We start from the raw sequence: 288,358 nt of genomic DNA, 5'->3' as shown, positions 1-288,358 counted from the left end.
AATGTGATACCCGCAGTCACCACAAAAGATCACAATGATCGCTCCAGTTGCTGTGGGACGTGGCACCCACTGATGAAGTCCAGTGGGCACAGTGTGTAGGATCCACATAATGGCTGGTGGTGGCTGGGGCAGTTCTTGGTCCTGGCATCACAATGGTACAACAAAGAGGGGGGGCTGTAAGTTGGACCCAGTGCTTCATTTGTAAAAAAAGGAAGTGCCAGGTCCCTTGTCAGGAGGCCACTGCAGCTTGTAACACCCATTGCTCCCACTAGCAATGCCAATGAAAGTTCTATCACTGCTAGCCATCACACTCATACAATTTTGATGATTCAGCTTTCAAATATACATTAAAATGACTAATACATGCCGCCCAAGCTATTCTTATTGCTTTGAGTGGCAGGCATTATTGATTTTAAATTATATTTAATTATTAAACAACAGCTGTTGTGCTCCTCAAAAAAATAAGACATACAGCGCCACCATGTGGCAGGCTGTCATGAGAGCCGGTGTTGACAATAGTGTGCCGGTGAAAAGCACCAGAAACCACTGGCTCGAATTCAGCACTTGTTGGACCGCCTTAAATGTCCCCTCGCCGTCACAACACCGTAACCAGAAAGTGACAAGCTATTTTTGTCAGTGCCTTCCTGCCCATCGTCCTGTGTTTTCAAGGACAGGACGCACTTCCTGCACCCATGCTGCCTCCCCTGGCTAGGACCACTGAGGCATGAGAGCAGAGGAGGGGTGCAGCTCCATGGGTATCCCACCACTATATCTGACCACACCTATGGGTGTGCCCTCTGATTATTGTTGTCTGTTTTGCTTGCCCCACTCGCCCTCCTGCCTTCTGTTGTTGTCCATTCCACTTGCCCCACCTGTTCTCCTTCACTCCGTTGCTGTCTGTGTTGCTTGCCCCACCCACCTGCCTTCATTCCGTTGTTGTCCTCATTGCTTGCCCTCACCAGCCCCTTCTTCTGTTGTTGCCCGAGCATTACCTGCCTGCACCCCTCATTTGCTCATTTTGCTTGTTACAACCCGCCCCCTACTTCTATTGTTGGCTGTGTTGCTTGCTCCAAACCACCTACGTCCTACCGTTGCCGTTTGTGTTGCTTGCTCCACTCACCCGCCTTCATTCTGTTGTTGTCTGCATTGCTTGCCCAGGGCAAAGTGCTGCTTATAATATCGTCAGTGTGGGCAGACTATGTGATATCAAGAATTCATGCAGTGCTTGGAAAGGAAATATAAAGTGAAGGGGCACACTATCCTACAGTACCGAATATATGACGTTACTATGCAAAAAAGTACAACGCAAGCTTTTACAAAGCGTTTTTTACATCGCAACTACAATGCATTTTAAAAACTACCATTACAACGTATTCCATTACAATGCATACCATTACAACGCATACCATTACAACGCATAATACTTTAAGGGCAACAGTTGGGTAAGTGTTGGATAGTGTAGGGGTAAAAATTACTATTCCCACTCCAGTGAGTGCAACAGTAGGGAAAGTGTTGGATAGTGTAGGGGTAAAAATTACTATTTCCACTCCAGTGAGTGCAACAGTAGGGAAAGTGTTGGATAGTGTAGGGGTAAAAATTACTATTTCCACTCCAGTGAGTGCAACAGTAGGGAAAGTGTTTGATAGTGTAGGGGTAAAAATTACTATTTCCACTCCAGTGAGTGCAACAGTAGGGAAAGTGTTTGATAGTGTAGGGGTAAAAATTACTATTTCCACTCCAGTGAGTGCAACAGTAGGGAAAGTGTTGGATAGTGCAGGGGTAAAAATTACTATTCCCATCTACCCCAAAACCCATACCCACCCTAAAACTAAAAAAAATCTCCATTATTTAGCATATAATGCATTGTAATGGCATGCATTGTAATGGTATGCGTTGTAGTGGCATGTGTTGTAGTGAGATGCGTTGTAATGGCACGCGTTGTAATGGCATGCAATGTAAAGGCAGTTGTGCTGTAAAAGCAGTGCGATGTACTGACTGCGTTGTAATGGATGTTTGCCACAGTACGAGTTTGGTACTGCGAATTAACAGTACTTAACCATTGTAAGTATTGCATCCCTGCTGAGAGTTTTTGGGGCTGCCCTTTTCAAATTAAAGATGCACAGATACCCAGTCATTGTCCGTTCAAAGCACTGGAAAGGCCAAATAGGAGGGAATTGCGATATTTTTGTGCTGTGCTTCAGCATATGGGGCCCACCGATTGGGAATGTAGAGTATTGGTTGAAATTATGTTTAGGTCAGGGTGAAATTTAAATTACGCTTGTGTAATTCACGTAATTTCAGGGATTTGCATTTCACTTATTACTCGAAATTCCCCAAATCATGCCATTACACCACACCACATAATTACGTTGCCGTTCATGGCAAAATTACAGCAGGGGGAAAACACAACAATCAGAACTATACATCTGTTGTTCACGGCAATTTTATTTTTCATGTTTCTGGCAGGATGAAATACGTCCTCACATCAAAAATTGACACAATGACACATTTCATGCTAAAATATAGTGCTGAATGACAGATTTGTATTTCGTGTAATTATACAAAATGTTGCAAAATGTTCCTTAAATTTCACATAAGTGCCCTAAAACAAAATTGCACAAATTTTGTACACGGCTATCATACCTGCTGAAATAAATACAGTACATAGCATCATATAGTGCTTATGAACATTTGCATTTATGTGAGTGACATGTAGATTATAAATTATCATATATGAATATTACAGTAATGCGATAGAGAGGCAGACGGAAGAAGTTACAAACAGTTGTCACTGCTACATAATTAATCTACATATTTACACTGCGAGCCGTGAAAGCCTATTTCTCATGTGAGTGGCATGGAAGTCAATTGGGGACTTATTTACAAGCCCCTGTCACCGCCGTATGTCACTTTTCCTCTTATTAAAATAGACGCACCGGTGGAGCAACGACTTGTAAATAAGTCCATGAGGCCTCATTTATGAAAAATGTTGCATCGCTGTGTGAGAAAAGATGCAACACTTTTCACTGTGCCCTCCTTGCGACACTATGGATGCGCTGTATTTACTGTACGGCGCTATATGTTGCAAGGATTTACATATACGTCAATATTCCTGAAGAATCTGTAGGCACGAAAGTGGCACATTGCTGGGGTGTGTCTGAAAACAGACGCAACTCCAGCAATATATCCTTTCACATGAGGCAAGCCCAGTGTCGGATTGGTAACGGGGGCATTTGGGCAATGCCCGAGGGGCCGAGGTCCAAGTTCCAGCTGAGGGCTGCTTTTGAGCAGCCTGGGGGGCGATTTGGGCGGCGTCTCTGTTATTCGACTGTACCGCCGCGGCCCAGTGGGTGTCTGAGTGGCCTTTCTGGAGGGAGATGGGCGCTCATTATCTCCAGTATAGCAGCAACAGGTAGAGGTGTCACCCCTTTTCTTTCGCTGGGCCTCCCATTAATGTAGGCATACAGAGCGGGGCAGGGGGCCTGAGCAGAAGTGGCCTCACTTGTATTAAGGTGTGTTTCACTAGTGTAAACTGATGCGTGCATTTATTTTACAGCCCCCCCTCTTTTTTATGTAAAATTACACTGAAAGCAGTGATTTGATGGAAGGCATTATGCAAATGTAGGCCGATTTTCTTATGCGTGCCCGGGCCGATTTTTAATCCGAATCCAACCCTGGGCAAGCCCCATGTGAAAAGCCCTGCATCACTCCTTACGCCAGCTTAAAGCAGGAGTAAGGATTTGGTGCAGTGCCATCCTAGAAGTGATGTTGTGAAATCTCATAGATTTCACTGCGCCACTACTATAAGTCTTTTTGCTGGGAAAAGCCCACCCTGCTTACATTATACCCAAGTAAGTGTAATGAAGAGCAGGGGTTTACAAAGTAACACAGCTGCCTAGATGCATCACTTTGTAAATATGGCACAGAGTGGCGCATATTTTATGCTGCCACAGCATCACAAAAAAGTGACGCAACAGTGGCGTAAAGGGCTCATAAATAAGGCTGTGAGTGTTTGTCAGCTGTCGCAGTTGCAACACCGTGCTTATCCTTCGTACTCCCGGCACTGCCCGTGTTGCTATGAGGGCAGCAATGAAGCAGGTATAGAGTGCAATATGCACTGGCAAAGCCAATAGATTCATCACTGGCAAGCTGATGTGATGGTTATTTTTTTATGTCTTCTTGCAAGCATATGCAGCGAAAATAAACAGATTAAAAACAAAGAAAACGTCAATACCTACATTTGGTGACTATATGTGTGCAATAAAAACTTTGAGTTAACAGTCACATATGGTTTTAATAGACTATAATGTGTGCATAATAGCAGGCTGGAATACTTAGAACAGGTATAAAAAACTTTTTTATTTTAATGCACATTACAGGAAAATATGACTCTCATTGACACAAAGCAAAGTTGTTATTGGTTTTACATTACAGTAATCTGGAGCCTAAACACAGATGGAAAAATTCAAAAATGAAAAGGGAGCAGAATTCAAATGAAAAAGCATTGACAAAGTTAAGTATTGGACAATCAGCTCAAATAATGAAATGCTCTTCTGTTTTTTTGTGGCTTTGCAAAGTTGATCAGTGAAAAAAACATAATTCACACTGCGAGTAAACCAATGGCTGAAGTGAGCTGACCCACTGTTTCATGCTGTTTGGTGCAGGAAGGGAAACAGCAAATACCACATCTGCTGAACAACACGTTGTTTTGCTACGCAGGTGGACCAGCGAATACATCTGAGCCATGCATTCCATTTACAACTCAAGTCATTACGACGACATGAGTTAGGTAAAGCGGCATTGGAACTTAAAGTCCAACGCTTTCCCTACTGTTCCAGGGACTGGAGTTGAAATAGTAAATTATACTATTCCAAAGTCCAGCGCCCCCCAAGGCAAGTCGTTGTATTCGTTGTTCCACCCACGTTGTTACGGAACGCATGGGAAAGGAAAGCGTGGTTGTTTCATACAACCATGTGGGAAAAGCAAAATGTTAATGACAGTGGAGCAGACCAATGGGTGAATGGTGCTTACCCAAAGGCCCTCTACGTTTGTAGTATTTATTATTTGCTTGGAATATCAAATTTAAGGAGTTGGTCGAAGTCCTGCCCCCTTTTTGCTTGGTAAATCAAGTTTAAGGAGGAGGCGGTCGAAGTGCTGCCCCCTTTGTGCTTGGAATGTCAAGTTTAAAGAGGCGGTCGAAGTCCTGCCCCCTTTTTGCTTGGAATGTCAAGTTTAAGGAGATATTCTAAGTCCTGCCCCCTTGTTGTTTGGAATGCCAAGTAGACGGTCGAAGTCCTGCCCCCTTTTTGTTTGGAATGTCAAGTTTAAGGAGATGGTCCAAGTCCTGCCCCCTTGTTGTTTGGAATGTCAAGTTTAAGGAGACGGTCGAAGTCCTGCCCCCTTTTTGTTTGGAATGTCAAGTTTAAGGAGATGGTCCAAGTCCTGCCCCCTTGTTGTTTGGAATGTCAAGTTTAAGGAGACGGTCGAAGTCCTGCCCCCTTTTTGTTTGGAATGTCAAGTTTAAGGAGATGGTCCAAGTCCTGCCCCCTTGTTGTTTGGAATGTCAAGTTTAAGGAGACGGTCGAAGTCCTGCCCCTTTTTGTTTGGATGTCAAGTTTAAGGAGATGGTGCAAGTCCTGCCCCCTTCTGATACTACTCTTGTCTTACTTGGGTAGAATCTCTGTAATCATTTTTGCAGATTGAACGAGGAGTTGATAATGAAGCTCTGGCAGGCTGGAGACAATGAGTGTCCCCTTGGTGATTCCTACAACATACACCCAGGTGAGATGTGCTGGTTGGTCCCTGGTGAGGAAAATGTCTTCCCCAACCAAATTTGCATGTAAACATAGTACACTGCTGAGGTAGATTTGAGCTTTCCCTTATTGTTGATGGTGAAATGCCATTGAATATCTACACATTTTTATCTCAAACCTTCCTTTTAATTTGTTGTTTTTTATTTCTAATTTTCTCGTTTGATTTTTTCCTTCTAGGGACAGACAGAGTCCTTATAAACTCATTGCAGGTGAACGGATTCATTCGCAATTTCCCTCCTCAGAAAATCTGTTTCAACAATCGTGGGCAATTGATTTTCTAAAGTGCCTCTGCTAATGCTTTATTTTTTCCTCTTAGGAGCTTTTGTAAGTGCAGGTAAAGTGAAAATGATAGTGCAATATACGCCTAGAAGTAATATATGTTCATATATTGGATTGTGTTTAAGACGTGGCTTCCTGCTGAGGTGTTTCTGAAGTATCTTAAAGAGGCTGATCCCCATTTTGCCATCTCCCTGAGTCCATCTCTGCTTTACTTCTGCCTTGAATGGGGCTTTACACTCATCAACTGCTCTGACGCTCACTTTGCTCATAGAAGTGAAAATAATTCTTCTTCATCTGGTATTTTATATCCTTTCGACGCTATTTGTAGTTGGGTTTTGTGCCTTTTAAAGAATGGAGAAGTGATGAGTCGGCTTTCCCACTCATCGGCCTTAAGTGGCGGAAGAGCATGGTCTGGGGTGGGGATTTGGCAGTACTAGGAGTGATGGTGTGGCCCCTACAGGGGTCCCCTTCCTGGTGCTGAATACAGGTGGGGTCAATAAACCCCGCCTCAACTCTCTAGGGTAATAAGGTTCAAAATCTAGAGCTTGTGGATCAGTGAAGTAATTGATACAGCAAAGGAATCTGTGTTTGATATCAACATGGCAGGTTCAAATGTCAACAGGTCAACTATGGTGCAAGTACTAAGTAAATAATGAAGGTTAATTAAAGCCATCCAATCAAAACAGATCATGCACTCGGCCTGCTGTACAGAAACTAAAAGGATGTTAATCATTTGTTATCTGGAAAAAGCGCCAAAAGACACATACGGTGCAATTTTGTGCTCTCAAAATCTGTGACTGGGCCTCTGTTATGTTAATAAGGAACGGGATTGGCCCAAGCATAAAAAGAACTGGAAACAGTACTGGCTGTTTACTATGCCATTAACAATACTTATCACACTGTGCACTGTGCTCCTTAAAATACCGTGAGCCAAGAAACGCCTTTACCTAAGGGAAGAAACATGCAGACTGCCACAGTAGCAAGCAGCCTGTAGTGTAAGGGCTAGCCAGACGTCTGGGCAGGTGGCACGGACCTGGGCTGTGAAGGCAGGTGGCATTATACTGGGAGCAGCAGCAAAGGCAAGGCTACTTTATTCCCCTGCTGAAGTACCTTGTTCCCTATACTGACCAGAGATGGCAGGTCGGGGGCAAGCAATGAAGGAGCGCACAGGCTGACAGCCACAATATCTAAGGATTTGGAAAGCCGATATCAATTCTGGAAGACAAGCACAGAGTATGAAAAGGTGTCAACCCCCTGAATATTGATCAGTGACCACGACTTGAGGGCGAGGGTGTGGCATAAGGGCCAGAGCTGCTGACTTTGGAACTGGGGAGCTAGGTTCTAATCTGGCTTTGGCTCAACATCCTGTGATTCTGGGCAAATAACTTTATTGCCCCATCCTGATAAAAAAAAAGTGTTCTTGTGTAATATAACTGGTACTCATGTCGAGTTGGCGCTATAAAAAAAACTGCAAAAAATAAAATAACAGCTCAGCACTCTTTGGTGTCTGTGTGTCTCTTCCAGAGTAGATCGCATGTGCAACCATGGGTCAAGGGGGGTAAGGGTTCGATCAGGTCCTTTCCAGGTGAATAAGAGGAAACCGTCTCTTGCAATCTGCATGGGCTAGAGGCCAGTTTTACAGGGAAGCTTGCACAAGCACGTGCTGGGAGAGAGAAACCAGTGGTGTCTGGATTCCCTAGCTGGAGGGGGTACTGTCAGCTGAGCAGCCTTCAATCCTCTGGCATTTCTATATGAGGTGGGCCTCCAGACCACAGGGAACCAGCTCAGCTGCACACCTTCCTTTCTCCCTTGCTGCACAGGGACATGCAGACTGTCCATGGCTGCAGGGCTCTGCAGCTTTTGCTCTGCCCAGACTGACTGTTGGCAGTGACAACAATCCCATGGGGAGGGTGTCCCTTTCCTGTCAATGATGTGTGTCCTTCTCAAGGAGGTCCCGCCAACTCAGTGGAGTGTCTTGGGCCGGTCTTATGGTGTTGGGTGTTCACCTGCCATGAGGAGCCAATCAGGGCAGACTGTGCTCTATTCTGTACCATGAATTCCTGTTCATGAGGTGAGCCCTACTCTGCCTCGGGTCCATTCACAAGTGGGGCCCTCAAACAGTCTTCCAACCCACCCAGGGTCCTACCGTCCCAGGTGAAGGGTCCCATCCTATTCAAATTGAAACTGAGATTGCACTTTAGTTAATGCTTAAGGCTCCCTGTTTTCTGTTTTTACTGATCTTTACAGAAAAATACAGACAGAAAACCATTTAGTTTCCTGTCTGTTATTATTTTTAAATATGGATAAAAACTGAAATTGGGTGGATTTTTGAGTAATTCTAAATAACCTCTGCCTTGACTGCTAGGCCATTAGCTGTGCGGATTGACAGGTAAGGGGGTTAAAACAATAAAGGTATTTTAGTAAACTTCCTTAAACAGCAGTAGATATGCCCAACCTTGACATTAAAATGTGATTGTGTTCTTATTAGTGCAGTTAAATAAATGTAGAAATATACTCGTTCTAGCTTCATTTTTTTACATAACCCAAACGAAATATGGATAAAAGTAGCAAAAAATCAGTATGGATGAATACAGACGGAAATATTTAAAAAAAATAATCGATAAAACCAGGATCCCTATTTATACTATATGTCTTTGGATGCGTGGACTGAGCTCTGCAATCCTTCTAGGCTTCCACCTTACCCATCCATCAGTGGGTTCCTCTATCAAGGTGAGAACGTGAAGGTTGTTGAAGAGCTGGGAGGGGAAAGGAGGCAACTTCTTGGATGGTCAGTTTAAGTTCCGCAAGTGACTCATCAGCCGGCCGGTGCCCTCGATGCCCCATCTCAACCTAGAGCTCTCTGCCAGCTTCACTGGGATCATTTTAGCGAAAGTGCTTCAGCTATGCAGCCGGAGAGCTTTAATAACAAATGGAATGCAGGATAGCCATTTTTATTCGGATTTATTTTGTGTCTCGGAAACATGTTCCTCCAAAAGGGCTTTTGTTTCTGAAACATAAATAACCAGCAGCCCTGAGGTGCAGAAGTTTTCTTTCCACAAATTGAGACCATTGAAGATTGTTCCTGCCCAGCACCGCCCAGCACTGGCGTGCTAGCGGAGGCCTCCAAGCGTTGGCACAACACTTGCGTGGCAGTGCCAGGCAGGGCAATACATGTTGGATGGACTCCAGTGGCTGTGTGACAGATGAGCCACTGGGAAGAGGTTTACAATGATGGAGACATGTGAGAATGCCTTAGGTAACCTGCCCCCCTCGAAGTGGGGGCTAAGAAAAAATTTCGGGGGGAGCTGAAACATTAAGCATTAGGGAGAGTGGCGCTGCATGGGCTCTTAGAAGGGGTGAAACATCAACAAAGCCTCTTTAACATGCACATGGTCTTTTAAAGACCTGTGAAGTGCTCGGGTGCGGCTGTGTGTGTGCCTGGGAGCTGTCTGAGCCCGGACTGCCACACAAGACGGGGGTGGGGGGGGGGGGGGGGGGGGGGGGGTACTGAAGCCCTTTGATTCCAACGGGTGCCTGCCTCCAAGTCACATACTCAGCTCTTCCTAAAAAGAGATTTCTGTGATTTTTTCCATTGGACCGCGTAACTGCTCAAAATCCTGACTTTATCCAAATCAATGAAACAGGCTCCACAATTGGAGACGAATGATGATATGTGTATTGTGCGGTACTCGAGGACTATCCACAGAGAACAGAATTTAGGTGTCTTCCTTCATCTCAGATGTAGTGCCTAGAACTACCCTAAGCTCACTGAACTCAGAATGATACTTCCAGAGAAGCATTAAGAGACAGGGTGAGTTGTCCATAATCAATCAGTTTCCCTCAGAAGATGAAGCAGGGTTACTACACAAGCTTCCTTCATCCACTGCCAGTGATGAAGATCCAAGACCACATCTCCAGAGCCCCTGGTAATGCACCAATCACTCTTACTCCTAGAAGCATTGCATTATGGGATTTTGGTTGCTGAGCCTTAGTTCCCGTTTTGCTTCTCCCTGAGAAGACACTTGCGAATAGGAGGCACTGCCCAAAGGCAGATCAATCAATCAGTACATTTGTAGAGCGCGCTACTCACCCGTGCGGGTCTCAAGGCGCGGGAGAAAAAGAAAAGGTGGGGGGGGGAGAGGTGCTGCTACTGCTCGAATAACTAGGGGGCATATTACCAAGCAATAGCGCTAATTATCGCTATTGCTTGGTTAGAGACAAAAATTTACCGAGTAAAATCGCCCGCAATGCATGAATATCGCAGAAAAGTCCGCGATATTCATGCGTTACCGAGCTAATGCTCTTAGCCATGTTATCCACCTCCCATTGGATAACATGGCTAAGAACTGCTCAGGGCAGGTGTTAGCTTTTGGAGATATTCACGCTTAGCGCGAATATCTCCAAAAGTTGGTAATAGGAGATAGCGATGTTAGCGACTGTTTTCAGTCGCTAACATCTTGGCACGCCCACTTTGCATGTCATTAGTGATAAATATCACGGACATGCAAAGAGGGGCCCAAGATGGTCGCTATCTCCTACTAGCTGTCGCTAACTGGTGTTAGCGACAGCTAGGTAATACGGAGATAATTTTATCTTCGCATTCTTGGCTTTTAAAGCCAAAAAAGCGGAGATGAACCCCCTTGATAATATGCCCCCAGGTCTTGATAACCCATGGCAGAGGCCTCTTCGCCAGGTACAGACCGGATAGATTCAGCCACACAGTCCATTTCTTTTATCAACCACATACTACTGATCGTCAGCCTCTTTCTACGCCTTCTCCGTGCGGAGTTTAAATGAACCGTGAAGCAAGAACAAGATCACACAGTGTGATTAAGCGGGGAAGCCGGGAACTCCCGATTTCACATTCAATAACTCATCCCCTCAGCTCGAGGCCACCCCGGCTGTGACTCAGGGGAGGGCCTGCAGTGCGTCTGCATAAGAGCTTCCGCTGTGCATCGACCTCTGCTGTGCTAATTGCCATGTACGGTTAAATTAACTTTATTACCGGTGAATCGCGAACAGTGGGTCGCTATTGTGTCATTATTCGGTCGTAAATAGTGTCTAATTCCAGGACAGGACAACTGCACGCACTTTACATCGCCCTGCACAAAAGAAGCGCTCAGCGCCACCATAAATAACGCCCCAGGCCTCGAAAGAAGGCCTCCTCCATCTCGCGCCCTTTCCCGCTTCTCTCTTCCCCTGCAGTGCTGACTGGCAGCGCCAGGTGCCCGTTATCCCAGCACGCCTGATGAGGCCATGGGGAGCCCTCGGAGGAAGTGTGAAGTGAGGAGGGCCTCGGGGGGAGCGTGGAAGTGTTAAGCGAAAGAAAACCCATCAAACAAACTCCCTTTGCCTCTGGTGAACACGTGCCTGAATCTGAGCGAATTCGTCACTCTTTCTTCCTTCCTTTCTTTCTTCCTTCCTTCCTTCCTTCCTTCCTTCCTTCCTTCCTTCCTTCCTTCCTTCCTTCCTTCCTTCCTTCCTTTCTTCCTTCCTTTCTTTCTTTCTTTCTTTCTTTCTTTCTTTCTTTCTTTCTTTCTTTCTTTCTTTTTCTTTCTTTCTTCCTTTCTTTCCTCTTTCTTTATTTCTTTCTCTCTCTCTCTTTCTTTCTTTCTTTCTTTCTTTCCTTCCTTCCTTCCTTCCTTCCTTCCTTCCTTTCTTCCTTCCTTCCTTCCTTTCTTTCTTTCTTTCTTTCTTTCTTTCTTTCTTTCTTTCTTTCTTTCTTTCTTTCCTCTTTCTTTATTTCTTTCTCTCTCTCTCTTTCTTTCTTTCTTTCTTTCTTTCCTTCCTTCCTTCCTTCCTTCCTTCCTTCCTTTCTTCCTTCCTTCCTTCCTTTCTTTCTTTCTTTCTTTCTTTCTTTCTTTCTTTCTTTCTTTCTTTCTTTCTTTCTTTCTTTCTTTCTTTCTTTCTTTCTTCCTTTCTTCCTTTCTTTCTTTCTTTCTTTCTTTCTTTCTTTCTTTCTTTCTTTCTTTCTTCCTTTCTTTCCTCTTTCTTTATTTCTTTCTCTCTCTCTCTTTCTTTCTTTCTTTCTTTCTTTCTTTCTTTCCTTCCTTCCTTCCTTCCCCCCTCTTCCTCCTTCCCCCCTCTTCCTCCTTCCCTCCCTCCCCCTCTGTTCTCTGTGTCTTGCTTCCACTATGCCCTCTTTTTTCGACTTTTTCAGTTCTGTGAGTTCCTATTCTCACCTCGTAGCTCAAACACCACATTTCTCTTTCTTGCTATTTCTTTTTCTTTTCCTTTCGTGTTCCTTTCATCCCTCTACCCTTTTCTTTCTGTCTTGCTTTCTACTGCTCCTTGCCTGTCTTCATTCTAGCTTCATTTCCAGTTCTGTGCATACTTATTCCCACTAAACACCTGCTTCCTTCTGTCTCGGTTATGTCCTCTTTTCGTTGTTTTTATTCCCCCCTTTCCTTTTTGCCTTCCTTTTCCTTTCCGCCTTTTTGCTTTTTCACTTTCTCCAACATTCTTTGGTTAGTGCTTTTTGTTTTCATTTTGCATTATTCTCCTCCTTCTCACTGGGCAAATGCACCTGCTACAGAGATCTGTGTTTACCCAGAAGGTGGGAGGTTCAAATCGCAGCATGGATGATGAATCCTTTGATTGCTCTCAGATCAGCAAAGTGAATAACACTCCTTGGTTAATTAAGGCGTTTGTTTACTCTGTGTTGACACTCGTGGGAGTTTTATCTCTTTACTGCCATAGTTAACACCCTCAGACCCGTGAATCCGGGGCTATTGGGCTTTTTATTTATCGAAGCATGAACCTGTATTCCTGGTGGGTTCTTGTTCGTGGGCCCCCACTCCTGCCTGCCTTTTCAGGCTCACCTGAGAACAGTCAGGTTTACACAGGGCTTTAAGTGGGATGAAAAAACTAGGGGTCTCTCAAAGGAGCGGGGCAAATGTAATTAGGGGCGTGGCTTAAAAACACAGTACGTTTAAATCTGTGCTTAGCATAGTGTGCTGCCCGACTATGGCTTCGTAGTACAGTATAGCATTTTGAAAACACTTCCATTCTGAAAAACAATGAGCCTATGAAAAAACTATAACGAGGCTCTTTGAAGTTACATCATAGGCAGTGAAGGGTTTTACTGATGCGGAGTTAAAAAAAACATATTCACCCTGAGGGTTATGGCAGAAATGGGGAGACCGAAAGGGACCCGTCTCAACACCTGAATTTTAGGTCTCGCCTATGCAGCGCGCATGCGCTACGAATGCAAAAAGACCTTTTGCGATTGCTTTGGCTTTTCAGCCAAGCACGTGCGCACGTTCCATTGCCTTCAATGGCAACGCGTGCACGTCTGGTGATTCACTTGCGGGAGCGAGCGCCGCCATATGGTAGAAATTATCGCTCCCGCAAGTGAATTGCACAGGCCTCTCCCTCGTCCCCCCTGCTGCTGCGCGAGCACGTGTTGAAATTGCCAGTACTGAGCACAGGCAAGACCCGGCCCACTTAAAGCCCTGTGTTTTTATCAGGTGTGTGGTACTTTTTTGATGCAGGTCTAACGGAAATGTTTCTGCTTTGATATACAAAGCAACACAAATCACAATTTGCATTGTGCTGTAACAAAAGAAATACAACACTACACAGTGGGCTGCTGTGTGTCACTTTGTGTTAGGGAAGTGCATGGGTGTTCCTCTGCATCCACCCATGGATTTTGGTGCAGATAAATATCTACAAAGACTTGTAGACATGTACATACGCCAAAAATCTACACCTCCCCTAGGCTTGTGTATTGAGGAGAAATATCTTTATTGCATGCCGTTTTTTAGGTCAAGCCTGGGCGGCGCATGTGCTACTCTATGAGCCATGCTTTATTTGAGTATGTACTTGAAGCCCCGCTCAATCTCCGCCTATATTTGTCATTGGCTTGTGTCATTGTCCTTTGTAAATGTTGGCTTCTGATTCGTTATTAGGCCTGTTAGTCCCTCCTTAGTACCATCTTGTCTTTATTTGTAACCTACCATGAGGACTGGCCCTTTTACTTCGGTTGTTACACTTTCCGTCTACTTTAATCTATAAGCACTATTTTCTTTAATGAGTTTCTCTTACTGCAGGAGGGCCGGAGGCTCTCTTGTGCGCAGTTGTGACCACTGGCTTGTTTATTTAACTCGTAACAAATGGGGAGCTCTTCAGGGGCAATGGGAGACAGAAGGGGGCAACTCCGCGATGCCTTCAAGCTTTTGGAAAGCAATAGGTCTCACATTTGCGAGAGTTTAAGCTATTGGCATTGTAAATTACAATGGCTTTTATTTATGTTTTAAAAACCAAAACATAAATAACAGGCATTGTCATTAACAATGTCAATAGTTCAAACTCGCATAACCACGAGACCGTTTGCATTGCAGATACTTGTTTCCTGTTTGCATGCGAGCAGCATTCTTCAGACACATACATTTAGGAAATTGGTGGAAAAGGTGTGGCACAGCGGCCAAGGTCCCTGACTCTGGACCACAGGTTTCATGGTTTGAATCCCGCTGGTGTTAGGTTAGCCCGGCACCATGTGACTCTGGGCAATAGCTCGCTTAATCTTCCCGACGGCCTCCAGCGCCGGGACACCTCTCTGGAGGTTGCTGTGCACTTTACAAATGCTGGTAAATTGCCTTGCAGCATAGGGTTTTGCAGGTTGGGATTTGAATGAATATTTTCCTATTCCTATTTGGAATAAAATATGGTTCAAGTTACACTCCACTCCTCGCATTGCAAGTACCACTAAGACACTGTGTTTTTTTCAAATAGAGATACAGATGAAACAGGACAAAGGAAGTAAATGCAGGTCCTGCAATGGAGATAATTGTGACGTCTTACATATTTTTTAGAATGTTCTAAGGTGATACTATCTTGGATGCAGGTAAGGGAAAAGAGTACCAACACATGCCCAGTACATTTGTCTTTTGAAACAAAACACATTTTTCTTGGAGGTGCAGCCACCTTTTGGTCAAATAGCCCCCCGAGTGGAAGGTTCGGGAACCTTCTTATTGATATAGCTTTGCAAGTTATTTTGCCGAATGGGAAAAAAGCACGTAATATCACTTTATCAGATGGAGGAATATGATTTGTTAAAATCAGTCATTTCACAGAGTGAATTAGTCAGAAGTCCACGTGGCTATCAAGAGAAACTTGTTGCTAAATTACTTTCTTGTTGTATCAAAACATTCTCATTGGGTTTCCACAGTAGCTAAATTCTTTCATGCACTTTGAACATTTTTATTCTCAACGTTTATATTTATTATGATTAAAAAATACAGTGATATATTTGCACTATAATGGTAATTACATAACCATGTGAATGCTGCATTGCTCATATAGATATAAATGCTGGTTATATTCTGCTTTTAACTCATATTGTTAACTTTTCTGCAAGGTCACTCCTTCGTGTCTTTCTTTCACTTCTTAGCCATACATAAAATTCACAAAATGCTCCCTTTTGTGATTTGTTTAAGTCTATCTCATATACATATTAAAAGTATTATGTTGAGTTTAGGGTGTTTTTATGGAACTAGAACAGTTAGAAAAACAACAAGCATTTACAATGCAATGGTCTCGGCATTGTTAAAGTTAGAGCTATTGGCATTGCTCATGACATTATTTTTGTTTATGTTTTTGTTTTTAAAACATAAATAAATGGCATTGTCATTTACAATGCAAATAGCTTAATCTTTTGCAAATGTGAGATCTATTGCTTTTGCACCCACACAGAGAGCCACACACACAAAGCCACCCACACACACATACAGAGCCACCCACACAGAGCCACCCACACCCACACAGAGCCACCCACACACAGAGCCACCCACACCCACACAGAGCCACCCACACACACACAGAGCCACCCACACACACACAGAGCCACCCACACACACACAACTAATAGTTGCAGTGATATACATTTACAGAAAACTTTATTGCCTGCATTCTTCATTTATTTAGCCCCAGAGGCAAATCAAACAGCAAAATAGGTTAAACCTTCTCTTTTACACCCAACACAGTTCAGATACACCATGACACACAGATTGCTGTCACAGAACATCCAATAAATGTATTCCATTGTATTCAGATTCTCATTTTGTTCTACCCCAACATAACATTTTAGACATCCTGACAGCACCAAGCTCTCAACAGATCACCAAACGAATGTAGTTGGCACACTCCTCTCTTCACAGGCTTATTCACCATATAACGGCTACCTCCAGCATTTAAGCCATACAACTAGAATCTGTGTTGCTCAAGACATTATTGATCAGAATTGGCAAGGAACAACCGTTCACCCCAAGTGTAACAAAAGTAGAAGCCAAATCTACCTTACAATTAGCTCATTCCGAACAGCCATTACTAGATCGGATACATTATATTGTTTTAGATTAACCAAAACAAAATTAACAATCTACTGGGCACACCAATATTAATATACCCCCAAAAAAGAAAGAAAATCTTTACTTTTGCATTATGATGCCCTTCCAATTGTTAAGTGCAACACGGAGACTCCTAACATACACAACTGCAGTGATCTTCGTTATATCGCAAGCTATGAGCTAAACGTTTGCAACTGAAAGTTGTCGTCTCGCCCGTACATATCGTACATACTTAGTGTCCTACTAAAACTCTGCTATAATTACCACCTGGACCTCCAATGCCCCCCCCCAAAAAAAAAACCACATCTATGCCCAAGTACTTAGACGTTTGGCAAACCCCAGCCGTTCCTCGAAGAGAACACTCCTAGGAGCTCACAACACCCAGAGCTAGTACACTTTAAGGAAAGTCCTGATCCAAGCCACTTTATTTCCACCCCAAAAAGCACCCGCAAGAGCTTGCTTTACAATCCCACTGAAAACTTGCTCTCATAATTCAAAAGAAAACCAATAAAAGTCACAAAACACTCGTCCATGACCTCGCCAAGCCCAATAGCTCCACCTGACTGGGTCAACTTTTTTCTGCCTCCCCACGGGTCATTTGATCTTTAAGAGTTATCTGAACACCCCCCACAAGGGCCCATAGTCTACCCATTGCGCACCGTAAGCGTAGATGCCGCGCAGCATGTCCTCGCGCAGGCCCATGGTGTCGAATGTAGGCGTTACGTCCACCTCCTCGCTGGTCTCAAACTTCACTTTGGTCATGTCCTCGTCCTTCAAAAGTCTCTTCCGTGCCGAGCTGACGGAGGTGAGGCCCGCGTGAGACGACATGTCTGTGGGATGGTGGCTCCGGACCCAAGCGGAACACCGGCGAGACTAGAAGAAAACGTAGGCGGAGAGCGCATGCGCGATGATCCCAAGGCCTTACATGTGAAGCTGAGTCGGAATCAGGGAGTCTGGGACTCAACCCTCTGCACGTGACCAAGGTGTACGATGCACTTCCTGCAAATACGCTGTTCATCTTGCAACACAATCACAGAAAAGGGCCAAACATTAGTGGGGCTGTATGAAAACCACTGTTTAAAAAAAACAGATCTAAAGTGCTAGAGTGTTACCCAATATTGGGCGCCGCCCATGAGCGCCCTGTTGGTAGAATAGTGGCTTTGGAACCACAGCTATTCTTAACTAGACGAACTTAAGGACTAGATAAAATATGTTTTATTCTACAGACTGGTAACATTTCCTAGCTATCGAGACAGAAGGATTCAATGCTACTAGGGACAAGAGAGTCGTTACCAAGTGCAGTACGTAACCAGTAAATACTACTTTTTCCAAAGGACACAAATGAATCAAATTGAGACAATATAACTTTAAAGTCAAGCAATGACAGTATTGTGAAGGTTGCTGCCGGGTGATGATTTTTAGCGGCTTGACTGTGTTTTAATGTTCCTTCAGGGGCAAAAATCTATAGCAGGAACGGCGGCTTCGGATTCTTCTTCACTTTCTTACTTCCAAAATCATAGCAGCCAATGAAACTAGAAAAGGGGCGGGGCTTAAAAAAGCAAAGGGCAAGAGAGAAACGCCCCCGAATCTGGAAAAGACTGGGTTTGAATGGAGTGATGCCCCTCTCCTCCAATGGCTGGCCTCCGTTAAGGAAGCCAGCCAATGGATAAGAGGGGCGGGTTCAAGCCCCACTGTAGAAAACATCTAGAAAACATTAAATTTCGGAGCTCTGCCCACACCGCTGCGCAGTGGGACGCTAGTCCAAGACCTAAAAACTAAATAAAATACATTGCTTGTTAGAGAAATACAAATACATTCAGTACATTAATACAACGGATAGGTAGTTAAGCATTAGATTGATTAAAATGCAGGGTTTAAGAATTGCATGTCATTTCATTACAAAAACTGGACAACTTGAGAATTTTACATTATTCCAAGAGAGAAGGTAGCAGCAGAGCAACATGAGTGAAAATTCCATTTGGAATGTGGAATCAATGCAGTCCTGAGATCTCTTGAGATATGCAGTAATCAGGTAGCATTGTAAGTGATGTTCAGTCCATCTGGATACAATGATTTTAAATGGTACATCCAGAACTTTCCTCCAGAGTCCAGTAGTGCTTCCTTTAACACAAGTATGCACCGATGTTGCCTTTGCCATAACTGTTCCATGTGTCACAGAAGCTTGCACTCCTGCTACCTTTACAGTAACTCTTCTATGTGTCACATAAGTTTCACTGCTGCTACTTTTACAGTAACTGTTCCATGTGTCACAGAAGTTTCACTGCTGCTACTTTTACAGTAACTGTTCCATGTGTCACAGAAGTTTCACTGCTGCTACTTTTACAGTAACTGTTCCATGTGTCACAGAAGTTTCACTGCTGCTACTTTTATGGTAACTGTTCCATGTGTCACAGAAGTTTCACTGCTGCTGCTTTTACAGTAACTGTTCCATGTGTCACAGAAGTTTCACTGCTGCTACTTTTATGGTAACTGTTCCATGTGTCACAGAAGTTTCACTGCTGCTGCTTTTACAGTAAGTGTTCCATGTGTCATAGAAGCATGCACTGCTGCTGCCTTTACAGTGACTGTTCCGTGTGTCACAGAAGCTTGCACTGCTGCTGCCTTTACAGTGACTGTTCCGTGTGTCACAGAAGCTTGCACTGCTGCTGCCTTTACAGTGACTGTTTCGTGTGTCACAGAAGCTTGCACTGCTGCTGCCTTTACAGTAACTGTTCCATGTGTCACAGAAGTTTCACTGCTGCTACTTTTACAGTACTGTTCCATGTGTCACAGAAGTTTCACTGCTGCTACTTTTACAGTAACTGTTCTGTGTGTCACAGAAGTTTCACTGCTGCTACTTTTACAGTAGCTGTTCCATGTGTCACAGAAGTTTCACTGCTGCTGCTTTTACAGTAACTGTTCCATGTGTCACAGAAGCTTGCACTGCTTGTACCTTTACAGTAACTGTTCCATGTGTCACAGAAGTTTCACTGCTGCTACTTTTACAGTAACTGTTCTGTGTGTCACAGAAGTTTCACTGCTGCTACTTTTACAGTAGCTGTTCCATGTGTCACAGAAGTTTCACTGCTGCTGCTTTTACAGTAACTGTTCCATGTGTCATAGAAGCGTGCACTGCCGCTGCCTTTACAGTGACTGTTCCGTGTGTCACAGAAGCTTGCATTGCTGCTGCCTTTACAGTAACTGTTCTGTGTGTCACAGAAGATTGCACTGCTGCTACCTTTACAGTTACTCTTCTATGTGTCACAGAAGTTTCATTGCTGCTGCTTTACAGTAACTGTTCCATGTGTCATAGAAGCGTGCACTGCTGCTGCCTTTACAGTGACTGTTCCGTGTGTCACAGAACCTTGCATTGCTACCTTTACAGTAACTCTTCTATGAGTCACAGAAGTTTCATTGCTGCTACTTTTACAGTAACTGTTCCATGTGTCATAGAAGCTTCACTGCTGCTACTTTTACAGTAACTCTTCTATGTGTCACAGAAGCTTGCACTGCTGCTGCCTTTACAGTAACTGTTCTGTGTGTCACTGAAGATTGCACTGCTGCTGCCTTTACAGTGACTGTTCCTGTGTCACAGAAGCTTGCACTGCTGCTACTTTTACATTAACTCTTCTATGTGTCACAGAAGTTTCACTGCTGCTGCCTTTACAGTAACTGTTCCATGTGTCACAGAAGTTTCACTGCTGCTACTTTTACAGTAACTCTTCTATGTGTCACAGAAGCTTGCACTGCTGCTGCCTTTACAGTAACTGTTCTGTGTGTCACTGAAGATTGCACTGCTGCTACTTTTACATTAACTCTTCTATGTGTCACAGAAGTTTCACTGCTGCTGCCTTTACAGTAACGTGTCCTTGCTGGTGACACAGTCAGTTGCTGAGAGGAAGCACAGAGGGCGCTAGAGAGCGGTAACAGTGAGCAGCAGTAGCAGTGAGCGTGGAGCAGTGGCGAGCAGCGGCAGAGGGAGGAAGACGGAGAGCGCTGTGGTGTGCGGTGTGCGGCGTACGGCAAGCAGGAACGCTGCCAGGATCCGAGATTTGATCCGAGATTTGAAAGGCCGTAACCCGGGAGCCGGACTCCGGACTTCGGACCCGCCGCCACCCCAGCCATCGTCACAGTCGCCGCTACAGCCCATAGCGGAGGCGAGGAGAACGAGGCGAGGCGAGGAGAACGAGGAGAACGCGGCGGTGGCGGCACGCGGAATGCAGGGATGCAGTAAGCGGTAAGCGGAGACCTGCACCTTTACTGCACTGCACCTGCACCGCACCGGACTGCACCGCACCGCCGCACCGCCAATCACCACGCCAATTGCCATATTTACTCACATATTTACTCGCCCCTCCCCCGGCGTCAAGCAAAAGATAGCCAGCTGTAGAGCAACAGCAAACAGCGGCAGCAAACAGCGGCCAATTAACCACATGTGAGTGAAGCACAAGTGAAGCACAAGTGCAAAAGCACAAGTGCAGCAGCAGCAAGTAAGCGAGCAGCCTACCAGCCTACCAACCCACCAACTCACCAATTTAAAGCGGTCAAGCAGCCAAGGCGAAAATCAGCGCTAGGCGTGAGGCGCGAGGACCCTTCTTGTAGCCGGCGGACCCCGCTGAAAAGCGAGTGGCAAGAAGCAAGAGGCGACGCCAAGAGGAGCAACGCAGCCCCCCCACCGCCTGTACCCTTCTGAGCGGACTTTGCCCAGGTCCTCACCTGGGGGCCTTGGCTTCCTCCAATCGAGTAGCAGTAACCCAGGAGCCGGCAAATCACCTAAGCCACCTAAGCCAACCCTAAAAGGAGGACCAGAAACTCTACTCTAATCCTACCCCAGGAGAAGCCCCGGCCGCACAGCTCCGCCAAGAGAAGGAAGGCGAAGCTATTTTACCCTCCAGTATTAGAGCTAGGGGGACCTTACCAAGGCCCAGGGCTCTGGGATGAGGAACATGCAGGGGGAGCAGGAGCGACTGGAGCAACTCCAACCTTCCCGGGACAAGATATCGATTTCATCGTGGAACTGCCCGCTCCTTCCCTCCCAGCCCACCCCCCATCTGACATCAGGGGGAAGCCTCCTAGTACCCCGAACCCAAACATGCACAAGCCCAGGCTCAGCAATAAAGACCGCTCAAACTGTCCCGCTGGTAACAGAGACATAAGAAGTTTTTTGAACACCAAAACATCCTCTACCCCCACTTGTCCCAGCACTTCAGACAGCTTGCTCGCTATCAAAGTAACAGAGGAAGAAGAGTTGAACTTAACACTTGCAAGCCCTCGGGCAAACAGGATACCTCTCTCACCAACAATACTTACCCTCCAGAGTGGCATGCGCCCCAAACCTTCGATACTGGATATGGTGGCACTCGGGCCCACCCAACCAAACATCACAGCCCAGACTCTTCCCACTTCAGCGGACTGCCAGCGGAGCAGTCCTTCTGCAGCTACAGCGAGTATATATGTCACTTCAGACAGCTCCCATGCCAACAAGAGAGGAGGCACAACTCCCCCCACCATACCAATGCACACAGAATTGTTCTATGACTCCCCGGCCATTAAGGAAGGTGTAACCCGTCAATTATTCGACAGGACCCCAAAACACCTACTGAACTTACCTAGATCGGGCCTCCAAGAAGATGATAAAATGGCCCCATCCCCGCCCTCGGATAGCGGCCTTGTAAATACTAACCATCTATCATCAATCAGTGAAGCCCTTGTCTCAATGACCGGAGCAGCGATAATGCACGCGGACAAGCTTGATGTGCAGATCAACATTCTACAAATAGTGGCAAATCTGATATCGGGGATAGACTCAAAACTGGACAACTTGAACGCCCTGATACGCAGAGCGCAGGACAGCACACAATTCAAACAAGAGTCATGCAGTTGCAGCCCGATTCTGCACAGTCTAGAAAAACTTCCAAATATTATGACCACTCTAATAGAGGACCTCAAGGGTGAAGCAAACAAAAAAACCGGTTTGAAGAGTATGCCTTCAATTACACAGGGTCCCGCCATGGCACACTCCATGGATAACAGCCCGGCCATCCCCTGCCCAAGTAGCTCGGAAAAGCCAGCACCCTTGGCCTCGCCCTCCGCTGGCGGCACAAGATCAACCCTGACGAAGGCTGAAAGTCAGGTCCACCAACTAACCTTCAAGCCGTCCAGCCCAGAGTCACAAAACCTGTCAAGGAAAAACAAGAAAAAACTAAGAAAACTCAACAAGGAGAAGAAAAATAATGCAGACGCCACCAGCGTTAATGTTAGACGGGGACCTGGAGGGTCGGCCGAGGACAAGGGGAGAGGCCTCCGGTGAGGGCCGTCTCCAGCGATCGTACAGACAAGTAACTCCCCCCCCCACAGATGGACACCACACAAGGATAAGGTTAACGTTCTTTATATGCAATTCTTGAAGTACGGTGGTACGGTACAATGAGATCAGGACACGAGGATCCTCTCAATTCTAGTCTCTGAAAGGGAAAGGGGTAGCGGGACAGTCTTTGTTACCAATCTGGTATTGCGATGAGGCGATGGTAGCTCACAATCCTCGAGCTCGGCGTTCGAGAAGGACGGGCCGCGGCAGCGCCAGCAGGTCCCCAGGTGGTCGTAGATAGAAACGGGCCGCGGCAGCGCCAGCAGGTCCCGACGAGGACGAAGGTTGCAAGAAGGCCGCGGCAGCGCCAGCAGGTCCGACGAGGATGAAGGTTGCAGAAGGCCGCGGCAGCGCCAGCAGGCAGGACGACAGTTCACGAGGCAGGGCTGCGGCAGCGCCAGCAGTCCGTCAAGGATGAGTTCTTCACGGTGTCTCTCGACTCCAGGATACAACTGTCTTCCTGCTCTGGAGCTGCCCCAGTTATAGGTCTGGCGCCCTTTGATGTCCGGACCCTCGCACTTGGAGGTCAGGAGGTCCGGGATGAGGGAGTCCAGACACCCAGCAGGGGGGTGGAGCCAGCGCCCGGGGAGGGTGGGGGCGATCGGCACCTGGCGGGGGAGAGCCATCGACACTTCTTTCTCCCATTGACCTGCCAAGTGGTCCGTTCACCTCCTGGGTGGATGGTGGTGCCGGGATGTCGGGGCCTGGCCAGGCCCAGGGTCGGGGTCGGGCTGAGGCCATGCGGCCTCGTGGTGCAGTGTCCAAGATGGCGGCCGGGCCGGGCAATGGTGCTGACGGTGGCCCGGGCCAGTAATACAGCGATGTCCGGGAGCAGGAGTCCCGTAGGGGACGGTTTGCGGGTTGCTTCTGTGGGTAGCACCTGGAGAGCCGGTGTCCGGGCCCTGTCATGCGGGGAGGGAGCGAGCCCTTCATGAGGCCTGTCCAACATGCGTCCCCCCCAGCTGAAGGCGGGGAGAGTCACCCATCCTCTTGGGGACTTTCCTCGTCAAGGCGGAAAAAGCGTGACAGGCCATCCGCGTTGGCGTGATCCTGGCCAGGTCGGTGCTCCACAGTGAAGTCCATCCCCTGCAGGGAGATGGACCATCGCAATAGTTTGGGATTTTCCCCCCGCATCTGCATTAACCATTGCAGGGGGCGATGATCTGTTTGCACCCGAAAGTGGGTACCGAAGAGGTAGGGCCAGAGCTTCTTGAGGGCCCACACTACTGCGAAGGCCTCCCTCTCGATGGTGCTCCAGCGCTGTTCTCGGGCCAGTAGGCGTCTGCTGATGAAGGCCACTGGTTGGTCAACTCCCTCGGGGTTCAGCTGGGAGAGGACGGCCCCAATGCCATGGTCGGAGGCATCAGTTTGGACGATGAACTCCCGGCTGTAGTCGGGAGCCTGGAGCACAGGGGCGGTGCACATGGCGGCCTTCAGCTTCTCAAAGGCCGCTTGACAGTCTGGAGTCCAGTTGACTATTTTTGGGTGCTTCTTGGATGTGAGTTCTGTGAGGGGCCCCACAATGCTGCCATAGTCCTTCACAAACCGCCGGTAGTATCCAGTGAGCCCCAAGAAGGCTCGGACCTCGGTTTGTGTTACGGGGGGCTGCCAGGACTGGATGGCAGCGATCTTGAGTTGGAGGGGGGCCACCAGACCGCTTCCCACTTGGTGTCCGAGGTAGGTCACTGACCCCTGGCCAATTTGGCATTTGCTGGCCTTGATTGTGAGGCCGGCCTGTTGGAGGGCCTGCAGGGCCTCTCGGAGGTGGCGGAGGTGGTCTGACCAGTGGCGGCTGTATACCGCAATATCGTCCAGGTAGGCGGCGCTGAACTCTTCAAGACCCGCCAATACCTGGTTCACAAGGCGTTGAAAAGTGGCTGGAGCGTTTTTCATGCCGAATGGCATCACTTTGAAATGGTAGTGTCCATCCGGGGTGGAGAAAGCGGATCGTTCTTGGGCCCTGGGGGTGAGGCCGATCTGCCAGTAGCCCGCTGTCAGGTCGAAGATGCTGAGGTAGCGGGCAGCCCCCATGCGGTCGACCAGTTCATCTGCTCGGGGAATGGGGTGAGCGTCGGTCCGGTTGACAGCATTTAGCCCCCGATAGTCGACGCAGAATCGGAGCTCAGGGGTGGTGCCTGGGGCAGCAGCTTTGGGGACCAGCACGACTGGGCTGGCCCAGGGGCTGTCCGAGGGTTCGATGACTCCGAGTGTGAGTATTTTGGATACTTCTTCCTGGATGCAGGCGCGCACCCGATCTGGTACGCGGTACGCCCGGTGTCGGATAGGGGGACTGTCCCCAGTGTCCACGTCGTGCAGGCACCAGGGGGTGACCCCGGGGGTGAGGGAAAATAGGGTCGCAAATTGCAGCAGGAGGGCCCGACAGTCTTGGCGCTGCTCCGGGGTCAGGGCATCGGCGAGTCGGACCCCGTCCACTGTACCATCTTTCTCCCGGGTCCTCAGTAGGTCAGGGAGGGGCTCGGAGTCTTCTTCCGCTCCACTGTCTGTAGCCATCAGCAGGCTGAGCTCCGAGCGCACAAAGTGGGGCTTGAGTCTGTTGGCGTGGAGGACCCGGAGGGGGTTCCGGGGGGATTCCATGTCGATGAGATAGGTGACGGGGCTCTTGCGCTCGACCACCTTGAAGGGCCCCGTCCATTTGTCCTGCAAGGCACAAGGTTCGATGGGGGACATCACCCATACTTGCTGGCCAGGCTCGAACTCGATGGAGGAGGCATTTTGGTCGTACCATTTCTTCATGTCCTCCTGACTGGCCTCAAGATTGGCTTTGGCGATCTCTCTGAATCGTCTGGTCTGATTGCGAAGGGTCAGGAGGTACTTGTAGACGTCTGGAGGGGTCTTCTGGGGGGCCATTTCCCAACCTTCTTTGACTAGGCTGAGGGGCCCTCGAACGGGGTGTCCGTACAGGAGTTCGAAGGGGCTGAAGCTGAGGGACTTCTCGGTAGGCGAAGAGGAGGCACGGGAGTAGCACATCCCACTGGCGGCGTAGGGGCTCTTCCAACCCCATGATCATTCCCTTGAGTGTGCGGTTGAACCGCTCAACCAGTCCGTTTCCTTGCGGGTGATGGGGGTTGTGAATCGGTAGGTGACCCCACACTGCTGCCAGAGGGATTTCATATATTTTGAAATGAAGTTCGTGCCCCGGTCGCTGACGACTTCCCGGGGGAAGCCCACTCGAGAGAAGATCCCCATTAAGGCTCGCCCGACCACTGGTGCTGTTACAGTTCGAAGGGGAACGGCCTCGGGATAGCGGGTGGCGTGGTCCACCAGGACCAGGATGAATCAATGTCCTTGTGCTGTTCGGGGGTCCAGGGGCCCCACAATGTCTATTCCCACCTTTTCGAACGGGGTGGTAACAACGGGGAATGGTTGCAAGGGAGCCTTGAGTTTGCGGCCGCTCTTCCCGCTGGCCTGGCAAGTGGGGCAGGACCGGCAGTGGTTGAGGACGTCATTTCTCATTTTTGGCCAGTAAAAGTGGGTCACCAGGCGGTTGTAAGTTTTGTCCTGTCCCAAGTGTCCAGCCAGGGGGACATCATGTGCCAAATTCAACAGGAAGTCTCTGAAGCGGAGGGGCACCACCAACACTCGACCGGCTCCCAACTCCGCGATTCTTTGTTCGCTGTACAATAGGTCATTGTCCCAATAGATCCAGTGGGCCCCGGCGGTATCTCCCGCGCTCTGGGCGAGGGCTTGCTGTCGCAGTCCCTCGAGGGAGGGACAGGTCTTTTGCTCTTGCCGGAATTGTTCCTGGGTGGGTCCCCCTTCTTGACGCCACTGAGCCAGATCTGGAAGGTCTTGGGGCTGGGCGAGCCCTTCTTGGGTGCGGTATGGTCGGCGTCTCCCGCTGGAGCGATCGGGGGAGGAGGTGCTGGCCATTCGGGTTCTTCAGGTCTGGGGATGGTGCGGGCGGCCATGGACCGGGTTGTTACGCATGCCCAGTCCGGGAGGCCCAACATCCCCAGGTGCTCTCTTCTTTCCACGGCCGCCCACGGGGAACTCTCGAGATCGTTCCCCAGGAGGCAGTCCACGGGGGCATCATCGCGGACAGTCACTTTCAACATGCCGGATACTCCTCCCCATTCGAAGGGGACGCAGGCCATCCGACACAGGCTCTCAGAATTGTCGGCTGAACGGACGGGGCAGAGGACGTTCGGCAGGATTTGTTCCGGGGTCACCAGGTGACAGCGGACGGCCGTCACACTGGCCCCCGTGTCACGCAGGGCTTCGGCCTTGCGCCCATTTATGTTCACCCACTGGCTGTATTTTCTGGTGTTGGCGGGTAGGGGAGCCCGCGGGATCATGTCTCTTCCCCCTAGGCACGCCAGGACCATGGCGGCCGGTTCCCACTCTGGTTGCTCCTGTTCGTATTCTTCATGCTCTTCGGAGACTTGCTCTTCTCCTAGGGCGGCGGCAGCTACCTGGCGGGGCCCGGGAGTCTGGTTCTTTGGGCAGTTCGGGTCACTGGCGTAGTGGCCGACTCACTGGCATCGGTGACAAGTAACATTGGCTCGGAACCCCGGGCGCATCGGGGGTTGCCCCGGCCGGCCGGGGGCGGGGTGTTGGTAGCGGGAGCGGCCGGGACGGCGTCTCTGCCCCGGCCCTGGCCTCCTCCTCCTCCTCGGGGACGGTGATGACCTTGGTTGTTTCTGTTCTGTTCGTTTGGCCCACTCCGGCCCACTCGGGTGCTTTCCCATCGGTCAGCCTCGGCGGCGAGCTGCCGTGGATCAGTCAATTTACTGTCTAGGAGGTGCTGCCTGAGCTCGACGAAGCAGTTGTTGGAGAGGTGCTCCCATACAATGAGGTTGAAGAGCTGCTCATAGGTCGTTACGTGGCTACCCTTTATCCATCCCTCGAAGGCTCGGCTGAAATAGTTCACATATTCCACCCAAGTTGTACCCGGGATCCGGGTGCAGTCGCGGAACCTCTGGCGGTACATTTCGGGTGTAAGCCCATATCGAGTGAGGAGGGCGGCCTTCATGTGGTCATAGGACGTCATTTGATGGTCCGGGAACTGTAGCAGGGCATCGCGGCCTTCATTGACGAACCTCCCCCATAGACCGGCTCCCCAGTCACTTCGATCGATCCGGTGGGAGGTCATGGCGATCTCGTAGGCTTTGAACCACTGTTGTATGTCGTCGTTTCGGTAATATTCTCTGACGACATCTTTGGGGATGTGGACCTTTGGTTCTGTAGCTCCTGGGGTGCGCGGTTGCTCAGGCACCCTCAGGTCTTTGTTCTGCTTCCGTAGTTCTATCTCTGCTAGCTTGCGCTCGTGTTCGTATGCCAGTCTTTTTTCTTCGAGCTCTCTTTGTCTTTGCTTTTCTTCCCGCTCTTCTCGGAGCCGTAAGTGTTCTAGGTTCATTTTTTGTTCTGCTAGTTTCAGTTCTCCATCCAACTTGAGCCGTGCCAACTCTAATTCGTGCAGTCTGCTTTTTTCTCGTTCTTGGATCTCTTCCCGGGAGAGGCCCGCTCTCCTTTCTTCGGTCGGAGCGGTGCTCGTCTCTGGTGCTTCGATGTTTTGGTCCCGGGGTCCGGCGGCATTTGCTTCTGCCCACGATTCTAGGGCGTGTTTAAAGTCATCTTTTGTGCTCAGACCGGTGGTAGCAATGCCCAGTTCCATACAAAATTGTTTTAGTTCTCGATGGCTGTATTCCTCTAGTTTTTCCATTTGGAATTTCTCTGTAGATCCGCTCTCTTTGGTCGACATTGTGGTTTAGTCGTGGGGTGAGTTACTCTCTGTACGATTACGCGTTGGTTCGGATCGCGCCGCTGGCCACCAATGTTAGACGGGGACCTGGAGGGTCGGCCGAGGACAAGGGGAGAGGCCTCCGGTGAGGGCCGTCTCCAGCGATCGTACAGACAAGTAACTCCCCCCCCCCATCAGATGGACACCACACAAGGATAAGGTTAACGTTCTTTATATGCAATTCTTGAAGTACGGTGGTACGGTACAATGAGATCAGGACACGAGGATCCTCTCAATTCTAGTCTCTGAAAGGGAAAGGGGTAGCGGGACAGTCTTTGTTACCAATCTGGTATTGCGATGAGGCGATGGTAGCTCACAATCCTCGAGCTCGGCGTTCGAGAAGGACGGGCCGCGGCAGCGCCAGCAGGTCCCTAGGTGGTCGTAGATAGAAACGGGCTGCGGCAGCGCCAGCAGGTCCCGACGAGGACGAAGGTTGCAAGAAGGCCGCGGCAGCGCCAGCAGGTCCGACGAGGATGAAGGTTGCAGAAGGCCGCGGCAGCGCCAGCAGGCAGGACGACAGTTCACGAGGCAGGGCTGCGGCAGCGCCAGCAGTCCGTCAAGGATGAGTTCTTCACGGTGTCTCTCGACTCCAGGATACAACTGTCTTCCTGCTCTGGAGCTGCCCCAGTTATAGGTCTGGCGCCCTTTGATGTGCGGACCCTCGCACTTGGAGGTCGGGAGGTCCGGGATGAGGGAGTCCAGACACCCAGCAGGGGGGTGGAGCCAGCGCCCGGGGAGGCTGGGGGCGATCGGCACCTGGCGGGGGAGAGCCATCGACACTTCTTTCTCCCATTGACCTGCCAAGTGGTCCGTTCACCTCCTGGGTGGATGGTGGTGCCGGGATGTCGGGGCCTGGCCAGGCCCAGGGTCGGGATCGGGCTGAGGCCACGCGGCCTCGTGGTGCAGTGTCCAAGATGGCGGCGATGTCCGGGAGCAGGAGTCCCGTAGGGGACGGTTTGCGGGTTGCTTCTGTGGGTAGCACCTGGAGAGACGGTGTCCGGGCCCTGTCATGCGGGGAGGGAGCGAGCCCTTCATGTGGCCTGTCCAACAGTTATTCACAATTGGTTACGACCCAATAAGCAGCCTACCCTGGCAGCCCCCATGCATACAGCAGAAGTCACAGGACCATCGACTGAAAACTTACACACCTCTACTTTAGCCCAGGACCCAAGCTTGCTAGCTCCGCCCGTGGCTTCTCAATCCGCGACAGCGCCAATAACACAAAAACATGCGCATGAATCGCAGGCAACCATCCATGATGAAGCCACGCAACACCTGCAGGAGCCTCGCCAAACTAGTTCTGAGAACCCAGCGCAAGCCAAGTTCACAATGAGCGAAGCAATAGCCTCCGATAACCCAAAAACTATCAATGTCACCACCGGAGACTCTCAGAGCACCCCCTATGGGCCAACACCCTTTAAGCCGGAGCTAGCCGTCGATAGGCAACGGAATAAGAACTGCTCCTCCAGCACAACGCCCATGGAGGCACCTCAAGCGACAATAGGACCAAACCAGCAGACAAACTCTCCCCTGCCCGGCTTGAAGTTGACACCTCCAATCAAAATCCAGGGCAAAATTTGGCTTAAAGAGGCCATTCCAAGCCAAGCAAATGCAGAGGACCGGAAAATACTGTTATATCCAGAATACACCTCGCAAGGAAAATGGGACATCCTGAACCGAAGTAATCTCTTAACACTCTGCGCAAACCTGCCGGGATTGGAAGGTATAAAAACCAAAGACATCGAAACCATCTCTTTCCTGCCCCCGGACGCAGAAGAAAAAAATGAAACAACGGAATTAACCTTCACCAGACCAGACCTGGCGGAGGCACTGAGGAGCCAACAACCATTACTAGAAAGCTGGGGCATAAAGATAAATTGAATATGTAGGTGAGCAACCCAATATACCCTTGCGGGCTCGGGCAAGGTTGATTAAAAAAGAGTTGCCCAGCAAGGGGTTTTGTTTATTAACTATTTTACAGCACCATTAGGACCTGTATTAAATCATCAGGGTACATAAGTCTGAGATCGATCAGTGGCTGTCTTGGATTTATTTATTTCTTGGAAAAGAAGTCCAGTAAAATCAGAACAGAAAGTGTTACCACACTAACACATTATGTACAATGAATGAAAAAAACGAAAAAAACAGGATTTTGTGTTATCTGAAAGTTATTATTCAAATCAAGCAGGGTACATACATGGATATTATTTAGATATTCAAGGTACTGGTAGTATCTTCCTTTAACATATCTAAACATTAAGTCCAGACTGCTCAAACATATAATCAATGATTTCAACCCAATAATCAGAAGAAAATCAAAGTATGGCAAAAACTCAAAATATGCAGAGATGGACTGAAGTAGTCGACGTTTCGGTCTTTTTGAAGGTTTTCACAAGACCATCATCAGGACAGAAAAGTTCTATATACAATTGATGACCCTTTAGATTTCTTGAATATACGTCTATTTGGATTAGAGACGACCGCAACACTTTAAATCGTGGCGTTGATTGGGGGCAAAGAATGATTCTTTTATGCCAAAATATCACTCTTGATCTACATAGGAATGCTGTCTATGATTTACGTCAGGGAATCCAGATTAAATCGATTTCCAATACACTTGTAAATTTTTAGAGTTTTCAATGTGACCGCATCCGAGAAGGCTTCCAACGAGTCTGGAAGAGATGGCAGCCCTAAGTAAATATTATTACCTCACAACAGCAGCACGCGATAACACACTAAAGGCCGTCCTGAAACACATTTTTACTGAACCAGGGAACCCCTGGTCAGCTACCATCGAAGCTGCCATGACGCAATTGAACCTGGCGATCGAGTCGTGGAACCCAGATCTTGTCAACTACACGACCATCAAACACGTGATAAAGAGGATATTGCGCACATGCTCCCGGGAGCTGGACTTGGAGTCCCTCAGGAAAAGAGCCTTCCATGAGTCCTTATGCTTGCCACACATCGCGCACAATCCTCGAAACCATCTCACGCAGGCCGTGGGCCTCCCAGCTCTCCACAAGATTCTCGCCTACAGATTGCACCCCCTGCCGCTCAATGAATTATACCATCCGGAAAATGCAGGCACAGGAGTTCGGGATTGCAGACTCTGCAACTATAAACGAGAGTCACTGGCCCACTTACTGTTTTGCTGCCCCGCCCTACGTGCACCCCGCACCCTCTACCTTAGGCCCATTCTTAGGGACGCTGGGACACGCACAGCCAAGGAAGCAATCCATCATCTATATACCTTGAGCATAGTAAAACAGATGGCCTCATTCGGAAAATTTATACAACAGACTCGGCTCGAGTTGATAGCTGCAAAGGCCACGCAGGAATAGAGACCTTGCCGTGGGACCCCCGGTGGCCCCCACAGGCCCCCGACCGGGTGTGCCCGTATGAACTTTGGGAACTTCTTATAAACGCTTGTCATCAGAAATTCTGTGGTTTTTTGTCCTTATGAACTTTGGGAACTTTTTAACAAACGCCTGCCTACAGAAATTTTGTGTTTTTTTAACTTTTGTAATTTTATACCTTGGTCTTAATGTAATGGTTTGAAGTAACCACACAATAAAGTTATTCATTCATACAGTAACTGTTCCATGTGTCACATAAGTTTCACTGCTGCTACTTTTACAGTAACTGTTCCATGTGTCACAGAAGTTTCACTGCTGCTACTTTTACAGTAACTGTTCCATGTGTCACAGAAGTTTCACTGCTGCTACCTTTACAGTGACTGTTTCGTGTGTCACAGAAGCTTGCACTGCTGCTGCCTTTACAGTAACTGTTCCATGTGTCACAGAAGTTTCACTGCTGCTGCCTTTACAGTAACTGTTCTGTGTGTCACAGAAGCTTGTACTGCTGGTGCCTTTACAGTGACTGTTCCGTGTGTCACAGAAGCTTGCACTGCTGCTGCCTTTACAGTGACTGTTATGTGTGTCACAGAAGATTGCACTGCTGCTACCTTTACAGTAACTGTTCCATGTGTCACAGAAGTTTCACTGCTGCTGCCTTTACAGTAACTGTTCCATGTGTCACAGAAGTTTCACTGCTGCTGCCTTTACAGTAACTGTTCTGTGTGTCACAGAAGCTTGTACTGCTGGTGCCTTTGCAGTAACTCTTCTCTGCATCATAGAGGCTTGCAATGTTGTTTTACAGTAACTCTTCTGTGTTTCACAGACGCTCACACTACTGCTGCCTTTGATGTAACTCTTCTGTGTGTCACAGACGCCTGCACTGCTGTCTTTACAGTAACTCTCACGGAAACTTGCTCTGCTGCTGCCTTTGCAGTAACTTTTCGGGGTGTCACAGACGCTTGCAATGCTGTCTTTGCAGCAACTCTTCTGTGTGTCACAGACGCATGCACTGTTGCTTTTTCTGTAACTCCTCTTTGTGTGTGTGTCATAGAAGCCTGCACTGCTGCTGCCTACCCAGGAACTGTTCTGGGTGTCACTTAAGCTTGCACTGCTGCCTTTGCAGTAACTCCTGTGTGTGTGTGTCAGGAAAGCTTACACTGCTGCATTTGTAGTAAGTGTTCGGTGTGTCACAGAAGCTTGCCAAGCTGCTGCCCTTATAGCAACTGTGCTGAGTGTCACAGAAACATGCACCAATGTTAACTTTGCAATATCTGTTCTTTGTGCATGTCAGGGAAGCTTGCACTGCTGCCTTTTCAGTGTCTGTTTTGTGTGTGTGGCAGGTAAGATTGCACTGCTGCATTTGCAGTATCTGTTCTGTGTGTGTCTGTGTCAGTGAAGCTTGCACTGCTGCATTTGCAGTATCTGTTCTGTGTGTGTGTGTGTCAGTGAAGCTGGCACTGCTGCATTTGCAGTATCTGTTCTGTGTGTGTGTGTGTCAGTGAAGCTTACACTGCTGCCTTTGCAGTAACTCCTCTTTGTGTGTGTCCGGGAAGCTTGCACTGCTGTCTTTGCAGTAACTCCTCTTTGTGTGTATCAGTGAAAGCGTGCACTGCTGCCTTTGCAGTATCTGTTCTGTGTGTGTCTGTGAAGCTTGCACTGCTGCCTTTGCAGTATCTGTTCTGTGTGTGTGTCAGTGAAGCTTGCTCGGCTGCCTTTCCAGTATCTGTTCTGTGTATGTGTGTCAGGGAAGCTTACACTGCTGCCTTTGCAGTAACTCCTCTTTGTGTGTGTCGGGGAAGCTTGCACTGCTGTCTTTGCAGTAACTCCTCTTTGTGTGTATCAGGGAAAGCGTGCACTGCTGCCTTTGCAGTATCTGTTCTGTGTGTGTCAGTGAAGCTTGCTCGGCTGCCTTTGCAGTATCTGTTCTGTGTGCGTGGCAGGGAAGCGTGCACTGCTGCCTTTGCAGTATCTGTTCTGTGTGTGTGTGGGAAGCGTGTTCTGCTGCCTTTGCAGTATCTGTTCTCTGTGCGTGGTAGGGATGCGTCACGTGCACTGCTGCCTTTGCAATATCTGTTCTGTGTGTGTGGGAAGCTTGCACTGCTTCCTTTGCAGTATCTGTTCTGTGTGTGTGTGTGTGTGTGAGGGAAGCTTGCACTGCTGCCTTTGTAGTATCTGCTCTGTGTGTCAGTGTGTGTGTGTGTGTGTGTGTGTCAGGGAAGCTTGCACTGCTGCCTTTGTAGTATCTGCTCTGTGTGTGTGTGTGTGAGTGAGTGTGTGTGTCAGAGAAGCTTACACTGCTGCCTTTGCAGTAATTCCTCTTTGTGTGTGTCAGGGAAGCTTGCACCGCTCACTTTGCTGTAAGTGTTCAGTTTATGCGAAGGACGCTCGCCTTGCTGTACATTGTGCTTCTGCTGCCTTAACTAGTACTTCTCCCTGTACTGTACGTCTTCCCTATACCGTTGGTGAAGTTTGTGCCGCTGCTACTGGCCGTGTGCTGTTAGGGAAACTTGCTAAGTCTTTTCACTATACAAAAGACAAACCGATTGGTTTTGTCAATAGTGTGCTCCTGGATATTTCAAGGACTAGTGTAGCGCCCTAGCGCTTTATGAATGTGAACACCCTTCTCTGCGGTGTAGCAATGCCATTCTTAAGATTTCCGAGGGCGCTGTGTCTTTAAGGGCTCCGTGAGGGGGCCGCCCCCTCTGCCAGCCCTGCCAGGCCCCAGCGACTCTCTTAAGATAAATATGAGGGCGGCATGAATTAAAGATACCGCGCCGCGCCGCTCTACATAAATGATGCGCTCTTAGAGTCTCCTTGGAGCGGCCGCAAAGTACATTAGCGGGGAGGCGGGCCCGGGTCTCGGCCGGGGAGCGCGCAGAGGCGGCGGGGACTTCCCGAGCGCCCCGATGATCTATTTAGGCACTCAGGATATTGAAGAGTGCGATCCAGCCGCTCGACAAGCCAAGAACCATTAGCGAGGCAGGGAAGACGGGTCTTTAATGAGAGTGCGCCTTCCAAACGAGGCTGCTGCCGAAACTTGGGCCCTGAAGCAAGTAGGCGAGGCGAGATGGCCTCCTTTCCCCCGGCTGTATGGTAAAAGCCCTTGGGGTGCTGGTGAACCTAACACCGCTGAGCCCCGGTGCCTCTGCACCTGGTTCACTATTGACAGCTGTGTCCCCCGGGGATACAGCATGACTCCACTCTCTCAGCTTCATCCCTAAACTGCAAGGTGCACCTGTACCTGTTGCACTATTAATAGCTTTGCCCTGGGAGTACAAAAGACACACAAATCATAGACGGAATGCGAAACAAATCAAACATTCACCCCCAGTCAGAAGATCTGGGTTAAATCCATGGCCACCCCAGTTTAAACCCAGCCGTAAACAAATCAGTCTTGACCCTGGTCATTTTGTGAACTGTCCACCCCGAACTCCCAAGCCAGGTCCTCCCTGGACCAGAATCAAGCATTCTGGGACAGATTTCAGGGTGTCACCCCTCATCAGCCAGACTAGCTTGAATCCAGTGGCACAGTGAGCCAGGGACCCACGTCTGGGCATACTCGGTGCACTTTTTTTTTTTTACAAAGTTTTATATAGCGCGAACTTGACCGAATCGTGTATCAGATCGCTTTACATAGCACCAGTTGCATTACATGTCATGAGGACACATTCTATTTTGTTAGGCACAGGGAGATTAAGTGATTTGCCCAGAATCACAGGATGTTCAGCGTCATTGCGGAGACTCGAACCCAGTTCCCCAGATTCGAGGTCGGCCGCCTCAGCATAAGACACACAAATGATGGATGGAATGCGGAACAAAACAAACATTCACCAGCAGTCAAGAGGTCTGGGTTAAATCCATTGTTCTTTTGCTCACCATACCACCTCATTTTAGACCCAGTCTGGGAATCCAGCATTGCTCCATCTTCCCAGCTCCATCTCTAAATTGCAACCTTCTCTCCCCTTGGGGCCCAATGCCAATGCACCTGTTACACTGGTGATAGTCTCCGTCAAGCTCCGTCTCTAAACTTCAACTCCTTCCCTGCACATTTCTGATTGTTTTACGCTGGCTTTCCCGCCCGGTCCACTGCGGCAGAGTGTCGTTCGCATGGAGGGAGTGGCAGGCAGTATCGAGGTCATTCACAAAACTCTTCCGGTCTAGGAGGGGGTGGAGTAACTTTCCCACCCGCTCTCCTACATTTGGCCGAAGTGCCAGAGTACGCGCATCTGTATCTTGGTAAGACTGCTGCAGGGGTCGCTCTAAGCTCATGGCGGCCCTGGGCAGGGAGCGTAGGTAGGGGACCCCGGAAGAGGGGATCCAGGCGGGGCGGAGCGCGGAGGCCAGTGAAGAGGGGGGGTCAGGGTGTTTGGAAGTGAAACAGAGCCGGAGGCCGCCAAATCCCTGCCAGGGGCCGCCACGCAAATATGTATCCATCCTCAGAGGATTATTATATTAAGGAAATATATTGGTGTGGTGGCCCCTGGGGTTTGGTGGCCCTGTGCAGGTGCACAGCTTGCACATGCCTAAGGCCGCCCTTGGACTGCTGGGTGTATTCACCACATATTGAGCACTGTAAATGTCAAAACCTTTTTAACTGCTTAGCCTTTAAACAGAAAATACTTTGAATTATAAACCTTTTAGCTGTTATCCTTTCAACTATTTTTTACTGCATCGTTGCACTGCATTTTTAGGTTGAGGCTACCGTCCCACTGCGAAGCAGTGGGGGGGCGGAGCCGAAGATTTCAAGACTTCAACAGTGTGGGGTTTAAACCCGCCTCTCTCTTCCATTGGCTAGCTTCGTAAATGGAGGCTAGCCATTGGAAGAGATGTGTGTCAATTACTCTTTTCCCCGGCTTGATGCGATCCGTGGGCGTTTCTGTCTCTTTTTTTAATTCCTGCCCCCACACCCTCCCTTTCGCCGAGGTCCCAGTCTATTCCTCATGTAATGTACCTTTTCCTATTGTGAAGCGCTCCGAGACCTAGGTTTGAGTTTACCAAAGCGGCATTCTCTGCCCGGAAGCACGTGTGCTGTGTTTATCTTGGACGTCTGCGAGGCGCCGAGGCATTTTGCAGGACACTTTGTGAAGCGTACCAAACCAATGGTTCTGAACAACACTCACAGAGGGCGAGATGTCTTGCACTCTCTGTATTTGAATCCACGGTTGAGTCCAGGCTGTTGGATTCTCTCGTGTCACCGTAACGGTAGTAATGGGTCAGCACACCCGTCATTCCAAAGGGGATCCTCACCTTTTACCCGCACCCACATAATAGTGCAACCACCTTCACGTGCCCAGGCCGGCTGGTAAAAGTTTTCTCGCGCCCTGACGTCAATCCGCCTAGCTCTCCGGGTCACGTGGCGATACATAGTTGCAGCAAGCCGGTACGCGGTGGTGAGCAGGCGTCATTTCCGTCACGAACACAGAGGGGACTCAGGAAATGGATGTACAGAATACCGACAGCTCGGCCCGCTTCCCGTTTGTCCACCAGGGGACAGCGGCACCAGCAAGCCCGGTCCTGATGCCTCTCTCAGCCACGGTAGGAAATGTATTTTAGTCTTTAGGATCATTTAAGCCCTGTCTCCGTTTCCTGGATTGCGGGGAGCTCTGACCCCTGTCCAAACTGTGCCCAGCCAGACCCTTGCTCTTTTCCGTGGTTTTAGTGCACAGATGACACACGCCGTGGTTACCCCGCCCGTATAGAGTTCACGTCTTGGATATGTGCCTGGGAAGAGTGCAAAAAGATCAGTGCGTTAGCACTAAATAGACGGTCCTGAATGTGCCACGACAGTCACGCTTTTTCGGTGTCTGTACCGGCAATTTTTTTTAAATACACCACATGTCCTGGTTTTCAAAGAGGTGGAACTCCACACAAATGGAGACAAGTCTTATTGTGTACCCTTGCATAATTATCTAAGCATGCCTCAAACCGCAATATAAGTTTTACATATACAGTTAATCAGTGCCATTTAAACTACATACCTAACTTAGAACAGTAATGTCCTTTGTCATCCTTTTTAGGTCATAAAGTTCTATAGGGTGGCTATTTTGGGGTGTTATAGGGTGGAGACTTGAGGTGCAGTGCTATTAATGGAGATTTTGGGTGTAGTTATGAGTTTTGATGTTATATGAGGGAGACATAGGGTGCAGCGTCATGGAATGGAGATTTAGGGTTTGGTGTTACAGAGTGGAGATACAGGGTGTCATGTTATAGGATGGAGTTGTACGGTGTAGTGATTTTGGATGACAATCTAGGGCACAATGTTATAGGCTGAAGATATGGGGTGTAGTCCTAAATAGGGAGATATGGGTTGTAGAGTGGTATGATGGACTTGTGGTGTGAGATGTCAGTGGATGGAGATATGCAGGATAGTGTTATAGGATCTAGTTATGGGATTATGAAGAACTTTGTGCAAATTTATCATCAGTAAAAGACATTGAGAACTTAATGCGTCCCTTTTGGTACTCTCAATCTGCTTTCTGTAAGGAACGTGAGCCCAGTGTCATCTGTCTGTGTGTGTCTGTGTGTGTGGCTCTGTGTGTGTGTGTCTATGTGTGTGGCTCTGTCTGTGTGTGTAGCTTTTTTTTGTAGGTGGCTCTATGTGTGGGTGGCTCTGTGTGTGTGTGTAGGTGGCTGTGTGTGAGGGTGGCTCTGTGTGTGTGGGTGGCTCTATGTGAATGACTGTGTGGGTGGCTCTGTATGTGTGTGTGTGTGCGCATGGCTCTGTGTGTGTGTGTGCGCGTGGCTCTGTCTGTGTGTGCGGGTGGCTCTGTCTGTGTGTGCGCGTGGCTCTGTCTGTGTGTGCGTGGCTCTGTCTGTGTGTGTGTGGCTCTGTCTGTGTGTGTGTGCTTGGCTCTGTCTGTGTGTGTGTGCATGGCTCTGTCTGTGTTTGTGTGTGCGTGGCTCTGTCTGTGTGCGTGGCTCTGTCTGTGTGTGTGTGTGCGTGGCTCTGTCTGTGTGTGTGTGCGTGGCTCTGTCTGTGTGTGTGTGTGTGTGTGTGTGTGGCTCTGTCTGTGTGTGTGTGCGAGGCTCTGTCTGTGTGTGTGTGTAGCTCTGTTTGTGTGTGTTTGTGGCTCTGTCTGTGTGGGTGTGTGTGTGCACGGCTCTGTCTTTGTGTGTGTGTGTGTGTGCAGTTCTGTCTGTGTGTGTGTGCACGGCTCTGTCTGTGTGTGTGTGTGTGTGTGGTTCTGTGTCTGCGAATACTCTCTACTGCTCTCTAATGCTCACCTATTGCCATTGTAAATGACAATACCATTTATTTATGTTTTTTAAAAAAATGAAAAAAAATGTCATGAGCAATGCCAATAGCTCTACCTTTAATAATGCCGAGACCGTTGCATTGTAAATGCTTGTTAACTGTGATATTGCACAGTTTCTACCTGCACATATCTGATTGTTTTACGCTGGCTTTCACGCCCGGTCCACCGCGGCAGAGTGCCATTTGTGTGGAGGGCGTGGCAGGCCGATCGAGGTCATTCACAAAGCACTTCCGGTCTAGGAGGGGGTGGAGTAACTTTCCCACCCGCTCTCTTACATTTGACCGATGTGCCAGTGTATGCACAGTGTAAGCATGCAGCGGGCGCGCCACAGGCATGCCAGAGGCAATCCCGTCTGCGCCCGTCTACGCCCGACCCGGACCAGGGGCCAGGACCCCTGCACCTCTCAATCCAACCCCTAGTATTGCACGCCGCTACCGGAGAGATACACTCCTGGCACTATTCCAACATGTACCAAGTGACAAAACACATTGTACGAAAGCTCACCCTGAGAATACAGAGGGCCCGTTTTCCTGTCTTGGCTGCAAATGGTGCAGCCTAGTACAGTCAGACCGGCCACATAGAGTAGTGGACGACCAGCCGAAACTTAGCTGCATTTATTTTAATGCCATGTTGGCACCCAAGCACTCCCTCAACATTTGGGACACCTTAAATGAGACAAACGCTGATCTGGTTTTCATAACTGAAATCTGGCTGGACGAAAATAATTCCCCTGGCATCGCCAATGCCCTACCTGTCAAATACAAAATATTAAACAAGACAGGCAAGGACGGAAGGGAGATGGGCTGGCTATTTTATTCAAAGACTACCTCACTTGCCTTTATTTCGCAGTGGCCCAATTAGGAGAACATGAAATACTATAATTTCAGGTGTCCAGAGAGAACCACATAATACTTGGTGGAGCAGGGATTTATAACCCACCTGGACATCAAGCAGAACTCAGTGCCAAACTGCTTATCCAACTATTTCCCTCATGTTTGAAATACAAGAACTACTTAGTAGTAGGGGATTTTAATGTCGACTTTGGGAAAGCAAACAATTGCGCAGCAACGCACCTGGAAAGCGATATGCAGATTCTCCAACTAAAGCAGTGGGTCAAAAGGCCAACACATATTGCAGGGCACACATTAGACCTAGTATTCCCTAATATAGAGTCCACTCTTATCCAGGAGATCAAACCTCTCTCCTGGACAGGCCACTCACTCATATCTTTTTCACTCAGCCTGCCGGTTAACTCAACTAAGCCTCCTAGCCCCTCGCGAAATACAAATAGAGTCTGGAGGCTGGTCACTCACGACTCTCTTCAGTCCCACTTTCTCCTCAACAACCCAAAGACCCTGAGCGCTCGCTCTCCCGGTTAATATGGGAGCAGTAAGCCTTCAAACTGAAATCTCAAACACACTGGACCTGTGTGCACCTAAATTAAAACCCAAACTGATACAAAGATCCCTATCCGAGAAGTGGTTCTCACCTGAACTTAGGGTACTGAAAAGAAAGTGCAAAACAACATAACACTATTGGAGATTGTCCAAACAAGAAAAGGATAGGTTGAGGTATAAGACGGAGTTGAGGAATTACAATAATGCTATTAAGAAGGCCAAGAATACCTTTTGCACAGCAAATAAAATACATCAGAACTGTAATTCGGCAAAAGAGCTGTATAAAATATGAAGGGAACTCTGCAAACCAGCGAGTACATCCCAAACTCTACCCCCTCGGAAGAACGCTGAGAAAAGATCAGCAGATTCTTCTCTGACAAAATTAGTAACATTTATTTTTCATTCAGTACTAACATCCTGTTAGTCACAACTAACTGGACACACCTGACCCCCCACCTAGACGCCTTAGCATGTATGGGTAGTTTCTCCCCCTTCACAGAGGAAGAGGTCGCAAAAGCAATGGGGGAAGTCAAATCAGGGTCCCCCCTTGATCCATGCCCTCATTTCATTTTCGCTCGGATTACATCCGTGATATGTCCATATGTCACTCAGCTACTCAATAAATCTCTCGTCACTGCAGCATTCCTAGAACCTTGGAAGCAGGCAACAGTGACCCACCTACTGAAGAAAGCAGGTACGGATGTTCACAATCCTGAAAACTATCGACCTATCTCTCAACTCCCATACCTATCCTAAGTCATGGAGAAGTTGGTTAATAGACAATTATTCAACTATCTATAGTCCAAGAAACTATTAGATTCCTCTCAAACTGGCTTCAGAGCCATCAATAGCAGAGAGGCAACTCTCTTGGCCGTCCTAGACGATATAAGATTCCTGATCGATCAGGGGAAGGCTGCCGCCCTGATCTTGTTGGACCTGTCAGCGGCGTTCGACACAGTCTCACACAACTTCCTGCTGGAAATTCTCCATGAAAAGGGAATTTACGCTGCAGCTCTTCAGTGGTTCAGCTCTTTCTTGAGCAACAGATCACAAATTGTACAAATGGGCCCATTCTCATCTAAACCAAAATCCATCAGCAATAGTGTCCCACAGGGAGCGTCCCTGAGCCCCACACTTTTTAATGCCTATGTATCATCTTTGGCAAAAATGAGTAAGAAATGGGGTTTCAGTATCTGCTCCAATGCGGATGACACTCAGCTGATGATAGCTATTGAAGAAAAGCATGAGGACACCAGGCTAAAACTGAACAACCGCCTCCTGGAGATGGCAACCTGGATGTCAGCACATTGTTTGAAACTAAACTCTGAAAAATCCCATTGGAATGCAGAAAAACAATCACACAGGCCCTACTTATTAGTAAATTATATTATGGAAATGCACTGTTTGTAGGCATGGCGGATTACCTTTTCACACGCCTGCAGTGGCACAAAACACTGCGGCCAAACTGGTGTGCAATAAAAGCAGATTTAATTTGGCGTCTGAGTGCATGAGACAGCTCCATTGGATACTCATGCGCCACAGAGCAAGATTTAAGCTGCTCAGACATGCTCACAAGGCCCTGCACCAATGCGGTCCCGTAATCCTTCAGAACAAAATTGAATTCTACACCCCCACGAGGAGCTTAAGGTCACGCCATCAAGCGCTAGCCAGGTCAAAACGCATAAAGAAAGTAAAGGCAGGCGGTCATACCTTTTCATATCTGGCAGCTCAGCAATGGAATGAACTACCACAAGATTTAAGTCTCACTGTTGACTACATAGCATTCAGAAAGAAGCTCAAAACCCATCTGTTTCCCAAGGCCTAATATTGGACTGTCCAACGACACCCATTATAACCTCTACCATGAGTTCTCGCCACCTAGTGCCATGATATCCTCCTGGATGAATGTTGCGCTCTATAAATAAATAAATACATTTCTCAGTCTTCCCAAGTACCTTAACTCTACATCCGAGGCTCATTTCCCCTGTTTCCCTGAATTTCTAACTTTCCACCCCTTCCCCCACTTCAGTCTGTATGTTAATCTCTCAATTGTTCCTTATGGTCGTCTTAATTTTTCACCTTTTGTAGGGTCACTGGAATTATGTGAATTTCTGGCCACAACGTTTCCCGCTTAATTATGGATTTGCATGTTTTTGCCACTTAAACCATTAGCTGATGCATAATCTGAAGATTAAATAAAAAGAAGTGGCACTGAGATTCAACCTCTGCCCAGAAAGTGTTAACATGTGTAAAAATGTCAAAAGAACAAGGTAATACTAACAAAAAATGTGCCATTCTATGCTGCATTAATTGCTTGTTCGTGCTGCATCATTTAGTAAACCCTGCTGTATGATTTGGTCCCCTTCAGCGCCATAATTCCACTGGCCCAGGTCTTTTGTCCACCTTTGCGTTCCTCTCCCACATTTCTGTCCCTTGCTCCCACGATGTCCTTCTCACACCAACTTGTTTCATTTGTTCTTCTATATCCCGCCATTTTCTGTGTACCTGTTGCCATCTTCATCTATTTTCCATCTCTGCATGTCCAGCCCTCTCCCATCTCCATATCCTTTTGTATACAAATCCATATGCTCTCCTCCCAGTGTGGTAATCTCTCACCAGTCTCTAGCTGTGCAGTTACAGCCCCTCTGTTAACATACCTTTCCTAGATTTTTGTTCTTATGTGTCCTGTCATCCATACCCCAACCCTCTGTTCCATTTGTGTGAATCTCTCTTTAACGTATGTCTCTTAATCCATACAAATCGCTCTGAATTATCTCAGTATTGCTGTGTTTTTGCCCCTTCCCGGCGTCCTTCCCTATTCCATGGTTGAAATGCTTAGTGTGCTGTTTCATCAACAAATTTCAATGATCTTTACCTTTTCTTCTTTTTCAGCATCCATCTATCTCCATCATTCTGTTCCTCTCCTATCTCTATTAAGTCAGATCCACTTTTAAAAGTCCATCTTTTTCTCTCTCTCTCTCTCTCTCTCTCTCTCTCTCTCTCTCTCTCTTCCTCTCTCTCTCTCTCTCTCTCTTTCTCCCCCCCCCCTTCTTCTCTTTGGCCCAATCTGGCCCTCTTCCCTCTATGCCACAGCACTGAAATGTTTTCTTTTCTTGAGTCCTAGTATGCCCAGGAGTGGCTCCTCCGCTATGGAGAAGGAGCGTCGCCTCCCCCCTGCCAGCACCCTCCAAATCATGAAAAATAAAACGGGTTTAAAACCCCCTTTTATTATTGTTTTATTTTCCTTTTCCGAGTCTTGGGGGTGGGGCAACAGTAATGACAGGCATTGAGGGTAGTGGTATGTGCACTGTACATTACGGTTTGTCCGGCTGTTTCAGGCCGGCCAAACCGTCATGTGCAGAGATTGCTCTCTCCAATCTATCAACGCTACTGGGCTGGAGAGAACAGTCACAGACTCACGGTCTGTCCTGGAGCACAGGTTGAGCGCACTCAGGCCAATCCTGAAGCTGCTCTCATGCGAGAGCAGTTTCAGGATTGGCCGCAGGGCGGGCTGGGAGCCTGTGCCTTCAGACTGAAGCAGAGAGAAGCCGAGTGTGACACAATGGAGAGCAGCAGGTAAGTTTCTTTATTTTTTACATTGAACCCCCTCATCCCCATTTCCCAACCCCCGCAAGCCCGCCCGCCTCTTTTCCGTGACATGAGCTGCTGCTGAGTATGCCCCATTTTCACTGTAACACCCCTTGACCTAGATCTACCCATTCTATGAAGAGTCCTCCTTCCAAGATGCCCCTGCCTCATTTACAGTGACTCCCAAATCAATCATGCTCTTCTTGTTCATGACCCCCCAAAACATCTCACCTCTTCTCTGGCTCTAATATCTTACAACTCATCCTCCTCTGGACCATTAAAACCTCCCTCTTCCAGGGGGCGTGGCTTGCGCCCGGCGTGGATGGCAGCTCGTCCATAGCTCTCCGGAGACAGCGGGAGCGGAGATGGACTGATGATGCCTTTTCGCCCTACAAGCTGAGCCCAAATTGGAGGACTACTCGTCGGAACCTGCAGGGAACACTTTCCCAGCCTTTGCGGTCGAAGGTATTTAGCCGTTTTCAAGTTTTTCACTCTAACGCGGCTCCGAACTTCATTCCACCGCCATTTTGTGATTCTCGGAACGGCGCCCTTCGCGCTTATTTTCACATCGCGCAACTGCTCTCCTCTCAGCTCAGTTGGCTATATTTCCCGGATGGCCTCAATATTTTCTTTGCTGCACTGTTGAATACTCCTTTGAGGGTCTCTTTGACACAGGATGCTCGACTTCTGATGTTGTTTTACAGTGTCCTCAACCCCTGGCCGCCATTTTGATATGCTGCTTTTCAATCTCCTCATGGTCAGCATTTTTCTTTTCATATCCACACGCATATGCTGCGTTCATTCTTTATAATGCCTGCAAGTGGTTTTCATGCTTCTCTGGCTGCCGTATTTGAGAAAAACTGTTTGCTGGTTTGAGGTGAAGCTTTTATCGCTGCATTCATAATTTCTCTCAGGACTATGTGTTTTCCATGTTTCCACTCAGAAGCCTTCAATTTGCTGACAGGATTGTTTTTTTCTAGACATTGATGTTCTCTATGCCTCTGTCTTCACGTCGTCTGCTCCTATCTCACCTGAGTGTGACTCTTTAAGCTGGCCTATACTTGCACAGTCTCCTGACGTGATTTGGAGCTACTGCTTTCACCCTATGTCTTTTGGCACTGATAATTAACTTTTATTGACATGCTGATGGTCACCTGCTTTTGGATCTACTCCCTGTAAAGAGCCTAATTTCATTGTTGCTCTGGTATCTTTTCTCTTTGCCCTTTTCTATTCAGCTGATACCTTCTACACTGCACTGCTTCTTATTATTCCCCTACATTGGGCCTTACATATGGGTAAACTGCTCAAGGAGGTTCCTCATGCTAAAGCCACTGCCCGTAAGTTCTTGATCCACACAAGCTCACGGTATCAGTGTTTATCCATGGAAGAGTTGAATACCTCCTCACCTCAATCTGCTTCTCCTAAGAAGACCTCTTCACTGGCAAATTCTTCAACTACTCTTAGTAGTAAAGCTTCCTCCAAAAGACTAAAGAAGGACCCACCTTCTTCTCCTGCGTCAACCTCTTCAGTCACCATGGACTTGCTCCTTGAGGAAATCAGGGCTTTACGCCCCTTTGTTGAAGAAACTACTGCTACTCTCCAGGAAACCACTTCTACTCTTCATGAACTTTCTAACAAATGGTTAACTGTGGAAAGCTGTGTCACAACGTTGGAACAAAATGTTGACTCCTTAAATGCCTCTACCTCCAAGGTGGATTCCCTTTGCTCTCAAGTCTCCAGCCTACACAAACAAATTGAACATTTGGAAAATAGAAATCATCGCAACAACCTTCGTATTTATGGCTTGGTGGAAAATTCAGAGGGATCGGATCCAATTTCTTTCTTTAAGTCCTTCTTGCCTAAACTTTTGAAACTTCCAGAAAGTCCTCCGCTAAACATTCAGAGAGAGCATCGACTGGGTTCTTTGCCACATCATACATCTGCTCCTTCAATGAGTAAGCCCAGGGGAATGATTCTTTATTTTCTTGAATACACTGACCTATTGAAAGTCCTAGCTGCCGCTAGGGCGTTGAAGAAAATTACTTGGTCTGGAAATACTCTGTTTTTGGTTCAAGACTATGCTAAATCAACTGCAGATCGTCGTAAAGAGTTTTTGGCATTGAGACCTCAGTTACGCTCCATCGGTGCCAGATATGGCCTCTATCACCCATGTCTCTTTAGGGTTACTGTCAACAATAAGACTACTTCATACGAAGATCCACTGAAACTCAAGAGCTTTCTTTACTCCTTCAGTGCTGAATCCATGGATACTGCATCTTCATCTGCTGCACCATAATATGTTTTAGCCTTTGCTGCATTTTTGCCATCTGCATATGTGTTTTTTGCTTTGTTCTAGGATGTGCCTATCACTTCCTCCACACCTCTTTATTGTTCTCACAGTTTAATCTTCTTGGTTATATCTCCCTCTCCTGTTTTCTATTTCTGCATCTCCTCTCCCTGAGTTCTTCCTTTTTTTCCATGCTTTCCAGTTATATTTCTTCTAGCTGCCTGTTTTCTTTTATATGATTAACATGTTTCTTCTTTTCCCAGGTCGCCTACCCACTTCTTCTTCCTCTCCTAATGTTCATTAGTGGCTCATTGGTGCTGTTTCCCTCCTCGTTTCTCCTCCATGAGTTCGGATAAGCATCATTCCCTCGTATGGCCTCCCACCCTTCCTCCCTCCGTTTGATCTACAGTCTATGTAAGTTTTTACTTTTTTCTTTGTCTTTCCTCTTAATGTTCTCTCTTGTTTTCTTCAATGGACCTTACTCTCTTCATTTTTCTTTTCTTGTTCTTCCTACATTTTTCTCCTTACTCTCTCTTTTTACTTTATTTCTTCCTCTACCTCTTTGCTTTATTACTTCGTTATCTTTTACCCGATCTACTGTTTGGTTCTATGGACGTTCTGTTATATTGTATGCTTTATGTATTATTGTACTACTTTTATCTTGTTACATTCAGAGTTACCTCGTGGAATGTTAAAGGATTAAATAATCCTATTAAAAGATTTGTTATCTCACCTGTCTAAACTAAAGACAGATATTGCTATGTTACAAGAGACCCATCTTTCTGATGTTGAAGCTTCTAAACTGACGAGACTCTGGGTCGGTAATGTTTTCTTCTCCCCAGCTCTAGGAAAAAAGAATTGGGTGGTTATCTTAGTTCACAAAAAGTTCACAGTTTCTGTTATTCATCAAGAATCAGACTCTGATGGCCGTTGGGTGCTTATTAAATTACTAATTGACAATGTACCTTTGGTTATTTTTAATGCTTATGCCCCGGTAACTGTTGACAACACTTTTTGGCCACTTATTTCTGATAAGTTGGTTTCCCTTGATGATGATTATATCATTTTTGATGGAGATTGTAATCAAATCCATGATCCCATTTTTGATAGAAAATCTCCTGTTAAGTTAGTTCATTCTAAAATGCATAATCAATTTACCTCGGCCACCCGTCGTAAACCCTTAGTTGATATATGGAGACTTTGCCATCCTGACCTCCAAGAATTTAGTTCCTTTTCCCCTCCCCACAAGACACAATCCCGCATTGATTATCTTTTTCTCAGTAAATCCTTAACCCAGTGTACCCTTGCTTCAGAAATAGTCTCTATCCTTATCTCTGACCACGCCCCAGTTTTTGTTGATTTCGATCTAGTCCCATTCCCCCCCCACCCCCCCCCCCTCTGGCAGATGGTGTTTTAATAATTCCCTCCTTGCAGACCTTAAATTCTCTGGTCAATTCAGTTCTTTTATTGCTGACTTTTTTGCTGTCAATTCCACCCCGGACTCTTCTCCAACCATGATTTGGGACTCTTTTAAAGCAACCGCTAGAAGTTTTATCATTAATTACGTCTCCCAGAAGAAGAAGAGATTTGAAAAACAGTCCTCCCAACTTTTGACCCAAATTAAACAATTAGATCACGCCTATTTTCATTCCTTCTCAGACGCCTCTTTAAAAGAACTCATTACTGCTAAGGTCGCCTTCAATAAATTGTCTACTGACGCTGCTGCTTCTTATCTTTTAAAAAGTAGTGCTCGTTATTATGGAGGCCAAAATAAAATGGGTAAGCTTTTAGCTAATTATTTGAAAATACACTGAGATAGAACTCGGATTTCCTCCATAGTTGATTCTTCTGGTACTTCTCACTTTAAGGATGATGACATTTTGCAGGAATTTGTCGCTTTCTACAAAGATCTCTACACTCCTGAATCCTCTCCGCTTCCCTCTGACTTATCCTCCTACTTTCATTCCATCCCTCCTCCTCCTTCTTTCCATGTTGATTTTGCTTCACTTGAAGCAGATATAACCCTTCAAAAAATATCCCACGCAGTATAAGTTTTAAAACGCGGTAAAGCCCCCGGTCCTGATGGCTTCTCTATTGAGTTCTATGATCATTTTTCGAAACTTCTTCTTCCACACATGCTCGTTTTATTTAACTCATTTATTGCAAATGGCTCTTCCCAAGGTACTTTTCAAGATGCTATGATTTGCCTCATCCCCAAAGATAACAAAGATCCTTCTTTTTGTAAAAATTACTGCCCCATTTCCCTTGTTAATACGGATTATAAGATTTTTGCCAAATTACTTGCCCTGCGTATTGATCCCATTGTACCCGAATTTATAGGTCCTGAGCAATCAGGTTTTCTGAAGGGACGTTTGTCCTCTGACAATTCCAGAGTTTTCTTTAATGTCCTTAATAAAGCTTCTTCCCTATCCTACCCACTTGCGGCCGTCACATTAGATGCCGAAAAGGCCTTTGACAGGATCAGTTGGGACTTTATGTTTCGTGCCCTCACTTGGTTTGGCTTTTCACCTAAATTAATCACCCTCATATCCCTTTTGTACTCCGGCCCTAGAGCTTCTATTTTTGCTAATGGGAACATTTCTGATTATTTCTCCCTCTCCAGGGGTGTCCGGCAAGGTTGTCCCTTATCTCCCTTATTGTTTATTGTAGCATTGGAGCCTTTTCTCACCAAACTCCGACTAGATGCCCAAATCCCTGGTTTTAACCCTGGTCCCAATCAAGTTAAATTATCTGTTTATGCAGACGACATTCTATTCTAGTGCTCTAATCCTGAGTCCACTCTTCCTGCCTTTTTGCTACAAGTTGACGCCTTCTCACAGGTTTCGGTATATCGTCTCAATCGTGACAAATGTGAAGTTTTACCCCTTAATGTTTTATGTCATCGTCATTACTTTGATCATACTGGTTTCTCTTGGCGGTACACAGACAAAATATCGAGTTGGAAATATCGACCTACTATAATATCGAGTCTGAAATATTAAAGGAGCATAATATCGAAGGCAAGAATATCGTTGGACAGAATATCGACCCTAAGGTAAGTAATATCGAAATTCTTAATATCGATGTAAGTAATATCGAAGTTAGTAATATCGATAGCATATATATATATATCGATGTTACTAATTTCGATGACACTAATATTGATATTTGTCTTATTTTATAGTTTTTTATTATGTATGTGTTATATGTTTAACTTAAGTATTTGAAATAATTACTATTATATGTGTATTAATTTTATATAATAATAAATTAATTTATAAAAAAATTGTATATTTTAGTACCGGAGCGGGTTGTGGGTTTATAGGGGAATAGGGTGGGAAGTAATTTAATTATGGTAAATTGATTATTAATTAGTAGGATTTATTAATAAATTATAATTAATTGGTAATTAATTGAAAATAATTGGAAAATGTATTAATTGATATATATGTTCTGTAGCGGGTAGTGGGTTTATAGGGGAATAGGGTGGGAAGTAATTTAATTATGGTAAGTAGATTAATAAATAGTAGGATTTATTAATTAATTATAATTAATTGCTAATTATTATTAATTAATTTGAAAAAAATTAAATTAATTGATTAATTGATATATATGTTCTGTAGCGGGATGTGGGTTTATAGGGGAATAAGGTGGGAAGTAATTTAATTATGGTTAATTAGTTAATAATTAGTAGGAATTATAAAATAAATTTTATTAAGTGGTAATTAATTTTAATTAATAGTTAATTAATTTTAATATTTTGCTAATTATTTTTCTTTAATTCATAAATGGATAAAAGTGTTATGTTGTGGGTAGTGGTTTTATAGGGAAATATGGTGGGAAGTAATGTAAATTTAAATAAATAATAATGTATTAAAACTAATTGTATTGTTAATAATATAATTGTTAATTAATTATTAATTGGCAATTAAATATTATTATATGGTATTAATTTTAATTTATTGTAGGTTAAATATATTTAGCTAAGCATGTATTTTATATTTATGTATAGGTATTGTATATAGTTTATATTTTTTTATTTTTTTATAATTAGAAAAATCGTTTATTTATAAGTATGTTATTTTAACCCTTATACTATCCAACACTTTCCCTACTGTAGCACTCTCTGGAGTTGGAATAGTATTTTTTACCCCTACGCTATCCAACGCTTTCCCTATTGTTGCACTCTCTGGAGTGGGAATAGTAATTTTTACCCCTACGCTATCCAACGCTTTCCCTACTGGTCTTCCCTTTCAGCTACTCTGCGTTCTCCTAATTCTTTTGCCCACTCTCTTCTTTCTCTTGGCTCCATGCCATCAACCCGTGCTCTCCCCTTTCACTTCAACTCTTCTAGTCAAGCTTTCCTCTTAGTAACCCATGAACCTCACCCCATCAATAACTCTTTAGCCTAAGATGTGTTTCCCAATTCCACTTGGTGTCTTCATCCCAATTACTCCCCTCCCATACCCCCTTCCCTTCTCTCCCCCTTTTCTTCCCTCCTCTCCTCTCTTAATTAACTCTTCTTTCCCTCTTAACCACCATCTCCCACTCCACAGCAGCCTCTACTCTTTCTTTAAAGACAACACTCCCTGGTAGACTGGATCTCTAAGTTTATCTGACCCGTGACAACCTGGGAGGAGAGGGGCCCTGCAGACAAGATTGACAGGGGGCTCAAAGGGGGAGTTGGGTGAAGAGTTATGGATTCTTGCAATTTATTTGAGGCTCTGGAAAATTAGAAATAGCTGAATAAATGGAATGTTATAGACTCTGGAAGTGAGGGCTTGACATAAGGCAACACTTTCATCTAACAGTTGCTGTAGCTACTGTGTTTGCTGCAGGACTGTCCGACCTAAGGTCTGAGCCTGATCCACTGGAACTTCCTAACCCATGGCTTGCAGTCGATTGATCTGGACAGCTTGAACTAAATCCATGTCTTTGGTGCTCAGGCTGTTTTTTGAAGTAGTAGGCTGGCATGAATCTGACGCCTGATTTAAAGTCTTAGTTTGTGGCTCAGTCCAGTGGCTCAGGTTTGCGCCGCCTTAGTCTGCCAGAGATATGGGAGAACCTATCCTGTAACCATGTTGCTGCTGATACTAGGTAGCGGCCTAATCAGAAAGGGCCTCCCGGATAAGGCCCAGGATGGATTAAAAAGCCCAAAGGCAAAAAAAAAATCTGAGAGGATATTGAAGTCCTGGCCCGGAAAGCTGACCAATGCTGACCAGGATTCAAAACCAGAGACAATGCTGGAGTAGAAGAGATCCTTCCAGAAGAATTCCAAGGACTGGAGGAGGAGGATAACCTAGACAAAAGAAGGATAGGATAATTATTTGCTATCCTATTTTCATGTGGGATAGGAGGATAACCCAGATGAAAAGAGAGGAGGAAGAACTGGCAAAACCCCAGAAGAGAACTGACATTCAATCAGGGGCACTGCAACAAGACAACAGGACTGCACAAAGGATTGTGATGCAAGGAATGAACCAATATCCCTTCTTTTATTGTCCAATGGAACAAAAAATACCAAAAAGTCCATATTGTATTAGGAAAAATGTTATTGACCTCAATACTTGATGGCCATCTTGAATTGGGAGAATATTATTGTTTGGAAATCTACACAAGGGTTTCTGGGAGAGAGCAAGGCTTGGAAGTTTGAAGGCGCTGATAACATCTAATAGAGACTACCCATGGAGAGGAAAAGTAGCATAGGGAAAAACATCGGCAGTCCGGCTGAATGAAGGTGAGTTTAGATTGAGAGTGCCTCAGTCCACTGGTACTCTCACAGAACTACCTGCTCTGTGAGAACCTGGCATCCCCCCTGCCCAAGGTAGCCTCAGGCACTGACATCGAGTAGGATGCTGGCATCAGTGCAACAATAATATGCTATTATTGGGGGATGGCAGGTAAAGGGCATTAAGAATCGCTTAAAGCTTGGCCTCTCATTAGTCATGGCTGCTTCCCACACATATATGGGACTCGGGGTGAGGGGTTGAAATGTTTCAGCACTCCGTCCATCATCTTGTTGTGTTTGCTCCATTAAAAATGCATTTTTTGTTTCTTAATAATTTGGCACCATTCAACGAACCTCACTGAAACTAGATATTCACATAATAGCTTCCTCAAAGCAGGTTTCATGCAGATCTGTCAAGATCTGTCAAGATGGGGCTAAAATAGGGGTTTCCATAAATGATATTTACCAATTTAAGTCCCCCAGGATTTGCCCCTTCAAACTGTTGGCTTCCTTCGACTGTCCTCTTTCAGTCAATAATGAACAAAAGATGGAAGGCGCACTCAGTAAGGAATTACACAGATTCTTATAGTCCAAGAGTTTTTTCTTCTTTATTTGGGTAATTTTACCCCGAACACATAAACAGCCAAAGCGTTTCGTTACTTGTTGTAACTTCGTCAGGGCATGTGCTCTACTGTTTTATGTCAAACTGAAAGCCAAGTGGGCGAGATTCAGGAAATCGCAATTCCAAACAATCCGGAAAATGGCCACGTTCTCTTGTGGAAATTGATGTGAAAAACTGAGCATCTAAACGATATAATGACGTGAAGAGGCTTCCACTGTCCACAAAATATATGAAGGAAACACAAGTGGTCTGATAGGACGGGAAGCTGAGAACGAAGAACGTGGTCTTGGAAGGGAAGTAAGGTCCACTGACCCTTCCGGTATTCGCCGAGGATATTGGTAATAAAGTTAGGTCTCTAATAGGTATATGTTTTTTCTCCTTGACCTGCGTTTAAATCCAAACTGCAGTCAACGGACCTTCAAGATTCCTGGTCAGTAATAGCGACCTCCTGGTATGGTAAAAGGACATAATGGATCCAAACCATTCCATAAATGACATTTACCAATTTAAGTCCCCCAGGATTTGCCCCTTCAAACTGTTGGCTTCCTTCGACTGTCCTCTTTCAGTCATTGGCTTGAAACTTTGCCAGTCAGATGTTGGGTCAGCCGAGGAGTATGCATCTCTAACCAAATGCTATTGGCTGTTTGTGTTTATACTTCCCCTTGCACTTGAGTGCATGCACTCAACTGTATGAGGGACTACATTACAACTATAGCTCTGCCTGTCCACTCCTGGTCTTTACTGTGCTTACGCCACATGTATTAAACCCAGTTTTAGATGCTGAGCAACCCCAAGTAGGTTTTCCCTGTGGAACAAGTACATGAGCATAGGGGCGCATGCATTGCCATAATGATATCCATTGTGTCCACCACGATCTGGCTATTTTCCTGCCACAACTTGACCCTATTTGACATTCAGTGGCAGCCATGTTGGGAGTGAGTAGGCAGTGGTGTTGTATAGATATGCATGAAGACAGTGGGCTCGATTCACAAAAGTAATCTGAGACAAAGTCCTAACTTTACGACTTTCGGTATTCACAGAAGGAATTTAGGAGTACTAAAGTTAGGATTTTATGTCAGTCGATCTTAAGTTTAACTGAGACAAAATCCTAACTTAAGTTTGTCTTAAGTTTAACTTAAGACCAAAACTTAAGATTGACTGAGACAAAATCCTAACTTTAGGACTCCTAAATGTCTTCTGGGAATACTGAAAGTCGTAAAGTTAGGATTTTGTCTCAGATTACTTTTGTGAATCAGGCCCAGTTATCCTAGCAGGTCTCCTAGGTCCAAACATAGGCCTAAGTATGTTTCTGTTGGCATAGTATAGGCTCACATCACATCACGGAAAATAACTTCATACAACATCACATCTCATCACGCTGAGCTCTTCTATACATTTACTCTATGGTGTCACAAATTCTACGGGATGCCACAGTTACTGTGTAATGTCAGAAATTCTAAGTTAGTACTACCCATCAATCTTAGAAGTTGTTGAGTGATGTACGTAATACAGAAAGGAAAAATTGTTTCTGAAAAAAGCAATTTTGTCTACCATGTCTTTATTATGGTACGTCTGAAATAACAAAGAAACAATCAGCTTTTTCTTCACTTGATATTTATTATAGCATTATAGTCCAGTGCAGAGACCTATAACACTTGTTAATGTCCCTCTGCCCATGTTATAGGCTTGCACTACGGACGAGGGCATATAATAAGGAAAGAGGACCTTTAACAGCCATAATAGCCAGAGGCATAAGGGCTGTAATGCTATGAAAAGGAAGAATGGTCCGAAGGAGAATGGTCTAAAAAACACAGAAACAAAGAAAAAGGTGAGCATTGCAAAGTGGGCGCAGAAGGTCTTTACCATCAATTACTAGTCCTGAGCCACTTCATTGTCTTCAGTGTAGCTCACAACATTCTGTTGTCCCAATGTAGTCTTAGAGCCCGAAGTAGCAGGCTCTACCAGCCATTTAGGGCCTGCTCCAGAGTTAAAGGTCCAAGCCGAAAGCGAGGGCCTTTACCAAGGGAGCAGCCCTTTGAAGGCTGATAGAACCCGCTGCAGCGGTCTCTAAGCCTATTTGAACATTCTGCCCCCTAGAGGGCAGAATGTTCTAATTTGTAAAACAAAGGAGCCTTAGGGAGGTTGAAATTCCCTCAGGCTCCATGAGACATTTGTTCACAGCAACAGCTGTGAACAAACATTCGAATGTTGATGCTCCGGGCTTCTACCAGCCATTAGAAGCCTGGAGCACTCCACTGTCTTCAATGGAGCGCTCCACATTCCAATATTCTAATAAAGAATTATTACTATGCCATCAGAAGTATTGTACACAGCAGTGAATGGTACATAAGGGCTTTTGCAGCTGAGGTGGTTACTCAATTAATTTCGCTGAAATATGGTAATTACGTGTGACACAGACAAGACGAATAGGTTTGTAACTCAGACATTACATGATTGTACATTTAGGCCTGCATTAGTTAGGCACTCATTATTTATGCACCTCCTGCGCCGAGCCAGAAATGCTAAACGAGCAATCATTCCTTCCCTGCACTTTCTGTGCCAAGTGAGAAATATTGAAGGAACATTTACACCTACCATATATTTGTTCCATGTCAGGTCTGCAAAGTGGCTTAAAGGGATGAACGCTCGCCACTGAAACAAGCAGCGATCTGCAGATTACAAGTATGAATGCAGAAAGGATGGGTCAGTTTTCTGCTAAAGGTTTTACGTTTTATGCTTTTGTCCATTATTAACAATGTGCAGAATATGGATTTATTCTTGAATTTACATGTACACTCTGCCATGATGCTATTGCATATGAAACAAATTCGCTATGTCCTGTAAAAGATCTTTTTCCTGTTTATGTTCAGTAGGCCTCAATTAGTTCTTGACGCCATTTTGCTTAAAATGGATGTCTCCTCTTGCTCTTTCACTGTTTATTATTTCTGCAACACACAGTCAGTAAGAGTCATATTTGTTTATTTCCATTGACGCTGTTCTTGAAGAAAACTTTCCAAAGTAGACCCAGTAATGTAATATTTACGACGTCCTTCGACAAGCTCACTGTATGGCTTTTATTCATAACAGTTTGCTGTTCTTGTAACTAGTTTGCCCTGCCATCTCTGGATGCCATTAGCATAGAGTGAGCAGAATCAATATTCATGTAATGGGATAGTGCTTAGATAGTAAGGTGATATTATGTTTTATTGAACTGTATTCTGATTTCCTGAGAATATACAGCCCGATTCATCATTGTGAAGTTTTGCGAGTCTGAAATAGCGATTAATAAGGAATCGCTATTCCAGACTTGCAAAACGGGATTCATGTAGGAATCGCAATATTTTTTGGGATTCCTACAGGTTCCTTATTTGCGATTAGCTAATTGCCCTACGCAAATAAGGAATAACTCCCCATTCATTCCTATGGGCCTAAAAGCCCATAGGAATGAATGGGGAGTCATTCCTTATTTGCGATTAGCAATTAGCTAATCGCAAATGAGATTGCGATTTCAAGGGTGCAGGGGTGTCCAAAGGACACCCTGTAACCCCCCTGAAATGTAAATTCACACAGATGTTACACACACACACATGTCCAAAGGACATGTGTGCGTGTAACATGCAACTTAGAAAATTGCATTTAAATGCATTTTTCAAAGTTTTCGCTATTTACCACGGGGTTTGATTTCGTGGTAAATAGCGGTTCTAAACTGCGAATTCGCAATTTTTAAATGTTTCAAGAATAGCATTTAAGGAATCTCTAATAGAGATTCCTTAAATGCTATTCCTCGCAAATTTGCGAGTTCTTAAATAGCGAATTTTGCATTTGGGATGATGAATCCCAAATGCAATAATTGCACTCGCAAAGAGCGAGATTCTCAGAATCTGGCCCTTTGCGAGCGCAATTTCGCTTGATGAATCTGGCTGATAATTCTTTGCTCACACCATGATGAATTTGCAGAATTTGATGATTCCCTATGCAAGAAAACTGCATATAAACCCTTTTTGTTGGGGTTGATCCAGAGCTTTCCTAAATTCTTTACAATGCTATTAGGGATGCTGTCTGTTTTCTCATTGATTTTGCTGCTCTAATGGGACCTAGAATGTTTCTGATTTGTACATTATTCTGTAATGCACTATTTACCAAGAGACTTCATGAGAATGACTTTATGCATTTGCATTTGTGATTTCTGTAGCACATCTTTTGAATTTTTTTAATAAATCTTTAAAGTTTCTATTCCTGCCCTAGAATGTAATTATAGAGTCTGTCCTTACTTAATTGACTGTATCTTGATCTTTTCTAGTGTGCCTCATGTTGGGGACCCATTTCCTCCTGAAATTGAGGTTTAACACATGTCTGATTCAACAACCCATAGGCATACTGTTAAGGTAATATTGTGGGGTGTACAATGTTAAAGGTTCACCACGTCCACACTTCCATCCACTAGAAGGTGGTTAAGTTTGATTATGGCTAAATTGAGTAACAGCAACACCTGTAGTTTTCTGCTCTTAGAAACAGCAGACATTGGCTCTATAAGAACTAAAGTATTATTATAGACAGAGAAGAGAGGTGTTTTATGAAAAGGGTGATTCAAGGTATTCCAAATTATTTATTATTTATGTCCCTATTATGAATGTCCCAGTGCTCCTCCCGGTAGCATGGACTCCCAGAGATGTCAATGCCACAATACAATTAACCCATGTTGGAAGCGGGTAAAGTTACAGAGAGTTTGAAAATGAGCCCTGTAGGGTCCCCTTAGCAGTCAGGAATTATCAAAGCAATTATCGATTCCTCCTTTTGCCCAGAATTTCACCTGCAGCAAATCTGTAGTTTACCCACAAATCTATGAATTCTGTTTGGCCGGTACTTTCCATTAACATATGATCCCACGAGCTGGTTACAGGACGCTCCTCAAAAAAGACTGGGGTTTGTTCTAAGAAACAAGTGTATCTCTTGAAGAGTGACTTCAGTTTAAGTGTTAGACTTCAGCAAAAGAATCCAGGCAAAAGAAACCAACATACAGATCGAAAACCAGATTGATTAGCTTTAAGGTACTCTCATGACTCATTACCCTTTTCCTGTTAATGAATTACTCTTACTCAGTACCCTTTTAATTTAAGTGATGTTGTCACTTTTTGCCAGTTCTTTAGCACCCTGTACAATCACTATTCACGTGGGTGGGAATTACTATTCACATTCATTGGCTCGGCCTTTGAGTCTTTAGAGCAGTGTTTTCTTTTCTTAGACTTTTGGCAGATTGCCTGGCTTCAAGTCAACTGATGTGACCACTTGTATCCAGGGGAATTGAGCAACTGGAATAAAAGGCACTCCTTGCATTGCATTTTTATTTAATACAGCAATGCCTTTCTACTTCCATTTTTCAGGGAGTGTAAGCAAAACCATAGTAAGTGAGGCTAAGGGTCTGATTATGACCGCCGTACTTGCGATGGAAGAGCGGTTACTGCCTCACTGGCAGTCCACCAGCCGCATTTTTAGTGCAACGGTCCCACCTCCACAAAATCGCCTCGACCGCCAGGGATTTGCAATCCCTGGTATTGGCATGGCGGTTTGAGGCAGCAATATGCTTGGTAGGTCCGCTGTGGACCTGCCGAGCATATTACGAGTTTCCTGACTCCCAGGGGTCTCCTGGTGGTATTCATGCCATGATACTGCTGGCATTGAGGAAACTTGGGGAGTCCTACTTTATAGTCTATGCCGTGTTGAACGCGCTTTGATTGTCCCATGAGCCTTTGGAAAGGCATCACTGTGGGTGGGGTAGCCACCGCAGGACCGCCTGCCCGGATTGCAACTTGTAACCCGGCGGGTGGTCAGTGGTGGAGTAATCATAATCAGGCCCTAAGTGCTTTCGAAGAGAGCTGCATTCTCTCTATTAAGATTCTTGATTGCCCTCATGCTCAAATCTAATTTTCAGGGAATGCTGCCTCAATGAAATTGTTTTGGGGTCTTATCTTGGCTCCAGGAAGTGCCAGAACCTTTTGGTTTGTTTGGTGACTGTCTTTCATACATCCCTACATTCTTTATAACATATAGAATTCTGCTTCTTTTAAATATATCTTTTCACAGGGCATTACTTATGTGTGTGGTTGCTGTGTCATCCAGTGGCTGGGCTCCTGGGTTATGGTGTAAACTTTGGCTGCTTCAAGTGGGTCTACATTTGAAGGGTCAGGTATCCAAAGGCAAAGAGCTGGTTATTTAGTCTGTGTGCTGCTGTTCTAGAGGCACTGGAGCACCCCTGACGAATGACAGTGTCAGTCACTGACACTGAATAGTAAACACTGACTGCCCCAGGGCACAGGCAGCAAGCCCACAGTGTGCTAAATCAGAAGTCATCTTCATTCCTAGTTCAAATTATTTTGCCCATGCCAGAAATGATAATGAAGCACTTAGCTCTTTTTTGTACTTACTTTGCCAAGTGAACAATGAAAAAGGGACACCCTGACCGTCTCTGATTTACAGTGCCAACCGGGAAAAGATAAAGAAGCAACCGGCTCTTCTCTGAATTATTGTGTAAGAAATTATAAAGGAACTGTGTGTCCTTGTCTGCAGTCACTGTGTCATGTCAGAAATGATAAGGGAACATCACTCAGATCTTCACTGAAGTTACTATGCCAAATCTGAAATTATAAATGGGCTCAATCCATCCTTCTCTCTACTTCATTAGGAGAATCGTGTGAGGTCTGATTGTTTCTGCTATAATCAGGATTAGAGGTTGTGTGGGAATAATACCTCCTGAGTTGTGAAGCTGTTTATGGGATGCATAAGTGACTAGGAAATACATTGCAAAGTATATAAAGGGAGCGGTCCTTGAAGTAAGGGGCTAATATGTGGAAGTTGGTGGTGACGTAGGGATCCCTGCGATGATTTCCCATTAACAAGGATATAACAAGTCATGACGCATTAATACCACACCTGATAATTACTCCACGCTGTGGTATCAGTAGTTCTACTTACTGTCCTGTTTCAGAAATCATACAACAACTCTCAGCCTTTATCTTCACTCAATTGGCCTGATTCACAAATGCAATTTGCACTTTTTAGTAAGTTTGCACTTCTGAGTAAAATTGCTACTTTCTGATATTCACAAACTCCAAGTATAAGTTGCCACTAAAAACAAAACATTAGAAAGTCCAGCCCTACACATGGTCAGCTACTGGTACTGCAACATCATCCCATTGAATATAATGAAGGTAGAGACTTGAAATAAAATCCCAGAATAAAAAAATGTAATACAATAAAAAATAAAACTCAATATAAATGAATGTTTAGAGATAAATGTAAATGGTGCACACTATTTAACAGAAAAATATTTGAATAACCTATTTTGAATTTAAAATATAATGTAACAATGTAACAGATCAAAGCAGTAACGTAATCCTAAATTTAGAGGAGAATTGGAAGCCTGTGCTAGTGGAGGGCCTAAAGACATTGACGGTGACAGGTTAGACAAGCCCCAATGAAGGAAAGAAGACTACAGGCAGCCGTGTAACAAAAGGCCCCACAGCCCGCAGTGCGGGGGCCCGAGTTCCAGAGACCCCCCTCCAGCACTGGCAGGTCCATGACCTGACAGCTCCGGAATGGGTACCGGGCTTGGGGGGGTCCCCTGCATGTACTTTGCAGGGGGGCCCCCTCAAGTTTTCTTACGCCATTGACTATAGGTTGCGGTCAAGGCTGCAGGCAATGGGTCTGAAAGGTCTGAAAATAACATTGAAGCAAAAGGGCCCATTCCTAAAGTCATAAGAAACATCAGAGCCACCTTTCTTGGTGAGCAGGTTGGGCCAGCTAGCCTCTGCTGAGATGGTACATGGGCAGTGGTTGCGAATAGCACAGGATGGGATGCAAAGTTTGTTATCTCTAGGTTTTCAGCACTGAGTGTAGGCATTTACATGGAGACATGACTCACCCTGAAGGAGCCTTTGGACTTCTACTGCAGGTGGCAAGTGCCAGGTAAGTCACCCATTGCAGACACATGAGGGAAAGCAGCAGCTATTTTGCAATTTTCCTTGCAGGTGACCAGCAGGATAAATGGAGACACAGTGGCAGCAGGGCTCTCGCATGTCCCTCTCCCAAGGGGTGTTCATATATAAGGAATGGACAGTCACAAGATAAGGCAAGATGTCCGATTCCACAAAGGACTAATAACAGCACTCTTTTTCATAGAATTACAGAGACCGAATGACGTGTGTGCTAATCCTACTAAGTTTGTATAGAATTTCATGAGATCCAGAGGCCAATTTAGAGCAAGTGACCAGCCTTCTTTGTTTGCTCAAGCACAGTTCCAGTGAGACAATCAGTTCATGGGCCCTCCATGATACCCAGAACCTTCCTAGGGTGAAGCACATTCAGTGAGCTCTCCTGGTGGTGGGTGTCATCAGTTGCTGTTGATCAGGACCAAAGCAGTACTGGCGTGCATGCCTACTTCTCCAGTGGAGTGGGCGGGTTATCCAGCCACCCTCAGCACTGCCTTGGCTAAAGGGAAAGTAATCCAGAGCCCAGGGCAAGAGCACCACCCCCACTGGTCGGCCCACACCCAGTTGTAAGATCACATCAGTTCCACTGGGTGTGATGCAGTCCATAGATACCACACGCAAGGGCTCCAAAAGGCTGCTTCATCAAGGACATCATTATGTGCGGGTCACAGAAGAAATCAGCAGTGATCGATTAACATGCATAGCCATTCTACTGGTGAACTTCAGCCCTTAATCTCGGCGCTTTGCTTATTGAATGGAAACCACCACAGGACACATGATGAGAAATGTGTGTGTAAGCTTAAACTAGTGTCCCGTGACTTCCTAAGCCGGTGACCCTCTTCCCAACAGCAAGAACATCTGTGCTAGTAACCTTCCTCACGTGCTGACCAAGGAATTGAAACCCAATCTTTTGATTTTGAGACGTGCTATCCATACACATTGTTCGCCGTATATCAATATACAAGACAAAAGTTAAGCATTTTACTAATTATAGTATTTTGGGAAGCAGGAACGATTTCTAAATTTAGGCCACTCACATATCAAGTAATAAAAATACTTTGGGGTTATTCACAAAGGTAATCTAGATTTAGTATAAGTAACTTTACTCATACTTTTGAGTAACCTTACTACATTTGGCTATTCAGTATTTACAAGCGTAAAGTTACTCAAAAGTGTAGATTTACGTGTCCCCACCCCTGAAATAGGGGGTGGAATCAGCAACAATGTCAAATGCAACCCTAAAGCTACTACTATTAGTGACTTAACCATCAAGGTTTCCCACGGTTGGCAAAGACCTCTGCAAATGGGATGGAAATCTGTGCATTGTAAGTATAGGGGACAGTTAAAAAGTTCATTAAACATTTTTAGAAAATTAGGAAAAATTATTTTATAAAAAGTTTAATTTAAATTATTTTAGATATTTATTTTTAAAGTAGACTAATATAATAAATAATTATAGCGTTAATAACTTAATTTTAAATTAAATATATTTTTTCAGAATATTAAAATACAATTATTTGTCTGAAGTTTAAATTAAGGAAAACAATTCCACCTAAAGTAAATAATTATGTATTAAAAATGATTTAAAGTGATGTATTGAATTATTTGAATGTAGTTAAATGTTTATGTATAAACTAATATTATATTAACTTTTAAACTTGAAAGATTAGTAAAATATTTAAAAATAAAATAAATATGTTTTAGTTGCAGATAATTTTTTCAATATTAAATTAAATGTATTTATATTGTTAAATGGTCTAAATAATGTAATTTATTTTAACATGGTTATTTAAAGCCTATTCCTCGATTATTTTCTATGGAAGAGTGTTGCAATAGCAGTGGTTTACCATCCTTAGGCTTGGATGTACTCCAGCTCTGAGCTTGAGTACATTTACAACTGTTTTGGACCCTTTTTAGGTTGAGGCCTCGTCCGCACTGCTGTAAGCAGTGGTGGGCGGAGCCGAAGATTGAATGATGTCTAGTATGGGGGCTTGAACCCGCCCCTCTTCGCCATTGGCTGGCCTCGTAAATGCTGGCCAGCCATTGTAGGAGAGGGGCGTCACTCGGTTCTAGCCCCGGCTTGAGCAGATTCGGGGGCGTATTTCTCTAGTTTTTAAGTCCCGCCCCTTTTCTAGTGGTGGGCATTACACCCTCCCTCTCGTCGAGGTCTCAGTCTATTTCTCCTGTAATGTACCTTTTGCTACCTCTTCTATTTTGTTTGCTCACATTTGTAACTTTTGCCTCATGTAACTTAACGTTTGCTTTTGTAATTTGTTCACTCGTAATCTTCTCATGTATCATTTCTGTTTGCATTGAGAAGCGCTCTGACGCACCGCCTGCAGTGACCTGAAGGGGCCCCCGCGCTGCCCGCGGCGACCTGGAAGTGCTTCCCCCCAGGACCCGGATCCAGACCGGGGTTTGCATCTACCAGCATAGCTTCTGTCAGCTGAAGCAGAGAACTACCAGAATATATCACTCACTCAAGGCGTTTTTTTAGACTACAGTTGCTGTGAATTGAGCTTGTCCGGCGTCACTTTGCCCCTCCCCAGCGAGTAGACTTTCCTTCCTGTGTGTAATTGAGACCAAACGCTGGTCCTTGTTTTAACTGAGAAACTAGCCATTAGGGTCGTGACCTCTCCTGCCCGCAGGGCGGCCATGTCAGGTGGGGGAGGGCCTAGGCCGGGTCACGCACTCTGCCTTTGTTCTTACACGGTTCAATTTCCCTTCTTTTTTGCGATGGAAGATACCTTTATTTCAGTAATTAGCGGAAATCGCGTGTCTTGCTCTCACCTAACTAGAGACGCAACGGGAGAGATATTCACTTCCGGGTAAGAGACAATAAATGCGCTGCATGGAAATGCTATGAAAGTGTGTGAAATCATTCCCCGTCGAGGACAAGTTCGGCACCCCCATGCCTCGGAAGGGAATGTACTGATTATTGTACTCCTGAATACCAAGTGGTGGTGCGGGCTACCCCTGGTGAGTATTAGCAGCTCCATGTGAGGGTCAGTTTAGGAATGACTGAGGCTGACAGTTTAAGATTATTATGCTCTGGCAGTGCAGCAATGTAATAGGCGTCAACGGCGAGGATTGAGGCGACTTGGTAGAGCTGCAGGGTGTGTGTGTGGGGGAGAGGTGCGATGGCCATAACGCTGCAGCATTGTAGGATTTTAGAGTTGCATAAGGACACACATGCACTATTGAGCGAATTCCACCTCCAACATCGTAATGGGAATTTTCATTCTTTCCTTCTGAGGCACCCGCCTGCTCTGTCTGCAGCCGGATACATCCTGAGGCCAAGTACTACGTGTGTTTCTACGTAACCTTTCAGAATGCATGCGAGCTTGCTATGTCAGTGATGCCTCACGAAATAGAACTGGTGACCTGTCATTATCAATGCCACCAGTTACCAAATTTCATGAACCAAACCCTTAGGAGTTACCATTTTAGGACCCCATGATGTGGACTGTGTGGCCACCATCTTTTCTATCCCTGATGTTTGGGCACTCGACTCTGCTAGTGCTGTTGAGTATAGGTCTCATTTCTACACAACTTTTATAACAAACAGGTGCAGGGTAAAGAGAGGCTAAATTACCATTATATCTTCGAATAGTTGAATCAAACAGAGGAAATTCCTCAACCTTTAAGGAAGAAGCTGAGTGAGCCCATTCCCAGTCCTGCTTCCTCCACGCTTCAAACATAGCCTGCTTCTCGAATACAACTCAGTCGACTTTCGCTGAGCAACTTAAATTCCTCCTCACCACAACCCCACAATCCGTTGTGTTTAGTGAGATAAGAAAAGTTTACATCTCGGCACTACTGATTTCTCCATATGTTATTTCCAAAGCCTAAGGAGCAATGGGATTTTGTAAATAATTTCTGAAACAGCATTGAGTAATATGTGGTACTGTTTTATTGGATACACGCACTTATTTATATATGCTTCTCGTGCTAGCTGGTAATGTAATTCCACGGTAGAGCATCGATTGGCACATACGCATAGGTAACAGTACACTCCTCATGTACACATCTCCGTACGGGCCGTATGTGCTTTGGCTTTAGAGCTGGTGAAAGATGATGGATTGAGGAAAAGTCCTCTGTGGCAGGGGGACTTACCCCTCAATGTCTGAGCCCAGCTTCTCACACTGTAAATTGACAATGCCATTTACTTATATGTTTTAAAAACAAAAATAATGTCATGAGCAATGCCAATAGCTCTAACTTTAACAAAGACGAGACCATTGCATTGTAAATGCTTGTTGGCTGTAGTAATTGTAGAAGGGCAGTTTGTCAATAGCAAGTTTTGTGGGTGACTGTATGTCCCTTCCTAAACCCCTCACTAACCTTTCCTAAATACCACCTTACTCCTCCCTTAATACCTCCCATTTTGTAGTAAGTATTCCTCATTTTCTAGCCACTCTCCTCTGTCCATCCCACATTTACCACTAAAATATATATACATTCACAGGTGGGGTGGTTTTGTGTCAAGTGCATGCGTCAATCGTTCTTCCCAATCAGTGCGGTGCAAAAAGGTGAGGGAAATACACACCTTGAACCCTCCTTCTGGACCGTTCGCACGACCCACAGTTAGACTATAACGCTTGTCCTATGCACACGCTAGTGTTCTCCAGATCAATATCTGTCTATGTCTCTTCTGTTTTCCTCATGATCATGTCAAACACACACAAGGAAACGGTGTAATCAATTCCGGGTCACTTGCTAGACGCGTGGAGCAACAAGGAATCTGAAGGCGTACTCGCCGAGAAGCAGATCTGAGACAGAGAATTTTAATAATCGAATTGACATTCAGAATACGGAGTTGATCACTGGGCACTACTCCTGTACTAGTGACAGAGATACCATAACATGGGAACATTTTAAGAAGTTTGGAACACGAAGGTAGAACCGGGAACAGCCGAGACGGAAGTAGAACCGGCGGTGAGAACTGGACAAATACCGCCCTTTTGTTTATCAGCCCTGAAGAAGTCGTGTGGGACAGCTCCCACGACGAAACACGTGTTGGCTGGGCATTACCATATGAAATAAAGGAACATCAGAACACCCAACGACTAATTATTGGAAAAGATTTTGAGAACAATTGATTACACTGTTTCCTTTTGTGTGTTTGACATGATCATGAGGAAAACATAAAAGTCATAGACAGATATTGATCTGGAGGACACTAGCGTGTGGGTAGGACAAGCGTTATACTAAAATATATACTTACGTGTGAGGAGATCTTCATAGTTGGGGCAGAGATATCATAACATAAAATATAGGAGTAGTGGGGTAGATCTCCATGCATAAATATGTGAATATCATTTTGTAGTTCTTTTAGTAGTATCATTGCAGTACTAGTCGACATACTACAAAATACATTTCGTGAATAGGCCACTGTGCTTGTACAGGCCTCAACTCTGACCGGGGAGATTTGTATAACTACTGGCAATGCTTTATGTCTCTGCAGGAGTCTGGTGACTGATAGGGATGTGATGTGTCTTCCCTCAATAAACACACTACCTCAGAGCACCTAGATAAAGCTGTATTCTGGTATTGCCTGATGTGCTGCAAACAACATTGTTGTTTTACTTCCACAGAGCATGGAACCGTGAGTTAGATGACCATGACAGGAATTTTGGAAAGCTGCAGAGCAGATGATTCTCCCCTTTCCAACCAAGAGCCCACATCTTGATAAGATGTAATGTCATTGGGGATTCCATCCGACTGCAGGGCACTCAGGTTGTCAGAATATACATGGGAAATTGGGTAAGCACATTTAAGGGTATGCATTTTGCAAATAGAAGGAGGGTTTTTATATTCTAAGTTGTGGTTTCAAAGTTGTACATTCAAAGCAGTAGGTTCTGAGTCCTAAAGTACAGTGCACCAGTCTGACATAAAATACAGAGTGTGAGAGTATAGATGATACAAAGTGTAAGAATGGGATACTGGGTGTTGAATATGAATTCTGAGTTCTGAAAGTGTATGTGGCAGGCGAACGGTGATGGATTAAACCCAGATCTGTTGACTGGGTGTGAGTGTTTGATTGGTTCAGATGCTCCGTCCATCACCACCCCCTTTTGTGCCACTTTGTTCGCCATAAGTTGGCAGGGTATGCTCAGACGTGAGTCCCTTGCTCACTTTGCCACTGGATTCAAGCAAGCCGGGCTGAAGACGGCTGAAATGCCAGAAACCGGTCCTTCGAAGCTTGTTTCCGGTCCAGGGAAGGCATGGCTTGGCAGTTCCGGCTGGACTGTTCCCATGAGGCACAGGGTCAGACTGATTTGCATATGGCCATGTCTGAACTGGGGTGGCAGAGTGGGCTAAAGAACGGTGATGGATTAAACCCAGATCTGTTGACTGGGTGTGAGTGTTTGATTAGTTCAGATGCTCCGTCCATCACCACCCCCTTTTGTACCGCTTTGTTCGCCATAAGTTGGCAGGGTATGCTCAGACGTGAGTCCCTTGCTCACTTTGCCACTGGATTCAAGCAAGCCGGAATGAAGACGGCTGAAATGCCAGAAACCGGACCTCCGAAGCTTGTTTCCGGTCCAGGGAAGACATGGCTTGGCAGTTCGGGCTGGACTGTTCCCATGAGGCACAGGGTCAGACTGATTTGCATATGGCCATGTCTGAACTGGGGTGGCAGAGTGGGCTAAAGAACGGTGATCGATTAAACCCAGATCTGTTGACTGGGTGTGAGTGTTTGATTGGTTCAGATGCTCCGTCCATCACCATCCCCTTTTGTACCGCCAGGCATAAGTTGAGGGCATAACTGTGAACCTGATCTGAGCACCGAGTTCAGCCAATCCAAAGTCCTCACACATGTTGAGTTCCTTGAACACTAAGGGCTCAGAGAAATTGTTACCCAGCGGATGATGTTTGTATCTACACTCTGTGTTTCAGTATTCTCCTTTTCCTGCATTTCCTCCCAAACTCAGCTGTGTTTGTACCTCAAGTTTAGAGCGCTGCCTCGTGTAATGTTCATTAGTGAGAAATACCACGCCACGTTTGTGTGTCAAGAATAAAATGATACCTTGTGTGCTACTCACATCACACAAAAAGTAAGCACTACACAACCTCAGCTCCTTCGGTGTGGTTGTTGTAGAGGTTTCTGGTATGAATTGAGGTATAGGGTATGAATGATCACAGGAAATATGGTCCCCAGCTCGTTCCGTGTATGTGCATTAGGGGTATAAAAATCCAAATTTTTGTTTAAATGGCACTGGTATATGAAAATATACCCCTCCAATTGATTTACATTAGACAGAATATTGACTTGGATAAAATAGTTCCTATGAGGGGAATGCATATCAATGGAATGCATATGTTAATTGGTTTGATGAGATGTCTAAGAGTCTAAGGGGCATATTTACAAGAGCTTATCACCACAGCAACGTCACTTTTTATGACATTCCTGTGGTGATAAGCCCTTCACCTTATTTACAAGGCTGCGTTAAGCTACTTAATGTGGCTTATTGCCGACTTGTCAATACGGCCCCCTTTCACGCAGCTCTTAGTGTGAAGTGGACGTTCTGCCAGAACACCAATTGCTTTTTGACACTGCCCCCTATGTACTAGAGTCGTGTAAATATGGGGCAGCATCAAAAATATGATCAGGAAAAACTTGGTCTTAACTTTGCAAAACAAAGAGAAATTATTAATTTCTCTTCGTTTTTGCTGTTTCTATGTGTGCTGCATTCTGAAGCACACATAAAAACAGCAAAACAGCATTAGTGATTGTTCATGTGCCTGCACTCAAATAATCATTAAAAAAATTTGAGTTGCAACTTCTATATCTGCTGTATTCTGCAGCACACTGAGGGGCCGATTCCGATCTCGGTCGGAAAGCACTCCGAATGAGTCGGGTCCGGGGTGTTTTCCAACCGATCCGGACTCATGCAGTCCGACCGAGCGAGTACGATGCGGCCGTATGCAGTCGGACTCGACTCACATTGAAGTCAAAGGGAGCCGGTCTTACAACGCTTAGATGGGCTCCCATTGACTGAATGGGTACGTCGCGGAGTAGTGCGCCGCCTACAGTGGGTACGTGTTGGTGCCATCCCCGCCGTACATGCCTGTATTGGGGAGACCCATGAGTCTCCCCCTATGTCTGAGTCGGAAGGCTGCGGGTAACAGGGGGTCTGATGGGGACCCCCAAAGCCCACCTCCAGGAGCTATTGCGAGCCGGAAGCTCCGACTCGATCCGGTTGTCCGAATCGAGCATAGTACTGGCTCGGTCGGAATTCGTCTCCATTGCGCGCCACGGTTTGCTTGCGACCGAGTCGTACGGAGCAGTTCGGACCCGGAAACGATTCGGAAGAAGATTTCACGCTTGTTCACATCCTACTTCGACGGCCGGACCCGTGTACGAACCAGACAGAAATTCAACCTCAGAATCCAAACCACTAATGCGGAACCCGATTCAGTGCCCTTCCGACTGAGATCGGAATCAGCCCTGTAGAAGTTACAATTCGCCATTAGTGATTATTTATGTGCAGGAAGGAACACCTTGCTGCACATAAAAAATAATTTCCTGCAATGCAGGCATTCTTGCACTATGGTGCAAGGGTGCCTGCGTGGGCGCTTGGTGGCTGAATTCAGCACCAGTGCTAGGGAAAATGCAGGGCTGCGCCATATTGTTGGAAATACGATGCATCCTAGCATTTTCAGAATGGCAGAACGCGGCATTAGCAATTTTAGCTTAACTCTGCACCCTGCCATTCTCTTGTAAATATTCCCCCTAGGGTCTCGAATGAGGAGCCTTAAGGACTCTTGGGAAAAACATAAATGAACAGGTGAAAGATTTAAAGAAAAATGCAACAAAGACTTGACTAGTGACAGCTTGACATAGAGAAATTATAAAAACTTGACAGTTATACCTAATTCCCTGACCTATACTTAAAGAACCTCTCATGCATGATAGAGACTCTTGAAGACAGTGTATATCACAGTGAAGACCTCACTACTGGCAAGCATACCAATGTTTAGAGTATATAAAATGTACTAGAGCATGAAAATGCAGCGTCTATCCAGGAATGCCTCATGGCCATCTGAAGAAATTACAAGACATATCTGTATGCTTGGTTGGCGGATGGATGGTTGTACTATGTCTAATGTGGGAAGAGTTGGGAGTGGTGCATTTTTCATAGCGTATTTGAGAGATGATTGATCGTGCTTCATGCTGCATGTGTACTATTTACCTGTTCTTTGAGTCTTCACATTTTCAGGTGCGTTATTCACTTCTTTTATTGGGGATGACTATATATTGGTGGTCTACAGAGACATATCCCAAAACAGGTTTCAAGCAAAACAGTGGGTTTAAGAACAAATTTTGGACCACTTGGTTAACTTGAAGGTTGCTGATGGTTATTATCAATCCTGTGGCTAGTGTCACTCTGCAGGCTGCAAGTTGGAAGAGGCATGTTTTATGGCATTCTTGATGCAAAATATGGGTCCTTATCTGGGTAATGAGTGAGTTGCAAAGCTTACTGGCTTGGATGGACAAAGAATGGGCCCAACCCTGCTTTTGATGGAGCACTTAAATTAGTAGAAATGTGTTGAAATGGAGGCAGTATCTAGGCCGTATGTCTGAGACTGTAGACATACAGCTTTGGGCTCACTATAGACAGCTCATAGCTGTTTGTTATCGAAGAACTGTTGTGGACAACACCCATTCTTACAGAGAGCTATAAGTCAGACAATTGCTTACCATTAATTGTATTTCTTGTCACTCTTGCTTGCTATTTTGTTATGGCTTTCCTTTCTCTTCTTCTGTATGTCCCTTCCCTGAGCACAGTTTCCTTACCATCCTTTTGATTGAATGATTTGTATACTTCCACTGCTCTCATTGAGGGAACTACAATCATTTGCTTTAATCTGTCCATTTAAATTGCTAGTGTTTCCTTACACTTGCCAATGTGTGCTACTTCCCTTGTCAAATCTCCACACCCCCCATTCTCTCCATGTTGCTCATGCCTTCTCCCTGGCTCATACGTTGTTTCCCCACCTCTTCAAGTCAATATTTTCAAAATGTTATGTTTCATCCACCACTGTCCCAATCTTCTCTGCTCCCCCTTTCAAACACCTTTGCAGCCTGTTGACTCTCGCCCCTCCATTCTAGCATTTATATTTCCTCCCTTTGCAGTTAATTCACTGCCAAAATGCTCCTAGCATAAAAAGAGTTTTCACACGCATTTTGTTCATTTTTAGGTCTCGGCTCTAGTCTCAAAGTGACATGTTGTATAAACTTTGGGGGACTCAGTTTGCCCACAGGCTTCCCATTCGCTGCCTCCATTGTTTCTCTTCTAATCTTTCTCCCCATTGGTCAATGGCATGCATGTGTCATGGCTCTTCCTGTGTTTAGCCCTCCCCGAGAGCATGGACTCATTACTACTTTACATCTCCTGCTCCCATTAAGTCAATTTTAGGAATTTCTTTTTCTTTTAAGTTAGAGCCCTTCTTAGGAGCACTTGTTTTTTTATTCACTCCGAGTGCCGGATGTTTTTAACTCGTCCCCCAATCACACTCCCCCCCATGTCGCTTTTTCCCTCCCGCGCTTGCATGCCCATTGCTTCCCTAAACACCTTGAAATTGCTCTCCCCCACTCTGCATTTTTAGGTCTAGCCTAGCTATGGCGTAAGCGATCGCTATGCGAGAGATTTAGTAAGGGGCACCAGAAAATGCTCCCAAAGACCTTTGGAATGTGGTTTATGGCCAGTGCATGTGAGGCATTCAAGCGCGAAGCTGGCATCTGGCATCGGACTTGAAAGCAGCACACTGCTTTCGCCAGCGTGCGCTCTGCCTCACTTCCTGCTCCCCCTCTTACAACAATTAGCTTTCGTTATCGCTCACACCCCATATCTAGTTCCCTCCCACCCTTCCTTTGATGTCCGCTTTTCTTGTTGTTTACAACCCATTGCATTGGTTCACTCGCTCACAATTTCCGATTAAAAAACACGCACAACCCACATGACTGCCCTTCTTCCTGTTTTCAACATTCATTCATACTGTTTGTGACTAAGAACCCGAAACGCACTCACCCTGAGAATGGAACGCGCACACTGTCACAGCAGAGCATGCGCGCACTGATACAAGAGCATGCATACTCTAGTATCAAAGCACTTACAATGCTGCATTACTCACACTGCTGCATGCTGCACACTGCCGCATGCCTCACACTGCTGCACGCCTCACACTGCTGCATGCTGCACACTGCTGCACGCCACACTGCTGCACGCCACGCACTACTGCACACCACACACTGCTGCACGCCACACACTGCTGCACACCTCACACTGCTGCACGCCTCACACTGCTGCACGACACACTGCTGCACGCCACACACTGCTGCATGCCACACACTGCTGCACGCCACACACTACTGCACGCCACACACTGCTGCACCCTTCACACTGCTGCATGCCTCACACTGCTGCACGCCTCACACTGCTGCATGCCTCACACTGCTGCATGCCTCACACTGCTGCACTCTGCATACTGCTGCATTACTCTCACTGCTGCATGCTGCACACTGCAGCACAGCACACTGCTGCACGCCTCACACTGCTGCATGCCACACACTGATGCACTCCACACACTGCTACACGCCACACACTGCTGCATGCCACACACTGCTGCACGCCACACACTGCTGCACACTGATGCATTACTCACACTGCTGCATGCTGCACACTGCTGCATGACACAATGCAAACACTGCTGCACGCCTCACACTGCTGCATGCTGCACACTGCCGCACGCCTCACACTGCTGCATGCCTCACAATGCTGCACGCCTCACACTGCTGCACACTGCTGCATTACCCACACTGCTGCATGCTGCACACTGCTGCATGCTACACACTGCTGCACGCCACACACTGATGCACGCCTCACACTGCTACAGGCCTCACACTGCTGCATGCCTCACACTGCTGCACGCCTCACACTGCTGCACGCCTCACACTGCTGCACGCCACACACTGCTAAAGGCCTCACACTGCTGCATTCCACACTGCTGCACGCCTCACACTGCTGCACGCTTCACACTGCTGCACGCCTCACACTGCTGCACGCCACACACTGCTAAAGGCCTCACACTGCTGCATGCCTCACACTGCTGCAGGCATCACACTGCTGCACGCCTCACACTGCTGCACACTGCTGCATTACTCACACTGCTGCACGCTGCACACTACTGCACGCCTCACACTGCTGCACGCCTCACACTGCTGCACGCCTCACACTGCTGCACGCCTCACACTGCTGGAATACTCACACTGCTGCACGCTGCACACTGCTGTACACCTCACACTGCTGCAGGCCTCATACTGCTGCACACCACACACTGCTGCACGCCTCACTCTGCTGCACACCTCACACTGCTGCACGCCTCACACTGCTGCACGCCTCACACTGCTGCACGCCACACACTGCTGCACGCCACACTGCTGCACGCCTCACACTGCTGCACGCCTCACACTGCTGCACGCCTCACACTGCTGCACGCCTCACACTGCTGCATGCCTCACACTGCTGCACGCTGCACACTGCTGCATTACTCACACTGCTGCATGCTTCACACTGCTGCACGGCTCACTGCTGTACGCCTTACACTGCTGAATGCCACACACTGCTGCATGCCACACACTGCTGCACGCCTCACACTGCTGCTTGCCTCACACTACTGCATGCTGCGCACTGCTGCACGACTCACACTGCTGCCCGCCTCACACTGCTGCACGCCTCACACTGCTGCATGCTCCACACTGCTGCATTACTCACACTGATGCATGCTGCACACTGCTGCACGACACACTGCTGATGCCACACACTGTTGCACGCCACACACTGCTGCACACCTCACACTGCTGCGCGTCTCACACTGCTGCACACCACACTGCTGCACACCTCACTGCTGCACGCCGCACACTGCTGCACGCCTCACACTGCTGCATGCCTCACACTGCTGCACGCTGCATACTGCTGCATTACTCTCACTGCTGCATGCTGCACACTGCTGCACAACACACTGCTGCACGCCTCACACTGCTGCATGCCACACACTGATGCACTCCACACACTGCTGCACGCCACACACTGCTGCATGCCACACACTGCTGCACGCCACACACTGCTGCACACTGATACATTACTCACACTGCTGCATGCTGCACACTGCTGCACGACACAATGCAAACACTGCTGCACGCCTCACACTGCTGCACGCTGCACGCTGCTGCATGCTGCACACTGCTGCATTACTCACACTGCTGCATGCTGCACAGTGACGCACGACTCACACTGCTGTACGCCTCACACTGCTGCACGTCTCACACTGTTGCATGCCTCACACTGCTGCATGCTGCACACTGCTGCATTACTCACACTGCTGCACGCCACACACTGCTGCATGCCACACACTGCTGCACTCCACACACTGCTGCACGCCACACACTGCTGCACGCCTCACACTGCTGCATGCCTCACACTGCTGAACGCCACACAACACCACCACTTCACTCAGGGACACCACCACTTCACTCTAGGACACCACCACAACAGTGGTGGCCTGACCATCTTAAACCCGCCCCGTCACCAAAGGAGGCGGTTAAGAACCTGGGTGTCTGGTTCGATAATGGATCGACATTTGAGGAACAGACAAAAGCTGTTGCCGCAGTCTGCTTTGGGCTCTGGAGAGGACTGAGACCCTTGCTTGGTTTTTTTCCTCCCAGAGTGCGCCAGACTATCGTGCAGGCTTCCATTCTTGCTAGGCTTGACTATGGAAATTCTCTATATTTAGGTGCCAACAAAGCTAGTATCAAAGGCCAGCAGAGGGTTCAGAACGCGGTGGCGCGTCTGTTAGTGACTTTACCCAGATCTTGTTTGATGGTGCATATGCTCCCTAAGCTTCATTGGCTGCCCATCGAACAGCGTATTCAGTTTAAGGTGCTGTGCATCTCTCATAAAATCTTGATAGACCAAGCCTCTGCTGGGTTATCTTGTTTACTGAAGCCCTATATGCCCAGAAGCACTTTGAGATCCGCCGACTGTGGGCTTGTCTGTGTCCCTTGAGTGTGGAGAGCGAGGGCTGCGGGCCGTTCGTTTGGCTTTTTACCGGCGAAACTCTCTTCCAGCGCACATCAGAGGTATTCCTAATTTCCTGATGTTTCGCAAGCCCATAAAACCTGTCTGTTTCCATTATCTGATGTTTAGGCGCCTGCAGCTCTCCCTGTCCTCTCTCTGGTTTCTGGTTTGCGCTGGGACGCCTCGTTGCTGAGGCAGCCATGACCATTACAAATCCCAAATAAATAAATAAATCACTCTAGGACACCACCACATCACTCTAGGACACCACCACGTCACTCAGGGACACCATCACATCACTCAGGGACACCACCACATCACTCAGGGACACCACCACATCACTCAGGGGCACCACCACATCACTCAGGGGCACCACCACATCACTCAGGGGCACCACCAAATCACTCAGGAACACAACCACATCACTCAGGAACACCACCACATCACTCAGGAACACCACTACATCTCTCAGGGACACCACAACATCACTCTGGGACACCACCACATCACTCTGGGACACCACCACAGCACTCTGGGACACCACCACATCACTCTGGGGAACCACCACATCACTCTAATACACCACCACATCACTCAGCCCAACCACATCATCACTCAGCACCACAACAGCATCACTCAGCACCACAACAGCACTGTCCTTGCTTGCTACCAACAAGCATTGCCATAGCCAATAGGACTTGCATTAGGAAAGTGTAAGCTATTGGCTTTGTGAATAACAATGCTATTAATTTATATATATTTTCAAAGCCAACACATATTTTAAAAAAAATTAATTTACAATACCAATAGCTCACACTTTCCAAATGTGAGACCTATTGCATTGCAAATGCTTGTTTCTTTTCCCACCCCCCTATCACTCTCCTCCCACTGTGGCTGCTTGCCCTGTGCTTCTCCAACCCTCATGGAAAAGGCCTGTAAATCGTGTTCTTATCTCATTTTTTTCTCCAGTCCCCAATCACCCTCCTCCTGCTGTGGCTTTCTTCCTCCCGCGCCCTGTGGCTTCTTATTTATCTAAAGCTGTCTTATTTCCACATCACGGATACTATACTTTTGCTCAGTGGCGGCTGGTAGGGAAAGATGGCGGGGGCGGGAAGCCTTACACGTCACCTCCTAACCCCTAACAGCACCTAGGCTCCCAGACTCGCTTAGCCAATCACGATGCTGCTGTCACCAGCATGACAGCAGTGTCGAGATTGGTCTGAGCGTTGTGGTTCGACATTCGGACAGGAAGTGGGAACCAGTGCATGTTCTCCACCCAGGCTGTGCAATACAGCCGGGTGGAGAACATGCTAAGTGAGCTTGACGGTCTGTCTGGCCCAAGATGGCCAGTCAAACAATCATACGCACTTAAGGTGCACAATATACCACTCCCCCTCCCTCTGACATGGCGAGCCCAGTCACGTCCTAATCTGACTCCAAGCCCCACTAAAAGTAAAATGATAATAACGTTCTGCTATTATCATTTTATCTTTCATTTGCACTGCTCCGAGAGCAGTGGGGTGACGCTCCTCCGCCTAAGCGGTGGAGCCACTGCTGTTTTTGCTACTTCTGGAGTCAGGGGCATTTTTACAAGGAAGTGGTGGAGCGCAGAGTTAGTCTCCTTGTCTTAATGCCGTGCTCTGCCACTTCTGAAACGCAGCACTGCACCGTATTTACCCCAGCTTGGGCGCTGCTTTAGCTGCCTAGTGCCAAAGCAGGCACCCTTTCACCATAGTGCAAGGGTGCCTGCATTGAGGGGAATGATTGTTTATGTGCAGGAAGGTGTCCCTTCCAGTACATAAACAATCTGAAATGGTGTTTTAAAACTTGTATGTGTGCTGCTCAATGCAGCACCCATAGAAGTTGCAAAACGTATTTTTTTAAATGATTGCTTATGTGCAGGAAGGGGGACCTTCCTGCACATAAACAATCAATGGCGTTTTGCTGTTTCAATGTGTGCTGCACAATGCAGCACACATGGAAACAGCAAAAACTAGGAGAAATTAAACATTTCTCCTCATTGCACCAGGGTAAGACCAGGTTTTCCCTGGTCTTATTTTAGATGCTGCCCCATATTTACATCCTGCTTGTATATATGGGGCAGCACCTAAATCAATGGGTGTTGCAGTGGAACGCCTACCACAACTCCCATTGCATGTGAGGTTTTCATCACCGCGCCTGCCTAGACTACAACTCCCATGAGCCTTTGCGGTAGGAAGTATTTGATGGGAAGCACCCGGACGATGGTGCGCGTAATCCTGAGTCCGTCTTTGTTTTCGGTGGATAGTTCCAGCCTTCGTCGTTGCAGAAGCGGCTGCTTCTGTCACGTAGTAAAGCGGTGGTTGAGCCAAGGGATCAGAGAGGTACTGGTTGTGGTTATATCGCTGGGAGCCGTAGCTCGCGATAACTTCCTGTGTCTGAGATCTTGGTACTTTTGAGCTCTCGTATCGGCTGATGCGAGCTGGGATTTTACTATTGTTTGTTTGCTTCGGAGCGTGGTGGCCGAAGCTGCGCGCTGCCTCGGAAGCTCCGGCGTTGGAGTCCAACGGATTCAGTAAGGAGTAACAGCGGAGCGTCGTGGTGTTCCACACGCTGCCGTGTGTTGTTGTTTTTCAGGTCTGGAACGGTGAGGTGGTCGAAACTTCCCGCTGCCGGATCGACGTTTGTGGTCTTATAAAGCATAGTGGTTAAGCGGAGCATAGGGGTGGTCTCAACTACATGCTGCCGTTTTCTTGCATTTCTCTGGTGGATAGCTATCTAGAGGAGCATAGGGGTGGACGCAACCTCATGCTGCCTTTTATGAATTTTAGGGGAACTATTTTCAACACTGCATTATAAGTATTGGTGATGGCTTTTAGAGTGCTTCGAGAGAGTTATCTCTAACTCATTAGGTCTTTCTGGACTGGGGAAAACAGAAGTACATGGAACTCATACTGGATTATAAATTAAAGGGGTCATTTGAAAGTTCATCTCCTCATAACATGGTGTGTGATTAGGCATAAAGGATTAATTTATGTTTCATAGTGCTGCCAGGATATATTATAACGTTTGGATTTCTTTACAGGAGTGTGAACTGGGACTTATTTGTTAGTGCTGGAAGACTATGTACAGCTTACTAAGGTATAGGAGTTCTAGCGAGAATTATTGAGTGTAGGGTTGCCTGCTGCCTAGTATTTATCATTGTCCTGTGTTTTGTCGTTTCAGAACCCTTGTCCCTGCTGACCCCTTCCCTTCCCCGGTCTTTCTTGTCATCTTTTCTCCCTCACCTGCTGGTTCGGACACCCTTTGATTTACATTCAGGGTGTTAGTAACAGCTGGAGGTGGAGCCATATATTCATCGGCCGGATCCTGCAAAGCGGGCCCTGACATTGCCCGCCCCTTTCACGCTAAGTATAGTGTGAAAGGGTGACTTATTCACAAGGTGGCATTAAGCCACGTTAAGTGGCTGAATGCTGCCCTGTGAAAAAGGTGAAATCCCTATCGCCACCACAACGTCGAGAAAAGTGACATTGTGGTGGCCATAGGGGCTTGTAAAGGACCCTCAGTTTTCTCGAGACTCCGGAACATGGGCAGTCTTCCTGGTGCGGCAGTCAGTAGGCACTACGACAGCCATGAAGCAACTTGCAGTCTGCCATCACAGTGCGGCGCTAAGTCGTGACAGCATGTGAACAGTTACTAAGCAAGTGGAGATGTGAAGGAGAGGTGTTTCAGGAACTAGATTCAACCAATCAATCAATCAATCAATCAGGGATTTATAGAGTGCGCTACTCACCCGTAAATGTCTCAAGGTGCTGGTGGTGGGGGGGCGGGAGCGGGGGTTCGGGTAGCTCCGAGGTCATCTGAAAAGCCAGGTCTTGAGGTCTTTTCTGAAGGCTTGCAGTGTAGGGCTTTGTCTGATGCTGAGGGGGGAGTTTGTTCCAAGTCTTGGTCGTGATGTAGGAGAAGGATCTGCTCCAATTCTGGCTCTGTGGATGCGGGGGATCTCAGCAAGGGCTAGGTCGGCGGAGCGGAGGTTTCTCTTGGGGACGTGGAAGGAGATTCTTTCATTGAGGTATTGGGATCCAGTGTTGTGGAGGGCTTTGTAGGTGTATGTGAGCAGCTTGAAAGTGACTCTCTTTTCGATGGGGAGCCAGTGGAGGTATTGGAGGTGCTTGGTGATGTTGATGTGTCTGGGGATGCTGATGACGAGTTTGGTTGTGGCTTTCTGTATGGTCTGGAGTTTGCGAAGGAGTGATTTTATGATTCAAGCATAGAGGGTGTTTCCATAGTCCAGCCTGTTGGTGATGAGTGCGTGGGTGACGGTCTTCCTGGAATTGGGGAGATCCAGATTGCAGATATATATCGGAATTAATCCTGGTGGCTCAGCTGCACATCACGTGTGACCATGGGAAAATTACTACTTCTCAAAATGCCCCAGTAACCTTATTTACTAGGCTCAGAAATAGGTTGCCCCAGCATTGAGCGTTATGTAAAAAAAAAATATGATATTGTCTATATCTCTTATTTTAAAGCATGACCATTTAATCTATAATTGGCGGCACACTTTTGTCAAGGCACTGCAAAATTACTGGTTCGAACCGGCACTCACGTTAACGCCTGGCTGCAGGAACAGACTCGCCACTATAAAAAAGTTTTTTTTACCATGAACGGTAAATTGGTGTGAGTAGCCGTTTCGGGTACAGACACAGGAGTGTGTATCAAGGGGCAGTGCGCGTGCATTGGAGTGCTCGCAGCATCTTCCCGGCATCCACTACTAAATTTAACTTTTGTTATAGACTTAGACAGAGAGTGCTCTGGCTACCCTAATAGCAATGAGAGGGAAAGAAAGTACCGGGATGTACAACATCTGCCTCATGAGTGACTACTCTACTACACTACACACGTAATAAGCAACTAGATATTTTTTTCTGCCAGTTTTATACAGCACACACTCGGCTAAGGGCATTGGAGCGCTTTACATGCCCACCAGGTACATTACACAAGGTCGGATTATTTTCTTTTAGGTATGGGAAGATTAATTGATTTGCCCAGAATCACAGGATGTTGAGCTGACATCAGGATTCGAACCTGGTTCTTTACAGCTCAAACTCAGCTGCTCAGGGTTAAAGGTACATACTCAAAATTAACACACTTGGGATTAAGATGGCACACAAACGTTATCTGTGCAGTCTGCTTTAGGGAAACAAGTGCAACCTGCGAACTGACTTTCTGGTGTTTTTGCAACTCTGATGTTAAGATCTAGGAAGGGATCCCTAGTCTCAGACCTGCGGCAAAAGCTGCACTAACACATTAATTAATTAATTGTGTGTTTGTAATGCGCTAGAATCGACTCCCGAAGGAGTATCGCTGCGCAGTAGACCACTGGGAAACCCGTCCTGGCTTTCCCTGTGAGATGGTCCCTACTGGGTATCTCCAGGGTGAAACCAGGCATCCCCGGCGTATGAGGGGGGGCCGTTGTGGAGATGAGGCAAGCTAATGCCCAGAATTGCCGAGTGTGATCCCTGGTTAGAGTAGGCACCGAGATGAGAATGAGTCCGCTGACCCTGGTACACGACCCTGCCGCGTCAGGAATTGAACCCTGGTCCCCGGCCATACTCTGCTCTCAGGTCTGCCGCCTCTAACCAGTGAGCCACACCACTCCACTCCACATTGACTTACAACAATAGTAACGAGTGGGAGGAACTGACCAAAAAGCATTTGTTAGGTATTTTATCAAAAACATGAATGTTTAGGGCCTCTTTAGATGTTTAAATTGCAACATTTTCTCAGCATGTTGCTTTTGTTAACACAAGCAGTTTACACTGGGATAACAACTTCTCCTATTTTCCTTATCATGCCTATTGGATTGCTTTGTGAACTGTAGAACCATCTCAAACTACATATAGGTACAGTAAAAGACCATAGTAATGCAAACTCCTGTCTGTTTTCCCCACACCCTCGCAACACATATTCAAACACATTACACTCTATTACAATATCAACTACACCAAAGAATATGTTAAAGGCGAGACCTATTGGCTTTGCCAAAGCTTGTTTTAAATGTACTGCTCCTAGATTAGTGTCTGCCATCTTGGAAGGGTAAATAAAAATAAAACCAAAATGGCGAATGCATACCCATGTGTGGTGACGCATGCATGCATTTATGTCATGATGCTTGGCCACAGTAGTGTTATGGCACACATGTGATAAAGCGTGTCCACATAAATGTTGTTTTTCGTTTTTTCCTTTGAACGTCAGCAGACATTTTTAGGTCTGGCCTTAGCCAAGAGCTTTATTAGAATTATAGATATATAATGTACTTACATATAGGGGATTTCATCCAGCCTTCATTTTCTTACTTTGGTCTATTGTGTCATTAAAAAAAAAATCCACTCACTGAAGCAATGATTCAGCAAACTTCAGCCATGGGCTAATTTCACTGTGAGTGGCGCCATTCTGCTCTTTCACAATCAACATATCCGCACGCAAAGCAGATCTCGTCAGTGCCAGGGACCAGGGTAAGACTCAAAAATGATTTTGCTTTTAGCATGTTTTTTTTAAATTAAGCCAGAGACCCCTACAACAAATGCTGTGTGCTTGTTTCCTTTTTGCCAATAGCATCAGCAAAAAAAAAACAACTTCACCCAGTCGAAGAATCTTCTAGACACAACATTGAGAAGGTATAGAGCTTCCCTTGAGCAGTGCACAGCACGGTAACAGTGTGCATTGGAGAGACACAAGAGTGCTATGCAATGGGGAGCTGTCCTGTTAGATACGTCATTACAGTACATATGGACCTCCTACGTTACGTTCAGTTGCTGCCCCGGGCACTTCCACAGCATAAAGCCGGGGCGTTATCCCAGAAACAAGGTGAAAGTTATCCGTGCGAGATGACCCCTCCTGGGACATTCCCACGGACACTGTGTTGTGTCATCTGCTCAGCAGCGTGACCTCTGTGACCTTTGACTCGATGCGCGTCTTCTTAATGAAGTGTTCCCGCGATGGACACCGACACATGCTCGGAGACCTGAGCGGCCTCCCGGGAGGGGGCGCTTTGTAGTTTACGCTTCGACCTGTCAAGGATGAGAGCTCTCAGAGGGTCTGAATCCGGGTCACGTTTCAGGGTCAGAGGCGCATTTCACAGGTCATGCGCATTTCCTGTCAGCGCACCTGTACCGTACAGTATTTCTTCCCTATGTTATTGTTTGTGTTCAATAAAGCAGAGAGAGTAGGGTTGTAAGTGTCTGATTAATGGATGTCCTTGTGACACAGCCGGACGGTGAATATGTTATCGCGTGGGAAAGTCACCTCATCCCCAGACAGCTAAGGTGACCTAGTACCCTCCACATAACCAGTGCTTAATTTGTAAAAAAAAAAAAAAAAAGTGCCAGGGCCTTCAGCCAATAAGTTGCAACACAACTACCAACCATGTCACTTTTGTATGAAAATTCAGTCTATTTTAGGCCGTAAAAGCTATAAGAGCGGCTTGGGCGGCAGGTATTAGTCATTGTAATGAATATTACGTTAATAAACAACTGCAAACATCACCACCATGTGGCAGACTGTCATGAGTGGTGGTGTTGACAATTAAGTGCCAGTGCCTAGTATTGTAAGTAGGTACGCTCGTAGACAGTAATGGTTCTTCAATCTTCTTCATTTGCATAAGTAGTAATCAATACAGCGACACGAACACAGGTACATCCTCCGCCTTCCCTTCCAGTAACCGACTCCCTCCCACTACATTCTACAAGCAAACCTTCCACACACTCCACACGTGCACACACATACACGCGCCACACACATACACGCGCCACACACACGAGACACACACCCATGATACATAAATCAATACCACACCTAGCACCGGAGACCACCGGCTCAAATTAAGCACTGTAATCATAGCACCTATGTGCTCATAAAGGAAATATACGTGGGCAGGGACTCACTAGCTCAGAGTACCTTGTTGCTGAGAGATGCCAGTATTATCCCTTTAAAAGGATTGCACCAGTGCTAAGAAGTGCCTATACTACCCCGTTGAAATCAAAAAAGGTCAAGTATTCAGTACCTGACCCAGGGCCAGCCTTAAATCGGATTGACCCTGGGATATCACGCTGGGTGGAAAGAAAATGTAGTGTTTGTTGATGGGGCGGGGAGGGGTGGTTATTGTGGTGTGACGACGGCAGGAGGTGTGAGGAAGATGGGTGGAGGGCAGGGGGTTGATTGGGTGCTAATAATTACACTGAGGTACATTAGTGGCTCATTACAAAGTCTTTAACGGGCCCCCATTGAGACCAAGTGGGGTGGACGAGCTGCTGTTTGCATGACATTCATTCAGGCGGCTTCCTGCTGCGCCCCTGGGAATACCTGACCATACCTACAGGGTGAGCATATTTTGGAATGAAAACCAAAAACCTGGACCTTTCAAAAAAATAAAAAAAGGACTGCAGCTTTACATCAAGTGAGGGGCACAGAATGACAGCTTATCAAAATAGAAACACACACAACAACACAATAAAGAAAGAAATAAAAGGCAGTGTTTAAACCCAGTATCATACCGGTTAATTAAAGGCTTTCTGATAACAGCTGCTAACTAGTCCTGCTTTGGAACACATACAAAGGAACCTCCCACTGCTTTCAGCCTGCCTCGCGGTAAACTGGGCCATCAGCCAAATATGCCTCACTGTGCCGGCCACCTGGTGAAAAACCAGGACTGCTCAGCTAATCTGGGATGCCTGGTCACCCTATTTGACAATCATTTTAAAGCACTGGGATCAGTCAAATTTCAATGTTTTCAGACAATGCCTAATTTGGGAGAAAAAATAACCCAAAGGCCCAAATGTCTTCTTAGTAGCCCACCTCTTCAGATGCTACTGAAGGCCTAGTTTGCCCGCCAGTGCTGCGTAGTTTTCTTCAGTCCGGGGAGGCATATCTATTACACCAGCATCGCCTTATTTAAGTTTCTTAACTTGTAATTGGATTTGTTATGCAATTCCAGAAATGATGCTTTTAAGACACATCTCGTAATTTCTGACATTTCTGGCCAAAATTTAGAAATGGAACAACGTGAACGACCAGATTGGGCGTAGCTGCTGTTTGCAGAGCTTGTGTTCTTTTGTGCTATTTATTTTAGCACAAAATTCGTCCCCATATCCAGGGCACAAGTTGGAGGGGCACGCAAGTACACGGCGTCCACCCACTCTTTTCACAGGGTGGACGGCGTCCCCCCTGCCAAGAAGTTGGTCCCAAAAGAAATATGCTGAACTTGTCCTGGTGTCATTTTCATACACGGGACACGTACAGGAGCACCTTCACGTTGTCTGCTTTCGATTCCCAGAAGCACTGTGCAGGGTGAGGGTTTGTTTGTTTCACCTCCAGCTGGGCCGAAGTTAAGGAGCCATCAGGCCTCCTTTTGTTTGAGGAGCCTGACTGGAGGCAGCCTGAAACACTTACATGTACATGCCACGGAGGGGAAACAAAGGCACACTGCTTGTTATCTCTTCACAAGTACTTAAGAGATGCAGCTTTTGCCTTTGTTCAGTTCTTGTATATAATACATGCATTCACTGTGAGAATGTCAGGTGTGTTTGTCTGTCCCAGTATTTACACAAATAACAATTTCAATATCGCTATTTCTTTTATAGCGCTATGCAACTCAATGCAGGGCGTCAGAGCTCTTTACGTAACATACACATTATACATTGACAATAAATCATGTAGATGTATAAATCAATGTACAAGATGAGTTACCACCGAAGGAAAGGAATCGTAAAGGGGAAAGGTGCCGCCCGACCCCCATGAGGAGAAACCACCCTCCCCTTGCTGCCCCCACCCTAACAAAGAAATACCTCCCACGGGGAAAATATGCATTCAAATGCGGGCAAAGGGGGGGGGGGGGGGGGGGGGAGAGCACTCATTCGTACCTTTTGGACTGGAAACACGTGTGCGCCCCGCCATTTTGGGAACGTCTCCTGTTGTCGCTCTTGTTCTTGGTCCACTATCGTGCGAAACAGCAGACATTCTACTTGGTGCTGTGACTGCGTCCCCCCATTTAAGATATATATATATATATATAGAGAGATAACTCTAACCACTAGTATATGTAGTAGACCTTTATACTCTCTACCATTCCTATGTGACTTTTAGAGTTTATCCATTTATATCTCTTCCTTGAGTGACTTTACAACTTGTACATTTGCAATTTTTTCTGTTTGTATCTCTTCCTTGTGTGACTCTACAACTTGTACATTTGCATTTTTTTTCTGTTTCTATCTCTTCCTTGTGTGACTTTACAACCTGTACATTTGCAATTTTTTTCGGTTTGTATCTTTTATGTAACTCGTGTAATCCTAAATCCTTACGTATGGCAACTGGTTCTTATGTAAAGCGCTCTGACACCTTCGGTTATTGTTCGCGCTATATAAAATGGCATTAAATAAATAAATAAAATACAAAATAAATAAAGTACATGAGACAGTGAGGGTTACACTATCAAAAGTCACCAGCCCCCACTGCAGGGGCCACTAGGGTTGGTCCCTGTGATACTAAAATGGGCAAACAATGCAACTTTACAGAAGCCTTCAAAAGCTAGAGATGCTAATGCTACTTTGATACTCTTCCTTCCAAGATGGATTTTCACAAGGTCATCTGCCGTGGTCCAGCAGCATGTCACGTTTGGCTGGTGCTCTGTCTGTTCCTGGCGTGAGCGCGCGCCCTTCGGCTGCCGCCCGCACCCCGGTGGGGAAGAGGTCTCGCTGCAGTATTCATGAGACGAGCTTTCAGTGGGCACGGAGCCCGGGGGCTGGCGGGGGGCAGGGGCCGCAGCTGAGCAAGACTTCATTACTTTTTGATGCAGAAAGAGCCTGGCGCGCTCCGCAGAGGAGCCCGAGCGCGCGCCATGGCTGAAGTGGGCAGGGAGACAGGGCACCCGCTTGGAAGCTCGGCTTCTGCGACGCGAAGTGCCTTTCAGGAGCTCGGCCATGGTGTCATCTGCCCCTACATAGATTGTGGCTTCACCGATCACAGCCAAAGCATTGGCAAGAACCAAGGAATGTCTCATCTGGAGTGGAGGCGAGGCGGAGGAACCTTGCAGAAAGGGAAGCGGGCTGGAAGATATAGTGAGGGAGGAGAAAGGGTAGGAAAGGGAGAGAGAAACAGAGATGGGTTAATGCAGGAAAGCAAAACTGACACACTAAGGAAAGAAAAATAAGAGGAAGAGGAGATGCAAAGGGGAAGTGAATGGAGAGACCGCGCTGAGGCAAACGTGAAAGAGTAAGGGGGAACGACAAGGAGAGAGAAGCAACAAAGTCAGGAAAGTAACAAAGGAAGCGAATGAAGAAAAGGAGGACAGGAAAATACAAAGAGGAAGAGGAAGGAATAGGGAATGAAAAGACTGCAGAGATTGAGGGAGAGAAGCCAGGTGAATCGGAGAGTTTGAGGGCATAAAGGGGAGAGACTAAGCGAAAGACAGGAAAAAAGAAAGAGCGAGGGAGAGTACAGGTGGAAGATGAGGAAGAGGGAAAGGGTGGCTGAAAGAGGTGAGAAAACAAAAGGAGAGAAGGGCGAGGAAAGGGGAAGAAAGAGAAGGGGTATTCATCTTAGTCCTCTCTTCATATTGTGAGATAAAGTTTGATGGTCAGGATAAAGGAAAAGATTTCGGGAGGTCTCAAGAAAAGACTGAGCAAAGGGAAAGAGCATGAGGAATGCTCCTTCTTAACGGATAGAACACAAGATGTCAGCCTGGCAGCTTATTCCTTGGGAGTGGTCAAGCTCATCTGCGGACTACCTCAAGGATCATCGCTCAGTCCCACCCTCTTCAACATATGCATGATCCCTCTACTATCATGAAATATTGGGCCCCCATTATGAGTTTGGCATATTTTTGTGAGGAGATGACTACCAGAGAGCTGGAATGGGGAATAGCCACACTGACCCAAGAATGCCAGGTGGTCCTCCAGGTGGTTTTCCCTGGGTTGGTTTCCTTTATGAGTGAGGGTCGGTCCGAGTTCTGGGGTAGTGGCGCTCTGAGTCAATTGTTGTCTTCTCCTCCTTGTGTTGTCTGCACACAGCTCCAGGCTCTGTTACTGGTCTGGGTGTGTTCTCCTTCATGGAGGAGGAGAGGTGAAGGGGCGCCGGGTCCAGGTGTTTGCTGGGCTGTAGTCCTGGCCGTACCCCATGTCCCTAACTTTGCAGCATTTGACTAGGTTTGTATCCTGAAATATTGGATCAGAAGTTTGTGGCGATACCAGGCCACGCAGAACTGCAGACGGAGGCATTTCATTTGAGGTTATCGCTCTGGGTGGATAACATCACTCATAATGAGGGCCTTCGTGCTGGGCTGAATGTATTTCACACATAGGTGTGAATTGCAGAACAATTTTTTCTTGTAGTTGGGGAGGTAATGCAGGGGCGATGAAGCGTTAATGACCCTGGTTGAGAATTGGTTTGAAAGCAGGGGAGTGGGCTGTCAATCAATCAATCAGTACTTGTAAGCACGCTAATCACCCAAGGGGTATTAGCTAGGTGTTGCATGAGGTGGATCTACTTGAACAGCCAGGTTTTGGCTGCAAGGCGAGAGAAGGAGCGTCCTCTGTCTTGGGTACAACAGCTGCGTGGACAGTGGCGCGGGCCTAAGAGGCAGACAATAGGTGTTTGTTGGGTTGGTGGAAGTTCAGGTGGTTGTTCAGGTATTCTGGCCCCATGTAGGCGTGCACAAGCAGCTTGAAGTGGCATCTCTTCTAGACAGGGAGCCAGTGCAGGCTACGGAGATGCTGGGTGATGTGGGATTGTCTTGGCAGGTCCAGGATGATTCTTGCTGCTGCGTTCTTGATTGTTTGGAGGCGCTTGAGGAGGAGGGTGATGGATCCGGCATAGAGGGAGTTCCCATAGTCAAGTCAACTGGTGATGAGTGCTTGAGTGTTGGTTCTTCTGGTGTTGGTTGTGATCCATCTGAAGACTTTATGGAGCTTTCTGAGGGTGTTGAAGTAGGTGGTGGCAACCAAGTTGACCTGTCGTCTCATGGAGAGCTCCCTGTCGAGGATGATTCTAAGGTTGCAGATGTGGTTGGTGGGGGTGGATGCCGAACCGAGGTCCACCAGAAGTCATCCCACAGTGAGTGGGGTCTTCCGAAGAGGAGAACTTTGGTTTTGTCAGTGTTGAGTTTAAGACATTTGGCTCTCATCCATTCAGCAACGCCGGTCATGATGTTCTGAAAGTTCGCTCTGGTGGTGACCATGTCTTTGGTCAGGGAGAGTATGAGCTGTGTATCGTTGGCGTAGGAGATGATGTTGCGACCGTCGCTGCAAGCGAAGGGTGGCAGCGGAGTCATGTAGATGTTGAACAGTGTGGGGCTGAGTGATGCGACCTGAGGTACATCGCAGATGATGCTCTTGGGGTCGGAGGTACTATGGCAGGAAACAGATTCTCTAAGTGCGTCCAATGAGAAAAGAGGCTAGCAGCATGAGGGCGTTGCCGTGGATGCTAATATGGTGAAATCTTTGTATGAGGAGGTGGTGGGAGATGTTATCGAAGGCCGCTGACAGGTCGAGGAGGATCGGGGCTGCTGACTCACCACTTTCAAGAATGTCTCTGTCGTCTGTAGGGGCTATAAGGGAGGTTTCTATGCTATGGTTCGAGTGGACTGTAAACTTATTTGCCTGAGTTGATGTGATGCCCACTGGCCTCCTGAATGATAAATCTGATCCCATTTTTATGAATTTAAATGGTGCAAGGGACATCACACCATCAATTGATGGTTTACGACTAAAATGGAGGGGCGTTGACTGTGGGGCAATTTTAGATAGTGTACAAATGTCACACCCGCACTTGATTGAGTCTTGCCTGTCTCTAAGTGGCAACCATGATGACTTAATTGCTGTCTTTGAAGTACTGTGTTCTACCATAAAAACTCTTTTGTCAGTCCCTCTACCCAAGGAAGGTAAAGAGCCAAGGTGGTTCGATTCAGCCTGTTCTTTGGCGAACAGGGAGCTAAGAAAGGCACTCTCCGCCAAACCTAGGTGTAAAGTGACCGTTCAAGCAGCCAGGAAACATTATAAAGCTAAAATATCTGAAAGAAAGGCTAGTTTGCTCTCTGATCAATGGGAATCATTGGTGATTAGCGCAAATCTGGGTGGCAGCGGTCCTTTTTGGGCCGCCGTAAGAAAAACGAGAGAAATGGGAAAGAAGCTTACCCAAATCAGTTGCAATATAACAAGTGATGTATGGGAGACTCATTTCTCCAAAATCTATGCAGCCCCACTAGAAGAGCACCCTATTTCAAACCTAGGACAATCGTGTGGCCTACAGATTGAAGCCCACGAAGTTAAAAGAGCCATAAAAGAGAGCCTAGGAAATAAGGCGCCCGGTCCCGATGGCCTTCCCATAGACATTATCAAGCAAAATGTTGACCTATGGACACCAATACTTCTTAATGTCTTTAATAGCCTTCCAACAGCAGCTATGCCGGCCACATGGGCAACCAGTATTATCGTCCCAATCTATAAAAAGGGAGATAGGTCAGAACCAGCTAATTATCGCCCAATCTCCCTTTTGGATAATACCTTAAAAATTTTGGGACGTATAATCTACAGAGTACTAGAATGGGCGGTAGACACAGACCTTCTGGACCCTTGCCAGATGGGATTCCGGAGTGGGGTAGGAACAGTGGAGCAATGTCTGAATCTTAAACTAATAATTGATAAATACAGCATTGCCAGATCATCCTTTGATTTAGTGAATAGATCCAAACTCTGGTCAATCCTATCACATAATGGCCTAGATGATACCCTTGTGAGATTCCTTGCCTATCTCCATACCGACCTGAATGCACGGGTATGAATTGGAATGGGTGGAGAAGTTTCAGGTGGCATTGACATAGGCAGGGGGGTGAGACAGGGGTGCGTTTTAGCACCCCTGTTGTTCATCATCTACATTAATGATTTATCTAATTGCCTGAAAAAAGTCACTAAAGATGTTCCGACCATCTTAGGGAAACCTTTACCAGTGCTCTTATACGCTGACGACGCGGTGCTTATGGCCCGCACACCGAATGCCCTTCGTCTCCTTGTACATAGTTTTGTCAATTTCATGGAGGGTCTGGATTTGAGGGTTAATTTAAAAACATCTTTTATTATGTCCTGCAGCCCCGGCAAAAGGAAACTCAACACTATACAGATAGGTACAGATAAACTAGAATCTGTTCCTACATTTCCCTATCTAGGGCTGGTTTTCGCTGCGAACGGCTCGTGGAGTGGGCATTTGGCCCACGCCACGAGCAAGTTCTCGAAAGCCACCAATTCTGTTTTGAGTCTTCCTCGCCCAAAGAAAATTGGTGCCACTAAGGCTATTTTAAAGATTTTTAAATTACAGTGCTCACCTGTTGCCTCGTACGGAGCGGAGGTTTGGGGGCCGGGAAGCAGTCATTGCATCCAACGGGAGGAAAGTCGCTTCTGTAGGAAAATGTTGGGCGCCCTGATCTCATCCTCTGATTTCATCTGCCATAGCGAACTAAACCTTCCATATATAAGTGATTTTATTAGAGCCAGACCAGCACTTTTTTGGATTAGAGTCTGGAGGAATAATGCTGCAGTTCTTACACAAAATATTATAAAGGACTGTCTAAACTGTGATTATGGAATGGCGATTCCATGGCTCTCAGAAGTTTTTAAATCACTTACTGCAGTGGACAGAGGCATTTTGTTTACTGATCCTATGTCAATTGAAATTAAGGATAAACCCGAGGTCAAAAATGCACTGTATGCATTTTATAATACTGAACGTATAGGAAGAGAATTGCAGAAATCAAGTGTTGTGAAATACCTAGGGAATGAACTGTGTAGACAACCCCTCCTGACCTATCTCTCCCTTCCTATGACCAGCTTGGAGAGATCACTTCTTTTTCGTTTAAGGGCGGGTACTATAACATTTTTGTTGTCTTTCCCTTTGGGATATCGTCATAGTGCTGATTTTAATCCGTGCCCCTGTGATGGTGCTAGTACACAAGATGATTTGCACTTCCTATTCTTCTGTAAATTTTATCTTTATCTTAGATTTATTAAATGGTTTTTAACTCCTTATTTTAAGAAACACAGACCACTCTGACTTAAAGAATCTTACAGTATGTTGGTTTCCCTGGATACTGATGAATTAATCTTTCGCACCAGCAACTTTTTAAGATTGGTACACGAGTGCGCAAAATGATGGAAAATCCCTGAATATAGAAATTAGTCCTATTGGAGCCGTATTGCACTATATTGTAATTGTATGGAACCCTAATTTATGAAATATTTTTATATTATAATACTTTTTCCTTCTTGTATGTATGTACATTTTAATGAATTGTTGTTTTTATCTTTGGTACTTTTATGAATTTTATGAAATTCGAATAAAGGTCTTTTTGAACTTTGAACTTTGATAAATCTGATCCTAATTTAGGGATCATTTTGAGTTGTAGTGAATATCTATGATAAGGAGGTGTTGGCCAATAAATTACCCTTAATTCAGTGCGACTATTATGGTAATTGGAACATAGTGTTAATGAACTGACATGGTGTCTGAGATTTCATGACCCAAATATTGCAACTTTATTAAAACCATGGCTGTTGCATTGCTCATTGTATCAGACACACATTGCACATATGTTAAAGCATTCGCTCACTGTGTGTTCACCTAAGCACTATTTTGAAGCAGTAAATAATTACATTTATGCAAGTCTAGAAGGGCCTGTATTGTTATTTGTTATTTTTATTTTCACAATTTATATTGCCTTCGTCAAGTGATTGTTCATTATTGTGCTTTTAACTTATCACGCCACATGGAATCTTTATTCTTTTTGTGTTTAAGTGCCCCTTGGTTCCAGGTGGTTGTTTTGGGCTGCATATGTTTTCGGTAACTACAAAAGTACCTTCAAAACACCTGCATGATCCTCATGTGTGTTAAGCCGTACTTATATAAATAAGAGCCAGGGCCCTTGTGAGGAGGCCACAGCAGCTTGCACCACCCATTGCGCTACTACTGACAATTCAGCTTTTGTATATATTAATTTTGAGTAATACTTACCACCCAAGCTATTTATCCAGCTGTGGGTGGCAGATATAAGGCATTTTAATGTATATAGAATGAATGAAAACCTATTGTTGTGCTCATCACAAAATTGGGAAGCAGCGCCACCACGTGGCTGGCTGTCATGAGTCCCAGTATTGTCCATTAAGTGCTTGTGCTCAGCAACGGAAACCACTGGCTCAAATTAAGCACTGGTGTTAAGGCAATTGTCAAAAAGATGCAGAGTGCTGTGGTGAATTTGAGGCATGGACGCTCGATCTCCAGAGTCATGTGGGGGACTTTTTTCACTCCCAAAGCAGCAAGCTGTTTAAAGTAAGGCGAAAAAGATAATATCTTTCTTACATAATCAGAGCTTACTTTTTTACACATACAGCACTTCATGTAGAATGTCCAGTACGTACATAACAATTCACAATTACTCAAGTTAGCCGTACCCAGGAGCTAGAACCTGAGAATGATCTATCATGTGAACTATTAGATGGTTCTCCCTCCTCACAAACTAGGAGAGAGTACAGGGTGGTGTATATGCTTCTCCTGGGGCCAGATGTACAAACGTTTTTAGCAGTTGCAAACAGAACATCGGGCCGTTTGCCACCGCTAAAAGGGTTGTATTATGTACAAACTCTATTTTGCGAGTTGGTAACTTGCTACCGCCTCGCAAAATAGGGTTTGAGAGTCACTATTAGGAGGGGCCGTGCCAAGGGAGTCCCTTTCTAATAGTGAGTTGCAGGGGAATGTATGATTGTTTTACCAACGCAAAACAATCGTAGTTACCACCAATTTCCAACTGGTGGTAAGCCAGTCGCAAACGGGAAGTGGGACGCAAGGGACCCCTTCCTCTTTGTGGTTGGCAACAAAAATACTTTTTAAGCTAGAAAACTTTCCCGGAAAACTTTCCTGTTTAAGAAAAATTGGCTGCATCTGGAAAAAAAAGTTGCTTTATTATAAAAGGAAACACAGAGATGGTGGTCTGCTGTCGCCAGCAGGCCACCATCCCTGTGTTATTGCCCATTCCCAATGAGTCGCAAACTGCAACCAGCCTCATGAATATTGATGAGGAGCTCAATTGCGACCCCATTGGGAATCGCTACTGTGTCTGAGACACATTAGTGCATTCCATTTTGCGAGTCGCAAAAAATCACAATTTGCAACCCGCTAAACATAATGGCCGTACAGCTGGCCCCATGTCTCTTACCTTTTCTTTTATAGCATGGTGCTTTGCAATGTGGTGAGTTTATGTTGTTAAATTACCTTACAATAACTGGGTCACCTGTATTTTTCAATGAAACTTTCCAAGTATCTTTCTACATATTAAAGAAAAACTGCACACAACCAGGGGGTCCCCCAGCAAACCATTATGTATGTTGGAGAGAGCTCCACAAACAAAGACAAGGCTCAAATGTATTCAATTCTGCACACAGACTATCAATGAATATCAGGCGCTGCTCTGCAAGCCATGCTGTATTGAGATAGGGATTGAAGCCCCGCCCACTCTCGCCCATATTTTACATTGGCTTGTGTCATTCTCTTTCTAAATGCTGGCTTCTGATTCCTTAATTGCCTTGTTAGTCCCTCCTTAGTACCGCCTTGTGTTCATTTGAAACCTCCTATGGCGACTGGTCCTTTTACTTCTGTTGCGATATGGTATGTTTTATTTCGTCCATCAGCACTAGTTTCTTTAATGAGTTTCTCCTACTGCAGGCACGACATGCTTTCCTTACATTCAGCGCGCCATGCACGCTTTCACTTTCCAAGCAGCCGGGACAATGGCGGACGCTTCTTTGCAATGCCATAGGTCTCGCATTTACAAGAGTTTGAGCTATTGACATTGTAAATGCCAATAGCTTGAAACTCTCGCAAATGTGAGACCTATGGCATTGCAAATAATTTCTTTATTGTCAAAGCCCCCATGCCACACTTTAACGTGCATGAAGGCTGCGCCCCTTTCTTTAGAAGAGCCATGTCCAAGGAAAGGTATGCAGCCGCTATTAAAGTGAAACCGCAGCATGGGGGCTTTTACAAAAACAAAATCATTTGTTTGACGAACAAATGTTTTTTTTTGTATAAGCCCACAAGCCGCGGTTTCAATTTAATAGCGGCCGTGTACCCTTCGTTAGACACAGCTTTTTTAAAGAAAGGGGCGCGGCCTTCATGCACTCAAATTTGGGAGAGTATAAGCTGTGGGCATTTACAATGCCAATAGCGCAAACTCTCATAAATGCGAAACCTATTGCATTGGAAATGCTTGTTTTAAATAAAGGGAGGGCAAGTGTCTACGCAGGAGATCATGAAAAAGAAAGGAGGAGTCATTCACATAGTTAAAAAAAAAATTGTAAAACATTTTGCGACTGAGCAAGGTAATCTACACTTTCTCATCTTGGGAGCCAAGATGTGAAAGAGGGGCTAACAAACATCAGAGACGAGCAGTTCTTGTATTTGTTTGTTAGCATGAACAAGAAAATAGGGCTGAAATAGTTATAGTTATGCTAAGGCAATAACACCATATACCATAACATCTCAAAAGGCTGACTGCTGTTCATCAGGGTTCCAAAGCTACTGCCAGGAAGTTCCAATTTAATAATGTACAAACTTTATTTCATGCCGGGTCCTCCAAAGCTCCAGTTTGCCTCCCGGGCTCATCAAAGCCTGCTTCAAACCACAGGCGCATTCTATTTTTATCTAATCAGAATTTATCCATTTTTGGTTTTATCTCAGCGACATCAAGTTCCTCCTTGATCTGTAAAGCTGTGCTGCAGTTGCAGTTGGGAATTTCCAATTTGCATGCGGGGGGCCAGGAGCGGCCACCCATTGGTTCATTCATTAAAGCGAATACATTCAAGACATTATGGTTGCGGGAGTGATTTTCTGATCCAACAGTATGGGAGCCTGCACCACCCCAGACACAGAAGCTAAAATGAACTCCAAAGGTTTCCTTGGATTTTAAGGTTATATTGACCTCTTCCTCTGTTTTATCTTCTTACAGGTCTCACCTCTTCTCTTATGTCTTTTTCACTGTGAGCATGATCACTGGATCACAACTTGTCTGTCAAGACCCTTATTTGGAGCTTACCAAATACCCTCTGAACTGATTTCAGGTCATTGAGAATGCCCCTTGGTAGGTTGTTGTACGCTGCCCATAGGTTTGACTTTGTGTATCCTCTGTTTTTTGCTCTCTACTGTTTCCCTGTGCAAAAGATGTAGAAGCTTGCATTAGCCCAAAGAACCTGAGCTAAACAAAGTGTACAAAAAGAGGGGGGCATTTTTACAAGCCCCTATCGCCTCCGTAGCATCCCTTTTTGTGATGCTTCAGTGGCATGGTGGGATTTTCCAAATTTACAAGGTGGCTCTAAGCCACTTAACATGGCTGAACGCCACCTTGTAAATATGCCCCTTTGTGCCAAAGTCCTCTGTGGCGTAGGGTTTTGCAATGGGTATTGCAGTGGGCTTTCCACCAGAACACCCATTGCTTTTTGATGCTGCCCCAGATTCACAAGGCTGCGGCAATGGGTATTGCAGTGGGCTTTCAACCAGAACACCCATTGGTTTTTGATGCTGCCCCAGATTCACAAGGCTGTGGCAATAGGTATTGCAGTTGGCTTTCCACCAGAACACCCATTGCTTTTTGATGCTGCCCCAGATTCACAAGGCTGTGGCAATAGGTATTGCAGTTGGCTTTCCACCAGAACACCCATTGCTTTTTGATGCTGCCCCAGATTCACAAGGCTGCGGCAATGGGTATTGCAGTGGGCTTTCTACCAGAACACTCATTGCTTTTTGATGCTGCCCCAGATTCACAAGGCTGCGGCAATGGGTATTGCAGTGGGCTTTCTACCAGAACACTCATTGCTTTTTGATGCTGCCCCAGATTCACAAGGCTGCGGCAATGGGTATTGCAGTGGGCTTTCTACCAGAACACTCATTGCTTTTTGATGCTGCCCCAGATTCACAAGGCTGCGGCAATAGGTATTGCAGTTGGCTTTCCACCAGAACACCCATTGCTTTTTGATGCTGCCCCAGATTCACAAGGCTGCGGCAATGGGTATTGAAGTGGGCTTTCTACCAGAACACCCATTGCTTTTTGATGCTGCCCCAGATTCACAAGGCTGCGGCAGCGCCAAAAACTAACGCAGGGAATACCTGGTTTTAAGATGGTGATAGGAGGAGAAATTATTAATTTCTCCTAGTTTTTTGCTCTTTTGCAAATCGCCATTATCAATGGTTTATGTGCAGGAAGGTGTCCCTTCCTGCACACAAAGAGTCACCCCTGCTGCGCAGGCACCCTTGCTACATGGGGGCAGGGTGACTCCACCGGTGCTAGGTAACTTTTTTTGCACCAGGACTCAGGGAAACACAGGGGTGCACCGTAGTCTTGTGAATACGGGGCATCCCTGTGTTTTAATTATTTCAGAGCATGGTGTTGCCACATTTGTTGCAGCACTGCGCTCCGACTCCGACAGGGCTTACTGAAGGGAGAGAATCACCTCAGGGTCAACCTATTGTGATTTAACCCTTTCGCTGCGGTGGCTATTCCGCCACAGCGCTAACAGGGCGGGGCGGCCGCTCGGCGGCCGCATGCTGGTGACAGAACCGCTCCGTCACCAGCCGTGGTTGAGCTGTGCTCGTGACAGAGCGGTTCCATCATGGCCCGCCCCGCTCAATAGAACGCGCCGCGCAGGCGCGGCGGCCGGGTCATGACGGAACCGCTCCGTCATCAGCACAGCCCAACCGCAGCTGATGACGGAGCGGTTCCGTCATCAGCATGGAAGGAGTTAAGTTAACTTTCTTAATCTATACTAATGTAAAGTACACTAACCTAACCCAGTCCACAATGATATCGTTATTTATTACTGGACAATCAAATCAATTTGCAGCCACTACTAAGTTCCATATTTTCTAGTACACAATCTTCTAAACTCATTATAGACATACAAATACAGTTGAATCAATAATGACATCTGAGATGGACAGGTTAAAAGACATACAACATTTTTCTAATTTCTCACAGCAAAATTTACACTTCACAAAAATGTAATGATTGTAAAATCCATTATTGTCACACTGTTCTTGTCAGCATAATATTCAGACAAACAAGGTTCCCATTTATTGATTGTCCCCGGGATGCTTGTGGGTAGTTGAACACAACACACTGAGCCCTTTCTGTACTGTTTCTTGTTTGTTGTTCATGGGAAATAAGAGGAATTCTTTCTTGGTTCTGTTGAAGTTCAGGTAGCCATTGGGCATCTAGGTCTGGATGATGAGCAGGCAGTTTTAGAGGCATTAGATACCTGAAGGTGTGTTGGCCATAACTCTAGGGCTAGATACACAAGCTTGTGACTGATATTGCTCTGCAAGTTTTGTGTTTGTGTGAGGATGGTTGCTCCTTCTCTGTTCTTGTCCACACCATCTTCAATGACTTGTCTCCTGATCTCTGACTCAGTTCCTTCCTTTTGCTGTTCTGGGCCAGCTTTTAAAACTGCTTATTCGCTGTTAAATCCTCTCTGCTGTTTATAGGGCATGAAGCCCCCGGACGGGACCGCACCTCCTCAAACCCAAAGGAGTCAATGACAAGACAACAAACTGCTTTGGGAGATGGGTCATGTTTATTACAGTACAATAAAAAAGGACACAATTATTGAGCACGGTACATGTTTCATAGAACCGTCTTTCTGTGGAATTTTAGTTTGCGAGCTAAACATCATCTGCGCCAGCTTGTCACCCACGTACGACGTGCACGACAGCCATTTTAGGTATCATGGTCTCCCTGTCCACGATCGATCGCCAGCGCGCCGCTCTGACCCAGCAAGCATCCTCCGCACACCCTGGCTCCCCCTCCCTCCCTCTCATGAGCATAACCCTTCTGCATGACCCTGTCCTTGGGAGTCACGCCTACGACTGACCAGCATCTCCTCTCCTCCCATGAATGCCCCTCTGTTGATAAACCTTCCCTCCGCGCTCGATTGTCCACGCGGCATGAATACCACTCCTTTGATGACCCCTTCCCCCGTGTCCAGCTGTCCACACAGGTCCGAGGCCATCGCCTAAGCCGGGAGATATCATTTACTGCCCCTTATTGTATGAAGTCACTCTTCTTCAAAGGACCCTCTATTGATCAAGGCCTCCCCACCCCCCGGGATATGATCAGGCGCACACATCCTAAGACTCGGCGGAATACTCAGCTGCGTGATGACCCCCTCCTCTTATCAGCAGGTTGAGGACCTCTATTGTGGAGGTATATGGGGGTGGGATTGACACGAGGATTACGAGGATGTCTTTTTCCTTACTTCACAATGTTCTGATTGTAATAAAGAAAGGTCACATGCCATAAACCAGTGTATAAGAGGCCAGGCCTCCGAGAAGCTGTTAGAGCACCTCGAGACGATACCTTGTTGCCTGATCTGATGTGTTCTGCTCCGTCGGAATAAAACTTCTGTTTCCTGCCTTCTGGTCTCCGGCGCCTGCCTCATTGCTTGGTAATTTGAATGGTACAAAGGCGGTTAGCGCCGGGCAAATCTTGAAAAAGGTCATAGCCCTACCTTTTTCCACAATTGGCGTCCCAAAGCGTGGGGCCCATCAGCGACACGTGGATCCAGTGGGAGAGGTCCCGACGACAGAGTGAACGACTGCAACGATCGGGAGAGCTCGTGTCCGATAGACCCTCGTCTGACAGCCGATCATCCGACCTTCACTAGTTCCGAACAGACCTCTCTCGAGTGATCTACGGTCCTGACTGGGAACCATCAGGAGTGCCACGAACATCACGAAGAAGAGAGGACGATCGGGCGCTGGATTCGGAAGACAGGAAACCGTCCATGCGGTCCGGGTAAGGTCGTGTAAACACGACAAATTGAGAAATGATTGTTTGGTTTGGATAATACTAGTATTACGCTTTGTTGATCCCTCTGGAGATTCACCGTCTGCAAACGGAGAAAACAACAGGCTCTCTCTTTGCAAACAGTGAAGGATAGGTAACGCAGACTTTTGTCCCCATTGTAATCCGTCGTGCCTATCTTCCTCCCCCACTGTTTTCCCGAACTGTCATTCGTGGATTGTTGTCTGGAGATTCTTTGTCTGCAAACAGGGAAGAACAAGGTCTCTCTTTGCAGGTAGAGAAAGAGTGGGTAACGCGAAACTTTAACACGTCGTACCCACTTATTCTCCCCATTGATTGTTTGATTGACCGTACATTAAGTGTTCGGTATTGGTTCTTTTGAGGTATTCACGGCCTACAAACAACGTAGAATAGAAATATTCTGTCTAGTCTTTGTCCGCCGTGATAAGATAGGTAGTGCAGACCTTTGTCCCCGTTGTAACCCGTCATGCCTATCTTCTCCCCACTGATTGGTAGCCTGTTCAGCCCGGACCGCTTATTAGAGATGAACCATCCAGCTCCACTGGAGGGCACCCCTAATAAGGACATGTTCACTAAGCATGGACTAGTCGCTATAGCTTATACTAAGCTATGGCATAAAATTACAAAGAAGAACCCTGAAAGTCAGTGGCCACTGATAGGTTCCTTTGATGAAAATAAAATAAAAACATTGGAAATAGCGCTCCAGAAAAATAAGACCACGCCCACTATGCTCGATAGTATAGGCATGTGGCGCAAAGAAACGGAACAACGAAAGAAAAGAGAAGAAGCAAAAATAGGGAAAGAATTACAAAAGGCAGCCCACCTAGCCGCTAAGCAACTAGAAGAAGAAATAAAAGAAAGAAAAGAAGCTGCACAAAACCAAGAATCAGGGTCGACAGGTCAATGCCCTATTAGGACCCCCTCTGCGCTCTACCCCGAATTGCTCTCCAAACAACGGACGAACGATGAGTTACTACTAGGTCCCCCAATCATCTATATGCCCCCTCCATATGCCCCCTGCCAACAAAGCTTGCAGGCCCCAACAGCCCTCACGGCCTTCGCACCAGCCACATTAACAACATCGCCAGATGGCCCCGAGGCTAGCAAGCAACCACCAGCCAGACCAAATAGGTTGAGCAAAGATGAACGGGATGGGATTGACAAAATAGCAAAGACATTAGTAGAACGAAGGGAGAGCGAAGAATACACAATGAACATGTATAACTCGCATGCCGACAGCCATAGACGGCATTTCATTTTGCGATTCAGCTACCACACCCTGAACGCATATGAGGATAGGTATCAGAGTAAGGGCCCCGCTAACCTGACAATGCTATATAGAAAGGTTGATGTTGGAGATGGGACTGAATGTGAGGCGACGGAGCTCTTCATGCAGATGCTTGAGGTCTTCCGCCACCTCACGGAACAAAAACCAGAAGCCAAGGTTACAGTCCCTGAAACGACCTCAGTAGAAGTAGCCAATACTATGATGCCCATCAGAGAAGCGGCCCCTTACTGGATCCCGCCACGTGGCCAGGGAACAAGCGATGATATTAATCACGCAGATGCAACAGGGAGGGTTGTGTACAATTGGGTTTACCAACCATGGGACCGACAAGATATCCTAACCTTTAAACAAACTCTGCCCGATTTAAGAAAGAACCCGACAGCATTCTATACCGAATTAGGCACAGCCTTGGGTTCAATAATAATGACTTTAGCGGACATTGACTTGTTTTTCGGGTTATGCCTGCCAGCTGACGTGTGGAAGCAAATCCGGAAGGCTGACCACACGGATCTGTTTGGACATACCTGGGACCAACTCAGTAAACTAGATAGACAGCGAGAGCCTGGAAGGAAACCAGTAAAAGACATATTAGAACTCCCAGACAAATTAGTTCAGAAGTTAAAGACACTGATCCCAGAGAAAAAGGTAGATTGGTCGATAGTCACGGCCTGTCGACAGAAACCCCAGGAAGATGTGTCAGAATACTTCTCCCGATTCGAGACAGTGTTCTCCGACTACAGTGGCCAAGACATGACCACCGCAACCGGACAGCACCTGTTTGTACAAAATTATGTAAAGGGCCTATCACAAGAGGTCTCCCAAAAACTGCAGACGAGTGAGAGTAGTTGGGGGGCCTCCAAACCCGCAGCTATCCTTCAGATGGCTCAGTATTACGAGCACCAAAAGAATGAGAATGATAGGGCGTCCGAGAAAAAGAAGAAAGATTTAAAAGAAAGGGTAATGATAGCCCAGATACAAGGTATAGCGGTAGGACGGGAACACCAAAGGGGGAACTACCAATCGACCACCCCCAGAAATCTACCTCCTAAAGATCACACCCCAACACCCCACACTGGACGTAGAGACATTAGCAATGACCAATGCGCCTTCTGCAAAGGATTCGGCCATTGGAAATCCCAGTGTCCGGTTCTGCTAGAGATGAATAGAAATAGGGACCCCAGGGATGTGGCAGGTGGTCCGAGAAATAGAGGACAAGGACGAGGGCACACAAACGACACCAACAATGACAGATCAGGGAGATTGAACACATTTGACCGCCCCCGACAGAACCAATATCAACTATCCGATGGTGAGAATGCCCCTGATTTTGCATAGGACTGCCAGGGGCAAGGGAGGGATCCAGTCGAGCTCTGTGTTGACCAGCAAGGTCCTTATGTCACCGCTAAGGTCCTGGGTACAGAGTCTCCATTCTTGGTAGACACTGGGGCGACACGTAGTGTGTTATCAAAACGACTGATTCCAAGGGCACCCTTGTCTGGCTCACACATTACGTCGATAGGTTTCGATGGAACGCCCTCCACTAATCCCCTGTCCGTACCTATCACCTTTGACCTAGAAAACAACACCACTGACACGACATTTCTGCTCTCCTCCAACTCCCCTGACGCCATTATGGGCGTTGACTTACTGAAACATTTTCGAGCTACCATTAGGTGTTCCCCAGATGGAATCCGAGTCATCCTGTACGACAACCCAGACATACCCAAATCCTGCCCTGCACGGCACATGTGCTCCATAACTGATGCTGACCTATCCTTGCTCGATACCCTGCCTCCGTACCTATGGGCCAAAAATGACTCTGATGTGGGACGAATGATGATTGACCCCATTCATATAACTGTAAGACAGGACGCTATGCTCCCGAAACTCCCACAATATCGGATATCCCCCGAGGGTGAGAAGGCACTGGTAGCGATCATTCAGTCTCTGGTAGATGCAGGAGTGGTTGAAGAGGTGGTTAGCAACGTCTGCAACAGCCCAATCCTACCTATTGTTAAGAAGCAAGGCGAAGGAGATGAGAAAGCATACCGCTTCATCATCGACCTGCGAGAAATTAACAAAGTGGTTGTACCCCAATACCCCGTAGTCTCCGATATCACCACCATTCTGACCCTCATCCCATCCACTGCCACCACCTTCACTGTTATCGACCTTAAGAATGCGTTTTTCTCTATCCCCATCCATCCAGACAGCCGTTATCTCTTCGGCTTCACTTTAAAATCCCGCTCGTACCGATTTTGTAGAGCTCCCCAGAGGTACACTGAAAGCCCCAGCATTTACAGCCAGGCCCTCAAAAGACAGCTGGATGCCTTCCAGCTACCAGATGGAGTGGTGTTGATTCAATATGTCGGTGATATCCTTTTGGCGGCCGACACCACCCCACTTGCAATCACAGCCACTGTCCAACTCCTACACTTTCTTGCAGAGAATGGCCATAAAGTTTCCAAAAAGAAATTACAGTTCTGCCAGCCACAAGTGACATACCTAGGCCATCTCCTGTCCAAAGAAGGGAGGAAACTCACAACCGACCGAATCCAAACCATCCTAGACACCCCCGTCCCAAAAACACAAAAGCAAGTCCGCTCTTTGGTTGGCCTAACCTCTTTTTGCAGACAATGGTTACCCAATTTCAGCCTCATTGTAAAACCCCTACTTGCCCTGTTGGCCAAAGATGCCCCCTTCCCGCTCCCTTGGACCCCTGAGTGTCAAGCATCCTTTAAGGAATTACGAGATGCCCTCTGTTCAGCGCCCGTCCTGGGAACTCCGGATTACTCCAAACCCTTCTCCCTCTTCACCCACGAAAGGGAGGGGTGTGCATTGTCTGTCCTGACTCAGTCTATAGGTCCTAAGCAGCGCCCTTGTGCCTACTTCTCCGCCACTCTTGATCCTGTAGCCAGAGCTTTGCCTGCCTGCCTTCGAGCGGTAGCTGCCGCTGCCGTCTCTATCCGTCAGAGCGAAGGAATCGTACTTTCAAACTCTCTGACCGTGTTAGTACCCCATGCTGTCGACACCCTTCTGAACCAAACCAAGACTCAACATTTGACTAGCGCACGACTGACAGGGTACGAACTGACGCTACTTGCACCCCACATCACACTAAAGAGATGCACGACTTTGAACCCTGCCACATTACTGCCCCTGCCTGAAAATGACCCTGACGTTCCTCCCATACACGACTGTGTGACCCTCACGGACGAACAAACTAGGAGTAGAGTTGACCTCCGAGACACTGTTTTCACTGACCCCGATGGAGAGCTATGGGTAGACGGCTCATGCATCAAACTCCCAGATGGGACCACTTCAGCTGCCTATGCAGTAACGACAGCCCGAACAGTAGTTGAGACAGCCTGCATCACACAACGGTCTGCCCAGGCAGCAGAGCTGATAGCCCTCACACGAGCATGCATCATAGCCACAGGGACCACCGCGAACGTATATACAGACAGCCAGTATGCCTTCGGGGTGGTTCACCATTTTGGGCTCCTGTGGAGGGAGAGGGGATTCCTGACGTCCCACGGCACCCCTATCCTCCACGGAGATCTAGTCTCCGCCCTGATTGAAGCAGTTCTCCTCCCCAAACGATTAGCGGTGATCAAATGTCAGGCACACAAAAGGGTGACAGACTTAGTCGGACAAGGGAATGCACTGGCCGACATCACTGCACGAACCACAGCTGAGAATAGGACGGTGACACGCATGTATGTGACCAGGTCACAAGCAGAGAAATGGACTGACACAAGGGAAATGATCAGAGACATCCAGTCGGCCAGCACCCCTCACGAACTGACTAAGTGGGCCGGGGTGGGTTTGAAGGATGATGAGGGCTGCTGGCGAACAAAAGATGCAAACAAATGGTTGCTACCTGACTCATACCTGATCCCCATACTGACAATGGCTCATTCCCCCGCACACATAGGATCTGCACCCATGATCGAACTCATTTCCAAAGTCTGGCACAACGACAAAATCCCCGACTCAGCCAGACGCCTAGTCCAACAGTGCCTTATCTGTCTGCAACACAACCCCGGGAAAGGAACTGTGGTACCCCGGGGAGGGTTTGGGACCCCCAATCACCCCTTTGAGGTCCTTCAGATGGACTACATCCAACTAGAGAGATGCCAAAGCTTGAAGTATGTACTAGTCATCGTATGTGCCTTCAGCAAATGGGTAGAGGCCTATCCAACCCGTGACAACACTGCCATGACTACTGCCAAAGTACTACTGAAAGAATTCTTTCCTCGCTACGGCCTTTGTCAAATTTTATGGAGCGACAATGGCCCCCACTTCATAGCCGAGGTTATCCAACTGATCCTAAAGGGATTGGGGGTGAAACAGAGATTTCACGCAGTCTTCCACCCCCAATCCGCCGGCCTGGTGGAACGCCATAATGCCACACTGAAGTTGAAATTGTCGAAAATAGTGGCCACCACTGGACTTAAATGGCCAGATGCCCTCCCACTGGCCTTGTTATCGATGCGCTCCACTCCCACCAAACACCATTTGACCCCCTACGAGGTTGTATTCGGGCGACCGATGAACCTCTGGACTGCTCCCAAACCAACCTCCATTCATGACGTCCCGGACGTCCTACTATCTGATTACTTGTGCAAGTTAACTAAAACATTGTCTGTCATTCATCAACAGGTGCAGCAGGCCATCCCCGATGCTTCCAGGGGCCCCGGCCACGACATCCAACCGGGAGATTTCGTTCTAATACGAAACTTCCAGCGGACCAAGAGTCTGGAACCCCGGTGGACGGGCCCCTGGCAAGTGCTTATCACCACCCGGACAGCACTTCGAGTGGAGGGGAAGCGGCACTGGCTGCACGCACACCACTGCAGGAAGATCTCCTCGACCCTGGCCACGACAGACGACGTCAACACCCAAGAAGAGCTCCTGAACAAAGATCGACCAACATTGAACTGTTATCCCGATACTGAGGCACTTGAACTTGCAAAATTCTCTGACCCCACTGTGCCAACCAGAGAAGGGTATTTCCTGCGTCGAAAGGAGGGAGCTTCGGCTAAGTAGGCCACGGACTAAGTTGAATCTCAGAACGGTGACCTAAGCACAACCAAGGGTTGCCGGGAGAGAAGCTAAACGAAGTCTGTGGTTCTGGCCGCTACCGAGCCCCTTGAAGGTGATGGAAGCGCCAGATAAGAAGATGATGGAAGCGTCAGATAAGAAGATGATGGAAGCAACAGGAAATACCCACTATAGAAACACAAAGACTGACAATTTGCACAAATCAAAGACAATCGCCCTCTTTATCGTCTTCCTCTTCTGCCTCCTCCTCATGACCTCCTTCTGGCTTCTGGAGGAAAGCGCACCGGCTCATGAGGCATTGCTGCCCACTGCACGACCAACCCCTATGAAAGAGCATCACCTAATCTCCCTGTCGCCTCAGCTCCGAGAAAGGCGCAGGGAATTTTGGAACAATTCCTTCGTGCAACTGTTGCACCAACACAACCTTGCTGCAAATGCTACGAACTGCTGGATCTGCGGGTTGCTCCCGCATGCCACTGGACACTCCATCCCCTTCATCCCTTCTCCTTTCTCAGTTCACGGCTCCTGCCTCGCCTGGTTGATCCTCATGCAAGAGAGCCACAAGGACAACGCCACTTCCAGCCAGACAGTGTCGCACTTCTACTCTGGGTTCTGGCTGAACAAAACCGGAAAGACCTCTGCTCCTCTGTGTCCTGCGCTCACCGGCGCCACCTTCCTTAAAGACATTCCAGCCAAGGAACGTGTTGAAGTACAGGTGCTCCACAATCCAGCTAGATCCACCTTCTCTCATCTGCAAAAACAAACTACCGCCACTCTGACTGTGGCTCTGTCTGTTATCAATGTCACAGGTCTTGTGTGTCTCGAAGGCCAGGGAACACAGCTGGTGGGTCGCAGTTCCTGCCGGGTCATCAGAACATTGGACTCAGTCGACCCCCCTTCCTTTGTTGCTTCTCCAAACATGTACTTTGTGTGTGGCACCAAAGCTTACACCTGGCTCCCGAAAGGTTGGAAGGGTATCTGCTACATTGCCTTCGTTCTCCCCCCAACGTATGTTGCCCCTGCTACCCATCACCGGCAGAGGCGTGCAAATGACATTGAACAAGCCGACTCCACGGGAGCACAGTTCCTGGATGCCGCAAAGGGACTTGTTCCTCTGTGGGGCCCAATGGCAAACAGCCGCGCTATCCGACACCTGACCCAGGCTGTAGAAACAACGATCAACATCACGGCTGGCATCCTTGCTAACAACACGGCTGAGCTTCAGGCCTTGTGGCCCTTCAAAACGCCTTGTTCTAGATGTTGTTCTAGCCGATCGAGGAGGAGCATGCCGCATCATCGGATCTAGCTGCTGCACCTACGTGCCAGACAACTCGCCTTCAGTCTACAAAGCAATTGAACACCTCCACAGACTTTCCTCGGAGGTTCACCAAGAGCAGGAAGGATGGTCGCTTGGGAGCTGGTTTTGGGACACTTTGAAGGACTGGGGTTGGAGGTTGTTTTCTTTCATACTGATACCTGTTGTGATATTATGTGGGTGTTGCTTGGGTATTCAATGTCTACCCTCCTTGTGCAGCTTCGTTTCTAACTGTATGTGCCCAAAGACTTTGGACTTCCGAACTGAGCACATGAGTCCCCTCTACGAAGTAGAAATACGTGGCTTATGGGGATAAATCCGAACTGACAAGTTGGCGAGACATGTTAAAAGGGAGGACTGAGGAATTTTAGTTTGCGAGCTAAACATCATCTGCGCCAGCTTGTCACCCACGTACGACGTGCACGACAGCCATTTTAGGTATCATGGTCTCCCTGTCCACGATCGATCGCCAGCGCGCCCCTCTGACCCAGCAAGCATCCTTCGCACACCCTGGCTCCCCCTCCCTCCCTCTCATGAGCATAACCCTTCTGCATGACCCTGTCCTTGGGAGTCACGCCTACGCCTGACCAGCATCTCCTCTCCTCCCATGAATGCCCCTCTGTTGATAAACCTTCCCTCCGCGCTCGATTGTCCACGCGGCATGAATACCACTCCTTTGATGACCCCTTCCCCCGTGTCCAGCTGTCCACACAGGTCCGAGGCCATCGCCTAAGCCGGGAGATATCATTTACTGCCCCTTATTGTATGAAGTCACTCTTCTTCAAAGGACCCTCTATTGATCAAGGCCTCCCCACCCCCCGGGATATGATCAGGCGCACACATCCTAAGACTCGGCGGAATACTCAGCTGCGTGATGACCCCCTCCTCTTATCAGCAGGTTGAGGACCTCTATTGTGGAGGTATATGGGGGTGGGATTGACACGAGGATTACGAGGATGTCTTTTTCCTTACTTCACAATGTTCTGATTGTAATAAAGAAAGGTCACATGCCATAAACCAGTGTATAAGAGGCCAGGCCTCCGAGAAGCTGTTAGAGCACCTCGAGACGATACCTTGTTGTCTGATCTGATGTGTTCTGCTCCGTCGGAATAAAACTTCTGTTTCCTGCCTTCTGGTCTCCGGCGCCTGCCTCATTGCTTGGTAATTTGAATGGTACAAAGGCGGTTAGCGCCGGGCAAATCTTGAAAAAGGTCATAGCCCTACCTTTTTCCACATTTCTAAACACAGCAAACATAAATAACTAAAAATAAAGAACACAACAAGTGTAAATAACTACAAGTCACAGCTCTATGGTTTATGAACAGATCAGTAGAGGAGTACATATTCTAGCAGCATGATATCTACGGATGGTGTATACATTTCTTTACAATTGGGACCTCCAAGCACAACAATCCAACACTAAAGTCCAGTCAACCCTACATCCCAGGAGAACCACACAGGTGCACCCACCTGCATCTATGAGGGGTGGTCCCCACTCACTGTAATCTTGTCCATGTTCCTGGACATACCCCTCCAACACCAGGCTGTCTCAGGAGCTCCAAGAAGTGGGACCTAGGGTTAGAACCCCCCGCCCTACACTGATGAGCCATGCGCCTTCGACCCAAGGTGATGTGGACGTTCTTTCTCGGGGTCCGGTTTGCTGTCTTCACCCTCAGTGCTGCCCTAAGAAGAATGAGATGGAGAACCCCTCCATGGTTGAAATGCAACCTTGGTGTTAATCTTTCTGGCATGAGGGTAACCAGGGCCACCAGATTCTTCGCCCTCCCCACCAAAAAACAAGTTCTGAGTCCATTTGCCGTCAAGAAATAGGTCAGTCTCCAGGCCAGGTCAGATCAGTAGACCCCATCACTGTGAAACATTGTGCTACCCGTGATCAATTTTTTGTGGACGTTCCATAGGTGCCCTGGCCCTGGACCAAATGTTGCCATTTCCGAGTTGAGACGCCTGATGGACACTTTAAGTGCACTATACTTAATGTTCTTGCCCCAATTGCGGTGTGGTTTCATGTGGGACCACAAGATGACTGCTTCTGGGAAGACCCTATCCAACTAAGCAAACTCATCCAAAAGAGCCTCACTGGGTGTTTTAAACTCCAACTTTATCGAGTTGTTACCGCCAATGAGTACAATTCCTAGGTCCGAGAACTAAAGTCAGTCACAACTTTTTGTCTTCTTCACCAGCTGGCGAAACTTAGAAATCCGGAGACCCCCAACTCTGCACCACCTGAAGAAGATGTGTTTCAGTGCACCTGGCTTTGGCTTACAATGCTGTTGCAACCTGTAAGCCGACTGCCGCACGAATGGGTGGCTGATCAGCAGAGGTCAACGTGGCATCGGAAGCGGATCTGTGATGCACCCGATATGCTCTTGCCACTGCAATGACCTCCACTAAAAAGAAGGTGGCCAGGGCAAGCGTGTCCTAACTAAGCCCTACACTGCGATCACATGAACGGAAGTGACTTGCCAGATCCGTTCGCCACTTCTTGATCCCACCGCCAATCCCGTGATTCGTGAGGCAGGTAATTGGTAGCTTCCCAATGTCCCAGACGTACTCCCACCGCCCTACCTTAGTGTCACCGCCCCCCTCGGTGCCCCAGGTCCTAATGTCACGCAAGGTGAAGTGTGGTGCTTTGTAGATATATATCTTGGGTCAAAATAGTGTAGCTTCCCGAAGTGTCCCAAAACTTCATAGGAAAGCCAGCACTGCATCTAACCTAATCTAAGCTAACCTAATCACACCAAACCTAACCTACCTGAAATTGACTGAAACATTTCCTAACTCAACCAATTCTAACTTAAGTTAATCTTTCTAATCTATACTAATGATAACTAATTAACCTAATCTAGACTAATCTAATTTATTCACATTTTACCTACAATAACCTTCCCTATTCTAATGTAACCTAACCCAAACCAACTACATCTTAGATACACTGACATAACCTGTTGTAATGAAATTTTACCTAACATAACCTTACCTAACCAAACGTATCCAAAAATAGTGAAAATGAATAGTTGGATACTTCTACTGCCGCACTGGACTGGAAATGCACTGGTGACAGCTTCTTACCTTTCTTTTCCACCATACTAAGGTCGGTCTCCTTACCCCAATAGCAGACGTTGTGGGGCCGAGGCTTTCAGCAGCAGGGGAAAGCAAAAGTAGCGGGTCCAGAGGCAGCTGTTGTGTTTCACTGCTGTCAATCATCTAAAAGTAGGAAAACACATCAAGGCTGATGTCTTATCTATGTTTTATGTTTCATTGAAGCAGTCTCAAGAACTGACCTATGCCGAGATGTGCTGAAATCAAGAGATTTCTTAGTGAAGTGCCAAGTTCATGGATTTCTCCTGACTATTAAAGCTTTGCTCACCCTGCATGGTGCACACTACTAGGGACTAGGACCAGTCTGGAAACCAAGGATTCCTGGGGGCATGGTTGACTCATGGCAGCCTACCATGCTCTGAAAGCAGCCCTTCAGCCTCCAGCCGAGAACATATCAGTGACAGATGGCCGGTCCATCAATGCTGGCAAGACATAATGTGTGCAGTTCAAAACGGCTCATGCCTAGATATACATTCCTCATCTGGGGTTTACATAATGTCCCAATTTAAAAGCCACTCTTTGAGTGCTGAGTTCTTTTCTGGAGGGCTCATCCGAGGTAAACTGCCTCTATGGACACTAACTCACTGATTTCCTACACAATTCTGGATCTTTGTTTTATCATATTCCTCCCTTCCACCTGACTTCCTCTTTACCACTCACATATATCAAAATCATTTAGCTCTTGCCTGAAGTTACTTATTGATCCCTATTATGAATGTAAGACGTGTTCTTTCTACAGTTCTCTGATAACTCACAGTGAGGAAGTGCTTTATAAATATGATAGAGCGTCATGATATTCTGAAATTTGTAGAGGTGCATCATAATCACTGGTAGTCCGCACCTATATGTAATCCTGGGTTGAACTAAGAATTATTCATTAGAAAGTGTGAATGTAATAATGAATAATGTATGTGTAATACTAGAAAAGTAGTTGAGTTATTAGAAAGGGTAAAACGACATTTAAATGTAATTGCATATTGTAAGTGCTAAATGAATCAGTTTGTGTGTAATGTAACGCATTAGACTAAAACGTGCACTATAAAAGTCTGCACGTGTAGGGATGACTAAATGTGCCTTAAAGTGAAGACATTTAATGCTTATAAATGCAACCTACATTAATTTTGTGTAAGTTTGATGTATAAAGGCCTGAATTGAAATGAGTATTCACGTTTCGTCATGAATGGCCTGTACGTGGTTTCTTATGTTAGCTAAATGGAGTAAGCCTGAAATGTATTTTTCCTTGGAAGGGCTCTCAGTTGAGGGCAGTCAGCAGATTAGTACGTGCAAGGTTGATTTGTTCACATGCTTTCCGTTGTAGGTGCAAGGACATTTTCCTCATTAGTTAGACTGGTGCTCTTTGTTTAAGAGTTAGGTAAGGATGAGACCTGTTATAATGTTACTGCAGAATTTGATAATTGGAAGCTCGCTGGAGAAGCCTGAGACCCAAGGACAACTCAACCGTTCTTGAACAAAGCACAAGTTTGTGGAAAATCACCTGCCGAAGATGTCCATCCAAAGGAGGTGTTTCGGGGCGTGTTCTTTGAGTTGATCATTTTGTATTAGGGACAGTGCCCCGGGGAAGGAGAGTCAGACGAGGCAGAGAGGGCAGATGATAGCAGTGAGCTGTTAGGAGGGTAAGAGAAGGGATTGATTCTTAGGATGAAGACTTAAGTTTGACTTACGACCCTTTCCAATGTGAGTGTACTTCTTAGGAAGTCTTCATGAGCTGGCACCTTTTCTCGATCTTGCCTGAGAAATGCTATGTAGGGATGTCATTTTAGAGCTGGAGTAGGGACAGAATTAACGATTATTTTTCCTTTCTGTAAAACTGATGAAGACTAATTTGGATACTGGAGCAATTGTAGCTTGTTTAATTTTCCTAGAATTGCTTATTCTTTTCACGTTGCACCGAATTAGGTTAGTCCGTATAATGAATTTGGTATTAGTGCCCATGTATTTTTTGACCCTCGTTATGAGGCGCTTGTATGTTCATTTATTTTTGGCTTTGTAATAAAACCCTTAAATTGTAAGTTGTAGTCAAGTGGTCTTTCTGAGTCTGAATTGATGAGTCCCTATTGATGGTGGTGATTGTACTGGTTTTCTCCCCTTTAAACTTCTCAGCAGATAAAAAGGTCCAGTCGACTCAAGATCCTTATAAATGGTAAGATCTGCTAAAATGAGATAAGGATCTGGTGTAATCAAATATATAAGCAAATAAATAAAATACATCATTATTTGATGTCCTATCTGTAGTAATGTTTCCATTTCTCAATGACTCATTTGAGTATTTCACCTACATTTGTAGGCTATCTCTGCCATACTCTATGAATCAATCTGGATTTGTCTAATGCGGCTGCTTCACCCGTGAGAATCTTGAGGCGCTGCGGGGTCCTGCTGTGGGATCACGCTGCCTGTTCCTATTGGTTGAAGATCCAGGTCTTGAGGTCCTTCCTGAACTGTTGAAGCGACGGTGATGTTTGGAGGTGCATTGGATGGCTGTTCCAGGTCTTAGACACAGGTGAGAGAAGGAGCGGCCTGTGTCCCAATCTGACGGCCACCTTTATATATTGTGAAGTTCAGTACTGCCGACCTCTAGAATATTGTGTCTAGTTCTTGAGCTGCCTTTGGTGTGTTTTGTCCAGTTTTTAGACCCATATATGGAGTTCTATGTCCAGTTGTAAAGGGGTTATTTTAAGGGGGTCATTTGGAATAATGTGACAAATTCTGAAGTGCCTGGACTGATAAATGGCTGAATTGTGAATTTAAAGATACAGTAGTGTGAATGAATGATGATGATTGGATGGATGAGTAACAGATGGATGGAGATTGAATGGCTAAGGGTTTAGGAATGCATGATGAATGAATAGATGGTTGTCATTACCTGGTTGAACAGGACGTGATTTGTGAATGGATGGAGAATGGCAGGGAGAGCATGAATGTTAAATGTTTAATGCATTGTAAATTGATGGTAGGTGGTAAATTGTGAATATATTGTGAACAGTGAATGAATGGTGACTGCCGAGGGTCCGATGAATGGATAGCCGCAAACAAGAATGTTCCCGAAGACAAGGAAGAGCATCTCCTAATCAGGTTTGCTGGCATATTCCAAATAAGCCATGTGACATTTAGAAATAGCTCAGAGTTCAAAATAACCAGGCCTGTGCCAAAAGAGAAAAGAAAATGCATCCACCAGATGCCAAATACAAGGACGTACATGTCCGTAAACGGATTCGAAAGGAAATCTGAGGAGCTCCATGCCCAACACAGGCAAATCTTGTAGGCATCTCTTGCGTCCACCTCCTATACCGTACTGTGCCCCCAACACGAGAGATTCATGTTGCCATCAGCCATTCCCACCTTTGCACCCCCAGCCCACATGCATTCCTACTAAACAAGCCTTTGCAAAGCCAATAGGTCTAGTTTGCATTTCCAGTTATAAGCCAGGACTATTGACTTTGCCAGATGCAACGAGTATATTGAACGAATTTCAGCAGTGGCTTGGGGTAGGTGCAGGGAAGATGGCAGGCAAGCTGAACATTTTCTGTCGCACAGTGGCTGAAAGTGGTTCCTCAAGATGTGTAAGGACTGGCCCATTGATGCAATACATTAGAGGAATAATCTTTTGGCAACGCTAGCAAAGTATTTGTTTTGCCATAAAGTGACTCAGTGGTTCTTTGAGGTGGTCCAATGCGCTGCATTCGAATTGTCACAGAAACAAATTACTACTAGATTTAGTTAAAATTTCATCGCGTACCCGTTGTACTATGTTGATCACAGGCGTAGTTGTAAAATTATGATTAGGAGGGCATTTGGGAGGGGCTGGAGAGAAAGAGATGAATTTCAGGTTAAGGTTAAAGAATCCAACATTGGACTGGACAGAGAGGAAGTGGCTTCCATCTTGTTTCGTATTGCATTACCTGGCAGCCGCTGAGGTCACATCTGCATTCTTAGCATCATCCAGAAGAGGATTGATTTAAAAAAAGCATCGATTAGCTATAGGTGTTTATTGATTCCGTTGTATTATACCTCCCTAAATTTCATTTGTATATCTCGTATGTCTCTCGTTGATTGACTGTATTACATTTTATATTTATGCTATGTTTTTGGTTTCAATAAACTTGAACTTAAAAAAAAAAAAAGCATCTCCCTGCAGAGCATTTCTCAGACACGTGCTGTAGTATGCAGCCCTGCCAGAGGTAGTGGTGAACATGGCATGAAACAAGTGACCTTTGGTTCACCATGGTGGGAGCTCTGCTGTCTGTCCCCTCTGCCTTATCAGTTCCCGTTGGCAAACATTCAGCACTTTCAACGACAGTCACAGAATCCTCGACAGAAAAGAATTGGTACAATAAAGTTCAGGGCAGGAATGGGACCCCAAAGCAGCCCTTGCAATTTTGTTGGATCGGCCCTCAACAGGGGTGGGGGACGCAATTGCCAAGCATTGCTGTATAACAAAACCGCCCCCCCAGAACTGTTGCTTTTGTTAGTTGGGGCCGATATTGCAACATCGCTGTAAAATCGGCCCACAGTAACAAAACCGCCCCCCACCGCTCCAAAACCATTCTCTACCCCTCCAGCCTCCCGGGCAAAGGCCCAATGCCCGCTACGGCCAGTCCGGCCCCGATAATGTTAGTGTGAGCGTGCATGGATGGAGTGTCTGCAGTAAGGGTGGTGTCATTAGAGGGTGAGCCACGTGTTTGGTGGCTTTTGACAAAGATAACCTTGTGTCTTCTTCAACATTGGAGGATGATGCATTCCAGAGTGTCTAACTTAGCCGTGTCTGTTTTCAAACCATTTATTTGTCTTTTGTCGACCCCCACTGAATCATTATTGGCATCCGGGAACCCCCACTGAATCATTATTGGAATCAGGGGACACCACCGTAGAGTAAATTCAATTTAGGTCACCTATTGTCCATACTATATTATGTTTGCTGTACTTGCACTCCTCCCACAAACCAATCTGAGGATACCAACTTCCTTTTTTGTCTCTCATTTCAAATTCCTTCACTTTTCAGAACTTTTTCAAATTTTCCATTTTGCTTCTTTATTTAATAAATACTTTATTAACCTGTTAATATTATTTAATTTTCTAAGCAATCGTGGACCCCCTGAGTAGCTGTGAGGGTCCGCGGGCCACAGGTTAGGATCTGCTGATGGCACTGATTCAAGAATGAGGGAGGATGTCATCTGTGGTCTGGTTGGTGGTAAATGTCTCTGCACTGATGTATGAGAGAATGGAAATTTCCAGAGAGTTCAGTTAACTTGCTGTTCACCAGCTAGTGAACTGAGAGCAGACGTTTGCGACCGCTGGCCCTGGGGCAGTTCACTGGGGCCTTATTACTCCCTAGTTTGACATGGGTGGCAAGGGGCAACTATCACTCTTTGTGGTTGAGATTCTGAATGGCCAGTGGTGCAAGATTGGACCCAAGGGGGCCACAGGACAGCACGGTCAGGTAGTAGCTTTTGTCCAGCCCCCCTGTCAAGAGAGGTTCTCAGTGTCAGCAGCAAGCCTTCTTGAGGCACAGACACAAGCCCTGGACTGGAAGTATTTGCAAGACCCATAACTATTGGTTCCTTTGAGTAGACAGTACCTAGGCCTTGCACAGCGAGTCACCCCGATGGGTTACTGCCCCTGCAGACTCATTCACAACAATGGCTGGGCTTTAAAGTGCTATATTTCAATGCATTTATGTATGTTGATCTAAGATCTAAATACTATGTATCGTGCAATGATTCTGAAGCAAGTGTTATGTTTATTTTTATGGTTAATAAAAAAAAGAATAAAAACAACTATGGCTGGGATCTTAGTTCACCACAGCAAAGTGGTAACAGGATCTACTCAAGACTTGCTGTAAGGTAAGTCTTATGCTTTCTCAGCAGAGATTTCAGGTATATTAAATGATTTGTGTTTCTTTAATATGTGTTTTATATATTGATTGTTTTTTTCATTTTAATCTGTATTTATCGAGGATGGCTTTTGCTGGATGTGTCATTTTAGGGCTTGTGCTGCTTTTATGGTTTTTATTCTTCAAACTGAATAAAGTTTATATTGATTGATTGGGATGTACGTTGTTACAACGCATGCTTTTACCACGCATGCTGTAACAACGCAAGTTTTATAACGCATTCCATTACAACGCATTACACTGGGGGGTGCTGGATAGTGAATATTTTAATTTACTATTCCACACCAGTCCCCGAGGACACTAGGGAAGGTGTTGGATAGTTGGATAGTAAATTAAAACTATTCCCTATCCTAGAGCGCCTCCCAGTGTAATGCGTTATAAGGGTTTTCGCTTTAAAGTCTGCGTTGTAATAGCACTGCGTGCTAAAAGTTGCGTTATAAAGGTTGTTCCCCGATTGATTGATTAAGTGTGAAGTACTTGGTCCTCTCAACAATAAGGTCTGCACAATTCACAAGCCGGTCCCAGACCGCGAGAGTCTCCTTAGTCGCTTCTATCGCCATCAAACCATTGAACAGAGACTAACACACCGGGACAGTTCATTAGCGATTCACTCAGGTCTGACTGCTGCAAATGTATAGTGAACAAACCTACACAAATCATGAACACAGTGTAGATCCCTGATTCCCTCTGCTTTAGGAGAGGGGTGACTGTGCTGAGTAATGATGCACAGCTGGCCATTAATGACTATGCGAGGACTGATCCTGTCATCTGAATACTCATTAGCTTTTCAAGCTGCATGGAGGTAGGGGCAGAGGCCTACTGGTGACAGCAAGCATCCATTCTGCAGCCTGCAGAGAAGACATCCAGAGGAGGGGCTTTTTCAGGGACGGTATGTAGGATTTTACTACATTGCAAAATACTTTTTTCTACCCCTTACATAAGAGTAGAAAATCATATACTGCATTCATTGAATAAAAGCTTGTGAGTTACTGTGGGGTGCACAGGGTCAAGACGGATTTGCATCTGGCTGGGTCCAAACTGGAATGGTATGATGAGCAAATAAACGATGGATTTAGGCCTAGATCTCTGTACTGGGGTGAATGTATGAGATTGTGCTGCATTCTGTCCATTACTGTGGGGTGGCATGCCAATGAGGAATCAGAAATAACTTGATATTCATTGCATTTTTACTTGTGCCTAATCAGTGTTGGTGCAAATGAAAAGTCGTCCATGATGGAGCTTATTTTCAGTGGCATTGAGGAGATCAACTCCACGAACTTACCAAATTTCGCAGACTGATGCAAGCAATACACAAATAATGGAATTCACACAATTTCGCATGTACTGCAACGGATGCACAGCCACTCACAGCTAGTGTACACCCATAGTGGCAAATTTTTTGAAAAATGTAATCTGTTCGAAAAGAAATTTACACTAGTGAAAGTGAGAATTTAAGGTATGGAACGGGCCTGTATTTCTGCTTCCCATTTAATGAGAATGATAGTTGCTCATCAGGTTCTTGGGAACATATGCCTGTACCCTTTGAATTGGGAGCACACCTACACTGGGCCGCCCTTTCCAGCAAAACCCTCATACTGATTTTCAGGCTTTTCAGGCTTTTTGGATGCTAATCAGAAATTCCACCTAGTTCATTCCCGAACCATACCAGGTTTTGTAGAAGCCAGTTTACTTATGCTAAAAACTCGAATGCCTAAAAATCCCTTCTCACTGCTTCACCTTCATCTCAGAGGCCAAGGATGGGTGGAGGATGTCAGCACACCAGTGTAATCTTCCCACACCTAATGCATGTGATTAAAGTGAGCTCTTTTCAGCCCCAGTTTCTTTCAGTCCAGCGATGGTCACTGTGTTCTTGTTTGACTAACCCCCATGTTTCCTGAGTTCCTGAACTTTAGTTAATTCTTGTTTTCTGAAGAATTCCTTAACTGTAGCTAAATTATCGTTCCTTGAACTAACACTGTCTCCAGTGCTATCTTACTTTCTGATTCCAGAGCAGGCATTAATTTGATCCTTGCACTTTGCCTCTTTTACTGTAGTTACCTTTTTCCGAGTCGCTGTCTTCTTTTTCATTTACCATAGCCCAGTTTCTAGTTTGCTACTTTCATGTTCCTGCGGTCTTAGCTTCGAGTTACCTGCTTGTTTTGCTGGTTTGTTATTTGCTTTCTGACAAGTGTGTCTTTTGTTTTCCCTTCTATCCCGCTCCTTGCCTATCTTGGCTAAGTACTTTAGTTCTAACCTCTTGCTGTTACCATCTTGTGTGTTGTTCCTGTTTGATTGCCAGGATACGTGGGCACAGCTGACAAATTATATGGTGTTTCCTGACCACTGTGGGTATTGTCTTTGAGCTACTTTTGTAACATCACCATAGATATCAGCTCCACAGACCCTGTCTTTGCATGAAAACCTACATGCGGGTATTTGCTGTCAGTATCTATAATAGCAATTGTGAGTGAGGAACTTACTAAGCTTCACTCTTACTGTGTGGTGCTTCTGAGGGCTTTACCCCACCTGCCTTTTATTGTTAACATTGTTATATGTATATGTCTTACACATTCCCTGGGTGTTAGTTATTCTGAATGGCAAACTTCCTCTTAAGTACCTGTTCGTCTGAGCTTTGACATGTTACCTTGTGCAGAGCTTCCCCTTTGAATACCCTTTCGCCTCTGACACTCTGTGTGTTTTTGGGTGGCTCTTTACCAATATTACGCTTACGTTTTCAACCCTGCCACCAGCCCTTGCCAGAGTTTCGACTGAATCTGCTCTTTCCTCATTCAAGAGGTCCTCAAAACCATCCTCGCCAGTCTCGAGGACCATAAACCTTGACTTATAATGGCCTCTCATCCCAGGCTCCTGCTTCTGGATCTTACACACCAGTATATTTTATTCCATGCACAATATCTACAAAATTTCAGGTAATATACTTTCCTTGTATTCCCCTCATTACCAGTCATTATCAATCACATTCACAATCTATGTAACCATTCAAGTAATATTTAAAAAAAAAAATTGTTGTATTGATTGTTCCAATGATTTAGAAGGGAATGACACTAAACATAGGCAGATTTGTTTGAGGGGTAAGTTGTGATTTCAAGCATGCATTAATCCATTTTAGAAGTGAACAGAGGCACAGTTCTACCTTGCTTTCTTCACTGGGATATCATTGCTTCCATACAGGACAGCTCAGGGAGGCATTTGCGTCATGTTTCATTTCATCGCTCACACGACTTATGACAAAATTGCACTTATTTCATTATTTGTACCTAGAGTAATATTACCTGAACCTGGCATTTGTTTTTTTACAGTGACAATAGGGGTCCTCTGGGTGTGGATGTTCTTGTAGGTACATTTCCTGGTGAAGAAGGTCTTCCTCCAATCCAGCATCCCGTCACAGTGTCTTGAGGAACAGTTTCTCAATACGGTCAGAGGGATGTATATTCATTGCCCGGTCACAGATTGCTGCTACTGTAGGGTTGTCCCAGACCAAGAAGGTCATTTAGACCCTGGTGGAAAGTCTGCCGCTCCACGAGGAAGGCGTGGCCATTGCCTCTTCCAGCCTGACAGTGGCCAGTCTGCCCTGTAAAAAGTTCTCCTTCTGCCTGGTGTGATCTCTGTCACTTTCACAGCACTGCAAGTCTGCTAAGTGGGCACTATGTTTGAAGCACTTGCTGGGCAAGTATTTTGGATAGTGAAACAGACTCCCAAAGCAGAGAAAATCATCTTCAACAGGGAAAATTGACTGCTGTTAGGATTCAGTTATCCTATGGCGGACAGACCACTGGGACAGGGGTTGCCAGTGGCAGAGCCGGTTGATGCTCTGCCCACGTCAACCCTGGAATTCCTCACTCTCTAAGTAGGGCGTGAGAGCCACTGGTTTGTTAGGGCAGGAGAACTGCCCCTTGAAGGCATTCTTCCCAGTCCACCAAACCCACAATGAGCTCTTAAGTGATCCAAGTTTGCTACAGGCGAATCGTATTTGGGGCAGTGAATTCTCCTCTAGGATCGATTGTTTTAGGGTGTTATTTATGTGAGTTGTAGGCAATTGAATTGTGTAAGCCTAAAGCTCACATTAACCCCATCACTGCAGAGGTAATTCCCCCATGGTGTGGGGGGGGGGGGGGGGGGGGGGGTGAGCTCGGCTCATGCCCAGAGTTCATCCATTGAGGTCTGATCTTCAGTGATGGCTTTATGATATTGATTGTGTTAGGTCTATGGGGTGCACAGGTTAAGTACCCCTCACTGACCAAGTCCAGAAGAGTTCTCAGAGAGCTAGACATACTGTTAGAGTTGTCAGAGAGCTAGGGGGCATATTACCAAGCAATAGCGATAATTATCGCTATTGTTTGGTTAGAGACAAAAATTTACCGCTGAGCTGCGGCGATTTTTACCGCAAATAAACCTTGGTATTACCAAGGTTTATCGCAAATGCAATAAAAATAGCCACAATGCATCAATATCGCTGAAAAGTCAGCGATATTCATGCATTACCGAGCTAATGCTCTTAGCCATGTTATCCACCTCCCATTGGATAACATGGCTAAGAACTGCTCAGGGCAGGTGTTAGCTTTTGGAGATATTCAGGCTTAGCACGAATATCTCCAAAAGTTGGTAATAGGAGATAGCGATGTTAGCGACTGTTTTCAGTCGCTAACATCTTGGCACGCCCACTTTGCATATCATTAGTGATAAATATCACTGACATGCAAAGTGGGGCCCAAGATGGTCGCTATCTCCTACTAGCTGTCGCTAACTGGTGTTAGCGACAGCTAGGTAATAGGGAGATAATTTTATCTCCGCTTTCTTGGCTTTTAAAGCCAAAAAAGCGGAGATACACACCCTTGATAATATGCCCCTAGAACTCTTCTGGGAATCTGGTAAGAGGCCCTCCCACATGCAGCTAGAGGCTGTAATCAGCCAGCTGTATTGCAAGAAATGCAGCTTAAACTTGAGCTTTGTGCCTCGAAATGAGATACATTTTTCATGAATGCACTGAAAGCTTCTGAGTGGGTTCTACAGACCCTTTATTGAGTTCTATGTAGATTTCCCTGCGCAGTGCCTTCAGTATGTCTGGATGGAAGCCTTGAATCGTGGCATTCATTTACTCACAAAGGGATGCCTAGAACCCCTAATGAGGAGGGGATATCACACCCTGCATGCTAGTATTTTGAAATCAGGTACATACAATATATATATATATGTATATATGTATATATATATATATATATATATATATATATATATATATATATATATATATATATATATATATATATATATATATATATATATATATATAATAAATAAATGAAGTGTTCCCTACTCCTCTCTCGTGTCTCTACACACATGTGTACCCATAGCAGCATCAGATTTGCATTGGCCAGATCAAATGGCAGGACCTCACACACTTGACCCAACTTTCCCACACAGGTCATTCTACAGCCACACTCGTCTCCAACCAAACACAAAGGCCCTCCGATAGTTGGTCCAGATAGTTGGAATGCTTTCCAAATAGAAGTTGTGCATAACAAATGTGCTAGTCCCAATTCATTCTGAGCCCAGCTTTTGCTTCAAAAAGTTAATCTTCAATTATAAAGTAGCTGCCATTTGGTTAGGGTCCTATAAATATATCAGCATTTCTTCTACGTACAATGGCACAAAGTTCTGTGTGTTATATCTGACACTTGCAGGGATGATTGAGATCTCTTGACTAGTGTTTCTTTAGTCAAAGAGAAAGGAAACAGTGGACACCCTTGTTTCGTGCCTCTTTCTGAATCCACCATGTTCCGATATATTACATTACTTTTTGACTCAGGTCTGCAGTCATGTGCCCAGTAGTGGCTGGTGTCTGATAAAAATGGTGATGGATTAAACCCAGATCTTTTGACTGGGTGTGAGTGTTTGATTTATTCAGATGCTCCGTCCATCACCACCCCCTTTTGTACCGCTTTTGGCAGCCATAAGTGTGGCAAGGTATGCTCAGACGTGAGTCCCTTGCTCGCTTTGCCACTGGATTCAACCAAGCCGGGCTGAAGACGGCTGGAATGCCAGAAACCGGTCCTCGGAAGCTTGTTTCCGGTCCAGGGAAGACATGGCTTATCAGTTCGGGCTGGACTGTTCCCATGAGGCACAGGGTCAGACTGATTTGCATCTAGCCATGTCTGAACTGGGGTGGCAGAGTGGGCTAAAGAACGGTGATGGATTAAACCCAGATCTTTTGACTGGGTGTGAGTGTTTGATTTATTCAGATGCTCCGTCCATCACCACCCCCTTTTGTACCGCTTTTGGCCGCCATAAGTGTGGCAGGGTATCCTCAGACGTGAGTCCCTTGCTCGCTTTGCCACTGGATTCAACCAAGCCGGGCTGAAGACATCTGGAATGCCAGAAACCGGTCCTCGGAAGCTTGTTTCCAGTCCAGGGAAGACATGGCTTGGCAGTTCGGGCTGGACTGTTCCCATGAGGCACAGGGTCAGACTGATTTGCATCTAGCCATGTCTGAACCGGGGTGGCAGAGTGGGCTAAAGAACGGTGATGGATTAAACCCAGATCTTTTGACTGGGTGTGAGTGTTTGATTTATTCAGATGCTCCGTCCATCACCACCCCCTTTTGTACCGCTTTTGGCCGCCATAAGTGTGGCAGGGTATGCTCAGACGTGAGTCCCTTGCTCGCTTTGCCACTGGATTCAAGCAAGCCGGGCTGAAGACGGCTGGAATTCCAGAAACCGGTCCTCGGAAGCTTGTTTCCGGTCCAGGGAAGACATGGCTTGGCAGTTCGTGCTGGACTGTTCCCATGAGGCACAGGGTCAGACTGATTTGCATCTAGCCATGTCTGAACCGGGGTGGCAGAGTGGGCTAAAGAACGGTGATGGATTAAACCCAGATCTTTTGACTGGGTGTGAGTGTTTGATTTATTCAGATGCTCCGTTCATCACCACCCCCTTTTGTACCGCTTTTGGCCGCCATAAGTGTGGCAGGGTATGCTCAGACGTGAGTCCCTTGCTCGCTTTGCCACTGGATTCAAGCAAGCCGGGCTGAAGACGGCTGGAATTCCAGAAACCGGTCCTCGGAAGCTTGTTTCCGGTCCAGGGAAGACATGGCTTGGCAGTTCGGTCTGGACTGTTCCCATGAGGCACAGGGTCAGACTGATTTGCATATAGCCATGTCTGAACTGGGGTGGCAAAGTGGGCTAAAGAACGGTGATGGATTAAATCCAGATCTTTTGACAGGGTTTGAGTGTTTGATTTATTCAGATGCTCCGTCCATCACCACCCCCTTTTGTACCGATAAAAATGGTGAGGCAGCGCGGAGGGACAGTAACAAACAAAAAAAAATGTTTAAAATTAAAAAAAACACTTACCTGACTCTTGGTGCTCTTCTCCTAGCTGCTCTTCTGCTCCTCTGGGCAAAGGTTCCCAGACTCCCCTGCGGCCAATCCAGACGCTGCTCTCATCATGAGAGCAGCTTCGGGATTGGGTGGAGCGCACTGGTTTTGTGCTCCATCAGGAACTGGGAGCCTGTCCCTCAGGGTCTCACCACCCAGCAAGGCAGCTGAGTTGTAAGTGCGCATGACGGTTTGGCCGTCCTAAGATGGCCGGCCAAACCGCCATGCGCCCTGACAGCAGTGCCCAACACTCCCCCTCCCCCTGCTGCACTGCTGTGGCCACGCTCACAAGACTTGGACGGACGAAAAATAAAATGATAATCATTTTATTTTTCATCTGCCTCTGGGGTCAGGAGGGCAACGCTCCTCCGCCATAGCTGAGGAGCCGCCACTTCATGTGCTGCATGTGAACTAACATTTACCTTATTTAAACAAACAGCATTTCTAGAACAAATGGTTTGCTTGCAATTAATTGCAAATACATAAATCAGAACCACCTCATAGAGCAGGCTGATGGAAGAATACTAGTTCTGCAGACAAGCACGAGAAAGCCAACCACCTGACCTTCTTCTTTTTCATTGAATGGCTTACACAGGAGATGCTTTTACATTACGAAAGGGAAGAAGGGAACAAGACATGTAATGGGCCAGTACAACCTACAAAATAGTTGGAGGGAGAAAGAGACCTCCAAATTTACTCTTTTTGAAGGACAAATTTAGATATTCAAATTAGACCAACTCTGAAGATAAAATAAAATGGGATCATCAGTTAGTAACAGGCTAATGAATGTTCAACATCTATTCTACAGAAATGGCTGATAGATGTTTGTGTCAAATTGATTGGATAACAGCATGCCAGGTGGGTGCAGGAGTCCTAGGTGAAGTCAAGTCAAATGAGCTGTTTGATATGACTTGCTCTGTCAGCACTAAGTGTAGAATCAGAGGCTGTTCTGAAGGGGGGTTTTGAAGAATTAAACAGCCAGATCCGTGGATTCCAGAAGATCCTTGCTAAGGGATCCTTGGTTTGTGAGGTTTGTGAGGAGCTAAGATGTGCTGCCATTTAGTGACTTAGTACAAAACTGGATATCAGAAAAAATCATAGAACACATGGAAGCCTGCAATTGCTGTATTCTGGCTGCCTCTAATTTTCTTATTCAACACAGCTATTTTAATGCTTTAGTTGGGTGGTCACAATTCTTGCTGCTAGATACAGCAATCAGTATGTGTTAAAAAAGGATATTTCTTCAGACCCCTTTGTTTTAGATTTTCTATTGTGAAAATCTACACATAACAGCTCTACAAAGAAAAAAGGGGATTCAATATAGGGAATCAGGAATCTATTTGTTACCCAAATGTTCAAAAACACAATAGTTTTTTTGATACTGACATACATTAGACTGTATGCGTTTCCAAGATTACAAGCCTCTTAATCATGTATTTTCTTCACAATAGATTCCATATTACAGCGTTCAGAAAACAATTATCATTTGAAGTCACAAGAGGCCAAGTATTTTTACAGTGGGTGGGGTGGGAGGTTGATGGTGAAAATGAATTAAAAAAATGAAATACCAATTAACATGCATAAAAAAATTGTTGCAAGTGATCGCAGGGTTCAATGATCTTGTAAAGGAACTCAGCCTTCGCCTGATTCCTCAATTTGGCTTGCCCACTGACGGTCAACTCCAAAAGAGACCTTTCACCTGCGGATTCCCCCAGGCTTCCATTCTGTCTGCTTGCATCTTCAAACCCCAGTTGGGTGCCGCCCCCGTTCCATCCTCCTCTGTAAAAAGTTTGGGAATACAGCTGGATGATAAGCTAACTATGAGGGACAATGTCAAAAACATCATGGGCTCATGCTATTACAGCCTTCGCCTGCTACGTAGAATGATTCCCTATCTGCCACTGGAACATCGCAGAACGGTGGTCCAGGGATGGTTATGAGTTGCCTTGACTACGGTAACGCCCTATTGGCAGAGGTGGGAGAGACTATGCTATCCAAGCTGCAAATTATTCAGAATACTGCAGCTAGGATGGCGTTAAACCGTCCTCCAGGATCTCCATCACTGCCCCTGCTTAGGGAGCTTCACTGGCTTTCTGTCAAAAAGAGATCATTCTTCAAGATATGCTGCCTCACTTTTAAGGCCATCGGGGGAATGGGCCCTGACTATCTGCAAAACAAGATCTGTAAATATACATCCAAGTGTAAACTTAGGTCAAACTCTTTGGCACTGTTGAAGGTCCCATGTATCCGCCTTAGCCATACAGGGGACAAATCATTTTCATACATGGCCCCCAGATACTGGAACTCGCTTCCGGAGGCTTTACGTAAAGCCACTTCCTATCTTGTTTTTAGAAAACATCTCAAAGCTTTTCTGTTCTAATGTATTTTTCCTGTTTCTGTGCTTTTTTGGTACCTGGCTTTTACGTCTTTTTGTCCCCTTCTAGGTTTCAGCGCTGAGATGCCCCCGGGTGAGTCATGCGCTATATAAAAGGTCACAAACATAACATAACACAAAGAGCCACGTGGTCCTCTTCGCACAGATGACAGCATCAAGGTTCTCCAATATTCTAATGATACACAACTCTACCTGAAAGTCTCCTCTGCTCCAATGCCTTAAACACTTCCTGCACATCATCCATGCTTGGATGATCTGTGCCTACCTAAAGCTCAACCTAACAAAGACACAATTCCTATCATTTGCCAAGACCAACAAACATGACAAAAAAGACAGTAAAAACCTGGCTTAATGACATGAACCTTGACGGCATTGGACCCTAACTTTCACTGAATGCTATGTCACTTGGACAAACCATGGACACCAATCTCACACTCAAGGAACACTTTACTAAAAAACAAAGAGTTACTAGTACCAACTGTGCCTCCTAAAGAAAGGGAAAGTGTTTCTTCCAGATATCGACTTCTGAATTGATTTTCAAACCCTCACACCCTCGCTTCTGGATGCTGGTATTGTCCTGCTTCGTGGCCTTCCAGTCTCCACACTGGCACAGCTGACGGCATCCTATATGCAGCAGCACATCTCTTCCAAGGCAGGAAGTAAATTCATCACATCAGCCTCATCCTGGTGGAACTCCACTGGCTCCTCTTGCCAGCCCTCATCAGCTTCAAAACCAGTTGCATCATTTACGAAGCCATCACGATCAGCATCCTCCCATATCTTGCAGAGAAGCTCAAGGTCTCTACTGTTTCTCAGCATACCCACAGCTTGTAGGCCATCAGACAGCAGATTAAGAACTGCAACACTTCAAAAACAAGGCATACACAGTAACAAATCAGCAAACTAACATGTATAACTAGGACTAACAAGGAACACACACACACTCTCACACACATAAAGGACTATTAGCAATAATGCATGTGACAATTTACATGTAGACTGCATTGCTCTTTAAAAGTAAACATATCTCAGCAGGCACACCACCTCCACGCAAGCCTGTATGTTAGCCGCACCTCCAGCATCTCATGTCAGCCAGCATACCAGATCCATAACAGTACCACCCTAGGCCCCTTTGTCATATGTTTTGCTATATGCTGCATAGCTCACAACCTTTTAAAATCTTAGTGAAAGATTTCTCTTCTTCCAATAAAGTGACAGTCCTATATAAATTCCCATTGAAGTGTTTGGGACTGAATGGATAATTTACAGGGTCATAGTAGGATATGACGATTTTTTTGTAAAAAATGCTAAATTGCTATTCTATACAGGAGTTTATAAAGGAGTTTCATCACAAATGGACTATTTTCCAGATTGACCCATCATGTTGCATAAAATAATAAATATGTGTTAGGATGAAAATGTCCCCTGTACGGTAAATTGACGTGCACCCCTGCCCTGAATAAACTGACTGGAAATTGCAAAAAACAGTTGATGGACAGAATGTAGAACAATGTCATACATTCACCCCAGTGCAAGGATCTGGGCCTAACTCCATCGTTTTTTTGCACTCCACACCACCCTGGGTGAGACACTGGCTATATGCAAATTAGCTCTGACCCTGTGCCTCATGGGAACAGTCCAGTCCGAACTACCAAGCCATGTCTTTCCCAGACCGGAATCAAGCATCCAAGGACCGGTTTCTGGCTATCAGCCTTCATCAGCCTGGATAGCTTGACTCCAGTGGTGTGGAGAGCCTGGGACTCACGTCTGAGTATACCCAGCACACTCGGGGTGAAAATTGCAAAAAACAGTTGATGGACAGAATGTAGAACAATGTCATACATTCACCCCAGTACAAGGATCTGGGCCTAAATCCATCGTTTTTTTGCACTCCACACCTCCCTGGGTTAGACACTGGCTATATGCAAATCAGCTCTGACCCTGTGCCTCATGGGAACAGTCCAGTCCGAACTGCCAAGCCATGTCTTTCCCAGACCGGAATCAAGCATCCAAGGACCGGTTTCTGGCTATCAGCCTTCATCAGCCTGGATAGCTTGACTCCAGTGGTGTGGAGAGCCTGGGACTCACGTCTGAGTATACCCAGCACACTCGGGGTGAAAATTGCAAAAAACAGTTGATGGACAGAATGTAGAACAATGTCATACATTCACCCCAGTACAAGGATCTGGGCCTAAATCCATCGTTTTTTTGCACTCCACACCACCCTGGGTTAGACACTGGCTATATGCAAATCAGCTCTGACCCTGTGCCTCATGGGAACAGTCCAGTCCGAACTACCAAGCCATGTCTTTCCCAGACCGGAATCAAGCATGAATAAACTGACTACATGACACAAAATTGACCACATTGCTGATTGTTCTTGTTGTTCCCTCATGATTATCTTCCTGCTGATTTTTGTGATATCTCCATATGTGGTCTGTTGGCACTACTTTGTACTGTATGGTCTCATGAGCATTGTTAATAAAAAGATTAATAAAAAAATGTTTTAAAAAATTGACCACAAGACCAAGTGCCAGGCTTTGAGGTCAAGAGTGATGCAAAAACTGCACCGTCTAGTGGACACTAGACTATCGACGTTTTGAGACATGTACTGTCAGTGTTGGTGGCGGCATGCCATTTTTTAATCCATAATATTGTTCAAGGTTGTTTACCTGTTCAAAGTGAGAGGGAGATGCCTACAGGTCAACTCTTGAGAATTCCGCTTGATGTGTTCCCAGCCCCTGCGCTGATATCTCTCTGTGTATGTTGAGTGGATGTATATGTATGGTGAATGCTAGCAGGACTCCATGTTGTTTGTGAGCTGATGAATGCTGAATCCAGCCGAACCATTTTGAATTGCTCATGGTTTGTCAGGGATGGAGGTTGTTTTGCAGCTTCCCAGACAGTAGAAATGTATTACCTTGCATTCATGAGCTGGAGGGTCTAGCCCTAGATCCTGAAGGGCGAAGGAATGGAGACTGGTTGCTTTTAGAAATCTTATGGTAACCTTTTTAGGGGCAGTGGATTGCAGAGTAGCCCTCCTGAGAAGCGCCATATGGTTTATCGTAGGGAAATTGGGCAAGTCAGAAGATTCGGGGCGCCTCATTTATGAAAAGTGTCACTTCGCTAGGGAAAAACAGCGATGCAACACTTTTCATTGCGCCATGCTTGCAACACCCTGGATGCGCCGTATTTACACTACAGTGCTCCATGTTGCAAGGGTTGACCAGATACGTCAGGAATCCTGACGTATCTGGTGGCGCAGTAATGACGCATTGCTGGAGTGTGTCGGTAACCTGGCGCAACTTCAGCAATGTCTCATTACACATGGGGCGAGTCCCATGTGAACGGCCCTGCGTCACTCCTTTATGCCTGCTTTAAGTAGGGGTAAGGATTTGGCGCAGTCAAGTCGTAGAAGCGGCGCTGTGAAATCTCAAAGATTTCAATACGCCACTTTTACGAGGAATGCCCACCCTACATACATTATACCTGACACAGGTATAATGTAGTGCAAGCCTTTACAAAGTGACGCCTCTGCCTAGATGAGTCACTTTGTAAATAGGGCGCAGTATGGCACATTGATTACGCTGCTGCAGCATCACTAAACAGTGATGCAACTGTGGCGTAAGGCCTTCATAAATAAAGCCTCTTCTAGAGGAAGAAACATTTCTGGGCAGGGCCTGGTACATTTTTTCTTCTCCTTAAAGTTGCCCATCCCATAAGGCAGATGACAGCCAATTGCAGAGCTTCGAGCTTAATGTAGTCCTGTAATGGGTTATTCACATTTCTTCCAGCCACATCCTCCTCCTGCTGGAAGAGCCAACACCATGCACGAAGACCCTGCCTACCCAAAATGACCCAGCATGAACCTGTGACTTGCCTGTGCCCACTCCAGTGACCACAAAGAGAAAAAAAGAGAAGAACCTATCCGTATTCTAGCTTTGCTGCACCCCAAGGACCACCACTCTGCATTTTAGACCAGAAGATGAAAAATATCCAAGTAACCAATACTGGGCCTGGCCGATATGAGGCCCTGATAAGTACGACTGAGGCTTACAAGGGCCTGATAGGGAGAGAAGGATGTGGGGCCGCATGAACAAGCCCATGCATTCAGGTGCATGATTGCTCTCGCCTTGCGGTTAAAGAGCCTTTATTTCAGGTAATGCAAATGCCTGAACAAGCATTAACTGAGAACCTGACTAACTGAATTTGATACGTCTTTGTTAAAACCCACTTAAGAGAACTTACTAGTCAAAGGACACAGATTGACCTAGGAGTCACAGAACTCAGGAAACTTGCCCCATTTCTCCATAAATTCGTAGGAGATGTTCAAGACGTAGCGCGAGCAGTTTAGCAAAGATCTTATAATCTACGTTTATTAGAGAGATAGGACAGTAGTTTTTACATTGTTTGGGATCTCGGCCGTTTTTGTGGATGAAACAAATTGTAGCATCTAAGTAAGAGCCCTGTGCTTTGCCAGTGGTATGAAAAAATTGAAAAAGCTGTAAAAGTTTGGGAAGAAGTAGATGCGAGAAATGTAAGTTTCAAGGCTTCTAATTCTGGCAAGTGAGTTTCTTGCACTAAAACTAAGTCAAGATTGTAAGTAGCTAAATGGGATAATATTCTCTGCCTCTTTATGGGGTTAGTAAAACCTTTTACATTCCATGAAATAACTTTGAATGTTAATAATTGAGACATAAATAGAATCACATGATCAACAATGATGCTAGGAGGAGAGAAGAAAAAGGTAACAAATGAAGAAGATGGAGGAAAGATATAGGAGAGAAAAGGAGATAAAAAAAAGGAACAGCAAGAAAATACAGTACAAGTCAACCATTAAAGAAAGAGACATATGAAGTGACAATAAGGCTAGGACAAACAAGATTGACGACTGTGATACGTACCTTTTAGGGAGGGGATTAGAAGAATGAATACACGGAGTGGCGAGACACAAGTGAAGATGGCATACCCAAACAGGAGGAATGAACCACAACAGGGAGGTATATGAGACAAGTAGGAAACGGATAAATAGGAAAATGCCAAAGACACATTCTGTGGTAAGAGAAAAACAGAAGAGCTAAAAAGAATGCCTTACTATAGAAAAGATAACAGCAAACAAATATCAGCAAATAGAAAGCGACCTTTAGGGAAAAAAGTATCAGATTAAATCACGAACAATATTGCAAAAAGAGAGAACAGTCAAAGTATCGGAGTTGCAGAGGAAGAAGGACCAGCAATTTCTATCGACAATATAGAACAGGAATGAATGAATTTTCTCAAGTCTGCTGGATCCTCAAAAGTGGAAGTTTTGTTTTGATAACTCACCTTAAATAGGTAAGGGTGAAATAACCCATATCTTGCACCCATTGTGCGCAGAGCAGGACAAAGATCGAGAAAATCCTTACGACGTTTGGCAATTGACGTAGATACATCCGGAGAACTTAATCATTTGGAACCAGACAAAATAAGTTGTTTTTGGCTTTGGCAGTGTTCAAAACTAGTAGACGGTCGGGAATTTCAAAAAGAGGAAGATTACACCTCTTGGTTTCTTAGGAGCGGCCGTAGATGTCAGACGAGGGCCCAACCTATGAGCAGGCTGAATGCTTAGATTTGTAGATGGAGAAAGGTCCAGAAGCTTTGGGAGAAAGGTGGAGAAAAAATTGACAGGGTCATCACCTTCCAAACCCTCTATAAGGCCATAGAGATGAAGGTTATTACGTCTATTTCGGTCTTCCAAATCTTCAGCAGATTTTTTCAACATGAGGACCTCCTCTTCTAAGGTAGTGACCTTGACAGATACATCATCAATCTCTCCAACATGTTGTTTCACCGTAGAGATACGAGACTCCATGGATGCCCACTTAGTATTTTGGATTTGCAGACGGGATTTTGTCTCCTCAATAAATGGACGAATAGCATGTATTTCATCTAGAATCTATACTAATATAATAAAGAGAGAGCCCAAACCTTTGAGGCGGGTAATCTCAGGAACCACAGCACCAATCACAGCACCCAATACAGCGTTGGAAAGGGCAGTTGCAGCAGAAGGACATAGGCTATGCAGATGCCCACCATATGCATTTAAAAGGTAAAAGAACCGTGCCAGCAAAGTAGTCCATTGTGGGTGTGTCTGCGTTGTGCTGTGGGCGTTTGCTGGGGGCATGACAAACACTGGGGGCGTGTGGTACGTTCCGGCCTTCATGCCATGTCTCATATTGTGTGCCAATCCCACCCTGCTCCCTTTAAATACCCCTGCACCCCATAATCATAACCCACCCTTACTCCTTAAAATACCCCAACACCCTTAAACACTAACCCATCTTAACCCTATAAATATACCCTGTACCCCAAATTCCAAACCTATCCCTGAAACCATAAAAATACCCCTGTACCCCAAAACCCAAACCTAGCCCTGAACCCTATAAATACCCCTGTACCTCAAAACCCAAACCTACCCCTGAACCCTTAAAATATCCCTGTACCCCAAAACCCAAACCTACCCCTGAACCCTTAAAATACCCCTGTACCCCAAAACCCAAACCTACCCCTGAACCATAAAAATACTCCTGTACCCCAAAACCCAAACTTAGCCCTGAACCCTAAAAATAACCCTGTACCCCAAAACCCAAACCTACCCCTGAACCCTAAATTACCCCTGTACCCCAAAACCCAAACCTAGCACTGGACCCTAAAAATACCCCTGTAAACAAAACCCAAACCTAGCCCTGACCCCCTAAAATACCCCTGTGCCCCAAAACCCAAACCTACCCCTGAACCCTAAAAATACCCCTATACCCCAAAACCCAAACCTAGCCCTGAACCCTATAAATTCCCCTGTATCTCAAAACCCAAACCTACCCCTGAACCCTAAAAAAAACCCTGTGCCCCAAAACCCAAACCTAGCCCTGAACCCTTAAAATACCCCTGTACCCCAAAACCCAAACCTACCCCTGAACCCTTAAAATACCCCTGTACCCTAAAACCCAAACGTACCCCTGAACCCTAAAAATACCCCTGTACCCCAAAACCCAAACTTAGCCCTGAACCCTAAAAGTAACCCTGTACCCCAAAACCCAAACCTACCCCTGAACCCTAAATTACCCCTGTACCCCAAAACCCAAACCTAGCCCTGGACCCTAAAAGTACCCCTGTAAACAAAACCCAAACCTAGCCCTGACCCCCTATAATACCCCTGTACCCCAAAACCCGAAACCTACCCCTGAACCCTAAAAATACCCCTATACCCCAAAACCCAAACCTAGCCCTGAACCCTAAAAATACCCTGTACCCCAAAACCCATACCTATCCCTAAACCCTAAAACTACCCCTGTACCCCATAACCCAAAACTATATCTGAACCCTTAAAATACCCAAACACCCGAAAACATATACCTCAGTACCCCAAAACATATACCCCTATACCCATACTTACCTTATCCAAACATTAAAAAAATATATGCTTTTACCATTCATTCGAATTTCGTTGTAAATGTATGCATGGTAAAAGCATGTAAAATGTAATGCCATGCGTTATAATGTCATTGCGGAGTCATGGTACTTTCATAATGAAAGTATGCGGAGTGATGGTATGCGGAAAGAAAATTGCGGAATAATGCGTGTTTACCCTTCCCCGGTAAGTACATTGCTGGCACGGCGGCCCACATCTCCAGCAACATACTCATATTTTTTCACCACCCATTTGAAAAATGCACAGGTCTCTCTCATTGATGGCCAGCACCGACATACACTTTTAGACACACCTCCCGCCACAAGTTCTAGAATTGCGAACTTTAGAGCTGGGGAGCTACGTTCGAATCTCGGCATCAGCTCAACATCCTGTGATTCCAGGTATATCGCTTTGTCTCCCCGTGCCTACCACAAATGAATGTGTTCTTTTGTAATGTAAATGGTGCTCGTGCCATGTTGTCGATTTCGCGCTATATAATATTGCAAGGAAAAAAAGTAGGGAAACTCGAGTTCACACACTACTGAACGCGCACTCTTAAGTGCATCAGCAGTGCACTGTGAATCGGAGCGTTTCACAGGCCTGTCACAAATAAGAAATGCTATCAAAACGAAATCCTACAGAACAATATACTACTGGCCGGCAGCAATTCATACCCGGACAACGTCGGGACGGGCTGCTAGTAGTACATAAGGAAACAGGAGAAATCGACTTTTGTGAAGAAGGAGGGTCTTGCTAATGACGTTTGGAGGCAGAAGATGGAAGTAGAGATTTGACTGAAGAAGTTGGCGAAGCCACTGATCTCGAAGAACTAAATTGCGTCATTACGCTGGAGCACTGTTTTGAAGAAGTAGCATGAGCAGCGCAGGAGTCAGAAGCACTGGTATTAGAATTTTTGTTAATAAAGAACTTTGTTACTCCTACCCATAAGTAACGTCCAGGGAGAAAGCCAGAGAGCTGTAAAAAATAGGCGTGCAACTTTTCAGCAAAAGGAAGGTCTGACGTAACAGTGCGCTAGAGGAATAAAAAGGCAGAGAGTAAACTATGAAAATTTACTTGCATGCAGATTGCCAACATTGAACTGCGAAAGTATACATCCAGTCAAAAATTCAGAGGAGATGCAAGATGAACCAATCCATAAATAGAAAAGGATATGGTCGACATTAAAATACAAAGGGCCCGATGTAGGTACCAAATACCGGTCGGAAACGGCCGATTTCGGCCGTTTCCGACCGGTATTTGGCCTACTGAGATGTAGGGGACCTTTTTTTGTCCGATTCGGTATTTTACCGATTCTGTAAAAATTACAGTATCGCAAAAATACCGAATCGGTAATTTTACCGATTTTTTAAATTTGGGATGTAGGTGGGACTACTTTCAGTCCCACAGGCCCTTCAGATTCGGGGCCCGATGTAGGTATCAAATACCGGTCGGAAACGGCCGATTTCGGCCGTTTCCGACCGGTATTTGGCCTACTGAGATGTAGGGGACCTTTTTTTGTCCGATTCGGTATTTTACCGATTCGGTAAAATTACCGAATCGCAAAAATTCCGAATCGGTAATTTTACCGATTTTTAAATTTGGGACTTAGGTGGGACTACTTTCTGTCCCACAGGCCCTTCAGATTCGGTATTTTAACACCCAATCCAATTGGGTGTTAAAATACCGAATCCAGGTGTGCATGCACATGTGTGCATGCACACCTATGCCATGTGACAGACAGACATGCCCTTAGGGCATGTCTGTGTGCCACATGGCTCACATGCCTGTTTTGGGGGTGCTAGAGGGTGTCAAAGTGACACCCCCTGCACCCTTGCACAAATCGGTAATTACCGAATCGGTAATTACCGATTCGGTAATGCCCATTGATTTCTATGGGCTTCAAGGCCCATAGGAAGCAATGGGGGATACCGAATCGGTATTTACAGAATCGGTAAATACCGAATCTTACAGATTCGGTATTTACCGAATCTGAAATACCTACATCTCCCCCCCTCTAATTTACCACTTCATAAATACCGATTCGGTATGATTCGGTATTTATGAAGTGGTAAATGTAGATTTACCTACATCGGGCCCTCGGTATTTTAACACCCAATCCAATTGGGTGTTAAAATACCGAATCCAGGTGTGCATGCACATGTGTGCATGCACACCTATGCCATGTGACAGACAGACATGCCCTTAGGGCATGTCTGTGTGCCACATGACTCACATGCCTTTTTTTGGGGTGCTGGAGGGTGTCAAAGTGACACCCCCTGCACCCTTGCACAAATCGGTAATTACCGAATCGGTAATTACCGATTCGGTAATGCCCATTGATTCCTATGGGCTTCAAGGCCCATAGGAAGCAATGGGGGATACCGAATCGGTATTTACAGAATCGGTAAATACCGAATCTACAGATTCGGTATTTACCGAATCTGAAATACCTACATCTCCCCCCCTCTAATTTACCACTTCATAAATACCGATTCGCAAAAATACCGAATCAGTAATTTTACCGATTTTTAAATTTGGGACTTAGGGCCAGATGTAGGTAATTTTTATTTTCCGACCTCTTAAATACCGAGTCATACCGACTCGGTATTTCAGAGGTCGGAAAATAAAAATACCGAGATGTAGGTAATTGCAGATGTGCAATTACCGAATCGGAAACAGTCGGTAATTTCCGATGCGGTAAATACCGACCAGTTGATGCCCATGCATTCCTATGGGCTTTGAAGCCCATAGGAATGAACGGGCATTTACCGGTCGGTATTTACCACATCGGTAAATACCGATAGCCACAAGGGTGCAGGGGGTGTCACTTTGACACCCTCTGGCACCCCCAAAAGAGGCTCGGGTGCCATGTGGCAGGCATACCTGCCCTAAGGGCAGGTCTGCCTGTCATATGGCATAGGTGTGCATGCACACATGTGCATGCACACCTGAAACGGTATTTTACCATCAAGTATTATTTGATGGTAAAATACCGATTTTGTACTGCTTGTGGGACTCAGAAGAGTCCCACCTACATACCAATTTACCGGTATCCATAATGTTACCGACTCAGTATTTTACATACTCGGTAAATTTACCTATCGGTAAATTTACCGAGTCTGTAAATTACAGGGACCTACATGTCGAATTGCTTTTATCGGGTGGTAACGGCCGAATTCGGCCGTTACCACCCGGTAAAAGCCTACCTACATCTGGCCCTTAGGTGGGACTACTTTCTGTCCCACAGGCCCTTCAGATTCGGTATTTTAACACCCAATCCAATTGGGTGTTAAAATACCGAATCCAGGTGTGCATGCACATATGTGCATGCACACCTATGCCATGTGACAGACAGACATGCCCTTAGGGCATGTCTGTGTGCCACATGGCTCACATGCCTGTTTTGGGGGTGCTGGAGGGTGTCAAAGTGACACCCCCTGCACCCTTGCACAAATCGGTAATTACCGAATCGGTAATTACCGATTCGGTAATGCCCATTGATTCCTATGGGCTTCAAGGCCCATAGGAAGCAATGGGGGATACCGAATCGGTATTTACAGAATCGGTAAATACCGAATCTACAGATTCGGTATTTACCGAATCTGAAATACCTACATCTCCCCCCCTCTAATTTACCACTTCATAAATACCGATTCGCAAAAATACCGAATCGGTAATTTTACCGATTTTTAAATTTGGGACTTAGGTGGGACTACTTTCTGTCCCACAGGCCCTTCAGATTCGGTATTTTAACACCCAATCCAATTGGGTGTTAAAATACCGAATCCAGGTGTGCATGCACATATGTGCATGCACACCTATGCCATGTGACAGACAGACATGCCCTTAGGGCATGTCTGTGTGCCACATGGCTCACATGCCTGTTTTGGGGGTGCTAGAGGGTGTCAAAGTGACACCCCCTGCACCCTTGCACAAATCGGTAATTACCGAATCGGTAATTACCGATTCGGTAATGCCCATTGATTCCTATGGGCTTCAAGGCCCATAGGAAGCAATGGGGGATACCGAATCGGTATTTACAGAATCGGTAAATACCGAATCTTACAGATTCGGTATTTACCGAATCTGAAATACCTACATCTCCCCCCCTCTAATTTACCACTTCATAAATACCGATTCGGTATGATTCGGTATTTATGAAGTGGTAAATGTAGATTTACCTACATCGGGCCCTTAGAGTTACTTCAAGCACAAAATAGTTGAGGAAAAATGCAACATTGTGATGAAAATTCAAAATGGCACCCGAAAGTGAAGAGAGTAGAACCCTCAAGATATCTTTATAAAAAGGCAGCCAAACGCCATAATAGTACCACAAGATGAGCAGGGAGTGTTCCGACGCCTGTAGAGCACTGTTTCAGGCAGGAAAACGAGCTGGAACTGCAGAAATCACCCCAGCATCTCCCGTCGCAGATCGGAGCTCTGTAGTTAGGCAGCCATCTTGTTTTGCGCAGCGCGCCACTCTCGGCTGAAGTAGTTAAACCTTCTGCATAGAGCAGCAAAGAAAACATTTGGAACAGGTGGTGAAGAAGTGAGTCCTGCATGTCATTCTCTGAAAACAGAAGTGTTTCCACCCAGTTGAAGGTTAGAGTTGGATTCCACCCAACATGTACCCCTCAGCTAAAATGCCACTCTCACCTAGTGTAAATCATGCATATTTCACATGTAAAGTAGCAATGAGCTCAGATATTAATGAAAACAAAGCAATTGTGGAATTATCTTAGACCATTCAAAAGGTACACTTTTTCCACTTACAGAGAGTAAAGATCCCATGCTGCTTGTATTCCCTTCAAGAGGGAATGGTTTAGTGTTTCATCCAAATCTGGGGGAAAAGCGAATTAAGGCTGGATGAAAGGGTCCCCTTGGATGGTTGCACACAACTATGTTGAGGATGATAACATTGGCGTAGAATAATGTTGCCTCCATTTCATTAGAAGGTAAGGGTATATTTACTCCCCTTAACTCCACCTATACTGACCTCAGGAGGCATGTATTGCAGTTCATTACAGTAATTATATACTTCCATTGTAATGTAGTGGTCGGTCGACATGGTGGATGCAGTGTTATCATCCTGCAATTTATCCTTTGGTATGTAGTGACATCCCACTCCTGGGATGAAAGGATGTGCCATCACTTAATGCCCGCTGCCCTAGACAAATGTCTGGGTGTGCCAGAATAAAGGGTCACCATTGGTCACATGTATCGAGTTCAGGTTCATGGCCCTTGAAAGGAGTTTAGCTGTGCGTCAACAGGCTTCTGAGAATGGTGGCTACTATTGAGCCAATGCAAGTGGCACAAGTTAGTGGCTGGCTGGTGATGCTGTGTAACAATCTTTGCTTCCATGGGTAACTGGGAAGTTGAAGTCCTGGTTGTGCCAAACTGTAGTAGAGAAATCAGTAGTGCTCACAGCGGTTCTTGTCAGACGTCTACATGCATGTGTCACGTGGCAAGCTGCCTGTTTTTTGAGGTAGCTCTTTATGACAAATGGAGTCACACTATCATAGTTAGAAATAGCATCCGACATGCGCCCTAAATATCACCCCATTTGGGCGACATTTTTCTAAACTATATAAGCCACAATATTTACATCAGGAGATGTTATACTAAAATATTTAGCTAAAACACTGTTTTACAATACCTTGAGCTGCATCCTGCTTGCTGTTTTCCTCAGTAGATGAGGAAACTCTGTTCAGGTCCACACTATGTGGTTGCACAAATTCTATAGTACCTCTCATTGCAGGGTGACAGCCTTCTAAAACAGGGCACTATAGTGCAATATTAATTGATCACAATAAGTAAACGCCAGATCTCTGCCACAGTTCTTCAATTCCTCTTAGTATTCCTAATCCTGTCGTCCTTTAAAAGCATACATCAGATGATTGTGTTTCAGTTAAGTACATTATGATCAGGCATTCAGTAAAAACGGGCCAGCTTATGTAAAGGAACAGCCATGTTTTAGAAGTTCATATTCCTGTATAAGTATATTTCCTGGGTTTTCTCCAGTCGTACGTGTCATCCTGATATGACACATACGATTTGAGAAAACCCTGGTGTCGGTGTTATGCCCTCCACCACCCTGGCAGAACTACCAAAATAAGAGATCTTCACCAGCTCTACAGAGACCTATGTGCCAGCATTTTGCATGGACACTAGATATAATACTAACACCAACATACATATATCAATATTATATACTGATGCAATTGACCCATTGAGTATAAAAGGCAGCAGAGGAGGTCTTGGCTCCAAATACCTTGAAGCCTTTCCAGCCTTGTCTGAAAACAAAGTTCTTTAAGTATATATATAATGATACACGTGCAGCAAAAACCCAGCTGAGAACCAGCGGAGGACTAAGGAACAGTAAGAGTCCAGGGATATGATAAAGATCGTTTACAGAAGTCTCAGGTAACATTTACGTTTCTATTTTGTAGGAGATTAATGCACCTTAAAGGGATGCTTCTTCCGTTTCTTTTGGCATCAAAAACAAAGTGATGGATGGAATACTTAAATTAATCACAGCCACTGGCAATTGCTTAGGGCCATATCCCAATCCATCATTTTTTCCACACCACGCTACCTCATTTCGGACCCAGCTATTTACAAATCAGTCTTGACCCTGCTCCAAAGGGAAAAGTCCCGCTGAACTACAAGGCCAGGTCCTCCTTCAACCAGAACAGAACCATCGCAGGAACAATTTGCCCTTGTTGGGCTCATCCACCAAGTATAGATTGGTTCCAGTGGCATGGTCAACACAGGGCCCATGTCTGAGCATACCCATCACGCCTTGAGCATAAAAAACAAAGTGATGGATGGAATGTTTGAAGTAACCTCAGCCACTGCCACTGGCAACAATGTGGGCAGCATCCCAATCCATCATGTTCTCCCACCATGCCACCTCAGTTTAGAACCAGACATATGCAAATCAGTCTTGACCCTGCTCCAATGGGAATAGTCCAACCCAAATTGTCAGGCAAGGTCCTCCCTGATCTGGAACACAAGGAACCCAGACCCGTTTTCGGCCTTATTAGGGCATATCGGCCAGGTGGAGCACGGCTTCAGTGGCACAGTGAGCATCAGGACTCATGTCTGGGCATACTCGTCACACCTAGGGCATTAATAACAAAGTGATGGATGGAATGCTTGAATCAATCTAATTGAATTAATCTACAGTTTTATTTTTCTGTGCACTGCAGAGTTCTATTGTGGTCATCATTAGGCAAAGGAATTATATGTACCATGTCCCATATTCATGTGGCCCCACATTGCAGTGAGGGCCCCACTCCACAGCCTACAGGTGAGAGAAGCCTGACCTTTTTAGGTTTTTCTGCTCAGTCACTATGGAAAGTCAGTGGGCATTGATTCGGTAAGCACAACAGAGTTTGTCGCTAGGACAGTGCCACTGCTGAGTAAGTGCCAAGTGTTGGGTCCTCTGTTCATGGCAAAGTCATTGTTGTTTTGACATTTTTTAAAAAACAACAAATTACTCAACAGTTTATCTGAGTGTATTAAACAACAATTCCGTTAAGTGTTTTTTTGGCTTTTCCATCCGGAATTTCACTTTTCTGAATAAAGACAGCTACTTTGCTTTTTAATTCATTTTCCGCCGAGAATGCCAGAGAAAACAAGTGATAGATAGAATACGTAATTTGCAGACAAAGAACCACTTTACTAGCTTTTGAGTCAAACAAAGTAATGCTTAGAAATAAAACACCAACTAGAGCCATGTAAAAAACGACACTTTTTCAAACTCCCCTGTTTCAGCTGACACATTACTTACCTTACAAGGACTAACTTATTAACCAGATAAACAATAGAATGAAGTCAATGAACACACGTTAAAGTAACAGACATTTGTGAAAAATTGAGGAAAAAAAATTGAGTTTCATATAGCGCAAACTCGGCCCAAAGGTATCAGAGCGCATTACATGAGCACCAGCTGCGTTACAGACGGAGACATTCATTTATGGTAGGCACTGGGAGATGACGTTATTTGCCCAGAATCGCAGGATATTGAGTGTTCCCGTCGAGCTTCGAACTCGGGGGCATATTATCAACAAAATGGCAAAGAGAGGCGTTAGCCATCTTGGCTTAACGCCTCTCTTCGCCACTTCGGAAACGCTAGGCTGCACCATATTACCAAGGATATGGTACAGCCTAGCGTTTTCCCCTGCGATGGCAGTAGGTTTTACAACTTATCGCCAGCGCAGGCACCCTTGCACCAGAGTGCAAGGGTGTCTGCTAGCAGGGAGGTTTGTTTATGTACAGGAAGGTGTCCCTTTTCTAACATACATGTGTGCTGCTTTATGCAGCACATATGTAAGTTACAAATTGGCATTTTTAAAAAGAGGTTTGTTTATGTACAGGAAGGGACACCTTCCTGTACATAAAGAAACCTTGACGTTTTTATTTTACATGTGTGCTGCACAAGGCAGCACACATGAAAAAAGCAAAAACGAGGAGGCATGAATCATTTCTCCCTGTTTCGCCACCTTAACGCCAGGGTTTTTCTGCTCTTAAATTTGTCGCTGCCACCTATTATCGCCAAGCTTGATAATAGGTGGCAGCGTCAAAGTGAATGGGTGTTGCGGTGGAACGTCCACCGCAACACCCACTGCACGCCCCTTTCACAATGAGTTTATCGTGAAAGGGGCCCTATTACCAAGGCAGCGTTAAGTTAATTAACTTGGCTATAAGCCAAGTTAATTGACTTAATGCTGCCTTGATAAAGGGCGATGCAAATATCGCAGTGTTACCGGCAGAAAAGTGCCGATAACGCTGCGATAAGGCGCTTGATAATATGCCCCTCGGTTCCCCAGCTTTGAGGTCGACTGCTCTAGCCATCAGGAGAGTAGTTAGATGTTAAACAGAAGAAGAGTTGGTAAAACCAATAGGTCTTGCTAATAGAAGTGGCTTTTCATAATAGTTGGGCAACTTTGTGTGTGTTGTGCTCAGCAATTCTTGAAAGAAAATATCATGGGCATCCTAAGCATAAATGCCGTGAACCAGCTCATTTATTTATTTATAAGTTTTATATAGCGCTAGCTAGACCCGAAGGTATCAGAGCACTTTACATATAATGCAGGATCGTTCAAGTGAAGTACATACATATATACAGACCAAGAAAAAGACATTTTAAAATTTCTCTTCACGTCAGTAAACCAGTTAAAGAACATACGCTGACCCTGAATAGCACTCTGTGCGTGATGTTTCTTCTGCAGTCTAACTAAAAGAACTACTTGAGCACCACCACCAAAGTGAAAATAAATGGGATGATGTCATATCCTCAAAAATGGCGTGACCTTGATGGTCAGCTCATCCAAGCACTGGCCAGCCATGAAAAATCTATGAAAGCCAATGGCTGAAGAGGGCTGACCCAAAGCCCACTCACTTGGTACTACTTCTTACATGTACTTTTCAGGTTGCGCTCCAAACTTATTTAACAACATGCCAATGGGATCTGTAAAAGCTTGCATGATAGCACAAGCATAATAAACAGATAAACAAATCAAGTCTGAAGAATGAAGCTGGGGATGGAGCCACTTACACCCAGCTATTCAGAAGCTCTCAAATCCAGGACAACAGGCCCTTTATCTCGTCCCAGCAAACTCCAATCAATAGTGGGGGGACTGGAGCTGTTAGACTTTTGAAGGTAACGGAGAGGAACAAAGAAGCATCAAAAGGAAATAGGAAAAAATTCCCAGTAATGAGCAGGGCCAGACTGGCCGTACCGGGCATCGGGCATTTCCTTGGGTGTTTGAAACTGTGGGGGCCGGTTTTACAGCCATAGGGGCCAGTTTAGTTACTGGGGGTCAGTTTTACAGCAGTGCTGCAATATCGGCCCCCAATAACAAAAGAAGCAAGCACGCGTTTCCAGCCTCTCGGGGCCAGGCAGTGCATCCTCAGGGGCTGGTCTGAGAAAATTGCCAGGGCTGCTTTGGGTTCCCAGTCTGGCCATGATAGAGAGCCTGGCATGAACCTTGCTGTTGGTGGTCTCACTGCAGATGTGTTCAGTATAACCAGCAACTCCAACACCAAGGTACAGCCCACCCACAAGGTGCCCAGTCAGATCACAATAAATATCTTAAAATAACCTACCTGTGATAATATCCTGATACGACACGTCATCGGGCTGCAGTTGCAGAAACCAAGAGCAAGTTTTATCCTTACATGTAAAAAGGTGCTTCATGCACACTCTTGTGAACTATTCATAGTTAAAAATAAAGTTATGTTTTCCTCAGTGTGTTATTAGATGCACAGTTAATTTCATCAGTTATTCATTCGTATATGTGCTTTAATTTCAAGCATGCAGAAGGATATTCGCTCAGAACATTTAGCAATCTAAAATAATTGTTTACACGCATTGCTTGTATGTGTATAGGTAGGTGTTGTAATCCACACTTGGTATGCCCCGCTACCCCTCTGCCCTCCACCCCAGTGGTACATGCCTGGCAAGAATGTGTGAACATTCCACAGCTGACTTGAGCTGACTGGAACCTGTGATAGTGTTAATACGTAATAAAGAAGACTCTCTTCAAATCACCTGTACATCTCATCTTTGCAACAGTAGGTTTTGGTAAAACTCTATTAAAAGAGAAGCATGAGTGAAATTGAGTGAGCACATTCTCAAAATCATCACAATAACAAGGGTCCGCCCCCTGTTTTGAAGAATCCAGCACAGTCCATGAAGTTCCACAGCACATTCATCTTGCTAAGAATAATATGTTGTTTCCAAACTCTCACCATTCTGCTCACACTGCCAATGAATGATGCTCAGGAAACAGAGTTTTAATGAACTAAAAGTGATGAACAGATGGGCTTGCCCAACAATGCTCCCCACTGGTAGTAGGGACATTATTGCCTCTGATTGGTTTGTCAGTTGAAAGTAACATGTCCAAATACATTCTAATGTGGCAACATCTAAGACTAGGAGAGTGATGTTTGTGTTAGGGTGACCTCCTTAGCCCTGGGCACTATGGGCACTCTCGCCTGTCCTGAACAAATCCCCTGCAAATTATTGATTTCAGATGTAGTAGTCTAATTAGTTCAATGGAAGCAAATTAAGACTACAAAATCCAGAATGCATTAGGCTATCATTCATCATCGTCATATAAACTTTATTACAATCTCAGAGATTCAAAAAAGTACATCACAGCCCAGGTTCCATTTAAAAAAACAATAAAACCATATAAAAAATCCTTAAGAAAGGGTTATCAGTAGACATTGCAGCAAATCATTATACAATAAGTATAAATTCATGGATAAAAAGACAAGAATCAGAGTAATAACTTCCTCGCCTGACCCACATAACGTACAGAAAATGAGAGATACCGAAGACTATCAATGTACGGGTATCCGTAGGCAGCAACCTCAGGATTTCAAGATAGTGGCCCGGATCAACAGCTCTACATAGTGGTACTATCCATTTTTTTCTCAGTAGTACATAATGGGGACAGAAAAAAAGCAAATGAACAACAGATTCTGTTGAGGATTTACACACAGGACATAAATCAACTACAGGAGGATACATGCACCATCTCGAACAGAAAGAGTTAGTTGGTAGGGTCTTGTATCTAAACTGCAAAAAGAGCTTGCAGGCCAATGGAGGAGTAATTTCATCTATTGCCGTTTCAAAACATGGAAATGTTTATTAGTTAAAAAAGCTTTAATTAGGCCTGAGGCATATTCTGTTAGTTCCAATTGTACTATTTTTCCCAGTACATCTTTTTCAGCTTGTCTCTCGAGATACTGCTATCATTCAAACGTCCAGGACTGTAAACACCCAGAGGGATGTGGAAGTCCAAATATGTGTAGGCAGTGGCTATGTGTCAAGAAAAAAATCTTATTTGTTCTTTCAAATTTTTTTTAGCTTCATTTATACTTGAAAATGAAGCTAATGAAGTCATCTTTGTTAGCATCACTGTTATTTAACGTGAAAGCAACTTCACTTTCAAATCAGGGAGTGTGAACGAGGTGGTCACAGAAATATGTGGTTCAGTGGTTTAACAGAGTTGGGCAGGACTGAGAATAGTGTGGTTCACAGGCACTGCTTAATTTGAGCCGGTGGTTTTGGGGGCTCAACATCGGCTCTTAATCATGAATATTGGCGTTTATATCGCAATATCGTATTGGCGCATGGACACATTCATGTTTGGTAGGCACAGGAGTTCTGTTTTAGGGGGTGCTTATAAGACAAAGGGACTGGCCTCCTAACAAGAGCCCCAGCATTGATTTTATGTATGCTAGAATTCCATATACAGAAATATTGTCTGACAAAAGATTATGTGTACAAAAACATCATCTCATTGAGGGTACATTTTCCATTGTTATCTCCTTTATTATTAGCTCCATTGGGGCACCATTTTTGTAAACTATATTTGGAACATATTTATGTCTGATTTCATTCTCCTAACAATATTCTGACACCACAACTAGAACACCAACCTAAGACGAAAAAGACTTCATCTGGTCAAAGACTTTTTTCCCAGGAAATATCAAGGGAAGTGTCTTTTGTGATGAAAAGGTAAAAAATAACGCTGCGATAAGGCGCTTGAGAATATGCCCCTCGGTTCCCCAGCTTTGAGGTCGACTGCTCTAGCCATCAGGAGAGTAGTTAGATGTTAAACAGAAGAAGATTTGGTAAAACCAATAGGTCTTGCTAATAGAAGTGGCTTTTCATAATAGTTGGGCAACTTTGTGTGTGTTCTGCTCAGCAATTCTTGAAAGAAAATATCATGGGCATCCTAAGCATAAATGCCATGAACCAGCTCATTTATTTATTTATAGGTTTTATATAGCGCTAGCTAGCCTCGAAGGTATCAGAGCACTTTACATTTAATGCAGGACCGTTCAATTGAAGTGCATACATATACACAGACCAAGAAAAAGACATTTTAAAATTTCTCTTCACGTCAGTAAACCAGTTAAAGAACATACGCTGACCCTCAATAGCACTCTGTGTGTGATGTTTCTTCTGCAGTCTAACTAAAAGAACTACTTGAGCACCATCATCAAAGTGAAAATAAATGGGATGATGTCAAATCCTCAAAAATGGCGTGACCTTGATGATCAGCTCATACAAGCACTGGCCAGCCATGAATAATCTATGAAAGCCAATGGCTGAAGAGGGCTGACCCAAAGCCCACTCACTTGATACTACTTCTTACATGTAGTTTTCAGGTTGCGCTCCAAACTTATTTAACAACATGCCAATGAGATGTGTAAAAGCTTGCATGATAGCACAAGCATAATAAACAGATAAACAAATCAAGTCTAAAGAATGAAGCTGGGGATGGAGCCACATACACCCAGCTATTCAGAAGCTCTCAAATCCAGGACAACAGGCCCTTTATCTCGTCCCAGCAAACTCCAATCAATAGTGGGGGAACCTGAGCTGTTAGACTTTTGAAGGTAATGTAGAGGAACAAAGAAGCATCAATAGCAAATAGGAAAAAAATCCCAGTAATGAGCAGGGCCAGACTGGCCGTACCGGGCATCGGGCATTTCCTTGGGCGTTTGAAACTGTGGGGGCCGGTTTTACGGCCATAGGGGTCAGTTTTGTTACTGGGGGTCAGTTTTACAGCAGTGCTGCAATATCGGCCCCAATAACAAAAGAAGCAAGCACGTGTTTCCAGCCTCTCAGGGCCATCCAGTGCATCCTCAGGGGCTGGTCTGAGAAAATTGCCAGGGCTGCTTTGGGTTCCCAGTCTGGCCATGATAGTGAGCCAGGCATGAACCTTGCTGTTGGTGGTCTGACTGCAGATGTGTTCAGTATTAACCAGCAACTCCAATACCAAGGTACAGGCCTACAGCCCACCCACAAGGTGCCCAGTCAGATCACAATAAATATCTTAAAATAACCTACCTGTGATAATATCCTGATACGACACGTCATCGGGCTGCAGTTGCAGAAACCAAGAGCAAGTTTTATCCTTACATGTAAAAAGGTGCTTCATGCACACTCTTGTGAACTATTCATAGTTAAAAATAAAGTTATGTTTTCCTCAGTGTGTTATTAGATGCACAGTTAATTTCATCAGTTATTCATTCGTATATGTGCTTTAATTTCAAGCATGCAGAAGGATATTCGCTCAGAACATTTAGCAATCTAAAATAATTGTTTACACGCATTGCTTGTATGTGTATAGGTAGGTGTTGTAATCCACACTTGGTATGCCCCGCTACCCCTCTGCCCTCCACCCCAGTGGTACATGCCTGGCAAGAATGTGTGAACATTCCACAGCTGACTTGAGCTGACTGGAACCTGTGATAGTGTTAATACGTAATAAAGAAGACTCTCTTCAAATCACCTGTACATCTCATCTTTGCAACAGTAGGTTTTGGTAAAACTCTATTAAAAGAGAAGCATGAGTGAAATTGAGTGAGCACATTCTCAAAATCATCACAATAACAAGGGTCCGCCCCCTGTTTTGAAGAATCCAGCACAGTCCATGAAGTTCCACAGCACATTCATCTTGCTAAGAATAATATGTTGTTTCCAAACTCTCACCATTCTGCTCACACTGCCAATGAATGATGCTCAGGAAACAGAGTTTTAATGAACTAAAAGTGATGAACAGATGGGCTTGCCCAACAATGCTCCCCACTGGTAGTAGGGACATTATTGCCTCTGATTGGTTTGTCAGTTGAAAGTAACATGTCCAAATACATTCTAATGTGGCAACATCTAAGACTAGGAGAGTGATGTTTGTGTTAGGGTGACCTCCTTAGCCCTGGGCACTATGGGCACTCTCGCCTGTCCTGAACAAATCCCCTGCAAATTATTGATTTCAGATGTAGTAGTCTAATTAGTTCAATGGAAGCAAATTAAGACTACAAAATCCATAATGCATTAGGCTATCATTCATCATCATCATATAAACTTTATTACAATCTCAGAGATTCAAAAAAGTACATCACAGCACAGGTTCCATTTAAAAAACAATAAAATCATATAAAAAATCATTAAGAAAGGGTTATCAGTAGACATTGCAGCAAATCATTATACAATAAGTATAAATTCATGGATAAAAAGACAAGAATCAGAGTAATAACTTCCTCGCCTGACCCACATAACATACAGAAAATGAGAGATACCGAAGACTATCAATGTAGGGGTATCCGTAGGCAGCAGCCTCAGGATTTCAAGATAGTGGCCCGGACCAACAGCTCTACATGGTGGTACTATCCATTTTTTTCTCAGTAGTACATAATGGGGACAGAAAAAAAGCAAATGAACAACAGATTCTGTTGAGGATTTACACACAGGACATAAATCAACTACAGGAGGATACATGCACCATCTCGAACAGAAAGAGTTAGTTGGTAGGGTCTTGTATCTAAACTGCAAAAAGAGCTTGCAGGCCAATGGAGGAGTAATTTCATCTATTGCCGTTTCAAAACATGGAAATGTTTATTAGTTAAAAAAGCTTTAATTAGGCCTGAGGCATATTCTGTTAGTTCCAATTGTACTATTTTTCCCAGTACATCTTTTTCAGCTTGTCTCTCGAGATACTGCTATCATTCAAACGTCCAGGACTGTAAACACCCAGAGGGATGTGGAAGTCCAAATATGTGTAGGCAGTGGCTATGTGTCAAGAAAAAAATCTTATTTGTTCTTTCAAATTTTTTTTAGCTTCATTTATACTTGAAAATGAAGCTAATGAAGTCATCTTTGTTAGCATCACTGTTATTTAACGTGAAAGCAACTTCACTTTCAAATCAGGGAGTGTGAACGAGGTGGTCACAGAAATGTGTGGTTCAATGGTTTAACAGAGTTGGGCAGGACTGAGAATAGTGTGGTTCACAGGCACTGCTTAATTTGAGCCGGTGGTTTTGGGGGCTCAACATCGGCTCTTAATCATGAATATTGGCGTTTATATCGCAATATCGTATTGGCGCATGGACACATTCATGTTTGGTAGGCACAGGAGTTCTGTTTTAGGGGGTGCTTATAAGACAAAGGGACTGGCCTCCTAACAAGAGCCCCAGCATTGATTTTATGTATGCTAGAATTCCATATACAGAAATATTGTCTGACAAAAAGATTATGTGTACAAAAACATCATCTCATTGAGGGTACATTTTCCATTGTTATCTCCTTTATTATTAGCTCCATTGGGGCACCATTTTTGTAAACTATATTTGGAACATATTTATGTCTGATTTCATTCTCCTAACAATATTCTGACACCACAACTAGAACACCAACCTAAGACGAAAAAGACTTCATCTGGTCAAAGACTTTTTTCCCAGGAAATATCAAGGGAAGTGTCTTTTGTGATGAAAAGGTAAAAAAGGCAATGAAGACAAAGACAGGAAGGAGCCAGAACTAAAAGTGGGATAGCCTGGCTCCTCGGCTTACCATATACTGCTTAAAGCTGGCTGTGAAGAGACCTGTGATGACAATAGTCCAAGATGCCAAACTGGTGAGGCCACAATTAGTCACATTGCTGGAGTGAGCACCACTGCTCCTCATCTGGGAACAGTATGGTGGAAACACATGTATATATTTGTAACATTGTATACTAAACGTGTGCTAAGGAGTCTCAAGGTGCTCCTCATCTGGGAGGGTTCTGATACTAGGGCCGAGAATTTCATGTTGCGTCATACTGGAGCTCTTCTCTTGTGAGACATCGCACCATCATGAGGTAGATGCTTGCTGGGTGTGAGGCTTCATGGGGGGGGGGCAATGCTGGAGACTTGCACATTCAGAACACATGTACTGCAACTGGAGAAGTGTGGCTCAATGGTTAGAGCGGCAGACCCTCATGCAGAGGTCTAGCCTGGGACCAGGGTTCAATTCCCCTCCTCGGCGGGTCTTGGGCTCAAAATTCCACGGACCTCATAATTCTCGCCTCGGTGCCTATTCCAATCATGGAGTCCCACTCTGCAACTCTGGGCAATAGCTTGCTTAATCTCCATAACAGCCCCCACAACGCTAAGGATGCCTGGCCTCCACCTTGGGGGTGTCCAGGAGTGGACGCCTCACAGGGAAAGCCAGGATGGGTTCCACAGTGGTATTCGTACAAGCGCCTTGAGACCCTTGCAGGTGAGTAGTGCGCTATACAAGTATCAATTTACATTTTACATTTACATTTAACTCATGAAAATGTGTGGTGCATCTCTGATTTGCACATTCTCCAATGTGAGGCTTAAAAACAACAGACCATTGCACAAGCGTTGGATTGATGTTACAACTACTCTGAAGTGACCTTTCTGATACAAGGAACTCCAGAAAAAGTAAGATGAGGAGCAGAACTCCCCCAGAAGGATTCTGACGCACGCACACCTACAGGGTGGGCATTGGAATGCTGGGCATGACGCGAGTACTGAGCCACTTCTGATGTAAGGTCCCAGCTATCTTGACAGTAGGTCCTTGCACAATCATGGTGATTATAGTGAGGTGCACAAGTAGAAAGGCTTTTGAGAGAGCACGAGGGAGGCAATGTCTCTAGTAGCTAAAATGGCAAAATTGGAACTTGGTGACCTGGGTCCTTATTACAGCATTTAACTGAAAATGGTGTGATTCTGGGGAAATACCTGAATTTTCCTGTGCTTAAAAGTGTACATATGAGTGTGATGTAATACAATTATAAATATGTGCACGTAGTATCACTTTGCAAGTCAAGGTGAAATGTTCAGTTGATGTGCACATTCTTCTATTGTCTCCAGACACCAACTCCCCTCACATTTGGTGAAGGCCTTTTTTGTGACTCAGCTTTGTTTGAGCTAAATATATTCTGATACATACATAGATACATACCATATACACTATAGGATCCCACATTGCCTACTGAAGCTCACCTACTGTGAGATCCAAGAGATCATGATACATGATCCGTACGTGATGCATCATGGGACGTTTTGCACACTCTAATGTAGGCAATATAGCATTAATGCTAAGAAGGCAATGGTCTCCAGCTCACTTTAGTGGTCACTGTATCATAATGTTCCATCACCGTGTGGTTGTGTAAAATGTATTGATATCAGCAACACAGTGTGAGTTGGCAGGTATGGACAGGGTTTGAGAAAGAGCTGAGAAGCCAGTGGTGGCTGCCTCTGAACAAGGGTGGTGGGGCAGGGGCATGAAAAAATAAAAACAAAATATAAACTTACCTTCTCCGCTGCTGCATCCGCCACCGCACGCCTCTCCCACCGCCACACACCTCTCCTCCGTCTGCTTGCAGCACCGGAAGCACTCAGGCTTCCAGGCTCTCCCAGCCAATCACGACGCTGCCTGAACAGCGTTGTGATTGGTCTAAGCCACCTGTTTCCCTGTGGAGGCTGGGCATGTTCTCCACGGGGCTCTGCAACATAGCCCAATGGGGAACAAGGCAAGTGCGCATGACGGTTTAGCCAGTCCTACAGGGCCGGTCAAGCCGTCACGCACACATGGGGTAGGAGTGCCAACCACTCCTGCTCCCTCTGCCAGCCTCGCCCGATCTGGCTGGAACAAAGAAAAATAAAATGATATTAACTTCTTGGTATTTTATTTTTGCATTTCTCAAGGAGCAGAGAGGCGACGCTCCTCCACCTTAGCAGAGGAGTCGCATTTGTAAGAAGCCACCTGAAAATTGGGGTGCTGAGTGCGGGGGTAAGGGCATGAAGAGTTTCCCCAGTGCCTTTTTCATGCCCAGGACCCCTGCAGGAAGGAGGCTCCATAGGATGGAGCAAGGGGCCCCCCCACCACAGCTCCCACCGTCTCCTGCACTCTAAGCAGGCGATGCTGAAATATAGAATGTTTATTTGCTTTTACATAATGCGGATCCACAGTGTTCCTGCTTACCTCCCACGCTTGACTAACCCCCCTCCACCTCCCCCCCCACATTATCTATGATAAAAGCGTGCGGGGGTGGGGTGGGGGGGGGGGTACTTCTGAGCTCCTACCAGTTTGCAGGGCTTGAGTGAATTTCCCGCCTTTTCCTTGTGATTACTGTTTTCAGACTTTAATGGTCCAGTTACCCTCCTGTTCATCACATTGTGAATTGCTTTCAATATAACTAAAGTGTGGCTGTTCTGCAGTCTGGCAACAAAGAGCTCACTCTTTAAAGTTAGAGTGAATGGTTCATTGTGAAACGACTGAAAGATAAAAGGGCTGCGTTGGAAGGATTCTGTATTTTTGGTCTGTTTGTAAGGTATTATTTCTTCTTCGCGTCTAGAATTTAAATTGCCTGCTTATGAAACACCCACAAAATATATATGCATCTCTGACATTGTCATTCAAGAGAAGCTGTTGATCATATGCAGTGTTGATTCCAGCACTGGCTATAATCTGAATACAAAATAAAATAAACCCCACACCCACCTACAGAGATCAGTTTTAACTCCTTGGATGCTGATGACGGAACCGCTCCGTCATCAGCTGCGGGTGCGCTGTGCTGATGGCGGAGCGGTTCCGTCATGGTCAGCTCAGAACGCCTGCGCGGCGCAAATTCCGCACCTGCGCTGGACGTTCCATTGAGCGGGGCGGGCCATGACGGGACCGCTCCGTCATGAGCACAGCTCAAACGAGGCTGGTGACGGAGCGGTTCCGTCACCAGCATGCGGCCGCCACGCTGCCGCCCCGCCCCCTTAGCACTGCGGCGGAATAGCCGCCGCAGTGAAGGAGTTAAACTCGTAGCATTAGCATATTAAAAGAGGTATTCCTTTTATTGAAAAAAAAATGCAGCCAAAGATTTGGGTTTATTTTAGGGCAATACATTATAGGAAAAGTTTTTCAATCCTGGGTCCTGTCTCCCTCTGCGACCTCTGCTTTGTATCATCAATAGCCTCCAGCCTGGTTTACAGTCTTAATACCATCAAATCTCATCTGTTCATCAGTTAAGAGCAAAGACAGGGGTAGAGACGAGCCAGAGTTTATGCAGTTATTTCCCTACAATGCTTTGCTCTGTGCCTTACTCCCCAAATGGTCTACAAGAATTTCAGACATGCCTATCAGAATGTCTGGTTTTCCCACAATGTGCCTAAAATACTCATAAAATGTCCATTCCCCCTTGCAGTTTACTGTGCTTCTATCACCCCTCCAGTTCTCCTTGTGGTCTGAGCTCCCATTGAAAAAAGCCTGCACTACTTTGGAGGACTTCAGGCTTCTGTGCTTTAAGTCTTGCATTGTTCAGTGGCACCGACCAAATGTTCCCAATTTCTACATTATGTTCTCCTAGACGCCTAGAGGGGATTCAGTTTGTGGAGTTTGTCCAGTGGCGGCTGGCACCGATGGGGGAGGGAGGGTGGAGGGCAGGGGGGGCGGAGGGGGTAAAGAAAAAAAATTTACCTTCTCACTGCGTCTCGCCGCTCTCCCCACTGTCATCTTAGGAACAGGAAAAGAGCACACAGGAAGCACCCAAGCTCCCCTGAGCCAATCACAATGCTGCACTTCAGCATTGTGATTGGTCTGAGCCCCAAGGTTCAGCGCTCAGGTGGGGACTGGAGGTCTGGGCATGTTCTCCACCCAAGCTGTAATGCAGCCTACGTGGAGAACATGCAAAGTGTGCATGGCTGTTTGGATGTCCTGGACGGATGGCCAAACATTAATGCTCACTTAGGGAGTGCAAACCACTCCTCCCTTCCCCTGCTCTGTCAGCAGAGCAGCCTTGCCCCGCCCGCAAAGCTGCTGCAAAAAGGAAATAATAAAATGATAATAACTGTAATGCAGCCTGCGTGGAGAACATGCAAAGTGCGTAAGGCTGTTTGGCCGGCGCTAGACGACCGGACAAACATTCATTTGCACTTAAGGAGTGCAAACTACTCCTCCCCTCCCCTGCTCTGTCGGCAGAGCAGCCCTGCCCCGCCCCGTCCTCAAAGCTGCTGAAACAAGGAAAAAAATAAATGATAATAAATTAAAGTTTTTATCATTTTATTTTTCCTTTATTTACAGTGCTTAAAAGCAGTGAGGCAACGCTCCTCCCCCTTAGCGGAGGAGCCGCCACTGAGTTTCTCATGCAAACAACACACTCTTTACCCACTGGTGATGTTTATTCACCCTCAGGGCTAACCACTTTTGTCTTTCCCTAACTATCAATTTACAACTCCTAAAGCTAAACTTAGCTATATGGACTTACCTTGACGACATAGTGGTAGTAATATTATGCACTCAATATTTTTGCAGGTTGATATTTTAACATACAGGATTGTAACATAATTCCCCTGAGAGGGGTATGTTGCACCCAGCCTTTGCGCAGGACTTTAACATTTGGAAGAAACTATCCAAATTCAAGCATATCATTTTTGTTGTAGAGCCAAGGATTTCATAACATGCTCTGACTTTTATAACCCATTGCCTACATCCTGGGGGAGTATAATCACGCCGGACAAACCTCAGCCAATCAGAGGTGCTCTATCAGTAGCTCATTCTTCTGAACCTGACACAGTACAAGGGGGGGGTGCAAATGACACATTTCTTCATTACTGGTGGTGAAAGCTGTGGCTATGTCCTTGGCTTATTAATTTGTGTAGGCGTTTTGTCATGTGGAAGAGGCACACACATGCATCGTATCTTGTGTGACACAGAGCAACCAGGCCACAATGGCATGCCCAGAAGAAACTAGTGAAGGACTAGGATGGAGACAAGCAGAGGTAAAAGGAGACACATCAAAAGCAAATCTAGGGAACTGGTATCGAGACTCGGCAATGACGCTCAACATCCTGTGATTCTGGGTAAATTACTTAATCTCCCTGTGCCTAACAAAATGAATGTGTCCTTGTGTAACGCAACTGGTGCTCATGTACAATGCTCTGAAACCTTCGGGTCAAGTTTGCGCTGTATAAAACTCTGGGAAAAAAAAGGTTCACAGCAATCTCAATAGCAAAGACCATCTTGCTGTTAAACATGCACACGTGGACCGCAAACAGGGGTACACTTATTCCCCATATAAATGGTGTATGGAATTAAAAAATAAAACTGTTAGGAACCCTTCCCAACCTGCAGTACAGATAAGTAACAATCAGGTGCAATAAATAACATTCAGCTACCCCTCCCCCACCTCGCGAAACCATAGTGCAACAGCTTCCGTAGGACTTGTGACATTAGTCTCTGAGGACGACATCATTGTGAGTCTGCCTGAAAGGAGGAACAGAGCAGCATAGCCTTACTGCCCAAGAGAAGTTTGACCCCACTGTGTACACCCCATACAACCTGTACTCTTATATGTCACTCCAGCCACAAATACAGATTCCCTTTGTTTTAACCTTAAAAATCAGAGTGTGTATACGAACAAACACTGTATCATCATAATTGTGGCAGTACAAAGTATACTCAACTCCATTGTATTAAGCTGTGTTTTATTGTGTAAAATCATAAACTTTCACATCATCATTTATCAAAACAAATTCTATTTATATTTCATCAAAACATTGTTCAAAACATTTAAGATTGATGAGTGTTCTTATTTCCTAGATTATCAATAAAAAATGGTTTAATACATAGGAGCCTATACATGAACTACACTTTGCAGTAGTTTTAGTAGTACTATTGTAGTACTACTAACATACTACAAAATACTATTTTCATAACTAAGTGAGGAGGTCTACACCTCCACCTCTCTTATCTGTATGTGTGGAGATCTCCACACAAGTTGGTATATGTTTTAAATGTAAATGTTGGAGGGACAGAGGGGACTGGCTGAAAAATACTTACTCCTGAAGGGAGGGATTAAGGGAGGAGGAGGGTTTAAGGGGCAGTTAGGGAGGGGTTTAGGGAGGAACAGACACTCCCCTATAAAAGATGAAGCCCCTTCCTGCCACAAACTGCCCTTCTGTTGTTACTACAGCCAAAAAGTACCCGACAGGGCCACTCACAGCTACTGCAACTCCCTCCAATAGAAAATAAATAGAATACAACAGCATAGGAACTAATGTTCTAATATACACTTTTATTTACACTGTTTAAAAATATAATTGCATTTTATTTAAAGTTGAGAAAAAAATGCTAAAACTAAAATATAATTATTAATTTACTACACAGTTTATAAACCTTTTTAAATATAAAAATGTAACCATAGGAGAAAAGGTGAAAAGCCGTAAAGTTACTCTAACGTGCAGGAGTAAACTTACACATGTTGATTTCCTCATGTGTATGTTTACCTTTGTGAATAGATCTCATATACTTTTTTTAAAACATTGAGTGGATATGAGAACAACCTGATTCTTAAGGTTAAAAGGAAGTGGGGTCTGCTGGTTTAAGAAAGAAGGTAGTGTGGTTGATTAAAGAACCCCTGTGTACTTTGGTTCATGAGTCTGCCCCGAGACTTGCCCTCTAAAAAAATGAAATGAAATACTAGTATTTGTAAAGCACCCAGCTACCTCCGAAGTCGTGTCCCGGCGCTGGGGGCCCTCGGGAAGATTAAGCGAGCTATTGCACAGAGTCACATGGTGCTGGGCTAACCTGCCACCGGGATCGAACTGTGAGAACCCCATAGTCCTGAGTCAGCTACCTTGGCTGCTACGCCACATCTCTTCCACACCTAATATGACATTATTCAAGGCCGTGCTGTAAAAACGCATCTATAGTTAGCATGTGACCTGCCATCCACCTGTGCAGGTGAGAGATAATTTAAATTGATGGTTCAGTGTACTATAGCAAAATCCGCCGAGGTCGGTTTCCCGCCCCCGTCACCCGCCTCACATCCCGCAAAAACACACTTTATTCAAAATAGGTTCTAATTGCGTCTGCTTGACCCAGTTCCGGCGTCCCAGCGCACAGCTCCTTTCTAATGCCATCCCATCGCTTTTCCTGTCATGTTGCTTTAATTTCCTGGTTTATATCGCCGCGCGTTTCTGCCGCGTGCTCCTTTTATTGGGTTGAACTGCATAATTCAGTGTTTTTATGTTCTATTCTTAGCAGCTCCCTTCGGGGGGCACCCCAGCCTGCTGCAAACATGCTAAGGGGAAGTGAAGTGTTCGGGCCATGCGGTGAGATATTCCTCGGGGCCCTTGCCTTGAAGACGCTATTCCAGTTTAAAGAGTTCCCCAGGCAGCCTTCAAAGGAACAGCTTGCGCGGGAGACGCCGGGTGGGCCCAGGGAACGCCATCTTTAAAGGGACTCCTGAAACAGCCACAAAGGGAGGAAGCAGGGATGAAAAAGAATCTGCAAGAGTGAGATACAGAGACAGGAAGTGCAAAGAGGTGAAAGAAAGAGGCATGAGATGGAATCAACACTGGCAGCCTTGGTATTCCGCAACCCAGGCATTCGGCATCATGGCTGGGAGCTCCTAACACCTTAATGGCAATGCAGGCACACAAACAGCCAAATATGCTTGAAAAGGTCCTATTGACAAAGTATGTGTCGGCTGTACTTGATGTTTTCCATATCTAAATTGACTATGATACGCAGCTGCACGTCTAATCCAATAGAAAAATATGTGTTCAATTTTATGAGATTTTTCTACATACTTGTTTTGATGTTATAAAGACCCTAATTTTATGAAAATGTTTAACTGTATCCTCACACTGAATGGAAACTTGTGCTAATACTGTTATCACATGTAGAATAAACAGAAATGCCTCTGTCTAACCTTCTAACTACAATCAATATACATCAAATGCTTTTTTATCATTGATACATTTGGATGTGCTTCAGACAATTTTCGTAGCTCCTAAGAAAAACTGCAGGCCCCTGCAGTTACTTAAAAAAAATCAGCACTCAATTTTAAATCCAGTGGATCCTTTTTTGAAAAACAGTATTGATCCCAGGTGCCAGAGGGATTTGATGTAGTTCTGGAAACAAGGACCAGGAAGAGACCACCTTCGAGCATTTCCCTCCATTTTACTTCTGGCTGTCTCGGAAAGAACACCTCCCTAAGTGGGGCGGCATTCCCAAATGCGAGTTCTGAACCCTGGGCCATTGGAACTAAAACTGCATATCCGTAGCTGTTTATGCTCCCATTTAGAAGGCATGTCCAGAGGGCAGAAGCCGTAAAGATGCTCTATCTCCATTCTCAACCATATCCCAAATGTCAACAAGTAAGCCATTTCTTAATCTGAATGTTGAAAGGACTCAGCTGCTAATAGGCAATAACAAGACTCCCTCTCCAACAGCCAAGATTACGCTGTTAGGTGTGACCAGAAGATCAGGATGCATCTTTTCAGCACAAGTTCACAAAGGTAGCAAGCACATTTCCCAATTAATCCTGCTCTTTGCGTGAGGTCTCGGCTTTCCTTAAGTTGTGGCAGAATCTTTGGTGGTTGCCTCTCTAGGTTAGATTACTGCAAGTAACTCTATATTAGTTTGCCTTAATACCAGCTCAAGGCTATGGGGCATGGAGAACTTGGGCAGTGCTTAATTTGTGACAAAAAGTAAGTGCCAGGGCCCTTGTCAGGAGGGCACTGCAGCTTGTGCTGCCTATTGCCCCTGCCAGCACTGCCAATGACAGTACTGGCACAACTACTAAGTACCACACTCCTACAAGTGTGACAATTCAGACTATACCAGGGCTTTAAAGCAATGAGAATGGCTTGGATGGAAGGAATTAGTCATTTTTAATGTATATCGAATTATTGAACAACTGTTGTTGTCTTCATTACTAAATTATATAGACAGCACCACCATGTGGCAGACTGTCATAAGGGCTGGTGTTGACAATTAAGTACTGGTGCCGAGCACCGGAAACCACAGGTTCAAATTAAGCACTGAACTTTGCTATTAGAACATTTGTTTCAATGAAAAGGTTCAAGAACAAATCTACAGTTAGGATACGTTTCTTTGGCTGGCAATGAATCACACGGTAGAGGTTTGGTAAGTCAGGCTGGTTTACAGACCCTTCCTTGCTCTTTATCCTTCTGTTCTATCTCATTATCAGCAACACTGCCAGTCGAGAAGAATCTTGAAGGTCACCGCCACATTATTGTTACTGCAACCAGTGATAAAGCAGGCTTGATGTGAGCGGGGATCCTTTTGTAATCTTGCAAATAAGTTGTAGAACAAACTCCACCTCCACTTATGGCAAATCAGAAAACTCTTGGCATATAGGAAAGCCTTCCAGACTTTTCTTCTTGAATAGTGTGATTAAATTACCTGCCTGTGGCGGCTAGTCCTCTCTATCTTCCCCTTCATCCCCTATGACAACCCCGCTGGAACTACGCTAGCCAACCCAAACTCTAACCCTCAATGCTAAATGACAACACACTGGATGGCAATGTAAATGATGGTGATGTGAAAGTAAATGGCAATATACATGTCACTAGAAAAAAGATATGACAATGTGATTGTAGGGAGCCTGTACAACATGCTGCAAGACTACTCTTTTGATATAAATTAGAATAAGGATGAAAGATTGTGTGATGCAACTTCATGTGATGCCTTCAAGGGGGCAACGGGTAGGTGATGGCTCTCCTACTGCCCCTCTGTGGCCGCATTTACAATGTTAAGTTTCTATCATGCAAAGGTAAGCATCTGAAGGTTTATAAAATTGAATGAATGCATATTCCCTCTGGTGATCCAGGACAGTGCTTTACAGCAAATACTTCAGCATGTTCTGAAGGTGGTGACCAAGGTGGCCGCCCAAATTTCCAAAGGGACTTAGTTGCATGTCGTTGCAGCATGCACAGAGAAGAGTATCTTGCCATTTGAATGTCAGTTGTGGGCATAGTTCCTTCTGAGTTGTGCACCTGAGCGGGCCACAGAATGTGTTTTCCCTCCGCGCATTGAGTGTGATGCAGCATGCACCTCCTCAAACTCTGGCTGCCATGAAATGCTTCGGTGAAGAGTTTGAAGGGACTCCTCTTTTCTCTCTGCTGAGAAGTGAGGGAGGCATGCGGAGTCATTCCGTTTTGATGGTTTCTCCTGATACACCAGATTTTAGAGCCAGTGGACTAAGGTGTTGTTTAGCCATACCACCCACTAGCCAGCAGTTCTTCTGTGCATGTAGACTGGGACTGGAGGTGTCTGCTATCCAGTCATTGTGCACTGTGCATACAGCGCCTTGGCACCTTTGGGTATTAGTGCGCTTTATAAATCCTCATCCTATCCTATCCTAAAAGAAGTGTCTTAGAGCAGCTTGTGTTTGTAAGGAGATATCAGTGATGATGCTGCAGGAGAGACCATTAAGAGGAGTGAGAACACCTGCAGTGGAACTCGGCCCTAAATCAGCAGGGTAGGGCGAGCGGATCCAATGCCTTGATAGGAGGGCAAGTTTAGTATTCATTCCTTAATGAGTCTGTCTCCTTTTTTTGCAGTTTTATATATAGAGAACCCAACCACAGGTATCAGTGTGCTTTACCTGAGGATCAGTTACAATACAAAAGGTCATATTCATTTTTTGTAGGCACGGGGAGATTATGTTTTCAGCCTAGGATCACAAGATGTTGAACAAATGCTAAGACTCAGTTCCAAAGTCTGCAGCTTTGGCCTTTGCACAACACCCCCTCTGATCTCCCCCTCAACTCTAAATACAACGGAAGTCATGCTATTCGGGGAGGCCAAAATGTTATGGTCCCCAGACTGGTGTCCACATGACCTAGATACGGCTCCAGAACCTAAACAGGTTGTTAAAAATCTAGGGATAAAACTGGACCAGGACTTATCACTAAAGCAAAACAGCAACTTCGTTGTAAGCTCCTGTTTCCATACCATCAGCCTGTTGCGCAAAGTTTTTCCCTTGCTCCCAGATTCATTCCGGAAAACTTTGGTACAGGCTCTAGTGTTAAGTCGAGTCGACTATGGCAATGGCCTACTACTTTCTGCTAACAAGGGTGTGCTGGATAAACTACAAGTTATCCAGAATACAGCGGCCCGCTTAGTCCTAAATGTTCCACCTAGAACAGCCTCCCAACCTCTTCTGGACCAACTGCATTGGCTCTCAATCCGGCAGAGAACGAAATTTAAAATATGCTGTCTAATACAGAAATGCCTCAATGGACATGGGCCCGCATACTTGATAAAGAAATGTACCCCATACATTCCCACCCGCTCCCTCAGATCCAGCGACCAACTTCTTCTGGTGGTACCCCGTGTCAGAAAGGCAAGATATGGCGGGAAAGCTTTATCCACTACGGGACACATACTATGGAACAAACTCCCACTGTCCCTCAGACAATGCACAGAGCATTTTAAATTTCGTAAACAACTAAAAACCCTTTTGTTTACTAATCAGATCTAAATCCCAACAGTAACAATCTGCTCTCTCATGTCCCTGGCCCTAAGCGCAGAGATACTCCTCATGGAAGTTGATTCAAGCGCTATACAAACCCGCAAATAAATAAATAAATAAACTCTCCTCACAAAGCAAAAAGGTGAGTTGAGAGCACTGCAGGGATGGGATTTGTAACCAATACTGCAGTGCACAGAAAAAGACAGATCAGATGTTCATCATCTAAAGGCTTCTGTATGTGCAGGAGCAGGCCTGGGCCAGTCTTTCTGTGTAGATTGTATCTTGATTTATTTAATTTTTCTCTGCTTGAACATATGAAGGCGGAATCATCAAACACCTGATTTTTCCCACTTCTGAAATCCAGATGGGGCCTGGATCTCTGAACTTTACCATGCCCTCCAGGAAATTATAATTCATCCATGATCCAGGGCATGTGTTCTCTCTATCGGATTTGAAGTGTTCATTCAAAGCTATGAAAAACAGGCACAAGCAGCAATAGTGTCTGTGTGGCAGTCAACATGTAGGAGTAAAAGATGGAACTGATGAGTGTGACAGAACGGGAAATAGATAGGGAACATATGAGAAAACAAGGAAATATGAATGTAACAAGGAGGAAACGGGTTTTAAAGGGCCAATCAGCTCGCCCCACGGAATCTGCTTTTACCATGGCACTGAAAGAGAATGAGTACCCTATGGGGTCCGCACATACCCCTTACCTCACGTGTAAAGAAGGCCCTGCGAGGAACCACCTACGCATCTTGCTAAGCACTGGGCAATGAACCCCCTTGCTTGTGGCAAGCTCAGCCAAGCCCCTTTCCTTGCACATGCACCAGAGAAAGCAGAATGCTCTGTTTCCATACCTAGGGGGCTAGTTCATCGCTGAATTGGGCAGCCAAGATTTTTCAAAGGGTTGCCAGGCTGGAGGTGGTCCGAGTAATCAGCCAATTAAGCTAATCTTTATGCAATTAACAATGCAATATGGGCATTCATACATCACATCAGGAGCTCCGCCTTCCTCAGTAGGCGCATCAATCTACGACTGCTTGCAAAAAAACAAAAACTGGAGTAGATGTTAACATGATGCTTTTATCCATGCAGAAATGTATTCAAGCTGTCTACTCTATTCCAAATGTGACGTCTGCTTCTATAATACACTAAACTAGTTTTGACAAAGCTAGTAAGCCTAGCATAGGCAAGCATGCAAACTTTTTATATGCAATATGTGAAAAATAAATAAATAAATAAAGGGGTGCACCAGTACTGGCGCTGTTGGGCTCTTCTTTTCAGATGGCTATGCACATGTGATCTGGCTAAATGCTGTCTCTCTCAGTGCAAGACGGCTAATAGATGAAGGGGGCTGACCGATTGGTCCAGGTTGTATGATGTGGAAGGCAGAAGGGTGTGTGTAAGAGTGTGTGTCTGTTGCGTTGTGACTCCATGTCTAACTCAATCACAGGTCACGCAACCCAAAGCAATCAAAATATTATAACTCACTCAGACCAACCCTTACCTAGCTGAATCACATGAAGCTGACAATGCCAAAACAGTCAGCACACACAATAATGATTAACTTTCCAACAAAGAAAGTTGATCAGGACTCAATCACTCCCAATTACACTCATAATGTGGGTGTCCTTGTTGGCACAAGCAGCAGCATACATCGCACGGATCACACACACAAGGGCAAGGCTGAGCCTAATGGTCTGTGCATTATCTAATATCCAACCTCTCCACCGTGGAATTACTGACATAGCACTTCCACATCTCCAACTCATGCTCCATCAATTTTAAACAAAGAGCAATAACTCCATCAAATAACTTCATCACCAGCTTATCCATCAATCACATACAAAATATCTACCTCCGTGACGTCGACCTACAGACAGTCCCAGAAAAACCTAATAACTCTCTTCTCTGTCTCCTAGACACCCTTGGTATGAATCATTACACATAATAAGTACCGCTGGGATTCAACCCGAGAACTACCATGACGATGGAGGACTAGGAGCAGGGACCGAAGAGGGCATTAGCCTAACAAAAGACTCTTTGCTCCTGAAGAATTGTACTTACTATATTTTGGACATTGAAATAATTTGGAAACCAAAATAATTTACGCCATAAAAGTCAAAATAGCCTTGAGAAAGCCCCGGCGCAAATCGGCAAGAGGGGGCGAAACACGTGTCGGCTGTCCATGTTCTATGAAAAATAATAAAGACACCTTACTGCAATCGAAAATAGTTCTGTCCTCTGTACTACAATTTGAAAGAACGGATATTAATCCTGGAAAAACTCTTGTGATTTTCTATGGAGCACACACTTACCACTCCTCAAACATAATAAGTAAACCTATGTACCCTTGGCATCGCCTTTAAGCCCACAATCCACTGACCTCATCCACAAATCTACTGCGCTGGACAGATCACTGTGACACCGTATTCTCCATCAAACAGCCACCAACAACTCAACATGGCAAATACAGAGTATGCAAGCAACATTTGTCACACTCTAGCAAGATCTCCCACTTCGTATTACCAGCCTTACCGCCACCTTCTAATCAACTGTCAATGTAAACTCACTCCAAGACACCCTCAACCAACACACTGTTGGGACTTAGAAGATTAATTGTTTCTCAAAGTCCTTTTGCGAGGCAGGCAGGATCCTAAAGCTGACGAGCGTTTCTCGAAGTCAAAAACATCATCAAAACCTCACAGAAGCCTTTAACTTTGGTACCAAAATCTCCATGTAGGACAAAACAGGATTTTGTACCTACCAAGATAGTTGGGCCACTAGTGTATATTTGCACCCTTTCCTTGGTCCAAGGTTTTATCTTTGGACTTACTCAATTTTTTGGTTCTGTAATTCCTCCAGCAGGGCAAAAATTATCTTAGCATGACAAACCAGGGTGGCTTGCCAACCAAGGTTGCATCCTTCCTGGGAAAGCCTCTGTACATTGTCCTGGTTCTCCGGAGGGGGAAAAAAGGCAGGCAACCATATGTACTAAAACTGTGGTGACAAAAAGCGGTCTCAATTTGCATACCAATTTTTTTGTAGGCAGTAAATTACTTTACGACCCGAATTATGTACTAATAGTTCGATTCATAAAATAAAATTTCAAAGGGGTAGGAGAATGATCTGCCTAATTAAGCAGGTTGCAAATTGTGCCTCGCTCCGATTGGTTGAAAAGACAGGGATGATGGCCCGCTAGGAGCAGCTGATCACCATTCCTGTCTATGCATTTCAAAATAGAAATATCATTTTTTTAAATAAATCAGTTCTATTTCAATACAGGAAGTGTGGCTGATTTTAAAAAGAAGGAAGTTTTCAGTTTTGAAAAACTTCATGGTGAGTTGGAGGTGGTCCCTTGGATGACAGATATACTGTCTTCCTAATTTTAAGGTGAAGAAATCCTAAAGGAGCACATTTCCTTTTACGAGTAGTTACCAGCCCAGCTTGAGAATTAATAACATATCAATGGTTTGAGACTGGAATTACGATCACAAACCATTGATACATAGGATATCGATTCGGTATATGGAAGCAACACCCAAAACACACTTCTTCTAAATACGAATCAGTAACCATTTTTAAATACATTTTACGATTCAGGAACAGTTTTCCTTATAGTAAAATGTATTTAGTACTATTCAAAACAGTTTTTATCCGTTACAAGCTCTCAAATCTACTGAATTAGAGTGTGGGGGGTGGTGGCTATTGGGGAGGGAGTCACGACCAGAATAAGCTGGCCCTAAGACCCATACCATTCAAGAGCTGGAAACATTCTCCTGGTCACTAAGAAAACCCTCAGATTCTAAGGACAGACTACTAAGCACCAAGTTCTTCTCCAGACAGAGCTCACTCAGAGTCCAGTTCACAGTGGTCAGATGTGGCTTCTTTAATTGCGGTAGCCCTTCCTCCTTTTGCATCTCTTTAGCATTTTATCTTATTAATCATTGATATTTCTTACCAGGTCCACAAATGTTCTGAAGAGGTGGTGGTGACGCCCTGTTTTATCTGTTGCTCTAGGCAGTGACTAGAGACTACCTACACCCAACCCTGACTACTTCTCCACTAAAACCCAACCTTCTTTCTCAGGTTACTGCAAAACTTCCCAGGATCCCACAACCAAGATGGCTTTTGTCCCCTCCATCTGCAAAAGTGGTCCTCCCCTTCAGCTACTCCATATTGAGAAAAACTCCACCCACAGTTCTGGAATTGGTTTCGCTAGGGCTGTGCTTGGAGCACAGACAAAAACTCGAGTGGGAGGGCTAGGTAGGAATGGTTTCATTTCCAGAGAACCCCAGTTGACATCTCCACTTCATTTTTTTCCAAATAAAATCCAAGTTCTTTATTCTGACAAATCAATGACCATAAAAGCACACATATAATATATGTACATCATGAAAAAATGAATCGCCATTACACAAGGAAAAGTTAAAGCTTAAAAAGTCAAAACTAAACGGTAGTCTCCCAAACATGCCACAGGAAACAGATACAGAGAAACATGGTTATGTTATCAAAAATTGCTATTGTAGCGTAAACCATTTATATACCTTTAAAAAAGAAATATAATTGTTGTAATAAAACTGATTTGTCAAAAGAGCAGGACTCAGTCATAATGAATTAGTGTACATCTTCCTTATTAGGGCTCGCTTAGTAATGCAGTGCGAAAGTGCTGCCATCACTTTGTGAGGCGTACAGTACACACTATAGCTGGGGGAAGCTCCGCCCACTTTCCATCTATAAGTTTCATTGGCTTCCATTATAAATTGAGCATTCTGATTGGTTTTCCTTAGCTTCTTAGTCCCGCCTCCTGACGGCCATGTCGTCATTATTATTCTTCCGAGGCTATCAGCCCCTTTACTGTAAAAACCGTTTTGTTCGTCTGCCTTTAACCGTTCCCTCCCGCAGTCCATAATTTTTTTTACCACAAGCACCCCCTTATCCTTCCCATTCGTGTCTTCTTTAATGCCCGCACTTCTGTTTCAAATGCAACAGGGCTCACGTCAATATGAGTCCTGTTGCATTTTCAGTGCTTGTTTGTTTTCTGATTGGTGGTCCAAATTGCACTCTTTGTTTCACATGCGCGCGATGCCTTACAGTCTACGAATGCGTGACAAATCTTTTTTTTTTTTAAAACATTTTATTTTGCAAAGCTTGAAAGAGCAGACAGCAGCATAATAACAGGTAACAAATTATAAATCATGGCTTCACAATGTGACATCTCCAAGAGTAATTGTTAAGGCTGTCCTGTAAGTTTGCATCAGCTCCAGTCCTCCTCCCAGATTACTAAAACCTGCTAAGTGGTCACTGTTGACACCACTTCACCCGTCGTGCTCTGAGAGGCAGTCCAGTGCCCTATGATCCTTGAGAAGAACTATTCTGTATCAAAAAGATGAGACTCTTAGTTTATCTGTGGGTGAAATCTTGATTAAATGGCTCTTTTTTTACTTATTTTAATTTTACATAGTTTTATATAGCACGAACTTGACCCGAATCGGGTATCAGAGCGCTTTACATAGCACCAGTTGCGTTATATGAGGACACATTCATTTTTTGTTAGGCAGGGGGAGATTAAGTGATATGCCCAGAATCACAGGATGTTCAGCTGACGCTGAGACTCGAACCCAGTTCCCCAGATTCGAGGTCAACCGTCCTAGCCGTTAGACCAACTCCTCTCCCCAGCTAATTATGCTCTTTAGTTGCGTAATTTGTAAACAAACTGTCATGGTGCCTGTATAGGGCATGGGGAAAGAGAAACCTGCAGCAGACATTGCCAACTAGAAACTCAGCTAAATTGCTAGGTCAGAAGTACGCATTCACCAAGCACAGATCCTCTTCTTCCTCTGTGGAATGAGCTAAGCTGTACGAAGAGGGTGGGTACTGAGTTTGCAATGTGAGGGCCAGTAACTTCAGACTCCTGGCTCATTGAAAGGTTCTAGAACCAGAGAAGGCTGTATTTGACTTGAAAAACAGCACTCTGTGCTAACCCAGGAGCAGACCTTTGTACAGTTCCAGGTGCATTGCCATGAAAATCAGCAGCTATGTAGGCAAAAGAATCACAAATTCATATAACCCTGCAGAATGAGACAGGAGACCTGACTACTATTCCTAAATGCCTTAACCACGCCCACCTTTAGACGCAGGAGAGGTTTCTCTATTTAAACAGAGTTCAAATAGAGATCCTAGGGTTGGATGTGACTAAATCTCTGTGTTTATAAGACCCATAGCCTGGGACTGGCAGTAGCCACATCTTCAACAGAAAAAGAGGAGTGCTATTATTGATGCAGATTTCATATTTACTTTCCAGATCAATTCAGCACCATGATAAAGGACAGCGATTTTCAGCCAACTTTCCTTCATAAAGGCATCCCCTCCTTTAGTTTATATCAAAAAGCATTAAGCGCTGAGGAGCACTGGAGGCCAGGGGCCAGATTTATCAAATGCAACCCAAGCCCTTAAGTGAGATTTACTCTGCCGCGCAGAGCCACCGTGCATGGCTCTGCATGGCATAGCAAATCTTGGAGTAACGCAATGCAGCGCAAGTCGCTGCCTTATGTTACTGTGCGCCGGGTTAAGGTGTGGGTGTTCCCACGCATCCACACATGTATTTTGGCACATTCCCAGATGTGTTAACACTAGTAAACTTGGGAATGCGTCAAAATGGCTCACCTTCCCAGGAGAGGCGCAACGAGGAGAAATATCTTTATTTCGCCTCATTATTGCCTCTTTCTAAGTGTGCTGCATTCTGGAGCACACTTAGAAAGTAGAAGAACCTTCCAAGGATTGTTTTTGTGTAAATAGGTGTCCCTTCCTTCCCCAAAAAATAATCCTGGGTGCACCTCAGGCCCCCTTGCGCCATGGCGCAAGAGTGCCTGCATCGGTGCTTAGCAGCCACACATGAACAAGCACAGAGAGAGAGCAGGAATGCATCTTAAGTTAGTAAATATGGCGCATTCCTGCCCTCTTCGTATGACGCAGCACAGCAATTCGTCTTATTGCATTGAGGTGCTTCAAATCTTGATAAATCTGCCCCATGGGCTTTGCTACTGCGGAAGGACCTTTTTCTGATAGAGGATGTCTGGACATACTATGTTTCCGTGCCTTCTAATAACCCTCAACTCTTTCCTCTAAAAAGCAATATTGCTCCACTTCCTCTTCGATCTCCTCCTGGAGCACTCCCAGGGGCATATTACCAACGTTTAGCGATATTTTTCGCTTACGATGCTTAACATCAAATTTTTTAACGCTAAGCATCGCCGGAAATTATCGCAGAGATAACTTGCTATTAGCAAGGTTTATCTCAGAAGTGATAAAAATCCTCACGCTAACTGCCAATTGAGAGATTATCGCTGGAAAAGCAACGATAATCTCTCGAAGTTTGGTGTTAGCTTGATGATAGGGGCTCACAAACTTAGCCATGATATCCCCCATCCATAGGATATCATGGCTAAGTCAGGAAAATACCAGGTGTAAAAAAAGCAGTGCTAACCGCGGTTAGCGCTACTTTTTTTATCACTAACAGGGTTAGCGAAATCCTTGATAATAGGAGAAATGTCACTTAACAACATTTCTCCTATTATTTTTCTCTGGAAAGCCCCCTTTGCATCTCATTAGAGATGCAAGGGGAAGCATAGAGAAAAAGGGCGCTAACATGCGAATTTGCGATATCTGATAGGTAGATAATTTTATCTCTGCTTTCTTGGCTTTTAAAGCCAAAAAAGTGGCAATAAATCCCTTGATAATATGCCCCTCAGTTCTCCCCACCCTTATAAACTTTGACCTCAACTCTCACTATCCACTAAGGCCTGTCTCCCTTGCAACTCTCCCAACCCCTTTATCCACTAACCTTTAGCTGTCCCCAGCTGAACAATCTCCGTATCAATGCACAATCAATAACATACCCAGCTTAAACATCTGCAACATACCTGCTAACTCAAAGCTGCATCTTCTTTTCATCCTTGAAGCGTTTTTAGGAGGTGACAGATACCTGGTCCTCCATGAGGCAGTACACCCTTGATAACCTCATCTGGAATAGCCCTAAGTAGACTATAGATGGTAGAGCCATTATATTCAAGGACATCTTTCAGAACACTAGTTTTCAAGAATTTAACATAATAGAATATAATTCATTTTTTGTTTTGCTCTTCTGCCTCAAAGGCCTTCCCGTGCTCATTCCTGTTGAGACAATGGAAGTCATTTAAAGTTTGGTATGTGGCACAATTTGCCTGCCAATCATCGAGTGCTTTGGCTTTGCTTGCTTGATGGAGGAGTGCCTGCCATGTGGTGCAAGCAGGCAAATGTTGTTTTGGCCCAGGTCGCCAGTCTTTTTGGTTTGGCAAAAACTAATGGGCACAACAGGAAAATGTTTTTGAAAAATAAAAACCTGTGATCTTGATGCACAGGAAGTTTGTCTCTGCACTTTGTGGTTGTTTGATATCCATGGTTGGTACTTCCATGCCTTTCTATGATGGCCAGGGAAATGCAATGATGGTGCCTGGCTGTAAATAAGACAAGACAACAGTCGCTGTTACTTTTTTAAAATAATTTGTTTTTATTTTTTATTGAGCAGAGCATCGAGAACAGAACAGTCACATATGAAAACCATAACAGGAATCGTTCATAAGTTTACTCTATAGCTTACACTTTAGCTCTTAAAATACATCAGCAGCTTAATATGATAGTTTTATCGAAGATGGCTTCTTTGCTTTTATTAATATTTACGAAATTAATTTGATCTTATCCAAATGTTAACTTATGAACAGTCACTGTTACTTGACTGCTTTGTAGAAGAAAACCATCCAGGTCAAGGGTTTCCACTGGTATGGCCAGCTGAGGTTCTCTGGTACAAATGCTGTATTTTCCCCAGATCTAAAGGAGCAGAGGGGGTAATAAATTTTCCGGGTGGGTGTACTTCAAACTTATGAAGGTTCACTCACTCTTTAAAACTCTAATTGAGGCCTGTAGGCCCCTGCCAACAAACCAAATATAAGCCACTATTGTGGATGTCACAGCAAACCACAACTGTTTCCTGGGAGAAGGGAAAATCTGGTTCTATCCTCATAACCTCTCCCAAATGATGTCCTTAATGATGAATCTAGAGGACTTAAACCTATATGAACGTGTCTCTGGATCAACACACTCAACTGGACACACCTTGGAACAACCTGAGTTCCACCAAAGCACAATAATCGGAAACTTGGCCATAACCTGAAGTGACCATAGACTTTCTCTTTGAACCTCCACTTCCTATCCCCTGACACAGTAACAATTACTAAAAAGGCCAACACTTGTGGAAAAAAATCAGCCTCTGAGATCTAGACTCCTATCTAAGCAATATCCCTATCCCCATTCAGATAGCAGTAGAGGAATATCTGTATACGTGGATTTTTAAAGGCTTTGATAAACCGGCACCCTTCAAGGTGCCACCTCGCCCCAACCACAAGTCTAGAATCCCCTTTCTTAATGAAAAGATAGAGAAACTGAAGGCAGAATCTGTGGACTACTGCATCAGTGGAAGACATTAAACAACTAAAATGACTAAACACACCTACAACTCCTTAACAAGAACTTAACCATCCTCTATCAGAAAAGCAAATAGTCTCCGCTGTTCCCAGAAGATCTTCAAATCCAAATCCCCTTTCAAGAGGTTCCATTGAATCCTCACAGAATTTTCAGCTCAAAGGGCACAACAAAAATACAATTCCCAAGGAGAAGGGCATTCAGCAACTAGCCAGCTCATACAGGATTAACTAAAGACATGGCCCAGTTAGATAGCAGTCTCTGGCTAGCCCTGATTCTAAATTCAAAGACCTAATCAAGGTAAGTTCCAGCTAGCTTCTTATTAGATCCCAATCTATTTTTGTGGACAGATTTCTCTTTGCAGAGGCCACCTTAGTAGGAAGGCCTATCCTCAACCACTCTATGACATCAAACACCGTTCACTCTATTCTCATGATCTCTCACATCTTGCATCAAGAAGAGGAACATCTACCAAGTTGATCCAGTCTGCTACCAAGTGATTTGAATGGACCTGCCCTCAGGCCATTTCATGGAATTTCATCTAGGAAGAGGCACTAATTCCACCCAGATCTCCATCTTGGACGACATGAAAAGAACAGTGGACAGAAAATAAGTGGCTGCTCTACCACTAGTGAACCTCTTTGACACTCTCCACAAGTATACCCTTCTATACATACTAGGAGAACATGGTATCCATGGAAGCTTCCTAGACATTCTAGACTGGCCTAGTCCTACCTTATGGACGATCAAACATCACTTCCCCCTTTCACATCAGAACTTGTCAGCACCTGCTTTGGCATCCTTTCAGTCTCAATCATCCCCCTCCTCAACTCCTTCCTCTGACATCAACCAGACCTCATCAGTTCTTTCAGTCTAATCAGTTAGAATACCTATGACAGATAGTTCACAGTGCAGCTAGAGAACACACAAGACGTAGACACTTCAGGACTAGGCCATTGTTTCTGAGCCATTAACCAATGGATGCTGTGGAACCCGCTGAAAAATTAACTGTTCCACACCTGATATCCTAACCAATCCTAAATAAGGAAGAGTCACATCAGTTATTCGATCATGTCTGTAGATGCTGTTAATATGAGGAAAAATGTATGTTCAGGGACATTATTTCATTTTCTTGGTGTAATATTTCTTATTACAGTCATTTTATGCTCTCTATGTATTCCCTGTGTCTCCTTATTATTACTTTACACAATCTGACTGGTATGTAGTCCTTATTTCTCTTGCTCACCTTTAAGTTCCAGGCTTGATCAGCTGAAGGGCTCCATCATCCCAGGAGAAAAGATAAAGATGCATCAGATCACCACGAGCCCAACGTCTTCTCCTCCACACGCGGCCTCAGTTGTTTGTGCCTCTTCATTTTTGGACAAAATATAAGGCATTAAAAAAAACACCTTGTGCCTTCTTGTCGATTTACAGGAGAGGGCTGCTTTTAAAGTAGATGCTTCAAAGGGGCACCTCCCTCTATGTTCCTGCCCCATTGGCTCTCCTATCTGGAAACCAATTACTTTTTTAGGGCGAGGTACTATCCGGTTCGTCAGAACCGGAAGTAGCGAGATCTCATGTTTCTTAGTAGGGATTCTTCATCCCGCCTCTCATTTTGGCTCTCTCCCATTGGCTGGCTTCCTAAACGGAGGCCAGCCATTGGAGGAGAGAGCCGTCCCTCCAAATAGGCTCCGTCCTTTTCGGATTTGGAGGTGTGTTCCTTGCTGTTCTTTCCACTTTTTTCCACGCCTCTTTTGAACAGCAGGAACACGCCCCCAAATCCGAAAAATCTCCGAGCTTGAAATCGCCATTTTGTTTTTTTGCCGAGGCTGGCACCATCTCTCCCTCCTCAAAGGCCCAGCGCTCTCACCGATGAGTGATTCCCTCGGTCCCCCCACACACTCCCCTCCTTCCTCCTGGGTCCTTCCAATGTTTCTCGACCAGCTCCCGTTAAACGTCTGCAGGGGCGCAACATGCGGGTGGATTTCATTCCCCCTGTGACTCTGTCCTCGCTACCGCCCACAACACTTTCTCCCCCTGGAGCTGACCTTGCCTGGGAGGCCTGTTGTGATCAGCAAACACGCGGAGTCTGACTTTGAACAGAAGAGGGCTCTCTGTGCACCCGCCAGCCCGGGGTGCCAACAAAAGGGGGTCTGCACCCACAGAAGGCGAGCTGGCTAGCAGCGCTGCCCCCCCCCTCCCCCACATACGCTCTCGTCAGAGGCTAAAGGCGGGAGGAGCCGTGCATTTTACTGAAATGCACACTGTGCATGCGGTGCCTGCGTGTGTGTGTGCTGGGGAGGGGAGTTACGGAGTGGCAAGGGTCAGTGGCGTTTGTGCGGGGGGTATTGGTAAAGGAGGGTTGTTGCCCCTCTGCCACTGTGTTGTGTGAGGCAGAGGGTTCCCCGTGAGAGGTGGGGGCGCTTACTGCCCTGGTGTGTGCTGCACGTTGTGCGATGCCTCTGGTAGGGGCTGCTGGCACAGCGTTGGTACTGCTACTCTGCAGCGAGGGTCTGCTGGGCGCCATTCTCCCCCCGGCTCTGGACGCACAAAGCCGTACAGGTATCTGTCTTACTCTTTTACCTCAACTTTACGTACGTACTCTCCTTCAGTCTCAAGCTTGCTCCTTGGGAGGACGCGGGCTGTCTCTTGTGTTTAAACAGCCGTCCCCACCCTCTTTGTATTACTATAAGTTCTCATGGGGTCTTTTGTGTAGCTGTCTTCTCCTCCCGTTAAACGTCTTTCATTCCCCCTGTGACTCTGTCCTCGCTACCGCCCATAACACTTTCTCCCCCTGGAGCTGACCTTGCCTGAAAGCAGCGCCTCCAGGCGCTTGAATAACGGGTGCTATTGTTAAGTAATTCCGTTGCATTCATTGGCTTTGCAGCTGAAGCACAGTCTCGTCACTTTTGGGACTAATTATTAGTTATTTCAAGGCGATCCTAGGCGGCCAAGGCGTTTTAACAAAGCTGAAGGGATTTGCATATGTACTGAATTTCAAAGGCTAGACCCCTAGACTCACACCGCCACTGCTAATAGTTGCATATAGTTCTTGCTATTGAATATTTTAATTTCGTTGTTCTGCAATGATATTGTAGTGCTGTTAACCAGCTGACTGATTCTATGGACTGTGCGTAAAATTAATTACTTGCGAAAGGATGAGTGCATGCCACCCGTATACGCGACATAGATCGTGATAGCAACTGCATTAATTCACTGATATGACCTGTTGCATTGCTTTTAGAATACATGACTTCATGTTACACACAGATATTTGCAACGGACCCACTAATCCCTTGAGCTAGCTTATCTGCTGCTAACGTTTCCCAGATCTACACATTCCGCCACCTTACTCATTTTGTGTATTTTGTGTTTGTCTTGAGAACATCCTAAAAGTCCTACGTATAAGCAAATAAGCATTTGGTTGTGTCTCAGTTTACTGAAGTTAGTTTTCGCTGCCCAGTGTGTAATGTGTTCCTTCTTCCATTGGGCGTGACTTCCTAGGAGGGTCTTGCTAAGAGCTCAAAGTGCATCATCCTTTTACTTATAATTGATTATTAGCTCAAGATCACATACTTAAAAGGAAAAGTTGGCATTGAAGACCAGAGCTGGCAGTAAACATATACGTTGACCCTCCCCGCCACTCTTATCCCACAATGCATGCTACTCAATACTATCTGAGTGTTTAACAAACCTCGCCCCATTTAGTGCACCGTGATCCCACGAGGTTAAATACAAATTGGATACAGCTGAGAGACTGGCGACCAGAACAATGCTTTTTTTAACCCATAATTCCATTGGGAGGCCTAAGAATCTTACCTTCTCTGCACCAGAGAAAAGCCTGTGTGTTGTGGGGGAGAATAGAGAGACCTTCAAATTCAGACGAGAAAAAAAGTTTCTGGATTTTCATTGTATGCGATAAGAGCTGACAGCTACAGGTCATGGTTGAGACTTTGGTTGAATTTAATATATATTTTTTTTATTACAGAAATATATATATTTTATTACAGAAAAGTGAGTGAATGCAGCAGAAATGAATAAAATGGAAAAAAGGCCTGAGCTAAATACAGTGAACTGAATTCAGTTGTTTTTTTAGGACGGTTATAAAGCACGAGTGCTGTGGAGTGTAGAGTGCAGAGTGCTGTAGAGTGCAGAGTGCTGTAGACTGCAGAGTGCTGTAGAGTGCATAGTGCTGTAGAGTGCAGAGTGAGTAGAGTGCAGTAGAGTGCAGTAGAGTGCAGAGTGCAGTAGAGTGCTGTAGAGTGCAGAGTGCTGTGGAGTGCAGAGTGCTGTGGAGTGCAGAGTGCTGTGGAGTGCAGTAGAGTGCAGTAGAGTGCTGTAGAGTGCAGTAGAGTGCAGTAGAGTGCAGAGTGCAGTAGAGTGCAGAGTGCAGTAGAGTGCAGAGTGCTGTAGAGTGCAGAGTGCTGTGGAGTGCAGAGTGCTGTGGAGTGCAGAGGGCTGTGGTGTGCAGAGTGCTGTGGAGTGCAGAGTGCTGTGGAGTGCAGAGGGCTATGGAGTGCTGTGGAGTGCTGTAGAGTGCTGTAGAGTGCAGTGGAGTGCAGAGTGCAGTGGAGTGCAGAGTGCAGTGGAGTGCAGAGTGCAGTGGAGTGCAGTGGAGTGCTGTGGAGTGCAGTAGAGTGCTGTGGAGTGCAGTAGAGTGCTATAGAGTGCAGTAGAGTGCAGTAGAGTGCAGTAGAGTGCTGTAGAGTGCTGTAGAGTGCAGTAGAGTGCAGTAGAGTGCAGTAGAGTGCAGTAGAGTGCAGAGTGCATTAGAGTGCAGAGTGCTGTAGAGTGCAGAGTGCTGTGTGCTGTTGAGTGTGTCTGTGTGAGGGTGGCTCTGTGTAGGGTGTAGTTATTGGCAATGTAAATTGATGATTTAAAAAAAATGAAATGTCATGAGCAATGCCAATAGCTCTACCTTTAATGATGCCGAGCCCATTGCATTGTAAATGCTTGTTGTTGTTCCTGGTCTAGATGGAACAAGAAAGGCAAATTACAAATACAAGTACCTCCCTTCTTGTCTGCTGGTTAGTTTTTGGATGTATATGGAAGGGGACATGTTGGCCTACAGGATCTAGTATTTGTTTGCTGTTTCCCATTGTCTCTTTGGAGGAGCTGAGGCATCTGCTTGTGAGCCTTTCGCCATTTGCTGCCACTGCTGCCCCAACCATATAAGATGTCAGTGTTGGAAACGTCCTTGTTCTGCCCTTAGCCGATTCTTGACCAGTCTCCTTTGTGGTTGTGGGTTAGAGGCAAGAAGAGCTGGGTTCCCAGATGTTTTTGTCACAAAGACAAGGAACATCTGTGACACAGCTGAAACTTTCAGGAACCCTGGGACACTATGGAAAGCAACACACATTCTTTGATGCATCTTCAGACACATATGTTTTCCACAAAAACTGCAAGACACAATACTACTTCCCCTGCATTGACTACACTAGATAAAAGGGCTTTAGCTATGGACCCCAAGCGCACTTCTCTGAAGACTGCAGAGCATTGAAAATGAAGCAGAAGACAACTTTAGCACCTTTGCCTACAGGACTATTTATCACTATCTTCTAATCAGTGCATTGGGTACCAGAACAAAACACTCCATCTACAAAGAACTCTGCATTGCCCACAGCAGCGTCCACAGCAAGGTTCCATCCTTAATTCATGCAAAACTCCAAAGATACTTGCTGAACAGGACCATTCACACTGGAATAGAACCACTCCTAAACATCCTATCGTACGAGAAAATGTGCATCTAAGGAAGCACCCTCTCTGTACAAGAATCCGAATTATTGAACACCCTCCTAGCAAAGACATGAGCATCCAAAATCACTTGAGAAGGTGGTACAGACTTGTCTCTTCACGACAGATGCCTGCTGCACAGAGCCTATCCAAACTTCCAGACAAGAAGGATATGAACTACAGACACCAGAACCATATCTTCCCTACAAAGAGGGTGGGCCTCATCACTTAGATACGTATTTCTCAAACTAGTTCTTTCCACTCCACCCCTAAGTGTCACCACATGATTGCGGCAACACAAGAACATCATACCAATAGTCATTAAACACGTCACCAAATCACTTCTCACGTGGTTACAGCCACAACCCACATCCATACAATCAAACCCAACAATAGTATTAACTTTAGGGCTTCTATTTTCACTTTTTACTCCTTCAATTGCATGCTGAAAGGCAGCCACCACCACTCAAATATGCACAACACCACATACCTTTCCCCATGGGCTCACTACAAACCCCCATTCATCCCACCGACATCTACAGCACGACTGGTCCACCAATAACTTTCAGTGCTTCCTCAGAGGTATGATGTATTTTATTAATGTAACTCCACACAGTGCCCATCAGGGTCAATACTGTGCATGCAGCAGAGGGAGGCCTGCGCTCTCTAAGTCTGGCTGGAGATTTACACCTGACTTTCAGTTCATTTCATTATTGTGCAGGAAGTCCAGCGTTTACAGTCCACATCTGTGTGTCCAGTTACCCCAGACGTCACGGGCCACGGGTCAGGTTTAAATCCCCAGTACCCCTCTGTATCCCTTTCGAGATTCACGATTCGGGGGCGTCTGTTGACTGCTGAGCCACTGAGGTAGAAAGAGTTAAGGTTTACATAAGGTTTCTACAGATAGCGTCCAGATGGCAGACCGCTTGTGACGAGCGGGCTTGGAAGACGCAGCGGCAGATGGCACCGTGCCTTCCGGATACATCAGGCCCTCATTAACGCGCACACACAAGTGGTACTTGCTGCGTTTGAAGAGAGCCCCGGGAGAGGCAGGTGAGAGGCATCAGGTGCAGGCGCCCTCCAGAGAGGCTGGCTGGGGGCCCGGACTCTGACCCTCCTGGCAGGACAGGACTGCCTCGAAACAGAGGCCGCGCGCCCTTGACTTCGACGCTTTCTTGTTTATTTCACCGGCCCCCGTGGGCCTGTTATTAAACATGTGGCTGACTGCGCGTCCACGTCCATGGCATTCCAGGCAGTAGGGCCGGTGCTGAGTTCCCAGCAGATGAAAAGGTGTGGGGGCCCGCCCCCCCCTCACACAGCTTGTTTAAGCATGATCCTGCCACCACCAGGTTTTAGCCAGTAACAGGGTTGGATTGCACAGGCCCGGGCACCCTAATAACAAGCATTGCAATGCAATAGGTCTCGCATTACTGTAAACAACACAATGGTCCAGCACACTTAATTTAGGTCAATTTTTTGCATGAGTGGCTGATGTAGTTTAAACATTTGTGAATCAAATATCAAAATCAGGAATGGCAATTCAGCAGGGTTGTTTCTTCAAATTCTTTATTGGTGACTTCTTTTTTTGACAAGATATAAGTCCGTAACCAGGTCTCGCATTACTGAAAGTTGGAGCTATCAGGGCTGGACTGGCCGTAGTGGGCACCAGGGGGCAGATTTATGTTAACTGGCGCATCCCCAGGGATGCGCCAGTTAACGTGCGCCACAGTGCGCAACAGCTCCGCCACCCATGGTGTAAATACGGCACTGATGCGTGACCGCATCTGTGCCGGAAATATGGCGCATTGCTGGAGTTGCGTAGCAAGCGCGACGCAGCTCCAGCAATGCTCGGGGGTGCCCCATTTACACAATGCTGCATCAAGACCTACGCCTGCTTCAAGCAGGCGCAGGGTTTTGACGCAGCATTGCCCTGAAAGTGACTGAGTGAAATCTCATAGATTTCACTCAGCCACTTTCAGGAGGCATTCCTGCGCAGGAACGCCCCCCCGCTGCGCAGGAACGCCTCCTTATGGCGTAGTGCTTTACAACGTGACGCATCTCCTAGATGCGTCACGTTGTAAATAAGGCGCATTGTTTGCGCCACAGTTGCGTCAAATAAAATGACGCAATTGCGGCGCAAAGAGGCGCAACGGCCTCATAAATCTGCCCCTAGGTGTTTTCCCAGTGGGCTGGAAGGGTGGGGGCTGGTTTTGTCCTGGTGAGGGCCCGTTATGACTGCTTGGGCCGGTTTTGCAACAGTGCTGCAAAATCAGACCCTTGTAACAAAAGCACAGCAGCATTCACGCCAACCGCCCCGAGGCTGGTCGGACATAATTGCCAGTTCTGGTGTGTGATCCCAGTCCGGCCCTGTTGGCGTCGCTAATAATAATGCAACGGCAATAAAAAAAATGCAACGCTAATAGCTCAAACTTTCAGTTCTGAGAGAGCTATTGCATTGCGAATGTTTTGTTTTCTATTTATTTATTTTTTAAGCAATAGCGGCACCAGTGCTTTAGCTTAAGATGTTTAAAGCTAAAGCGCAAGTGTTGCGATTGTAAATAAAGGAAATAAACCCAAAAAAAAAGGTGTGCGCCCACTTTTAAAACTCCAAATTCCTGTTACAGGATAAAGGGCTTTCTGCGTTAAGACAGGAAGATTGGTCCTACTCTGGGGCTCAATGGCTACCCCTAGAGGAAAGACAGGGATATTGGTCCTACTCTGGGGTTTAAGGGCTACTCCTGGAGGAAAGACCAATAAAGACCGCTTCCATGGAGTGAAGCAGCACATCAAATAATTCCTCATTAGAAAAACGCTCCTCAATGGAGTCGACAGGGCCCTCTCTTCAATTGACATGAAAGTTTTTAGAAGACTAGGACATGGGGCACATTAACACAACTTATGTTTGCAAAGTGCAACCCTTTGAACATATCTTGGTGCTGAATTACACATGTTGTTTGTTAATAAAATCAATCATATTCATTTTAACAACTGAAAGAATGAAAAGCTGAGTGGGTCTGCCATGATCTGAACCTATGAGCATGGGGTCAAGCCAATCACTACATTGTGTGCATGTGTCCACAGAGGCACCAGATCCTGCAGGAAAGAAGCAATAATTACAACTATTTTAGGTTTTGATAAAAGAGAAAATATTATTTGGGGATGTGTTGGACCTTACGCGACCTGAGAGGTCTGGAGGCAAGACCGCCCATGGGCAGAAAGAAGTGCATGTGTGCTGCATGTTGGGCAGCCCTCAAAAGTGGGCCAGTATGGGTCAGGTAAGACCCCATATTCATGAAAGCGTGTTTCTCAACAGCATCCGTGAAACACAGTCAAAGGGGGCCTATAGGGGTGCAATTCTCATAGCTCTTGAAAAAAGACTATTGTTAAATCTTTTAATGCTGTCGGCCTCCTGCACCAGGTCCCAGTCGGCAACACTGCTAAAAGATATGCATTCGTTATTAGGAGGCCCCTCTGTACCTCTTATAACAAATTGGCTTACGGACAATTAAAAAACAACCATTGGCAAAGATAATCGGCCCAGTCGTGGCTAGCTGTTGTGATGGTTAAATTTTCATTGTAAGCAAATGCAAAAAGAAAAACAAACACATGCTACTACCTTATGCTTACAATAAAAACTTTACACTAGAAATAGAATAAGCATTAGAAATGCTTGCAATAAAACAGTGTCGATGCTTCCAAGCTGGCTTGTGCACTTAGAACAGGTTTGAAACATGTGTTTTATTACCCACCAAAGGAAAAAATGGTTCCAAATAACGTAAAGAAAAGGTGCTATTGGCTTTGAATTGCTGAAGGCCTCTGAATCCTTGCCCACAATTAGACAATAGAAGACAAGAATGGGACACTTCAGATAAATGGAACTCATAACAGAGCTTGGTTGCAGAAATCTTTGGTAAAAAATGGCCACCATGACTTACATCGCCCAAGAGAAGGGAAAAGGTAAAGGAGTAGCTCCTCTGCAAGTCAGGGTGGTCTCTTCCTCTCGGGGGTTGTGCAGAATGGTGCATATTGAGGTTCTGTGAATTCTGAACCCTTGGGTTCCATTTTGTGAATGGTAGTCATTTTGTGGTTGCCCTCACATAGGCCTATGACTGTGGCTGAACAAGTCTTTAGGACACGTACACCTTAGCTTGAGTTTGCGCTGACTCCTGTTTGAACTGACCCTGTTGCCTGAAGCCGACCTTGCCAAACCAGTTCCTGCCCTTTAGCTGATCAAGATTAAGGATCAGAGCACAGGACATCATAACGTTTTACTGCACACAAACATGCATTATCCTACTTCCATCTGTTTCTGTTTCTTCTTTTATGGTCTATTTACGATATGGGTTGTGGTCCTTCTTATTATGGGTTTGTCCGGCTTGTCTAAAGAAGAATGTTGGGTTTGTTCAATGATTGATTATGGGCTTGCAAAAGCAAGGACTGCCCCTTACTTTTATGCTGAGTTTTGTAACCCTGAGCATATATAAGGCCTCTGTTTTCTGTATTCCTCAGACTGCCTCATTCAGTTGCTAAGACTTCTGAGCGACGTAGCCTCACTTATAATAAAGATGTCTTTTCATATTTCAGCTTCTGTGCCAAGTCCTTTTTTCTATTAGTAAGTATTCCCTGAGGATGAAGATTTTAAGTTCTTCAAATGGCGCGGCCAACGCGGGCTTCATCAGAGAAGTGACTTTCTGTGGGAGTGATCTTGTCAGGAGACTGAAATCTACTGAGGAGGACAGAACAGGATTATACTAAGAAGGTACTCTGTGCACAGGGATTCTGGAGATTCTTTGTTTCTGCAGCCCAGTATATTTCTGATCTTCCTGATTTTGATCCTCCACATGATGTCACTCTTGACTGAGAACCTTTTTGGCGTGAGTATTCTAAAAAAGACCGTTAGGTCATGTAGAACTTGGACAACCTTTTGATTAGTAAAAGTAAGAGTTAAATATAAGTGGGTCGCTCCCAGTCCATTGTTCTTTGTTTTTGGTTCTTTGAGTCCTTAGTTTTTGGTTCTTTGAGTCCTTAGTTTTTGGTTCTTTGGGTCTTTGATTTCGTTATTGCGATTACCAAAGCAGAGGGGTTGGTTTCTTGGTTTTTGATTTGGTCATTGCAATTACCAAAGCCGAGGGGCTCGTACATTTGCGAGTATATCGTTTTTGATAACCCCTTGAAGTTTGAAGCTAGATTAGTGAGCTATAAGATGCCTGGTCTTAGCAAATTTGGGAATGTAGCTTTGGAACTTTGGAATTTGTGTTGGCCAACTTTGGATTTGTATAGGTTTGTATATGCGAATTGCAATTTATGTAGACAGGTAATGAGGAGAATTTTCTCCAATTGGTTTAGTTGAACGGTGCACGTACGAAAAGAACCTTAAGCACCACTTTGATTATAATACTTGCATATTCTGCAGTATTTTTGGCATGCCTGTTTTCAAGCTCACATTGAAGAATGTGTTGCTTTTTTGGAAGGTACCATAGTATGATGTGAAGTAATTTAGCCGGCTTCCCCTAAAGGGAATATCTAAATAGGTTTAGATTTAAAAACATATTTCTTCCTTGGTGATTTTGTAACCCCAGGGAATTAAAATATGACATAATACAAAACAAGGATCCTTTGTTCTGCGCAGTTTTATGAATGAAGATATGCAGAACGATTTTGTTTGGTGTTCTGCTTGCCAAAGCTAGTGAATTGAGTGTATTTTCGCTTCTTGGACATACATCAGTCTGTTGGGCTGTTTTTGCAATCTTTTGGAACACTATTGAGAAGCGTTTCTAGTAAATATGACTTACAACTAGTATTTGCAAATGGTTTGGTTTAAGTACAGTCTGTGGGCTGTCCTTTATTTCTGTCCTGAGTATTGATATGTGGGTTAAATATGTGTTTAAATGTCTATGTGGTTTTCCCATTAGTGTAACTTCTGTAAGTGAATAGCGATGGCGCTATTCACGAAATGCATGGCTAAAACGCGCTGTATTGTGTGTCCTGAGTGTTTTGACCCCTTTCTGTTTATATCTGAAATAGGCTCAAATGTGTGTTTGTGGGTTTTTTTTGTTTTCAATTTATTAAGCAAAATTTTGTAAGCATATTCTTGGGTCTGTTGCTAAATAAAATTGTCCTTTTTAGAAAGAAAAAAGTGGCGCAAACATTTTGTCATGTTTCAAGTTAGGCGTCTGTGCTCGGGCTTATAAATGAATGCGTCTAAAAATGATAGGCAAGGGATGCAGCTTGCTCTTATATGTGAAATTATCAAAAATGATTGGGTTGATTAATTTTTTTATTAATTATGAAAAATAATTATTAAAAATAAGTGCTACAAAATTCGTTTTTTACTATTCATGAAGCTTAATGCTCATACTATGACATCCTAGCATTAACATTTAATTTAAGTTGTGCTATACCGCATAATGAGAACATTAGCATATGGAATTTCACTTAGCGCAGGCGTACAAACCTAATTTTTCTAAAGATTTACATGAGATATGTCTGACTCTGATTAAAAATCTCTACAATTTGTGAATAACATTCTGAGGATGATTAATATGTAACACAATTATAGGATATTTATTTTTATGTGCCCCTAATATCAAAGTCAAATTTGGGTAAAATAGACCATTTAAAACAGCATTCTTGCCATTTATAATAGCTTTAAAGTGCTTTAGGCTTCAGTAAATGCATACATTTAGGTATGATACAAATTTGCAGGCTGTCCCCATTTGGGGTTTGCTTTTAAATGACCCAGTGAGATCCATTTAAGGTTGATGAAATGAGTACCATTGCAACACGCATTTGTTCTAAAAACTGGTACGTGTGTGTTATTAGGTTCTGTGAATTATTCACAGTAAATGTTGTTTAATAATCCGGGAACAGAGATAATTTTTTTAGCGCCTAAAAAGGAGAAATTATTTTTCAAAATAGAGTGAATTATTGCAGGTTAGGAGGAATTAGGAAGGTTTTTTGTCTTTGTCAGCCTCACAGTGAGCAGAAGCTGGGGGCTAGGAGAGCTGCAGAGGCTGGCTCAAGTTGCGCTAAGATGCTATCTTTAGTTTCCCTGTAAACAATGGAAGGAGGCTGTCATGTTGACATTTGTGACCTTTTAATTAGGGCCTTGTCTCTGTGGAACGCTGAATGACCTTGCTACACTGGCCTCTAAAAGGAAGGGTTTCTGGTTTCTCCATAAGAACATCAATAAAACTAAAGAATTTAATTCCAAAGGGAAAATATAAAAAAAGGGTTTCTTTGAAAGTCCCAACATCATGCTAAATGCTCTGCAGAACTGATACATTTGTATCTCTGCTCTAAAAAATAATGTCTGCTAGTTGCTTTTATTTGACAGAAAATGAAGGACTGCATTAAGTCTTAGACAGAAAATAAGACAAAGTCTTTTATTGAAATATTGTAGGCTACATGCTTAAGTGAGAACGAATTGTGTTGCAAAGATAACATGGAGTGTCAGTGAAAGAATTTTACTTTTGGAAAGTTAAATTGGCTTAATGTTGCAAGCTGACTGACAAGATGGTAACAGTTAAGTAATGGAAATTTATTTTGGTGTTTGTTAATGTGTATCATGTTTTGTCTTCTGATTAAAAGTTATAATTGATATTTGTTTGTTAGGAGAAATGTCTCTCTTTTGTGTGTTGTGTATGTTTTTTTTGCTTCTGCCTACAGATCATTCATGGATTGTTCTGGGTGATTTAAGGCTGACAAGACACGTGAGTTTGGTTGGTTGAAAGGAGATGTGTTTTTTTCATAACTCCCGTGGAAAGAAATGTTCATGTATTTTTATGTTTGTGTATTTGGTCCTATCATGAATTGTTCTTGCTGGTACTGTATGTTAGAAGAGAGACAGTAAAATTGTATTTGACAGCAGATATCCACTAACTGGTGATCTGCTGTCAAAAAGGAGGGTGAAGATTTTAAGCCTGACAATTTTAGGCCTGGTAGTACATGACCTGGTGTTGTGCTTCACCGCTCATTTATATATGTTATTGTTTTGTCTATGCTTTTTGTGCTTGATATACAGCAAGTATATCTGATGGCTTGACATGTGTGTTTTTTTTTCTCCATGTTTTTGTTTTATGTTGCTGCTCTTGATACTATTACAAGTTTACCTGTGTTGTGAAGGGATATACATGACGATGCGTATCACTCCACAACAGTTGGGTTGATTTGCTAAATTCCACAGATATGATATTTTCATTTTGTGAACACGACACAGACAACAATTCACCAGTGTATGTCAAATTTAGCTATAATAGTATTTAAGAAAAATAAAAGAGATATACAAAATCAAAGTGCTCACATGCTGTTAGTCACGTTACTGCCCCTTCCCTTAAGGAAACAGGCAGCCCTAAATGTATGTATCCTGATTAGACGTAAGGATAAATTATAGATTTGTGACTCTTGTATATGGTGACCTAATCTCTATATTACATTAGTCAGTTTTGTTCTGCTTCCTAAGTAGTGTATGGCTTTGTACTATAAAGGAAACCGGGTTTCATTTTTTCTCTGAAGAAGGAACTGGAACATTAGCTGAGGTTACCGTATATGGTGTAGCGGCCAGCGGTAGAGTTTAAATTTGTGTATTATTTTGACCTTTTGTGTATCACCCATACTCTTGGTATTGTGTCACATGCCTGACTATCACCCAAGCGCATCGTGCCTAGTTATTGGGATTTTAGCTGTGTCCTAGTTCCATTTCCCTTTTCCATATTCTTTTCACCAGTTAGCCAATTTTTTTTATTGTTGGTGAATTATTCAGGTTCACACTTCCAGATTGCAGTAATGTACCATGGACCCCCATCTTATGTATAATTCCCTTTTGTATAACCAGACTGTTTTCCCTGATAATCTGTATTATGCGATTTTTCTTTTGACATGTTCTAGACAAGGAATTTAGTAACACCTATATGTAATCATTGAGATAAAATTTGTTTACCCCATTAGACGATGCCACTATGTGTGAGGACATCCATTCAGATGGAATTCCCATGTTGCTATCTACCCTTAGATGGTGGAGGATATGCTCTCACACGGAAACCCAATTGAAGAGCCTAGAGGCACTGTTTTGCCTACTGCCTTTGTTTTCGTATTGCCTTTGAGAATGACAGTGTATTTCAACGCAGAGTTGTCCCATGGCGTATGGCCACTCCTTTGAAGATTGCAGGCCACCTGCTTGCAGTCCCCTTGTTATACAATGAACTGTTTAAAGCATCGCACTTGCTCCATCAGACGGCATTGGACATCACAGAACCAGAGTTTCAGTGCAAAAGAGCAAAATAATTGAGGCTTCAGTTTTCCACCTGTCATGTGCCGGTAACCTCTGACAGTGTGCAGTCCCTTGAGTCCCTTGGCCTGAGTTTTGACCACACACACCCCTTTTCCTTTGCTCCAACGGAGTGCAGTGCACCGGAGGATCCAAGATTGGCAAAAGGCACTACATTCTGGTGCCCATGAAAGAGCAGCTTGAGCGTCCTCTGACACTGAATGATGAGCATTGGAGTCTGAGAATGGTCCCGGGTCTGCACAAAATGATCTGTGCTCATAGTCAATGAAGATCGCGCTATTTGTAGTGTCTGCCACAGAGGAGAGACACTGGTGCACTGCATTGAGACATTGAGACTTTCAAGTGAGCTGTGAGTGTTTGCCAGGAGGGCACTCCAACGGATACTGAGAGACACTAATTTTCATGGGAGGCCTGAATCAAGAGGCCCATGCAACAATGGTAGCAGATTGGATGGAAGATAGAAGCCTGCCAGAGAGGCTTGAACGGACTCTGGGCATAATTGTTGCACAAGTGTTTTCCGTGTGATTGCATAGAATGGGTGTTAGGAGACTGATTCTTATTGTTTTGCTGGCATTGTTTTAAAGTACTATTCTGTTTAGTAAAATAGAATAAAGTCCATTCTCTATAGAAAGGTATCCCCTTTTCACCTCAGAGCATTGATGAGGATCACCACTGTTTCACCTGAACACATAATAAGTTACTGAAATGCATAGGAGCCATAAAAATGTTACTAGATAATTTTAGGATTTGCTTTCTGCTTAGGGTTGTGAAAAATTATAATTTTGTTTGTAATAGTGGTCATTACTTTCTCCTGTTGTCTATATGTTCTTAATAATGTGTTTTCTAGTGTTTTTTTAAGCATGATGTTGTCTTTTATGGGCTGAATTGGTTTTGCTACCCAATTGACATCTGTACCCACCTCCCAACCTATGTCTCTTCCTACTATTACTCCTTTGTATTCTTTCCATATTTTACATGAACATGAACTGGTTAGGAGCAGGTCAGAGTTTACTAATAATTCCTTTTGTACAGCTTCTGCATCAACACCAGTTAGTAGTGAACATCACTAATTGTTCGGATGTGTGGTGTTATGCCACATACTACAGATAGAGGTATTCCCTATTTTGGTTCTGCCATTTAGTTACAATGGGTCTGTATGGGCATATCAGACGATGTTTATTTATGCTAACGAAGTCTATCCCTTGTGTTCCATGAAAGATAACTCGAGTAATAGTGCCTTAGTGAAGGGAATAACGGATAATATTGATATCGATTCAGACACAGACTGAGTGATTGCCTATGTAAGGGCAAAAGGAGGGTCTGAGGTTCTGTGAATTCTGAACCCTTGGGTTCCATTTTGTGCATGGTAGCCATTTTGTGGTTGCCCTCATATAGGCCTATGACTGTGGCTGAACAAGTCTTTAGGACACGTACACCTTAGCTTGAGTTTGTGCTGACTCCTGTTTGACCTGAGTGAACTGACCCTGTTGCCTGAAGCTGACCTTGACAAACCAGTTCCTGCCCTTTAGCTGATCAAGATTAAGGATCAGGGCACAGGACATCATAAAGTTTTACTGCACACAAACATGCCTTATCCTACTTCTATCTGTTTCTGTTTCTTCTTTTATGGTCTATTTACGATATGGGTTGTGGTCCTTCTTATTAATGGGTTTGTCCGGCTTGTCTAAAGATGAATGTTGGGTTTGTTCAATGATTGATTATGGGCTTGCAAAAGCAAGGACTGCCCCTTATGCTGAGTTTTGTAATCCTGAGCATATATAAGGTCTCTGTTTTCTGTATTCCTCAGACTGCCTCATTCAGTTGCTAAGACTTCTGGGCGACGTAGCCTCACTTATAATAAAGATGTCTTTTCATATTTCAGCTTCTGTGCCAAGTTCTTTATTTTATTAGTAAGACCCCTGAGAATGAAGATTTCAGTTCTTCAATATTATAATAAGTGTGTTTGATCCTATGTATTCACGTTGAGGACCTTTGATGTTGGAGTAGGCCTTTAAGTGACTTTTACTGTTTAGGCACGACTGTTGAGGGCCTTCCTTGAGTGGAAGTGGGTCTGCTAAACACTTGTAATACATAATTAAAAATGTCCCTGGCAGTGCAATTTTCCCCGCATTTTATTTAACCCCACTGGATGGTTACCAACATTCATTTTGCTAGTTCTTGGGGTCATTTGATTTTTTGGTTTAAATAAAAAATGCCATTTTCAATATGAAATAATCCTATGAATGTGTATCATCTTAGTCTTAAAAAAGAAACAAAGTCGAAGTAGTTACAGGACTTCATACTAAGGGCAGCGAGTTGAGAATAACCATACTTAAGCCTGGTTGGATATAAAGGTACCATTTGATTACTTATATGAGTGCCCCACCCAAAAAACTGGAGGTAGCGGAGAGGAGTAACATACACTTGAGATAGTGATGCAATAAAATACTAATTTTACATTTCATCTGGGCACACACAATAATTAGACCCTGTGAGCACTTTGTGGCTGTACTCTGGAACTTGAGTAACTGCTACCAGTGCTTTAAATGGAAATACAGAAGTGCAGACTCTCACACTCCAGAGTACCTGTTTACTTCTGAGAAGCGCCGGTAGTCTTCAATTAAATGCATTGCAGCAGTGCTTAGAAGTGCAGGAAGTGCCCCTTTCAAATTAAAGAAGTCCAGGTACTCTGTAGCAGACAGGACCTGCCCATTTAAAAGCACCGATCTGCTGCAGACCTACAAGGACTGTTTGCCAAGTTGTTTTTCTCCTAACAGACTGGGGGAGCGCATAGCCGTGCGGTCTCCTTACGTTATGGGCAGCCTAGGTACACAGGAGCTGGGGCAGGAGCATTAATTGATACAAGTGAAAGCGCGATCACATGCTGCAAAAAAGTAACATTAAGTAAACAAAAAAAGCACGCATCCAGAAAAGGGAGCGAAGGAGGAACGAGGGAGGTGGTTGACATAGACAACTGGAGAGGGGGCGGGAGCAAAGGCAACACGGACAATGAGTGGTATTGTCATACAGCAAAAAATTAACATTTGGTAACCAGAAAAAAACCACCACATGCCCAAAAAAGAAGGAGGAGGAGGGAAGAGGGAGGTGTTCGGCACAGACAATGGAAGGGGGGTGGGAGCAAAGGCGACACAGGTGGCACTTGGAGCCAAGCTCAGAACATAAGCAGCAGGAACCAAAGAAAAGAAGTTGGAGCAAAAGAAATAGTGCGCCAACAAAATATATGACTGATCAGGATATAATCCACGTAACAGGGTCAATCTGCAGGGCGGTTACCTAACAGCCAAAAGGCGGGACAGAGTAAACCATTTCCCTACTAAACAAATTAATTTTGAAAGGCTGCCCATGGAGCCAATGAAATTGATGGGCGTGGGGAAAGTCCCCAGAAGTAGATACAGCATGTCGAGTGACAGCGTATGCGCTGCCTAGGCTCGACCTAAAAAAAGTGCCCAACACTTGTGGGTGGCCCCTTTTTGCGAAACACTGCTTCAGTGTTTAAAAGTATTCTAAAAAGAAGACGGGGGGAGTTCTCTAACAGAGGCATGGTTTCTTAACTTCACTGAGATAAAAAAAAGGCAAATGCTGCCAGGACTCTTTGTGCATGGATTAGTTCACTAAGGTGAGCCACACATGAAAATAAGTGAAACCACAACTGCTCAGCCCCTCCACCCCCCTCAACATGCATACATTAATGGGATTAAGCAAGGTCCTGGGAATGAAACCTCTGCCCCCTTGGTAAAAGGGAGGTTACAGGGGCCCACCTGCCTCTGGTAAGGCTGCCCGTCACCCACTGGGCTGCTGGTGGCATCTGAACAGCACAAACACAGCACAAATCAGCAACCAGGCTGGTCAAACAAGCGGCCCTTAGCTGCATCTCAGATACTGGCCCATTGCCCGAGTGCCCGCCTTATTAATCCGACCCAGGCCAGCAGCAGATGTTTTGGAAGTAAGTCCTCAAGTAACAATTACAACATGGAAAGAGACTTGGGGGGGGTATTTTCCCTGAAATGTTGCATTAGTAAAATGGCATAATATTGTAAAATGGCAATAATAATAGTAGCAATAATGAAAATATTATTATTATTATTATTACTGTTGTTATTGTAATTATTATCCTGATATTTCTCACTAAGGAATATATCTTTTCTAATTTGGAGAACTTGTTAATTTTTAGAGACACTGGGTTAATTTTACATTGTGTTAGAATTCAGTGATACTCAAAGTAGGACGAGGTAAACCTGCAGCCCACCTAACTCAGCTCACACATGAAAAAGATGGCAAATGAACAGGCAAACATTTATTTAAAGGTTAAATGAAGTTAAGAAAGGAAGTAGGTAGAGAGTCCTACACCACTTAAATTTAGGAACACCTTCATTTTTAAAGACCCCTTGCAGCAAGAGTGTACAGATATGACAATGTTTCTTCAAAATTTAAAGTGTATTTCATTACTATGCAGAGCCATTTCACCTTAGTACATCAGAATACATCTGTGCTTTGAGAAATATTTTTCTAGTTTTGAGGGAATTTAAGCGAGCTCAAATTAGGTGAATGTAGTATAATTTGCAGAGTAAATAATTGTGGTGTTGTGAAATTGTAAATATTGTTTTGTCGTTGTATGGTCCGTCTATTGTTGTAAATATTTTTGTAATGAATCATTAATAAATATATTTGAAAAAGAAAACTTGAATTGAATATAAAAAGAAAATATTGACTAACCAAAAAGATTTTTTTTAATCACTATGAGTGTCACATGTGATTGTTTGAATTAATATATTGAATGATATCAGTATTGGCATTCTTGTGGTATTGCATTGTGTGACTATTAAGCAGGTTCTAATGTAGAGGCATTTGAACACCTTGCGGAGCATGTTAAGACTGACAAAGCAGAATGTAGATACAGGGGTGACTTGGTCCACTGATGAAAGGCTTTTGTCCAGGATAAGACCTAGGTTTCTAGCAGAACTGGTAGAAAGAGGCAGGTTAATAGCTCCTTGGTTCACCAATCTTCAGACCAGTCTGGGGTGGATTTCCTACAGAAGATGACCTCTGTTTCATCTCTGTTTAACTTAAGTTTGCTTGAGACAGTTGGCTTTCACCCAATGGGCAATTTGGGACATGTAATCAGTGAAATTGGCCTGGGGTTTACACATATTCTTAGCAATGGAGATGATCAACTGAGTGTCATATGCATTTTAGAATATATCAAAGGCAAAGGATCTAATTACCCCTACCAGAGGGGTCATGGATATGTTAAAAATATGTCAGGCTCAAGGAAGAACCATAAGGGACTCTGCATGTTAAGCTGAAGGTGCCAGAAAGATACGAAGGAGGATTTACTTCTTAAGGCTGAAAATTGTGGCTGAATTTTGTAAAGCGTAGTAGTTTAAATGTTAGATAACTAGGAATCGCAAAAAGATGAGGTTATTTTCTTTCTAATGCTATATTTGCAATATTTATGCTACTCACTTGCTTGGAGTGTTAGTGCAGCTAGTTTAGCATCAAGGCACATTAACTGTCCAAAGGAGTCACAGCCTGACCGCTCTGTTTGGTTGCAGAGGTGTGTGGTTGTACTATGCCCAATGTGGGAGATGTTAGGTGAGGTGCATAAGGTACTGATGAGGCTTGACTGAATGACTGAGCTTATGGAGCACTCAACCAGGTATTACCCAACCAGGTCTCTTGGCTCAGGTCATAAATGTCCCACATGGTCAAACAGCTTTGTCTTCAGCATCTTCCAGACGACAGGGAGTGAGGACAACAGCTTGATGTCCAGAGGTAAAGCTTTCGAATAGTGGGTCCTGCACTGATAATTAACGTCCATCCGGAGTTGTGAGATGATATTTGGAAATAGGAGTAAGGACTTTGGGCCTAATCTAATGTTTAGTGGAGTAGGAGGAAAGCTATACATTAGCGACCCTTCCGCCAAGCCTTTTGTGGCTCAAGAGCCAAGGTAATACTGAGGCAGCTTTCCATGGCTACTGTAGTAAGCATTACTGAGTGGTATTTATTTATTATTTTAAATGGTTCATTAAAGCAAAGGCTTGGTATGAAGGGCATCACAGCCCTCTGCAAACCCCATAAAGAGGCAGAAGTATCATTAATAAAATGTGATCAATTTAACAATAACATTATCATTAGAATAATCGGTGGAAACATATTACAGAAGCAAATGAAATTTGTATAAAACTGGATAGGTAATTAGGATAAGTATTGCTGACAAAGGCAGGTTTTTAACAAATCTCTATGTTTTAAGAGATTAAATTCTGTCCTGAGAGGAGCTGTAGGGGAGTACCGGAGCAAGGATGCATAATTGGTGATGAGGAAGTTCAAAGTTGCACGCATTGCTTCATGCTGGCGCCTTAAGCTTGAGGACACCTTCTAGCTTATTCATCACAAACTACAAACCCTGTATCAGCAAAGCCAAGGGGAGATCCTATAAGTGGATGTGCTTGCAAGCAATGCAGATACTCATCCATCCTTCCATACACTTATCCCTCATTATTCAAGCACTCAGTCAATGCGTGACCACCACTCTGTCAGGAGTGTGGGTGCTGTTGGTAGTGTGTGACCACTATTCTGTGTGATGCCTGAGAGGGCCATCGGTTTCAATGTGTTATGCTGTACCACTATGAAGGCTTTAACAGTTGCCCATGTGTTTTCAATGAGACCATGGCTGAAGACGTGCAATGTAAACATTTTAAGATAGAGGAGTCTTAGGGGCACATGCTTTCGTGATTTCTTAATTGTGAATATTAAGGAATCCCAATTAAGGAATTGCAAAAGCCTATGCATGTTGGAATCCCTATAAAATGTGTGATTCCCAAACATTCCTTGATTGCAAATCGCAAATTGAGAGTCGCAATTAAGGAATGCCTTCCCATTTATTCCGATGAGCATACAGGCCCATAGGAATGAATGGGAAAATGCATGCGCAATTTGCGAGTACTCATTAGGTACTTGCAAATTGCGCATACAGTTTCAAGGGTGCAAGGGTGTCAAAAGGACACCCTGTTGCACCCCTAAAATTGATCTGTGCACACATGTTGCGCGCACACATGCCCAAAGAGGCATGTGTGAGTGTAACCTACAACTTTGAAAAATGCACTTTAGAGCATTTTTCAAAATTTTTGCAAAATACTATCAAGTTCAAATTTATGGTAATTTGCAGCACCTATTAGCTAAATTGCTATTTGCGATTTCATCATGCATTGCATTAAAGGAATCACATTTTGGATTCCTTAAATGCAATTGCAATTCGAGAAATCCCAATAAATTGTGATTTCTTAAATTGTGAGAGCCTTACAGTTTGATGCATCGCAGAAGCCCTTTATTGTGGGCGCAAGTGGCCGATTTTTGCGAATCGTACCGTTTGTACTTGCAAAAAAGGTTGATACATGTGCCTTTTAGAGCCTTATTGAGATCTAAACCAGATGGAATAGTCTGTCACAAACATGACGACTATCCCGTCTGCAGTATTACGATCTCCATAGGATATAATAAGATCAATAAATGGCGAAAGGGATCTCCATCACGTTTGTGACAGAGTATTCCCCTCCACCTAGATCTAAATTAGGCCCTTACTCTTGAAATGGCACTGCAGCAATCATTTCTAAGCGGAGTCATCTTCTTTGGCTAGTGAGTGTTGATTGTCTATTTTCCTTAATGAGGGGGCCCAAAGATTCGGTGGAGGCGGAACAGGCATTAATGATCCAGGCTGTCCATTTATTTACTTTTGAGAAAACATTTTCAGTTAAAACAGGCTTGCCATCTCCTATAACCACTGACCATGGCGATGACCACCATAAATAAGAAGGGAGGGGGAGAGCCTATACAACCCTCTAGAGTCTAGCTTACACAACTAAAAAACAACAACAAAAACAAGGTTCTAGAAGGATGAATCAATGGAAATAAAATTTGAGGTAGACTTATTATTTGTTGCCTCAATGGTGCAAAGGATACCCTTTAGGATTGAATCTTTATTATTCCTGTAGTCTATGTTCAAATTGTAATGGAGACATTGTTGTCCTGCAGAAAAGTAAGACACTGGCAACAAAAATAATTCTCCTATCAAAATGTTCCTTTTCTGATAATGCTTGCATACTTTACAATATACACCAATGCAAACTTATTTGAGAAAGTGTAAACATCTAGGCAAGCAGTGTATCTGCAATGGCTGACAGTAAACCTTAGTTTACAGTGTTTCAACAGAATAACTCTCATCAGGTAGGAACACCTAATTACAATAGAATTGCTGATACAATGCACAACTTAATTGCATAAACCTATAACTTTAACATAGGTCCATGAAAACATTCGAATGATATGCTTGTTATTTTTATTAGGTGTTGATCTTGGATGATGTAGGTCATCGCGTCGACCACCAAATGTGCAGATCAAATTGTACTCACTATTGTCACCCAGCACCAACACCTGTGAATAGAGTTTCAGCCCAGACGTGGGTACCTTGCTCACTAAGCCACTGGAGTCAAGCTATCCTGGCTGAAGACGGCTGATAGCCAGAAACCGGTCCTAGGTTGCTTGATTCCGGTCCAGGAAAGACATGGCTTGGCAGTTCGGGCTGGACTGTTCCCATGAGGCACATGTTCAAGACTGATTTGCATATGGCCATGTCTGAACTGGGGTGGCTTGGTGAGTAAAATAACGATGGATTAAACCCAGATCTGTGACTGGGGGTGAATGTTTTGTCAGTGTGCAACATTCCGTCCATCATCTTCTGTGTTTTGCTGTTCACCCTATGTGGGAAGGGTATGCCCAGACATGGGTCCCTTGCTCACTAAGCCACTGGAGTCAAGCTATCCTGGCTGAAGACGGCTGATAGTCAGAAACCGGTCCTAGGATGCTTGATTCCGGTCCAGGAAAGACATGGCTTGGCAGTTCGGGCTGGACTGTTTCCATGGGGCACAGGGTCAAGACTGATTTGCATATGGTCATGTCTGAACTTGGGTGGCTTGGTGAGCAAAATAACGATGGATTAAACCCAGATCTGTGACTGGGGGTGAATGTTTTGCCATTGTGCAACATTCCGTCCATCATCTTGTGTGTTTTGCTGTTCACACTATGTGGGAAGGGTATGCCCAGACGTGGGTCCTTTGCTCACTAAGCCACTGGAGTCAAGCTATCCTGGCTGAAGACAGCTGATAGCCAGAAACCGGTCCTAGGATGCTCGATTCCGGTCCAGGAAAGACATGGCTTGGTAGTATCGGGCTGGACTGTTCCCATGAGGCACAGGGTCAAGACTGATTTGCATATGGCCATGTCTGAACTGGGGTGGCTTGGTCCACCAATGAAAGGCTTTTGTCCAGGATAAGACCTAGGTTTCTAGCAGAACTGCTAGAAAGAGACAGGTTAATAGCTCCTTGGTCCACCAATCTTCAGACCAGTCTGGGGTGGATTTCCTACAGAAGATGACCTCTGTTTCATCTCCGTTTAACTTAAGTTTGCTTGAGACAGTTGGCCTTCATCCAATGGGCAATTTGGGACATGTAATCAGTGAAACTGGCCTGGGGTTTACACATATTCTTAGCAATGGAGATGATCAACTGAGTGTCATATGCATTTTAGAATATATCAAAGGCAAAGGATCTAATTACCCCTACCAGAGGGGTCATGGATATGTTAACAATATGTCAGGCTCAAGGAAGACCCATAAGGGACTCTGCATGTTAAGCTGAAGGTGCCAGAAAGATAAGAAGGAGGATTTACTTCTTAAGGCTGAAAATTGTGGCTGAATTTTGTAAAGCGTGGTGGTTTAAATGTTAGATAACTAGGAATCGCAAAAAGGTGAGGTTATTTTCTTTCGAATGGTATATTTGCAATATTTATGCTATTCACTTGCATGGAGTGTTAGTGCAGCTAGTTTAGCATCAAGGCACATTAACTGTCCAAAGGAGTCACAGCCTGACCGCTCTGTTTGGTTGCAGAGGTGTGTGGTTGTACTATGCCCAATGTGGGAGATGTTAGGTGTGGTGCATAAGGTACTGATGTGGCTTGACGGAATGACTGAGCTTATGGAGCACTCAACCAGGTATTACCCAACCAGGTCTCTTGGCTCAGGGCATAAATGTCCCACATGGTCAAGCAGCTTTGTCTTCAGCATCTTCCGGACAACAGTGAGTGAGGACAACAGCTTGATGTCCAGAGGTAAAGCTTTCGAATAGTGGGTCCTGCACTGATAATGAACGTCCACCCGGAGTTGTGAGATGATATTTGGAAATAGGAGTAAGGACTTTGGGCCTAATCTAATGTTCAGTGGAGTAGGAGGAAAGCTATACATTAGCGACCCTTCCGCCAAGCCTTTTGTGGCTCAAGAGCCAAGGTAATACTGAGGCAGCTTTCCATGGCTACTGCTGTAAGCATTACTGAGTGGTATTTATTTATTTATTTATTTAAATGGTTCATTAAAGCAAAGGCTTGGTATGAAGGGCATCACAGCCCTCTGCAAACCCCATAAAGAGGCAGAAGTATCATTAATAAAATTTGATCAATTTAACAATAACATTATCATTAGAATAATCGGTGGAAACATATTACAGAAGTAAATGAAATTTGTATAAAACTGGATAGGTAGTTAGGATAAGTATTGCTGACAGAGCCAGGTTTTTAACAAATCTCTATGTTTTAAGAGATTAAATTCTGTCCTGAGAGGAGCTGTAAGGGAGTACCAGAGCAAGGATGCATAATTGGTGATGAGGAAGTTCAAAGTTGCACGCATTGTTTCATGCTGGCGCCTTAAGCTTGAGGACACCTTCTAGCTTATTCATCACAAACTACAAACCCTGTATCAGCAAAGCCAAGGGGCGATACTATAAGGGGATGTGCTTGCAAGCAATGCAGTTACTCATCCATCCTTCCATACACTTAACCCTCATCATTCAAGCACTCAGTCAATGCGTGACCTCTACTCTGTCAGGAGTGTGGGTGCTGTTGGTAGTGTGTGACTACTATTCTGTGAGATGCTTGAGAGGGCCATCGGTTTCAATGTGTTATGCTGTACCACTATGAAGGCTTTAACAGTTGCCCATGTGTTTTCAAGGAGACCATGGCTGAAGACGTGCAATGTAAACATTTTAAGATAGGGGAGTCTGAGGGGCACATGCTTTTGCGATTTCTTAATTACGATTATTAAGGAATCCCAATTAAGGAATTGCTAAAGCCTATGCATGTAGGAATCCCTATAAAATGTGCGATTCCCAAACATTCCTTAATTGTGAATCGCAAATTGAGAGTCGCAGTTCAGGAATGCCTTCCCATTTATTCCTATGAGCCTACAGGCCCATAGGAATGAATGGGAAATTGCACGCGCAATTTGTGAGTCCTCATTTGGTACTTGCAAATTGCGCATGCAGTTTCAAGGGTGTCAAAAGGACACCCTGCTTCACCCATGTAATTGATCTGTGCACACATGTTGCACACACACATGCCCAAAGAGGGTAGTGTGAGTGTAACCTACAACTTTGAAAAATGCACTTGAGAGCATTTTTTAAAATGTTTGCAAATTACCATCAAGTTCCAATTGATGGTAATTTGCAGCACCTATTAGCTAAATTGCTATTTGCGATGTCATCGTGCATTGCATTTAAGGAATCGCAATTTGGATTCCTTAAATGCAAATGCAAATTGAGAAATCGCAATAAATTGTGATTTCTTATCTTGCGAGAGCCTTACAGTTTGATGCATCACAGAAGCCCTTTATTGTGGGCGCAAATGGCCGATTTTTGCGAATCGTACCGTTTGCACTTGCAAAAAAGGTTGATGCATGTGCCTTTTAGAGCCTTATTCAGATCTAAACCAGATGGAATAGTATGTCACAAACATGACGACTATCCCGTCCGTAGTATTACGATCTCCATAGGATATAATAAGATCAATAAATGGCGAAAGGTATCTCCATCACGTTTGTGACAGAATATTCCCCCCCCACCTAGATCTAAATTAGGCCCTTACTCTTGAAATGACACTGCAGCAATCATTTCTAAGCGGAGTCATCTTCTTTGGCTAGTGAGTTTTGATTGTCTTCTTTCCTTAATGAGGGGGCCCAAAGATTCGGTGGAGGCGGAACGGGCATTAATGATCCAGGCTGTCCCTTTATTTACTTTTGAGAAAACATTTTCAGTTAAAACAGGCTTGCCATCTCCTATAACCACTGACCATGGCGATGACCACCATAAATAAGAAGGGAGGGGGAGAGCCTATACAACCCTCTAGAGTCTAGCTTACACAACTAAAAATCAACAACAAAAACAAGGTTCTAGAAGGATGAATCAATGGAAATAAAATTTGAGGTAGACGTATTCTTTGTTGCCTCAATGGTGCAAAGGATACACTTTAGGATTGAATCTTTATTATTCCTGTAGTCTATGTTCAAATTGTAACTGAGACATTGTTGTCCTGCAGAAAAGGAAGACACTTGCAACAAAAATAATTCTCCCATAAAAATGTTCCTTTTCTGATAATGCTTGCATACTTTACAATATACACCAATGCAAACTCATTTGAGAAAGTGTAAACATCTAGGCAAGCAGTGTATCTGCAATGGCTGACAGTAAACCTTAGTTTACAGTGTTTCAACAGAATAACTCTCATCAGGTAGGAACACCTAATTACGAAAGAATTGCTGATACAATGCACAACTTAATTGCATAGACCTATAACTTTAACATAGGTCCATGAAAACATTCAAATGATATGCTTGTTATTTTTATTAGGTGTTGATCTTGGATGATGTAGGTCGTCGCGTTGACCACCAAATGTGCAGAAAAAATTGTACTCACTATTGTCACCAAGCACCAACACCTGTGAATAGAGTTTCAGCCCAGACGTGGGTCCCTTGCTCACTAAGCCACTGGAGTCAAGCTATCCTGGCTGAAGACGGCTGATAGCCAGAAACCAGTCCTAGGTTGCTTGATTCCGGTCCAGGAAAGACATGGCTTGGCAGTTCGGGCTGGACTGTTCCCATGAGGCACAGGGTCAAGACTGATTTGCATATGGTCATGTCTGAACTTGGGTGGCTTGGTGAGCAAAATAAAGATGGATTAAACCCAGATCTGTGACTGGGGGTGAATGTTTTGCCATTGTGCAACATTCCGTCCATCATCTTGTGTGTTTTGCTGTTCACACTATGTGGGAAGGGTATGCCCAGACGTGGGTCCTTTGCTCACTAAGCCACTGGAGTCAAGCTATCCTGGCTGAAGACAGCTGATAGCCAGAAACCGGTCCTAGGATGCTTGATTCCGGTCCAGGAAAGACATGGCTTGGCAGTATCGGGCTGGACTGTTCCCATGAGGCACAGGGTCAAGACTGATTTGCATATGGCCATGTCTGAGCTGGGGTGGCTTGGTCCACCAATGAAAGGCTTTTGTCCAGGATAAGACCTAGGTTTCTAGCAGAACTGGTAGAAAGAGGCAGGTTAATAGCTCCTTGGTCCACCAATCTTCAGACCAGTCTGGGGTGGATTTCCTATAGAAGATGACCTCGGTTTCATCTCTGTTTAACTTAAGTTTGCTTGAGACAGTTGGCCTTCATCCAATGGGCAATTTGGGACATGTAATCAGTGAAATTGGCCTGGGGTTTACACATATTCTTAGCAATGGAGATGATCAACTGAGTGTCATATGCATTTTAGATTATATCAAAGGCAAAGGATCTAAATACCCCTACCAGAGGGGTCATGGATATGTTAACAATATGTCAGGCTCAAGGAAGAACCATAAGGGACTCTGCATGTTAAGCTGAAGGTGCCAGAAAGATACGAAGGAGGATTTACTTCTTAAGGCTGAAAATTGTGGCTGAATTTTGTAAAGCGTAGTGGTTTAAATGTTAGATAACTAGGAATCGCAAAAAGGTGAGGTTATTTTCTTTCTAATGCTATATTTGCAATATTTATGCTACTCACATGCTTGGAGTGTTAGTGCAGCTAGTTTAGCATCAAGGCACATTAACTGTCCAAAGGAGTCACAGCCTGACCGCTGTGCTTGTTTGCAGAGGTGTGTGGTTGTACTATGCCCAATGTGGGAGATGGTAGGTGAGGTGCATAAGGTACTGATGTGGCTTAACTGAATGACTGAGCTTATGGAGCACTCAACCAGGTATTACCCAACCAGGTCTCTTGGCTCAGGTCATAAATGTCCCACATGGTCAAGCAGCTTTGTCTTCAGCATCTTCCGGACAACAGTGAGTGAGGACAACAGCTTGATGTCCAGAGGTAAAGCTTTCAAATAGTGGGTCCTGCACTGATAATGAACGTCCACCCGGAGTTGTGAGATGATATTTGGAAATAGGAGTAAGGACTTTGGGCCTAATCTAATGTTTAGTGGAGTAGGAGGAAAGCTATACATTAGCGACCCTTCCGCCAAGCCTTTTGTGGCTCAAGAGCCAAGGTAATACTGAGGCAGCTTTCCATGGCTACTGCTGTAAGCATTACTGAGTGGTATTTATTTATTTAAATGGTTCATTAAAGCAAAGGCTTGGTATGAAGGGCATCACAGCCCTCTGCAAACCCCATAAAGAGGCAGAAGTATCATTAATAAAATTTAACAATAACATTAGCATTAGAATAATCATTGGAAACATATTACAGAAGCAAATGAAATTTGTATAAAACTGGATAGGTAATTAGGATAAGTATTGCTGACACAGGCAAGTTTTTAACAAATCTCTATGTTTTAAGAGATTCAATTCTGTCCTGAGAGGAGCTGTAGGGGAGTACCAGAGCAAGGATGCATAATTGGTGATGAGGAAGTTCAAAGTTGCACGCATTGTTTCATGCTGGCGCCTTAAGCTTGAGGACACCTTCTAGCTTATTCATCACAAACTACAAACTCTGTATCAGCAAAGCCAAGGGGAGATACTATAAGTGGGTGTGCTTGCAAGCAATGAAGTTACTCATCCATCCTTCCATACACTTAACCCTCATCATTCAAGCACTCAATGTGTGACCTCCACTCTGTCAGGAGTGTGGGTGCTGTTGGTAGTGTGTGACCACTATTCTGTGCGATGCTTGAGAGGGCCATCGGTTTCAATGTGTTATGCTGTACCACTATGAAGGCTTTAACAGTTGCCCATGTCTTTTCAAAGAGACCATGGCTGAAGACGTGCAATGTAAACATTTTAAGATAGGGGAGTCTGAGGGGCACATGCTTTTGCGATTTCTTAATTACGATTATTAAGGAATCCAATTAAGGAATTGCTAAAGCCTATGCATGTAGGAATCCCTATAAAATGTGCGATTCCCAAACATTCCTTAATTGTGAATCGCAAATTGAGAGTCGCAGTTCAGGAATGCCTTCCCATTTATTCCTATGAGCCTACAGGTCCATAGGAATGAATGGGAAATTGCACGCGCAATTTGTGAGTACTCATTTGGTACTTGCAAATTGCGCATGCAGTTTCAAGGGTGTCAAAAGGACACCCTGTTTCACCCATGTAATTGATATGTGCACACATGTTGCACACACACATGCCCAAAGAGGGTAGTGTGAGTGTAACCTACAACTTTGAAAAATGCACTTGAGAGCATTTTTTAAAATGTTTGCAAATTACCATCAAGTTCCAATTGATGGTAATTTGCAGCACCTATTAGCTAAATTGCTATTTGCGATGTCATCGTGCATTGCATTTAAGGAATCGCAATTTGGATTCCTTAAATGCAAATGCAAATTGAGAAATCGCAATAAATTGCGATTTCTTAACTTGCGAGAGCCTTACAGTTTGGTGCATCACAGAAGCCCTTTATTGTGGGCGCAAATGGCCGATTTTTGCGAATCGTACTGTTTGCACTTGCAAAAAAGGTTGATGCATGTGCCTTTTAGAGCCTTATTCAGATCTAAACCAGATGGAATAGTATGTCACAAACATGACGACTATCCCGTCCGTAGTTTTTCGATCTCCATAGGCTATAATAAGATCAATAAATGGCGAAAGGTATCTCCATCACGTTTGTGACAGAATATTCCCCCCCCACCTAGATCTAAATTAGGCCCTTACTCTTGAAATTACACTGCAGCAATCATTCCTAAGCGGAGTCATTTTCTTTGGCTAGTGAGTGTTGATTGTCTACTTTCCTTAATGAGGGGGCCCAAAGATTCGGTGGAGGCGGAACGGGCATTAATGATCCAGGCTGTCCATTTATTTACTTTTGAGAAAACATTTTCAGTTAAAACAGGCTTGCCATCTCCTATAACCACTGACCATGGCGATGACCACCATAAATAAGAAGGGAGGGGGAGAGCCTATACAACCCTCTAGAGTCTAGCTTACACAACTAAAAAGCAACAACAAAAACAAGGTTCTAGAAGGATGAATCAATGGAAATAAAACTTGAGGTAGACTTATTATTTGTTGCCTCAATGGTGCAAAGGATACCCTTTAGGATTGAATCTTTATTATTCCTATAGTCTATGTTCAAATTGTAACTGAGACATTGTTGTCCTGCAGAAAAGGAAGACACTTGCAACAAAAATAATTCTCCTATCAAAATGTTCCTTTTCTGATAATGCTTGCATACTTTACAATATACACCAATGCAAACTTATTTGAGAAAGTGTAAACATCTAGGCAAGCAGTGTATCTGCAATGGCTGACAGTAAACCTTAGTTTACAGTGTTTCAACAGAATAACTCTCATCAGGTAGGAACACCTAATTACGAAAGAACTGCACAACTTATTTGCATAGACCTATACCTTAACATAGGTCCATGAAAACATTCGAATGATATGCTTGTTATTTTTATTAGGTGTTGATCTTGGATGATGTAGGTCGTCGCGTCGACCACCAAATGTGCAGAACAAATTGTACTCACTATTGTCACCAAGCACCAACACCTGTGAATAGAGTTTCAGCCCAGACGTGGGTCCCTTGCTCACTAAGCCACTGGAGTCAAGCTATCCTGGCTGAAGACGGCTGATAGCCAAAAACCGGTCCTAGGTTGCTTGATTCCGGTCCAGGAAAGACATGGCTTGGCAGTTCAGGCTGGACTGTTCCCATGAGGCACAGGGTCAAGACTGATTTGCATACGGCCAGGTCTGAACTTGGGTGGCTTGGTGAGTAAAATAACGATGGATTAAACCCAGATCTGTGACTGGGGGTGAATGTTTTGTCAGTGTGCAACATTCCGTCCATCATCTTGTGTGTTTTGCTGTTCACCCTATGTGGGAAGGGTATGCCCAGACGTGGGTCCCTTGCTCACTAAGCCACTGGAGTCAAGCTATCCTGGCTGAAGACGGCTGATAGTCAGAAACCGGTCCTAGGATGCTTGATTCCGGTCCAGGAAAGACATGGCTTGGCAGTTCGGGCTGGACTGTTTCCATGGGGCACAGGGTCAAGACTGATTTGCATATGGTCATGTCTGAACGTGGGTGGCTCGGTGAGCAAAATAACGATGGATTAAACCCAGATCTGTGACTGGGGGTGAATGTTTTGCCATTGTGCAACATTCCGTCCATCATCTTGTGTGTTTTGCTGTTCACACTATGTGGGAAGGGTATGCCCAGACGTGGGTCCTTTGCTCACTAAGCCACTGGAGTCAAGCTATCCTGGCTGAAGACGGCTGATAGTCAGAAACCGGTCCTAGGATGCTTGATTCCGGTCCAGGAAAGACATTGCTTGGCAGTTCGGGCTGGACTGTTTCCATGGGGCACAGGGTCAAGACTGATTTGCATATGGTCATGTCTGAACGTGGGTGGCTTGGTGAGCAAAATAACGATGGATTAAACCCAGATCTGTGACTGGGGGTGAATGTTTTGCCATTGTGCAACATTCCGTCCATCATCTTGTGTGTTTTGCTGTTCACACTATGTGGGAAGGGTATGCCCAGACGTGGGTCCTTTGCTCACTAAGCCACTGGAGTCAAGCTATCCTGGCTGAAGACAGCTGATAGCCAGAAACCGGTCCTAGGATGCTTGATTCCGGTCCAGGAAAGACATGGCTTGGCAGTTCGGGCTGGACTGTTTCCATGGGGCACAGGGTCAAGACTGATTTGCATATGGTCATGTCTGAACGTGGGTGGCTTGGTGAGCAAAATAACGATGGATTAAACCCAGATCTGTGACTGGGGGTGAATGTTTTGCCATTGTGCAACATTCCGTCCATCATCTTGTGTGTTTTGCTGTTCACACTATGTGGGAAGGGTATGCCCAGACGTGGGTCCTTTGCTCACTAAGCCACTGGAGTCAAGCTATCCTGGCTGAAGACAGCTGATAGCCAGAAACCAGTCCTAGGATGCTTGATTCCGGTCCAGGAAAGACATGGCTTGGCAGTTCGGGCTGGACTGTTCCCATGAGGCACAGGGTCAAGACTGATTTGCATATGGCCATGTCTGAACTGGGGTGGCTTGGTCCACCAATGAAAGGCTTTTGTCCAGGATAAGACCTAGGTTTCTAGCAGAACTGGTAGAAAGAGGCAGGTTAATAGCTCCTTGGTCCACCAATCTTCAGACCAGTCTGGGGTGGATTTCCTACAGAAGATGACCTCTGTTTCATCTCTGTTTAACTTAAGTTTGCTTGAGACAGTTGGCCTTCATCCAATGGGCAAATTGGGACATGTAATCAGTGAAATTGGCCTAGGGTTTACACATATTCTTAGCAATGGAGATGATCAACTGAGTGCCATATGCATTTTTGAATATATCAAAGGCAAAGGATCTAATTACCCCTACCAGAGGGGTCATGGATATGTTAACAATATGTCAGGCTCAAGGAAGAACCATAAGGGTCTCTGCATTTTAAGCTGGAGGTGCCAGAAAGATAAGAAGGAGGATTTACTTCTTAAGGCTGAAAATTGTGGCTGAATTTTGTAAAGCGTAGTGGTTTAAATGTTAGATAACTAGGAATCGCAAAAAGGTGAGGTTATTTTCTTTCTAATGGTATATTTGCAATATTTATGCTACTCGCTTGCTTGGAGTGTTAGTGCAGCTAGTTTAGCATCAAGGCACATTAACTGTCCAAAGGAGTCACAGCCTGACCGCTGTGTTTGGTTGCAGAGGTGTGTGGTTGTACTATGCCCAATGTGGGAGATGTTAGGTGAGGCGCATAAGGTACCGATGTGGCTTGACTGAATGACTGAGTTTATGGAGCACTCAACCAGGTATTACCCAACCAGGTCTCTTGGCTCAGGTCATAAATGTCCTGCATGGTCAAACAGCTTTGTCTTCAGCATCTTCCAGACGACATGGAGTGCGGACAACAGCTTGATGTCCAGAGGTAAAGCTTTCGAATAGTGGGTCCCGCACTGATAATGAACGTCCACCCGGAGTTGTGAGATGATATTTGGAAATAGGAGTAAGGACTTTGGGCCTAATCTAATGTTTAGTGGAGTAGGAGGAAAGCTATACATTAGCGACCCTTCCGCCAAGCCTTTTGTGGCTCAAGAGCCAAGGGAATACTGAGGCAGCTTTCCATGGCTACTGCTGTAAGCATTACTGAGTGGTATTTATTTATTTATTTAAATGGTTCATTAAAGCAAAGGCTTGGTATGAAGGGCATCACAGCCCTCTGCAAACCCCATAAAGAGGCAGAAGTATCATTAATAAAATTTGATCAATTTAACGGTAACATTATCATTAGAATAATCAGTGGAAACATATTACAGAAGCAAATGAAATTTGTATAAAACTGGATAGGTAATTAGGATAAGTATTGCTGACAGAGCCAGGTTTTTAACAAATCTCTATGTTTTAGGAGATTAACTTCTGTCCTGAGAGGAGCTGTAAGGGAGCACCAGAGCAAGGATGCATAATTGGTGATGAGGAAGTTCAAAGTTGCACGCATTGTTTCATGCTGGCGCCTTAAGCTTGAGGACACCTTCTAGCTTATTCATCACAAACTACAAACCCTGTATCAGCAAAGCCAAGGGGAGATACTATAAGTGGATGTGCTTGCAAACGATGCAGTTACTCATCCATCCTTCCATACACTTAACCCTCATCATTCAAACACTCAGTCAATGCGTGACCTCCACTCTGTCAGGAGTGTGGGTGCTGTTGGTAGTGTGTGACTACTATTCTGTGAGATGCTTGAGAGGGCCATCGGTTTTAATGTGTTATGCTGTACCACTATGAAGGCTTTAACAGTTGCCCATGTGTTTTCAATGAGACCATGGCTGAAGACGTGCAATGTAAACATTTTAAGATAGAGGAGTCTTAGGGGCACATGCTTTTGTGATTTCTTAATTGTGAATATTAAGGAATCCCAATTAAGGAATTGCAAAAGCCTATGCATGTAGGAATGCCTATAAAATGTGTGATTCCCAAACATTCCTTAATTGTGAATCGCAAATTGAGAGTCACAGTTCAGGAATGCCTTCCCATTTATTCCGATGAGCCTACAGGCCCATAGGAATGAATGGGAAATTGCACGCACAATTTGTGAGTACTCATTAGGTACTTGCAAATTGTGCATGCAGTTTCAAGGGTGTCAAAAGGACACCCTGTTGCACCCATGAAATTGATCTGTGCACACATGTTGCGCACACACATGTCCAAAGAGGGTAGTGTGAGTATAACCTACAACTTTGAAAAATGCACTTTAGAGCATTTTTTTAAATGTTTGCAAATTACCATCAAGTTCCAATTGATGGTAATTTGCAGCACCTATTAGCTAAATTGCTATTTGCGATCTCATCATGCATTGCATTTAAGGAATCGCAATTTGGATTCCTTAAATGCAATTGCAAATTGAGAAATCGCAATAAATTGCGATGTCTTAACTTGCGAGAGCCTTACAGTTTGATGCATCGCAGAAGCCCTTTTTTGTGGGCGCAAATGGCCGATTTTTGTGAATTGTTCCATTTGCACTTGCAAAAAAGGTTGATGCATGTGCCTTTTAGAGCCTTATTCAGATCTAAACCAGATGGAATAGTCTGCCACAAACATGACGACTATCCCGTCCGCAGTATTACGATCTCCATGGGATATAATGAGATCACTAAACGGCGAAAGGGATCTCCATCATGTTTGTGACAGAGTATTCCCCTCCACCTAGATCTAAATTAGGCCCTTACTCTTGAAATGACACTGCAGCAATCATTTCTAAGCGGAGTCATCTTCTTTCGCTAGTGAGTGTTGATTGTCTTCTTTCCTTAATGAGGGGGCCCAAAGATTTGGTGGAGGCGGAACAGGCATTAATGATCCAGGCTGTCCATTTATTTACTTTTGAGAAAACATTTTCAGTTAAAACAGGCTTGCCATCTCCTATAACCACTGACCATGGCGATGACCACCATAAATAAGAAGGGAGGGGGAGAGCCTATACAACCCTCTAGGGCCTAGCTTACACAACTAAAAAACAACAACAAAAACAAGGTTCTAGAAGGATGAATCAATGGAAATAAAATTTGAGGTAGACTTATTATTTGTTGCCTCAATGGTGCAAAGGACACCCTTTAGGATTGATCTTTATTATTCCTATAGTCTATGTTCAAATTGTAATGGAGACATTGTTGTCCTGCAGAAAAGGAAGACACTGGCAACAAAAATAATTCTCTTATCAACATTTTCATTTTCTGATAATGCTTGCATACTTTACAATATACACCAACGCAAACTTATTTGTAAACATCTAGGTAAGCAGTGTATCTGCAATGGCTGACAGTAAACCTTAGTTTACAGTGTTTCAACAGAATAACTCTCATCAGGTAGGAACACCTAATTACGATAGAACTGCTGATACAATGCACAACTTATTTGCATAGACCTATAATTTTAACATAGGTCCATGAAAACATTTGAATGATATGCTTGTTATTTTCATTAGGTGCTGATCTTGGATGATGTAGGTTGACGCGTCGACCACCAAATGTGCAGAACAAATTGTAATCACTATTGTCACCAAGCACCAACACCTGTGAATAGAGTTTCAGCCTCCTCCTTCCAGAACTCTCATGGGCAGATTTACAAGAAACTGACGCATCTGTAGAGATACGTCAGTTGCCCTGCGCCAGCCTGCAATACCATTGGGCCACCATGGATGCGCCATATTTACAATACACCGCACCATGGCGCAAGGATTGACAGATGCCTCAGAAATTCTGAGGCATCTGTTGACGCAAAAGTCGCACATTGCTGGAGTCTTGTAGGTTTCACTGCGTCACTTCTATGAGGCTTTCCTGCATGGGAACGCCCACCCTGCATACATTAAACCTAACACAAGTATAATGTGACGCAGGGCTTTACAAGGTGACGCATCTCCAAAGATACATTACGTTGTAAATTGGCTGCATTGTTTTCGCCGCCGATGAATCACAAAAGTAATGCAACGGCGGTGCAAAAGTGTTGCAAGGGGCTTGTAAATCTGCCACTTTGTGCTTGTAGACAGTCACCCTCTTCTCTAGCACTCTTTCTGTAGCCTCAAATGAACACCACTGTGGCAGTTTCTATTAGCTGCTCTACCTGGCTGATGCCGGTCACAGTGCACCAACTCTAAAGCCATTCCAGGTCCCCCATATGAGTGCATGCGTATTGAGCATGAACACAAGGCGTCTGTGGCGCATGTACCATATGCTGAGCTTGACAGAAATAGCTGCTTCTTCACAAGACAGGATCGCTTTACTGCCCCTGTGCCAAAGAGAACCTAGAGGACATATTTGTGCATGGAGGGAAGATTGCTGCACTTCTGCACTAGATAAACCAGCACATTGCACTAGATAAACCAGCATAGACCAGCATAAACCCACTCACAGCTTTGAACACCCATTTGGATGGGGCAGTGGCTCTGCAGGAAGTCAGGCCTTCTGAAACAATACATAACACATCATTATAGGGGAAGCATAGAGAACTCCACAGCATTTCTGTCAATTGTTTACTGCAACACACACCGCTCCTCAGTCCTCTCAAAACAACACTGCATCATAATGGTTTGATGAGGTGGCCCTCTTAGGAGAAGGGAAGACGCAGGGTACCCTGTCATATTTTGCAGCCCTGCTGCTGCTACAAAAGCATGATGCACTAATGATGTTTTTTTGAGTGTCGACTGGCACTTCAGTTGTTGGAGAGTGTGCTGGGAGTGATGGGGGTCAGTGACAGCAGCAGGGCTGGTTTTGTCTGGGGCAGTGAATAACACCAATGCACCACCATAGAAATTCCTGTGGGAATTTCAGAACATGTTTGGATGGTCCCAGGGCAATTAGGGATACCAGGCTCCAGTTGTGACAATTGGAGGATTTTACCTATAGTGTGCATTGGTCCCCTTGCTATTGGATCCACATTGAGCACCAAATACACCACGTTAGCTTATTGCCCTCAAGGGAGAGAGGTAACTCAATCCAAGTTTTATTCTAGGATCTGGTGTGGGTTGACATGCACAATTTCACAAAGCACACAATAACTAAATAAGTCATTGTCCTGCCAGAAGTATTTTCTTTTAAAAAGGTAAAGGCAATTTCAGTGCTGAACCAGCCATTCTGCCACTATGGCATCCCCTAGTAGTCTGCAAGCCAGAGTCTTCTTCCAGAGCATGATGGGCAACCATACTGTCGTGGCCACACTTTAGTTGTATAAGTCAAACTTAATAATAACCATATAATTAGAAATGTACGGAATGAACACCAGACCTCTATCCACCTCTTATGATAGAAGTCTGTCTAAGGCCGCCTCTCAGCATGTAAAACCCGGAGGAAGGCATGGTTTGGATGCCATTGAAGGTGGCCGCCTCATAATTGATCTCTGAGGCAACCAGGGAATATCTCATTGTCAGAGTGGAGATCTCTCTATAGCAGGAAAGGTGGGGTTTGGAGGCCCCTGGCCTAGGATGAGACTGGAGTGATGCATTGTTCTTCCTAAATTGCTATATTTTGTTCCAGTGTTCTCTACTTGTGTGCCTCTCTGTGGTGGTTCCTGAAAACAGACACCATGTTGTTGCTTTGTTGCTTCAATGGCGTACTACATTGCAATATTAAAAGGCTGTAGTTGCTGCCCAAAATGCGACGTGTATGCCCAGACGTGGGTCCAATGTTCACTGTGCCATAGGACCCAAACGTCACCCGCCTGATGAGGCCAAAACAGGTCTGGGGTTGCTTGTGTTCCCTTCCCGAGGAGCCATTGCTTGCAGTTCCAGATGGACTATTCCTATGAGGATCATGGTTAGTACTAAAATAGCGTTAAGCACACCTTTCTCTGAAGTGGCATGATGGGCAAAAAATAGTGGACTGAAAAGTTGCCTGAGTGATTGCCAGTGCTTGAGATTAATTCAATTATTCTATCCATAATGTTGCTGTTCCTCGAAGTTGATGCCCTAAGTGTGACAGGTATGCCCAGACATGGGTCTAGTGCTCATTGTGCCACAAACGTCAAGCTGAACCCTACTGGTGGGGCCTAAATAGGCCAAAATTGGTCTGGGTTGCTTATGTGTCCTTCTAGATGGGGCCTCACAGACAGTTCAGAATGTACTGTTCCCATGAGGACCAGGTCAGTGCTGATTGCACAAGAATGGTCTCTGTATGGAATGACATGGTGAATAAGCAGTGATGAACTGGAATGGGCCCCAAATAATCACCAGTGGCTGGGGTTAGTTCAAGAATTCAGTCCGTCACCTTGCTGTTTGTTGAAAGAATGAAATAAGACATTTCTAATCAGAGACCCTCTAGTATATAAAGAGGTTCTAATGTCTTAGAGTTTTTTTTATTAATTGGATTTGTTGGGAATTCCTTTCAGAGGCTCAACTTAAGTCAACCAGCTTTACATAAAGCAAAGATAGGTTTTGGCTGCCAATTTGTCTTGATTTCTGTGTGGGCTGAAGGCCGCTCATTACTGTTTGCTACTTTCGTATAAACTTTTTTGTTTGGCTTCACAGGTAAAGATAAAGTACAGTGATATGAAGTGCAGTAAACTATTGCAATCAAAAGATGAGAGAAAAGCGAAAAACGATGCAAGCATTAACATCCTATATAGTACTCATCTAAAGTTCTCAAACTTGTCCATCAAAGCGTAAAGGTAAAGAGGGAAGGTACCTCATAACTTGCTTTCAATTGTTACATCCCTTGTGCACAACCCAATCTAGTATAATGTGATCCAATCCTAAGTATAAAAGTAGGATAGAAATAGGAAGGATCTTTATAGAACCATAGCTGGGGCACTAAGAGCATTTGGTTTAGTAAAGATGATATGCGCCCGAATAGCTTTGTACGCCTGTAATTGGTCATACAGCTTTTAAAGTGTTCTTTCAAACAGAGCAATTGACTTAATGGCTTTCAATCACTCCTGCATTGTTGGGGGTGTTGCAGAGTACCAATGTTATAGGATACATAGTGTCGCCAAAGAGAAGGCAGAGTCTATCTATCTCTTTTTGGGTGAATTCATACCCTCCATGTCGAAAATGTCAATCAAGAGTGTAAATTCAACAAAGGGGTTCAAGGACAGGGCACTAATGCCCAAAATTGTTGCCAGGTTTGAGTCCAGAAGCATTGCATTGTTGGGCAGGATCACAGAATGTGAAATATCTCTGGTGACTGACATAATATTGTTGCATACAATATCAAAACAAAAAAAAATGGACTTCCTATACTTAACTAGTAAAACCACAAATATTGGAGACACAAATATTGCTGTTAAAAATATAGATTTTTTCCTATATCAAAAACATAAATATCAGAAACAAAAATGTTGTTACATTTAAATAAAAAATGTAATATATCAGAAATATTGATTCACACAATATCAACTACAATATTATCGCACAAATAATTAATCATTAATAACTATACAAAAACATTTTTTACATAAATAATTACATCAAATAAACCTAAAATATTTGCTACGCATATTTAAATTGAATAAAAATAAATCACATCAACAGAATCTTTACTCTTCAGCACAATGATAGAATTCACTTTTTCAATGCCCCAATTCCCCTTTCTCATATGTAAGTTAGCATCATATGGCTAACTAATAAAGTTCGTATATGCACCTATGTTGAATTATTCCGCTTGCTACTTTATTATTCAAATGTACGTGTGTGTAGTTCCTTAGCTTAGCCTGTGTGCCACCATTTTGTGTATCCCTCTGTGTCTGCGAGCCTCACTCGCTCATCTGCCCCTCCCGCAGGAATAGAGAATTTCACTAAGACAGCAGTTTTCGTTTCTCAGCTTACTGTGGCCGAAACTAACAAGTCTCTTTATCAGTAATGTTCTCATGCCCCAGAGACGCTGAAGCCTAGCTCCATGGCCTTGAGTAAAGATAGCGATGTATCCTTTGCAGGTGCAGATGCCTGCTGCATGATGGCATTGTTCACTGGTCTGGGTTTCAGTAATTTTCCAGAAGGGGCGTACCCTAATGAACTGTATTGCATTATAATGTATTGCTGTGATGCAGAGAGTCAGTCCTCTCGTTCGCACTCCTAGGAGTGAGGTCGGACAGGGCCCTCTCATATGAGTGTTGTTTGGCCTAATAAAGACTATCGTTTATTCTTCTCCACTGTCCGGCTGACTTCCTACAGAGTTACTATAGGTGAGTGCGGTAAGTCACTCGGGTGGATTTGAGCCACGCTTATCAGATGGCGCCCGAATAGGGACCCCGCGATAAAGATCTTTCTCACCCGTAAGTGGGTAGCAGAAAACCGGGGACCCGCTGGTCGGCACGGTGGGCCCGGGTACCCATCTGATGCCGAGCTTGGTTCTCGCAGCGCTGCCCCACCCTGCTGATTGGGAGAGGTCCCGGTTCGGATCTTACGCCGGGGTTCAGAAGGCGGAACTCGAAGCTGACCGTGTTGGTCCTGGCAGCCGGAGGTGGAGAACGGTAGAGGTCGGTGCCGCCTACGGAAGGTGAGTGGTCCACCTGTGATTGTTTCAGGAACTGGAGTGTTCCGGGAGACTAGGGTGTCTCCAGTGGTTTGAGGAGCCGGTGTGCTCCTGGGGCTAGTGTGCTCCGGGGAACTCAGAGTGCGAGCAGGCGCTCTGACAGACTTGACGAGGTTGGGGGAATATCTAGATATATTGTTTGTAGTGATCCGACCGGGTGGTACTGTGGTGAAGGCGTGGCTCATCGCGGGTGGACTCCGGTACTTACCCTGAACTCCTAGAGTGGCGGTTCAGTGGAGGTGAGTCCTGGGTCTCCCGTGGTAAAGTGCGCAGTGATCCGTAGTGCCGCACGGGGAGCGGATTTGTTCCCCATCCTCAGAACAGTTAGTGTACTGTTCGGTCTGCGGTAGGGTCCAAGTTCCCCAGGACTTGGTCGACGGGCCTTGTCCCATTCGGTAACACGTGTTTGGAGGTACTGTATATGTGTGTGTGTGATTTCCTAATGTATATCTATATGTGTGTATGAACGAGCTCGAGCTAGCGACTCAAGGTAACGAAGTTTGTGGAGAAGTGTTTCTTTCACACCAAGGTAGAGATGCCGTGTCTTAGTAAGTTACGATGTTTTGGATGCTGTTGTCGACCCTCGGATACTAGACTGTCCGAGAGCCAACCCGCACCCCCTGAGGGCACTCCAAGCTTTGATATGTACGTCAAGCATGGATTGACCCCGATTTTGTTTGGTACTTTGTGGCACCGGTACACCGCTGACAATGTGGATTTACAATGGCCCTTGACGGGTTCTTTCAATGAAGATAAATTGGATTATTTACAGGACAAATTGTTTGCTAGGCGTAGCCGTCAAAGCATGTTTGATTCCTTAAGAGTGTGGCAGAAGGAAGCCAGGAAGCGTAAGTTGAGAGAAGAGAAAGAGGCTTTTAAAAAGTCCACGCAGACTATGGCACAGAAAGCGAGAGAACATATTGGTAATGAGAACGCGCTGCGTTTGGAGCGCGCAGATAGGCTTTGCAGGTTGAAAGAAAACAAAAGTTATGTAGTGCGAGAGGATGACCCAGATGAGATGGAAGACATTTTGAATACCCGACCCCATCCCCCTTATGCCCCGCAGCCCTTGTACCCCTCCTTGCCAGTTCCGGCCTCCATTAGTGGCGTTCCGGGTCCATCAGCCAGTGCTCCCCAACAATCCCCGCCCTCGACACCCCTTGTTTCTTTACTTCAGCCCACTTCACCTGCACCCTCCCAATTCTCTTTAGCACTCCCTACTGTTTCAGCCAGTACCACCCCCAGTCAGGAGGCGTTAACGCCGAGCCGAGGCGCAGGTAGTGGACTACTCTCACAGGTACGGAAGTTGCTTACGCGTTCTACAGTTGGTTTAGATGAGAAGAGTATAGTGGCTACTCAGGCATGTCAGTGGGCTAGGAATAATATTTATTCGTTTGAAGATATTTGGTCCACGATGAAAGATTTTGAGCCCTTGATGCAACAGCACGCTTTGTGGCATATGTCAAATGTATTAATACCGCTATGGGAACAGGGGTATGGAGGTGCGGCTCCGGCGACTTTGCGAGATATACAGAGCGGAGCCTTCAGAACGAATACTGGGGTGAAGGAGGTGATGCGTAGCTTACGTGCTTTATTACAGTACAGAAATGAATTGCCCTCTGCAGGTACGCCCCATTTTCCAGGCATACATCCAATGCGTGAAGTGCATCCTATCTTTCATCCCGAGATTCACGAGATGGTAGATCCAGTCACGAAAGCTGTCACCAGGAATAGGGTAGATGCACATTTTCAGGAGCAATGGGTGTATACACCATGGAAGAGAAGTGAGGTATTAGCTTTAAAGGCCCAGTTGCCAGATTCTAGGAAGAACCCTACTGCATACTACAAAGAGTTAACGGAAGCCGCGTCTTCCACTGTAATGACTTTGGCTGATGTTGAATTGTTTTTTGGGCTTTTGGTCCCAGTTGATGTGTGGCGGCAAGTGAAAGGAACAGATCATTCGGAAGAGTTGGGGGGTACGTGGCAGGAGTTGCAGGATTGGGATAAAGAACGTAAGCCAGGAGAAAAGCCGAAAGCTGAAATTTTGGCCTTACCGGGGCGCATAATAAAATACATGCACTCTCTCATTCCCCCGAAGAAGGTAGACTGGGATAAGTTGACGGCTTGTAAGCAGAAGAAGGATGAGGCAGTCTCGGACTTCTTTACGAGGTTTGAAGACACGTTTGTAGATTTTAGTGGGCAAGATGTGTCACAGGACGGAGGGTTGCGACTTTTTGTCAATAGGTTTGTCATGAACTTATTGCCCGAAATTTCAGCGACATTGCAAGCATCGGAGAGCACATGGACAACGTCCTCTCCTTCTGGCATCCTCAGTATGGCACAGTATTATGAGCACAGAGAAAATGAGAGTAAGGACAAGCAGGAAAAGAAGGCTAAGGATTTGAAGACTAGGGTTTTGTTGCAGCAAGTGGCTAGGGGCAGAGGAAGAGGTACGGCGCCGGGTCGTGGTGGCGGTTTTGGGAGAGGTGAGAGTAGGGAAAGACTGGGACCGAATCAGTGTGCGAGGTGCACGCAGGAGGGGCATTGGTGGAGGGATTGCCCACTGCTTCAGTCGAATGCCGGTCCAGGGCGAGGACGAGGAAGAGGTAGTGGTGATTTTGGGAGACAGGCTGCACGGTCGGAAGGAGGCGGGAGACCGGGAGGTAATTACTTTGACAACAGTGCGGACAGACAACAGTTGCAGAGGGGCGGCGGTCAGTACTATAATGATGATTACTCAGTGGACGATCTGACAGGGTTTTCCCACAACTAGGACAGCGTAGGACAGAGCGAGGGACCAGTGCCTGTGGAAGTTGATCAAAGGGGACCCTATGTCGAGGCAGACTTATTGGGGTCTCAACAAAACTTTCTAGTGGATACGGGTGCAATGAAAAGTTCAGTGGCTCATTCCCGGGTCCCAGGGGCGGCTCTGTCTGGCAAGAATAACATCTCTGTGGGTTTTGAAGGTACCCCGGTGATTAGCCCCATTTCTAAACCCCTCACGTTGACGATTGGTCCTTTCACTGTTGATTCACCGTTCCTATTAACATCGAATTGTGGAGAAAATTTGTTGGGCTTAGATTTATTAAAAAGGTTGCACGCCACCATTTATTGTTCCCCGGATGGCGTGTACCTTACGTTGGGCCCGAATGTCGCTCGCCCATTACAGTGTTTTTCTAAAGATGACCCATTACCACCTGAATTTCAAGGGATTCCCGACAGTTTGTTGGCTGTCAATGATACAGATGTAGGTAAAATGGATATCGCCCCGGTGGCAATAAGGGTGAAGGTGGGAGCGAAATTGCCCCGGGTTCCACAGTACAGGATTCCTAGGGAGGGAGAAAAGGCCCTGTTACAAATAATACAAGATTTGATACGGTCTGGTGTAGTGGAAGAGACGGATTCGAACATATGTAACAGCCCTATTTTACCTATCCTTAAAAGACGGTCACCTGAAGCTACTGATTATACTCCTGATGTCTATAGGTTTGTGATCGATCTGCGTCACGTGAATAGAGTAGTGGAACCACAATACCCAGTGGTTTCGGACATCACTACGATATTGACGATGATTCCCCCTTCTGCTAAATATTTCTCTGTCCTGGATTTGAAAAATGCTTTCTTCAGTATTCCTGTACATGAAGACAGCCGTTATCTATTCGGATTCTCATTGGCTGGCCGAAGCTTCCGGTTTAAGAGAATTCCCCAGGGGTACACTGAAAGTCCGAGCATATATAGTCAGGCTCTGAAGGCACAATTGGATGAACTGGAACTTCCACCTGGCAACGTCATGTTGCAGTATGTGGATGATATCCTGATAGCGTCGGACGACGAGACGGGTTGTCGGGATGCTACTGTCAAATTACTGCACCATTTGGCAAAAAGGGGGCATAAGGTGTCCCTTCCAAAGTTTCAATACTGTCGAACGGAGGTAACCTACCTCGGTCACCTCCTTTCGAAAGTGGGGAGGAGATTGACGCCAGAGCGCATAAAAGCTATTACTAACATGAAGGTACCTAACACGCAGCGAGAGGTGCGCTCATTTCTGGGCATAACATCGTATTGTCGCCAGTGGATACCTAACTATGCGTTACTAACAAAACCCCTATTGTATCTGACTACCAAAGAAGTGCGCGAACCCCTACCCTGGACCCCTACATGTCAAGAAGCGTTTGAGTCACTAAAAGATGCTTTATGTTCTGCGCCTGTTCTTGGAACACCTGATTACCAGAAGCCTTTTGTTCTTTACGTACATGAGGCGGAAGGTTGCGCGTTATCTGTTTTAACTCAGTGTTTCGGGGGGAAACAGAGACCCTGCGTGTATTTCTCTGCAATGCTTGACAATGTGGCAAGAGCACTGCCGAGTTGTCTGAGAGCCACGGCGGCTGCTGCGGTCTCTATAAGACAATCGGCAGGGCTCGTATTGGGATCAGATCTCACAGTTATGGTACCGCATGCTGTGGACATTTTACTAAACAGAACACAGACGCAGCATTTAACTAGCGCTCGTCTTACCGGTTATGAGATGACCCTCTTTGCACCTCATGTGACGATCAAAAGGTGTGCCACACTGAATCCTGCCACATTGTTACCTATCCCCACAGATACAAAGGACGATGACATACATGACTGTCTGTTTAGGACAGAAGAGGAGACAAAGGGGAGGGTGGATCTGACAGACAGGCCCTTGGACGGACCGGACGGGGGGTTGTATGTGGATGGGTCTTGTTTCAAACTGCCAGATGGTACATCGACAGCAGCATATGCAATAACGACATTACAGACGGTAGTGGAGACCTCTAGGATACCTTACAATTCGGCCCAAGCTGCTGAGATAATAGCCTTACTGAGAGCATGTGAATTGAGTGAGGGGCTAGACGTGAACATTTATACTGACAGCCAATACGCCTTTGGCGTGGCTCATAATTATGGGCGACTTTGGGCAGAACGGGGATTTCTGACTTCTCATGGCCAACACACACAACATGGTCCACTGATATTACGACTGCTAGCGGCACTGACGTTACCCAAAAGATTGGCTGTGATAAAGTGTAGCGCACATAAGACAATAGTGGACGATGTGGGACGAGGCAACGCCTTCGCAGACGAAACAGCAAAAGAGACTGCTCGGACAAAATTACCACGGATGTTTGTGGCAGGGCCAGCTAGATGGGTCCCAGATGTTAACATGTTTTCAGATACTGTACAGAGTGTGAAAAATATACAAGGAAAAGTGACTGAAGATGAATTGAGGGCATGGAAGGATGGGCAGGGGCGATTGGATGCGGATGAATGTTGGACAGATGTGACCAATAAGAGACGATGGTTACTCCCAAATGCATATGTTCTCCCAGTAGTGATGATGGCTCATGGGCCTGCACATATTAGCGCGAAAGGCATATGCAAATTGTTGGACCCAGTGTGGAGCAATAAGAATATCTCCAAAGTGGTGACTCACTTGGTCCGACAGTGCATGGTGTGTTTGAGGCACAATCCTGGAAAGGGTACCCCTGTCCCAGCTGGAAATTTTGCACCTCCCTCTTTCCCTTTTGAGGTGATTCAGATGGACTATATTGAGATGGAGAGGGTCAACAACTTAAAATATGTTCTTGTGGTTGTATGTGCTTTTAGCAGGTGGGTGGAGGCTTTTCCAACTAAAGACTGCACGGCTATTTCTACTGCAAAAATGTTGATAAAGCAGTATTTTTCTCGCTTTGGATTACCTAGGGTGATCTGGAGTGATAACGGTACGTCCTGTAATGCAGAATTAGTCAAGCAAATATGTAAAGGTTTACAGATTTCCCAAAAATTCCACTCGGCCCTACACCCTCAGGCAGCGGGACTTGTGGAGCGGTTTAATGGAACGCTCAAACTGAAAATGGCCAAAATACAGGAGAGTACAGGTCTCCGTTGGCCAGATGCACTCCCTTTAGCCTTACTTTCCACAAGAGTGACGGTTAATTCGAAAACGGGCATCTCCCCCCATGAAGTGATATTTGGCCGCCCGGCCAATGTCTGGGGAGTGCCCAGGCCTAAGTGCTTCTCCGAAATTCAGTATCCTTTGTTGACAGACTACTTGTATGCTTTGACTAAAGATCTTCGTTCTATTCATCAGCAGGTAGCAGACACCCTGAAGCCGTTGCCGGAGGGGCCCGGACACTCCATCAACCCAGGTGATTGGGTCGTCGTCCGAAGATATCAACGGAAGTCTTGTCTGGAGCCCAGGTGGTCGGAGCCGCGTCAGGTGCTTTTAACAACGCGCACGGCGCTTCGTGTGGAAGGCAGGAAGGCGTGGACGCACACCTCGCACGTGAAGAAAGTTCCGCTGCCGTTACCCTATGATCAATGGGTAAAGGAAGGCATTGCTGACGAGGAACATGAGCAAATACCCAGATATGTTCCCTTCTCGGATGCTTCACTGAGGGGAGAAGAGCAAAGTGAAAGAGAGAATTCACAGTCACGTGCAGAAAAAAGTGTTTCAGTGAGCTCTACTACTCCCGTTGCTACTAGTGAAGAGACATCAGAGAGTCCAGCACCTGCCATCGACACACCTGTTTTGTTCACTGATTCCGAAGTGCGAGGGAGCACTCGTTATAATCTGCGGCCCCGAAGAAAATAAACAAGAGTGACAATGTGATGGACTAAACACTGGAAGAAGGACTTAGTGGACTTTCTGAATACGAAGATTTAGTGGTAGGGATGGACTTGTAAGAGCCCTGGTGTTTAGCCGAAGATTGTGTTCTATGAGACTATAGAGTGGTGCGGGGCCCAGATTAAGTGCTCCTCTGATTTCAATTGCTGTGTGTTAAGCGATGTTGGAATAAGGTATGGACGGTAAAAGCCTGCCTGTGAGGCTTTGAAGGACACAGGGAGAAGATCCCTTTTTAGGGTTGAAGAACCCCTCTGGCCGGTTTTGCGGACTGTCTGGGACTATATTTTTAGTAGAAGTGTTTTTTCCTTTTTTTGCATTTTTGATATATTTGGAACGCTCTTGAGAATGTATCCTTTTGGCCGCCCCATCCCTGATGAGGAGCAGCCCTTTGCGGCTCCTTCGAGACCTGTGCCTGATTCTCCCTGGTTGGCCCTTCCCCGGAAAGGAAAAATAGTGGTCATCATTGTTGTCCTAATTGCTTTTATAGTGACTCTTGGTATATTGTTTTTCCTGGATAAAGCCTACCCCGTTCATGTTTTTGCACCCACACCTACTGCCGTTCCTGAACATAACATGATTACTGTGGATTATGGTGAACGAATGTTGAGGAAGGGTTATAAAGAAAATGTTTTTATTAAGACTTTGCACCATGCACATGCCACCACCAATTTGACTGACTGCTGGGTCTGTGGGCTCCTCCCTTCTGCTGCCTACAAGAAAGATAGATTCCTAGCACTTCCTTTGACTCCTGTGAATAGTTGTGTGGGGTGGTATACTCTCATAGGTCTTGTTAAATATTTTCAGCAGCCAGATTTTCTGACGCCTAGACTGCAGAATAGGGGCTCGACAATGACAATGCGAGTGCGACCTCTGCCTCCATCTTCCCTTGGACGTATATATACTGCGTAAAAGGAGGGAGCTTCAGGTAGATGACGTCGACCAGACAGACACCTCGTACCAGCAATGGACTGATTTTTCTAAGGGCTTGCTACCTTTCTGGGGTCCGATATTCAATAGTAGAGCCATTTGACGACTGTCCAGGGTGATGGAAAAGGTAGTCCTCACAGAGGCTGACATTGCGACTAACATGTCCGTCGAGATTCAGGCTATGAGATTATTCACGATTCAGAACAGGATGGTGCTTGACGTCATCCTAGCAGATAGGGGCGGGCCTGTCGCGTCATCGGGACGTCTTGTTGTGTGTATATTCCAGACTCAGCTCCGACTGTTAACTTGGCAGTACAGAAATTACATAGATTAGCGACTGAACTACATCAGGATAATGGGACATGGTCCTTACAGGGGTGGCTCTGGGGTGCCTTCTCCTCCTGGGGTTGGAAAATATTGATGGGTTTGGTTGGTGTGGTGAGCATAATACTGACATGCTGCCTTTGTGTATATTGCCTCCCTCCATGCTGCTCAATGTGTGCTACGAATTTGCGTCCACAAAAGAAGGTGTCGGGTCAATATGCTACTTCGATGATTACTGAAATTCCTGCTGATGCAAGTTGGTTGATGTTTATTTCGGAGGATGTTTTAGACTAAAAGAAAAGAAAATGTGTTCTGCCCCTAGAATGGATATGCCGGCACTACCTTTTGGCAAATAAATGTGGCCACAGTTAGCCAATGATGCTAAAAGGAGGGTCTGATAGAATTCACTTTTTCAATGCCCCAATTCCCCTTTCTCATATGTAAGTTAGCATCATATGGCTAACTAATGAAGTTTGTATATGCACCTATGTTGAATTATTCTGCTTGCTACTTTATTATTCAAATGTACGTGTGACTATATTAGTTCCTTAGCTTAGCCTGTGTGCCACCATTTTGTGTATCCCTCTGTGTCTGCGAGCCTCACTCGCTCATCTGCCCCTCCCGCAGGAATAGAGAATTTCACTAAGACAGCAGTTTTCGTTTCTCAGCTTACTGTGGCCGAAACTAACAAGTCTCTTTATCAGTAATGTTCTCATGCCCCAGAGACGCTGAAGCCTAGCTCTATGGCCTTGAGTAAAGATAGCGATGTATCCTTTGCAGGTGCAGATGCCTGCTGCATGATGGCATTGTTCACTGGTCTGGGTTTCAGTAATTTTCCAGAAGGGGCGTACCCTAATGAACTGTATTGCATTATAATGTATTGCTGTGATGCAGAGAGTCAGTCCTCTCGTTCGCACTCCTAGGAGTGAGGTCGGACAGGGCCCTCTCATATGAGTGTTGTTTGGCCTAATAAAGACTATTGTTTATTCTTCTCCACTGTCCGGCTGACTTCCTACAGAGTTACTATAGGTGAGTGCGGTAAGTCACTCGGGTGGATTTGAGCCACGCTTATCAACAATAAAATATATAAATAAAAGAATAACAATAGAACCCCAATGAAATATTAGCATTAACTACAAACATTTAAACAGCAACCTACATATTATTAAATATGAATACATTAATTAATATTCAAAACGATGTATCATATATCAAAAATAAAACTTGTTAGTGTTTACCATAAAAAGACTGAACTGATAAAAAATATTCAAACTAAAACCAAACCAACCAATAAAATAAAACTATAAACAACTTTAACCAATAAATCGAACAAACAATTAAATCAACAACATAAAAGGCACACTGATTTAAACAACTAAATAATTAAAAAGCGACAATCGCTGCAAGACAAGGAGACTCTGTCATATTCTCTCATCATACTATTAAATAAGAAATATATACTTCTCAACAGCTACCTAACCAAGTAAGCAAATCGTATATAAGTAAACTAACACATCGGGGCTCATTAAGATGTCAGGCAGAAGGTTTCCGCTCGATACCGTCTAGGATTCGGGACAGGCTGACTCGGAGTTCTTCACTACTGATTACGATGTGACCGAACACTGTTTGGTTGGATTCCCATTATTTCCTATGGGAGCCTGTGTTCCGGCCGACAACACAGGCTCCTATAGGAAAATGGTGTGTGTGTAAAACCCTGTACCCTGTAGTGGGCACCTCACAGTGCAGGGTTTCACAGAGGAGTCCCTTAGGTATGCCCTCAGCCCACAACAGGAGGCCTAAGGATGAAGGGGGGCCTGCTAGGGGCCACCAAAGTCACTTTCTGACAGCCTTTCCATGTTGGACAGGCCAACTCAGAAATGCTGTTGAAAATCAGCATCGTAATCGCATGGTCTAAAATGCTGTCCTTAGAAGCGTATGATGCGGTTCTGATGGACATAAATTCTCTGAGAGTCAGTCGAAACAAATTCAGAATGACCGCGTGGTTTACCCTCCAACTGAGAACATTGTAATCAGTCGGGCGGATTGTAAACCGACCAAGGTGGTCGGAATTGTTCCGACACGGTCAAAGAGAATGCGACTGTCGGGAGGAGGCTTTCCGCACGACATCGTAATCGGCCTCCTACTTGTTATTAAACTTACAAACATTAAATAGCAATTACATATTAAAACACTCTGCATCTTTTATCTCTTTACATAGATGCCCAAAAAGAAAAAGCTACAACTTGAACAGTCGATAACCTGACTTAAAATAAAAACTATCGCAAATGATATAAGATCCACATTAGAACACATCCAAAAGAAAAGCTACAAAATTGTGTGAACCATCTAAAATGAACATACAAGTCCATTTTCAAAATAGAAGTACTTGCATATTTTTACATCTAAATAACAAAGGTACAAATGTTAAAAAATGATAAATATTTATACTACACTGCTTTCGGAAACAAGGAAACAATGGCAGAGGCTGCAAAGTATATAACTTCACAGAAAGGAAAGCAGTCACTAAATCACATGGGCTACATCTACACCCACGAATGTGCATCACTAGAAAATATCAACTGGAAATGCAGTAAATATTAATCTCATACAATGTAGGGGAAGACATTTATAGAAGATGTTGTAATTCATGTTAAGAGAGCACAGCCACCCTCCAAATGTGACAGAAATAGAAGTAAGGGAGATATTGCAGGATATAAGGGAGGCAAACACTAGCTCCCAGGAACCAACCACCATAATCCTTAAGGATACTCTACCTAAAGTCCCGAAACAGATAACATGCCAACTACCAAACACTAGCTCCCAGGAACCAACAACCATAATCCTTACGGATATACTACCTAAAGTTCGAAACACATAAAATGCCAACTACCACTTATACCTACTTTAAAATGTTTAATTGCACAAACTAAAAATCCACCAGCGATACCCCACCTGCCCCTAGAATATACCAAAGCATACACATTCCTGAACATTTAACAATTACGCATAATGAGGAACATTTTCTTTTAGATGACAGCTTAAATAATGAGAAACAAATCCTAATATTTTCTTCAGCAAACAACTTACTAAAACGTTGCCAATATCAAATGGGGATGATGGATGGGACTTTCAGAATGTTTCCCAAGCAATTCACTCAGATATACACCATACATGGTGAATATCAAAATACAAATAGCCCCCCCAAACTAATCATAGGCTTTGAGCAAGCCATGATTCAACCCATTTTAAACACTTACCCCCACACACCCCTACAAGGCTGTTACTGTCATTTCAGTCAAAGTATATGGAGACCCCTCCAAAACTCTGCATTAAGTGTAAAATAATCAACAAACAGGCAACTTGAAATTAAAAGAAATAATAGCAGCAGACTATGTTCCTGTTCCAGAGATAGCCAACCCTTACAATTTACTAATAGAAACCCTCTCTACCAACTAAAGGAAGACATACTTAGCCCCCGAATGGACTGTTTCAAAAACACTTGGGCTGGCATATTGTATCGCTCCCAACAATGACGCCAACCCAAGTTCCAAATACCATGGTGGAATGTCTCTGACAGCACCTTCGCACAAGAAGCCAAAACAAATAGCGCAGTGGAAGGATGCCACAGTGCCTTCCAATCCACACTTGGCAGTACCCAACCTACACTCTACAAATGTATAAAAGCATTAAAAAAAGAGTAAAGCTACTGAGAACTGTGAATGGCGCAATCTGTTAGCCAAATCTCCCCTAGATTTAGCAAACAAACCAAAATAATGTACAACATGCTACAATTTAAAGTCAAACTCTTCATAAATAGGAGTACACAATTTAGAAATGATAGCCAAAAGAATTTTACTGTAAAATAAATAGTAATCTACCAAAGACCTCAACATTTATGACAAATTCTAAACCAACATACTAAATCCTTTTTATTTAAATATTAAATATAATATTTTATTACATCAGTCAAAAAATGTATTACAATTCCAATGTTAATGTAGTCTGATATAATAAAATGATACATAAATTATTTGAAAACAATGTAACCATCACTAGTCAGGAAAGTAAAAAACAAACTCAATCTATCACATAAATTAATTACAGCAAATAAACCAAACAATTCCACATTACAATCACATACTATTTACACAAACAATTTAGGGCCAGATTATGATGTCTGTCAGAGTTTCCTCCGACTGACATCTCTGTGGTTTCGGTACCGACTAATCTCAGGGCGCCGGTCCAAAACGCTATTATGATGCAAGCGCACATGGTATGGTTGCAAACTCCCATTTCCCTATGGGGGCTTGTGGTGCGGCCAGAAACCGGCCTCAGCACAAGCTTCCATAGGGAAATGGGAGTTACTGTACATCCGTGCACTGTGTGGCAGGCACCTCCACTCGGAGGCCGCAGAATCAGGGGGGCCCTGCTAAGGGCCCCCAAAGTCGCTTTCCGACAGGCTTTCCATGTCAGAAAGCCCGACATGGAAATCCTGTCGGAAACCGACATCATAATCCTGATGGCGGTAACGCAATCTGTAAGGGATTATGTGGTGGTTCCGACTGGCCAATGGGCTCCTTGAGCGGCCGGCCAGTTTGGACTCTGACCCCATCATTGTAATGTGGCAGTTGGACTTCAAACCAAGGATGTAGGTTCAGAGTAGCACACAGCCTTAAAATCACTTATTGTATTGGCAGAAGGTTACTATTTTAAGGTAAAAGTTAAGGAAAGGTGGTGTTCATGTGACATCATGATCATCAAGCTGCACATAGCAAGGCCTGACAATGACGGCTCATGATTGTCAAATCAAAGGCTTAAACAACAGAAGCACAGGGGTAGTGCGGTGAAAGATAGATATCCCTTGCAGCACAATTTTCGAGGTGCGCTTAAAATAAGCCCCTGATTGTTTTAACCTCTTCACTGCTAATGACAAGGGTAACTCGTCATGCACTGCCCATTCATTTCAATGGAAATCTCATTATAGGAGCCTGGTTCCCTTAGCGTCCAAGTGGTAATGGACAACAGTTGTCCATTTCAATTCAGTTCATGTACTCACATGTCAAAGTATGTCATTTCCAAACTGCAGGCCCCTTACTCACAGTGGCCACTATTCACTGTGCCAGACGTATTCATGTTTAGCCTTCTGTATTTCACAATCTTTTGCACTGATCAAGAATGGGTCACATTACAGAATATGTATGAGCCGCCTGGGCTAGTTGATATCACAGACTTGGATTGGGGAGTTTACAGAATGACATGGGATAAGGATAGCCTATAGGTCATTACTTATGTGTCTATGAGGAGATTGGTTTAGGTCAGCATGTGACAATACACATGTTGTATACTAACCTTTGACTTCTACAGTGATAGATATATAAATCTTTTGTGACATCAATATAGACAAACCAAAAGTCACAAAACCATTGCTTTTTCCTTTAATTTCTTTTATCCATATACAACAACGCTCATCAGAAGCATGACATATGGAAGGTCTTCGCCAGGGAGGTGTGGACCCTGGGGTGCTACAAGCAGCGTAGCAACAATTGTCACAAGAGGTGGGAGGAACTACGACGCTGGACCCGAAAGTCAGCTGAAGTGACCCCCACTAATGGCTAGCATTCTTGCAGTGGCCCATCCGGGGTTTGATGGGCATTTGAGGACCAAACAGCCGCAACAAAAGGGTAAGTTCTTGTCGGAGTTTCACACTACTTGACACATTTTGTTTTACAGCCAGGATTTTTCACATCAACAGTAAGTTTTGCACAATGTGTATGATGAAGTGCTTTGTCTAGTAATTTGCTGCTAAGGATCCCACCTTAATTCTGTTCACAACCAATAGACTGCCCTGAGCAGATACATGGCTGCCTAAACTGCACATATACATCATATTGTTTGATGTCAGGAGGGACGGTTGTACCAAACAGGCAAATCGTGTTTATTGTGTCAGGTGTCATGCTCTTTCACTGTTATGGATTATGTCATGGTAGCCCTATTATAGGTGACATAGCATATACGGTACTTATGATACAGTGGATGTACCAACCGTCACATTGGTAAGAAGGCATTCTACACAAACCAGAGTGTGTATGTGATCCAAAATGACTAGTGACTGCAGAATTCACGGCTACATATTGGTATCAAAACATATCCAAAATTGTGTTCAGCATCAGAAATACTGTTTCATACATGTTAAACAGTGACAGATTTGCATGATGCCTTGGTGCTTCACAAACGTGTGTGCAGAGCAGTCTGCTTTTGGCCAAATAATTGGGAAAGCCATACAATTTTTGATGAAACATAGACAGGAATGTGTACACAATGGTGACATAGTAACAAATACCCACACCCATTCCTCAATGTCTGTTGTGAGGTTCTGATGACAAATCAATGAGGGAGTAAAATGGGAAACTTAAAGGTATTTTGGAAGATGGAAGAGGGAATGCTCCATAACATATATGTCTGAGTATCCCTTCAGGAAAACTCAGATTCAGGCCAAACCCATGACTCACTAGGCACACGTTGAAATGCATAACGGTGTGATATGTTCCATTTTGTATTTCACATTTCAATCTTTGAAGTAAATATCATAAATGAATCATTGTATTTGACTATAGTAAAAGCCAGCATATTTAGTGAAACCATTTCACAAAGACACAACGAAGTTCAAATAACTAGAGATATTTAGGAGTCAAATATGGAGATGATTTTGATCTCTACTGAAATGTATTCGAAATGTTTCAAGGGCTATGTATTTACTTATGTTGTAAAAAGCATTTGTAAATCCCCACAAATATTAGTTTCAGACTGTCTTGAACAGCTTAGGTATATACATAGTGTGTGATACAATGCTAAGCTACTTCAGTACAGAATTCATGTACAATGTTTGACGCTTCACATGTACTTTAGTGACTTGAAATGAGTGTTACCATCATGAAATGAAACAAAGGTAACCTGCTTTCAGTTTATGCTAATATTGGTACAATATTGCATTATGTGCTGACAGACCTTGATTCATATTTTACTTATTGATAATGATAAGTATGCAGATTTTAGGGCCTACTGAACAAACAGTACATAGGTATTGTTGATTTGTTTCCTTTTTGGTGACATAATTTCACTATTCTGAACAACAAGGCCACCCACTCTTGGGTGTGAAACCGTTCCGGGAGAGACATAATAATGGAAATTAAAAAACATTTTAGATGATATAGGCAGTATTGTGCGGAATGACATAACTGTGACCAAATGTTGTCTCATCATTTTGTGTACATGCATGAGCTTAAGCTAATGTTGATGCAAAGTTTGAGAGCCTTGTAGCAGGTGAACTCTGAAAACTGTTTTGCGATCAAAGGTCATTATCAGTTCTGGCTACACAGATTCAGTAACACTATTGTATATGTCATTTCAGCCACATCATGGGAAAGAAGCTGGCCACAGTAGTTCCAGTACTGACACAGAGGGCTCCAGTGACCCGGAAAGTGGTGGGAGTACAATGGAGGCCACCAGCGAATCTACATCTTCTTCAGAAGCCTCCTCCTGCAAGCACTCCGTAGTGGTGGCAGACCCTACTGCATTTGTTATACCTGCATCCTTATCCCCCACCCAGAGTACTATCTCTACCCTCCTTCTTGCTCCCTTCTCAAGTTGGCCAAACCAGCACCCCTAAAAGAGGTAGTGTCTCCTTGGCTCCAGGCACTTCACCCTCTGCCCCTACCTCCCCGGCTGCGCTGAGTGAAGAGGTTATTGCCTTCCTCCGGAATATCTCTGTAGGCCAGACTCCACTAGTGAATGCCACCCAGGGGCTGAAAAGCCAATTGCAACAAACGGTAGCCTACCTGGAAGGCATTCACAGTCTGGCCTACAGAGGTCTTTTCATGGTCTAGCCTCCACACAGACAGCAGCCTCTCAACCATCCCAACCTTGTGCCCTGCCTACCACCCGGTCCCCAGTGAAATTCCCATTCCCAGACCTATCCTAAGCGCACTCACATCTTTTCATGCACCCACTCACACAGACACAAGCAGTAAACCCACACACAACCACAAATATTACAAAAAAGAGGCACACATCCAAACACACAGACACCGCCCAAACCCCCAGCACATCCACAGACACTGCACCCACCACCACAGACACATCCACCACCCACAGCACAAACACATACACTGCACCCACCACCACAGATATATCCACCATACCCAGCACAATCACATACACTGCACCCACAATCACAGGTAACATCCACCACCCCAAGCACAACCACATACACCACACCCACCACCACAAACACACACATCATCACCACAGACACATCCACCACCCCACCCCAGTACACCCACATACACTGCATCCACCACCACTGAAATTTCTACCACCCAGCACAACCACATGCACTGCACCCACAGCCACACACACCCACCACCACAATCACAGCCCCAGACACCACACCCACGTAAACAGCCACATTCACCATCACCACACCCAGCACCTCCACAGCACACCCAGCCCAAAAACATAAACACCCACTCTCACCCATACAACACACACTAACAAAGCAAGACACGCCCAAATGTTCATGACATACACCAGACCCCCAGACACCTCCAACATCAACAGACACATGCACAACAGACACTTCCACTAATCTTCCTCTCAATCCCATTCCCAACTCCCTCCAAACCATTCTACCTATTTCCTCATGAAAGGCTTCTGTTTGCCCTTGACCTGAGCCCTGCCACACCTACACCCACCACTCACAAATGCACACCTACCGCTTCCACTCCCAACCTACGTTCCATCTAGGGCGCGCGCGCACCTGCCCTGACGTCACCGTGCACCACCTCGCGTGGAGCGCGCACACAGGACGTTACGGGAGAGAGTCGCGCCGCCGGCTGCTTTAAAGAGGCGAGCGGGCCGAACATCAGGCACTTTTGAATGCGGTGGCGGCGGAGCGGGCGTAAGGAGTGCAGGTAAGGAGGCGGGGTGCTGGTGGGGCTTGTGGTTCTTGTGGGAGGGCGGGGCAGACTGTAGCCTTTTGTTTAAGTATTGCTGTTAATCAGAGCCCCTTCACGGGCTCCGATTAACAGCAATACTTAAACAAAAAGCCACAGTCTGCCCTGCACTTTAATAACAAAAGCGTAGAGACAGTTTCTAAACACAGCGTGTACTGTCTCTACGCTTTTGTTAGTAAAGCGCAGGGCAGACTGTGGCCTTTTGTTTAAGTATTGCTGTTAATTGGAGCCCGTGAAGGGGCTCTGATTAACAGCAATACTTAAACAAAAGGCCACAGCAGCTGGGGAAACGAGCGGAACAGAAGGCAAAAGGGGCACAAAAACAGGGAAAAACGAGTGGGAAAGAGGGCAGAAGGGCACCAAAAACGAGTGGGACAGAGGGCAGAAAGGCACAAAAAATGAGTGGGACAGAGGGCAGAAGGGCACCAAAAACGAGTGGGACAGAGGGCAGAAAGGCACAAAAAACGAGTGGGACGCAGGGCAGAAAGGCACAACAAACGAGTGGTACAGAGGGCAGAAAGGCACCAAAAACGAGCGAGACAGAGGGCAGAAAGGCACAAAAAATGAGTGGGACAGACGGCAGAAGGGCACAAAAATGAGCGGGACAGAGGGCAGAAGGGCACCAAAAACGAGTGGGACAGAGGGCAGAAGGGCACCAAAAACGAGTGGGACAGAGGGCAGAAAGGCAAAAAAACGACGAGTGGGACAGAGGGCAGAAGGGCACCAAAAACGAGTGGGACAGAGGGCAGAAAGGCACAAAAAACGAGGGCAGAAGGGCATCAAAAATGAGGGGGACAGATGGCAGAACGGCACCAAAAACGAGTGGGACAGAGGGCAGAAAGGCACCAAAAAACGAGTGGGACAGAGAGCAGAAGGGCACGAAAAACGAGTGGGACAGAGGGCAGAAGAATGAGTGGGACAGAGGGCAGAAGGACACCAAAAACGAGTGGGACAGAGGGTAGAAAGGCAAAAAAACGAGTGGGACAGAGGGCAGAAGAGCACAAAAAACGAGAGGGACAGAGGGCAGAAGGGCACCAAAAACGAGTGGGACAGAGGGCACAAAGGCACCAAAAACGAGTGGGACAGAGGGCAGAAGGGCACAAAAAACGAGTGGCATTTGGCACTGCAGACACGCGCGGTTTGGTTCCTGGCGCACATAGCCATGGTTGCAGCACACAGAGACCCTCCACTGCCGCACACAGAGGAAAAAAAATAGAGGGAACATTGCTCCCAACCCATCCCTTCCACATCCCATCCCACCCGTCAAAATACCGTACCCTCCCCTACTAACCCCCAAGGTACCCACCATCCCACAATAAAGACCACCCCTGCCAAAAGCACCCCCCTCGCAAACCTAAGACCACCCTTTCCAAAACCACCACCCTCCCAAAACCACCCCCCCTCCCAAAACCAAGGACAACCTTCCCAAACCCAAACACCCCGCTCCCAAGTAACATCATTGAGGTTTCTGCTCTGCCTAACTAGTGGCCCATTGGCGGGAAGGTTACCTGTGCAGTGCAATTGGAGACAAGCTGAGTGGCACAGCACACATGTGCACAAGACTTGGTAGACACTTATGGATGGGCATTTGCCTGGTTTCATACTAGTTGAGAGTTTTCTGATTGTGAATAAATGACAATTTTTCTTTTCACCAAGTTAGTCTTGGCATTCATTTTCCTTTGCAATTATTTGATTCCCAGCAGTGTTGTAGTGTAAAATGTGTAGTATCTATTTTTCTTTAGCATGATGGCAGGAGCTACTACATACTTTTTAAATGTCTACTGTGTTAAGTGCATACACTGGTTCAAATGGTATGTGATGGTGATTTGATATTAGGTGCAGCCATTCAACATAGTGGTAGACACTTGCACCAACAAATAGATGTTGAGACATTATTTAAAGATATTTTACTACAAGTGAGTTTGTTTCATCTTGATTACTGATAAGTTGGTACACATCTGCATTTCACCTTGCAATATTATGTGCAAATTGAAATTGTATACGATTCGGGACTGTCGCTAGACAAGGGGACATTTTACACGGATGAATAGGAAGAGTGCTTCAAATCTGAGGCTGCTATTGATTTTCCAGGTAATCTATGAGGTGACGGTTACAGCTTGTCTAGTGGAATTTATATATGAGGTTACATTGCACTTATCCCAATGATGTGTGATGCATATGTTTTTAGTATGACAATTTTCTGATTTTTTTTTCACACACCTGTACGTTGAGTTTATGATTTATGATTTGAAACCGTTTTTGGTGCAAGTGTCCTTTTTCAGGTCTCGCGCCTAGCGTTGCACTGCATAGCAGTGCTTCGCGCAGCGCGAGGCATTGTGTAATTGAAAAACGGGGTTTCAGCAGTCACTTTGGACTGTGAAACGCTTGTGTGTGTGCTTTTTTGTATACTGTTACCCCATTGACCTTTGCGTTCGTCTTATTGTAAAAGACAACACGCAATTGGCCCAAAGGAATGTCTGACATAATATCGACAGACAGAATATCTACATACAAAAATATCGACACAAAAATATCGAAATCAAAAATATCGGAGTCATATCTTCATAAAGGTAAGTACAAAAATATCGAAAAATTAATATTGTAGTACAAAAATATCGAAATTAAAAATATTGTTTTTTTAAATGTATTAATAATAATGTAAAAATAATTTTAAAATACATATAATTTTACAAATATTACATAAAAATATTAAAACATAATAAAAAAATTAAAACTAATACATATACATTTAAAATAAATTAAAAACGTAATAATTTAATGTAATTTTATTTTTTTTAATTTCATTTAATTGATTTAATTTAAATTTATTTTATTTTTACCCTGTACGACTGTACCCCAAAAACCCAAAACTGACCCTGAACCCTAAAAATACCCCTTTACCCAAAAACCCAAAACTGACCCTGAACCCTAAAAATACCCCTTTACCCAAAAACTGAAAACTGACCCTGAACCCTAAAAATACCCCTTTACCCAAAAACCCAAATCTGACCCTGAACCCTAAAATTACCCCTTTACCCAAAAACTGAAAACTGACCCCGAACCCTAAAAATACCCCTTTACCCAAAAACTGAAAACTGACCCTGAACCCAAAAAATACCCCTTTACCCAAAAACTGAAAACTGACCCTGAACCCTAAAAATACCCCTTTACCCAAAAACTGAAAACTGACCCTGAACCCTAAAAATACCCCTTTACCCAAAAACTGAAAACTGACCCTGAACCCTAAAAATACTCCTTTACCCAAAATTAATTAATATTATTTAATTACCAATTAATTGTTAATTAACAATAACAATAAAGTAAATATATTAGCACATTAGCTGTAATTAATTAAATGTAATAATTAATATAATTTTTTCCCAATTAATTAATTAACAATAACAAAAAATTATATATAAAAAAATTACTCTAATTAATATAATTAACTAATTAATATTAATTGATTACCAATTAATTATTAATTAAAAATATGTACACAATTATATTAATTAATTAACTAATTAATATTAATTAATTACCAATTAATTATTAATTAAAATATTTACAAACAAATATTAATTAATTAATTATTATTAAATTAGTTCCCACCCTATTCCCCTATAAACCCACAACCCGCTCTGATACTAAAACGCAAAATGTAAACAAATTTACAAATTTTCAAACATACATTACAAAACATGTTTAACAAACATATAAACAACATAATAAAATACATAACACAAAAAAAAAATTCGATATTAGTAAAATTCGATATTAGTAACATACATACCTTAAAAAAATGATATTCTGTCTGTCGATATTTTGGACATCGATATTCTGTACTGTCGAAATTAAAACATCGATATTATTGTATATCGATATTTTAATTTCGATATTTTGTCTGCCTACCGGCCCGAAGCACGCGCATAGCTCCTCCCATGGCCTATTGGTGTCTATTACGCGCACCAATCACGTAATCGACACCAATAGGCCGTGGGAGGAGCTATGATTGTGCCCACACAGGCGTGACGTGCGCGCCACTTGTTTCCTTTTGTTTCCCCTTGTTTCTTAATATATTTTTCTATCTTTCCATGTTTATTACGTCTTGTTGTTTCTTTCTTCTCAACTTTCTTTGTGTATTTCCTACCTTCAATTTATTTTTTGTTTAGCTTATTTCTTTCTATTATTTCCTTCGTCTCATCCTCTTTCTTGTTGCATTTTTATTAATTCCCTAGTTTATTTCAACTTGTTTCTTTCTTTCTTGTTTTTGTATTCTCATTTTTTTACTGTTTTAGTTCCTTGTTTTTATTCGTTCTTTCTTCCTTTGTTAGTGTGTGCATATACACACATATATATTTATAAATGCATAAGAACGCATCCAGTAGAGGGTTTTGTTGTTTTGGGAGGTGACCGCGAGACACACTGTGCGCCTTGTAGTTATTACACTCGGTGTAAAGTCCCTTCCGTGAGTGAGGGTAAGAAAGCCCCTGCCGCCCCGGCAGCCTATCGGCAGCCTCAGACAACGCGCACCGCATGGATCCCGCGTCAAAACAACGGCGAGAAGAATCGACAAAGATTCTGCTCCGTGGCGGCTTGGAACACAGCTGCTAATTTCACCCTTTGACAAAGATATTTAAATCTGGTTTTTGTCACATTATTTACGTGTAAAAAATCTTGAAAGAAATATTGTTTTTCCAGCAAACAGTCGATCAGAGTTAATTGAGCGTGTGCCGCGAAGCCTCCGGTGTTTTGATGTCACGTCGCAGAAGGGTTTTTACCTTCCCGTCGTATCCACGAGCGCCAATGCCCGGTGTGCCTTGGTGAAGGGGGTGGCCCCAGAGCTGATCCACCCCCCCCTCTATCACACACATTATTTTAGTAAAAAAGAAGCTCCCGCGGGTCCTTTACGCAGCCGGTGATGGCTCACGAGAGCCACCGCCCCGTCCACACATGGAAATGTTTTTGGGGGTTGATTACCGCAGGATTATTGCACAGCAGGTAGGGTTGGGGGTGCACAACACCGCCTCCCCCGGCTTATGAGCCGGCAGCGGCCCCCGGTCACGTCCGTGTGCTGGGGCAGTGCGGGCTCTGCCTAATGATTTGGTATGTGAGTGAGTGAGAGGGAGTGTGTGTGTGTGTGCGCTCGCCGCCGACCACCCTTCCGAAGGGGCTGCGGTAATTAGGCACGGGGAGGAGGGGGTCTTGGCTCGAGCTAGCACCTTCATCAACTGCCCATTACTCCACCCAAGGTGCCATGGCAGAGGTCAGCGCGCTGACCTCTGCCCTCCCCAGCCGGCTTCATGTCGGGAATTTGAAAACAAATATTAAACAAGCATTTGCAATGCAATAGGTCTTGCATTATTAAAGTTTGAGCTATTGGTGTTGCATTATTTAGCAATGCCAATAGCTCAAACTTTAATAATGCGAGACCTGTTGCATTGCAAATGCTTGTTTGTAAGGCAACTGGAACCTGATTTATAAACACAATGTGGTTACTTTACATTTCTTAAATGTTAACGTTAGAAGCATATGCATTGCACATTGGTATGCTATTGCTTGTGTGAGTAATTTAATAATGCTCAATTCTTGAGCATATGTGAACAGTCAAGTGAAAACACATAACAGGTAATGGGGGAGGTTACCTTTGGTTCCAGTGATGACAGTGTTGATTTGTATCGTGATCAGCCAGCAGCAGCAGAGGCAGGAAATATAGGATCGGGTTCTTGATGGAACACGAAGTGGGAAGGTGAGTAAAGGTGAGCTTGTGCCTTATATGAGTTCCATTCCACCAACTCAGGTGTGGAGGTTTCCCAACCACAGTTGCATTGATGGGAAGGCACATTGTGATTGGCCTGGCAGAGAAACTGGTGGTCTGCCCTCCGACAGCCACTTTTGCCTATCCCGCAGTAAACACGGTTGAGCTTTCCTGGCGGTGATGATTGGACCGCGGCGGTCTTATGTCTGTGCAGTAGACAACATCCAAATAGGATGGGCGGACTGCCAAGTCAGCAGGTGGGACCGATTCAGCCAAAATTTAAATCAGGCCAATGTCTTTTGAAAAAAGATGTGAATTCTTATCAAAAATACTATCAGAATTGTATTTTAATTTCTTTCTCAGATTACAGATCATCTCAGAAATGTATTAATTTGCTATTCTCTTTCTCAAAAGATGCAATTCTGTACAAGTATTTAATTAATGTTTAAGATTAAAGTAAAAAAATTGACTACTTTGGGAAAACAGATTTACTGTATGTTGGCCTATAGAACTTTAGCATAAAATATGGTTGAAGTTACAAAAACCTCCTTGTGCAGTTAACAATACTCAAAACTTGGGGCCTCATTAGGATGTTAGACAGATCACCACTGACAAGCCGTCAGTGGCTGTCTGTTCGACAGCTGAGGCTGCTGTCTGACCACTGGATTAGAATGCTGGCAGTCAGGGAGCATCAGGCGGGGGGAAAGTCAGCCACCTCCGTCAAACTCAAGGAGCCCCTCGGGGCAGCGTTTGGAATCTTATTCCTTGCAAAGGGGGCAGTGCCTTCAGAGGCACCCACTTAGAGATTAGTATGTCCCTTTGTCCTGTGCCTTTACATGGTGGTCCAACCACCATGCAAAGGCAGACGAAAAATGAACTTTGGGGCCCCTGGCAAGGCCCCCCGTGCCAAATGGGCCACTGCTAAGGTGTCTCGGGGACATGTGTGGTGCCCCCCCAACATCCATGCACTGTGGACACAGTGCATGGATGTTTGAGAGCAGCCCTTTTCCAGCACTTTTCTAGGGCTGCGGCACAAGCTGCAATGGAAAAGAGCAGTTATCCGACCGCCTCCACTGCGGTCACATTGTAATCGGGCAAGAGGGACCGCCGACATATAGTCGGTCAGACACCTGCCAGAGGCGATGGCGTTTTGATGCTCGTCTGACCGCCATTGTGATGAGGGTCTTAGTTCATATTGATGGAGAAGACCCAAATTCTTTAGTGAAAATGGTAGTAACAGCTTTGGATGGCTATGTGTGGGTATAGCTTAAGGATAGTTCGATCATACCTTATTCAAATCAAATATTATTTTATGTGGGGAGTATTTGTATGCTTTACTTTTAATGTGGTTTGGCGAATCATAGTAAGTGCTACTTTGATTGTTAGTTAGCAGGGTGTATATGAATGGTATATTAATGTTCTGATATTCACCATGCATGGTGTATATCCAAGTGAATGGTTTGGGGCACATCCATTATCCATGTTTGACATTGGCTTTGTTTTAATAAGTTGTCTCCTATAGCAAATATTATATTGTGTTTTTCATTGCTAAGTTTTTCATGTGTGGCAGCTAAGTGCTCAGGAATTTGGTATCTTCTATGGACAGCAGGGGTATCACTAGTGACTCTCCCCCACCCCGCCCCAGCGCCCCAGCGCCCCAGCGTCCCAGCACCCCACAGCACTCCCCCGGGGAGCAGCCACTGATATATAGATCCTTATTACAAGTAAAGAGCAGTGGAATTACCTCATGGAATTCTGTTGCACCTGAATTCCGGTTGGTCAATTTTTCCATATCTGTTTTTTTCAGGTGTGGGACAACTAGACCTGATTTTACCTTGTGGTAATTTCTCACTATATAATTACAAGAGAGTTTGTCTGAAGCAGCGGCCATGCCAACTTCCCTGTTTTTTTTCTAAAAGAAAACACCTTCCCCTACTCTCCCACCTACCCCTCACACCCACAACCCCACCTGGAAGCCCCCATTTACCACCTGCTCAGAACAGATAGTAACGGTATGCGTAAACGCCCATCGAATTGGGAAACCCTTACTGTTTTAAGACCAGAGAAATTGGTCCTACATGGTAATGCACAATTAATTGACATTTAATTTGTAATTGTACCCTAATACAATACAACCATATTTGATTTAACCATTTCCCACCCAGTACATCACAACTTAGATTGAAGACCATAAAGGACACCCAGTGGCTAACTGTTAATTATGAGCCTATAAGGCACTGACGTGAGGTTTTGATGGTGTGATGAAACCATGAGGCTCAGTGGTTGTTGAATGCCATCTGAACTAGAGATAGTATCTACGTTTCCATAGGTAAGTAACTAAGGCCCTGTTTGCACGTGCCCATTAGGAAACGCGCTATTTATTGCACCCAATACCATCTGACTAATTAGGTTCCAAAGATTTTGGGTGCGATAAATTTCACCTAATCTGAGTTTTGTTGGAGTAACATGAAGACTTTAGTGCTTGCCAGACCATAATCCACATGTCAAAGACCATGTTGTTTTACCCTGTTAAATGTTTGCTGAAATTTGATGAAAGGTGCAGACTATCTTGTACCCAGTAACTACTGGGAGCAGTAAACTCTGCACAACTCAGAGATCCACCCCCTGAGGAAGCAGTGACTTGTTTAGGGACGGAAAAAGTCCAGCCCACCAATATAGCAGAAATACTCTCAGACATACTTTAACTTCAACCAATTTTCATAGTGTTTAATCAGTAGATCTAACGAAGAAACTTCTGAGAATATTTATGAACCCTTTACGCCGCCGTTGCACCACTGTTTGTTATGCTGCGGGAGGGTAAAATAGGCGCCACACTGCATAATATTTGCAAAGAGATGCCTATAGGCAAATGTGTCACTTTGTAAACCCCTGCACAAAATTATTTCTGTGTCAGGTTAATGTATGCAGGGTGGGAATTCCCCCACAAAAAAAGGCTTGTAATAGTGGCACAGTGAAATCTATGAGATTTCACCATGCCACTTCTAGGACGACACTGCGTCAAATCCTCACGCCTGCTTCACACCAGGCGTAAGGAGTGATGCAGGCCCTGCCCCATGTGAAAGGACACATTGCTGGAGTTTCAACTGCTTTCAGACACACTCCATCAATGAGCCACATTTGCACCTATAGATACGTAAGGAATACTGACGTATCTGTAAAACCTTGCGACATGGAGCACCGTACAGTAAACATGGCACATCCATAGTGCCGCAAGGAGGATACGATGAAAAGTGTTGCATTGCTGTTTTCACGCAGTGATGCAACACTTTTAATAAAATACGCCCTTCATTATTTTGTTCCACCTTCCTCTTGCATCTCCCTGGCTCTTCACACCTCCTAACGGCCACTGCAGATACAGAACCCTGGAGCAAGGCCAGTACACGACCAGATACGCATGATTCTAGGCAGCTAACTTAATCTTCCTATGTCTGAAACTGTGATATAAAAATTATGTATAATGTGAAAATAAAAAATGTGCAAATCGATGGGATGATCTGCCATTATATTATTCTTTCATTTCCAATCATTTCCACCATCTGCCTCCTATGATCTAATGTACTGTCTTGTTATTATGTACAGCGTTTCTGGTAGAAATGTGTTGTTCAGAAATACATAAATTTCCATAAATTGAGAGCAGTGTAGGCTGGAAATATGTAGGGATAGAATATCATTACAACAATATCAAGGGACAAAATATCAAAAGGTACGTTTCTATACATTTTCTATACTAACTCAATATATAGGTACCTTGGAGATATTTATCTTCAAGGTGCTTAGATGTTAAGTTATAGATAGTATATCCAAAGGCACAGGACAAGTCTTTTTTGCAAATCCTGCAGTCCTGTCTTTCCATAAGGGAAAAAGAAGCCCTCCTGTGGCTAGGGATCCTGCAGACCTGCACTACCTAAGGGGCACAGAGGAAGCCTGTTTTTGAGTTACTGTTCCTGTATCTAAGAAATTGGGTTGTTGGTTGACTGGAGTGTGAGCCCTGGTCAAGCAGCAACTACAATCCTTGTCAGGGTGAGGCACAAGCAAACCCTAAATTAACCTGCGCTCAACTCTCTGGTAGCTTGGCACAGAGCAGTCAGGCTTTACTTAGAAGCTATGTGTAAGGTATAGGCTGCAGGCACCAAATGGCTAAGGCAGGAAAATACCAACTTTCTAAAAGTGTGAAAGAACTAGGTCGAAGGACATAGCCTCCAAGTGCACTTGGAGGCTATGTCCTTCGACCTAGTTCTTTCACACTTTTGAGTAGGAGGTGGGCTGTACCTCCTCTACAGATGCACACCAAATTTACTTAGATTTGTGTATTTGCTTACAAAAGCATTCATTTTCTTGGTTCAATCAAGTGCATACCTAGCTGTTCCTGTCCAGCTTTCTAAAGGTGGCATTTTCACAATTGTGATTTAAATTCTGATTCACCATGAGTTAGGATTTGTCAATACAATTTCAACGCACAAGACAGGAGTTGGTTACCTTATCCCACTTGCACATTACAGCTTAATAAATGTAATAAGGTAACCACAATGTTGTCCTATAGCCTTGCAGCAGTGGAAGACAAATGTAAGAGTTTCTCCCCTACCAGGACATGTAAAACTTAGACATGCATGTCCAACTTTTTAATACACTGTACCCTGCCATCTGGGCTATCAAAGGGCCTACCCTAGGGGTAACTTATATCTATGAAAAAGGAAGGTTTAGGCCTGGCAAAAAGATTTCTTTCACCAGGTTGACATGGCAGTTTAAAACTGCACTCACTGGCTGCAATGGTAGGCCTGAAACATGTTTAAAGTGTTACTTTGGTGAGTGACACAATCTGTTCTGCAGGCACACTTAGTAACATTTAATTTACAGGCCATGGGTCCAGGCAGTGCCACTCTACTAGGGACTTATAGGTAAATTAAATGTGCCATTGGGTATAAGACAATTCTCCCATATTTTAAGGAGAGGGCGCAAGCACTTTAGCACTGGTTAGCGGTGGTAAAGTGCACAGATTTCTGAAGCCAGCAAAAATGAAGTCAGCAAACAGGTGAGTTGTAGCCAAAGGTTTAAGGGTAAACAACGCCAAGAATGGCAGGGAACACTGTAGTCCTGTGCTCCTTTAGGGACAGAAACAGTCTTTCCTGGGCTTAGAGATCTTGGGTATCAGCTCTCGCTAAGGCACAGGAGAAGTCAGTTCTCGTGCTGGACATCCTCGAGTCCTCTGTTTCTGTATGTGACAGGGGCACCCCTTCCTGCGGTTAGGGATCCTTCAGATCTCCACTCCATGAGAGACACAGGGGAAGATCCTGTAGTCCTCTGTTTCCGTAGGTGATCAGGGCAGCCCTTCCTGTGGTTAGGGGTCCTACAGAGCTCCTCTTCTTAAGGGACACCAAGGAACTTCATGTATTCCTCTGTTTCTGTATATGACAGGGGCAGCCTATCCTGAGACTGGAGATCTAGGAGTTCAGTGTTTTCAAAGGGATAGCAGCAACCATTGCTGGTGTTGGATTGCTAGAAGACCCATGAAAAACTATGAGCCCATTATGGCTTGTGCTGGAGGACCTGACCTTTTGTTTTTCCATAGGGAGCAGGTGCAGTCCCTTCCATCGCAATGGCCTATTGTTCATCTAAGTAAAGGCTGGGAGATATTCACATAACAGACTAGCCCCTGAGCTTAATATTACACCTAAAAGAAGGAATGTATTTCAGGAAAGTCCTTCTCAGACAAGCTGCAAAATGATGGAATTACCTACCAGCAACAACAGGAAGTATCTGACATCACTTGGCATGGTATATAGTATGCCCGCGAACAAAGTTTGATGCAGGCCTAGTGTTGACAAAAAGATACTAAGGAGCAAATGTATTAAAGGGTTGCATGGCTGTTGCGCCATGCAATGTGGCGCAAGTGCGACGCAGCTCTTAAGTTTGATTTATCAAGCCTTGTGTTGCTTGATAAATCTAAAGTAACACAATGCATCGCAAGTATCTGTGTTGCATTACTCTGTACCAGGGAGGCGCTTCATGGGTGGAGCGTGGGTCTCGCCACGCACGGAATATGTCACAATGCTACACCTCCCCAGGTGAAGGATAATGAGGAGAAATATCTTTATTTCTCCTTGTTACTTCCACTTTCTATATGTACTGCACTCTGCAGCACACATGAAAAGATGAAAAAACAAGGACAAATTAACATTTATGTCCGTTCTACGCCTCACTTCGGTCGGCGCACGGATTTGACGCTACCCCAGGTTTACATCGCTTTGTAAATCTGGGGCAGCGTTAAATTCCATGCCATGACTCCCGGGCGCAGAGTAAGGCCACAAAGTGATTTGTGCTGTGTTGCCTTATTCATGATTTATGAGGACACTCGAAGCCCTGTGGAGCGTCTTTGGTGTATTCACAAATCTCAGAGCTCAGCGTCATGCATGTACCCATTTACTTGGTGCAAAAGTGACGCAAGGCTCTCATAAATAAGCCCCTAAATGTTCCTAGTGGTACGGAGCACTCCACTGAGACAAGGCCTCGGGCCACCCTGGGGCACATGAGAGTTCTGTAAGGTACAGAAGAACCAGAGAGCCTCCTGTTCCTTTTCTGGCGGTAATATGACCCAGTGGCGGCTCCTCGAGAGAGTGCTGCGAGGAGGTGGGGCGGGGGAGGGCTAGTAACTCCGGTATACAGTTAAGTAAATAAATAAATAAACAAATAAAACAAATGACATTGCGCGGCTGTATTGCCATTTGGCGTTGCACCGCGCTCAATGTAATTCATTTTATTTATTTACTTAACTCCGCTCGGCCGTATGCCAGAGTTTACTACCCCCCACTCTGGCCCTCCCCCGCCCCGCAGCACTCCCTCGAGGAGCCGCCACTGATTACTTTCAGATCAGACATGAAGTCCCCAAGCCCTTGACAGACATGGCGGCGGAGACAGTAAAGGGTGTACAATACCCATTAGATGAACTTGCCCCTCCCTCCCTTGCTTCTGACTGACTCACGTCACCTTTGACCTGATAACCTTTCTGGGGTATTTTTACCTCGTGTCAGCATTGTTAGTTCTCGCCTCTATAGAAGAGCGATGTATATTAGATTTCTATGTCCCCGATGACACCCTTGTGCGAAGGTTGAATTGAGGTAACCCGGCCTGTCTGGAGTGAAGCAGGAGAAACCTCTTCCCAGGGGCTCGGCGAGTATCCATTCTCATCAATTATCCATGGCTGCTTGCGGTCCGAGGCTAGCGCCGTGGCAGGCCGGGACTCGGCTTTCGCTGAATGCGCAAAACTGCACCTCTGTCTCCCGAGAGGACTCTGTGCACCGGATGGAGGAGCCGAAGGCCGCCGGGCAGCAGTCGGATCACAGATCGGGGCGCGAGGGAGTCAGAGACGTCATGGAACGGTGACCTTGAGCGGCGCCGTGTCTGAGTGTACAAATCAGGGGCGCAGCTTCCTTTGGTGCAGCGGGTGCAGTGGCACCGGGGCCCAGAGTGTGTACAAATCAGGGGCGCAGCTTCCATTGGTGCAGCAGGTGCAGTGGTACCGGGGCCCAGACTATGTACAAATCTGGATCGAAACTTCCATTAGTGCAGCAGGTGCAGTGGCACTGGGCACAGATGCCTGAGTGGCATACGATTCTTGCTATATTCCACAATTCAAACAGCAGCCAGGGGACTCCTTTCCTTCCTTGCACCAGGGCCCATGACACACTGGCTACGCCCCTGATGCAAATGTGTGTTTACAAATGTATATATCTGTGTCGCGTGTACGCGAGTCTGCTTGTACGCGAACCTGCCTCTCTGTATTTGTGACTCTGATGACAGCATCTCTTTTGCCACTTTCATGTTTTTCGTATGGATTTGCTTAGAAGGGATAATAGCTGAATGTAGCTGGGGTTGCTTACCTTCAAGGAGCTATATTTTATTACAGACAGCTGCATAAGGTATCGGTCTGTACTTCATCTTCTTCTCTGGTGCATGCGGTGTATGTGCTTCTCTGGTTGTGTATAGGCTCCTTTGCCTTTTTGGATGCCAGCCAGAACGTCTGATTGTGGCATGCACGACAAGGAGAAACAAGACGCTCCTTATGTTCCTCTTAGGACACTATGCATAAAACTGGAGGCTCTGTGGAATCTGTGGGGCCAGCGCCTGTTTTACCTGTTTGCTTTTGTTTGTGTTTGGCTCGTGAGGTTTTCCCAAGGTAACCCATTATGTCCCTCATAGGACACCTTAACCCAGGCTCAGTATGGATTCTGTGGCCCAAAAGCTTGTTTTGTCTGTGAGTCATTTTCAAAGCAACCCTCTGTGCTAATCTCATCAGCAGTGCTCCCGCCTCCGTGGTGAGAGCATCTTCAGATCTATTTCAAGCAATGGCTGTACCTATATTCCGCCCGAATTTATTTCTGATTTTCAACGATAAACCCAAAGTTCGCCCATCGTTTTTTCATGCCCAAAGCCACCATCATTTGCACGGTGATCTCAGACGGTACCTCCAGACCAGGCTATGTGGTCTTAGTGAGCCCTGCCGGGTGTACTGGGCCAATGAACCAGGGACATGTGTAAGTCAGCCTCTTGCATGAGTAAACAGACTCCTCTCACTCTTTTTTCACTTACACTTCACAAGGAGTGATTACTGATATACCAAGTATAGGATAGTGTCTGAACACCTAAACACAAAAGGTACTGTTATAGAGAAGTCCTGAGGAAGGCCACGAGACCCGGCCCAGGTGGCTGAAACATGTAGACCACAATTACCTAGATGATGTGAGGGATCATTGCCACCCGAGATGCATCCCTTCACATTTTAACCTTAACCCGATTCCTGGAAACATAAAAAGATTGGATTGGGATATCTGAGGTAATTTTAACATACACTTCACAGATCCCACTAACAATGTCACTTAAAAGTGCTCCTGCCGTCAGGAGGTTGAGACCACTCCAGGCACATTAGGTGCCCGAGTGTTGACCCGATGCAGAAGCATGAAACCAGTGAATTCCAGTGGGTGAAGGTCTTAAAAAACTTTAAGAGACTACCTGTTAAAAGAGCTGTTTTATTGGATTCCACTCCCCTCTGATTTTTGATTTTCTGTTTACTACTAGAAGCTGTGCAGAGATATCTCAAATACTACTGCTTTCCCACTTTTTTGATTTCTATATATTTTCTGTATAAGTCTAAGCTTGGGTCTCATCTTGGGAGTTGATCTGATGTAGGAAACCATTGACAATTATTTCAAATTCAGCTATTATGGTTATTACAATATGCAAAAGATCCTAGACTAGAAATGATTAAGAAAAGGATAACATGGCAAAAAAGAATGAGGGCTGGGAATTTTTGTGGGTGTTGGGAGGAGCAGGAAGGATGTGAGATAAAAAGATACAAAACTAGTAACAGTGTGGAATGGTCCACCTGGGGCGGGTGAATACAGATTGCCAGCACCAAGATTCTTTGTTTGAATACTCTCCGTCTAAGCATGCCCAGACCTTAAAGTGATCTGACTCACAGGACTCTCAATAGTGCACTTTTTCATGGTTGGTGCACTTTTTTTTTACCACACCTGATCACCAATTGTTGTCCATAGTTCCCAATCTTAATCCAAAGTGAGCAGAACAGAACATTCCTTTGCCCTGTGATATTAGGAGATTATACACCATGTTTATATGATTTATTTGTATTTCTCCTTGCAATATCTAAGTCTGCTTTGTAACTGTCTTGTTAAAGAAACACGTGAATGGCGTCTCCAAAACTATGTTGCTTTGGATTCATGAAATTTTGGATGTCTGAACTGTAACCATCACTCTACAGACTCCCTCCTCCCGCCTCTGAGACCCAATTTGGTGCATCTAGAAATCCAATGGATGACACATAGCATTCGGCCTCTACCCCGGGAAACGTCGTTTACAACGCGGTTGTTACATCGCAATGACATTACATCGCGGTTTTTAGAAAGCAAGTCGTTACAACGACTTGCTCTGGATGGCGCTCTTGGACAAGGAATAGTATAATGTACTATCCAACACCTTCCCTACTGTATGTAGACTGGAGTTGGAATAGTAAATTATACTACTCCTAAGTCCAGCGTAACGACTTGCGTTGTAAAAACCGCAATGTAATGGCATGCGATGTATTAGCATGCGTTGTAATGTCATACAACCCTCTACCCCTGTGCACAAAGTCCTTCACAAAGTGGACCCAGGCATGTCACCGAGTTATTGCTACAGTAGCAGCGACCAGATGCCTAGTGCCTTCAAGAGGATGTTGGCCATCTCCCCAAAGTTATGACGAAGAGCTCTCCACACGCAAGGCTCAGAGGTCGCCTTCATGAATTATGAGAGATGGCGGAAAGCCACATCCTTATCCAACCTATTGTCTGGACTCTCTCTAACAAGACAGTGATTAATCTCTCCTTGCTTGTGCCAAGTGTATCTCTCCATCACCACCAAATAGTGCTAAAGCGCTCAATGTAACACCTGGGAACAGAGGGGATATTTTGCATGGAGGAGGACTCCGGTGATGTTTCTATCTGTGCATAATAGGCATGTCCTCTTTGTGAAAAGAAAGAAGTTTAACACCTAAAAGAAAACACAGTCTTTTACTATAAGCGCTGTCTAACCAGCCTGCGAATTTGTAATTAAGCCGCGATTCATCACCGCGAGCATTGATTAAATGGACGGCGAGAGAGGAGCACTCTGAAGTTCTTCGAGGAGTGATCAATAACCCATTACAGTAGTGACAGAAACTCTGAACCTAATTACAGGCGAAGAGAAGTGCTGCAGCCACCTTAATGAGAGAGAGTAAAGGAGGGTCCTGCAAGGCCAGGGGTGTGCCCGGCCGGGGATTGATTCACTTCATCAGTACTCGGCCTTCTTCGCGTACTGGAGTATCACAACTCATAAAACCTTCCTATAAATGCTATCCCTCAACCCCACTGTGTCAATACTGTAGGCCTCACACCCTGCCATGTCTGACTAGTGGTATGTATTTTTCAGAAGTGAAAAAAAGGGTGACTGGTGATGCTGAATGCTGTGGATTGGGTTGGGTGAGGCCTAGGGAGCAGGAAACAGGAGGGGATGGATAAGAAGAAGCAGGCCTAAGAAAGCAAAATGGCTGCACGCTTGCATATCGCGCATGCCCTTTGTGCTGTTTTTTAGCCCGAAAGGCAATACTGGCTCAATTTTTCTGAAGCAATGTGCACGAGATGCATCTCAACTCTATCCACATAATCTCACATCATTTTGGGGTAATTTCTCGTGATTACGCTGCACAGAATTGCACAACTTACCCCACCCCTACTCAAAATACCATTAACTGTGCATTCATGAAAAATCAAAGCAGTCACTTAGCATTTAACCATGAACCAACATTTTACAGCACCATGATTAGTTTCAAATAAGCAGTATGTTCAAATATAAACTATCTGCTTTTTCCCCAAATTTTACAACCCAAACCATTCCCAAACCCTGCAAAACAAGAAATAGTAGAACATCCAGTAAGAGGTTATCATGCTGTTCTCCTGCTATAGACGTTATTTCATATGATTCTATGAGTGTTAGCATTGGTATATGGAGGCCATGGAATGTGCAGGCTGATACCGAGAGTTTTGATACATAATTTTCATCCTTTCCATAGTTTGAAAAGTTGATAGGATCACTTTTTTGGTTTTGTACAAAGGTTTTCTGTTCACTGCAAGGTAAATATAGGTTTATAGATATGTATTTAAGGATAGATAGATAGATAGATAGATAGATAGATAGATAGATAGATAGATAGATAGATAGATAGATAGATAGACAGATAGGTAGATAGGTAGATAGATAGATAGATAGATAGATAGATAGATAGATAGATAGATAGATAGATAGATAGATAGATAGATAGATAGATAGATAGATAGATAGATAGATAGATAGATAGATAGATAGATAGATATCATACTAGTATCAGTCTCTTGGTATGACCATTTATTTATTTCTAAATTGAAATCATCTACAACGAATCAATGAATGGAATCAATACATGGTACAGTGAATCAATACAAATCACTGCACAAGCTAATTCACAGGACCCAGGCCTATCAACCTTCTGACTCCCATTGGCCGGAAGAATGCCTTCCATGAAATAGATGAGAAGACCAAGGCATAAGATGTTGACATCTTACAACCGATACAGATATACGATGGTGTTTTATTAATTACACCCACATAGGGCCTGATTCACAGAACGAACTTATGGCAAAATCCAAAACTTACTACTCATGGTATTCACAGAATGCACGTACGACTTTCCTAAGTTTATGTCCGCACTTGGGCCGGAATTTCCGCACCGGGAGTGTAAGCTCCGCATCCGGAGTGGAAGCTCCACACCCGCAGTCGAAGCCCCACACCCGGAGCGGTGTTTCCACCATCGGTCCAGAATCTCCGCTTCCAGGCCGGAATACCCACAATCTGGTGTTAGTTGACTATATTTGATGCATTGTGGGTATTCCGGCCTGGAAGCGGAGATTCTGGCCCGATGGTGGAAAACCTTTTAGGCACACATATCATTCTGGACAGGCTACTGGGTTATGGAGGCCCATTGATTTTATTTTTCAGAAACAAACCCCCATGGGATGTTGTTCACTGTGTAGGACAAGCTGTTTGAACCTGTGAACATTGGAACCATCTTCCTGCAAGTTAGGATTACTGAATTATCCTGCGATGTTGATTTAAATTTCAACATAATCTTAAATTAGGGTCCCCCTGTTCGCAGTGCGTGCCCGCTAGTCCAGTGGGTGACTCCAGCTCTGACTGTTTGCGTCCCCCCTGACAGAAAACATCTCGACTGCAGGTGGCCATTTCAGAAGTCGACTACTAAAAATTGTGCTACCCCATCTCCTAGCAAACCTTGTCACCCCACTGCTGGTCTCTCTGTACTGTTTGCCATATGTCTCTGGCACTGAAACCAAAGCCAGGTGCCCCTGGTGACCGCTACCTGGAAGGCTTAAGACTGTCCAGGCTCCCTATGCCTTACCATAGTTGTGTGGTTCAATAAATCTTTAGGATGACTGCAGGAATACTACTCTATCAGCTTCACCCACAAGTAACTTCCAATGTGGAACGACTGTCTGAGAAAGAGGAGGCCGCAGTTAACTCACAGGAGGAAATAATCCTGAAATACTACCTACTTGTCAAAGAGGGTATCAGAAGAAAAGATCAATACTAGTCTATTAGAAATGAGCCCACAAGGAGCATCCTATGAACCAGGTATTCTGCCCTATTGTGCAGGATAGAATACAAGCCTACCTAATGCTTACTTTTGTCCAAAAGGAAAACAGTGAGGCTCGAACCAATGCAGCTTTGGAGCCAGGGCACACGTTTTAGGCTGTGCCAGAGTGCTCACCTGGAGCAAAGAAACATACGCAGATTCAGAAATTTACTGTATATATTATAGACACCAAGGTCCACACATACAAACATTTTGCGCTGGGTTTGCATCACAAAGTTAACACAAAGCAGCAGCAAATGGTTTTTGGGGGATTTACTTTTGAGTACAAAACTTGTTTTTTGTGCTGTCAAGTTGCCTCAAAATAACACAGAGAAACACAAGCTTTGCATTACTTTGCATCAAGGGGGTGTTCCATGGGTGGTAAATGGGCCTTCTCATGCAACCAGCCAAGGTTTTTGAAGCAAAACCCTAAATACTAATGTCAGTAGACAGGGTTTTGCAACAAGAAGTAATGCCACTCTGACGTAGTCGTGAAAAGGAGAAATGTTTTTATTTCTCCTAACATCTCCCACTTTGCGTGTGTGCTGCACTGTACAGCACACTTCTGAACTGGGAAGAGTTTTAAAGTTTGTCCAAGCATATAATTTCTTACAGGGAGGGCACATGACCAGTACAAAACCTATGGTAGACATGATGCAGACACATTTGCGCTATTGTGGAAAGGTGTGTGCATGACGCTACATGGCCTGGTTCAGTGGCAGCGCTAGGGAGAGAACAGGTTTATCCACATTTGCACTATTGTGGAAAGGTGTGTGCATGGTGCTACATGATGTGGTCAAGTGCCAGTGCTATACAAAGATTAGGTTAATCCCATACCATAGATATGACACTTTCCTGTTCTCTCCCTCTCGCAATGCAACGCAACAACTTTGGCTAGTGCGCTGTGTTGTGTCACACCTTTGTAAAGCCAGGCCCACATCTCTTCATCGCTCTTCTATGGCAGAAGAATCCCAGCACCACAACTGTGCAGTAGCAGCTAAAAAAAAGAGAGACCAGGGGAAATTAACTCACTTGTGAAGATACAAACAGGTTCAAAAGCAAAGCAAAGAGCTGTGTAGTACAACACACATCATAAATGAAATTATTGTCCCCTGCCATGCTCACGCAGGATTTCTTTATCTGTATCGCAAACCGGTTACCTTTCTCTTCCAGACCGTGAAAGTGACCCCCAAATTTCCATCAGAATTACCCTTTGTTGCTTTCCCCATTTGTTGCCCAAACTCTGATTAAAATTCATCTCTGCTTCTACCACAGTGTTATCTTTCTGTGATGCATCACAATGCTCCTTGAATGGGAGGTGACTGTCGCACCATAAAATTAACAAACTAAATTATGCCTCTTGATCTTTTGTTATTAGTGTGGTGGATGGCCCTTTTGGGATTAATGTTGCTGTCCTTGGATGCTCTTCTCTCATTACTTACCTGTCTTGCTTGATTGATAATGCCTATGGTTTCCTAGTGCTCCTTGCTTCTACAGCAGCGACTCCCCTCCCCCATCCCGTGCTTTGGAAGCCTTTATATGATAAGTCGTCGCAGATCGAGCATCTGTGGAAATGAAGACCGCTCGCGTTCTCTTGTACGTCTCGGTCCATATGTTTGGAACGAGGCCCAACAGGAATGTTAATATCCTGTCTCCCTAGATGAACCCTGAGAGCAGCACAACATGCACTAGGAAGCAGGAGTGGGCCGATCTTAAACACATCACGGTGTATATATTAAATATCGAAGTTAGAATATCAAGGGTACTAAATATTGAGGACGAATTATCGAAAAAATATATAGACAGGTACTTAGGTCCAGGGCCACATTTTTAAAAATGCATGCAGCGCAGCCTCCAGAGCGCCATATCTACAGAGATACGTCTCTCTCCTCCTCTTTCCCTAGCGCTGGGGCTGATTTCAACTTCCATAGTTCTAGGGTGCGTGCCTGAGTCTAGCAGAGGTTTTGTACATGGTACACTTCCTGTACAAAATACTATGCCTAGACAAGTTCCAACACTTTTCTGCACTGTGCAGCATGCATGTAAAGTAGGAAAAGAAAGGAGAAAGGAAAACATTTCTCCTGGTAATGCCTCTTTTAAAGTGGCATTAACATTTGGCGCTAAACCCTGTGTACAATTAATTGTAGATAGTGTTTTGCATCAAAAGACATGGGCGGTAACATGGGAAGGCCCATGTAATGCCCCATCGGCACTAAGTAATGCAAAGCAATGCTTAAAAAACATTTTGTGCTGGTTAGCATCACTTTCGTGACCCTAACCCAGGGCAAAATGTTTGAAAATCTATTCCTAGATTTTATATACCTAACTCCATATATATGTATCTACACAGTACATATTCAAGGTACATATATTTGGAGTTAGGAATAGAAAATCTTTACTTTCCTATAAGCACTACCTTTCAATATTCTGTCCTCAATATTCCTGTATGTTGATATTCTTCATGTAGGCATTCAGTAGTACAATGCGTATTATCAGTTCAGCATTATATTGGTGCAGTCATTCTTGAACCGATAACTATTGCTTCAAAAGTGGGCGGTTTTTGCTGCATGCTGTATTACTGCATCATTCCGAGTTCCACACTTCAGAATGGGGATCATGTCATAATTCTGTAAATGTTCCATGGTTTTGGTTTTAAAAACCTAAAGAATCTTGCACATGCTTGCAGCATTAATTCTGCACGGCACGGGGTTTAATTGACATAAATTGTGCAGGCAAAAACTTCCAGGTGCAGTAATGTCAGTGCGTTCTAGAATCCCAACCTGGAACGAAACTCCTATTCATGCCTATATCAATATTCCTCCCTGACTTAAAATATTTGGCATAAAGTACCCCCTGAAGTACATTATAAGGATATGGCCAACCAAGGAATTCGGTGACCATACTGAGAAATGAGATGGAAGGCTAAGTTTATAGGATCCTGAAACTGTGGGGTGACTTGCCATACCATTATATTGAATGGCCAAGGGAATGGTATCCCATATAATACATGATCACTACATCACCCTTCCCTCAAATCCTTGGCTCCAGATTTACTAAAAATAATGCAACAGAGTGTAATAACTACAGTTGCTGTGCTGGGTTGCGGAAAGGGAAAAGAACAACGCCCTATCTACTAAAATGTGGCACTGTTTTCCTTTCTCCGCACTTTTGGGTGACATGTAGCAACGAACACACCCTTGTGCCATTGTGCAATGGGGTGTGCGTTCTATAAGGAATAGGTTTTGCACTGGAAGGAAACACTTCCAGTGCAAAACCATTCTTTAATAACTTTCCAGCTGTGTATGTGTGCTGTACAGAGCAGCACACATGCAAAGTGCTGCATTTGAGAAGAGAAATCAAAATATTTCTCCTTGTTGCGCCTGCTTCAAGGAAGCGAATGATTTTGGCACTAATCCCTGTCTTTTTGTAGATAGGGATTTGGTTCAAAACCCACCGGTTGTTGCATAGGAACACCCAGGCACCACCCACAAAATGCCCCAATGATGCAGTATAGCGCAAAGCAGCACACTGCGCAACTTTGGGTTACTTTGATAAAGTATCCGATACAAAACCTGATTTGCGTTGGATAGCAAATTGGCCTAAAGGCTAGGGCGGTTGACCTCGCAGCTGGGGAACCGGGTTCGAGTCTGGGCAAGGATACTCGACATCCTGTGGTCCTGGGCAAATCACTTAATCATCCGGTGCCTAACAAAAACGAATGTGTCCGTATGTAAAGCAACTGGTGCTCATGCAAAGCGCTCTGATACCTACTACCTTCGGGTCAAGTTCGCGCAAATCACAAAGCAACACAAACCAGGCACAAAGCACTATTATTTCTGAGCAAGCCCCATGTTTCCTTCTCCAGCACCATGGACAGAGCAGAGAGATTGTCAGCACCATGGAGAGCAGAGAAGGAGCGCGCACAAGCTTCCTTCCACACCCTCCATTGGAGAGAGCAAAGAAAAAAGCCAGCAAGCTTCCTTCTTCAGCAGATGCAACACGGGCTGCCATAGCAGGCTGTGTTTCTTTATCAGCAGATCATCCGAAGCAGGGGGAGCAGAGCTGCTGATGGTGCTCAGAGAGCAGAGTGGGATGCGGCTCAGTTAGGAAGAAAGCTGCTGAGGGTAATCCATCTCTCTTGGCAGCTCCCCAGAGCTCCTTGCCTTTGAAGGGCACCAGAGAATAGGGTGTGGGAAGAATGCCCAGGCAACGCAGGGGGGGCTGTTAGGGATGGGCAAGAGGGGTTCATCAATGCCCGCAGTTGTGGAGTTGTGCACTCAAGATGCGGTGGCTGGCGATTCCGTAAGAAGCAAAGCAGGGTCCGGCTCAGACTAGAAACAACGTGGGCCTGTTGGGGCTGCAGTGTGATGAAAGGACGCGGCTAGGCAGGGGCTTTTGTGAGAGGATGTGAGTGGATGTGAGAGAGCGAGAAAGAAAAGCAGAGAGGGAGAGAGGCTGAAAGAGAGAAATAGAGGGAGAGAAGAAAAGAGATTGAGATAGTGGGATGATGAGAAAGAGAAATGGCAAGAGAGGGGGGAGGGGTTAACATTCAGACTGAGGACTAGATAGACAACTAACTGAGCTTGGGAGAAACAGACGGGCAGAGAGAGAGAGAACTACAGATATAGAGTGGAAGGGGAGAGAGACAGAGAGACGGGGAGAGGGATGAGAGGAAGATGTACAGATAGAAACAGAGGGGCATGAGGATAGATAGACAGATAGAACAGATAGATAGATAGATAGACAGACAGACAGACAGACAGACAGATAGACAGATAGATAGATAGTTAGATAGATAGATAGATAGATAGATAGATAGATAGATAGATAGATAGATAGATAGATAGATAGATAGATAAACAGACAGACAGACCATAGGCGTTCTTATAAATGCTAGTACAAAGTAAACTTTGCGATGTAATAGGGAAAAGGTTGTAGGTAAGTGCCCAAGTGGATGTTTTTGGTCCGACCACCTGCATCATAATGTGGCGGTGAGACCGAAGGGCTGTCTGTCGGTGGGACCACCACTGATGGCCTGTCGTTGGCGGTCCCACCAACATCAAAATCAGACCCAATGTTAACGAACTGGACAATTAAACTTTCTCCTTCAGCAGCACTCTGATGTATCCAGGGAGGCTTAACATCACAAAAAACACTTCATTAAAAGGAAATATGCAATTGCAGACTAAAGATAAGCGTGGCGTCTGTTTACCCCTAAGGCTCTGAACCCTAGTGGATCCAAAGCAAGTGAGTCCAAGAGGCCTGTTGTTGCTGCAATTGTCCTGACCCGTGGGAAGTCATTGGTGAAGTGGACCTGCAAAAATCTACCCACATGAAATGTAGTCACATCAACCTTAATTGAGGTAACAGTGGAGGAGATCTAGAAACATACCGTCAACAACGAGCTGGAGACCACCCATTATATATCAGCCGGTGTAGCATTGGCGTTGGGTGATAGTACATTTAATGTCTGAGACCAACTGAGCTTACAAGAGTGCACAATTGCCTCGCTCACACAACTCGAGTCCAAGGTGGTTTTGATGAAAATGCTTTGAGGGCTTTGCCACTTATAATATTAAGAGTAGATCTCCTCGCTGAAAACGAAGATGCAAAGCCGATGACGAAGATGTCGCCGAAGCAGCTGGGAGTTGAATGAACTGTCCCGGTACAGGTGAGGAAAGTTACTTGTCGCCCCATGAAGAGTTGCCTGGACGATGATATGCTAAAAGGCACACTGGCAGGTAAGTTGATAGCCGGGGGACCTGTGAAGGAAACCAACTTGGGCATGAAGATTGTAGTCTGGAATATCGAGCAAGGAATATTGTGGTACCTTAATATCCCTACTTTGGTCCTCAATATTTTGGCTATGATTTTAAGGTAGAGCAATATTCCCTACTAGATATTCCAGACCCCACCGAGCAGGAAGAATGAAGTAACCTATTCAGTTCCTGATCCTTGCTGACCGACTCAGTTTAGTTTATTAACAATTGATTTAGACCTCTACAGAGATCAACAATGTAAAAATTCATTTACAATCACTGTAAACTGTAGAAAGAAATCTCCACAGTCCAGATATTTACTGTTAAATTATTTTCAAGAAGCTTTCTAAAAAAATAATCTACTATAACACACTTACTCATTCGGATTGTGACATCACAAAATTAATAAATTCATTAAAAAAGTCTATATTTTACCAAAAAAGCAATGAGTTTAAGAATCGTCTCCATGGTGCAGATAATGATGAATAATTAATGATGCAGTGCATGATACAGAACTGGTTTTCCTCCTTGAGAGAGGAGGCAATGATATGGGTCATGAGATTGTCCTACCCATTGTCCTGTTAGTGCTTTAAGAGGGACATTATCTAATCCTAATGTTGGTAGCAATCGTCATTCATTTGATAACTTTATTTCGGTCGTAGACCAAAAAAGTGCAGATAAAATACATACAAAGCCCACTAATTGTAATTGTAATTGTAAATGTAAATAGATTTGTTAAGCGCGGTTGCTGCCCACGGGCGTCCAAGCGCTGAGTAGTAACAGAGATGGGGGGAGCAGAGGAGTTAGAACTCGGAGGATTTGGCAAACACTAATAAAAACAATAAATATGAGCAGTTGGTATTAGGGATAAAAAATTATTAAACAGTAAGTTATCAAAAGACAAATCTGATAAAAGTATTTTTAAAAGAAGGACTATTGATCCAGGATGTGTCCGTTAACCATAAAGAAAACCTTTCCTTCTACGCCACATACCGTGTAGGAAACGGGAAACAGCAAAGATACTAGGGGGGGAGGTGTTGTACGTTAAAACCCTACACGCCTGCACAATCTTCAAACACAATGGTCAAAAGGGAGAATGAGAGCTACGCTGAGCCTGATTGATCAGGACTTTGTTGACCAACTCAGTTGCAATTGCAGAACAGCAGATAGTGGAAAAAGAACCGGTTGCAATGGCAGGAAGAGCAGACAGTGAAGAAAGACCCCATCTCTAAAGGATTTGAGGTGCCCTAAAACGCACAGGAAAGGGTTGGCAAAGTTACTGAAGTAAAGGGGCGTTGATGGTTACGCACAGAAAACTCACTGATATGTTCTAGTTCTGTCCCATATTGACCCCTACTCAGGCTGCAGAGTATGTTTTGGAACGAGTTCCCTGTTTGCCCGAGGGCGGATATTATGGGATTATCCAGAGAATTTGTTTTCACATTTCTTGCCCATTTCCCTAACTTTTGCTTGGGCGTAAACACGGGCCCAAATTGGTTGTAGATGCCAGTTCAAAGATACGAAGGAAAAAATGTTTAGGGTATGTACGAATTTATTTTATTGTATTAGATATGATAACCTGGGTAGTTGATGGGGTTGACTGTAAAACGTGCTATAGCGCTATAAAAGCAATACAATAAATTTCAACCCAAAAGCCATTAAAATGTATGCAACCATCTCTCTGTCCATCTATAGGATAAAACAGTTTATGTACACTGGCTGCATATCATTGATATAGGCACATGGCAGTGACCCCTGATCAAGGTTTCAACCCAACTGGAAAGGTTAGAGGGCTGGGCTCCAGGTTGCAATGTGCAGATCACAGTATCAATGACAATTTAATTGAGCATTGTTCAAGCACAGCCAACAGCTTCAGGCGAAAGTAGTTCACAGGCACATCTACAAACAGGAATGACATGTTTGCCATGAAAATGTCCCAACGTTTGAAGTGGCCGGCTACTTCATTGTGTACTTGTGCACAAAATTACTCAAACTCTTTTTTTAAATTTAAGTTTCTGGTCCGAGTTTATTGGTAACTAAAAAGAAAACCAACAAACACAAAAGCATTCTCATTGTTTTAAAGCATGTGGAGGAAGAAAAATGGGGGTACAAGTGGGGGTGGAAGAGGTAAGGGGGATGAGGGACAAAAACAAGATAGGGGAGTGGGTAGAGAGAGAGAGAGAGCGACCCACTGGACATAACAAATGCCCAGAACAGAAATGTGAACTTTGCTGAATTAAAGCATGTATCTGCCATGGACTTGGTGTTTCTGCCCACTCAGTACCCAGCGACTGGTACATGTATAGCCAGAAGCTGAATTTCTTTGCGAGAATGGGCCATGTCTAAGATGTTGCCAACTCAATAAACATTATTTATCATAAATCGTGATTTCCTTCCGATGCCTTCAAAGTTTTAAATATTGTGAAAAGTGATAGTAAATGACCTGAACTCTTGGCTATCCAATGGTTAGCATAGGGGGTTCCAGTGCCACCAAATCACGGCAGGTTTAGTGTGTATGTATCAGCCAAAGCAAGAATGCTGAATTATTCATATGTGTGAGCCTGCCTATGTACAGGGACACACAAAATGACATCCTGTTAACTGCCCAAGCCAAGGTTATTTTCTGTGACCCAAATATGCAGCAAATCACATGACTTATTTAAAATGCTGTCATATTTAGTTAGATGGGAATGCAGTCACACACAAGGCACTCTGGGGAAATGATCTCTTCCAGTTAAACAAAAACGATTCAACATACATTACCTTACATAAAGCAATAAAATGCATTTTTTATCTGGTACCTGGTGTGCGTTCATGCATAAAGGAGAAAAAGGAAAGGTCTCCAGGGAGTACTCAGCTATGCAAACAAAAAGGTATATTTTTTTTTGCGATTTATAATGCAAAACCTAAAAAAAAACGAAGAATACAATGATAGGAATTAAGAAATAAATATTAAACATTTTTTTTACAAAGATAATCAAACTTCCTGGAAGGGTGAATCAGAGCCCTGGGACAGTAAGAGAAACTGGAATTTATTACAGCAATCTTGATGCGATGATCATCCAGCCAGTGGATTAACTTTAATTGATTAGCAAGAGGGGGGTAAGAGCAACACACATAAGAAAACGTATACAACTACTATTACACAAAAAGACGTATATTTTGCGAAATGGATTTTGGGGTATCAAGTGAAAATTGCTTGCGAAGGCATACTTCAGGTTCAAAGGTCACTGGAAATCCCAGCAACAACATTGACTCACAGAAAAAATATCTCTTGTGACACATTTTCCCTTGAATCTCTCTCCCAAAAGAGATTGTCTGCTCGAACCAGTCCTCTGCAGCAAAACATCGCGCGACATATCGCACTGGTATCATTTCTGTCATTTTGTGCAATTTGCTTATTGCAAAATCGCACCAATTTACAGAAATTACCCGAGCGGGAAGGAATATTTAACACGGTTCTAATTGGAAAAGTGCCATGGATCCCAGTACAAGCGAAGGAAATTGACGAACACCTCCATGCAGGTTGTATGAAACAGCCATCATTTTGTTACGTGGGCCCTGTCGCACTGCCAGGGAATGGTGCCACTGCACCTGCTGCACTAATGTACACTGATGCAAGGCAAAAAAAGACCCTGTGCTAACAATTCACTGTCACTGGCACAAAAGTGACCAGATGAGCTCCACACTAGCACACGCCTCCATTTTCTGACTTTTTAAAGAGTATCGCTGTGTCAGCATCATCAGTTTGCCGCTGCCAAATGAATTGTCATAAAGTGAGACAGTTGTAAGATTAGTGCATATAAAAGATAAGATGTAGAGTAAGGCAGCTTTAAATACATGCTTGATACATCTGGAAAGAGTAACTACTACATATCAGGATAGTACAACCCTGCTCCGGAAGCAAGTGTTGCTGACTGAAGAGTCAACAAGCACAAGTGACTAACAAAGAACAGTGGGGCTTAGTTACAAGTCCCTCGCGCCACCCGTAGTCACTTTTCCCATGTTAAAAATGACGCAAAAGAGGCGCTAGCGGCTTGTAAATAAGCCCCAGTATATCAAGCCAACCAGACAAAAAGTGCATCATGTTCTCTGGCATCAGATTTCTTTAGGTCTTTAAATACCTAAGCAGAAAGAGAATCATGTGTAGCATGAAAGACAGAGAAGTATCTGTTCAAAGTTATCTTAAGGGCAAAGTCCTAAAAGACATCAAACCCAACTGAAGACTAATGACATCCTATATAGTCGAACTGAGAAGAACACACAAACTGTGACATGAAACTGTTTATCATAATCTGCCTTTATCAGGAAATACAATTTACGCAAGGGCCCTGCGATTTTGAGGCAATGGAGGCCCAAGTAAGCATGGGCGGAAAATCCGTTACGCTCGCGGATTTTGCGGATTTCCCGCAAAATCCGCAAATTCGCACGCAGCGGATTTTTTTGGCAGCGCGTGGCGTTGGTGATACAATTTTTGCGGCGCGCGGCGTTTATCATCGTTTGCCGAGTTGTTATTTTCGATAGTTTGCGAGTGCTGCGCCATTTTGGATCTTGCTGTGTGATCCCGCGGGAATTGGCGAGCGCGATTACGTCATCGCGGCTTGCCAGCGATAGTTTGTCAACGCGAGTACGGTGAGATCACGTCTCGCGGTACTTCGCAATTGCGAGATTTGAGATGCGGCGAGCGAAAATATAAATTTGCAAGTCTGCACAAGAAATCCACCAGCAAGCAGCATAATCCTTCTAGAAATGATGATTTTTATGTGAATAACTCCTTAGTTTGACATTTGCCTGCACTTTTTTAGCGAGGAGTCCATTTTGGGGAGGGGGGCAGGGGGGTGGGAGGAAGGAAGTGCCCCACAGTCTTCAACTTCCTGTTCCTGTTCAGCAGGCTCCTCCCAGTGCTTTGTCCATCTCCTGGTCACTTTTCATTTGGATGTGGAGCTGGAAGGATTACTTTTTGTGGATGCTGCTGGATCTTTGGATTTGAGGCCTTTTTGACTTTCTTTGGATCACTGTTGGATTAGAAATTTTACAAGTAAGTTTGTTTGGGGCATTACAGTTGCTGCAACTAAAATTTTGGAATTTTCGATTTTTGGGCTGTTTTGGGGCCTTTTGCCCAGGGGTACTCAGTGGTGGGTGGACTGAGTCTTTCTGTGGGTTGTCTTGAACTTAAACATCATGGAGGCCATAGATGAATTGGGATTGTGCTGATTTTTCTGTGTTTTTCGATTTTTGACCTGTTGTTGGGGCCTTGACCAGGGGTAGTGAGTGGTGCATGGGCCTAGTCTTTCTGTGGGCTGTCTTGAACTTAAACATCATGGAGGGCATAGATGGAATGGGATTGTGCTGATTTTTCTGTGTTTTTCGATTTTTGACCTGTTGTTGGGGCCTTGACCAGGGGTAGTGAGTGGTGCATGGGCCTAGTCTTTCTGTGGGGTGTCTTGAATTTAAACATCATGGAGGGCATGGATGGAATGGGATTGTGCTGATTTTGCAGTGTTTTTCGATTTTTGGGGGTGTTCATGGGGAGGGACATGCCATGTGGCTGGTGGCCATTTTGAGTGCAGCTACAGGCCCTGGCCATGTGCTGGCAGGCAAGTGGCCATTTTGAATGCAGGCTTTGTTGTTAGGCCTCCAACCATTTTGCCTACTTTTCAACCTTTATTTATGCCCAGGGGCAGTGAGTCTTGCATGGGCCTAGTCTTTCTGTGGGCTGTCTTGAATTTAAACATCATGGAGGGCATGGATGGAATGGGATTGTGCAGATTTTTCAGTGATTTTCGTTTTTTGGGCCTGTACTTGTGGCCTTTTCACCAGGGGTATTTGAGTCTAGCATGGGCCTAGTCTTTCTGTGGGCTGTCTTGAATTTAAACATCATGGAGGGCATGGATGGAATGGGATTGTGCTGATTTTGCAGTGTTTTTCGATTTTTGGGGGTGTTCATGGGGAGGGACATGCCATGTGGCTGGTGGCCATTTTGAGTGCAGCTACAGGCACTGGCCATGTGCTGGCAGGCAAGTGGCCATTTTGAATGCAGGCTTTGTTGTTAGGCCTCCAACCATTTTGCCTACTTTTCAACCTTTATTTATGCCTAGGGGTAGTGAGTCTTGCATGGGCCTAGTATTTCTGTGGGTTGTCTTGAATTTAAACATCATGGAGGCCATGGATTGAATGGGATTGTGCTGATTTTGCAGTGTTTTCCGATTTTTGGGGGTGTTCATGGGGAGGGACATGCCATGTGGCTGGTGGCCATTTTGAGTGCAGCTACAGGCACTGGCCATGTGCTGGCAGGCAAGTGGCCATTTTGAATGCAGGCTTTGTTGTTAGGCCTCCAACCATTTTGCCTACTTTTCAACCTTTATTTATGCCCAGGGGTAGTGAGTCTTGCATGGGCCTAGTCTTTCTGTGGGTTGTCTTGAATTTAAACATCATGGAGGCCATGGATGGAATGGGATTGTGCAGATTTTTCAGTGATTTTCGTTTTTTGGGCCTGTACTTGTGGCCTTTTCACCAGGGGTATTTGAGTCTAGCATGGGCCTAGTCTTTCTGTGGGCTGTCTTGAATTTAAACATCATGGAGGCCATGGATGGAATGGGATTGTGCTGATTTTGCAGTGTTTTTCGATTTTTGGGGGTGTTCATGGGGAGGGACATGCCATGTGGCTGGTGGCCATTTTGAGTGCAGCTACAGGCACTGGCCATGTGCTGGCAGGCAAGTGGTCATTTTGAATGCAGGCTTTGTTGAAAGGCCTCCAACCATTTTGCCTACTTTTCAACCTTTATTTATGCCTAGGGGTAGTGAGTCTTGCATGGGCCTAGTATTTCTGTGGGTTGTCTTGAATTTAAACATCATGGAGGCCATGGATTGAATGGGATTGTGCTGATTTTGCAGTGTTTTTCGATTTTTGGGGGTGTTCATGGGGAGGGACATGCCATGTGGCTGGTGGCCATTTTGAGTGCAGCTACAGGCACTGGCCATGTGCTGGCAGGCAAGTGGCCATTTTGAATGCAGGCTTTGTTGTTAGGCCTCCAACCATTTTGCCTACTTTTCAACCTTTATTTATGCCCAGGGGTAGTGAGTCTTGCATGGGCCTAGTCTTTCTGTGGGTTGTCTTGAATTTAAACATCATGGAGGCCATGGATGGAATGGGATTGTGCAGATTTTTCAGTGATTTTCGTTTTTTGGGCCTGTACTTGTGGCCTTTTCACCAGGGGTATTTGAGTCTAGCATGGGCCTAGTCTTTCTGTGGGCTGTCTTGAATTTAAACATCATGGAGGCCATGGATGGAATGGGATTGTGCTGATTTTGCAGTGTTTTTCGATTTTTGGGGGTGTTCATGGGGAGGGACATGCCATGTGGCTGGTGGCCATTTTGAGTGCAGCTACAGGCACTGGCCATGTGCTGGCAGGCAAGTGGCCATTTTGAATGCAGGCTTTGTTGTTAGGCCTCCAACCATTTTGCCTACTTTTCAACCTTTATTTATGCCCAGGGGTAGTGAGTCTTGCATGGGCCTAGTATTTCTGTGGGTTGTCTTGAATTTAAACATCATGGAGGCCATGGATTGAATGGGATTGTGCTGATTTTGCAGTGTTTTTCGATTTTTGGGGGTGTTCATGGGGAGGGACATGCCATGTGGCTGGTGGCCATTTTGAGTGCAGCTACAGGCACTGGCCATGTGCTGGCAGGCAAGTGGCCATTTTAAATGCAGGCTTTGTTGTTAGGCCTCCAACCATTTTGCCTACTTTTCAACCTTTATTTATGCCCAGGGGTAGTGGTTCTTGCATGGGCCTAGTCTTTCTGTGGGTTGTCTTGAATTTAAACATTATGGAGGGCATGGATGGATTGTTGTGAGTGCAGAGTAGTGAGTGCAGAGTAGTGAGTAGTAAGTGCAGAGTAGTGAGAGCAGAGTAGTGAGTGTTGAGTGCAGAGTAGTGAGTAGTGAGTGCAGAGTAGTGAGTGCAGAGTAGTGAGTGCAGAGTAGTGAGTGCAGAGTAGTGAGTAGTGAGTGCAGAGTAGTGATTAGTGAGTGCAGAGTAGTGAGTGCAGGGTAGTGAGTAGTGAGTGCAGAGTAGTGAGTGGTAAGTGCAGAGTAGTGAGTGCAGAGTAGTGAGTGGTTAATGCAGAGTAGTGAGTGCAGAGTAGTGAGTGCAGAGTAGTGAGTGCAGAGTAGTGAGTGCAGAGTAGTGAGTAGTGAGTGCAGAGTAGTGAGTGCAGAGTAGTGAGTGAGTGCAGAGTAGTGAGTGCAGAGTAGTGAGTGCAGAGTAGTGAGTAGTGAGTGCAGAGTAGTGAGTGCAGAGTAGTGAGTAGTGAGTGCAGAGTAGTGAGTAGTAAGTGCAGAGTAGTGAGTGCAGAGTAGTGAGTGCAGAGTAGTGAGTAGTGAGTGCAGAGTAGTGAGTGCAGAGTAGTGAGTAGTGAGTGCAGTGTAGTGAGTGCAGAGTAGTGAGTAGTAAGTGCAGAGTAGTGAGTAGTGAGTGCAGAGTAATGAGTGCAGAGTAGTGAGTGCAGAGTCGTGAGTGCAGAGTAGTGAGTGCAGAGTAGTGAGTAGTGAGTGCAGAGTAGTGAGTAGTGAGTGCAGAGTAGTGAGTGCTGAGTAGTGAGTAGTGAGTGCAGAGTAGTGAGTGCAGAGTAGTGAGTGCAGAGTAGTGAGTAGTGAGTGCAGAGTAGTGAGTAGTGAGTCCAGAGTAGTGAGTAGTGAGTTCAGAGTAGTGAGTGCAGAGTTGTGAGTAGTGAGTGCAAAGTAGTGAGTGGTGAGTGCAGAGTGGTGAGTGGTGAGTGCAGAGTAGTGAGTGGTGAGTGCAGAGTAGTGAGTGCAGAGTAGTGAGTAGTGAGTGCAGAGTAGTGAGTAGTGAGTGCAGAGTAGTGAGTGCAGAGTAGTGAGCAGTGAGTGCAGAGTAGTGAGTGCAGAGTAGTGAGTGGTGAGTGCAGAGTAGTGAGTGGTGAGTGCAGAGTAGTGAGTGCAGAGTAGTGAGTGCAGAGTAGTGAGTGCAGAGTAGTGAGTAGTAAGTGCAGAGTAGTGAGAGCAGAGTAGTGAGTGGTGAGTGCAGAGTAGTGAGTAGTGAGTGCAGAGTAGTGAGTGCAGAGTAGTGAGTGCAGAGTAGTGAGTGCAGAGTAGTGAGTAGTGAGTGCAGAGTAGTGAGTAGTGAGTGCAGAGTAGTGAGTGCAGGGTAGTGAGTAGTGAGTGCAGAGTAGTGAGTGGTGAGTGCAGAGTAGTGAGTGCAGAGTAGTGAGTGGTTAATGCAGAGTAGTGAGTGCAGAGTAGTGAGTAGTGAGTGCAGAGTAGTGAGTAGTGAGTGCAGAGTAGTGAGTGCAGAGTAGTGAGTGCAGAGTAGTGAGTGCAGAGTAGTGATTAGTGAGTGCAGAGTAGTGAGTGCAGAGTAGTGAGTGCTGAGTAGTGAGTAGTGAGTGCAGAGTAGTGAGTGCAGAGTAATGAGTGCAGAGTAGTGAGTGCAGAGTAGTGAGTAGTGAGTGCAGAGTAGTGAGTGCAGAGTAGTGAGTAGTGAGTGCAGAGTAGTGAGTAGTGAGTGCAGAGTAGTGAGTGCAGAGTAGTGAGTGCAGAGTAGTGAGTAGTGAGTGCAGAGTAGTGAGTGCAGAGTAGTGAGTAGTGAGTGCAGAGTAGTGAGTGCAGAGTAGTGAGTAGTAAGTGCAGAGTAGTGAGTAGTGAGTGCAGAGTAGTGAGTGCAGAGTAGTGAGTAGTGAGTGCAGAGTAGTGAGTGCAGAGTAGTGAGTGCAGAGTGGTGAGTGCAGAGTAGTGAGTGCAGAGTAGTGAGTGCAGAGTAGTGAGTAGTGAGTGCAGAGCAGTGAGTAGTGAGTGCAGAGTAGTGAGTGCAGAGCAGTGAGTAGTGAGTGCAGAGTAGTGAGTAGTGAGGGCAGAGTAGTGAGTGCAGAGTAGGGGAGTTCAGAGTAGTGAGTAGTGAGTGCAGAGTAGTGAGTGCAGAGTAGTGAGTGCAGAGTAGTGAGTAGTAAGTGCAGAGTAGTGAGAGCAGAGTAGTGAGTGGTGAGTGCAGAGTAGTGAGTAGTGAGTGCAGAGTAGTGAGTGCAGAGTAGTGAGTGCAGAGTGGTGAGTAGTGAGTAGTGAGTGCAGAGTAGTGAGTAGTGAGTAGTGAGTGCAGAGTAGTGAGTGGTGAGTGCAGAGTAGTGAGTAGTGAGTGCAGAGTAGTGAGTGCAGAGTAGTGAGTGCAGAGTAGTGAGTAGTGAGTGCAGAGTAGTGAGTGCAGAGTAGTGAGTGCAGAGTAGTGAGTGCAGAGTAGTGAGTAGTAAGTGCAGAGTAGTGAGAGCAGAGTAGTGAGTGGTGAGTGCAGAGTAGTGAGTAGTGAGTGCAGAGTAGTGGGTGCAGAGTAGTGAGTGCAGAGTAGTGAGTAGTGAGTGCAGAGTAGTGAGTAGTGAGTGCAGAGTAGTGAGTAGTGAGTGCAGAGTAGTGAGTGCAGGGTAGTGAGTAGTGAGTGCAGAGTAGTGAGTGGTGAGTGCAGAGTAGTGAGTGAAGAGTAGTGAGTGGTTATTGCAGAGTAGTGAGTGCAGAGTAGTGAGTAGTGAGTGCAGAGTAGTGAGTAGTGAGTGCAGAGTAGTGAGTGCAGAGTAGTGAGTGCAGAGTAGTGAGTAGTGAGTGCAGAGTAGTGAGTGCAGAGTAGTGAGTAGTGAGTGCAGAGTAGTGAGTGCAGAGTAGTGAGTTGTGAGTGCAGAGTAGTGAGTGCAGAGTAGTGAGTGCAGAGTAGTGAGTGCAGAGTAGTGAGTGCAGCGTAGTGAGTGCAGAGTAGTGAGTGCAGAGTAGTGAGTGCAGAGTAGTGAGTAGTGAGTGCTGAGTAGTGAGTGCAGAGTAGTGAGTGCAGAGTAGTGAGTGCAGAGTAGTGAGTAGTGAGTAGTGAGTGCAGAGTAGTGAGTGCAGAGTAGAGAGTGCAGAGTAGTGAGTTCAGAGTGCAGAGTAGTGAGTGCAGAGTGCAGAGTAGTGAGTAGTGAGTGCACAGTATTGAGTAGTGAGTGCAGAGTAGTGAGTGCAGAGTAGTGAGTGCAGAGTAGTGAGTACAGCGTAGTGAGTGCAGAGTAGTGAGTGCAGAGTAGCGAGTGCAGCGTAGTGAGTGCAGAGTAGTGAGTGCAGAGCAGTGAGTGCAGAGTAGTGAGTGCAGAGCAGTGAGTAGTGAGTAGTGAGTGCAGAGCAGTGAGTAGTGAGTGCAGAGTAGTGAGTGCAGAGTAGTGAGTGCAGAGTAGTGAGTGCAGAGTAGTGAGTTCAGAGTAGTGAGTGCAGAGTAGTGAGTGCAGAGTAGTGATTAGTGAGTGCAGAGTAGTGAGTAGTGAGTGCAGAGTAGTGAGTGCAGAGTAGTGAGTGAAGAGTAGTGAGTGCAGAGTAGTGAGTGCAGAGTGCAGAGTAGTGAGTGCAGAGTGCAGAGTAGTGAGTGCAGAGTAGTTAGTGCAGAGTAGTGAGTGCAGAGTAGTGAGTGCAGAGTAGTGAGTGCAGAGTAGTGAGTGCTGAGTAGTGAGTGCAGCGTAGTGAGTGCAGAGTAGTGAGTAGTGAGTGCAGAGTAGTGAGTGCAGAGTAGTGAGTGCAGAGTGCAGAGTAGTGAGTGCAGAGTAGTGAGTAGTGAGTGCACAGTAGTGAGTAGTGAGTGCAGAGTAGTGAGTGCAGAGTAGTGAGTGCAGCGTAGTGAGTGCAGAGTAGTGAGTGCAGCGTAGTGAGTGCAGCATAGTGAGTGCAGCGTAGTGAGTGCAGAGTAGTGAGTGCAGAGTAGTGAGTGCAGAGTAGTGAGTAGTGAGTGCAGAGTAGTGAGTGCAGAGTAGTGAGTGCAGAGTAGTGAGTGCAGCGTAGTGAGTGCAGAGTAGTGAGTGCAGAGTAGTGAGTGCAGAGTAGTGAGTGCAAAGTAGTGAGTAGTGAGTGCAGAGCAGTGAGTAGTGAGTGCAGAGTAGTGAGTGCAGAGTAGTGAGTGCAGAGTAGTGAGTAGTGAGTGCAGAGTAGTGAGTGCAGAGTAGTGAGTGCAGAGTAGTGAGTGCAGAGTGCAGAGTAGTGAGTAGTGAGTGCAGAGTAGTGAGTAGTGAGTGCAGAGTAGAGAGTGCAGCGTAGTGAGTGCAGAGTAGTGAGTGCAGAGTAATGAGTGCAGAGTAGTGAGTAATGAGTGCTGAGTAGTGAGTGCAGAGTAGTGAGTGCAGAGTAGTGAGTATTGAGTGCAGAGTAGTGAGTGCAGAGTAGTGAGTGTAGAGTAGTGAGTGCAGAGTAGTGAGTAGTGAGTGCAGAGTAGTGAGTGCAGAGTAGTGAGTGCAGAGTAGTGAGTGCAGAGTAGTGAGTAGTGAGTGCAGAGTAGTGAGTAGTGAGTGCAGAGTAGTGAGTACAGAGTTGTGAGTGCAGAGTAGTGAGTGCAGAGTAGTGAGTGCAGAGTAGTGAGTGCAGAGTAAAGAGTAGTGAGTGCAGAGTAAAGAGTAGTGAGTGCAGAGTAAAGAGTAGTGAGTGCAAAGTAGTGAGTGCAGAGTAGTGAGTGCAGAGTAGTGAGTGCAGAGTGCAGAGTAGTGAGTGCAGAGTGCAGAGTAGTGAGTGCAGAGTAGTGAGTGCAGAGTAGTGAGTGCAGAGTAGTGAGTGTGCAGAATTCAAAATAGTGAGTGTGCAGAATGCAGAGTAGTGAGTGCAGAGTAGTGAGTGCAGATTAGTGAGTGCAGAGTGAGTGTGCAGAGCAGTGAGTGCAGAGTGAGTGTGCAGAGCAGTGAGTGTGCAGAGCAGTGAGTGCAGGTGCAGAGTGGTGTGTATTGGCAATGTAAATGACAATGCCATTTATTTATGATTTAAAGAAAAAAAAAGAAATGTCATGAGCAATGCCAATAGCTCTACCTTTAATGATGCCGAGACCATTGCATTGCAAATGCTTGTTTAATTTAAGTTTCTGGTCCGAGTTTATTGGTAACTATAAAGAAAAACAACAAACACAAAGCATACTCATTATTTCAAAGCATGTGGAGGAAGAAAAATGGGGGTACAAGTGGGGGTGGAAGTGACAAGGGGGATGAGGGACAAAAACAAGATGGGGGAGTGGGAGGAGAGAGAGAGAGAGAGAGAGAGAGAGAGAGAGAGAGAGAGCCACTGGACATAACAAGAGCCCAGAACAGAAATGTGAACTTTGCTGAATTAAAGCATGTATCTGCCATGGAGTTGGTGTTTCTGCCCACTCAGTACCCAGGGACTGGTACATGTATAGCCAGAAGCTGAATTTCCTAGCGAGAATGGGCCATGACTAAGATGTTACCAACTCAAGAAACATTAATTATCATAAACCGTGATTTCCTTCCGCTGCCTTAAAAGTTTTAAATATTGTGAAAAGTGTTAGTAACTGAACTGAACTCTTGGCTATCCAATGGTTAGCAAAGGGGGTTCCACCAAATCACGGCAGGTTTAGTGTGTATGTATCAGCCAAAGCAAGAATGCTGAATTATTCATATGTGTGAGCCTGCCTATGTACAGGGAAACACAAAATGACATCCTGTTAACTACCCAAGCCAAGGTTACTTTCTGTGACCCAAATATGCAGCAAATCACATGACTTATTTAAAATGCTGTCATATTTAGTTAGATGGGAATGCAGTCACATACAAGGCACTCTGGGGAAATTATCTCTTCCAGTTAAACAAAAACGATTCAACATACATTACCTTACATAAAGCAATACAATGCATTTTTTATCTGGTACCTGGTGTACGTTCATGCATAAAAGAGAAAAAGGAAAGGTCTCCAGGGAGTACTCAGCTATGCAAACAAAAAGTTTTTGTTTTTTTTGCGATTTATAATGCAAAACCTAAAAAAAACGAAGAATACAATGATAGGAATTAAGAAATAAATATTAAAAAAAATTTTTACAAAGATAATCAAACTTCCTGGAAAGGTGAATCAGAGCCCAGGGACAGTAAGAGAAACTGGAATTTATTACAGCAATCTTGATGCGATGATCATCCAGCCAGTGGATTAACTTTAATTGATTAGCAAGAGGGGGGTAAGAGCAACACACATAAGAAAACGTATACAACTACTATTACACAAAAAGACGTATATTTTGCGAAATGGATTTTGGGGTATCAAGTGAAAATTCCTTGTGAAGGCATACTTCAGGTTCAAAGGTCACTGGAAATCCCAGCAACAACATTGACTCACAGAAAAAATATCTCTTGTGACACATTTTCCCTTGAATCTCTCTCCCAAAAGAGATTTTCTGCTCGAACCAGTCCTCTGCAGCAAAACATCGCGCGACATATCGCACTGGTATCATTTCTGTCATTTTGTGCAATTTGCTTATTGCAAAATCGCACCAATTTACAGAAATTACCCGAGCGGGAAGGAATATTTAACACGGTTCTAATTGGAAAAGTGCCATGGATCCCAGTACAAGCGAAGGAAATTGACGAACACCTCCATGCAGGTTGTATGAAACAGCCATCATTTTGTTACGTGGGCCCTGTCGCACTGCCAGGGAATGGTGCCACTGCACCTGCTGCACTAATGTACACTGATGCAAGGCAAAAAAAGACCCTGTGCTAACAATTCACTGTCACTGGCACAAAAGTGACCAGATGAGCTCCACACTAGCACACGCCTCCATTTTCTGACTTTTTAAAGAGTATCGCTGTGTCAGCATCATCAGTTTGCCGCTGCCAAATGAATTGTCATAAAGTGAGACAGTTGTAAGATTAGTGCATATAAAAGATAAGATGTAGAGTAAGGCAGCTTTAAATACATGCTTGATACATCTGGAAAGAGTAACTACTACATATCAGGATAGTACAACCCTGCTCCGGAAGCAAGTGTTGCTGACTGAAGAGTCAACAAGCACAAGTGACTAACAAAGAACAGTGGGGCTTAGTTACAAGTCCCTCGCGCCACCCGTAGTCACTTTTCCCATGTTAAAAATGACGCAAAAGAGGCGCTAGCGGCTTGTAAATAAGCCCCAGTATATCAAGCCAACCAGACAAAAAGTGCATCATGTTCTCTGGCATCAGATTTCTTTAGGTCTTTAAATACCTAAGCAGAAAGAGAATCATGTGTAGCATGAAAGACAGAGAAGTATCTGTTCAAAGTTATCTTAAGGGCAAAGTCCTAAAAGACATCAAACCCAACTGAAGACTAATGACATCCTATATAGTCGAACTGAGAAGAACACACAAACTGTGACATGAAACTGTTTATCATAATCTGCCTTTATCAGGAAATACATTTTACGCAAGGGCCCTGCGATTTTGAGGCAATGGAGGCCCAAGTAAGCATGGGCGGAAAATCCGTTACGCTCGCGGATTTTGCGGATTTTCGGGAAATCCGCAATCCGCGAGATTTGCGGATTTCCCGCAAAATCCGCAAATTCGCACGCAGCGGATTTTTTTGGCGGCGCGCGGCGTTGGTGATACAATTTTTGCGGCGCGCGGCGTTTATCATCGTTTGCCGAGTTGTTATTTTCGATAGTTTGCGAGTGCTGCGCCATTTTGGATCTTGCTGTGTGATCCCGCGGGAATTGGCGAGCGCGATTACGTCATCGCGGCTTGCCAGCGATAGTTTGTCAACGCGAGTACGGCGAGATCACGTCTCGCGGTACTTCGCAATTGCGAGATTTGAGATGCGGCGAGCGAAAATATAAATTTGCAATTCTGCACAAGAAATCCACCAGCAAGCAGCATAATCCTTCTAGAAATGATGATTTTTATGTGAATAACTCCTTAGTTTGACATTTGCCTGCACTTTTTTAGCGAGGAGTCCATTTTGGGGAGGGGGGCAGGGGGGTGGGAGGAAGGAAGTGCCCCACAGTCTTCAACTTCCTGTTCCTGTTCAGCAGGCTCCTCCCAGTGCTTTGTCCATCTCCTGGTCACTTTTCATTTGGATGTGGAGCTGGAAGGATTACTTTTTGTGGATGCTGCTGGATCTTTGGATTTGAGGCCTTTTTGACTTTCTTTGGATCACTGTTGGATTAGAAATTTTACAAGTAAGTTTGTTTGGGGCATTACAGTTGCTGCAACTAAAATTTTGGAATTTTCGATTTTTGGGCTGTTTTGGGGCCTTTTGCCCAGGGGTACTCAGTGGTGGGTGGACTGAGTCTTTCTGTGGGTTGTCTTGAACTTAAACATCATGGAGGCCATAGATGAATTGGGATTGTGCTGATTTTTCTGTGTTTTTCGATTTTTGACCTGTTGTTGGGGCCTTGACCAGGGGTAGTGAGTGGTGCATGGGCCTAGTCTTTCTGTGGGCTGTCTTGAACTTAAACATCATGGAGGGCATAGATGGAATGGGATTGTGCTGATTTTTCTGTGTTTTTCGATTTTTGACCTGTTGTTGGGGCCTTGACCAGGGGTAGTGAGTGGTGCATGGGCCTAGTCTTTCTGTGGGGTGTCTTGAATTTAAACATCATGGAGGGCATGGATGGAATGGGATTGTGCTGATTTTGCAGTGTTTTTCGATTTTTGGGGGTGTTCATGGGGAGGGACATGCCATGTGGCTGGTGGCCATTTTGAGTGCAGCTACAGGCCCTGGCCATGTGCTGGCAGGCAAGTGGCCATTTTGAATGCAGGCTTTGTTGTTAGGCCTCCAACCATTTTGCCTACTTTTCAACCTTTATTTATGCCCAGGGGCAGTGAGTCTTGCATGGGCCTAGTCTTTCTGTGGGCTGTCTTGAATTTAAACATCATGGAGGGCATGGATGGAATGGGATTGTGCAGATTTTTCAGTGATTTTCGTTTTTTGGGCCTGTACTTGTGGCCTTTTCACCAGGGGTATTTGAGTCTAGCATGGGCCTAGTCTTTCTGTGGGCTGTCTTGAATTTAAACATCATGGAGGGCATGGATGGAATGGGATTGTGCTGATTTTGCAGTGTTTTTCGATTTTTGGGGGTGTTCATGGGGAGGGACATGCCATGTGCTGGTGGCCATTTTGAGTGCAGCTACAGGCACTGGCCATGTGCTGGCAGGCAAGTGGCCATTTTGAATGCAGGCTTTGTTGTTAGGCCTCCAACCATTTTGCCTACTTTTCAACCTTTATTTATGCCTAGGGGTAGTGAGTCTTGCATGGGCCTAGTATTTCTGTGGGTTGTCTTGAATTTAAACATCATGGAGGCCATGGATTGAATGGGATTGTGCTGATTTTGCAGTGTTTTTCGATTTTTGGGGGTGTTCATGGGGAGGGACATGCCATGTGGCTGGTGGCCATTTTGAGTGCAGCTACAGGCACTGGCCATGTGCTGGCAGGCAAGTGGCCATTTTGAATGCAGGCTTTGTTGTTAGGCCTCCAACCATTTTGCCTACTTTTCAACCTTTATTTATGCCCAGGGGTAGTGAGTCTTGCATGGGCCTAGTCTTTCTGTGGGTTGTCTTGAATTTAAACATCATGGAGGCCATGGATGGAATGGGATTGTGCAGATTTTTCAGTGATTTTCGTTTTTTGGGCCTGTACTTGTGGCCTTTTCACCAGGGGTATTTGAGTCTAGCATGGGCCTAGTCTTTCTGTGGGCTGTCTTGAATTTAAACATCATGGAGGCCATGGATGGAATGGGATTGTGCTGATTTTGCAGTGTTTTTCGATTTTTGGGGGTGTTCATGGGGAGGGACATGCCATGTGGCTGGTGGCCATTTTGAGTGCAGCTACAGGCACTGGCCATGTGCTGGCAGGCAAGTGGCCATTTTGAATGCAGGCTTTGTTGAAAGGCCTCCAACCATTTTGCCTACTTTTCAACCTTTATTTATGCCTAGGGGTAGTGAGTCTTGCATGGGCCTAGTATTTCTGTGGGTTGTCTTGAATTTAAACATCATGGAGGCCATGGATTGAATGGGATTGTGCTGATTTTGCAGTGTTTTTCGATTTTTGGGGGTGTTCATGGGGAGGGACATGCCATGTGGCTGGTGGCCATTTTGAGTGCAGCTACAGGCACTGGCCATGTGCTGGCAGGCAAGTGGCCATTTTGAATGCAGGCTTTGTTGTTAGGCCTCCAACCATTTTGCCTACTTTTCAACCTTTATTTATGCCCAGGGGTAGTGAGTCTTGCATGGGCCTAGTCTTTCTGTGGGTTGTCTTGAATTTAAACATCATGGAGGCCATGGATGGAATGGGATTGTGCAGATTTTTCAGTGATTTTCGTTTTTTGGGCCTGTACTTGTGGCCTTTTCACCAGGGGTATTTGAGTCTAGCATGGGCCTAGTCTTTCTGTGGGCTGTCTTGAATTTAAACATCATGGAGGCCATGGATGGAATGGGATTGTGCTGATTTTGCAGTGTTTTTCGATTTTTGGGGGTGTTCATGGGGAGGGACATGCCATGTGGCTGGTGGCCATTTTGAGTGCAGCTACAGGCACTGGCCATGTGCTGGCAGGCAAGTGGCCATTTTGAATGCAGGCTTTGTTGTTAGGCCTCCAACCATTTTGCCTACTTTTCAACCTTTGTTTATGCCCAGGGGTAGTGAGTCTTGCATGGGCCTAGTATTTCTGTGGGTCGTCTTGAATTTAAACATCATGGAGGCCATGGATTGAATGGGATTGTGCTGATTTTGCAGTGTTTTTCGATTTTTGGGGGTGTTCATGGGGAGGGACATGCCATGTGGCTGGTGGCCATTTTGAGTGCAGCTACAGGCACTGGCCATGTGCTGGCAGGCAAGTGGCCATTTTAAATGCAGGCTTTGTTGTTAGGCCTCCAACCATTTTGCCTACTTTTCAACCTTTATTTATGCCCAGGGGTAGTGGTTCTTGCATGGGCCTAGTCTTTCTGTGGGTTGTCTTGAATTTAAACATTATGGAGGGCATGGATGGATTGGGATTGTGCTGATTTTGCAGTGTTTTTCGATTTTTTTGTGCTCTATAACTGAACTGATGTTCCTCTGCCTTCCATTTTTTTTAGGTGCACAAGACTCAATAGAACCACCAGTGCCAGGAAGAAGTCCTGCAGCGGTGTGTGTGTGCAGCATAACGTCACGCGACGTCACGTCTGGCCTCAGACAACTCTACAATTCGTGCAACTGCGGCCTGCTGTCTGACCTGCTCTGAAGAAGATGGCCCCGCCCCCAAAGAAAGTTCTCCGTAGCTCCTCTAGCAAGAAAGTTGCTAGTAAGGAGCAGAAGAAGCAAGTTACCAAGGAGGCTGGTGTGCCACCCGCCACTTTTTTTGGGAGCAAAAAAAAAAGTACGCCTGCAGCAGCAGGATCTGCTGGGGACCAAGCTGGGAGCAGCACCCCTGCTCCATTGGGTTCAGTGCCTCCACCACCACGCCAACTTAAGTCAAAGCCCTTGAGTGCTTCAGAGGCAGTCAGTGTACTTCTCCAATCACCATCGACCAGTGATGTTGGCTCATCGCAAGAAAGTAGCAGCAATGTCCCTGAATCAACACAGGTTGTTGTAACTCATCTGACAAGTGTTGAACAACCACAGCCGCAACAACAACACCATGTGCAAGTACACGCCCAAGTACATGTGGAAGGAGGGGCAGCAAAAGGAGATGCGCAAGCAAAGGTGCATGGAGGTTCACAAGTGCCCACAATAGTTGTTCCTCCCGAAGTAGGGGCACATTTGGAAATCGACAATGAAGCCGAGGTATCATTGGAAGCCACTCCTCCTGATGATCATTCATTGTCTTCCACATCCCTAGCAAGGAAAAGATCAAGGGGGGTGTCTACATCTTCTTCAAGCCCACCTCGTTCTGATGCAAGTGATCTGTCTTGGGAACCACAACTGCGGTCTGACAGTGAGGCACACCATGATCTGACACCGGTACCTAAGCGTAAAAGGAAGGTCGTCCAAAAACTCAAACCTATGGAGTGTGATGAGGCTCAACAAGAAGTGACAGATACTGCTGGTGATGAAGCCTCTCACGATGACGACGAGCCAGTCATCACAAAGGTCACTGCAGCCCCACCGGGCATGCAGCAAAGAGACATTTTGACCCTATCCCGAGAAGCTGCTGAGCGTGATGATGATGTCGGCGAGGAGGCAATGGAAATGGAATCATTAGATTTGGAGTTAAGTAGTACACCAAAACCTACCGCTTCCATATTTCTTCGCAAGAAGGTACCCACCTCGTCCTCGACCTCAATTCGTGGTGGTGAAAGTGCAAAACGTACTGAAGTTCGGCAATCCACATCCTCCACTTCATCTGTCATTAGCAGCAGGACCACCACCACCAGTATCGCCGCCTCCTCCGGCCCCCGAAGACATTTCAAGTCTCCAGTTTGGGACTTCTTTAGTGTTTGCCCAAAAAAGGAAAACGTAGCCATTTGTAGCCTTTGTAAGCTTCGATTTAGTCGTGGTAAGCTTGGTTCTAACTATGGTACCGGAGGCCAGAGAGGTCATCTTGAGAGAAGGCACGCTGTCCAATGGTTTCGGCACCTAGAGGCGGTCAAGAAAGCCGGAATTGCACGTAATGAAAACGTTGATTTGTCATCTGCTGATGACGAGGAGGTAGAAGAAGACGATTCAAACACTTCACTTACACCCAGTTCCCATGTCAGCAGCACACCCCATGGGAGCCACACTAAGAGTGTGGGAGAGAGTGAGACATCAATGCGGAAAAGTTCATCAGCGAGCGTAACTGGGTCGAAGAGATCATCATCATCCCGTAAATCATTGGTCCAGGGCAACATTAAAAAGATGTTGTTTACAGAAGCGCAATATGAACGCAACCACCCAATGACCCGTCTGTATAACACTAAGCTGGCTAAAATGCTAGCTCTGGACCTTCTCCCTTTTTCTTTTGTAGAAGGGGTTGGTTTTCTAGAATTAGTGACAGCGCTCTGCCCTAAATGGAAGGTTCCTAGCCGGTTCTATTTTGCCCGAGTTGCGGTTCCAGCACTACATGAAGATGTTCTGAAGGTGATTGGGGCAGCTTTGCAGAAGAGTGCTGTTCACACTATACATCTGACAACAGACATGTGGACCAGTGGCGCAGGCGCTGATTACATGTGCATCACTGCACACTGGGTCTCTTTTTCAGGGGCTAAAGCAAAGCTAAACTCAGGTGTTGACACTAACATTGTTTTTAAAGGTGCTCGGAAACATGCAACACTAGCCATGTTTGGTTGGGAGAAACGTCACACAGCAGAAAACATTTTGGATGTCTTTAACACAAAGGTCCTTAACTGTCTGTCCCCACTAAAACGCAAGGTTGGTTATGTTTCCACGGACAATGGCGCCAATATAGTTAAGGCCATGAGGGACGGTTACTATTTCAGAGTGCCGTGTTTGGCGCACTGTATAAACCTGGTTGTCCAAAAATTCTTGGGTAATAAACGCAGTGCAGCGTACAGTGTATTGGAGACCTGCCGAAAAATTTGCAAGCATTTCAGGCATTCTTTTAAGGCCCGGAAGCAGCTGAGGAGCATGCTATATCAATGTCAAATGCCAGTGAAAGCACTCATCCAGGAGGTGGTAACACGTTGGAACTCAACCTTCTACATGCTTGAGCGTCTGTATGAGCAGTATACGGAACTCGATCAATATTTCTTCAAAGAGGGTATAGAGGAGCTGAGGATGGGTGGGCCGCAATGGAACATAGTTTAAAGCCTAACACGCATGCTTCGTCCTTTTGAGGTCTTCACGCGTGCAGTCAGCAAGGAGGACTCTAATTTGGGAAAAGCTATCCCATTGTTGTACATGCTGGAGGACCAACTGAAGGAGGTGTGTTCTGTGTTTGGAAAAGATGACAAAAAGCAAGACTCTTTGCTTCTGGCTGAGCAATTATTAGAGCTCCTACAAGGTGATGAACGTCTTAAAAAGATCCACTCAGAACAGCATTACATTTGTGCTACTATTCTGGATCCACGCTACAAAAAGGCGCTGGCAGGCAGAGCATTCTTTCCTTTTGGTGATGAAGATGTTACAAAGTACAAACGTTGGCTAGCCTTGTCAGCCAAGAAGTTTGAAACAGAACGGCTGGAAATTGAAGGAAATGGCAGTACATCAGCAGGCCATCCCCAGTCAAAACAATCCACTTCTGCACCTGTGGCTGTGGCACAAGTGACCTCTCAGCCGTTAAAGACACCGGCAACCGGATCATCTGCACGAAAGACAACAGAAACATTGGAGGCTGAAGAGGATTGGCTAGCTCTGCGTGGGTTTGGTTCTCAAAAGGTCAGAGGCACAGCAAGAGCTAAGCAAAGTGGAGGAACCTTGGAGGAGGACCTTGAGTCGATGGTGAAGGACTATCTGAATGACTCCACAGAGGTCTATGTTAATTCTGACCCATTGGCGTATTGGCATGGGAAAAAAGAATTGTGGCCACAGCTCACCAACCTGGCTTTAAACTACTTGTCTTGCCCACTCGCAAGTGTGTCTTCTGAACGGGTTTTCAGTGCGGCTGGTGGGATTGTAACTCCCAAACGGAGCCGCCTCTCGCCCAAAAATGTGGAGAGGTTAACAATGATCAAGATGAATCAGCACCTCATACCACCAGATTTCAGAGTACGAGAGAGCGTGCCGGATGAAGAGGAGGTGGCCAGCAACATAGATGAGGGAATTTCTACTCTGTCAGGTGACACTGACCTCACCCTGGCTGAATTCGCAGAGTATGATGACGAAGCCTTATTCTTATTCCTGGACCGTGATACCGACTTCGAGCCCTGAAAATGAGACAACGAATCAATAACTTTCTTTTTCATCCTTATTCACTTTTATTCCTGTGTGTCTGTCTTTCTTTGTTGTGCACAGTTAATATAATTCAAACTTTAATCAGATAATCACAAAAACAAGCCCATCAGCAGAACTGTCTTCACTTGTTTGCTAATTTATTTGAAGGTGCCGCAGTCTGCATTCCTCAGGTTCACAAGTTCAGAAGAACATGCTCCTCTATCCTCCTCCTCCAGACTCCTATTTCCATCAAAGCAGAGGGCTGGTTTACGCCCAATGAAGAAAGACTCAGCACTTTTGGGGGTGTTGTTCTACCTCTTTGCAGGTGAGTTGACGGGTCTGGGGCCATTGCTGGGAAGCACTAAAAGTGGTTTGGACCAAATCCGAGGCGGAAAAAATTTTGTGTTTTTGATGACTTGCTTGCCTTTGAGGTGCTCTTAGGGGGGGTTCCGTCTGTTTGTGGGTGAGTTTCGTGGTCTGGGAGCATTGCTGGGACACTCTAATCTTGATTGCATTTGCTTTTCAGGAAATCCGTCGTGCCAACCCCGACTTATGGCCTAGCTACGCAGCGCGTTTGGACCGAAGGCCCAGAAATATTGCAAGTATGAGATTTTGCTTTTGGCCTGTTTGGGGGTGTTATGCTTCTTGGCGGGTGGGTTGCCGGGTCTTGGGGCATTCCTGGGAAGGTCTAATACCGGGTAGAAGTGGTTGGGACAAAATCCAGGCCGATTTTTTTTTGGGCTATTTCTGACATTTTGCTCTATGTAGCGTTTTCGGGGGCCTGTTTGGGGGGCTTCCTGGTGTTTGTGGGTGAGTTTCGTGGTCTGGGAGCACTGCTGGCTATATATACTTTACTTTGCAAGAGGTTTGAAGCAAATCCATGGTGGCAGAGGGGACTTAGGGCCTAGCTGCAGAGCGCGCGCTGAATGATTTGGGAAATTTGTGAAAAATTGACTAAGTCCCCATTTTTGTACTTTTGCTCTTTGGCTGTTTGGGGGTCTTCTACTCGTTTTCTCCTGGGTTGACGGCTCTGGGGCCATTGCTGGGAAGCTCTAATACCGGATAAAAGTGTTTTGGACCAAATCCCAGGCGGAATTATTTTTGTGTTTTTGATGACTTGCTTGCCTTTGAGGTGCTCTTAGGGGGGGTTCCGTCTGTTTGTGGGTGAGTTTCGTGGTCTGGGAGCATTGCTGGGACACTCTAATCTTGATTGCATTTGCTTTTCAGGAAATCCGTCGTGCCAACCCCGACTTATGGCCTAGCTACGCAGCGCGTTTGGACCGAAGGCCCAGAAATATTGCAAGTATGAGATTTTGCTTTTGGCCTGTTTGGGGGTGTTATGCTTCTTGGCGGGTGGGTTGCCGGGTCTTGGGGCATTCCTGGGAAGGTCTAATACCGGGTAGAAGTGGTTGGGACAAAATCCAGGCCGATTTTTTTTTGGGCTATTTCTGACATTTTGCTCTATGTAGCGTTTTCGGGGGCCTGTTTGGGGGGCTTCCTGGTGTTTGTGGGTGAGTTTCGTGGTCTGGGAGCACTGCTGGGACACTCTAATCTTGATTGCATTTGCTTTTCAGGAAATCCGTCGTGCCAACCCCTACTTATGGCCTAGCTACGCAGCGCGTTTGGACCGAAGGCCCAGAAATATTGCAAGTATGAGATTTTGCTTTTGGCCTGTTTGGGGGTGTTATGCTTCTTGGCGGGTGGGTTGTGACGGGTCTTGGGGCATTCCTGGGAAGGTGTAATACCGGGTAGAAGTGGTTGGGACAAAATCCGCGCGGAAAAGCCTTTAGTTTTGGCACTTTTTGTAACTTAGGGTTCGTTAGGGTTAGCCCTAGCAGCAGGATTGCATGTGTTTCGGGGTGTTCTAGATTTTTCCAACTGAGTTCTGGGGTCTTAGAGCACTCGTGAGAATGTGTAATTTTGGTTGCAAGTCATTTGAAGAAAATCCATGGTGGGAAAGGGGGGATTTGGCATAGTTAAAGAAAGCCTTTGCCACTATTCTTAACTTAGGGTTTGTTAGGGTTAGCAGTATTTCTATTGCATGTGTTTGAGTGGGGGGGATTTCGAGTCTTGGAGCGATGCTGGCTATGGCTACTTTTGCTTGGTTGCTTGCAAGTGGTTTGAATGCAATCCACGGTGGGTAATGGGTAATTAGGAAGGGGGTACTTCGGCCTACTTTTACTTCCAAAGTAAGTTTTGTCACCAGTTTTCTGCTAGGCCTCGTTTTTTGAGATTTGATTGGGGGTCTTCTACATTTTTGCGACTGGCTTTAGTAAGGGTCTGGGTGGGAGCACTGCTAGGAAGATCTAATTTTGTTCTAAAACACAGTTTACAGTACACCTAGCTTGAGGGGCAAGATCCGCTACATTAATTTGCCCATACTTATTTATCCTTCAAAAGGTGACTCAGAGTACGCACTTTCAAAAATATTGTACTGTCTACTAGGAAAATCAAATTGTGACTTTTTGCACTCCACAGCCTTCCTACCTTATATTTATTTATCAGTGGTGTTGTAATATTATATCACTTCCTGTTTTTCGTTGAATAATTACAGGCCGGGTTTCAGTCTCTGCAATGGGGAAAAAAGAATGGAGTCAGGCTTCACAGTAGCGAGCCACAATTCAGCATCAGGCAGGCAGTGGACAGGGTGTCTTCTGGTGACCAACATCGATGGACGAGGCGTCGGCTGCAATGGAGGAGTGCCGCTAATAGGAGGATTTTTTTTCTGCAGGCAACTTACTTACCACTTCCAACAGGACCACTACAACCACATAGATACAGTATCCCTTGCCTTTTTCTCTGACTGTGACTGCATTTCTTGGCTCTCTCTCGGCTTCTACATTGATCCCTTAACACATCACTTAGTCCACTCCACTATCACATCTGCACCACACATAGTCATTTGTAAGTGCTCCTACGTAATTCGCAAGTCGCAGCACGCCCCAGGCCGTAGAGGACTGGGATGGCCCCAATGATGAAGCATGTCACCAAGGGGCAACCCTGGTGAGTGAGGGGACACCTAGAAAAAAAGCAATTTCTCCTTTTCTATCTACTATACCTTCTGTCAGGTTACGCAGCCCCTAAGCGCCTACCGTACTATGAAACTACATTTCCCATGAGTAGGCGGGAGACTTGCAGGAAGTTTATCTGGGGAACAGACGCGCTTCCTGTTGCGCGTTATTCTGGTTTCTGTTCTGCACCAGCATGAGAGCGGACGCTCTGCATGCTTTTCTATCGTGTCTCCTGTGGACTATCACCTTCCCCGGTCCCCCCCCCCCCTGAGGCTCAGTGGGGAGCGCTTCCGTGTTCTGTCCTTGGCGGTAGACGGACTTCACGCGTCTTCAGGTAAAGCCGCTCTAAACTCTTCGGCCGCCGGTGCGGTCAGCTGATTACTGCCTGAACGGATTGTTAAGGGAGGTTCTGTGACTGTTTTCTAACAGAATTCTACCTTTGATGAATTCCTGTTTGGTTGAATTGTGTGTGGCGGAGCACAGTGGTGGTCTATACCACGTGTTAGCGTTCACATCGGGGATCGTTTTTGTACTATTAAAACGGAGCGCGGTAGTAAGGACAACTACGCGTCTCCGTTGTATAACTGTGTATTTCAAAGGACCTCCATAACTGGGCATGTAGTGAGGTAACTACAGGCTACCCCAGTTCTCTTTGTGTAGTGCACCGTGGGGTGTGTTGTTGGCAGAATTCAGTGGTGGTCGCAACTACGTTTTTCTGTTTGACCTTCACCAAAGATTCTCTACTGGGTCATTACTTAGAGAGCGCAGTGTTGTAGTTCTTGCTTCCTACACACTACCGTTTCCCTCTTCCTTTTTGTTGGACCATACATCTTTGCTTTGACTATTTGGAACCCCCTTTGTACATTGAGTCCTCTACCAAGTTTGTGGTATGTTGTGAGTAGTGGGTTTGATGTCTTAGTATAACGCGAGTGTGTTTGGTGCGACAGGAGTGTGTTCGTTAACTATATGTTTATGTGTTTCTTAGGCCTTCCTCACAGATTGTGGCAGAAGGGCTATAGTATTTCCTATCCAAGGTCATGTTTTCTTGGTGCTCAGGTACTTGTCTACTTCCTTGGTTATTTAGTGAGACTATATGAGAGTACCCTTGTATGTTAGGACAGCACTTCACTGATGCCTGTCTTGTCTTCTGTTACAGGTATCCTTTCCCTGCTGACCCTACCTTTACCCATCCCACATTTTTTATTTTAGTTTGTTATTTTTCTCCCCCGCCTAATGGCTCGAACACCCTGTGTTTACACTTCTGGGTGTTGGTGACATTTGGAGGTGGAACCATATTTGCATCGACTGACTCACGGGGAGTAAACCTGACACCTTCCAGACCAACCCCATTGAGTGTTGTTGTGAATGGATTTATAACGACCAGCAAGGCTCTCGGGTATCTGGCTACAGAGACCTTATGTTGAATATCGTTATCAATAATTCCACACAGGCCCTGTACTGTCGCATTCTTTCTTTCCACAGTTGTCGAATGTACTACTTACTTTTCACTGACATGCATGCAGTAGTGCATGCACTTTCAAAGATTGATGGATAGGTTTGTACCCAAAGATTTGTTTATGTTCACAATAGTTTGTCTATGCTGTGCTATTTTTTCTTGTCTCCCAAAACCTTTCCCAAAAACCCCCGTACCCATCCATTTTTCAAACCCTAACCCTCTTCCCCCGGGCTGTGTGGTTTTGATTGATGTGTGACTACATTATTATTACAGCAATAAATCCACACACTTGCTGGGTGGGGAGGATAAGGTGATAGCAACAGGCTGGTGAAGAAATCCGAGGATATATTCTTACTCTGCTTGACAAAGAACCATTGCTAATGTGAAAGAACTTCAACCGAATTAGTAGTTATACTTTACCATTTGTTAGGCTACAATGTGGCACTGCTCTACTGTACTTCTGTCACCTGCTATATTCTCAGTTGTACCGTTGAATTGCTCAGGAGGACAAACCAGATTTCATTTTCTTTTTTTTCATAGGCATGCAACTGCCACTGTGTCACACCACTAGTACCACCGACCAAGATTGCCAACGTTATTCGGTGTTTCCCGTGGAGCCAGCCCTGGGTCTAGCCCTACTTTCAAACACAAATTACAGGTAAGATAAGCGTTTGGTGGTTTGGGGGTATAATGGAGTATTAGTACGAGAGACGAGAGACTGAAGGTAGTACTACTAAAGTCCTAGGACTCTTGGATTCACTTCACTTAGTCTGTGAGAGGCACTTAGTGTTGAAAACATTTGGGCATTTACACTTAAAGGAAGAAAATGGAACTAAACTTTCAGGAAAACAGTCAACGTTAAACCCCCACCCACCAGGCAAGCAGTAAAAAACAGGTATGCTCAGATAAAGTTTGAAAAAGTATATTTATATCCCTAACAAAATAATCTCCCGCAAGACCCTCCCTAACCCCAACGATTGTCCTTCAAAAGTCCCCAAAAACCCAACTCCCAATTCCCACCCCCCAAAAGTCTCTAAAAAAGGGGCAAGGGACACTATGGGTGGATGCTGTTAACTTTTTGGGCCAGGGCATCATGCTCCTCGCGGAGCAAGGCGAGCTCCTGCTGAAGGCGGGACACCATCAGGGTAGTGTGGCGCAGGCGTGCCTTCACTGCCTTGCAGGTGCAATGCCTGTGAGAGGCAGCTGTTGGCCTTGCTGCTCGGCGGTGGCGTTTGCCTTTGGCAGCCCGGCTCAGTCTGGGTGGACCACTGTGCTGGGTGGCAGCCCGTGGGGCCACGGAGGCCGATGCAGACGACGTTGTTGTAGTTGTCGACTGCACACTTTCCACGTCCTCCAGGGCCACCAGACGCCGATATTCCGCAACAGTGGCCTCGATCCTCCGTTGCCGGGCCGCTCTAGCCAGCTCCTTCCTCCTTGTTCGTTTGGAAGGAGAACCTATATGAAGAAAGAAAGACATAGTCTGTAACCAATGCTCTTTAACATTAACTCAATCATTCAGCAGAAATTTGTGCTGCAGTACAACTAGCAACTTGCAAGCGCATTACATAACTATTGAGGCCAGTATCTATCTAACCTCACACTTCTTCATCCTTGCTCTAACATTAGTGGGAGTTTAAGGAACAAATTCTACGAGCACTGTGGACTTCCATTGGAGTCGACTATGAAAGTACACCAGTCTTATTCTTCTTCTTATCTCTTGTTTTGGAAAATTGGTACGTTATTTTCTGCAAGCCGGCATAATGCCAGCGCGGTAAACTTGCACCCGAGAAAAAGAGACGCACGCCATGAGGAGTGACCTAGACTTGCGTTGCCGTTGCGTTACTGCACCCGTCCAGTACATGCAGGTGGTGAAGCTCTTACTTTTCTATTACGGGTGGCACTGAGAATACTCTGTTACAACTCAAGGGCTACTGCTTAATTAATTTAACTTTCACCCTACAGTGGAAATGAGTACTAGAAATGGAAAATTGAAGAAGATAAATAATCTGATTATCTATCACTTCACATGGGATGTTTTTGCTTATATATGGGATGACTTTAGGTGCTTTGCTTTTTATTGAGTGACCAGTGATACATCCACACATGAATGACTGAGTACTACTAAACTTATTAAGAGAGGTAGGGAGTGGCCACCATAATAACCGGATCTATGCAGTGCTTGCAATACAAACTACTGCTACTATTTATGGTAGTATTTGGACAAAATTAAAAGTTCTTTTCCTTGCCTTTCCTACACTGGAACGGACGTGCGGGTGCAGTGTTACATGCTCTTCAAAGTTACACTTAGTTCATCCACTGACCGTCTACTCTCTCTAGATCATGGGTACTCACAAACTTTCTCTCAGGGGCTACATTTACAGTGTAGTTTGGGGCCGAGGGCCGCACTGGTGGGGGCGGAGTCAGAGGGGGCGGGGCTAAAGCAAAACGATAACTTGTGACCATGAGGTTGCACACAGGTCCCTGCAGCAGATGCCCTCATCCACTGAGCCACCAGACCCAGCATTTACATACATCTCTCTCCCTCCTGCTCTCCCTCCTGCCCTCCCTCCATCTCTCTCTCCCTCCTGCCCTCCCTCTCCCTCCCCCTCTGTCATCTCACTGTGTGTGTGTCTATCTGTGTCAGCCTTCAGCCCGGGTTGAGACCGCTTCCTCAACGCGCACACACAGACAACAACACCAAAGTACTTAACAGGTCTTTAAAAGACCATTAACATATTATTGAGGCTTTGTTTGTTTTAGCGCCCCTGCTTCTCCACCCTGACAATCACTGCTTGCCCGGCCCCACAGAGCAGAGGCTTTGTTCTATTTCACCTCTTTGTGGCCTTGCATCTCCACTCTGCTCTGTGGGGGCCGGGGGAGCAGTGATTGTCAGAGTGGAGATGCAGGGGCGCTAACAGGTGAAATACAAAAAAGCCTCTGCTCTGTGGGGGCCGGGGGAGCAGTGATTGTCTGCAAGGTCTGCGCACCGCCAAGGAAGGCTTGCCGGGCCACCACCGGCCCGCGGGCCGTACTAGGAGTACCCCTGCTCTAGATACACATATGCTATCTAAGAGTCAGATAGTAGCATGATCCAGGTATATGGACACATACAGTTTCTGTGTCACCCACCCAGGCTGTTGTCCTTCCACCCATCATTGCTTCATCATTCACCCAGCCATGCATCTCATATTCTTGCCTTCCCAGCTAGTCTTCAATCTCAATAAGTAAGGAATATATAAGAGCTTACCTCTGGCCGCCACCACCACCGTCTCAACTCTCACAGCTGCCGCCGCCGCCTCCTCCCCTGAAGAATCGCCCTCCGCCTCCGTGTCGAGCACCACCACCTCCACACTGGCCCCGCCACCAGATGTTCCACCTACAAAGTACATTTAAGAATGTTAGAATAAAGCACTCACTAGTCACTAGTATTTGGTCTAGGAATGAAGACATGTGAAAACAATGTAATTTGTGACTGTCTACGTTAAAGTTAAAAAAAATGTCCCTTTTTCCAGGGAAGGTTGTCTTGCTGCACTTTTTGGCACAACTGATGAAGGCTGTTTTTTTAACACGCACCATTTTTCTCCACACAGACAAAAGATGGACTTCTAACAACAAGATCAAGTTGAAACCAGGTGAGAGCTCGGCTCGACCACAAGAAATGTCTTCAATTAATCGTCAGCACTAACCACTTTTCCATTATCAGTTAAACGTTTAGTTTTATTATGACTTCATTTTAATAAATGTGTTTACTTTTAATAAAGCTTTTAAACTTAAATACAATCTGTGTTTTTTGGTCCAGACTAGAGTGACTGAGCGAAAGGTTTTGCAATTTTTGCAAGCATGAGTCCAGATAGAACACTTCAAAAGACATTATGGACAATCCCAGAGGACTGCACTAAGTTGATAGAGCTATTGCTGACTAGAATCATGGGAGTTTCGCCAACCGTGCAATCTTAGTTAGCTACACAGACAGACTAATAAGAATAATCTAGTAATACCACAGGGAGTCATAGTAGAGGCAGGATAAGAATTTAGATACAGTCTACAAGAAGAGCAAAGACAATTTTGAAAAAAGTCAAATGAGGAACGCTAGGAAAAATAGGTACTAGTCTAAAATGAAAACTTACTGGGGCCAGCAGAGGAGCCCTCGCCTGCCCGATCCTGGCCCTGTTGATGAACAGCATCCGCCGCCTGCTGCTCCTGTGTCCTCCTCTCGCCCCTGGGGGGAGCTGACGTACAACATGAAAGAAAGAACAGAAAACATGGATGATTGTTGCTTGTCAATGTCAACCAAATCAAACATTTCAAAAGAACAATAACAAAATATTTCTGCGAAATTATATTGATTATGGTTACTTTTCATTTATTTGCGGACCTGTGACTTCGAAAGTCACGTAACTCACTAAACAAAGTACTGAAACGTTCACCTAGGACTGGCAGGCAGCAGTCCGCAGGCAAGACGCAAAGTGACAGACAAACTCCATTGTGATTTCAGTCAGATCAGTGACAACACTAACAGTTGCCTGCTACATTACCAGTCATTTAAATAGTCAAACTATCAATCCACCGCCACTATTTTTCTTATTGTCAGGGTTACAAAGGAAGGGGCAGATTTAAGCCCTTGCGGCTCTTTTGCGCCGTTCTTGCGTGACTTTTGTGACGCAGCAGCTAAACAAAAAAGGGCGCCATGGTGCGGCGTATAATATTATAACAACGTGACGCATTTGGGAGATGCATCCCGTTATAAAGCCCTGCGCCATCAGGGGGCGTTCCGGCGCAAGGGAGGGCATTCCTGCGCTGGAACACATCCTAATAGTGGCTGAGGGAAATCTACAAAATATCAATCAGTCACCTTTAGGACAATGATGCGTCACACAAACCCTGCACCTGCTTGAAGCAGACGTACGGCTTGACCCAGCATTGGGGAGATAGGGTACCCCAGAGCATTGATGGAGCTGCGCCATCGTTGCGACGCAACTCCAGCAGTAAAGCTTCGGTGACGTTTTGGGCCCATGGTGCGCCGCATTGCAAATACGGCGCACCATGTTTGGTGGTGGTAGCGGGCCGCACAATTAATGGCGCATCCCTGCTACTTTGCAGGGATGCGACGGTAATTGCAATTCTGCCCCTTAGGGGCATACTTACTTACGCGTTCTGGCGCATCTCCAGAGATGCGCCAGATGAAATGCGTCACGCAAAACTACCCTTGCGACACGGCAGATGTGCCTCATTTACAATGCGGCGCGCCCTGGCGCAAGGGTAGGCACTTGCGTGAGGCATCTCGTCACGTAAGAGCGGCGCATCGCTGGAGTCACGTCGCCAACGCAATGCAACTCCAGAAATGCTCAGGGCCACCCAATACTTAACATGCTGTGTCAGTCCTTTCGCCTGCTTCGAGCAGACATAAGGAATTGAATTGACGTAGCAGCGTCGCAGAAGTGCCTGCGTTAAATCTTGTACATTTCACGCAGGCAATTTTGCGAGGCGCACAGCCGCTGGACCGCCCACCCTGCGTACTAGGAACGCACCCATTGTGGTGCAGGCCCATGGCTTTATAACGTGACGCATCTCCCTAGATGCGTCATGCTGTAAATGACTCGCAGGGATGCGGCACGTTTACGCCGCTGTTGCGTCACGCAACGATTTACAAAAAGGGGGGGTGGTGATGAACAGAGTGTCTGAGTTAAACAGACCACTCTTACCCAGTCCAAAGATCAGGGCTTGATCCATCACCGTTATTTATCTCACTGCCCCATCCCAGCTCAGAACCTGGCTATATGCAAATCAGTCTGTCCCTGGCCCAGTGCATCATGGGAACAGGGCAGACTAAACTACCAAGCCAATTCTTCACCAGAAAGGAGACAAGCTACCGGGGACCGGTTTCTGGCATTTCAGCCTTCTTCGGCCCGGCTTGCTTGAATCCTGATGGAGCAGTGAGAAAGGGACTCATGTCTGAGTATACCCTGCCACACCTATGGTGGCCAAAAACGATTTACAAAAAGGGGGTGGTGATGAACAGAGTGTCTGAGTTAAACAGACCACTCTTACCCAGTCCAAAGATCAGGGCTTGATCCATCACCGTTATTTATCTCACTGCCCCATCCCAGCTCAGAACCTGGCTATATGCAAATCAGTCTGTCCCTGGCCCAGTGCATCATGGGAACAGGGCAGACTAAACTACCAAGCCAATTCTTCACCAGAAAGGAGACAAGCTACCGGGGACCGGTTTCTGGCATTTCAGCCTTCTTCGGCCCGGCTTGCTTGAATCCTGATGGAGCAGTGAGAAAGGGACTCATGTCTGAGTATACCCTGCCACACCTATGGTGGCCAAAAACGATTTACAAAAAGGGGGTGGTGATGAACAGAGTGTCTGAGTTAAACAGACCACTCTTACCCAGTCCAAAGATCAGGGCTTGATCCATCACCGTTATTTATCTCACTGCCCCATCCCAGCTCAGAACCTGGCTATATGCAAATCAGTCTGTCCCTGGCCCAGTGCATCATGGGAACAGGGCAGACTAAACTACCAAGCCAATTCTTCACCAGAAAGGAGACAAGCTACCGGGGACCGGTTTCTGGCATTTCAGCCTTCTTCGGCCCGGCTTGCTTGAATCCTGATGGAGCAGTGAGAAAGGGACTCATGTCTGAGTATACCCTGCCACACCTATGGTGGCCAAAAACGATTTACAAAAAGGGGGTGGTGATGAACAGAGTGTCTGAGTTAAACAGACCACTCTTACCCAGTCCAAAGATCAGGGCTTGATCCATCACCGTTATTTATCTCACTGCCCCATCCCAGCTCAGAACCTGGCTATATGCAAATCAGTCTGTCCCTGGCCCAGTGCATCATGGGAACAGGGCAGACTAAACTACCAAGCCAATTCTTCACCAGAAAGGAGACAAGCTACCGGGGACCGGTTTCTGGCATTTCAGCCTTCTTCGGCCCGGCTTGCTTGAATCCTGATGGAGCAGTGAGAAAGGGACTCATGTCTGAGTATACCCTGCCACACCTATGGTGGCCAAAAACGATTTACAAAAAGGGGGTGGTGATGAACAGAGTGTCTGAGTTAAACAGACCACTCTTACCCAGTCCAAAGATCAGGGCTTGATCCATCACCGTTATTTATCTCACTGCCCCATCCCAGGTCAGAACCTGGCTATATGCAAATCAGTCTGTCCCTGGCCCAGTGCATCATGGGAACAGGGCAGACTAAACTACCAAGCCAATTCTTCACCAGAAAGGAGACAAGCTACCGGGGACCGGTTTCTGGCATTTCAGCCTTCTTCGGCCCGGCTTGCTTGAATCCTGATGGAGCAGTGAGAAAGGGACTCATGTCTGAGTATACCCTGCCACACCTATGGTGGCCAAAAACGATTTACAAAAAGGGGGTGGTGATGAACAGAGTGTCTGAGTTAAACAGACCACTCTTACCCAGTCCAAAGATCAGGGCTTGATCCATCACCGTTATTTATCTCACTGCCCCATCCCAGCTCAGAACCTGGCTATATGCAAATCAGTCTGTCCCTGGCCCAGTGCATCATGGGAACAGGGC

The sequence above is a fragment of the Lissotriton vulgaris genome, chromosome 9, assembly GCF_964263255.1.
Source record: "Lissotriton vulgaris chromosome 9, aLisVul1.2, whole genome shotgun sequence".
NCBI classification, from domain to species: domain Eukaryota; kingdom Metazoa; phylum Chordata; class Amphibia; order Caudata; family Salamandridae; genus Lissotriton; species Lissotriton vulgaris.
Note: the sequence above shows the minus strand (reverse complement) of the source record.